Here is a 288,358-nt window from a genome sequence, read left to right on the forward strand (position 1 = left end):
ATAGGCTGAATTTTGGAGGGACTGGGATTTCCTCAGAACAAAAGCTTATCCCATTTATGACATGTCTTGAGAAAGCTTATCCTGTCAAGTAATTTATCACCCTACTAACTAGCTACTGAGCATGGATAATGCTTTTTTGCTAGATCAGTGAGGGAAAAGAGAATTTCAGAAGAAAAGGTTTTCATTTGGGGATTTTAGGAGATTGGGAGAAGAGCTGATAGGAGTTAGGCTATCTAAGTTCTTTGAACCATGAGAAAAACATACCAAGAAGGATTTTACTAAATGCTCATAGTGCAGCTAAAATACAGCCTTTCTGTTGAGGTCAACCTAATTACCTAGGTATTTAAATTATGTGAATTGGCACAGCCCTGTGGACTGCAGTATTAGATTTGGAGTATGCAGAGGATGCGGCTCTAATTACTAATATCGAGGTTAATTAAGTCCATCATATATTTGTGAATGTCTGGCTTAATGCTAACTATGAGACAATTCTGACATGAGATTTATTATAAGACGTCCCCATAAGCCCCACAATTAAGAAGCTTCATTTCCTATGAACTTTGAGGTTGGCTCACCTTAATATTCAAGAATGTTCAGGCTCCATTGGAAATGCTTGCTGCAGTCAGAGTCTTTATTAGGTCAATCATCTACTCCATGTACCTTTTTTTCTACTAAGAGGGTATCCTCAGCATGTTTTCTTGGCATTTATAAGAACTCAACATCTTTTGGTGCTCTTCCAATTTGTTATGTTCAGCTAGAATTGTCCAATAGGTTAAAAGACTATGAAGGAAGATGAGGACAGGTAGGACAATAACTTAACCTTTATCTCCTCAGCACATCAGAAAACTGTTTTTTTTATATATATATATGTGTGTGTGTATGTATGTACACAGACATACATACATACCCATACACACAGACATACCCATACAATTAAAGGAATGTCTCCTAGACCCAGAAAATTATATATATATATATAAAAGTAATCACTAAATATATCAAATATATGATCTTATGTGTGGTTCTCTGAATATGCCAATCAAATAACTCACTTGCCTTCCTCACAAGGATTCAATCAAAGGCTTAGGAAACAAACTCTATCAGTGCGTGCAAATGAAGGTCACGCATCAAACTGCTGTGCTCTCTTTTTAAGTGACATTATGATTACTATTTCAGTGAAGTACTAATCAGGGAGGTCACATTTTTGCTATTCACTGTTCAAGCAGGCAGTACAAGGAAAAACATCAAAGTTAGCAAAGATGTATTCAAACCAGTTGTTACTTTGATGAAATCTGAGATTGTTTCTTGCATACAAGCACTCCTTTTGTGCTAGAAGCCTACTTTTAAGGACTGTCTGAATTCACTAGTGAAGGAATTCCTCATGTAATCCACAAGTAAGAGAAATATGAGTAAGGGGATTACTTAAGTTCATCAGTGCTAAAATGCAGGATTTGATAAATTATCTTCATACATAGCAATGAACAACAATGGGATATTTTAAGGGGTATTTCAGGGTATCTATCTAATCAGAAGATGAGTTGTAGGTGAAATCCTCCAGCCTGCAAAAGTACTCCTATCTGCAAAGCAACTGCATGTAAGGCATCCAGCAGGAAGAAAAAAACACATACAGAAAAGGGGAGAAAAAAAGATGCTGGTGAAGGCACCTGTAGTGCAAAGACAAATATCCAGTTGTGTCTTCTTGCAAGAGCGCAGAATGGAAGCTGCGAGGATGCGCGACAACTGCCTCTGTAGGAGAGGGGAATGGAGGGACAGCGGAGCCACAGCCTACCTCATCTGAGTATGAGTGATACAGTTCAAGTTCACCTCCAAATTTGGGGAAGTAAAGAAGAGGCAAGACTTGAAGGACTACAACCCCCACATCCTTGGTCTGTATGTATCTCTGCCTTGAAAAAGAAACCATTATTTCACAGTATTTCATTAATGGGATTGAAAATAACTTTTAGCAAGTATCAGCCGTAAGATGAGTGACAGCGAGAGGTGTAGTATCTCCATTAACACTACACAGAGAAGCTACCTTTACCCTGTGTGTGTGTGGTAGTGCATCCCCTGACATAAGTAGTGCTAAAAAAAGCCACCAATGCATTATAATCAGTCAACAATACTGGACTGAAGCAGATGCACTCGGCTGTGTTCACTCAAAGGCAGTACAGAAAATAAAAAGTTTGCCAACCCAAACCACCACCAACCCCAAACACTCCAAATCTGTATTAAAGTTCACATGAAGATCAGCTATTTCTTGAGATCTGACTACTACATTTCAATATATTTTATTAATCATCTCAAGCCAGATAATGCTTCTGAAAGCAGAATAATCTTTCCAAAACTCTATCTAGCTACACAAACACTTGTGACTAGGTAAGCCCAAGAAAACTGCACTGAATAGAGATAAATTTTATGTTAACACTAATACTTCAGAACTCAGAGCAGACTGAAAATTAAGCATTTTCCCTGTTCAAGTGTAGTCTGTGCACATGCATGCATTTCCTTTTTTAAAACATGAATGTAACACATGGAGGCAGGTAGACAACAAGCAGTCCTGGGGAATGAAGTCACCGATTCCTTAGGACGTGTTCAGCAGAGTCAGCAATCCCAGGAACTTCCTTGTAACAGCGCAGATGAAATGCTTTCATCCTGACTCAAGCAGGCTGCCTTGAATAGTTTCAGTTCCCTGCTTATTTACTCTATAACTTCTGTGACAATAAACCACATTGTCATTTTTAGTGATGCATTCAAGAGGGACTCATCTGAGGCCTGATTGCCTGGTGCAGAGTTCCCAGTCGTTGTAACATAATGAGTTTTAAATCAGTCTAGTACAACTCAGTAAGTAAAACAAGGTACCTGCAGCTGTGCTTCTCAAATTTTCCCATACCAGGCCTTTCCACTCTGTTTCTTAAAGTCCATCTGCCCATCCAGTCTGGGCCTGATTACTGTCCCAACATTAGTAGGGCAGAGATGTTCAAACCTCCCAATACCACTCCTTGGATGCTCCCCTGACCCAGCCCACATGCTGACATGATGGGTTCTATCTAAATGCGATCAGTTCACAGAAGTGCTTTTTGTGCCCCCACAACCCCAAGATGCAATAATTCACAAATCATGTAATCAAGTCCCTTGCTCTTCACTTTAAGGATTGATTACAGTAGCAATGAGAAAATGAGTGATGCTGGCTTTGTGCTAGGGGAGGGCTTGTATACAACACACGAGTTCTCAGGTGGAAGGAACCAGCAAGATTTCCAGTCCACTTGTGGGTCAGGACCTATTTTAGCTTGATAAAAATGCATCAGGAGTCAGGAGTGTCCCTGGAGTGTTCTTGCTCAATTTCTATCATTTAGCCTCAACCTCTGTTAACACCAGGCCACAGCTGCTGGTAGCATTATAATTATTAGGTTGTTAGGATCACATAAAAACCTTAACAGCCAGGGTTACGGGTACCTGGCTATTACTAGGGCTCCCACTTCCAGCTCTGAATCTGCAGTTGCACGAGAAAAGGAAGAAAATTCCCTCAGAATTTCAGGAAGAACATTTTGAGGAGCTTTCCTTTGAGGGCTTATCTCTGACTGCTTAGTCAGACCTAATCCTGCTTAGTTTAGCTCTGAGAAAAATCACAAACTGATGGTGGGGTCGCCAACACCTCTGATTATTTCTCACTTGTTTAATGCAGCATGTGCAAGAAAGAATGGGGGTCTTTACCCCAAGGAGGTTGCAGTTATTTCTCTTGCTAGCCTTTCTCATGACTATCAGTGCATTTTTCTGAACTTTCATGATCCCACTGCAAAGTGAGTAAAGTGCATATTTCCTCTGTATAAGCTGTCTAGAGTGCATGAACAGCATATTCTTCTCATCTCAAGAGTTTTCCATCTGTTGCCTCGAGAGCGATACATGGAAGGGAGGGGGAATATCAACAGCAATTGTTATATCTCAGTGCATTTTGATAATACCAAGTGTGCTTGTGAAATCTCTCTTCCACTTGAGCAACTGCTAAGTTCTCTGAGGAGACATTTCCCAGGTTTTAGTTTTGAAGAGAACATTGCTGCACTAAGCTGTTACTGTGAAGCCGTGCCTGGTACAGAATGATGGGCAAAAAGGGGCTCGAATCAACTCTCAACAGCTTTGTCTTCACTCCTCCTGTATTTTAGTGCATGTTCTTGCATTACCACCTCTTGCACTGGTTAAAACTGACTTGGTCTCACTCCCCAGTAAGTGCAGTGTTTTTAGTTCTGTTCCCTCTCTTCTCCACACCCAGTGTACACAAGCTACACTTAAAACAATTTACCTGTCCAAGCCCATTCCATTCTCTTCTGTCATTTCTAATCTGATCACTTTCAGAAAGCTAATTGTGTCTGCTGGGAAACACCTCTGCTGCTCTACAGTGCCCAGAACTGTCAAGGCAACCGCATTGTATTTTGGAAGAAAAGGCACACCTAGAAATTGTCATACTGGGTAACTGCACATTCCTCTGCCAAATGGTTACAAGCAGCTGAATTACAAGTTTTAGAATATATCTGTGAATAATGTATAGTCATGGATAAATTGGGGACAAAATTTCTGAGGAAAAAAAGAAAGAATTATTTAAATTAGTATGGTAACTAGGTATGCTAAACATACACGTAGGATACTATGGCTTTAGAGTAGGAATACATTAGACTCAACTTAAGCAGCTTTTGTTACAAAGTTTAAGCTCTCTGGCTGGGTGAAGATCATTGCTAGCTACCAAGATTTTGGTGTGATTACATATTCTAGACTTAAAGCAACCTGAGCAACTGCACCAGGGAATACCACTAAGAAAAAAACCCCGAGCTTCTGCTGTTTTGAAACAGTGAATATATGAAGAAAGATCTAAGTGGCAGAAGGATTAAACCCAACAGTATGAATGTTTGTAAGACCTTATTCCACACTTAACCTCTCTACTGGGCAACAAATACAAGACAAGGCTAAATGCAGATGGCAATATTGCTGACCTGTTTTTGCCATGCTGGCTAAAGCTCTGGAAGTAATGAAAGGTATTTCTTCTCTGTAATAGCCTACAGCCTGAAAAAAATCCAGATGAAGAAAACCAGAGGGTAAGACTAAACACAGACAAAGGAAGACTGGCATGACTAAGTGCTATTGCAATTACCACCTAACTTGAAGGTTGGAGAAAATTATGCTGATGAAGTCTACATTAAAAAAAACCAACCAAAACCGAAGCATCTCTGTCACACTCAAATGCAACTCTGCACAGTAAGTGGAAATTAGAAAAATCCCTAAACTGGGTTTAAATACACCACTAAAAACACTTGTACAAAAATTGGGCTTTAATCCAAAACACAGGCACAGCAGGGCTGTCTCTGCTCAGCTATCACAATACAGAGCCGCTTGCTTTGAGCTCACTTTGCTAAAATGCTTTCAAGTGAGTATTTTGAGCCTTCAAAATCATGTATACATTTTGGTTTATCCTTGATGCAACAATATGGGGATCAGGTACCACAAAAAGAATAACATGTTAAAAAAAATGGCTTACAGTTACTGAGAAGCTGTGGTGGAAGTATTTTGTGTTTGAAGTTTGCATTTTAAATACTAGCTAATGCTTCATAAATGTTTCTGTATTACTATTTACATAGATCAGGAACCCAGCCAGTGCTTGCTAACAGATTTGGCTTGCTTTCCAGTTCCCTCCAGCCTTCAAAAAACAAAAAAGCGAACTAAAAATCCCCAAGGCTGTTACTTTCTGAGCCCACCACATGCCTGTGCTCAATAATCATCAAACTGAAAGATATTCACTAAGTCCTCAAAACAAATTATTCATAAAGAATCTGTCACACTGAGAGCTGAAGTATGTTTCTGTGACAAGAATGTGATGCGGTAGTTTGCAATTTTTAAAATGGGTTTTATAATGAACCTGGATTTGTAGAAAGAAAGGGCAAACTAGTTCAATTAATGTCATTATTATTTTTACCTAAACATGGAATATGCTCTATTTTTTACAAACACAGCATTTCAGAGCTTAACGACTGGTAGCATAGATGTGATACTGTTCCCCTAGAACAGTAGCAATGTTTTCAATTAACCCAAGCTGACTTACTGCCATCCCAGAGACTGTAGGATGGTCTGGGGGAGATCTAAGCACTAACTTCACAACCAAGCAGCTTTAAATGAATGGATGGACACAGCTGGTGCAAAGGCAGCTGAACATCTGTCCTCCTGGTGGCCTTGCTAAAAACCTGTGCAAAATTCCCAGCCCCTTGCAAGGCTTCCTTGTGCATGTAGATGTTCAATAAAAGATAGGTAGGGGATTACCTGTATAGATGAACATATGTGTGTGGATGTACACACAGCCACTTTTAGATATGAAGAACCCTTCTTAAGGTCCACTCCAAAATAGCACATACAGGGGCAGCTCCATAAAGATGAGGGGGAAGCTGGAATAGATATGAAGAAAAGCTGTAGGGTGAAAGCCAGTCATGGACTCCCATCCAGCTAAGAAAACAAAATGCACAGTGTAGCCACAACAAGCAGCGCTAACATCACAGAGTGCAATATGGATTATACTGAGCAGACCTTGCCAGTTACCCCCACCTAAACAATCAAGACCGCTCACAGGTCAGAGCTGTGCTTTATTATCCACTAATTCCTTCAGCATGAGTTACAAGAAGGACATACATTTAAAAGCAGTAATTCATGCTGTTTCTAGCAACTTACTGAAATAACATATGGTTCCCAGTGCTCCCTACAATTACTCCTCACATCATCTCTTTAAAACAGATACTGTAGGTAATAGGTAAATATAACAAATAGGTTAATTAGATTTATGCATGGGGAACTCCGACAGAGATGCCGTTCTGCTGGGCATCACCCTTCCGTTCTCCTCTTAGAATCCAGTCCTGCAACTGCTTTCAGTAAGAGCAGGACTAGACTGATAGATCGAGAGTATCTGAAAGTCCCTACCCAAAGCATATTGGCAGGAATCTGAAATCAAGTTAGAACAGACTGATAAGAGAAGGAGGTTTCATTTAATCTGAATGCCAAACACCTCTCCTTTGCACATGCTGGGATTGAAGGCTGATACTCGTCTCATCCATTATTCAAAATAGAAGTGTTACCTTTTAGTGCTCAGATTTCTATCAGCTCATAGCAAATCACAGGAGAAAATTCCGTGGGGCCAGGAAACAGGCAGAAGAGAAATAGTTTTACTCTTTCTAATAATATGAAGTGCTCTGTGTTCTGGGAAAACATCTTATTTCAGCATTAACCAGTCCCTGTGATACCTGTGTACTTCATTCATATGACTCCCCCCCTCACAATGAAGTCCAGGGTGGGAATGTTATGAAGAAGCATCAGCACAGGCCATTGGAAACTGGCTTCTTGTCTGCGATGGTTCCTGTATCTCAGGGCCAGCCTGGGTGTTATTTGCAGTTGGACGATCAAAGACACCCAGCCTGTAAGCACGGATTTGGTGAGAAAGCACCACCCCTTCAGAAGATAATGCCCATCTGAAAGAAGTGTATCCATTCTAATTCTCTTGTGATGGTTTTTCCTTTCCTGTTGACTCACTCACTAGAATTAAAAGCCCTTTGGATGGTATGTTTTAAATACCTACATATTATTTCTACTAGTTGATTTCATGCACCCTTAAAATAAATACAATTTTGAGCAAAAAAGTACAATGAGAAATGACCTTATGGTTGAAACTCTGGCTTAAAATTAGGAGTAAAATGCATCCAGCCACAGGTTTGCTGGGCAACCACCTATACCTGTCTCAGTATCCCGATTTGCAAATGAGGAATTACAACATTGCTCTCATTTTATGAAATGCTTTGAGGCTTTCAGGTAGACAGTGCATTATTCTGTTCACCAAAAATACCATACTTCTTTTGCAGTATGCTGCCCCACACCTAAGTAGTAGACCTTCCCTTCCCTGGTTAAACACTTGCATCACCTCCCACCCCTTTAGCTGGTGTGAAGGCTGACAAAACAGAGCACAATGTGCTCTCGTAATTTTCCAGGCTCTTGCAAATTCAAGAAGCAACAGAAACAAGCATTGCTGGGCACACATTAAGGGAACCCAAGCGACGCTGAAAGATCTCACAGAACATATTGTCCAAGAGCTGAGATAGTGGCTGTTGCCCTGGTCTGGGACGGTTTTAGACGACAGGCAAGACAGAGCCTTCAGCAGGGGCAATAGATGTTGGGTGTTTTATAGGAAGCTCTTTGTCTCACTTTCAGTGGATCTACAACACATGCACCTGGTGCTGAACTATAACCATCTCCAAACACAAGGAACAGTGTAAGACAGCTGCAGTCATACAGGAACCGAAGGAAATTCAGAATAAATGGGAAGCAAGGTAACTGTTCAGCAGGGGGAATTGGTCACTTACCCACCAGTGCCCTCCAGTGGCTCACACAGCAACTCAAGGAACTGAAGACAAGGAACCTGTTTCAGGTTCCATTGTGAAACCATAATTGTTTCACTAATGGACAGAAATGAAAATGCTGACTTCTGGATGTCAAATAGCTCTTTTTAAAATTTAAGCTCTTGCATGGCAACCTCATATCTCCTATCATTATGTACCATATCCCTAATAACCTACATTCCATCAAGTGAATAAAATATTAATCGCAAGCCATGTAAAATGAGACAACAGAAACCAAAATGATTCCCAAGACAAAAATGTTTATTTGTACTAACTCTTCAAACGGGTACACATTCACAATCTTTAAACAAAATCAGTACACATGTCTAGGGCAAGCTGAGTAGGTATCATTAGAAGATAATGCCTTCCTTAGTGATTAACGTTCATAAATCAAGAATTAGTTACAAATTTACGACACCTTATCCAGGAGTTAATGTCTTCAGTAAGACTACCCCAGTACTAGGCAAAACAGTGTTTGTAGAACAGGGTTCTAGTCATTCAGTTCTAGTATCATATCACAGTCTTTTAATGAGCAGTAAATATTAGTGGAGGAAAAATATCTAGTGCCAAGCTGAATGTTCTCAAGCACTGAAAAGCAAATACAAATGGTGAAGGATCTATAGAAATTTAAATAAATTATTTTAATTACTGAAACCTCATTTTTTGTCTGAAAAGAACAAGAATATCATTACAGACTGGAGGAAAAAATTCCATAAAAACCTTTTCTCTGGATTTGCCTTAGAACAGGCTTCTGTACAAAACAAGAACAATGAAGATGTTGGGGTTTCAGTGGTAGAAGTAGTATTGGAATAATAAAGAAATAATTTTAAAATATATATTAATTTACCACATTTAGCTCATATAGCCCTTTATGTATCTTACAAAATGCTACTGTTCTACATACTGCATGTAAAAAAAAGTTTTTATATATATATGTATATATACACATATAAAGGCAAAGCCAATCAGCTTGGTATTAAAAAACCAACACAAAGCATAAGCAGACACACTGGAAGTGATGCAGTAATGAGGAGTGTATGCTCCACGTGTGCGTTAGTGTAACAGTGCTTCCAATCTTAACACATCCTTTAAACTGTCTAAGCGGAGTGCTTACTCCAAGTCAGCTCTACCAGTGATTTCCTCAATCGCCACAAACATCTGCTGTTACTTAACTTCTAACCATCTGTTATATTTAGCACTAAATCAGAAATAAGGCAAAATAACTTTTCTCATCGACAAATATTTGATGACATTCATGAGATCTTCCAAAAATTAATGCAAAACATTATAGGAGCACAAGAAATGGTACCCCTGAGCTGAAGCACCTTCCTGTCTATACAGAGCTGCCCCAATGCTCGCCTATTTCAGAGTAATCCAGGCTACTTGAGTAAATACGACAATTATTCCCAGGCATCCCCTTTGTTTTAGCAAGTTTTGAATGGCAACTTAAAGCTTCAGGATGGGCTTGTGCTTGTAATTTCTGGTCTATAAACATCACTGAGAACAGTGAACTACAGTTCTGATACTGCTCAGAGGTTGGGAGTGGGTATTCAGAGTGGATGGGCACTCTTGCTGAGCTCTGTAAATCTTGGTGCTAACCCTCGATGCAAGAATGAGTCCACTCTTTATGTACCTATCATATATTTCACAAAAAAAATTAGTTTAGTATACAAGAAAAGCAAGACGCATTTCATTTATCTATCTTCTCTTGCATCAACCTTCTTAAAAAAATATCAAAAAAACACCAGCCAAGCCAACCCCAACCCCAAACTCCATAAAATCACAAATTTTCCAATAACAAATAAAATTAATCTCCGTCATAAAGGGAGATTTTTTTCTCCCTGAAAAAACCTAGTTCAGATACCTGGGGAATAAAAGAGACAGATACCTTTGAGAAGCTTTCTGGAAGATTGGTCATAGAAGACTTGATCCAGCACCCATTAAAGTTTTGTCCAGTGAAAAGAGGAACTTCAGAATTTGCCATTCTTCTGGGGAGACTGGTTCAGGACTACAGTCCAGTTGATGTGTCAGTCACTGACAGGCACTGAAACGAATGCTGTCAGTGTACTGGCATGTAACCCTTCTGACAACACAGGCATGATCTACTAGGGAATTCCCCAAACCATCCTTGGAGTGTTGTGTGGAGCGCAACACTTTACAGCCCATGGTTAAGCTAGAAACACAGCTTGCCAATTTTGAGCGGTGGATAGCCCAAGAGTATCCTTCCCCAGCCCCCAAATTACACCATTAAGAACGACCACAGGTACAACACTAAAATGAACCAGGGTTCAGAATCCCCAGGTCAACATCTCCCACTTGTTTTGGGGAATGGGATTCTAGAAGAGCTTAATACCTGGGAACAGCAAGGGAGAAATACAAAAATGCAAGGATTAAAAAACAGAAGGGGAGGTAATGATCCCCCTCTGGCATATTCCCTTTAAAACAGTGTAATTAAAAACCTCAAATTTGTTTAGAAATTGGTTTCAAAATAGTCTGACAGTTTTAAAGACTTTCAAAAATCAAAATATGCTTCACCAGAATTCATTAAAATATTCCTGTAGCCCCCAAATAACTGCTACCACTTGTTTTGCATTAATATTGCTTAATATAATCATAAGCATGCAAAATGTTAAAATTTCATTGTGTATACAGAATAAAACCAAGTTCTAATAGAAAGACTCCTCATATTTCAAGGTTACAGGCTTGATTCAGTTGCCATCAAAACCAGTAGGATTCTTCCCCCTGTGTCCAGTGGATTTTGGACTAGGCCTTAATAAGAGACAATAAAACATTGTGTTTTATGGTGTAGGAACACACACAAAGTACACTTGTGTATATATACACTAGATATGTAGTGCAACTTTTGCATTGCGCATCTTAAACCAGTTGTATTTTAGCCAGTAAAATGACAATCACCAAGCCAACACTGCATGCTATGTCAAACTAGGCTCTATAACAAAAACCAATACCCCTTCAGAGACGTTCACGCTGTTACTGTTGGCTAGTGAGCAGCTTTGAACGAAGCTTAATGATACATCCACTTGAACCCAGATATAAATTTCAAAGGCAGAAAGCTGCATTAGTATGATGGCCTGATTGATTTTATATGTGCTCTGGATGACTTTGAAGGCAGGATATCATCTCTCTGACAGGCTTTCCCTCATAGCAGATTTGATACACAGCAGTGAATAGTGGAAACCTGAGGAAACAGGGTGGAGAAAGTAAACTCAGTGTAAGTTTATTCTGTAACATTTTTTTAAACAAAAAAAAAAAAAATTAAATGGTGAGGAGAAGGAGGGAAAAGAGAGACTGAAAAAATCGATTTCTCTTAGTATGTGTCAAGTGCCAACACTGGGCTGAAAAGCACTGGATAAATACAGAGCTTACATGCATCTCCAAAACGAATCCCTCTCAGAAGCCTAGCTAGCTATAATGGAGCCCACAACATTCATTATGTATGGCACAACCATTAAGCGATCTAAAAATATAAAACATTAAAAACACTCACATCTTTCCTTGATATTCTTATAGCAGTATTCATCTATGGTTAAAAATGCCGACTGGCACATCAGTTATGCATTATCTGTGAGCAATAATTTGATAAAACAATTGCAGAATATGACACAAAGAGACCCAAGAAGAAACTGAAGGTCAAGTTTTTAATAAGAGTCTAAAATTAAACATAGATTTTGAAACGCCAAATTCTATCTCTTCTTTTTTTTTTTTTTTTTTAAATTGGCCGTGTTTCCAACAACCCCCAAATTATTCAGGCTTCTCTGATAATCTGAAGGCTTGTTACAGCCAAGATGCTTCACAGAAATTTATATTTGCTTTCTGTCCATCCTGGACAGTGACAGCCAGACAAGTCCCATTTTCATACAAAGGCTGGTGAATTTTACGGATTAATTATCTGTTCACCAAAATAAATATGCCATTTCAGTGCAGCCTTTTATATCGATGAATTTTGACCAAACACACTACGTTATTTTGACTAAAATAAGGAGCATCAGAGATGGTGAAATAGTTGATTTCCAAGTGATTCTGAATACATCTGGACTAGGACTTTCTCCTCAGGAAAGCAGTCCCACCAGTCACTCTGCAGCTTTATTATCTGTAATGCACAAATGCAGCACTGAGCAGAACCCCCAGCCAGTACTGAGCACCATATATGCTTGCCCATACGCTCTGCTATCGTGTGCTATACTGACGTAACTCTGGTAGCACCACATAGCTCTGAACTAGGCTCCTTCTGAAAGTGAACCACAGGTCACAGGAGAAGCCATGAGCCATTCAGGAGCACCGTTACAGCATGGTGACTACTGCATTCTCAGGGGCAGATGCAGGATTTGTACTTGGCTGAGTGCAATACTTCGGGTTACTGGGGAAAAAAAGTGGGAGAATGGACATGCTTGTGAAATCAGTCCATCATTTCTATGGCTTTTATTACAAGCGCTCAATTCAAACTGTAGAATTTCATTTTTATCTGAAACATTTTAATGTCTTACTATGAAATGCATATCCCTTTCTTTTGGTTTATTTTTGTGGAGAACAAGACAAAAATAGCAGCAATAGCAAAAACTATTTCAGGTCAATCCAATTGACTTGATTTTTCTTTTTATTTCATCGGTGGAACCAAAATTAGCATATAGCCACATAGCTGCTCTTTCAAATTCAATGCTACACTGTTTAGTTTGCAAAACCCTTACTAGGAAACACGCAGAAAAAATTTACACAAAGGCTTCTGCATTTATTAAAAAGCCTCACTTATCACTCACTTTGTATAATATATTGGGCTGGGGGCAGGTCTGAATTTGCTTTTGCCGTAAAAACTTAAATGTAGGCACTAAAATAAAATTTGTTATGCCTATGTGAAATTTTACTAGAGGCAGCCACAAAACATGTGAACCTTCTGAAGCAAAAAGCAAGTTTCACACAACTTTAGATACAGTACTGGCAGTAACTTCTCAGTGAAGAAGTTCCACCACTACAAATCACATCCTGATACATAAGTCTTGCTGTTTATCACAGAGAACATTACTCTGCTGTGCACAGGTCTGCCACACTTCACATGGGGAAAGCAGAATCCAGGCTGGCTGCAGGCTCATGGCCAGCAAACTCAAGTGCATCTTATCCCTGAGCATATTAAGAGGGCTAGTTCTACAACTGTTGAAAGGAAAAAACAAATTGCACTGTAAACATCAGTAGGCATCAACCCTGCTACCAAGGCTCTTCTACTGAACTTTGACTTTTGACTTTTGCACATTTCTATGTAGCCTTGGGACTTTTTTAGTAGGATGAGAGTATGAAATTTTACTCTTACTAGACTCTTACCTCTTCACTTTGAAACCACAGTTATTTTACTGTGTTTTGTGTTTTAAAGCAGTTGCAAGAAAGTTTTGAAAAAACACATTGAAAGTTGCTTTCAGAAGTCTTGTTGAATGAGACCTTTTATGAAGAACTGACACATATATGTTGGTATATCAAACAGATATTAGGAATTCCATGTTTTCATATCCTTTATTAAAAACACAACTCAAAGTCTTCTATAATGCATTCAATTTGTTCTAAGATAGAACAGGGACAAAACCAACCAATCAACCAAAACCCCAAACACAGCATCCTGTCTCATTTAGGGAATCATAAACAGCAAAGACTGAAGCCAACATTTTAATTAGATTTTTTTCTGCAGTTAGCTTAATTACTGTACACTGCAAAAATAGACTTAGGTGTCTTACATCCAAAAATAATGTTAAAAGGTTAATGTTAGGTACATCAGTGATAAAAGGAAGACTAGGGAAAATGCGGGCCCTCACCAGAAGGAAACGGGGGGCCTGGTTACCTGGGATATGGAGAAGGCTGAGGTACTCAGTCTTCACTGGCAAGTGCTCCAGGCACCCCACCCAAGATGCAGAAGGCAAAGGTGGGGACTGGGAGAAAGAAGAACCACCCACTGTAGGAGAAGATCAGGTTTGAGACCATCTAACGAACCTGAAGTGGCACAAGTCCATGGGACTTGATGAGATGCATCTGCAGGTCCTGAGGGCACTGGTGGATGAAGTGACTCAGCCACTATACATCCTATTTGAGAAGTAGTGGAAGACCAGTGAAGTTCCCGCTGACTGGAAAAGGCAAAATACAACCCCAGTTTTTAAAAAGGGAAACAAAGAAGACCCAGGGAACTACAGGCCAGTCAGTCTCACCTCTGTGCCTGGTAAGATCATGGAGCAGATCCTCCTAGGGCACATGGGAAATAAGGAGGTGATTGGTGGTGGCCAACATGCCTTCACTAAGGACAGGTCGTACCTGATAAATTTGGTGACCTTCTACAATGGGGTTACAGTGTTGGTGGATAAGGGAAGAGCAACTGATGTCATCTACCTGGACCTGTGCAAAAATTTTGAAACTGTCCTGTATGACATCCTTGTCCCTAAATTGCAGAGACATGGATTTGATGTATGCACCACTCGGTGGATAAGGAATTGGCTGGATGGTCGCACACAAAGAGTTGTGGTCAACGGCTCAATGTCCAAGTGGAGAGCAGTGACGAGTGTCGTTCCTCAGGGGTCAGTGTTGGGACCGGCGCTGTTTAACATCTTTGTCAGTGACAAGGACAGTGGGATTGAGGGCGCCCTTTGCGAGTCCGTTGATCACACCAAGCTGTGTGGTGCAGTCGACATGCTGGAGGGAAGGGATGTGCCATCCAGAGGGACCTGGACAGGATTGAGAGGTGGGACCGTGCAAAACTCATGGAGTTCAACAAGGCCAAGTGCAAGGTTCTGCACATGGGTCGGGGCAATCCCAAGCACAAATACAGGCTGGGCGATGAGTGGATTGAGAGCAGCCCTGCGGAGAAGGACTTGGGGGTAGCGGTGGATGAAAAACTGACTATGAGTCAGCAACATGCACTCGCAGCCCAGAAAGCCAACCGTATCCTGGGCTGCATCAAGGGCAGAGTGGCCAGCAGGTTGAGGGAGGTGATTCTCCCCATCTACTCCACTCTCGTGAGACCCCACCTGGAGTCCTGTGTCCAGCTCTGGGGGCCCCAACATAAGAAAGACAAGGACCCGCTCAAGCAGGTCCAGAGGAGGCCACAAAGATGATCGGCGGCTGGAGCACCTCCCTTATGAGAACAGGCCGAGAGAGTTGGGGTTGTTCAGACTGGAGAAGATTCCAGGGAGACCTTATAGCAGCCTTCCAGTACTTGAAGGGGGCCTACAGGAAAGATGGGGAGGGACTTTTTATCAGGGCATGTAGGGATAGGACAAAGGATAATGGTTTTAAACTTAAAAGAGGGTAGATTTAGATTAGATATAAGGAAGAAATTCTTCACTGTGAGGGTGTTCAGACACTGGAACCAGTTGCCCAGAGGGGTTGTGGATGCCCCCTCCCTGGAAGTGTTCAAGGCCAGGTTAGATGGGGCTTTGAGCAACCTGGTCTAGTGGAAGGTGGCCCTGCCCATGGCAGGGGCTGGAACTAGATGGTCTTTAAGACCCCTTCCAACCCAAACCATTCTATGATTCCATGAAAGAATAAGAAATTTAATGCAGCTGACCCATTACAACTGGACTTCAAAAACTGCTTTGGAAAGAAAAGTAACAAGGCTTGGCCTTCTGACTGGCAGTCATTTATTTTCTGATTTTGCCTCCTCTACAGATAGGAACAGATAGATGCATCCCTTAATCTCATAAGGAGACAACTCCGTGTGTGGCTTTAGGAATCATACGTGTTCTGACTTGAATACAAATGAACAAGCCAGGACAACCTGCTTAATTTCTTACTACAAAAAACCCCTGACCTACACAAGCAGATGACAGGTTTTATCCTAGACCAAACTGAAGTGACATTAGGAAAGAGAACTGTGGTATCTAAACTGGAACCCATGTGGATAGAAGCAGTCACTCTATTCAGGTGATCACCTATACAGATCCTTAATAACAAGGCTCCTCTCCTTGGAAATACATAATAAATTTACTACTATGAAATGAATTGTAGAGCCTCTTCACAAGTCTCTATAGAAAGCTCAGCTTCTATTTTCATGTATTTTATTCTTTTCACATGTTAAAACACACTCACTGTGCTTTTCTGTGATAGCAGAAGGCAATAATATAGTCTACAAACAGAAGGACATTCACAAATTTAGTGTCACACTATTAGCTCTATCTACAGCAATAGTATTTTGAGGTTATATTCACTTCTCTCTGCGATTTTAACTGGGGATTAAGCTACTCTTATTACAGTGATTTTCTTTTTGGTTATCACCTTCATAAAGGTATCAACATCAAATATGCAGAAAGAATTATGGAGATAAAAAAGGGGTATGTGGAACTTGCTTTATCTGTTCTTACTTACTTCTCCAGCATTCCTTTCTGCTTGAGGATGCGGTACACTTCTGCAGAAGTCTGTGGTCCTTGCAGTTTCTGACCATTCAACATTTCTTGCTCCAATTCTTCAATAGACTGAAAAACAGGGGCGGGGGGGGAAGGAAACAAAGGAGAGCTATATTAATGTTTTCATAAGCCTGACAACATCATCTGGATGGAAACAGCTCAATGTCCAAGTGGAGAGCAGTGATGAGTGTCGTTCCTCAGGGGTCAGTGTTGGGACCGGTGCTGTTTAACATCTTTGTCGGTGACAAGGACAGTGGGATTGAGGGCACCCTCTGCGAGTCTGTTGATCACACCAAGCTGTGTGGTGCGGTCGACATGCTGGAGGGAAGGGATGTGCCATCCAGAGGGACCTGGACAGGATTGAGAGGTGGGACCGTGCAAAACTCATGGAGTTCAACAAGGCCAAGTGCAAGGTCCTGCACATGGGTCGGGGCAATCCCAAGCACAAATACAGGCTGGGCGATGAGTGGATTGAGAGCAGCTCTGTGGAGGACTTGGGGGTAGTGGTGGATGAAAAACTGACTATGAGCCAGCAATGTGTGCTTGCAGCCCAGAAAGCCAACCATGTCCTGGGCTGCATCAAGAGAAGTGGCAGCGGAATTGGAACTAGATGATCTTTAAGGCCCCTTCCAACCCAAGCCATTTTATGATTCTATGGAAAAAAAAAGATGTTACTGAGGGTTTTTCCCTTCTCAAAAGTGATCATATATAATACTCTCTCATATTCTTTTTTGTAAATATTGTCCTTAAATCTGCATCTTTCAATATCTAACCTCTCCAGCTTTTTTTTTTTTTTAATCACCCTTCCTTCTTAACACCTTTACACTCATTCTAGCCTTATAACACACTCAAAAATGAGAGGAAAGAGAAGCGTACTCACTGATTACAGCTAATACATCTAAGATAACTGTACTATTACTCCAACAAACCAGGAGTGCTAGTACTTGCAACAATGGATTTCACCCAGTGAATAAGGTACCTTTCCAGTTTTAACAAATGCTTCTGCTACGCGTCGATTCCGGCCACCGTAACACGTTGTGATGAGATCAGCAACTCCACAGCTCTCCAGGAAAGTGGCAGTAGACACCTGTCCTTTGCAAAAAATTCTAGCAAAGGCAATCATTTCCATTAGGCCAAGGCGAATAACGGCAGCTTTGGTATTGTCACCGCAGCAAAGGCCATCACAGAACCCAGCTCCTACTGCTACTATATTCTAATGAGAAGAGAAAAAACAAATGGGAAACGAGTCAGTTATTGGTTACAGAATCCTGGGAGACACCAAAAGACAGAGTGCAGATGTCCCTAAGAACTGCAAACACTTTACTATTGTAAGATTAGGTGGTTGTTTAGGATTTTTTTGGTTTGGGATTTTGAGGTCTATGGGATAACCTTTAAAAAAAAAAAAGATGGCAAGTCTTACATTACTAAGTATTTCCAAGGATAAAAGCATAATTAAACCTCTGGAACAAGTTGCCCCAGAGGCTGTGGAGCTATTATTATTGACTATCTTTAAGACCAAACAGGTTACACTACACCCAAACAAGGTTTTATCTAGATTAAGCTGTTCCTGCCCTGAGGCAGGGGCAAAGTTAGACTGACATCCCACAGCCCTTTTATCCATATTTTCTTTATGATTAAAGTAATACTGCATCTAAGAAACATTTATTGACTTCCATGCTGCTACACCAAGGGACCAAATTCAGCCAAGCTAACAGTGTGCAGCCCTTTTAAGTATGCAGTTTCCATAACAGCAATAATAAACCAAGGATTCCCAGAAGGTTCATGACACAGGAATACCATTCCTAAGCAAAAAAAATTCTTCTTCTTTCCTTAGACCTGGTGACAACCTTCCACAAAGAATGTACTGTTTCTTCTTGAACAATCAGCTATACAGTCCCTTCTCTGGTTTACAAACATAGAGGTTAGTTGAGACATTTGAGTGAAGTAAAAACTATTTTCCAGCCTGGGAGTCAGACTAGCCATGGTCAGTTTGTCCCTACTAAAAAAAATCCCGAACCTTACCAAAAAACAAAACAGTTCAAAGATGATGGCATTCTGAGGTACTGATAAAGCAATCACAGAAGCAATAGATGTAGTAATACCTTTCTGAATGCAACAACAGTGGCAGTGACCACAACAGAAACCACAGGAGAATCAGCATGATAGCACCTAATGTAGCACCCAATGCAGGGAGAAAAACCCAAACAAACAAGTTTTAACTGTTGCTGAAGAAACAGCAATAGTCAGAAGTTGCTAATGAAAGCAACAAGCTGATTAATAGCCAGTTTCGGTTTGGTTTTTCGGATTGTAAAAACCAAAAACTGCAGGCAGCTGCAGTGCTGTGTGGCCAGTCATGGCTAGGTGACTCTGAATCAAATGAGGTCAGAGGATGAGTCATTACTTTTTGAGCAGCTAGTTGAGGTCTAAAGGTGACCTTAAAAATTGCAGACAGATATCTCAACATCAGACCTGAGGCAGCAAAAGACAATCAGACTTTTAAAGCTGGTACTTTAGATCATCTTGGCTGTGGTGATTCAGTCAAGGTATGTTTTCATCAGACACCTCTCCCAGAGCAACCTCCAATATCTGTTCGCTTGGTGGCAAAACAAGGGGAAGTCAAACAGGTATTTAATAAGTTTTCAGATGGGATAACCCATATGTGAAGTCTGCAAGTGCTTAGTGCTCAGCTAAAAACAAAATTATTTTTGAACAACCTCTAGGCTTTTTCCATGTACTTCTTGAACACTCCAATACTACAGCTTCCCCTTCCCTCCAACTTTGCCTGCTTTTACTTTCCTTTCCACTTTGAAGCAGCCTACCTGATCATAATTTACAATATGATTCAGCCTATGGTATTTCGCTGTCTACTACCTTTTGCAATGTTTGTCTTTGGAGAAACAGAAATATTGTTTGAAGCAAGTTATACCAAGACTACTTCCATCTGAGGAAATGGGGTAGGGAAGAAGGGAAGTTGTGAGTCTAATTCTGAAACTCTAAGCTCTTCATTTGTACAACATCCCCATTGTATGTTCTTACACATAGTTTGCAAACAATGAGGAAACAAGACAACCAATTATGCTCTAGAACACACACCCATGCCTAGGAGACTGTTATATCCTGGTCTACATAACCCACAGGCCACAACTATGAATTTACAAGGTCTATCATTCATCTGGTTTCATTTAAATCCTTGAAGATTCTATGATAACTCTCTCGTGTCTAATATACTGTAGAGAACCGAATTATACCTTACTGAAAGTTATACCTTACTGAAAGATGAGCCATTCTTTTTAAAAAAAAAAAAAAAATCTCACAAAACTTGAGACTGACTCTTCTTTCAGTCCAAACAAGACCAAACCAGAAAACTCTGGGTGCAGGCAGTAATCCAAGTTTGTTTCAAGTTTGTGCAAGAGAAGAGAGCCCACATTTCTGTGAGCTCAAAGACTGACTGCATTTGCACACACAACACGGGGGTCTGAGAGCCCAATAAGCAAGGCTGACTTTAGCCTACGGACAAACCTGTTGTTCCAAATGTTCAAAACTACTGTCACAACAACCCCAAAATGACTGCAACACAATGTTCCTCTTGGCCTGAGGGATTCAGAGCTCTCAAAAATCACTTCACGCTTGAGAAAACACATTTCCCCAATCTCAGCATTAACAGCTTTTTACATTAGAGCATGCATGCTGTAAGCAAGATGCACAGGGTGTTTTTATATTGCATATGGTCTTAAGCTACTGAAATACTTTGCACTAACAGACGAGTCTTAGTTGCTCTGGTACCTGGAAGCTGGCATTAGTCCTAGTTCTAGCTATTCTAGAACATGAGCAAGGACTGGATTCAGTTATTTTATCACTGGGATAGTGAAGGTATGCTCCAGAAAAGAAATGCTGATGCCAGGCAGTGCTCACAGTATCTGTCAGAACAAATGGGAAAAAAGTGTCTTTTACTTGCACATGACCCGCTGCAAATATGCCAGAGGTCACAAACACAAGGTCAATAGATGACCAAGAAACCAAGACTAACAAGTCTGCAGACATTGGTTACAGATTTTCTTACACAGTCAGTGCTCAGAAATACCCAGTTTCCAGTCCTACTCTGTTTACAGTAAGTTAGTGGAGTGCTCATGAAGGCCATTTCTGAGGCAGCCATTACCTCTCCATGATTATGACAGATCATTAGAGAACTAAGCAGAAATGTTAATGCACCTGGGATGTCCAGCCTTCCTTGAGGTAGTGTCAGAGCTCACTCAGCACAGCCTGTCTTCCCTCCTGCTTACACATGAGCTTGGAGAAGCTCATCACTTCACATCATGGCTGAGAGAGGTCAAATGAAGACTCGACAAATCAAAGACAGTATCAGCAGGACTGTCAGAGAGGTTAACCATAAACTGCTTGCTTGCTCCTGGCAAGCTTGAATGTAAATAATAGATTTCATTTCCACTTAAATCTCAGGAAAGAGTAATTAAAACAATCAACTTCTACAGTACCTAGATTGATTATCCAACAGTAACTGCCATAAACATACTTTGCAAGACCACTTTTGTAAATAATAATGCTTGGTTACATAACCTGGTAAACAATAAATCTTCATAATACTTCTTACTTCTTTGCTTAAGGCTTAGCTGGAGCTGTAAGATTTAGAGATGGGCCTGAAGCAACCTGAAAGGCAACTACAGCTGCTGCTCCTTCTCCTTCCTACAGTAACTGTCACAATCATCTTGGTCCTTGGCTGCTGCCACTTGAGGGTTTTTAACTCTCCAGATCCCTGAACATACACATCAGGCAGCTGTAACATGGCCATTTCGCCAGATTAGATTCTCACTTCTTCCCTCACACTCACCCCCCAGCACCACTGCACTGGGTAAGTGATTCCAGTACAGTTTACACCCAAGAACGCAGCTACCAATGTTTATATTGCCTCTCAAGTATGCTGCTAGGTTTGTGCACCAGCTCAGTCTTGCCTCACATCTGTGCTGTTTGATTGTAAAACCACACACTGGCACAGGCGCTAAGGACTCTAAGGACACCTCAGCGGTGATAACCTTGGGTCTGTGCTACTCCGTAGTATCACATCCATCAGCGTCCCAGCACACGTCCATATGTATGCGTAGCTGCACATCCTACTTCTACAGTGGTCTCATAACCTTGAGGCACTTCCTAGGAAGGCCCCTTCATCGCCTGGCAAATGGCAGCTGGAATGTGTAGGTGGCCTTGGGTCAGGCTGCCTGGAAAGCCAACTGGACACCTTGAAACTGAACTATCCAAATTTGATATTTGTTAATTTCCGACCTCAACCCTTAGAAAAGGTCAACAAGTAAGTGTGAAATGTGTTTTGGTCCTCAAAAGAAAAAAATCCTGGTAGAGAAGAACATGCCAAGCACTTTTTGTTCCTACAGCCAACAAGTTACTGTAGACAGCTGTTCTTCCTCGATATCATCAGATTTTGTAAAGTGACTGCCATTGCCTATTCAGCCAGTCTCCAAGCTGACACAAGACTGCAGTTTCACTGTGCTGATTTCTATATTTCAGTACATCTCCATCAGCCCATTGTCACACAAAAAAAAGTAAATGAAGTGGATATTCAATATGTATATGCATATATATGTATATAAATAGCAATCAAGCACATGTTCTTTCATGATCACGCAGCTGCAATACCTATTATTACAGTCTGAATTTAAATATGCTTCAAAAAACAAATTTCAAACCTAAAATTATCATTATTGTAAGGGAAAGCTGTGCTCAGAGCACTCTCTGTTACCATTCTGTACTTTTTCTGAACCTTTAGGCAACCATCCATACTGAAAATCTTCCCTGCTTAGAAAGGCTTGCAGAAATAAAGAGCAAGGGAAGTATAGAATTTTAACAAGATCTAGTCTATTATACCACAAATACCAGAAATGTCTCCTTTTCCCAAGCTGGTATTTATAGAAAGATGCAGAAGCTGGGAGAATATACTATTTCTCATAGTGTACTATTTCTCATTCTTTAAATACCAATACAGGAGTTGCTTTTACTGTTTCCACATCTAAAAGACAGTCTGGACTGGCATGTGTGCCTGCTTACTTCTGTCCTCTAAGCTGTAGTTTGCAGTGATGCTGCTGGTATTTTGAATTGGCACTGCTATAGAAAGAGAGTAGAAACTTTCTTTTATACCTTTCTCTTCACACAACACTGTCATCTTCTGAAATAGGGATTTCCTTCTTCCAGCAAGTTAAATAATGCTAATTTTTACTATTTCTTAATGAAGTAACTTTCCAAGTTTAATAAAGTAACTGTCAGCTGACAGAAGCTACACTTTAGATTTTTCCCTAAAAACAATCACATGAAAAGATGTTTTTTCACATTTTTTATTACAAATATTATCAGATTAATCATAAAAAAAGCAAAGTGCTTGTTGTTACCCTTGGCAAACAATCCTCCTAATAAGAAGAATGTACAATTTCTAAGAAAAAAAGCTCAAGTTTACATTTCACAATTCACATCTGAGCTTTGCATTTTGCTTTGCACAGGCAATAAAAACATACCCATCTGTTTAATTTTAGCTTCTTTATTTTCTTTCAGAGGCATACATGTTCCCAATGCATTAATAAAATTTTGCAATGTTCAAATTAAAAACAGCTCAGGAAGTTGTTTGCATGCTATCAGCACAAGATTTAGGATTAAGCTAGGAAGGGTTTTAAATGAAAAAATACTTTTAAAAATATGATTTTAATAAAATTTTCTTTGAGATTAAGGAAGAGTTGTATGTTTAAAAACATCACCTATACTAGCATGACTGAGCTATGCTGCTTTATAGCAGTTTGTACCTTTTAATCAGGCAAGAAATCTATAGTATTTTTAACCAAGTTAATCTATCCTTAATTCACTTTTTTTTAGAGCTCATACCATGCATTTCTTTGGAAGTCTGGACTCAGTTAACAAAATATAGTGCAATCAAACCCAAATGACCAGAGCAGACAGAATACATACAGCTTTTTAGAAATGCAACTAGAGTTCAGTCTGCAGGACACATGATGAATAATGAAGCAGGAGGGAGGAACAAAGTAAGGCTACAAAGAAAATACACAAATTTCACCTCAGTATCTTTCTAGGTCAAGAACAAAAGCCAACTCTCAGAACATGCTGCTCCCTAATTTCCCATGTGGTTCTTTCAGAAATGTTATGCAGCAGTTTTACATACTATATAAAGCACACTAAAAATTCTTTAAATGAAAATACCCTCTTTTTTTCTGCAAGGATCACCATTCCATTTGTGTACCAACTGCAGCCAACATGTTAATCTTACCTTCAGAGCACCACAAAGCTCAACCGTATCTGCATCATCTACTACAGTTATTCGGAAGTTTGGAGTCTGCAGGAGTTCTTTGAAGAGAAGGCCATTTTCCAAGATTTTGCTGCCTGTTGAGAGATAGGAAGGTTAAAAAATGAATAATTTATTTGGGTGTTATTTAGCCTTTTCTGTGCAAGCCAAAATACTTAAAAGCAGAGAAAGGTTGTTCTATATTCATCCTAAAGAGACTCCTGTTTTAAGTGACTAAGGACATGTCTACATTGCACTTAGGAGCTCTGCACTGAGTTACTCTGGACTTCTGCATAATTCATTGTCTGCTCAGCAAAAGATTCCAAATAACAATTCCATTAATTCTCTATACTCTCTCTTTTTTTGATCATTCTTTTTCAAAAGAACAGTTAATAATAAAACAAAAAATAAATAATAAAAAGTAATATAGCAGGTGGAATTCTATGGGTTATTTTAAGGTCTGCATTCCAGAAAAATACCTACTGATAAAGGCACATCAAGGATGTTTTATTGAGTGTGCTGCCACTGACAAATGTGTCTAAGAGGTAGATACTACTAAGAGGTAATTCAACCATTCAAAAGTAAGTTCAGTGCAAAAGCTGTTAATGATAGGTTACAAAGCTAAAAAGGCATAAAACCATAAAAATTAACACTGCAAAAGTAACATGAACTCTGTGCTATTATGTATAACCACCTGTATGCATATACCCACACACATATGCCTATCTAAACACTGTGAAATCTGAGACTGCACACATCTTCGTGCTGCAAAGGTGTGCAGACATCAACACAGAACTAAAACCATGTCTAGCTTTTGGGAGAACTAATTATTTTGAGAAATTAAAATAAGATATTGATACCTTTAAAACAAAACCAACCCAAACGTGCATAAAGGTATGATCTGTGACCATTACACCCGAGCTGGAGCACAGAATATATAATCATTTATCCATATAAAGCCACGCAGACCCAAGAAAAACCTTAAGCACAGCAACAAAATAAAGCTGTTTGTAACGTGGAGGGTGATAAAAAGCATGCTTAGTATTTCACCTACTAAGGTCACAACCTTAGTGAGACTAGGTAAAATTGCACTCCTCCCTGTCCCTCTATTCCTGGTATTGTCCTAGTACTTTCGAAAGAGTAAATATTCTAGGAAATTCAACATTAAAGAAGAACCCAACAATTTCTGATAACAGACAGCTAATGTTGAAAATGATAACATTTGAGCTACTTGGTGTGCAACTGTGAGGACAGGAGCATATTTTGAACATCCTTATTACTTGGAACAGTACCTATTGTGGTTTCACAGAATTTCTCTGCTGCCACCTCATTGGCAATGTTAGCTCCCATCAGCACACTGATGTCTATTCCCATCTTCTCTCGAATAATGTCAGAGATCAGTTTGAGTCCCTCCGGGCCTTCATCTATTCCCTGCAGCCAACATTAAATGGAATTACTAAAAAGTCATTCATTAGACACAGTAGCACGTCACAATTAGTCTTGTCCACGGGTGAGAAGTGCAACAAAGCCTACTCAGATAGAGACTAAAGATGACAGACTTGCTACTAGTGAAACTTCTGCTATTGTCTTCTTTTCATAGGACTTCTACAGTTATTTTCAATCTGTATTTATAATGCACTCTTAACAAAGCATGAAAGTAAGGGCAGAAATAGGACCTTAGAAAAGATCACCCTAGAGATTAATGCTGCAATGGAGAAGAGAGTCTGGTACCCTGAATTGTCTGAACCAAGAACTCCAAATGAGACCCTTTTCACAAAACCCTTTTCTCCTAGCCTGCTAAATGCAGATTCCTTTTGAGTTTTTAGAACAATGGCATAGCAGACAAGCTACTGAAACGGTCTTTCCTTCCCACAGTATACCACATTTTATACAGTACTATTTTTTAATGTTGGGGATTTGGTACTTTTGGGGGTTGGTAATTTTGAATTATGACTTAAAGTCAAAAAGGCAGTGTCAGCCTTTACTACTTCCACGTAGACGTACACACACACACTTGTATGTTGTCAGTAGTGACATTTCAGGCAGGCCATAATTTGCATTTCCACAGATCAGAAGTGCTATTCCTTAAACAACATTATGCAATCAAGTGACATGCAGAAATGCCTGTATAAAACCTGCCAATTAAACTAGTGCCTGCATTTCTACATTTTCTTCAATATGTATCAATGCACAGCTCTTCCTTCTCATCTTTGATGAGCCATACAGAAAGAATCTGAAAGCAAGCACACATATACATGTTGTATTTTTCCCTCAGTGTCAAAAATGTCCCCACAAAATAACTGTAAGGTCCGTCCCTCCCTCCTAAGCAGGCAAATAATAAAGAGAAAAGCATGCACGCATTGGGAACAACTCCAAAAATGTGAGTATGTACACAACCATTATTCATCCAAGTGAAAGGAGATCAGAGAGTCTTGGGTGCCAAATTCAGCTCTGCTATGAAACATGCAGCTTCTGACAAAAGTCAAGGAGAGCTGCACCTGTTTCTTGTAGAGTTAAATCTGATATTGAATGGTAGATGACAGGAGAAAAAACAAACACCCCTCCCTCCCCCAAAATCCAAGGCTCCAGCATGGAAATTTCCACTAGGCAGCAGTGATCCCCAGGCAATACAAGTCTAAGTCTGTGGTCTTATCGCTTGAGTCCTAACACGCCTGCCAGAACAATCCCTGGGGCCCGTATCTAGGTAGATGAAAATAAGACTCACGTTGAGGCTGCCTGAAGAGTATTTTGAACCACCTCCACCTACCCTGCTTCCTGTGCTCACTGCTGTACCTCATCGCAAGCTGTGTATGGTTCCTGCCCTCACATCCACACAATGATTTCTTAGGTTTTCATAGACACCAGTGATCAAAAAAGCAACACAACTGCAAATGTTTCAATGGTAATGCAGATTAACTGGCAGACAAATGTCTTTTATTTCCCAAAGACTCAGTTTTATTATCAGACGCTAGGCTCTGCTTGAAGATTAGACTGTCAAAATAAGAAAAAGAAAAAAAAAGACTAAAAGATGACACACTGCTATCTTGCCAAGCAATTTAGAAAGCATGGAAACAAGATGTCCCACTAATGATATTTTTCAGAGCAGAACTGCACTTTAACTGCCAAAGTTAACACAAGCCACTTTAATAGCATTAGTGTTGAACATAATGAGACCACTAAAAATATGACTTTGATGAAAACAGAATGCATAAAGCTGCAAAAGTAGAAGAAAGAATGCATTCCTGCCTCTACTACTTAGCTTCATTGTTGTGTTAAATCTCTGCCCTTTCTTCTTAAATGATACTTTTAATGATGCACAGTTATGCCTTTTCATAAAAGCTAACATGTACTTTGCATTTTGCAAAAAAATTAAGGGGCCTCACACCATTTCTTTCAAAAGACTGCCTACTGATGCAGTGTCGCTATGTGACAGTGGGAGGATGCCTAGTAATCAACTCTGCTTTGCATGGCAGGCGCCACTCTTTTACTTACACTACACTAAGTACAGGCTTTTTGTTCTGTTGGGGTTTTTTTTGTTTGTTTAGGGCTTGGATTTTTTTTTTTTTTGGTAAAGATAAGTATCCCCTCCGCTCCTTTTTTTTTTTTTTTTTTTTTAAATATAGCCATTAATCCACACTCCATTAAAACACTGGCAATCAATACCCAGAGCAGTAATCCCAAGTGAATATAGGCCCAGACTCTGACTTCAGATATGCTGACATAAATTCTCATTTACTCCACCGATTTCATTAGTTATTTCTATCTCTAAGGACATGAGAACGTAACTCACATTTAGCAAATTAAAGCAGAATAAAGTTTATCCTGAGCTTACATAAGAAAGAAGCATAAATGGACAACTTCAAAGCAACAAATTTAAGGGCATCTAGGACAGTTGTGTGGTTTCAGTGCTATGCATTCAGCTCTTTTAACACTGTCTTCTATAATATGAAAAGTTTTTCTACAAAATGCAGCAAGTGGACTTGGGAAGCATTACTTTTTCATACATCTCAGAAATATATCAGGTCAGCACTGACAAAACAACACAGATTTGATGGGTTTAGATAGCCAAACTAAAGCGACAAGCTTGCAGTAAGTAGTGATAGGGGGTTTTTGTTCTTTTTAAGCACAGATCCATAAACGTATCATTTTCCAGAAATGACAGTAAACAAGGGAATGTGTGCTGAGAAAATGGCCCACTCTCAACTAAGTACAAAGCAACAGCAAACCAGAATCTTCCAAACCTTGTGGGAATACCTTATTCTTTGAGCTAAACACACAGCAAAAAAAAAAATTAAAAAAGAAGCTCATCTGCATTTAAAAATTCTCCTGCCACCAAAACGAGAAACACTCCAGTGAAACACTTCCCACACCTCTGAGTGCCTCTGATAGTTTGAGCATAGGAAATATGCTCATACTATCTTTTTGGACCATGCTGAACAGACTCACTTATTGCAACATGATATTTGACATGAACAAGAACGCTATCAGTCACATGAAATTCTCTCAGTGGTTCTTAAAATGATCAACTCAGCGTGTGGGATGTGCGTTAACAATCAAAGCATTATGCTTGTGCTCTGTTCTTCATCTAATGATGCATTTAGAAACAATAAATAAAAGATTGGAAAGCTTGGTCGTGCAAATCATATTCACTTCCTCCTTCTTTTTGAAAGTCTTGTGAACAGCCTCATTCTCCTCTTCTTGCAAGTGCTAGCCTAAAAAAACACCACACAACAATCCACTAATGACCGAGACAAATTCCAATCTTTGGTCTAGAAAGGTTTAATGGAACAAACAACTGAATAATGCAAAGAGACTTCTCATATCAAAATATCAAGCCATCTTGTTTTAGAAGATTCCATGACACATTCTTAGTTATTAATGCATAGGATTTATTATACCTTTATGAGAGTTATACCAAGTGCTTTCTTGGGTACTCGTCCTGTGATTTCATCGCAGACTTTATGAATGAACTGATGAGGAATGACAAAAACCAGCAAGTCTGCATCCCGTACAGCTTCATTGAGGTTTGGGACAGCAACCTGTGTGGTTATGGGAGAGAAAGGCCATATAATTTCTTAAAATTAACACTACACACAAGTGTTATCTGATAAGTAAAAACACATTTTGGCCTTATACTGAATGCTACAAACTACTGTGCTTCATCATTGAAAACATACAGTAACATAAACTTCCCAGAAAAGCAAAAGAATTTATGCTTTCAAACAAGCTATTTCATGTTTTGAAAGGGGCATCTTCACAGCCACCAGCGTGGTTAATGTCACAAAAATTCACAATGTTCCGTAACATTCAAAGAAGTACTTTGAGAAAGAAAATATAAAATAAGAAGCTGCCTTCTCTTTGACGAAATAACCTCAGTTTTTGATAAATCACTGCATGTAGAAAAGTAGTTTCTTTACTTAGTTTCTTATACACTCAAATTTCTTCTCCATACCCCTTATATCATCTAGCTTATATTCTCTTTCTCTGTACTCACAGATTTTGTTTACCCTATAAGATGGTGACCTACTTTGAAGCCACTTGCCAAACTCCACTTTTCCTAACACTTGATGACCATCTTAAAATTACACTCAGGTTTAAAATGTAGCAATAAGCTTGACCTATTGATAAAGAGAACAAACTTGAATGAGCAGGTGGTGGACAGCAGAAACACCACGCTTGCTGAAGGCTAGGGAAATGGGATTTCAGCATTATTGTTAAAAAGAAAACTGCAATGCACAGCAATTCATGTTTTTCCTGCCCAAAATCTCTACTGAACTGTCAGCTGCTGCAGTCTCTTCCTATAATGTTTTTGGGGCAAGAGTCACCACCTGCCCCCCCACCATCATGTTACAGCAACACAGAATAGATGTGGAGCCCCACTGTTCTGCCCTGGCAATGCTACATCTAACATGCTGATCTGACTGCACATAGCTGAAATGCAGCTGAGAACCAGATAAACTGCAAATGGCTTGCAGTTTACTTGAGAAATCCTCTAGTTCTCATCCTGTAATACTTTATAAGTTTCGGAATACCTGAAGTCCCTTCAATTCTCACTGACCAGCCAGCTCCCTTCCAAAGTTGAGGCCAACTTTTTTTTTAGTGGGTATGGTCAGAGCTGTTAATCTTGCCCTTGTTTTCACATTTGCTTCCCTATACAGAAGCTGAAGTAACATAAAGACAACAGGGAGACCGCAAAAAAAAAAAAAAAAAAAAAAAAGAGAGTACAGTGCATTGGAATCGCATAATTTTACTTGTTCAAATCTCTGATCTCATCAGTAAAAGAGCATCTAGTCTGAAATATTATAAACCCTAAAGGTGTTAACAAAACAAATTTCTACTTCCATTCATAGCATGAGCAATATTCCCTCTGCTCTATAACTAGAATTTAGCTTCTGAGCCTTACCACGTTATCTGGCAGCTTGTATCCGGGGAGATATTTTACATTTTCATGTTCATTATTTATGATATCTGTCAGTTTTCTCCCATTAATATTCTCCTCGAAGACCCACATCTTCACTGTGGAAGCAAACTTTTGCAATTTTTTTACATTACTGCCTATTATTTTGGCAACTGCAGAACCCCTGCAGGAAAGAAAACAAAAATATTCTTTAAAAAATATAATTTTGCTCTAGGAGAAGGAGAGATTGTCTTTAAAATAAACAGAAATTCACAGGTTATTGGACATTACTATGTAGCATTTTTGATCTAGTAAAACAAGTGGAAAAATACACCAGTCATTCACACCTGCTGCCTTCTCTTAAACATATCCAGAGTTGGTTGGATTGAAGCATTTACTGAAACCATTCTTACTTTTTTTTGTCTGCTTTTTAGCTATTCAGTGAGAGTTTGGGTTACTGTATTTCCACAAATTAAATTAATTAGATCTTCAAAGCTGTGGTAAAAGTGACACACTTCATTTTTTAAAAATGGATAATTTTCACCTTTAAGAAACAGGAAGCTTTCTTTGCTAAGATGACTGACCCACCAATTGCTGTACAATACTGATATATGTTTAAAGCCAAGAAGCAGTTATATCTTGCATAAGTTACAAGCTTTATGGTTATGCTGCCAACTCACAGACTTTGATGTTGCAACAGCATCCTCTGAATTTGCAGGCAGATAATTCCATTGCTGTTAGCCTCATTTTCTCCCCAAGAACAGCATACAGTAAAACCTGTAGGATGGTGATCAATTTTACTACTAAAATCTCTATGCAACAATGAAATTAATCAGAATTACTGAAGCTACGTAAAAGAAGAGGAACAAATGCAACCTTCCCTTCCATTCCTAGCCTGAATGCTATACGGAAGAAAAAGATGCAATTTATAAAACCTGTTAACCTAACTTCCCTTTCCTGGGACAAGAAGGTGGCTTCATAATTACTGATAACCTACTAAGCAGACAAAAAAAAGTTTAGAAAGATGTGATAAAAATACACAGTCTCACTGATCTGAGGCTTATGTGTGTGCATGTGTGGAAACTGCACACTTTATTAGGAGGTAAGAACACTTAAACCTTTCAAATCTAGTTATGATCACACACGCCCCTAAATTTATTATGGACATTGCTTGTAAGAAACTCACAGCTGGCAACTGAACCAAATATTCATTCTGCTCCGAGAACTTTTAATATGGCACAACTCGCTATGCTGTATTAAAGATGTGTGCTATCACTGGCCTAAGGTCACTTTCTAAGTAGCAGGAGAAAAAAATTATAGTATCCTAAGTAGACCTTCTTCAGCTAAACCATAAAACTGTATGCCTTAAAAGACTGGAATTTATTTCTCCAATAGCACTTCACACACTACCAATTCCCCTGGGTTCAGGAGGTGATACAGAAGCCACAACTGTCAGGGATCTCTTATCAAACTCACATTCTAGATCTGCATGCACACAGAGTGCTTTCTGCTGCAATGGTAGACCAGCTCAACCCCCAAATTTCAGATCCACACAAACAGTATGAATAACGTTCAACACAACACAGGTATGTGTTCCACAGAACGTGCTTTGAGTTCCTTTAACAAAAGCACATTTACTACTGCAGATTTATATACAAAGGCTGGATCCTGGAAAAATCACTGTCTTCCGTTTTGAACTTCACTACACATTGTGTGTGCTTAGTGTTGATAAAGACAGAAACAACTGATTCAGCAACTGTCCGGCGGGGATTTTCAGCTTGCCAGCATAAACTTTGGCAGCGTGCGCCACTTGAGAGAGACATTAATTCCATTACTATTTAACACTTAAATGCCTTAGCTGTCTTTTGTTCAGCCTTTGAATGTAGTATTAAAAAAGGGAAGATTTGCCTAGTCTTAGTTCCTGAATTCAAGAAGATTCCTGACTGGCTTCTCTAGTTCCTCATTCCCTGTTATGTTGCAACAACTGTTGGAGGACTGAATTAAGCAAGGTCAAACAACTGACACCGAGTCTAAGATTGCTCTGTGCAAGGTGAAATACCAGTTCCTCACACCTGTTAATCCAGCAAGCAAGCCTATATACTCTCCCGTGCCCTAATAATCCTCAGTGTGTACTCTGAAATAATCTTCTAGAATGTCTGGCTCATTTTGTATACTCCTGACACATTGCAAGGCAAAGGAATGGGAATTCTTGCCAATTTATTCCTAGCAATAACAGTTTTAGTGGGAGCGAGGTTGCAAGACTTCATGCCTGCAGCAGCTCAGTTACACAACAAAAACCATAGCGAAAGATTCCTTCATAAACCTTAACCCTGACATGCTCTGAGGGGTGGTTAATGCTATTCAAGTAATACAAGGTAGTTGCATGCCAAACAGCAGTTCTCTTCCTTGCAATGAGTATCAGAGGTATGCCCAAATACAATCACAGACGCTGATTTAACACTTCTGAAGAACTGTATCTGATCTCACTGAGCAAGACCACCCACTTTGTCTCCTGCCCTTCACTGTTACAGTGTATTGCAGTTGGTCTGCTTTCCCCTCATCACTTTAAAAGTAAAGCACAAAACCCAGAAACTCCTAAACTTGCCCAGATATCAGCATCAGTGGAAGTCACAATATGAAAGTGCAAATAATATCATTAATCTCTTGTCTTGCTCTACCACTTGTCCCTGTAAAATAACCTCAGATAAACCACAAGTTTCACCTCCCATTCTTCTACAGCAAGTCCTAGCTGTAGGATCCCCTGTGTCCCTGTAACTTCCCATCTCTTCCCAAAGTCTACAGTTTCAGTTCAGGTTGGGCAATCAGATTAATTTACAACTGGTTCTAGCAAAACAGACATGGATAAATTCTGGCCGTGCCCACCTAGTTAACCTGCCCTGGAAGCGTTATCAGAGAGCGGGCTATAGTACATGTCCGAGGCAGCGTTTGCAGTGTTTTAAATTAATCTGGGCACTGTCCTTGAATTCTGAGGTTCCAAGGCATATTCCCAAGGTGTACTCTCTACACATTCAAGGAAGTTTATTTTATCCTCTATCTTAACGATCCTAATACAATTACTTATCCACCAGCAGAACAACCTACATGGGCAAGGTCAGCAAAAAAACATCTGGCCCATCCCGTGATCTTCCATCAGGTGTGGAGTGACCCCTGCCAAGTCAACTTCATTGCTGAAGTGACCTTCCCCCTACCAAACCGACCAAACAAGTCTGACTGGAAGTAGTTTATCATCCAAGGTGATTGGCTCAACTGGTCACTGCCCTGCCAAGCTCCTTTAGCAATTTTTTTCTGGCCAGATATAGGTTAAAGGGCTGTGAGAAGGCAAAGATGATCATACAGTTACTGGCATTTGTCAGACAGAATCATCTCAACCCCACTCTGTTCAACTAGTTACAAGCTTACAATTTAGGCAATACCAGTCAGATGGTCCAGTGATCCAGGCTTCAAAAACATGTAACGCCCAAAATATCAATGGTAAGATGCATAAAGTGCTTCGTTTTCTTCCTGTTTACCTGCTTTTGAGCATTAAATGATTCCACTTTAGGACCACAGGCCCCAGTTCAAAAAGGGACTTACATGCACACGGGTACACAGTCCAAATTAAGTACCATTTAGTTCAATGGTTGCATATATTATTGAATCACGGCGCTCTTTGCAGTCAGGATTTGGTGTCTGTCATCCCCTGGACTCTGAGGAAGAAATCACCTACCTCTCCAAGAATTATTGATTTCAGAAACATTTAGGGGGAGGAGGGCAGGAGAGCTGTTGCACATCAAAAATTTTAAATTGCAAATGATTTGATTACTTTGGTTTCTGCTTTCCTGCCACAAAAAAAATGCCACACTGCTATCAGACATGAAATAAGCTGTCAGTTATTTGAATACATTTATCCCCAAAAGAAAGAAAAAAGCTGATGCACAGTAATAGCATTATCTCTTTCTCTCAGCATCACAGATACGGGCATTTTGCCATTCAAATATCCACCCCATTAGGCAGGAGTTTTTCTTGCTATTAAACTGATCCAATGAGGTGAAAATAAAATATATATGCACATGGTTATTGCTAGTAGGTAATATCTACAAATCCTTTTGCTTCTGCAAGTGAGTTTCACAGTTACTCAAACATAAATGCAGTCAAACTTCTGTAAAACTTTTTGCTAGATTTCAAGTATGGACGAACAGCAACAATACTCCTAAAAGACCGATAAGTTTAACTACACAATTTCCTTCTGACATATGTTGCAATGCACAGTATCTCCCCATTCATCTTACAGGCCAGTGCAAGGAAAGCAAGAGATGCTACACTAAAGTGTCAGTCATTCCCTCAACAAGCCATCACAAAGAAAAATGCAACTTGGCAGTTGCTGATATTTTTAACTATGCAAAACAGCACCAAAAGCCAATTGCAGGAGGGGGCAGGGGGTGAGCAACAAGTCTAAGATCACCTTGACAAAAGGCTGTTAAGTTTTGTTTAATAAACTGCAGTACCTTGCTCTTGCTCTACACCAAACTCTGAATTTAGATTTAGTCTTAACCAGAATGTATCAGAAATAATGTATGCTCAGCATTAGTAATTAAAGTGACAAACTGTGAAGATACATTTATATAAAAATTGTACTTAACTTATTCATTGTAAATAGGGTTCCAGGGTAAAAAGAGTGATCAGGAATGGTAGAGAAATTGAAGCAAGCCAAAGGATTATTAACATGATGCTCCTCTTAGAGAAATAATTAGTAAATCTATTGCTTCCAGTGGACTCAACAGTAAGCCTATTTAAGTGTAATTATAAGCTAGTGATAGATGCATCAATAAAACCTTGTCTCAAGCCTTCCGCGTGCCTCAGCATAATCAATTTGAAAAGAAAAGGTATTTCAAATAACCTAGCGTCTCACAATTCTTCTCTGAGTTACTTTGAAAAACAGCTAACATAGGAAACCCCGAACAACACTTTCGAAGTGGACTTGTTACAGAAGCCCTACAGGCAGTGCCTAGTTAGCAATGACCTGCTGAAAAAAAAAATAAGTGTCCAGTATCTTTAACGTCTACGTCACCTGACATCGGCCAAACCACACAACAAACACCAGGTTAAAAATATCCTTAAATAACTCCTTCACAGAACAGACGGGCGCCCACAAGCACGCCAAAACAGGGTGCTGGGTTCTGCCGCTCCTTCCTCCGTTCCCTGCAGGGCAGTACCTCCGCCTGCCAGGGACACCGAGGGTGGGAGAAGCCCACCCGCACGGCACAAGCCATCCCAAGAGCCCGCCACAGACCAAGCCCCGCCGGCCACACCGTGCTTCACCACCAGCACCGGGGCCGTGGCCTCCGGGGCGCGGCTGCCCTCACCGCCGCCAGCCCTGAGGGGAGCGCGGCCACGGCGCGAAATCCTCCGGCTGCAGGCTGGGGGAACGACAGCGCTGCGCGGGAAGCGACAGCAAGGCCCGGGCAGGCACCGCCTCGGGGAAGGTCAGGCCGGGGCCGCCGCTGAGGTTTCAGCCCCCTCAGGGACTGCCGCCGCACTCACCAGTTCCCCGAGCCCACGATGCAGACCTTGAGAGGCGCCGCCGAGAGCGCCATAGCAGCGCCACCCGCGCCCCGCCAATGGCGGCGGCGACAGGCTCCGTGAGGCCACCGCCTCGCGCTCCCCCGCCTCCGCCGTCCGGGGCTCGCCCTCACCGCCCTCCGCCCCTGCGGCGTGCCGGGAAGTGTAGTTCCACCCCGCGTCGCTCACCGCCGCGCCCGTGCCGGCGCTGGGGAGGGGCCGAGGGCGCCCGCCAGGGTGGGCGAGGTCCGGCGGGACCTTGCCGTTAGCTTCGCCCTCCATGGCGGGAGCCCTCGACCGAAACTGGCAGTCCCGCAGGCAGTGTGCCATATCCTTACTGTCACAGTTTTCTACTCAAGCAATACCATACATTTCAGTCATATATGTCACGACAAACCTCTTCTGCTCTCTCCTAGTGCCGGAGCAGGGCTGAACAGCTTCAGAGGAGATCTGTGAAGAGCCCAGATGTGAAGAAACCAAGGTAAAAAGCAGTCCAGGCCCAGCGGGATCTTAATGAGAGAAATATGAGTGTGTTTAAATACTCCTTTCCCCTCATCCTTTCGCCAAAATCATGTTGTTCTCTGTTCCCCATGCTTCTCCGGGGGGGGGAAAAAAATGCTGATGAGCTGTTGGTTTGGTAAGGTGGTTTTGAGTCACCTGTGATAAAACTTTTTCATCAAAGGCATATTTCTACTGACACCTTTAGCTGTATTTAATAACCAGCTGGAAGCACTCAAATACAATGCTCTTGTCTCTGTACAAAGATGGTGCCCCTCTGTTTATTAGAATAAACTGTGTATCAACACAATACCCTTTTGAGCTTTTCATTACAGGGAGCTGTGGCAGACTTCTTCTTTTGTACCTTTTCCAAGTAGCTTGCTAGGGGCTGGGTGGCGTTAGCTGTTCCTGAAATGCTCCTTCAATTAGAAGCTACTTGAGAGGAAAATTTGGACCTGTCCAGGTGCCTGTTGGGTCATCATAACTGAAGCAGTGTCAACTGCTACCTGGTGTTCTTTCTGTTTAAAAGTGGGGTTTTCATTTACCCCACTGCCGGTTTGTTATCAGATTAAAATAAACCAGAAGGGGAAAAAAAAAAAAAAACCCAAAACCAAAACAATGCCTAAATCAAATCCGCCTGTACTGCTATCTTCATTTCCACTGGTAGCATTTCCTAATGTGGAGAAACCCCTCATCTCATTATTGTTTGAGTCCTGTGAGGGAGTGTTTTGCTTGTGCTTGCTTTAAGCATCCAGAGACCAGGGTTGATAATATCCAGCCTAGCTTTTGAGGGATTCGGAGAGGGTAGTCCTATAAAATTGAATAACAAGTGACTGGAGTCTAAATATTTAATGAAATAGGGGAATGAAAATGATCCAAATGTACATCCTTAATGTAAGCACTTCAGGATCATTTTGATGATCTGGACAGAAAAGATAAAAGTCTTTATTAAGCTAAATGCAAAATATAAAAAATACAGACAAACCATAATTTGTATAGATTTTCTCATAAAGCTGACAGTTTTTCAGCAGTCTAGAAGGCTATGGTCCACCAGTCGGCAGCATTATATGAGGTTGTGTGTGTACTGTGTTTTACACAGAATTGTCATTGTCTTACTGGAAGCCTGCAACCCGAACTTTAACATACATCTTCACCATGAGCTAAACTGAAGTCTAGTTAAACAGTTCAAGTTTATACAAACTCTGTTAACAGCCAAAATGTAACGTGAACATATATTAATCTTGAAGAATCCTCAGATGCGTTGCAGAAGTACATTGTGGAGGCCTACCCATACCATTCCAAACAGAGACTTTTACCTATTAGAACAGAATAGACTATTTCAGTTGGAAGGGACCTACAATGATCATCTAGTCCAACTGCCTGACCAATTCAGGGCTGATGAAGTTAAAGCTTGTTATTAAGGGCATTGTCCAGATGCCTCTTAAACACTGACAGACTTGGGGCATTGACCACCTCTCTAGGAAGACTGTTCCAGTGTTTGACAACCCTCTTGGTAAAGAAATGCTTCCTAACATCCACCCTAAACCTCTCCTAGTGCAGCTTTGAACCATTCCCACATGTCCTGTCACTGGATCCCAGGGAGAAGAGACTGGCACTTCCTTCTCCACATCTTCTCCTCAGGAAGCTGTAGAGAGCAGTGGGTTGCCCCTCAGCCTCCTTTTCTCCAAATTAGATAAGCCCAAAGTCCTTAGCTGATCCTCACAGGACATTCCTTCCAGCCCTTTCACCAGCTTGGTTACCCTCCTCTGGATGCATTCAAGGACCTTCACATCCTTCGTGAATTGTGGGGCCCAGAACAGCAAACAGTGTTCCAGGGGAGGCTGCACCAACACTGAATACAGCCGGATAATCACCTCTTTTGACCAGTTGGTTATACTGTGGCAAATGCACCCCAGGATGTGGTTTGCCTTCTTGGCTTCCAGGGCAATTAATAGAGTATTGATTAATTTAAGCGGCATCTGAGGAAAGAAGTGTCCAATCCTTTAAATAAAAACGTTGCAGACAACAGAGAAGAAAGAGCAAGAAAGAACCTTTCTCCTGTTGAACCAAGTGCTACCAGATCATTAATGTTAGCAAGAACACAAAGATACTGTTTTATGCCTCGTCTGCAGACTCAGATGTGTTGAGGCAATCTAGCCGTACTGACTGAAGATACTGTCCTCCCCTCCTAGTGGTCTATACTGATCTCAGATGGAGATTTTAATCTTTTTCTCAAGGTTGGCAGAAGAAATTACTTTTTGCATGTTAGTGGTTTGAGTTCAGAGTCTGGTATTTTACCTTAAATTGCTAATGAGATGGATTAGGAGCAAAGGCAATCTGAAAGGTAATCTCAGGAAAATCAGAATAGCAATGTCTTTTGAAAAAGAGCACATCCTCATAGTGTAGATATGACAGTCCAGGTATAACCAATGAATTGAAGTCACAGATATTCACGTGCATATTTCATTCTCCTGAACCTTGTACAGCAACTAGCCAAAGGGAAGTGACAGAAAGCTATGGGTTCTAATAGATCAAGACAAACACCTGCCTGAATTACAGGTGTTAAGGCCCTCCGATTCTGGGCTTTGTATGGAAGCAGCTGAGGCAGGAGCACATGTTTCCTTATGCCAGCTTTGCTATGGCAGCAGTATGAGGTCCTCTGACAGGTGAAGCAGGCATCTGGATTTGTTAAACCACCACTAAGATTTAACAGATTTGATCTGTCAGCACCCCAAAAGACTAAGTCAATATCAACTTTATCTAGTGCATGTCAGAAAGCAGATGGTTTGGTACCTATAATTCCATTACAGAAAAAAAAAAAGGGGAAGATTGATAAATAAAATAAAAATACATTTTAGATGTGGGAGAAAGTAATACTCAATGAGATCAGTGTTCTTGATTTCCAGTTTTCCTCTGGGTTTAAGTGGTTTGTTGGTCCAATGTCAATAGAGATAGATCCATTTTTTTCTTCAGTGCTTCATTTGACTTTACACATGCTGATGAAAAAGACAGCATGGATTAAACATCCATTAAGAAGAACAAAACCAACTCATGTAGGGGCAGTATAAAGCTCTGAGGTTCTCTAATTGAATGTTCTAGACTACTTATATGCAGAGTCACTTCACTTACAGCTTAATTATTGATCTATTTTAACTATTCTAGATATTGCTAGAATGCCTGTTCCTCTTTTTCTAGGAAGTTCTCTATTTGTCTGACGTCCAAACATTTATCAAAACCTGACAAGCTCCTTTCAAAACTCAGTACCCAGAGATAATAAGATATGTCAGTGCTAATCTGCAATGGCAGAGAGTCCTGTACAAAGCAGAAACATCTGGCAACTAGAAAATACAGGATAGCTACAGTAGTATAAAATATCAGCTTTAATTGCAAATTTCTGAAAACAATCCTGATTACCTACTTGGAAAATTTCCATTTAATGTGCTGATTATGATTATTAAAAATTATTAAAAATTGTTTTCTTAGCATACATTTAAAAGCATTAAATAGCAGTTTCATTTTATTCTTAGTGTTCTGTACAAAAGATAGGAATCTGATTTATATATAATCAGGTAATTATTGCACTGGAACATACTGAGGTCTTGAAACACATCTTGAGTCATTCTAAATTCTGCTGATTTTGTAGGAATTTCTTTCACATACATGCTATTGTGTGCATGTGGGACTGTCAGAACTGTGTGACTTCTTTAGTAGTATAAACTCTTTAGCATAACTATGGGTATGGATTAGGTAGCACAGCTCAGCGTCTCTGAGTAGATGACCTCAAAGGGAAGAAGACTAAGACATAATTAATATTTCTGTAAGACACCTCAGTTTCTAAAGCATCTTAAAGACAGGCATGAGGATGAGGTCCTGCCTAAATTAAACAAACATAGATGTAACTGAATAATAGAATTAAGAAAGTGCTCTTCATGTCCCATAGTCTGACTTTTTTGAAGGTGTACAGAATGGGAGAGATTTAGGTTTGGCTTTTAGTTTTTGTTTTTTTATTCCCAGTGACTGCTGGATAGCCTTGAAGTCCCCAAAAAAGAAATGCACATGAAGGCCAGGAAATACTAAGAGACACAAACATTTTATCTTCCCTTCCACTCAGACTTCCTCCCCGTCAACTCTACTCCCTATTCCTCCTCATCCTTTCTTCACTTAACCTATTTTCCCACCTTTTATCTGTGCTTATTTTGTCAGCTCTCCACAGCTTTATTCAAATGTTTCTCATTTATGCCCTTTCTCACCTCAGTCTTTCCAGTCCTGCTCTACTTTGGCTGACTATTCTGCATTTTTGAGGATAAAAAGTTAATGAGGTGTCATGGTTTAACACCAGCCTAAGCACCACACAGCTGCTCATTTACTCCCCCACCCCCCTGTGGGATGGGGAAGAGAATCAGAAAGGTAAAAGTGAGAAAACTTGTGGTTTGAGATAAAGACAATTTAATAGGTAAAGCAAAAGCTGTGCATGCAGACAAAGCAAAATAAGGAATTCATTCACCACTTCCCATCGGGAGGCAGGTGTTCAGCCATCTCCAGGAAAGCAGGACTCCATCACGTGTAATGGTGTTGTCCCACAAATGGGGTTGTTTACATGGTGTGCAGTACACCAATATCCACAAAGAGCAGAGGTATTTATTTCATGTCTGAACAGAGTGGGGTGCCCAAAAGAACTTCAATGTATTTATACGCTTCAGACCACACTAATACACATTTACTGTAATGACCGTTGGTTAGTTTCTTATCACTTTATCCCTCATTGGTTAACAACATGCCTCATCTCAATTTAAAGTTACAGTGTCTTTTAATTCTTCTGTGCAAACTCAAAGTGTGTGTGTGGGGGCGTGTCTTCTTGGTCTTAAATTGAGTTGGTGGTTGCAGTCTCCCCTCTGCTGCCTTTACCTTTTCCCCATTTACTGCTGATTTTCTTCTCAGACAATCATCCATCTTGTGGCGCCTCCTGGGGCAAGATGTTCCCCTCTTATCAAACTTTTTAGTGTTAACCAGACATGCATTATTTATACAAAGTTGGAGTAACTCACTCCCTTATCTCCTGGTTCCTTCTTTTGATTACAACACTCTTAAACCAGTGACTTACCCTGTCATTGTTCTATTTACAAGTTTAGAATGAGCAGAGTAGAAAATTCCATAGAGACATCAATGGTTACTTGGGAAGACAAATGCCATCACTCCAAACATCCCCCTCTTCCTTCTTCTTCCCCCAGCTTTTTATTACTGAGCATGACATCATATGGTATGCGATATCCCTTTGGTCAGTTGGGGTCTGTCCCAGCTGTGTCCCCTCCCAACTTCTTGTGCCCCCCCAACCTACTCACTGGTGGGGTGGGGTGAGAGGTGGAAAAGGCCTTGACTCTGTGTAAGCACTGCTCAGCAATAACTGAAACACCCCTGTGTTACCAACACTGTTTTCAGCACAAATCCAAAACATAGCACCATACTAGCTACTGTGAAGAAAATGAACTCTATCCCAGCCAAAAACAGCACACGAGGAAAGAAAGGTGTTTTGAGTGGTATAAGCCATTTTACTTTTCCTTACACTGAGGCAAATGTATTCACTTTATTTTTAGCGAACTACCCACCTCATGCAATGTTGACAGGCACCTTCGAAATAAGTCAGTCTTCCAAATGTATCACCTCCCTATTCTCAAAGAAGAAAGAATGTTTGCAGCCTTGGAGATCATACTGCATTTTGGAAGGTTTTACAGGATAAATACAATTTTAATCTAGCTGGGAACCTAGGTCAAGTACAAATTATAAAGTTTAATAGATAAGGAGAAATCTGGAAAATAAATGTCTCATTTTATCTTCATAAAGACTTTCTCTCTGTATCTTACAGATTCTGCTGGTACTGTTTTTTTCATTGCCTGCCCAATATAGTGTACTTCTTTCAGGTAACCTATTACTGATGGTAATTTGTTACAAATGATTCCATTAAGTTTTTGTGTTACATCACTATTACTTAAGGTCATAGCATGATAAACCCTTTGGGTCAGTAAAAAGGCCATCCTCCCCCAGCTGCTCATTCCTCTTTCTGCACTTTCTTCCCCCACACCGTGTTGACACACAAGTTGTTGTTTGTGCAGTTGTCCTGGTTTAGCTAGGATAGGGTTAAGTTTCCCCAGCAGTGGGGGGAAGCTCTAGCCGGGTTATTCAATACCATGCTGACGTCACCTCCTGGCGCCCAAGCGCAGGAGCGCGGGAGAATCGGTGAGCACGTGTGTTATGCCATCTCTCTGCTCTCACTGCTGTATTGGTAGATATCTTGCTCTGTTCATTGTTATTACTGTTATTGTTATTGTTGCTGTTTGTTGTGTTGCTGTAGCACTGTTGTATTAACTGTCCTTATCTCAGCCCCGGGGCTTTGTGTTTCACTCCCTTTGTGGGGGAGGGGCAGTGGCCGCGTGGTCTCAGACCCCGGCAGGGACTAAATCACCACAGCAGTCCATGCGGAAAATCAAATAGGAGAATTAGCTGTGTTTATCTGCTTTTTCTAGCTTAAAGTGTTTGTTGAACAACTGTCTCAGCCCATAGGGTAAGAAGTCAAGTGTCTGACTGGGCAATTTACTAGCAGATTTGTATTCTGGAATACAGAGTCGAAATATAAACCAGACAGAATTATGTGGGCTGAGGGCAATACACAGAACTGATTTTGGGAAATAGGGGTGTCTGTCAGGTAAGTGTTTCTTGCCTACAATCTTTAGGCAGTGGAGAACTATTTTTAGAAGGATTTCTTGTCATTGCTCTGTCCTATATATAAACAGTATTAAAAGATATTCCTTACAAAAGAAAAAATAAAGGCAAGCTTTACTCTACATATGTGGAATTTTTTTCCTTTTTTTGAAGTGCAGATGGCTTCAAATAATTCCTTTCTTTTCTATCTTCCATTCTTCTTGAAATTGAACTAGTCTTCATTTCACCTTACTCACTGAACCATTCTGATGGCATGCGGGGAATGCTTTCTTTCTAACCTTTCCTCTGCAAAGCAAACAATAACAAAGACCTTTGTCTTTGGAAGCTAGGAGAATGGTGATGCTGTAAGAATATAGGCCTAGTTCCCTGTCGTTTAACAGTCAGCTTTGACAAAGCTGATGTGACCCTTACAGCTGCTAGGGACTAACTAGTGCCTCTCCTCTGGTGCTTATTGCAGATATGCCCCGCTCTCATCACCAAGTTCTGTTTTCTGGATAACTCTTGCTCACACAGTTGCTCTGCCTTCCAGACAGTGCAGTGACTGGATCTCTTACCAAACTCTAAACCGAGCCTCCCACTACTGTGCAGCCTCAATCCACGGAACTGTATGCCTATAGCTACAGAGGGCTATTATCAAGCACATACAGAGTATAACTGACGTTTAGGAGGAGTGAATTGAAATTATTTACTGTTTATCTCTATTTCAATGGAATTCTACATAAAATTTTGGCAAAGTTATTAGTCAAAAGAGGTTTGGATCATGTGTTAACTTTTTCTTGCAGTTTGTTGACTGCAAGGGGATTATTGAGGGGGGAAAAAAAGCGCAATGAAATTAAAATCTGGATCTTTAGATAAACTGGCTAGTGTTCATGTGACATAACTGTTCTCAGCTAGGAACAAAAAATACCAGGTCTCCCTCTGCGTGTACCATTATCCCATGGAATGCTGCAATTAGGAAAACTCATTTTTAATTAGAGTGGAATGGTTTGTGCCTCTTTGTTTATCACTGTGATGCTACAGATGACTGCACATCTGCTGCACATTCGTTGGCATCATTGCCTCCACATTTTAACGTAACAGAATTTTGAGTGGTCTTGCAAGATCCTAACAAGCAATAGTCAGAATTTTCTTAGCACTGCTGTTTTCTACTACTGGTTTCTTGGATCGTTAGGTACAGTGCTGTGTGCTACCATTGTGCTGACACTGGAAGAAGTGTCTGGACTTGAAGTGAAAACTATTTCTAGCTGGTCAAGATGTAAAATGACTATCTAGTCAGTTGAATTATGGAATCACAAGTCCATGGATACAACCAACATTCACATGATGGGAAACACAGCTAAGTGACTGCACAGTTCTCTCATCCATAGTGGAATCTGATGCACTGTCCAATGATCTGGAATCAGGATAGATCACTTATAGTGTCTCTCTACTGTGCCCCAGTGACTTTTACTACATCTAGAATGAACTTTAACTGGCACACAGCTAGTCTTCCAGACTGAAAGTTTCCAGAAAGACGGTCCCAGTACTTTCCCTACAAGCTTTTAGTAATACAAGATGTGAAGTTTGGGATTTTCACAATAAGGATTGAGACAGTGAAGGCAGTTCCATTAACATAGTGAATGTTGACCTAGGTATGTATGACTTCATTTCTCTCTGTATGTCAGATATTCAGTCTTATGCACTCTGAAGAAAACATTCAGATAAAGTTATTGTAGAAAGATGTATTGACTGATTTTTAGAAATAATTGTACCCAGCAATTCCTGCTAGATCAATGATATGCTTAGCTGATGCTCTCAATAGTTGTGTCTGAAAGTCAGTTTGTTACTGTTTAATAGCTTTTATTGACATAGACTATGTGAAATTGTATGCAATTCCATAATTGATTTTTTTGCTGCATTCAAATTTGATTATATGTCATTGTCATTTTTTGGAACAAATTAGTGAACTGTCTTGTCTATCAAGAGAAACTGAACTGAGAGCCATGGAACATGTTTTTCACAATGTAAACACTGTGAAACAATAAACAATATAAATTCACTGTGAAACAGTCAATGTAAAATAATAAAATCAGAAACTAACTGTTGGTTCATTTTAAGCAAAATGAGAGCCTCAGTGTATATGGGCTTGTGAACATGTGATGTAGCAAGGAGAGCAAGAAATATGAGAAAGGTATTCCATTGTTAAACAGAAATGAATAGGTAAAAAGTATTCACAAAACATTTTAACTAAGCTGCTCTCAGGGCCCTCCGTGAGCCCGCAGGCACTAGTTGCCTTGACCAGCCTGTAACCATCTTTTTCTGTGAGCCTCCTCTGGAACCCCTTCCTCATCTCCCAGGCTTTGGCTGCCTCTATTCACAGGCAACTATGGTATGGCACAACTGTGTAACGTTGGATCAGACTGCTGCATAAACAGCTAGGTCATGAGAAAGCTGTGAGAAACCTCAGATGGGACCAGGATGCATATTTCCATCCATGCACACTCCACCCATGGGCTTAGGACCTGCATTTCAGCTCAGGCCTTGCTGTTGGTTCCTGCCTGAACTATGTTGCATGTATGACATCCCTGGCCTTCCACCTTGCCAACCCTGACCTTGCCTTCCTGACTTGTCTCCCTGGGTCGACCTTGGACCTGTCAGGTGTCTGCAGAGTTTTCTGGCCATCAGTGGACTTTTGACTGAACCTGGTTACAGTCACCGGACCTGCTTTGCTTTGCTTGCTCAGGTAGTGTGGGACTACAGCCTTGTTAGGACTGGCATTGCTCCCACCTGCTTGCCACCCTGGCCCATCCTCTTGGCTTACCTTCCTTTGCAGAGCAGCTCATTCTTGCTGTTTCCTGACAGTTAAAGCTAGAAATATGTTTCTACACTAGCTTTAAAAGCTGTAATGATGCAGGCTTATATAAGATTCACTTTTAGCACAGCAAATACATAACTCTTTTCTTAGTTATGTGAATGCACCTGTGCTGATCCTGCATTGCTGAGTAGGAGTAAGACTTAACAACAGGACAAAGATCAGCTGCCCAGAAAGGCAATTTACTTGTGTTCCTGCCTGACTTCACTCATTTGAGCAGCCGCAGAGCCAGTTTATTTGAATAAAGTTAGGCAAATTTAGGGACTAGGGCCATAAGAAGTAACAATTAATACATGACTCACTCATACAAGGAAGGTATGTACAAAGAGCAAATTATTCCAGATTACAAAAGTATTTAAGACTGGAAATGAAAACATCTTCTTATTCCTTTGGTGTAGAATTGTAGCAAATCACTCTATTATTATGTGAGATCATATAAAAAATAAATCAGGGAAGATAAACAAAATCTATATCTATAACATGTTATATCTTAAAAATACACTCTACATGCCAAGCAAAACTCATATGGTATTTAGTAAAAAGCAGCTTACTAACTCTTCATGCAAAATATGAAAACTCCAGCAACTATGCCAGCCAATGTTTCATTTGCCACAAAATACATAATAGACATAGAAACACTTATCCCATGGCTCCGCCTGGGCAGTCAGGCTGGTTACGTAGTTAAATCTCAGGTGACATTCTCACAATGGGTGGTTCTTTATAGCAGGAAGGAAGTTTGCGAGTCTTTGAGCAGAGTATCAAGCCAAGCTGGTTGTTAATGAAGACCAGATTGTGGGGTATCAGTTGTGTAAAGCCATGCAATCTGCTGGAGTTCTACTCTGTGAGACTCACAGGGCATCAGTGATCCCAGGAAAAAAAAATATGGGCTGCAGGAGTACGAAAGCCAAATTATACTTGGTAGTTGTGCTGGGATAGACGTGTCATTTCTTGGCCCCGCTGTCTTCACCCCTTCTATCTGCACTGTAGAGACCCTGATTCTCTGTGAGCTATTTCAGCTTGTGCACTGCACAGAGCTCTGCCACACTGCAACGTACCGAGACATACCTTGCTGCTATGGATCTGCATAGAGCATGTATATTGCTCTGTGCTTGTCTGCTTTGTAAGTGCCCACCACATATGCTACAGGAGGGGCAGCTTGTACCTCAGCTTCTGACCTTAAGACAGCAGAGCAGCTGGTTGTTTCCTGCGTTCATCCTTTTTCTAGATAGTAGGTCATAATAAGTGATCCTATAAAGGTTTAAAAACTGCCTATTTTTGGACATCAGATCTTATCCAAGTTTTAGAGCATTGTAACAGGAGTTTCTAGTGAGATCTTTACTATAAACCCCATTTCCTATTCTTTTCTACCCATAGTGCTTAGTGTGTCCTCAGGATGGAGGGCAGGTCTAGCACTGCAGGCTCGTCACCTCTCTGTGATGGAGGTAGGGCAGCTTTCCGGCTGCCTCTGGTCGCCTTTAATGAGATGCAATCTTATTTCTCACCAGCAGTGGGCTGGTTTTTTGCTCTTACCACTTACATTCGTGCTCTTCCATTGCTGTGCATCACAAAACAATGCAACCTGTGCAATCCTAATGTGTACAACGCCTCTCTGCATCGAGTGTGACTACTATCTCAGTAACCTTTGTGTACAGTATGTGCAGTCTAATAGTACCAGCAGCATCCAAGCCCTGTTATCAGCATACCAAGCCGGCATGGAATGTCCCTCGTGGAACTGATCTGTCGCAGCTAGTTTGTAACTCAAGGGTGTAGGGCTGTATTTATCTTATCTGCAGAGGACACAAATTCCCATGAGGGTGTTCCAACTTACTGTTTTGTTATTCTGTTGTAGAGTCTATGCATATTAACCTCCTGAGTATCGACACCTAGGACAAATATAGCATCCAGAGTAATTGTGACTGATTTCAATGTTTTTGGTTAGTTGGAAATCATACACTTGCCATAAACTGTGAAAGGCCAGGGGCTTCTGAAACAGCTTTTGAAGATGGCAGTTAGCCAGCTTCAGTGCCAGTCTGATAGGGTCTGAGTATGTAAACCAAAGCTTTTCAGTGTGCTTAACATAATATGTTTCAAAGAAAAAATCATCAATGCCCGACAGTGTCCTGATCTGCACACACAGAAATGTGTTTTTCTATTAACACTTGTGTTAGTAGATACAACAAAGCCCTGTAACAGAAGAAAAGACTCCTGAATGCAACTTTATAACAAGAACATGATATTAATCAGCAAAGATTTACTTTCACTGGAGATTAATTTAGTGTGCTGTGAAAGTGGAAGCTCCTTTGGCTCTAGAGAGAGTTACTGTTTCCCAAGAATAAATCCTGTCCCATGCAGCTAAAGTTCAAACATATGGGGACTTCGATGGTTTACAGAGTTTGTAGGTGAACTTGACTGAGCAAAAGACCAAGATGGAGACAAAGGAGGCATTAGACTGAACGTTTCTGAACAAGATGTGGCACAAAATGGAGTTTACAGCCAGTTAACATGTCAATTTTTATTGCGGTTCTTAAAATTCGTAAATTATTTGAGTTAACGTCCCTCTTTGGACCTAATTTGGGTCTCCACCCTTTATGTTTAAGAAAGACTGGGATGTTCTTCACAGCAAAACTAAAAATCTGTAGTTTATGGATAGCTTCATTTGTTTTAGCAGCTAGCTTAGGTCCCTGCTCAACAGAGGTGTTTCCAAAAGAGCTCTGAGTTCTGAATTCCTGAGTGATGCCCCAGTTGGTTACCTGGGTGTGGGAGAAGCAACACGAAAAAAAAAAAAATCCCTGCAAGTTTTTAGAAAAATAATGATGAACTATGATGATGTTAACAATTTCATCAGTAATTTTGATTTTCATTAATTTTGGATAGAAAATCTTCATTGTTTGTAATGCTGTATTAATGTGGTATTCAGACCTAAAATAATATTCTAGAGCCTGAAGTATTCATCCCCAAAGCTCATGCAACTTGGTTGCTGTGGATAGGGTTGTGCAGGCATAAATGATGGGAGTATAAGATGTAATCATGTTGATTAAGAAGCAGGCTAGAGAAGAGTTGGGTTTTGGTCACTGCTGATAGGAATAAAACCCAGTAAACATCAGTAGATAGATATCAGTAGATATGACCAGATATCAGTAAATGTCAGCGGATATCTCTCAGCAGAAGGGTCTTAATTTTGAATATTCACAAGGGATAAATGCACTTTTATTTACGTAAATCCACTCCGAGAGTCAACAGCATGCCACCAACTACTGTCTGGAAAAAAAAAACCTGTCTTTTTATATAGAGCAGAGGCTATAGCACTGTCTGATAGTCTACTTTGTATTCATTTGGTTAAAGAGGAAAATTCTTTACAATTGTTAGCATGAAGAGACTATCCTCCTTATAGTTATCCCCATCTCTGCAAACTTGTCTCCTCTGCTCTGATACTCCAGTTTATACCTAGTACGTAAGAAGGGAGACCAGGATGGTGTAAAAAACATTTGGATTGAAGAATAAATTAACACAGTAGATAATGAAATCTCTTCTCATTTGTATTTATTTTCTCAAATGCTATAAAACTTCCTGCATCTTTCAGAAGAAATATCATCAGTTCTTTTGGAGATTCAGATCTTCATATTTGCTGCTAGTAGAGATGATGCATTGTCTTTCTTTGTCTGTGCACCCATAAACTCTATTGCATGACTAATGAATCTGCTGTAATAACAGTGAACTTAGTAATGTAGTTTATGGCTTAGCTTTCGAGTTTGCATGAGTGTTTATTTGAAAGTTTTTAATCATTTAGTGTGTTGGCCTTGGAGGCACTAAAATGTTCACAACACTTGCATGCTTTGACCATTCAAAATTCATCATCAGTCATGCAATAGAAGTCTTCTGAAGTGTATGAGCTGTCCAAATTATAACGAAATGGAAATTTGACTTTGTAGTCATTAATTACCATATTAACTAGGCATTTTCTTGCACCTTTAAACCTTGGAGATTTTATTAGAATATTGGATTAAATAAAAATATGATTTAGTCTTTTCTCAAAGGGAAAAGTGAAATACATAAGCTTTTCAGTATAGGCTGCTGCAGATGTATCTGGAAGATTTTGAGAATGCATTCAGTGAAGAAAAATCCTTGGCATCAGCCATGTTCCCTTAGTGTTCCTTCCCTTTGAGGAAATGGAACACGTTCCCTTTTTAAATAGTTGCTGAATTCTTTGGAATCCATTCCTAAGTGGAATATTTTTTCTATGATGTTTAAATGTGTTGGCTCTTTTAGTTTTTCTGTTTGCTCTGTGACTCCCAAAATAATGCATTCAGTTTCTCTTCTCATGCCATGTTAGGCCAAGGGGAACTTTCCTGGAGGCATGAAATGTGAAGTACATGAACTTCTCCAACTCTTTTCTATACTCTGTGAGGACTTCTACATTCTCTAGGAAGATGTCTTCATTATAACCTGAATTACTTTGCTTTCCCTTTGCCTCTGAGTGCGGCCTCCTTTGTAAGACCAAGGATGTTAGTTACTTTTAATCCAAAAGTTGGGGCTTTTTTTTCCATTGACACTGTTATAATTCATAGAAATATAGCCTAATTAATATATAACATCTGTGGGGAAAGCTAACCACTGTGAGATCTAGGTCCTATTGCTTATCTTCTATTCTTAGTGACATTTTATAAGAAACTCTGAAGTTCTGGCAATACATTAGTTTTAAGCTGGACACTGGTGCACAAAGCAATACATTTCCCATTTGCTTTCTAGCTGACAGTCCATTCATCTCCTGGTACAACTCCTGTGAGGAATTAATCAGACTTAATGAGGCCCTCATCATCTCCTTTTTGATGTTGTGCACTGTGCTGGTGCACCCTTGCGAAATGACATAATGTATTAGATGTTTTGCTTCTCTTTCTACATATGTTTTGTGACATGTTTTCCTAGATGGTGCTGGCTATCACAGAATGTAAGGCTTCTTGTGTTATTTTGCCTGACTTTGATTTGGAGCTTTGTATGCATATTCCTTATTACCCTGTGGATGTGAGCTTTATACCTGAGTCGTCCTTTTTACTGGCATTTTGAATTTTCAGTCATGTCTGCTGAATTAGACTGCCATCCATCGGCTAGAAGCCTTGTTCTAGACTGAGTAGATCTTGAGCTAACTAAATATTGCGCCCAGATTTAATTCTAAATCTGTCAGTCTTTTAAGTGTTTTCTGAAGCTATTTAGTTGTGTCCTAGATTTCAATATTGTTTTCCTTCATGAGAAAACAAATTTGATTCTTCAGTTTTCATTTCATAGATACTTCTAATGTAATCTTTTATCCTAGATAAAACCACATTTTTGTGTTTCATTTTATGGCACAGCTATTGTACTTCTTACATTTCTATGCTGCAGTTTCACTGCCTCCTTTGACCTATATCAAGAGGAGATGCCTAAATGTACCATGTATTTCAGCACCATAAAAAGGTTACCTTCTCAATGTCATCTTTTCTTTTAATGGTACCTATTGCTTTTGTATACACAGTATAACAATGTTTGAACTTCCTTTCATTGTCTGCTGTATTTCTAGGTAGTTAGAGCTGTGATTGAGCCTTTAGGATATGTATTTTAATTTTATTTCTGATGTTATGCGACATTAAGTAGACTCTGGGACACAGGATGCATAGCAGAGATCAACTACATTAGGTGCTTTGATTCCAGTTGGGCTTGAAATTCTTCATCTTCTCTATTATATAGCACAAGTTTCTCAGAGGCGCAGCTCTTCACAAAGGGTGCCACTAACGGTACAGAGAATGTAGGGGAAGTTCAGAAGCCAGTGAAACAGGAAGGTACATGCTTCCTGGTCAGTCCTTCCACATGTGCATTGGTGGGTAGCTAAGAGCAGCATTAGTGAAAAGAAAATAACATTATTCTCCAGGGAAGAAACATCAGTTGCATTGTGCTACAGACTGTAAATGAGAAATGTACTGCCTTGGTTCTATGTTATAAATGGATATTAATCCCTTTTTTTGTAAACTGATATTGTATATTGCTTGCTCTTTATTTCTACCTCCCCAGTCCAGGTTGAAGCAAACTGGTCTTGGCCAAAGAAAAAGAAGTTGGTAGCCTTACCTCTCTTGACTTGAACGGAAGTGGAGAATTTTCCTGAGAAAGGGGTTCATACAAGAGTATTTTTCTACCTTTCTCTCACTTTTATGTTTTTCTTTTAGCAAGACTCAAGCCTGAGGACCTGTTACTGCATTCAAACAACTTCATGGAATTGCAACTTTTGAGAACTGTGCTAATTTTACACTAGGGAAATGCTAGGAAAAAACAAAGTGGAAAGAAATTGCTTTGTGTATTTCTTGCCATATTTATTAATTAATAAGGCCATTAGTACCTCTGGATACATAAACATAGTTCCTATCCTCTGTGAAGAAAATTACCTAAGTGCAAGGAATGTGTCAGAAGTGTTATTAAAATTTGTGTAGGTAGGAGTGGTATTTTCCCTCAAAACTACTAAACTAAAGAAAAATCTTAAAACCTATGGCATCAGGGCATCGGTTTACTTTCATGCAGAGAAAGCTTTTTTTTTGTCCTTAAACCCTTCTCTTTTCTTGTGTGATTGTTTGGGTTGGCTTGCTTAGATCTGCTTCCCTTTGTAATATTTTCCTAAGATTCAAATTACCCTGAAACGTTTGGTTATCTCTGTCTGTGGTTGATGACCTCTGTCTTAGTTCTGGTGCACTGCATCATCAAACAACATCAGTTTTCCTTCTGGAGCTCTGAGAGTGAGAAAATCCTGTGGTTATGTCAGAAGACTTGTCTTCTATTTCTCCCTGGGTTATAAACTTCCTGGCAGTTAACTGTCAGGATTTTGACACATGTGGTTTATGTGCAGCCTCCAAAGACTGCATCTAACCTAGCCTTTTTTGGCAAACTCCCCATTACACTCTTAGGCTGACACTGGAGCAGCTCCACCTCCACTGAGAATTCTAAAGTAGACCAGCCGCTTGTGTTGCTATCACAGTGTTGTCTAAACTTGGATAGAACAGATCTCACTGGCAAAATAAGGCAACAGCAACTGCCAAAGACCTTGCTGGTGCTCCAAATGTGGTGTGACAGTCCTCATTATTGCTAGCAAAGAAAAAATCTAAAACTGTTTCAAAGTGACTGATTCTTGTCTTTGTTTCTGCCTAGAAGCCCCGTTTTTCCCTGTCAGCAATAGAATTCTATGTCCTTCTCCACGAAAAGTGATATGAAATTGATTTCTGACATGAAGGAATCTGGGATCAGATTAAATTAGTGTATGGGCTTTGTTTTCCCATAATAACACCCTATTTCAGTTTATGAAGTACATGCTGTGTATAAGTTTATTTATAGCTTTTAGATGATGATTTTTTTCAAGTAGTCTTCTAAAAAAAAGGAGGTGCATGATCTTTTGAAGACCTTTCCTATTCCATTTGATATTTATACTAAAACCTCAGATCCTTTCTACTTGTTTTTCACGATGTGTTTTGAGAATTATGTGGAGAATTTATAGAGTTTTCAAAACTGACATCAGATTAAGTGAAGCCTGATTTGGATGGGGTAAGTTCTTATTGAGACCCTTCAAAGCTTTGTTATATTGTTTGTTTAAATTTTTATTTCTGATGACAGTTTAAAATACTTGTGAGATTTTTTTTTAGAAATCCAATGCCTGTCTTGTCAGTTAGGGGTTGACCTTTTCTGATCAGGATTTCAAGGTCCCCTGGAACTGATCCCTATTTTTCTCCAATAAGACAGTAAGATTAGACATTCCTCCTTCATTTCACACAAACAGGATGTCAGAAAAATTAAAACAAATTTCTCCAGTCTCCTGTGTATCTTATAAAGAAAGAGGAAAATTGTCTGTGTGTGCAAACCCATGAATTCTTCCATTTATTGTCATTTCAGGTTATTAGTGTCTGGAATCTGTTTTATCAACTTTCATAACTTTAATGCTATCTCATTTTCTGAAAGCATAGCCCTATTTTTAGGCTGTAACAGTATCACCATAGTAGGGGGAGGTTTATGATTGATTGAAGTTGGCAGAGCTCAGAGTTTAGAATCTCTGGATTTGTGAAACTGCAGCTAAGGAGTGCCTGTTCCAGGCATCCTCTATGGAACAGACCAAGGTCAGGAAAAATTAAACTGAAAAATGGCAGCTTCCTGAACTTGTAGTTTGCTTATTCTAAAAAAATTAACATTTGTTTGTATCTTTGAAATCACAGCAAATACTCTCATATCAAGCCATGCCATGTATGAATGCACATTCAGTTCTGCAGAATAGGCTCTCAAAAATCAAAGATCAAAGCTGACTGCTGAGTTCTAGAAAGCAGAGAGATGGAATCATAATTAAGCTCTTTGCATATTTGAGGTTATCTCCACTGGATACTCCTGTCAAGGCTGAGTGTGATACGAGAGAGCAAGCATTACAAACAAATTCACTGGAGAAGAGGGGAAAAAAATATGGCTGTCTTTTTCTCTCAAGCAACCAGATTAGATAAATGACCTTGTCAGGCTTTTATAAACCTCAGTTTCTACTGTTCTTCAGAATCAGTGAAGATAACAGGCAATTCTGTATGGTGGGGTCCCGGTGAACATAAGGTTGCCTATCTGCTATATCAGCATTAAACCTGCAGACTGCAAAGGAGTTAGCTCAGCATTTGCACAAATTAGGCAATATGCAGCTCACTCCTTTTTTTTTTTTTTTTTTTAAAACTAATCTTATTTATTGTAATACATAAGAAATTTTTGGTTCATGAGTTTTTCACAAGCTATTATAACTTGTCTGTATCAGCCAAATTAAAATCAGTCAGTGGTGAACCCTGGCAAAAAAAATGACATCCCTACCTGGGGATAATTGCACACATCACACATTCTAGAGTTAATCACAGTATAACCCCCAAGACTATAAACCCCCAAACTGTAAAAAACCCCCAAGTTTTACTGCCTTTTACATGCTTACTGACTGATTTTATTGGTGAGAGCTAAAATGTAGAACTGAATGGCAAATACATATTTCAGTAGTTTATTGAGTTTACAGGTGATTTATTTTGATAGTAAAAAGCTGTTAAAATATAGGTATCATGATTTGCTCTAAGGTTCTTGCATTTTGTAATGTAATTTTAACATTACTCATCAAAAAACTAGGAAATCTCTATAATCTGCCCCTTCTAAAACATCGTCATGAAAAAGGGAGTGAACATTATGCTTGTTTTAATACGAGGTTCTGCAGTTTCAGAAACTTTCAAACATACTCTATCTCTTGTCATGTCTATATATTTCAATCACACATATTGAAATACTTACCAGCACTTTTTATGCAGATTTGTACGTAAAAGGAGTCAGTCATGTTGCATTAGAAACTTGTATTTGTTTCAATTATGTTTTGTAGATGAAACTGCTTGCAGAGTGGAGTCTGAAATTAGTAATCTAAAGTACTTTCTGTGTAAGTAGTTGTTAGAAAGTTTTATTAGCTGAATTTTTCTCCCTTTCTCGGTGCCAAAAAATCTTAAATGTTTGTGTTTTGCTTTTAATTTCTAGCTCATAGTTATTTTCACCCCCCCCTTTTTTTTCCAACTGTCATCCCATTGTGTGGTGGATTCCAACGCTACCTAAATAGTATTTTTAAAGATGATGTGAGTAAAATACAGCTCTGCTGTGGGTGAATAAGGGAATTAGAGACTGGTCCAACTTGAATGAGACTGGTTCTTAAGCTATAAGATACTGTATGCTATTATCAAACAACTATACAAATTGCTGTTTGTAGAGTATGAGATCAGAGCCCAAGTGGCATAAGCTAGCATTATATTACCAATAAATATACGCTCTGCAGTAAAAGTGCTCTATAGCAATACTTTTAGGATGTGAAAATGGTTTTGCAAATTAGGCATAAGATAACAGGTGCATAGATATTTAATTTAGAAAGTGGATGGACACTAAGATGGGTGTTCTTACAGTGATATACAGCCTCATGCCTTATGAATAATAAATGTTGAAATCTGACAGATTCCACTGGAACCATTCAGCTCTCCAAAAAAGGGGGATAAAAGAGAGCGTGAGCACTGGCTTGAGATACAATATAAATGAGTGTCACTGAGTAAACTCAGCCTGGTCTTGAATCTGCATTTGATCCTTAGTGGGCTAGTGTACTTTTCAAGTATCTAAATGTTTAACTATAGAGCTAGAAAAACAGTGAGTAAAAATGCCTGCACACTGTTAAGATTTGGTGTAATGCCACATCAAACTGAAAAGGGTTTCTGTTATCCAGCAGGTTATGCTAGATAATCTCAGTGTTTTCTTCTGACCTTAGTGTATGAATGCATCTACTTTAAAGAACTGTATTTGTGACTACCTATAACAACTGGTCAAACATCAGCTAGCACAGAATAAGGCTGTTCCCACCAGCTAAAATACACAATATATAGTGCTGGTGATATTTATGCTTAGTTTCTTACTCTTACTTAGTTTCTTTATATACTGGCTTCCTATTTGTTTCCAGTTGCAGTTCAAAGGGTTGATTTCTATGCAGAAAATACCTTTTGTCATGGTTGTTGTACACATCACTTCCTCATGCACATTTAATGACATCCAATGCAAATATATATAATATGCATAATATAAACTAGTATTCTCTCCAGCTAACCATCCCAAAGTCTGTATTGCAGAGGCTCAGACATTTTGATCAAGTTTTGTTTCAACTGGTCTAACCTGCAAATTACAGAGCAGTGCACTGTGGCTGAGTAAACAAACTATGAGAGTCTAACAGTGGCAGCACAAACCTCAGTCCGAATGAACTTGCAATGCCTCATGGTAGAGTAAATTACCCTGCATGCAAGTCTCTGTTTCCTGGGCTCGATTGTTTCTGGCAGCAAAGGTAGTCTGGGTACTTTTGCCGTATGCCGTGTCTCTCTTGACTGTTTCTCTGTCGCCAGCTTTAAGTGAAGTGAGGTTTAGGAGGATGGTTATGCTGGTGGGTGAGAAACCTGGATGAGAAGCTGCTGACAACAGGACGAGGTGTGGCAAACAAGCATGTTTAACCTATGTTGCAGGCTTGCAGGCACCAGGGAGGGAGGATAAGATGCATACTGATTCAGCAAAGCTAATGCTAAAATTGGCAGACTGCAAAGTTAATGGTAGCTTCTCTATGTTCTTGAAATCCTCTGGTCAGAAGTTCTTCACTCATGGATGACATGCTGGTTGAATCTAAGTGAAACCATTATATAAGATAAAAATAGTATTACAATTCTTGTACTGTGTTATGGAAAAGGCCAGATTAGGGGCATCACTGCTTCTTTTAGACCTTCATGTCCAGGAATTTATGGAACTGGATCTGAGGAAGGAGCTGCTGCTGTGCACTGTTCCACCTGCTGCATTCACACTCTGTCAGTGGCTGGAGACAACTGGGAGAGTTAGTAAGTGCAGGCTTGGTGCAGGTGTGACCGTGGCATGAACTGAACTTTAGGGATTGTGCCTGCGTCATTCTGGTGCTATGGACAGTGGAGACAGAGAAGAACAGTGGTATGTTTTTGCCCTAAGTATTGCCTGCAATTTAGTGATAGATGGCTTTAGTCTCCAAAACTCATGCAAAATGAAGCAGTGTCTCAGGAGGACTCTGTAGGGCAAGAAGGAGGAGGCAGTTGGGGCATTTCCATGGAATAGGTTCAATGCTTGAATGTAGACCGGGCATAGTTTCTGTAGACCATACAGTTAGATTCTGTAACATTATGATAGTAGGAAGTTCTGTGGAAATCTGGTGGAGAGAGGAGGTGGAAAAAGAAATTGGGAGAATAATTCTAGAAAACTGTTTGCTAGGGGAGCATTAAAAAGGTATAGAAACCCAAACCAAGATGACCAGGAAACAGAAATTGGCAAAGGGATTATGAGCTGACCTTGTTCTAGAAGCTAAAAACTGTGTAGCTTATCAAAGGATGGAGAAATGTCTTTGTTTCCTGATAAGTTCAATCAGTATTGAATTTGTTATCAGATGTTTTGCTTTCTAAATGGTGGGATAAATAATGGGTGATTTTGATTCTTTGTGGTACTTAATGAAAGAGATTGGTCAGAGAGTGAAAGTAACATTCTAAAGGAGGACTGCAACGTGCAGCTGTGTTACCTTGGAAACAGTGAGAACGTTCATTAGGCAGGTTGCTGTTAATAAATAGCTAATTAAGAACACTTGCAGCAAAGCATACATCATGCGGTATCACATCAGACTAAGTCAGTGTGTACTACCCTGAAGTCTAGCTCTTCTGGGACAGACCATTAGCTAGTAAAAAAAAAATAAATAGAGGTTCAGACATTTTGCAGAATATTAATAAATTAAATTATAGGGCCTCACTGATATCAAGATTGCTATAAAAGGTTGCCTAGCTCCGTTAGATTGCAACAGTATACATGTACTGGGAAGGGAAAAGGGATGAGAAGAATTACATATTCTTTTGCTTGAATACAATCTAAAAGCTGCCAACGTTTGTCTTAACAGGACCTTTGCTTAACCAAGGGGAAGGAATCCTTAGCATATGAAAGCTGCACTACAGGCTAAACCAAAGGTCTATCTAGTCCAGTACTTTATTTCTTCCACTAGTAGGTGCTTAGAGAAAGACAGGGCAGGGATTATTTAATCAGTAAACAGTCTTTAAGGAGGCAGTAGTACCTTTCTGAACTTTGAATATATCCAAAACATTGGTCAACCTTGTTTAAAGGTTCTTAAAAAACTGGTTTTTTAATCTCTCTAGACATTTGGCATTCAAAACCATTTCATGAGTTTTACATGTACAAATCATGTGAAAAAGTATTTTCTTGTGCTTGTTTTAAAGCAGCTGCCCCAATAGTTCTTGTTTCATGAGAAACAGTGAAGAATCATTCCAATTAACGTGAACACCATTTTGTATGCCAGTTGTCTCTTTTCCAACTGAAAACCCTGTTCGGTTAGCTCTCTCCTCATAGAAAAGCTGGGGTTTATACCTTTTCTCTCTTTGCTCTGTCCTTTTTGGAGGAATATTATAAATGCAGAGTATACAGACACTGGCTGTGCTATAGGTTTATATAGCAGTGTGCTGTTATTTCTGTTTTCCTAATGAGCTCATCACAGCTGTTTGCTTGATTACCCTTGAACACTGAGATGGGGTTTTCAGAGGACTATTTAAAATGACTCCAAGATCTCTTTCCTGGGAGAAAATAGCTAATTTATAGATCATCAATATGCATGCATAGTAAAAGCTATTTTCTCCCCATGTGCTTAATTTTGATTTTTAGCAACATTAAATTTCAGTTGCCATTTTGTTAGTGATTTAGTCACTATTGTGAGATCCTTCTGCTGTTTTTTTGCACTTGATTCTAGTTTTAACTATAGGCAAATGAAGGGATTCTGATTTAAGAAGACACTGAGTAACACAGATCTCAACTCAGAGTACTAGTTTCCCTCTATTTGAAAAGTGGCCATTTATTCCTGTGTTTTGTTTCCCATCTGTTAACTAGTTTATAACCTACAAGAGGACTTCCTATGTTGTCACATCACAGCAATCCTTCTAGCAGCAGTGAAGAATATTTTGGGATTTTGCAAAATTCTCCTGGGGACATAATACACTTACAGCCTGTTACCCCTTTCATTTCAGATAAGCACACCATCGTTACTTATTTTATCAAAAGGTGTTGAGAGGCCTCTCTATACCTGTGTAAGGCGGCTTCTTTTCCTGACATAATTCTCTTCCAATAAATTCTGTGGAAGGCAGAAAAAATGACATTCATTACCTATAATGTAGAATATATATAGGTAATGTGTTGCAGTGGCTGATGTGATGACACTGTTATTTCATTAAAGCATTTTGTTCCACTGTTCTGGGCTGTCATTGTAACTGATTATGAGGAGAAATGAAGGGGTCTCATCCTTATCTCCAGCAAGCAGGGTCTGAGCTTCCTGAGGAGCATGCCTTGGACATTCCAATGTCTTCTGAAAACAGTGGTCATGAGAAGTAGAGGAGTTGAGCCTCAGAATGAGGATTTTCAGATTGTGGTCATGGTGTTTCTTTCCATAGTACACAACGATTGGGGAATTTTACATGAACATCTTAAGTAATGGCTCTGACTTGGAAAAGTAGTTACTCTAAAATATTGTGTTTTAAAAAATGAGTTCATCATCTTTGTACTGCAAGAGATGTGCATTAAGTGTTCCACCAATGAAATACTAAATTAAAATTCAAGTTTCCAGACTGCAGTGCCTCAGTATTTAGCTACAACATGGGAAGTTTAACCACACAAAATTCAGGATCAGGTTGCCCAACATTTCAGCTATCCGACCACAACACATATGGTAGGATTTTCCAGAGAGAAAACTGGGAGAATCTAAGTTAGGAGTCCTCCTCTCTGTGCCGATTTATATGGGGAATGTAGACTTCTAACTCTATGTGGATTCGGATGGTTTGAGTATCTTCTGAGGTGCAGAACACAGGGGGCACAGAATACTCCGTACACTCAAAAAATCTCTAGTACACAGGATTGTAAAACTTTCCACAGGGTTAAAATGTAGGAGCTAAGCTCAGTTCAGATTTTGTCACAGACTCTGGGCTCCTATGTATTTCAGGTCCCCAGTTACAAACGACGAGAAGAATAACTACATCTCTGGCACGCTGTGAAGATACGTACTGTAGCAGAACGGAGGCCCTTGGGCCACAGAAGTGATCTGAGGGTACGTAACCACACAGCCTTGACTATACAAGGACCTGCTTAGCTGTTTTACAGCCATCTTGAGGTTACACCCGCTGTTTTCAGATGTGACTTAACCCGCAACCATATTTTTTGCAAAGTCTGGATGAGCGACACGACCAACACGGTACGTTGCCATACGTTACGTGAGCAGCCCACGCCACGCGTTGGGCGCGACTGCCGTGTTCGCGGCTGGTGCACGCACCACCGACCTCATGACTTCTCGTTGTGTCCGTGGGCACCGCTCTGCGCTGTGCTGCCCACGGACACTCGGCCCCTTAGTGTCACGCTCTGCGCCAAGTTCCCCCCCCACCCCGCTCCGGCGTTAGGCCCCGTGCGCCGGTGGGCACAGCTTGCGTGGGGGTCAGTCACACCTGACATACGCGGCCCGGGCACGCTCCTCTCTGGCGGTGCTTCCGTGCGTCCACCCCGCTCACCGCCGCGGCCGCCCACGCGTGTGCGTGTCCCCGCCCGTCGGAGGCGCGAGGGCCGGGCCGGGCGCACGCGGGGCAGCCTCTGCCGGCGCCGCCGGCCTCTGTGCGCGCGCGTGGGCCTGCACGTCCTGGGCGCGCCTTCCTTGTGTGTGTGGGGGGGTGTGTGGGTGTGTGTGACCTCTCCGTGTCCCTCGGCACGCGCGGGCCTGCCGGTGCGCGCACGTCACGCCTTTGCCCCTTCGCCCCGGGCCCCCGCGCGCGCGCGCGTGGCACCGGCCCACGCGCAGGGACCCGCGCGGCTCCCGCCGCCAGGGCAGCGCTCGGCCGAGGGGGGCGGCCGGCGGGAGCCCGCCCAGCCGCGGGGCGCCAACCGCCGCCCCTCAGCGACTGGCGAGGAGGCGGCGCGGCGGTTCCCTCGCCTGGCGCGGCCCGGCCCCTTCTCCCTCGGGCGCCGCCCCTCCCTCCCTCCCGCCCTCCGTCTCTCTGTCCCCGCGCCGGCTGTGAGTCAGGGCTTTGCGGGGCACGGGCGGCAGCCGCGGCCGGAGCGGGCTGGCAGCCTCCGCCACGGGGCTCCATGGAGAAGGCGGCCGCGGTCAGCGAGGGCGGTGGCAGCAACAGCAGCAGCCGCAGCAGCAGCCGCCCCACCTCGGCGGGCTCGTCTCCCTCGTCCTCCTCCGCTAGCCGCGGGCTGCCGGGCCGGGCGGCGGCCGCGGGGAGGCTGGATGGAGGTGGGGGGGCCAGCGGTGGCGGCAGCAGCAGCAGCCCCGGCTCGGCGGCGGCTAGCCCGGGGGGCGCGCAGGCGCCCGGTGGCGGCGGCAGGCGGCGGGAGCCGGTGCTGGAAGGGACCCTCAGCAAATACACCAACCTCCTGCAGGGCTGGCAGAGCAGGTAAACCGCCGGGCCTCGTCCTCCCCCCGCCGGCGCCGCTCCTCACCCTCAGCCGCCCCCAAGATGGTGTCCGGGCAGTTGCCGCCCCGACCCCTCCCCGGCCGCCGCAGGCAGGTAGGCCGGGCTGTGCCGTCAGCCCTGCCCGAGGCCAGCCTCCCTTCCCCTCCGCGCCCGCCTGCCTTCATTTTGTTTCCCTTGTTTGTTTTCCCAGACGAAGGAGCAGTTGGGCATGAGGCCGGGGGGGGGGGGGGCGCGGCCGGAGCGGTGGCCCCAGCGCTGCGGGTGCGGGCGGTGGCCGGGACGGACCAACGCTGCACATGCTGTTCTCCCGGCAGTGTTCCGTTCTTAGGCTCCTTTTCTGTCACGTTAGCCTCCTCCTGTGGAGTTACCTTGGATAACTAAAGAATGAAAAACTGGGTGAGAGCCTCCCAGAATAAATGGGAAAAATGCCATGCTTGTAATTATTACTATTATTTTTTTGCTGCGGGCTGGGACAGCGGAAACAGTTACCTGTCTGTTCAATAAGATCTCTCCTGTGCTGTCCTTCCTGTTTGACAAGTCCTAATTTATGTTGATACGGTGAGAGGCCCTCGTTCTGCAGTTTGTTGGGTGTGGACAGGCTGATGTGCATCTGTGGAAGTCCCGAGGAAGGTCTGGTTTGGAATCTAGTGTCTCAGTGCAAAATTTTTTACAGAGTTGAAGCCAGACTGTGGAATTAATAATGCTGTATTAGGATCTCTTGAAATCAAGAGAGAAGATTCTTATTAGTGTTTTACTTTTTGTTACTAAACTTTGTTCTCTTAGTGGAGGGATGAAGATGAGTATGTAAAACTTGACTTTTTAATGTAAGGCAGCACAGTGGTGGTTTTGAAGAGAAGCAAATGCTATAGAGAGAACATTTACAGGACTAGTTACAAACCTCTGTGCAAACCTTTAAAAAACAAAAAAACCCCCCCAAACCTACCAAAACCTGCTGTTGCTTATATTAAGTGATCCCAAGCAGTAAGAATGTGGGAATCACTGGGACCTTGGTGTTCTGACAGTAATTTTAAAGCATTTGTAACTGAGAGAGTTAAATTGCACAAGGCCAGCGATGCTATGATGCTGACCCATGTGGGGCTAAATCAGTGGCAGGAGTACTACAGCGGTACTGCCTGAAAAGTTGCAGGAGTTGGTCTAATTCTACACACTGAAGGGCATGCATAGGTGCGCCATCTGTGAGTGATAATGAATATGTCTGATATGATTTGGATACACACTCATATCCATAAAACTAGGCTGCTTCAGCATAGACATAGAGAAGGCCCTTTACTGTCATTTCGTTACTGTAGTTCTGTGCTAGATTCACATTAGACTTGTATCTGTTGATTTATGCAGTCCTCCTGTAGGTTTGTTTAAAAACAAAATAAACACATTTTGATACCTAAAATGTGACTAAAATGCATGACTAAAAATTAGAAGTCCAACCTCCCCTTCCCCCTGCCCCTCCCATCTCTTTTTGTGCAAACGGTAACTCTACTGTGAATAATTTTAAGGGTCACTTCCATGTAATCTGATGAAATTACAAAATAGAGGTCATTGCTTATAAATCTTTGGGTCTAGAACAGTCTGTTTCTTGTATTTGGGAACAGATTAAATCTTTGATAAGGCTGACAGCTTGAAATAGCATGTATAATCTGTGTATGTCCAAGAAACTTTTATCTGAAAACATAATGGAAAAAACATAAATGTCACGTAATTCTACCATAGCACTTGGAAATTAATGTTTGTTTATTTTTAGCAGTCTTTTTAAATGCTGCCTTGTCGTGCTTTGTCAATTGCTAGTTTTATTTTCTGTAAATCTGTCTGAGCACGTGGTTTATGATGACACAGAGATTTTAGGCTAAGTAACTTTTTTAGTTTGTTCACTTATTCCCTTCTGCTGGTGTATGTATTTGTTGTTTGGAATGGGGAATCTGATACAAGTTCTAAACAGAACAGTTGAAACTTGAGGTTTACAAAAGTTGGTCTTATTATATAATGGCCAGTAAATGAGTAGCGATCCACAGATTCGAGCGTGGTTGTCTGGCCTTCTGAATATTTGTTACGGAGTGTGTTTTCTGTGAATTGGAGCTTGGTCTATGAGGGATGGTAAGTGACTTCATAACTGACACCTGCAAATCCGTCAAGAGTGTATGTGTTACTGAATGAAATACTAATACAAATGAGTTGTGTGTTTTTCAGATGAAGTAAGTTCAGAAGATTGTTTAACCACATGATCAATACAGCCAGATGGCATGAATATAAAAAAAAAAAAAGGAAAAATAAAGCAAAACCTGACAGAGTTCAGTGATGATGGATTTGGAATGTTCTTTAAAGCTCCTCACCATTAGCCTAAATAATTTAAATGTATTTAATGTTAGCTTATGCCACGTGGTATTGAGGTTGAAAGGCTTTTCTAGGTTATCCAACAATTACTGTGCAGAGCAGCCTCTACAAGTCTAAAGAAATTATTGTCGTTGGAATGATAATAAATTAGTGCCATTTTTTTATTAATTGTCCTTTAACAGGTATATGCAAGATAGTCTTATTTTGTATGAGGGAACTGAGTATGAATACTGAAGCGTAACACTGCATTTATAAGAATTAACTGAAGTAATGGAAAGCCTGAAATTCAGTCAGTCTGGAGACTTGTATTACTTCTTATTTTAATAATTTATGAGGGTCTGTTGTTTGTTACTAAAGAAATCTATTTGTTCTGCTCTAGCAGGTCAGGAACAACCTGATCTGGAAATGAGTGAGGTTCTTCTTCACCTTTGTAACAAGCAGGCAGAAATACTGGATTTATTTTGTTGTTTTGAGGCAGTTTGTGGTGTAATAAAGTTGTCAAGGGTCCTGAACATCTGGAGTGTCTCCGCTAAAGTCTGTAACTTTCTGTGGATTTACACAGGTATGAATGCAGAGAGTGGAACTTAATCTAAAACATGGATGCTTTGACATAAGAACACTTGTGTCTGGACTGAGACATCAGGGCCTCTGACTGTTTTTACTGTGAAATTACAAATAATTATGTTCTCAGAATTGAAGTACCGTTACAAAGCATTTCTATTGGGATTTACTTGTTCTGTGTCTATAGGAGGGTAGTAGCTTGTATTTCCAACAGGACTTGTTTGGGTTTGATGGACAAACATCTCTGTAGAATCATCTCTTGTCATGCAAAACCTATTTTGCATGAATTTGATATTAATGAAATACTTATTGCCTATGGCATTATTATCCTGTTTTTTAATAGATTGGTAAAATGTTGTAAAAAGTCTTAAAAATCCATTTCGCCAAGGGAGCGTGAAATTCATGTGTGGTCTGCCGCCGCCTCCTCACTTTTTCCTTCAAAATGTTTTTAGTACTTGTAGGGTTTTGTCCTGCAAGTGTGTATAAGCCCCTGGCTCATCTGCATTTGGGCTGGGGCTTAAATTTGGATTTGTAGCAATAACTGGAGCCCCAGCTGATGCATGTTGTTGTTTTTTTTTTTTTTCTGAGCTCAACTCCTCTGTCTAAATTGTTCTGTAGCCTGCGTGTTTTCTGAAGCATTACTTTAGCCTATTCGTGTTTCCTCTCTCAGTTGAGAGATATATCGTGTTACCAGTGTGCATGAATCGTGCCGATGTACTTCCTGTGCTTGGGCACCCCCAGACTTCTGTTGGGGATGAGCTGCATTCCTTGTATGGCAACAAAAAGTGTACTTTGGGGCAATTTGGGGATTTTTTGTGCTCAGTGTCCCTTTACGGGGCTTCACAGTTCTGTGTTGTCTCTTTGTTTGTGTAGTTGCAGAGAACAGTTGCAATCTGACTGCTGCCACCACAGGAAGACCCTTCTTGATTTCCAGTGTCCCAGACAGCAGCCAGGGTACCACCAGAAGAACCAGCAGACTTTGCTGCTGCTTTAGGGGCTGACTTCTTTGTCTCCCAGAGGTTATGCTGGTCTGTTATGGGAGGGTTGTTTTCTACGTATGTTGACAAAAACCACTGGTTTTGCTATAGCACCAAAAATCTGTGTGTAACCTTTTTTTCCTTTTTTTTTTTTCATTTCATATATATTCTGGAGAAAGAGATTGTGACTCCTTAGAAGGGGAATTGATGAAGATACTTCAAGCACAATAATAATCCCCCTCTCCTTCCTTCTGAATTAGCTAATCCATCTTTTGCAGAATTTGGGGATTGACGCATCTGCTTGTGGAACTTTGGGGTAGTTAACACCTCTAGTAGTTGCTGATTCTTCAGTGGTACCAGTCAAGTTGTTCTAGCAATGAATTGTGGCCTTTTTCTGGTGTAAAAAATGAGTAGATGGTTACTGAACAAACCATACGACTACAGTCGTGTAGGTATACCAGTATAGTTGCTGGGAGGGAAGTGTGTCCTAGAGAAATAAACTGTTTTGTTAATATAGAATAAACCCTACTGTGAGGATTCTAACAGTAGACAGTATCTGAGAAGGAGGAAATAACCATGTGCTTATTTAATGTTTGTGAAGTTTGCTGCAATGGGAATTTTTTGTGTTCTCACTAGAGTCAGATTAACACCAACCCCTCCACTGCATATCTTTTCATCTTAATGTGTTTCTGGCATATCTATATGAGGCTTTGTGTAGTGTTGTAATACCTTCCAGGATTTCTTTGCAGAGTTTGGGAAGGGAGAGACTATTTTAAGGAGCTGGAGATGCAACCTTCTCCCTTTCTTCTGTCGTTGGATATCTGCTCCTTAAATTTTGGATTATAATTTGTTAGGAGTTGCAGAAACTAAATTTTCAAGGCATTTTGATAATACTGGGCTAACATTTTATTAAAGATTTTACTTGCAAAGTATATTTTATAAGAAACTGTGTTGTCCCTTCACATGTAGGTTCTGTTTGTAGTAGGAGGCAATGTGGAAAGGAAAAAAACTACTTAAAAACATGTTTTAGTTCTGTTGAACAAATGAACAGGATATTTTCTGTGCTGAACACTCAGGAGTTGCATATCTTAACATTATTGAAATTAAGATGTATGTCATTAGTTTCAAATAAACTTGGAATGTAAAATGTCAAAAAATCAGTTATTAGTAAGTTCTGTTTTGGATTAAGACACTAATATTGTTTTCTTAATCCTGAAATCTAGGTAGCAAAAATAATCACATTCAAATGTAAGCTTTCTTTTTTTTTTCCTGTTCTCCTTCCTTCACTTTTTGCTGTTGAAACTTTTCCCCCGTAAGTATCACTAATGCTTAAAAAAAGAAAATAACTGAAAAAGTAAAGGAAAAAAGTAATCTCTTTAAATGGATATCCCTAATTTCTTTGTAAGAAAATTAGAACATTCAGTTAAGATGCACTTGGTTTTTGTTTAGTTAGTGGTTGATTAAACTTAACTGGTTTAATCACCAAGTGGTTGATTTAGTTTGAATAGCTTTTGCTGTTGGCTCTAAACCAGTTCTGTTGGGAGAATGGAGAAAGCTGTTCAAACAGTGAAGTCAGAGAAGGAATTTTAACAGTGTAAGAGGGCGGCTGAGAAGTCCATCATTCTCTGCCCTTCAGTGATGCTTACAAGAAACATTTGGAAGAAGACAACTTTGAACCTCAAGCTGAAATTGAAAAGGATGGCCTTGTGGTTAAGGAATTGGTTTGCACTGTGGAGAAGTGGGTTCTGGTTGGAGAACCGCCATGGACATTTCTCTTGTCCCCAGGCAGGTAACCCAAGTTCTCTGTTCCTCAGCTGCTTGTGTCACATGGTGTCAGGGCTGCTTATGCCTATGCAGAGGATAAATTCATATAATGCATAATAATCTAATGCATGAGATGCTTGATGATAATGTAGGAAAAATCGGTTTAAAACAAATGAGACTTGGGCATTTTCACTCAGGCAGTATATTTGGGATTTGCAAGTGCACTTCAGAGCTGAGCAGCAGTCTTGTACCAGAGGGAATAAAGTGACAGGCAAAATAGAGCGTGGTCTTCCTTTCACCCAGATGTCACACTTAGCTTTCAGACAGTGAAAAGAAGTGGCAGTTGGCTCTAACACTGAAGCATGCACTTACCCTTGTCTGGGTTTTGTTATTACTAGCTCATTTTGCTGCTGGCTTTTTGAATGGTGATTTCTGTGCTTAGCAACACAATGATAAATATGGTTAGAGGTAGCGCACGTGCACTTGCTGGCTCATTTAAAAAAACCCACCAGTTTATGAATATGGATGGAATTTGTTCATGTAGGAGAAGTGACAGTAAGTTGTTAAACTAAGTAATGTGCTTGGGTCTTTTAATGAGTATATAAGAAAAGTATTCAAAAGATTTCCCCAGTTGTTTTATATTTAAAAACAATTGTTTAATAAGAAGAATGTAATTTGGCTTTAGCTTCTGCTAATATTCTGACTTTGTTCTTTATGATGTATTTAAAAGGCTGAACCTTTTAAGTGAAAAGGATGCTAAAAATTGCCATTAACTATTGTTTTTTAATGTAAAATTATATTTGTTAAATACATATTATAATGAATGATGAAATGAAAAGGGTTGCATCTGGTTCAACTTAAAATGCTGACTTTGTTTTTTTGGTCCTAATACACTTCCACAAGTTTATTTTCAAGTATTTTGGCATTGTGCTTTACATCCTGTAGGCTTTTGTGGATATTCTTACTGAGATGTTTGATAACTTTTTGGAACCTAGTCCAGGGAGGCTAAGTTTGTTTAGTATTTAACTGTCGCATATAAAAATGTTTCAGTAAACGCAAGTTCGCATTTAATTAGTAGGTACTTTAAAGTTGAAGAATGTAAATCCTTAACTACCCAGTTCTGTAGCACAAGCCATAGAATTTGTCGTAGTTTCTGTTCTGTCTAGACTTGTGTTTCTCTTTGGATATCTATCTGAGAATTTTTCTTCCAGTGATAGAGAATTCTTCACCATAGCTACAGGAACGATTTGCCCAGCTTCAATCACTATTTAAAAAATTGCCTGTTGTTCTTAATACAGTCAGTCTTAGACTTTTCAATGGATCTCATTATACTGGTTGTGTATGAGACTGAAGATACCTCTTACCGAATTTAATTTCTATGTGCAGTCTTTTGGGGCAGGTGAGGTTATCTTTTTGTCTGTATTTGGAGTATGTAGACCAATGGAGTTTTCTTGCTGCAAGTCAGATCTCCCAGTAATTTTAATAATTTATGATAGTTCTGATTATTATTTGTATTGCAATGTTTTTCTTCACATGTGGACAGTGGAACTGTGTACAGTTTCAGTTGTGATTGCATTGGGGATCAAATACAGGGATAATGCATCCCATTTCCTTCAACTCGATACGCCCTGCTTAAAAAGTTCAGAGACCATTAGCTTTTTAGGTCTTCATCAGTACTTTTTGAAAACGAGGTGGTTAATTTTGCCTTGTAAGTTTAACTGTTAGTCTTAATTACCCACAACACTGAGACCTCACGTCCCCTGGTGCTGCCTGGGTTCTCCAGACAGGTATCTTGATACTCACGCTCTTGTTACTTCCTACTTGCTTTGGTTAAGCTGTCAGTGGCACACCACCGTGGTGCTTGTTATGCTGTTCTCTCCCGATATCCGGTATACTTCTTGATCCAGTAACATATGGCACAGTACTACCAAAATGAGTGCCAGAAGTGTCAAAATGAAGTAGCACTTAACTATCCTTTTTTGGATGGGAAGGTGATGAAAAGGAGTGCTGTGGGAGCTGTCTTCCGGCAGTATGCTCTCTCCACAGTCCACAGTTAGCATGTTTTTGCATATCTCCAGTGATACTTCTTGGGCTGTCTCATGGTGTGTGCATGCCCCATTTTTGAGGGGGTAAACCCAGTAGTTAGTTATTTGTTTACCGAAGACAATAATTTGAAAATACAAGTTGAGAAAAGTGATTATTAGTTGAAAGAGTTACTTGGACAAAATAATCAGTAGATTTTTCTTATCCTGAATTTTTATGAGTCAGTGCTTTTCCAGGTAAATCCTCTATCTTGTAATTATGACTTCTTTGTCACTAGATGCATGATTTTACTTTGACAGTATTGGAATGCATGTTGTTTGCTCGTAATAGCTTATTTTCATGTCACCGGCAATCTTTATGGAAATTTTTTTTCCCATCTAGGTCATTGCAAAACACTCCAAAGCCAAGAATTGACTGCCAGGGAACCCTATTAGAAATACATTCACTCCAAGATCCTCATTTAGTTATATTTTTAGGCTGGCTCCATCTTTTAACTGTTTTTCAATGCATTTAATGTGTCTTGTTCATTTTTTCATAGTACTTAAAACTCAGTGCTGCCTGCATTAGAACATTCCTTCAATGCTGTTAATATTATGAAGCAAACTTGTGATATCAGAAACCTAGCAGGTTTTCTGGAGGAAATTTGTTTTTAGTAAATGCATACTGATAAGTGTTAATTATCTTGTTTTAAATAGCTTTTGTTTGTTTAAAAATGTACTGTTTCAGCTGTTGCATTATTGAGCATTGGATAGGCTGAGAGGCCTATGCAATTAACTGGGCTGTTGAATTTATACGTTTTAAAATATTTGAATAGTGTAGTTTCCTTCAGTTTGGGAACTTTTCCATTGTTGGTGGAAGGGAGCTGGATGCACCAAGTGTAGATGAATGTTGCAGTTTTGAATCATTTACTATATGCTTGATGAAATCTAACAATTTTTTTGGTGGTATCTTTCTGATCTTTCTGATAAAATTACAGTTTAAAAATTAGAGTACTAGTCTTCAAAATAAAAGACAGGGCTACACTGATCGATATATACAGTATTGCTGTATGCTTAGTGGTTGTTTCAGGATGTTCCTATCAGGCTAAATGCAGTTCTATTGTGTATCTCTTAGTCCAGTGCACCCACTGGAGTGTTGTACAGAATTTGCTGGTGCTTTGAAGTATTTGAAAAGACTTTAGACTATCAGTTGGATGGTTGTAAGTTAAATCCCTAAATTAGTATTTTTCTGTGGTTTTGAATAAGTTACTACAAGTTCATATATCAAGTACGTATTTCTCAATGACCTAGGAAATGAAATGGCTTTTCTTCAAGTACACAGCCTTTTAGAGATTATCTGTTGCACTATTAAGAGTTGCACCTTATATAGTGTGCCTTTCATCAGGTTCCCAGGATTTTTTTATACAATAGATCAATGATGATTATTTGATTTGCTTGGGAATGGACTTGGAACACAGTTAAGAATTGTGATGGGACAACTTGTCTAGGTCATTCAACAGTATATTTAAAAGTTAGAGGAAGTGCATAAATATAAGTTGGGCCTCTGTGTTGATAAAGCTTCTGCGTTTACCTTGTGTACAGAATTGTGAACCACACTGCCACTTACAGCTATATTGGTTGCTACATCTTTCATTGAGATAGGATGATGCTTTTATATAAGGCACGCATACACACTGTGGAAAATCTGTGTGCTGGAGTCAGAGTAGTATGCTTAACCTCACCAGGAGAGGGGTGTGTGTGTTTTTCTAGCTTTAGAATATGAAGAAAACCTTCCTAGTAAAAGCAGAATAGTTTAAGCTAGTGCAGGCAAGACCAAGTATTCTGCTGCTATTCTTAAATTTATAAAATTTAAAAAAAAATGGGGAAAGAGGAGAACTGGCCAATTTCTTGTCTGCTGCCATTATTTGGAGCTGTCAGGGAATTGAGGAAGAGTTGTATCAAGTTTCTCTGTACTGCTTTTGTCATGGTGCTAGGAGGAAGATAATGAACTTCGTCATGAAAAAGATACTGAAGTGTAGGTAAGATGGAGAAGCAAAACGTGTTATTCATTACTGCAAGTGTTTGGGTATTTTGCCCTAGCAGAAAAACCTCTCCCGAAGGTGGTGTGTGGTTTGGGGTTTTTTTTGTTCCTTAGCACAGTAAGCTTTTTATAGAAGCTCCTGCTCTTGAAAATGGAATAAAGAGATTTCTCTCTTTTTTTTTTTTTTTTTTTAAAAAATTATTTTTGGCACAGAAGGTTTGCCTTCCACACCATGAGGTGTAGTGTGGGTTTCCTCATTTCCTCTTACCTTATTAGTAGGCTTTGATTTTTTGACTGTTGGGTTCATGTATGAAACTTTTATTTTTATTATGCAAGTGCAAAGAAAGGGTAGTTTGGCAATAGAACAAGGGAAGAAAGAAGAGATGTAGAATGGTGGGAGAGGTTTAGAAAAGGAGTTAAAGCCCTTGGAGAAGGACTGATGGAGGGAAAGGGAAGAAACAGGAGAGAAGGAAGTAGATACTGAACTGACGACAGCCCAAGATAGACCTTTACCACTTTTAAAAAAAAGAAAGTAAGTCTGGAAATCATATAACATGAATTCTGAATTCGTCTTGGAAACCCAAGTGAGATAATTTGCTCTTATTAATGAATTTTAATACTGTCATGAAGAATGGCACACAGGAAATAGAGGGGAAATCAGTATTTTCTCAATTGCAGAATGCATAGTGCAATGAGAATTTTTCTGGTTTTGGTTTCTTCCCTCCGCCACGTTCTGTAGCAGAGCTTATTTCAGGCTAGTAGATGACTGATGTGAGTAGCAGCCAGGGGAAGCTACTGACAGTGTCCACCTGGATATGTATTAACGTGCCAGAATTACCTTTGCCCTTTTAAACACAGTATTGTTTATGTGGGAATTCAAGCATATGTGATGATGGAACTGTTTTCCTGTTAAAGGTTATAAGTATTGTTTCTTCATTTTTGATTAAAACAATGAGGATCTGGATTTTTCTAGAACAATGTTTTTAGAAATATATATATAAAAAGCAGCAACCTAATGCAGAAGGGTCTTTAGAAGTAGTTGTTGCTTGCAAATCTAAATATGCTTTCTTTAGAAGGATCATGGCTAATACACTGCATATCTCACAACATATTGATGAAACCACCCTCTCATGGACTCTGTGGACTCTATACATATGTTTCTAAGAAACAGTGTTGACAAGATACTGTGTTGTGAAGATGGCTGCATATCAACTGTCAGGATAAAGACCAAACATAGAAACTTAAACTTCTCATTTCAGTCAATGAATTGATAGTCCTAAGAGTAAAGGCAAGGCAAACCCTATTGGACTGCAAAGTATTGGCACAACTATCTTAAGATGATGCAGCACGTAAGAAAGGTCTGGTTTCTGCAAAGTTTTGTTTGAACTAGCTGGGCTGGAGAAGAGGTGGAAATGAGCCAGCATGCTGATCTTGGAAGCAAGATCCTTACTTAGTATATTGTGTTTTCTTCCATATGATGCATAAAGAAAATACTGCATGGGCTTGATATGTTCATTCTTTCCAACCAGGAACTTTTAGTCTAAGGATTAAAAAAAAATAATTTCAAAAACTAGGAAGAATGAGCAGAAACGAAGACATAAAATTGAGAACTTAAGAAATTCCCAAAGCAAGATCTTAACTTGCCTTTTGCATTTTTTTCTTTTATGTAAATATAGATTAAAAATATATGCAGCTCACAAAAAATGGCATTAGTGTAACAGAGCTGAGTTCTCTGCCCCTTGTATATGAGAGTGGAACGAATATTACTTGTTTAACAGGTTCTGTCAGTGAAATAATACTTTAAATGAAACTTGCAGTTGGGAGAAATGCCAACATTCATGTGGTTCAATTTTGAGAATCTAGGTGATAAATTATCTGCATTTTGAAAGTGAAAAATAACAGCTGCTATAAACACTACAGTAAAGACACAGAACAAATGTAAACCCAGATGTTTTATTCCACCAATTTGCACAAAAATTACTGTCCAAACAGGTGTGTTCAGAAAGCATTTGTCTGCTAGAAAGTATCTGGTTCCACTTAAAATATATCATAATAATTTGTGTCTAGAACAGCTATAGAGATTATGCCCTCAGTGAATTCTATAAGGAGTACAGCGTGGAACGAGGGAGGAAAGAAGAATTGGTTTGAGGACTGCTGTCTCCTGGCATCATGTATATGTTTTCTCTACCTGGAAATTACCTTTAAAATTTTTGTGTTGCTTTTGCAGGTGATAATCAGATCTTGTTATTATGTTTTTCTTCCACATAAATTGTATGAGTAGTGTACATATGTCCACAAGCCAAAAATAGCTGGATCAACGTGAGGCAGTTATCAGAAAAAATCAGGAAGCCAGATTCTTGAATACAGAAGCTTTGTATTGGCATTATAACTCTGATGACCTAAATTGATAAACAAGCACACTTCAGATGAAAAGATGTTTCAAACTGTTTTACTTGGCTGTTTTGTTAGAAATGTTATTAATACTTCAAACACACAATGATATATTAAAGAATAAAAAGCCATCAGTGAGCTTGCTTCCTTGCCAGTATTGCAATACATTACTCAGTAAAAATAAAAGTTGTAGCACAACTGTTCTCTTTTTTAAACTTCTAACACCATATTTTATGGTGATTATGTTTCCTTTAAAAAAAGTTTTATTTTTCATCTGAGAATACCATAGGTATTTCACAAAATTTGAACAAGCCTCAGATGTGATGCTTATGCTGCTGAGGTTAAAGGGTCTCTTAACAAAGTACGTCTTTCCTCATTAAATCATTGCTTTTTTTCTTGGTGTAAAACAGTTTCACAAGTGGCTTTCATTGATTACAAAGTGGTTTTCAAATCTAAACATTAATCTTTCAGTTTATAGGAAGGTTATTATATCCTGAGGTCTCTTATTCCTTGATGTTTTTAGCTGCGGACTAGAAAATAGCGCTGAAGAATTGCTGGCTCCTGACAGTGATTCTTGCTGAGGACAGGGCATTGCAAAAGAAGGATGAGCTATGAAGGTTTGGCAAAGAAGTCGGTGAACTCTGATACAACCTCTATAAAACTTTGCTGACTCAAGGCAGCTAATTGAAAATGTATGCAATAATATCCATTGATGGGATGTGGTTGTTCTTTGGACCTCATTGGTTTGCGTTATTGTAATGCAGTACAGTCAGTATCTTTTGCTTGATAATGTTCTTGTTCTTAAAAAGTTGACTTCAACAGAATAGCTTCTGAATATTGAAAAGATGTCAGCTTGAAATCTAGTGATCTGAAAATAAACTAGGTATAGTTTTAGATATACTTGAAACTTTTTCTGCCATTTTTTAAACATATGATAATATGAACTACTTATACTTGCCAGTCCTTTACATAATGTGTAGCGAGAAAAAAATTTCTTACATAGTACAGTAATCTTTACTAATACAGTTGCTTACAGTTGTAGAAGGTGTCTCTGTAAAAATTCTATGGATTTATTTTAAATTCAGAGTGCAATTATGCTGTACTTGTATCTCCACCCCTCCGTTGCCAGTGCCTCTATTCTCTTTGGTTTGTTAAAGCTTTTTTGCACATCCTAAGGCATTTCTGTAATTCCATATTCTGTTTATAACAACTACAGCTATAATTCATGCAAGTCCTGTCCAAGTCTTTGTGTACATTTTATTTAATGTTTACCAGGTTTCATACAGTATGTCTGCAATTGTTCCACACCCAGTAAGGAATGCAGTTTAGTGTGCCAAGTAAATTCATCATCAGGGAGATAGTGAAGTGCAAATGCAGGAGGTTGCTGATAAAATGTGTGGTTCATGTTTTTATTTTCCTTTTCTTCTTTTCTCTCTCTCTTTCTCTCTGGGAGGGCACTTTAATCTATGCATGCTTTTGAGGCTTATTTCAGAACATCCTCTCTCCTCCCAAGTCCCAAACTGCACTGGTTGGTAATTTTTCCCAGAAGTGAAAGCTGGGGCACCTGACCTGGGAGTGGTTCTGTCTAGTTGGGTCTCTTTGCTCCTGGATGAGAAAAACACATCCAGAGACTAGAATACCAGGAACTTCTAATTTCTTGGTTTTCTTCTGTCATTGAATAGCTTGCTAACAGGACTGCTAAGTTTTCCCCCCAGTTGATATATTTTGATAGTAAAAGTGAAAGTGTAATTATGTTGGGAAAATAATGACTTCGTTGGTACTCTTATCCTTCTTTTTTAGTAAAGATACTAATTTAGAATTGATAGTCATAAGGAGCTTTGAGAACAGCCAGTATCTTGAAAGCAAAGCTCTCAGATGTGGGTACGAACATGACAGTCAGTTGCAGACAGCAAGCGATGGGTAACCTGGCAGTTATGACAGCCTTGTTTAGCTGCTCTGTCCTTCCCAGGGGGTCAGAGGTTCAGATTGTAAGTTTCATTCTGCAGCTTTACGGTAATCCAGTGCTTTTCCAGCCTTTATGTCCTCACATGCCCTGTGCTGCTTACAGGACGTAGGCGGGCGATGCCTGTGTTTTGGGACACTGGAGTGTTTTGTTGTGGTTTCTGATGGGTGGCGTTGACGGCTACCCCGCAGCCCTGCTTTGGTGTGCTCAGCACTACGTGGCCTGGAGTTCGTCTGTGCCCGTGAGCTCAGACTGGTGTTAGTTGTTGAGCTATGCTGAATTAATTCACAATTAATAAACCCCTGGGCCCAATGGCAAAGAGTAGGTTGCAGGTATGGTAGCTTACTTCATTCAGTGCCGTGATTTTAAACGTTGGCCAAAAGAAATCCTGTAATATATACTGTATTTTTGCTGTGCTGTGGACTAAAGACTGGCAGATCATTCAAACCTAGACAGAACTCTGGGCTCCCCGTAGCACACTGGGCTCCTCTCTGTGTGTGGGGAAAGTATGGGAAGTGTCTCCCTGTGCACGACCTTTTGTAGAGGGGTCAGAAGGCTGTGAAAGCTGGTAGGAGGCTTAGGTGACTGCTTCTTGGGCACAGAGATTCTGGTGGGAGTCCCTGAGTTGAGGGACGAACTCTGGGAAATAGCTGGACCTTCTAAGCAGACTGTAGCAGCTTACAACTGTTAACCTGATAACTGAAGTTCTTACCTTTTCCTCTATGCTAGTTTTTAAGTGGAAGAATTAAAGTCTCCAGGAAAGGGCTGAACAGATGCCAGATATAGCCTCGCTCCTCCTTGCATTGAACAAACAGGCTGGCAGCTGAATATGAAGCTTTTCTGTAGGATCAGATAAATGGTATGAATCCACCTGTCTTCCTTCCCATGTTCTAAGGATCTCTCTCCCATTTATTTGATCTTGCTTTTGATACTGTGACAGGAAGTGTAGGGGGAGTAGTGCTGTAGGAGATGGACTGAAGAGAAGAAAAGATTTGAAATTAAGGAGATCAGATATGAAAATGTTGCATGTGCTAAAAATAAGAGATGGTCGGGCTGTGACCTCGGGTTCCAGAGAGGGGGCTAATGACACGAAGCCTTTTCGGGTTTTGTTCCCCTTGAGTGTAAAAATTGATTTTTCAGAAGTGACGTTTGAACAGATTGAACACAAGAGGCGTGGAATAGGTGTCTCAACTGAGGGAGCTGGAAAGCTTAATGGAACTGTCAGTAGTAATAGAGAAAGCAGCTGGTATAGGAAAAAATATAGTGCAGTTTCTCACGGATCGCTTATTTGAGATGGTGTCAGGACATCAGGAACAGATGTCTGAGACTGAAAATACCTACTCATTCTGAGTTTTAACTTTCATTACATAATTCCCTCAACTGGATTTAATTATTGGAATGCTAAATTGCACACTTTTAAAAAGAAAAATATCAGAATTATAAAACTCTAAAACTGTAACTTAGTTCTGAAAATGTGAAAACTACAGGATCTCTGCTCTGGCAGTTTATTTATTTATTATCTCCACTTGTTCTGTGCTTATTTTAAAGAGTATTTTACACTTATGAGTTGGTTTATTCCGCCCCCCTCACACTCCTTTTTTGTTTGTATTTGCCAACACTGGATTCAGAGGTTCAGTTAAGTTGTGGCATGTTTATACTGCTGAAGGAAAAAATGACCACCTTATGCCTTTCCCTTCAGGGGAAAGAAGTTCTGTTTCTTGAAAACCCTGCTACTGAATTTCTTCCTGAAATTCTTCTGCATCATTTGCTGCTCTGTCATTGTTTCAGGGACTGCATGGTAGGCAAGCTGGCTATTGCAGTTCTAACAGCAAGCACGGGGTTTACTAGAGGAGTCTAAGGAAATGCTTAAAATTATTGCTGGTGTTTTAGCCTCCAAGTGTATTTAGGTTGTTTTTTTTTAACCGTCCTTTTACCTTACTGTCTGCTTGTCACTGCTCAGAATGAAGAGCAGGGAGGGTGCCTTGTCAAATGCTGCAGTGCAGGACCAGTGTGAGTATGGAGGAGTGTGGTGAAGGCAGGTAGAAGGGTACCAAAGAGCACTGCAGAGCAGAAGTGACCTTCAAATGTCAGATCTGTTAGAAAAACGGACTTACAGTTTGTGCTCCCTAAAGTGAAGGAGTAATACATCTTTACAATGTTTTCTTTTGAAAAATAGTAATTTTTTTTAGAAATGGCTGTTTAAAAAAAAATGCACCTCTCCGTAGTTGCAGTTTTCAGTTGGGACTAACATTGCTTTTGGGTTTTTTTTTTCCCCTGCTTTTTTTGCTTGAGCATTTCTGATTATAATACAAATACAGTGAATGAGAGGAGTTATTTTGTTGGGGACAAGAGGGATGGCGTACATTCTGAAGCCCTCAAATTTTATCTTGTCTGTTTGAGGTGCCAGGTAAGAGATCAAACAGCTAAGGAGTAGCATCTATTAAGACTGTTTGCAAACAGTTGATAACATTGGGGTGTAAACTAAAAGAAAACTACAAACAAGTGGTTAAATACAGAAGTACTTAATACAGCATTGATTTTTATCATAATTAGGGACAAGGAAAAAAAGCTAGAAGGAAGAACTTTTTGAACTGCACTTGAAGGAAAGACACAAAAATGAATTCTAAGTCTTTACTGAAGAGAACTTAGTACAGTAGAGTAATTTTGCCCGCTTCTGGTTCTTAAAACTGAAGACTTCTGGTAACTGAAGGGAAACATACTGCTTATAACTGCTAGTTGAGGAAATGGTTAAGCTATAACAACTTGATCTTTCCTTCTTCCAGATCTCCCTGTAACATTTCAATATTAGGACTATGGAGGTTCATGAGGATGTTTACAATGTAGCCTAAATATGCAGCCACTAAAAATAAAATTTGGGGTTCTAGCTAGTGCTAGAACCATAGAATTTCAAGTTTAATATAAGTCTCATAACTTATGCTATTTCCCATCACATGGAAAAAAGCCTGCCCTTTTGCTATAATATATTTAATGCCGGTTTTGCCAAAAAGGAGAGCACAAACCTGACCTGAGAGAATCTAAAAACTCTGAAGTTGAACTAGAAGCAGACTCTAAAAAATCTTTTATTTGTCTCATTAATTCATTGTTCCATGGTTTGATCTTCTACAGGCAGATGATTCTGCTTTATACCTTTGATAAGCAGTGATGTTGTCAGCATGTTTAGAAATCGGTTTTGCTATCATAGTTTCATTATTGACACTATTTCTTTAATACCCATGTACTAGTTTATTGCGAAAGTGAAGAATTTAAACTTCTCTTTTGAAGCTGTCTGTTCGTAGCTCAGAAGTTCATAATTTCAGTTATGCCAAAGGAGCTTTTTTTATTTGTGTGGGAGGGTGGATTAGATCAGCAATTTCTGAATTGCTTTTATAACTAGTGTGATTGTAACTATAGAAATGACAACAAATTATGTTAAGCTTTTTAAAAGTTACTAGTGAGGTTGTGGCTTTTTGTAGAGCAAACCAATTGCTTTTGTATTAAGAATGATGTCAAATTTTATTTAAAAGTACCTGCTTGCCATCTGATCAGCCAATGACTCTTCTCAGTAGTTCAGTAAGATATAACAAGGGATTTGACAGAAACGTATGTTATGTAATGTAGGAGTCTCCTGAAAAATAAAATTTTTTGTAATTTTAAAATGGAAATTGATGTAGTACTGAGTACAGTAGAAACTAATTTGTCAGGACTGCTGGTACTGAGCGGTGCAAATTGTTCTTACTGTTTGTTTTCTTCGACTGCCTGTCTAAAATTCGTATTAGTAAAGTAGTTGCTAGTGTGGGAGAGGCTGTATTTTCAGCCTGGGAGAAAGTTGTTGCATAAAAGCTTACTTTCCAAGGAGTTTGGACTAGTTGAAAGTTGATAATGGGGCAGCAAGTGAGCTTCTCTGTGTGCTGGACAAGCTGTCAAGTCAGGACTGCTAGGTTCAATGACTAATGCGTGTGACCTTGTTGTGGATGAGTGGAATGCACCTCACTCAAAAGAGAGAAGCAGCAGTATGTTTTATTGAGGTAAAAGAATAATTTGACAGAGTTCAACAATTTTAATAGAATTTAACAAAGTTTAACAGTGGTTTAACAAGGCTCAATAAGTTTGATGGTAAGGTTCACCTTATTAATTACTGCATGGAAGAAATGTACAAAGGAAAATTGGATTAGAATTGAGTTAGAATGATTCACATAGAGACTGGAGATGCAGGGAGTAAGCTAGGACCCTCCTGCTGAGTCATGAGGTTCAGAGTGGACCCCCTTGCTTTCTAAACTCCTTATAGGAGCCTAGGTGCAGATGGATCCAGTCTTAGTCTCAGACTTGGGCAATGGTTTATGTCTAATGGAAGAAATACAAAGACTAGGGAGGACCCTCCTGTTGAGTCACAAGGTTCAGAGTTGTGGTGGTTTAGCCCCTGCCGGGGTCTGAGACCACGCGGCCGCTACCCCTCCCCCACAAAGGGAGTGAAATACAAAGGCCCAAGACTGAAATAAGGAAAGGTTTAATACAACAATGCAATAGCAACACAACCAACAACAACAATAACAATAACAGTAATAGTGATAGCAATGAACAGAGCAAAATAGCTACCAAATACAGCAGTTTGAAGCACGATGTACAAAACCACGAGTGCACCGCGCTCCCGCGCCAGGAAATGTGACCTGCCAGGATTTGATGTCCGCATGGTATCTGAATAACCCGGCTAGAGCTCCCCCCCTCTGCTGGGGAAACTTAACCCTATCCTGGTTAAACCAGGACAAGAGTGGACCCCCTTGCTTTCTAAACTCTTTATGGAGCCTAGCTGTGGCTGTGTCCAGTCTTAGTCTCAGACTTAGACAACTATTTATGTCTAATGGAATTACTTACACAATGTTTATAATAATATTGAGAGCTACATGGGTTAGTAATGTTTCATTAATATTAATTCAGCATGCTATCTTTCACTTACTGAGGATCTGTCATAGGTAAGAGGTCTCTCTGCTTTGGGTAAAGAAGGATCTGTTAGTCTTGGGTAAGGGATCTCAAACCTTGAGAGGTATCCCTGCTCAAGGGATGAGTCACCTGGCGTGCAGTCCAGCCGCAGTTCAGGAAGAGCTCCAACTGGGCCCATCCTGATGGTAATATTTGTAGAGTGAAGTAGTTGGCTACTAGTCAATAGTATAGACAAGATAGATGTCTTCATTTTAGCTCTGGTATCTTGTTCTGTACTTTGGTTATCTTGTATTTTTGGGTTTTGAGACCACCTTTTGAAATATTTTTCTGAGGCAGCTTCACTCCCTTGTATGTAAACCAGGAGCTTTCCAGCTTGCAGGTTCACCACAGGGAGTGAGGCCTGCTGCTCCTTAGTCAGCCTGAACCGAAGTACAGCTAGGGGTCAGGTGTATTTGTCACAGACCCACAGCTGAAAATACTGCCCAGTGGTTTCCATGTAATGCTTGTAGCTGCAGAGGAAATGAATCTCTTTCCTGCTGGATGGATGGCTGTGCAAAGTTCCTCTTCTACCCAAAAACTGACACGGCTGCATTATTCTTTAACTGACTACAACTCTTATTATTTTATAGGCTATACTGGGATGTGGTGCTGAGCACTACTACTGGTCAGTGACGGGAACAAAGAAATGAAGGTGACAGAGCAGTAGTTCTAATGTGACACCAAATAGAAGAAGGCTAGTTTAGCTGAACTAGGTTTTTAAAGTGGGAATCATCAATTCTTCCTTGAGGAGGAAGAGTGAGAAATTACAAATGATTTTCACTTGTGCTTTCTAAGGACAGCTTTTTTTCACTTTGCCCAATCATGTTGATGGAACAATTTACTGAGATTTTGGCAGAACAGTTGCTGTTTACTTTGCACAACTGCTGTGGACTGTGGTGTAAATGAGCAAGATGTTGTATTTCTATCTAAAAGTAAGTGATTTAGAGGTTTAAAGGACTTGTGTCTGTTTAGCCTTTTTTTTTTCCTTCATTTTAATTTAGTGATCATAAAGGAATTGTACATATTGAGGAATACTAGAGCTACTTTGTGTATTTTTGTCAATATAGTAGCTTGGGAATGGAATTGTTCACATGGAATGCAAACAGTTATAAGAGGATGTCTGTGCTGATTTCCTAAGTCTTCATCCATGGAAATGCATCAAATGTAAATCAAGTTAAATATAATTTTTGGAAGGGTTTTAGCTTCTAGAGGAATGTCAAGTTCTTTGGAGTCTCATATCAGTAACTTACACAGAATTAAATATCTCTGACTTTCTTCCAAATAACAATGTTGGAAAAGCAGATTAGGAGAAGAAGATGTAAAACTTACTGCATAGTTAAGAGGGAAAAATGAACATGGCTTCCGTTTCTTTGTAGGCTTTTAAAATGATTTAGTAGTTACAAATTACTTTGCATATTCCAGTTGTTGCCTGCTGATATAATTAGGATGAATGCCTTTTTTGGTTTGGGTCAAGCTGGTAGATGGTGTCAGAAATGACCCTCCTTTGCTTTTGTGGTAGCTTGTACCAGCTGCTTTTACGACACCAGAAGATGAGCCACTGGTTCACCTTACTGCTGAATGGGGGAGACCCTCTCCCAACTGTCTCCTCCTTCTATAATTTTTTTCCCCTGGTTTAGCAAATCGAATTGGTTACCACTGAGTTTGAGCAGTAGAGAAGACCCAAGGGATGGGTTGTGACCATGTAGCAGGGGAGGAAGGAAGGAAGAGGAGTGGTGATGAGCCCTAAGTTTTAATGAGGTTTTAACCCCACCTCATGTCTGCAGCTTAGCCGGTTGTAACTCGTGTCTTGTAAAGAAAATATAAGATCTATAAATGTAACCCACACTTGGCAGTAAGGCTAGCACGCCAGTTTCTGAGGGAGAGGGAAGTAATCATATGTCTCAGTTAACCAAGGCCTGTTTCTGATCACTCCTTTACCACTTGTGTTTCTTCCTCACTCATTTAACCATTGTAGTAGAGGTTGTGAGTCAGTGCCATCAGCTGCTGTTGTTCATAACGTCATCTGCCACCAGCCCATCAGTTCTAGTATCACTGAGCACAGGACTTTGTTAGGGTTGTTTGGTTGCTGCTCCGCAGGGGTGATGATCTCTAGCAATGAAGTGGAGGGGAGCAGACAATGTGAAGGCATAACAGCTTCTCCTGCCACAGCATGCATTACTAACATGTGATTTGGAGCCTGCAGGTATTCAGTAATAAATGTGACGTAATATTTTAAAATGGTACCTGTTGGAAGTTTTTGAAGGTTTAGAATGCAAAAATATGTTCTGAGAAAGCACGCATAGAAGATGGAATGCCTTTACAGACTCATTTAGATTCCTGTGTACTTCAGAATATTTCCCTGCTTGCTCTACACAAATGATTTTTTTATTTTTTATTTTTTATTTATTATCTTGTGGTAGTGTTTCTGGCACATTACTCTTCCGGGAAGACTAGGGAAAGCAGGAACTAATTTCTTGAGGCTAATATGACTGGAGGAGAGCATCCTAGGTGTGTCTCATAAATCACAAAAGAACAAAGAGAGTGCTTTTTCTGCATGCTGGTCCCCTTTAAGCATAGCAGGAATGATATAACTAGATCTGTACACAGTGTGCCTGGGAGTGTTGAATGTAGATTTGCATTTCCACTTGTAGGTTTACTTTTTCCATATACGTAGGTTTTTATGTTAGCAGGTGGGAAGACAGGAGTCAAGAGTATGGTATAGGGCAGAAATGAGTGAGAAAAAATAGTACTATGGTTATTCCTCTGTGGTTGAAAAATAAAACCCCAAGCCTCAGAGCATACACCATCACTTAGGATACTTTGTAGGGTTGGAAGTAGGAAAGACCAAATGAGAGTAACAGAAGCATCAGAATTATTCTCTACAGTTCTATCCCTGCTGATAAATGCAATAAAGTGCTATGTCATTAAAATAGCCCTCAGAGGGATGGTTTAATGAGATTTCTTGAACTGAATTAAGAGTATGTTGTCAACAAAAGGGTGGCAACCTCCTTGAATACACCTCACTGCTTCTTACTCCCTCTTACTTTGCCATGACTCTGGTGTCCTGTTGATAGTGAGCTGAATTCCATTACCATGCTAAAACGGCAGAAAATTAACCTGGCCAAAAAAGATCTTAAACTAAGTATATATTGGGTGTTGATATCTTTCTTGTTAAGTACTCCAGCTTACATCTTTACTGCTTCCAGTATGTGCTTGCTTTGGTCTACTGAAACTATGCAGCTATCAAGAGAAAATACAATGCTCTATGTAGCTTAGGAGAATGATACAAACATACTCTCAAAGTGTGGTCTCATGCTGGCTTTTCTGTTGATCACCTGATAGGCCTTGGAAGAAGTAACCAACTAATTCTTTCCTTTAAGGATGTGTTCAAGAAGTTGATGAACTAATTTTGGTGAGAAGCAGGAAAACACCCAATCTTCACTAGTCTAATAATTACCCTATAGTACATATAGTCCAGTGCAGGAGAATGTTTTGCTCTGGATGGTGGTTGGAAGTTTGCCTAGTAGAGTGCTTTATTCTTCACTGTAGTGTCAAATGATTCTTCAAATTTTTCTGTTTACTTGGTTTTAGGTAAATTTACTGAAAAGCTTTTGGCACATTCCACTGTTAAAAGTGCTCTGCTTGTCTACTCCTTCATCCCTCCACTTTGTTTCCTCTATAAATTGTCCCTTACTTGTTGGCAGCAGAGTGGTCATAGTAAAACTGAGGTTCTGTCTCCATAAACCATGACATATGTGACTGCTCTAAGTAATTTTCAGCAACATCTTTCTATTGAAAACTTTTAGGTTGGTGACATCTTTTTATTAAGAGAGTTTATGAATCCTATCTAACCTTTTATAATTAATGTTTAATAATTAAAAATGAGGGAAGAGCGAAGTAACAGCAAAGACACTTCAGTGATTTAGCTATTTTGTTCAATAATTACTATATACAAAATAGTGCAGATTTTATAGCACAGAATTTACAATTCAGTTCCATGACTTAAGACACCTTTCCTGTGACTTTGGTTTTTTTTACAGTCTGTCTTAAAGCAACCTTGGTTTCCAGTAAGCAGTAAAAATGAATTGGAAAGAACTCCCAATGGCCAATTTGCTTGCATTGACATTTACTCCTTTTTATTTATATGCAGGTCAACTCCCGGAAGTTCCCTGATTTACCACTACAAACTGGTACTGTTGTGCATAGAACCATATTCACCTGTGAGGAACAGACTCATTAGGTTTCACCTACATAGATAATTGGTCTGGCTTTTAACTTGGAGACATGCAGCCCGGATACTTCCAGCTGAGAGATAACAGACTCCTTTTGTCTGTGTAATTGGCTCAAGATATGACTTGAATGATATTCCTAATTTCTGTTCTCTCCTTGTTGAATTGAGCAAAAAGCAGCACTTAAAGTAGCTGAACTACTCTGTAGCTACTCTAATTGAAGCTAGAGTAGTCTTGTAATTTGAGCTACTTCTATTTGCAGTCTATTGTGTGGTCTGATTACTTGAATAGTTTGCTTTATAATCCCACCTGGAGGTGTTTGGGCCATCCCTTGGTTTGTCATTCAGCAGTTGTCTCTTCCTCAGCTTCAGCGTTCATGCTGTTGTTCAGGGTCACTCTCTGTGCCTTTATTTGTTTCATTAATATTTTAGTCTCTGAAAGTATTTTATCTCCAGGTGAAATCCTAATATCAGGTCTGGCATAAAAACTCAGGGTCATATTGGTTGTCTTGTAGCTGAGTGCTTTTCTGTATACAGTCTGCAGTTCTTGGCAGCAAAAGGGAGCTCTAAAAGTCTGCAGATGTTTGATGTATGAAGGTGCTGCCTCTAGATGGGACATAATATCCAATAACAGTAGTGCTGGGTTGAGTTGGGCTTAATTCTGAACAGTGAGGAGTACAGTTTGTTGGAGAAGAGAGAGGAAGAGTGGGGAGGCACAAGTCAGAGAAACATAAACCAACTTTGCCTCTGCAAATAAGGGTTTGGTTCATCATTGGTACACCATAAGAGGGAAGTGATACAAAAGTTTAGGATGGGGCCAGTGGAAGACACTGTGTGTGCAGTAGACACAGGGAGGTGTGTGTATGAGAGAGTTTACTGCTTCCTTCCTGCATTTTCTGTCCTTCTAGTATTAGTATCTGTCTCTCTTCATGTAGTTCAGAGAGCAGGCTCTAGTTGCCGAAGGAGGAGGAGAGGGGTGTGGGGATATATCAATTGAACAGATGTTTTTTCTTCAGCAGTGTCTTTCAGGGGGTGTGTATGTTTGGGATTGCCAAAATTTAGTAGCTGCAAGTTGTAGAGAATTTGGATTATGGGTGATAGTATTTCGAGATGAAATTATGATTTAGACCTGGCTGACTTACACAAATTCAATGGCATGTGGTTTTCTTTAAACTTTGTTGTGTGGTAGTGCTGATACAAAACCAGCAGTTCCAGGCTCCCTGTGAGTGTGTGTTGTTGGGGCATTATATTAGGTGACTGAACTTGTTACTCTCTCATTATACTGCATGAGAACCAGGCTGTCAAATGGATGTATTTGATTCATTTATGGATGTTGTAATGGCAAGTACTGGAAGGACCAAGCTAAGGTCACATCTTCCCTTTTCAGACCGGAAATCTCCTGCAGAATGTGGCAAGTAGGAGACGGAAATCTCTGTAAAATACTGCCCTTGGTCAAATCTCACTTCATTATTGATCTGTCTTCATATATGACCTTACTTGGAAATGTGTTCTCTGTGTGTGTTTACATGACCCTACTGAAAGTAGAGACTGTTGAAAGAATAATATGTAATAGTGTCAGTCACTGCTGGACTCATTAGTGCTCTGAGCAGCTGTGTTCACAGTGGCTGCATTCAGGGCTGCCTTCTTTTTGATTACTTTTCCTTCAAATATGTCTGTGGGGTGCTTACATTTTCTTAGTATGTTTAATGTATGTGGTAGAGCCTTTGGTTCAGCATTTCAGGCTTCCTGCATCTGTTATTCGGCTTGTTGGAGAGTTGTATTTGTGGTATGTTAGGCCATCTTCTAAACTGTTTATTTCATGATATATTTTGTAAGTACTCTGTGGAAGGTGAGCTGCTGCTGGGCCCTAGGCAATTTTTGATGTGAAGTGTGCTTGCCAAACCTGTCAAATCTTATGGAACCCATTGCAGAAAGCGACAAGCAAAAAAGTGACATGTTTTTATGCAAGGTCAAATATTTCTGTATTGCATATGATTTTGGTGTGGTTTTTTGTTACAGAAAAGAATAGGCAATGAGGTTCCTGGCACGGCTGTCTCAGTTTTGGGAGATGTTTAGAACTTTGTGGTGATGCAGCTGTTTGTTCAGCAGTTTTGACAGCTGCTAATGTCAGTAGAGAGAATTACAAATAGCAATATGGGAAAGCTGCTTTCACAAGCTAGGTGCAATCGAATGTCTCATTATATATATATTTTCTTTATATTTTCTTTATTTTGGGGAAGAAAGACTTTTTCCAGTTTTTAGTGATCTCCCCCCCCCCCGCAATATTTAGTTATTTTTTTATAGGTGACTTTTTTATGGTAATGAAAGCAAATTAGTCAGTTTTTCTCATTTACTTACTACTTCTCACCTAGTTTGTGTGTAGGTCCTCCTAAGAGTTGTTTCTCTGGATAGACTTAAGGTACTTTCCAACTAGAATATTCCTTGACTAAACAAAGTGCGTGCATTCTACTCCTTTGCATCCTCTTGGGATGACTAGGTGAAATCTAAACATCTTAATGTAAAACCCACTTTAGCTAGATTTGGGGAGAACAGAAGAAAATGAAGAGCTTGATTTCTGATAGTTGTCTTGTTTATTGGTAGGTGTTTTATTGCTAGCTGGGACAGACCAATAGTGTGTAAAGATTTGGAGCAGAGAAGCAGTTGTCCATACAGGCTCCAGAGTAGGTCTCTGTAATTTTACTTTCTCAGAGGAGCAAAGTCTTGCTCCTGGATAAGGTGGAAAGATGGCACTGTGAGAGGATAAGCCGGACAGCTGCTTCATTTTGATGCCCAAATGGCTGCAGATGACTATCCTGTGGACCTGGCTTCAGTGACAACCAATTTAGCAGCAGTCTTATGTCATATGGAGCAGTGCCTTCCCCTCAGATGGAAATGGAGTTGGTGTGTGTAACTAGTTGTCTCTCTGTATGCTTCCCGTATCTTGTTTTAGAATTGCATAGAAGCCTTTCTAAAGCGTAATGCCCTTTCACTGCATGCGGATTATTGGAAGTGACATGGAAGTACTCTGTTCTTATTTTGGTTTAGACCTTGGTGGTTTTTCTTATGAAGGAAAATGCATTTTCTTATCTAGAAGCTCTTGTTTTTAATCTGTGACCTGAATCGAGATGAAAATAACATTGCCAGAATTAAGATTGCACTGGCCCATTTATTCCCCCAATTATGTCACTGCTACCTTTTTCTCTCTGATCCGCAGTGCAAAAATCGGAGTCTACTTAATAATTAAGTAGTAGTGAATTTAGAGCAAATAAAAAGGAAGGTGGCAAGCTCTACTAAATGACACAAAGTAGCATTGGGCAGCCAGCCAGTTTGGGCTGTGAGCAGTAAGTGCTGTTTATGGTATCAACCTCCACTGTGTACCTTTTGTTTATGTGTTTGCCCCTAAATTGCAGTTGTTACCTCACAATGTGGCCATGTTGTGCTAAAGGATAGATTGGTGTGATGAATGTACTTTTCCACAAATCTGTATGACTTCTGAGCCTGATGGGTAAAAATGGATGCATTATTTTTAAGGCTATTTTTCCTCCCTCAGTCCTAAAAAGCAACCTCTAAGCAAATCTATTTGAAATTAGAAAATGAATATTAATATTTATCCTTACTGTAGTCTCTTCTTTACTTAAATAAAATTTGGGCAGCATGTCTGTTGCTGACTATATAGAATTTCAGGCCATAGAAAGTAGTTATCATGGCAAGCAGAAGTTGATAAACTGATGAGCTGGTCAGTAGCAATTGTTTCTGCAGATGCCCAGAAAGAAATGATGTTTTGGTTCGTAAAGTGGGCTTGCTTGTAAACTTGAAAGATTGACTGGGACATGACAAAACAGGAAGGGAGATTTCTCTTAAGATTTTATTTGTGTGAGAGTTCTGTGGATGTTAAAATCATGAAGGGCATGATGATCAAAACCAAGCAGTCCATCTATTAGCTGTGGATAATACTTCCTCTATTTCTTATCTCCATTATAGATATGAACATTTCTAAAAGTATCCAGCAAATTGTAGTTCAGCTTGACTGATATGCAATTACAATAATGCAGAGAAATTATTATTTTAAAAATCCAGTTTTCATTCAGAGACGCTCAAAGTCAGTAAAGCTTTTAATGAATACTGTGGTTCTTTACATTTTCTTATGTTAGAAAATATGATAAACTGAGGAACCTCAATGCATAAAGGACGTTAAACAGTTAATGAAATGTAAGCATGTTTTCCCAACCACCTGTCTTTAAATGACAACTTTAGAGATGATTTTTAATAATAAAGTCCTTGACTGTCAAGTGTGTATGCCATGCTTTATCTTTATTGGCATGAATAATTCCATTAATCTTATGGCTTATGGTAAAAGGAAGAAAAAAGAATTAAGCAGTTGCATAAATGTCATCTCTGAGATGGTCTAATAAGATAGAGTTTCCTAAAAGTGAAATATTTCTGTGTGACATCTCGTTCAGTTACTGGAACCATAAACTTTGCTTTTCTTTGACACAGTCATTTACCTTCAATCCTATAATTCTTACCTAGTTTTTTTAAACTACCTTAAAAAAAAAAAAAAAGAAGAGAATTATAGAGTAGTATGGTTCCCTACTCTTGAAAGTGTCCTCTTTTTGAGGATTATGGAATCAAGAACATGCCCTGACAGTGACTGGAGGAAAATTGGGAAGGAGTGGAAAACGTGTTTGGAAACTCAGAAATGTTGAGAAGAAAGTGGTAGAAAGAGAAGGTAGTGAAATTCTTCTGTTGGTGAGCTGCTTCTGTTCTTGAGCTAATTTGATGCTGAAGTGTGTAGTGGAGCATAGTATTTGTCACATTGGAATAATAAATTCAGCAGTCTGAGAAGGGGAAATACATGAATTGTTACTTTTCTAATATGATAGGGAAGGTGACATTGCCTATCAGGGTTTTAAATCAGGGTGAAGACTTCGTGCTGTTTCAAATCAATGTATTTTATCTGAACAATTCACATTTTTATGGTTAAAGCAAAATAAAAAATAGATCATAAAGTGCGTATTGTGAGACTGGTTTAGGAGAAAAGGTGTCTGTGGAAGAGCTAAAGTGGTGTTTAGAGCAAAAAGCTCCTCTATCCATCAGTGAGAAAGTAACTGGGGAAAAGATCTCCAAAAAGCTAAAACCAAGGCTAGCCTGCTGTAAAAACCCAGCATGCCTCTCCATCCAGAAGTAGTTGCTGTGTTAGGTCATCATATAATGAAAACCATTTTATTGTTTGGAGATTATGGAAGGTTTTGTCTTTAGTCAAAGGATTTGTTTATGCTACTGTGCAGTATTCGGGCATCCATACCAATCTTAAACAGATGAGCTCTGGGATTACATACAGTCCAACTATGAAGCATGGATTCCAATGTAGGCTAATTTATGAACCCAAGGAAGTAATTAATACAATGCTGCTTTCCAAAAGAGGTGAGCTTTTTAGCAGATTGAGTCCATAATTGAAGATTTGACTGGGATTGCAGTTGTCCAGTTGCAACAGTCTTTGTATAAAAAACCTCTATCACATTGTGAGTTCAAATTGTAAATTGTACAAAATCTAGTCCAGAAAACTGACTTAATTGGGGAAGAAGGGTGTGGGGAAAATTCAAATCACTAGGAATACACAATGGAAAGACTTGGCAGTCCTACCTTGAAAACTTAGTGGGATTACAGAGTAGTGAAAACTTATTTCAGATGGTTAGTTTCTCAGACGTGTTCAGAATAAGGGGAGAAAAGAAGGAAGTTATTTTAAGAGGTATTTTTTCTGCTGGGAACATACCTTTGGGTGCACTGCAGACTTGCATCCGAGTGACAGTTTCAGTGAGCAGTGCACCATGTTATGGATGTGCAATTGAATGCTGAAATGCCTAGAAACGTTTTGATTTGATGTTTTTTTTAAAGTGTGCATTTCCACTGGATAATCTGGAAATGCTTAATTTGACTGGAAATGGGAAAATGAAAATTCTTAAATCCAGTGAGGTGAGTAAATTACATGGGAAACGTTCATATCATGTGCTTCTCCTATTTTTGGGTGTCTTTTTTTAACTTTTTTTTTTAATTGCCTCAAGCTGGGATAGTGTTGGAAATGTCAAATTTTCTCATGGAAGACTTGTATAGCTGCTGTTCTCTGCTGACAAGCTCTGATGGTAGACCATTTTAATCTAGTATATTACCAGCATTTTACCACTTTTTAAACCATAGTCATTGCTTTTTCTGAAATTCTTCTTGAATGGGGAACGAATAATAAATTATTATAATATACAATTATTAATATAATTATTACTATAATAAATGCTCATATGGGTGAATGGAAAATCCAGTTGAAATAGTTTATTGGTACAGTGGTGGATTCTCTCTCTTCCCCTCTAAGAATTCGGAAGGCAACATAGTTACACTGCCTAATATATCGTAGTAGTTCTGCCTGACATTTTTGTTTTTTTAAAAGACTGTAAGGTGAATGGATAAAGGGGATATGAATGAAACCTGATGAGTGTGTAAATAATACATATAGTTAACAGAATTTGTAAAACTGAGGATTTATTCTGACAGTGTGCTGATTTTGAAATATGGGAAGTAAAATAGAAATCAAGTGTAATCAGGCTATATTGACAAACTCTTGAGTAACTTAAAGTCTTGGTAGTGTCAGACTGTGGGATTTTTGTGGTTTTGTGTTTTTTTTTTTTTTTACTTGATAGAACAGCAGTAAAATTCTAGTTCTCTGGGTGTGGCTGAATGTTTTATATCGTAATTGATATGCATTTGGTTGAACGGCAGAGGGGAGTATCCTGGTGAATCCCAGGAGCTTGAGGGAGGCTGGGCCAGAGGAGCAGGAAACCTGTAGTCTCTGAACAGATTTGAGTTTAAAGTGAGAAATCCAATTGGCCAAGGCTTTTCCTTTGTAAAATGGCCTGCTTTTTCTTCCTGTAATTTTATGTCTACTTTGAACAGTGCTTAAGCAGTTAAAACTTCTTAAAGCAATAATTTTCTAGCTTACCATTAATTTAGAAAAAAACCCAGAATTATGATTTTGTCCAATTTTAGAATAGCAGAAAAATTTAGCTGTCTTAGAAGTATCTGTCAGTAACAGTTATTTCATCATTTTTGTATAGAACTAATTGTTTGTGTGTCTAGTACAACATAACTGGACTCTGCTAGCTCTTATCTGACTGTTCTCTAAAGCAATTAATTACATGAATATGACATCATGGGTAAATGTGTGCTCTGTGAGCAAGGCCAGTAGAGAAACACAGAATAAGGTGGCAAGATAAATCCCTTCTAGAGGTTAGTGCTGTTATATCCCTGGTGTTCAGAACAAATGGCTTTTGGAACTCAAGTTAAAAGATATCCCTGTCGTTTTGATACAGTTACATGGGGCTTCTAAAATGGGACACGTACCATTCTTTTATGTTCTGCTTTATATATATAATGCTTTTTCATCCTTTGTTAATGAAGGAATCTGGTCTCCATTTCTTCTGCGTTTTTGTGATGGTCTGACCTGGGTCATCACTTGGTCTGTGATGCAAGAAAATGTTTCTGAAAGCTGCTTCTGTTTCTTCTGTCACTTTTTGTCCTCCCTCCCCTTCTCCTTTGTATGAAGTCTTGTGCTGCTTGGTTTGACATTTAATTCTTTATTCCCTCTTCTGGCTTTTGCTATCTTTTAGCAGTTTTCAAAGTGCATTACCCCCCCTCCTTCTCTTGTGAGGCTGTAGTTGTCTGTGCAGTTTACTCCTGTCTGTATTTTTGTGTGATAACACTGTGTGAAAGGTGAAGAGGGGAGTTGTGCATCAAACCATAACTCTAGAAAAGCAAATGCTTGGTTCTGTGTGATATGAATAGTGTCAGGATGCCTGTGAAAAGTTCCTGAGCTCTCCAGAGTCACAGGAAAGCTGTTTTGTTGACCAGTTTTTGCTGGGCAGTTGGGACTTAACGGTTCTGTAGATACTTCTCTTTTCTTGTATGACTTTCAAAGTTAGCAGACATGGAAACTGGTTCATCTGAGATAAGAAAGAAGGCAGGATACTTGAAGAGGGCGGATGCTAAGACTTGTGAGAATTGCCTTTTTTTTTTCTTAAGATTATTGCTTGAGTTGCACTGGAAACATGTCGCATGCTTTTACAGGCAACTAAGACATCACAGGTACTGAAAACTGGAAGTACAAGGCCAATGATGATGTTCTGTGTTTCTGAGACTCTACATAAAATAGATTAGGGTTGGCGAGAAGGTCAAGTTAACACTACTGCTGTAGCTGTGATAACGAGGATGTTGGAAGGATGCTGTCTCTGCATGGATGGATTTGCAGAAGTTGCTGCTCTCTGATGTCATTATCCTGGTAAAGGTGTATTCTGTACTCGAATGGCTGGTTTCTTTCCCTGGGGTAGCTTTATGGCAATGCAGAGCCCATCTTTATGGAGCTTACACTCATTCTGGGAGTGCTTTGCTGGTCTAGCATACAAAGGTTTCCAAGTTGAAGTGCTTGTAGTGTTTATGTAGCTTAATAGATTCTGTTCTAATAGACTTAAAGGAACTTTAATCCCTGAATCCTTTGGTCTTAATAGGAGAAGAAAAGATGATTTTTCTTGCCTCATCTTTCTTTTTTTTTTTTTTTAAAACTGTTGTTCTTCCTTTTGTTATTTGTAGAGTGGTACTGCAGTAACCACAATGATGACTTCTAAGGTAGTAATCGATAAAAGATGGCCTGATAACAAAGGCTGAAATAAATGATTTGTACCTGAGTAATAAAAGGACAATGAAATTATAATGAGGATGGCACAGGCTCAGAACGGACATTGCTGCATATAAAGCCTAGACTTGATGGCTAAACCCTGAGAGTTCTGAAAAATTGTCAGTTGGATGGAGAGAAGCACTAGCTCTAGGGCTGTATAATTTTCTCAGGGATGCAGCATCATTTCTGTTCTGTGCTCTGCTTTTTCTCGTGAATATGTAACAGATATTCCTAAAATGGACAAGGAAAACTGAGAATGAGTGAAATTAAAATTTACAATGAAATGTGCAAGTCTGACTTTTTTAATTGTATGTTTTCCGATTCTGCTGTTTTCATGTGCAGTTAAGTGTATCATCTTTCCCTACTAAGCAACCTGAATAGGAAAAAATGCTTTGTAAGTGGGAGAGCAGTATTGTAAAATCATTTAAAAGTCAAACAAAACAGGAAGGTTATGGATTGGTGTAATACAAGTCGATAAGGTAATCTGAAATTTTGGCAGTTTCCATTTAAGGCCTCCTTATTTTTAACACTACTATGGAAAACATTGTGGTGGTTGGCATTCAGATTGCCATTTCTTTAGTCTTTTTTTTTTTTGTGGTGAAGATAAACTGAAGAGAGGTGCTTCAAGACTACAAAAGGGAGGCTTTCCATTTGTTTCAAGAGGGCAGGGATGCAGAGGCACTTATGGGAGATGTGGGAGAGAGAATCAAGGCAGAAGTGAGGGCTGTAGTGATGCACTGGTTTAAAATTACTTGGGACAGGGGTTGTTAATCTGTAATAATTTAAAGAGAATTTGATCTTTGTTTCGTTGTGCAGGCAGTGGCAGCAGAGAGTTATGCATAAATCTGGCAAAGGTAGGTTGCCCAAGCAGAATGTCTGAAGCTCTGTAAATCGTAGGTAATGATTGCTTCCATCATGTCTGGGTTTATTTAGCTTGAATAAAGAGATGAGCACAAGAATACCAGTAACTTCAACAGGTTGTGAAGACAACCCTGGAAATATTCTGTGATGGGAAAGCACAGAGGTGTTCTGCATATAGGGCTATTGAAAATGGGCTAAGACAAAATGCCACTTTCAAAACAAAGTAACGACCTGAGCAAATTTGGGGTGTACAAAGCTATAGAAGACTGAATAATCACAGTTTCTGAAATACTGTACACAAATTCATGAGACTTATGCTAATCCTATCTAGAGGAACAGTAGCAAATAGTATGCATTCCAAATGCCCATGTTAGTTGTATTAGCCAGATTGTTAGGGCTGTTTTTTTAGTAGAAGCTAAAGGGGTAACCTGCATTTGTGTGATCTTCACTGTAGTCTGTTGCGAGCCATAGCAAACTGTTCTCCTGCTGGGAGGTCGCTGTCCATCCCCTCTTGGCAAAGAGTTAAAGTTTTAAATAGTTGCTCTGTGTAATAGCATAGATGATTTCCACAGGCAAGTGAAATTTTAAGATCTGTGGTGCTGTGAAAGATAGGTTTATTTGGGGGGAAAAAAATGTTTTCAACTCTTGAGATTGACACACTAAGTTCAAAACGTCTTCGCTTTCATTTGGTGCACTTGCACAGTGCAATTAGTTTATTTTTGTTTGTATTGTCTTGCAGTCCTAGCAGCTGGTTCATTGTCAAATGACTTGTGTTTGTCAAAACTTTTTTTAAAAAAAAATCTGTGTGGTTTCTGGATTTTCACTGGCTGAGTATTTCCTCATCCTAAATATATGACCAGCAGTAAAAGTGTTTTTTTCCTTGTTGGAATTTGTTAGCAGAATGACCAAATGGAATTTACACTTCTCTCGCCTCCTAATTGTTTTCTTATACATGGGTGTCCATACTTCCTACCTAGTACTTACTGGGAACTGAATGAATGTTTAAATCCCTTGGCCAGTTTTCAAAATTACACTCAACATCTGTATGTGGAATATTATCACAAAGATGAAAATACCATAGTATCTTTAATTGTGCTCATCCCTCTGCAAAAAAATGTCACTTTTCCAAAAGACTAGTTGTGGGGAATTTGAATGTCTTTCAAGGTTATAAATGGAAAAAAAGGGGAGTGGCCAAACCCCCCTCCAAAAGAAGCAGTCTCATACTTCTTTAGTGGAACCTCTTCAGTTAGAAACTCCTTTCCTTGCTTTCATGCCTTGTATGTGAACCTCACCATTAATCTGAAAGAATCATGAGTAAAAGAATAGCTCACACATGCCCTTGAAAAACCAAACCTAGTCATCAAAATAACAGTACCTTATAAAATTATTACAAACCCTTCATTTGTTTATAATCTTGATTTAAGAACAGTCTGTGCGCTTTGAGTAAATGTATGAAAAATTCTTCAACAGAAATACTATATGACTGCAATTTCTTTGAACAGGTACTTTGTGCTGGACTTTGAGACGGGGATTCTACAGTATTTCGTGAATGAACAAAGTAAAAATCAGAAGCCACGAGGAACCTTGTCTTTAGCTGGAGCTATAATATCGCCCAGTGATGAAGTACCACACATGTTGGTGGTCTACTCTGCTAATGGAGAGATGTATAAGTTGAGAGGTACAGTGCTGCTTAAAGTGCCAGATGAGTCATTCTTCTCTCCCATTCCCGCTTCTGCATCTCTTCTCTCGTATCTCATTTCTCTTTTACTTCCGTATACTGTGAGAAAGTAGTGGTTATGCAGCTATATTGTTGCATACTGTAATAGAAAACACAGTGGAAGAGTAATCTGGAGTTAAATATGTTTGAATTTACAATATATAGACTTTCAGGGCTGGAAGATGCCTCAAGATGCCTTCTATAAGCTGCTGTTGTAGCATTTTGATTGTACAGCATATCTTGTTTGCTTCCAAAGAACGAAAAAAGCTGTTTTCATTGCTGTCCACTGCATAGGATATAATTTCTAATATTGTTCTCCCCTGCCACCATCTTGCAGATAATGTGCAGTAATGAATCTGCTGATGGATTGGAGAAGGGAAAAATGCCAGTGGAAGGCTGTTAAGATACTCTGTTCTTGTCAATCTTGGAAGAATTGAATGCACCTTTAACATAAAATTTTGCCTTTCCTTGCTCCTAAATGTAAGACAGACAATATATGGTATGTAAGAGTTACTTTGGAATAATTTAAAAGAAAAAAAAAAAAAAGAAGGTGGTATTCTGATTCAAAGGTATTTTCAGTATGGCTGATTGATCAGGATACTTTCATATCAAACTAGGTTATAAAAAAACCCAAACTGATATTAAAAAAAAAAAATGACATGTAATGCAGTGTAACAGAAGCTTAAAATTATGTTACTTTTATTCTGACCACAATTTATCAGTTGTCTAGCAGGACAGAGTATGCACGACTTCCTGTGGTACAACGTGTTGCTGTGTATGCATAGAACTGAAACACAGGAACAACCAGGGAGAGTTTCTGTTAAAATGTTTTGGAATTTGCACAGCTAGATATCATGAACACTTGTGGTTTCATTATCATGCTTTTTAAATCACTTCAGATTATCAAATACATACAATATACTGCTTTTAATGAGATCTACGAATTTGATTTAAATCGGTAAATAATTTTTATGTGGAGTCAATAACCATTGAGATACTCTTACTTCCTCTGCTATTAAGTAAAGTATTTACTGAAATTATCAACTCTGTATCGGTATTCTTAATTAGGATTACTGCAGTAGTGGTTTGTTTAGAACAAAACCAAACCTCTCTCCTAAATAGACTGACTGCCTTACATAGAAGCCAGGTGATACAGACTACAGACAATCTTTTCAAAAATATTTAAAGCTGTTTTTTAAGGGGGGGGAAATTGTGGTTTTCATTCTTGTGTCTTTAAGTTGCATGCTAATGATACACAGCTTTAAAGAGACATTTGGTTGAACTACATTAAAACAAATACTTCAGTGTCTGGGGAACTGGTAGTTTGTCTGGTAGCTGACTGACAGAGTAAGTGTAGAGGTTTTACTGATTTAAATGCTATGTTGTGGCCCTTGTCCCTCACAAAGAGAGACAAGTAAAACAAAAGTGAATTAAAAATTTAAAAACCAGTCATCTTTAGGTAATTCTGCTTTTAATAACACTTGGAGGAGATAATTACGAAGAAGACTCATAAGCTTATCTCTTCCAACTGGCAACAGCATCTTAAATTGAGGTTTAGATGTGTTGTACTGAAGAACTTATGCTACTTAAGTATGTGTAAATTAGAATTTACAGTGCATCCTAACTAATAAGTAATCTCCCCTCCTGCCCCACCCCCTTCTCTTATGCAGAAAAAAAGTATCGATTTGTGTGTGATTCCCTGCATTTTCTTGTTTCTGTTCTAGCTGCTGATGCAAAGGAGAAACAATACTGGATAACTCAGCTTCGATCCTGTGCCAAACATCACAAGGAAGGTAATTCTAAGGTAAATAATTAAGAGGGAGAAGTAACTATTACATTTTAAGTGGTGTAGGTGAAGAACAGCATGATCTGGATTATAGACTGGCTGCTGTAGTTAGTGAGTGGGTGTAGGCTTATGAATAAAAGCAAGTTGTCCTTTGTCACTAACTGGAGCAGGCTTAAGTCAGTTGAGCAATCTTAATAAATAATGTCGTATTTGTGAGAAATTAATGAAGTGCATTTTGGATGCTGTTGGTACATGGTTAATTGAGTGGCCGCGTCAACAGTTCATTAATAAATACCTGTGTGATGTCCTGATTAGTATTTAACAGTGTTAACTGATATTAGTTTTATTTCATTTTATAAGATTTAATGGCTCTTTTTGTAGAAGCTTCAGGTAGGTGTTAGCAGTGGTCAGTTTTCAACTTCTTTACCAAATCTGAAAGAGGTCATCATATGAAGATTTATAGTATTTATTTCTCTTTGGAAGTGATGTCAGAATTTTTGTCCTCAAAAAGATAAATATTTTGGACAGGTAAAAAAACATTTGGACTTTAACAGAATGATGGGTTGAGGGTGTCCGCTGCCTCCCAGTAGAAATGACGTGAATCTATTTAAATTAGAATGCACTTTGAAAGTGGGAGATATTACAAGCAAACCTACTGGAAATAAATCGTTGTTGTGTTCAATATATGTATGCTTTTGGTGTTAATACTAAGTCACTGAAAAAAAAGTCCTGCTTTTATCTTCAGTCTTTTAAGCACTTCTATCATTACAAGAACGAAAACATTTGCTTTCCTCATGACTAGTTGTTTGCTACATTAGAAAAAATGCATACAACTTCAAGCAAAAAGGATTCCTTTCTGCCCCAAGATGTTAAGAATATCAGTCATACGTTAACTAGAGTCAAGGTCGTGATCCTGAGTATCTTTGAAAGTTGGACTTTGAAAAGATGGATGATATTTTGAGGAGACTGACGTTCACTGAAGTGTGTGAAGTAAAATAAAACTAACTTTTTGTTCTTTTTGAATGATGTGAGCTTGTCAGGAAGGAACTATGGCATAATTAAAACCCTTTTTGAAGGAGAATCATTTCAGTATTTCGGTACTTTTCCAATTCCTATGGATAGCAATTAAATATGGTTTTTATATAGCTGCGGCCCAGTACTGTTCAGAAAGGTGCAACTCTACTTGATCAGGATACTCTTACAGTTGATGTTGATTTACAGCTCAAGAACTTCCTGTGCTAGATAGAGACTAGTAACTTTTTATACTCAATTGACATAAATGAATTATTCCTCAATAAGTTTTCTGTTTGCTTCTTGAACACTTAAATAGTGTTTAGCATCTACAGTGTACTGTGACGAGGTAGTAGAACTGTTGTTCAGTATATATGATATCAGAGACTTGTGCAGTGGCATCCTCTTACTTCTACTCTCTATTAATTTGCTCAGATTTCTTAATACTGGATTTGTTTTTCTTCTTTTGCCTGCTGCTGATAAATAATTCTGTATTGGTGTCTATTTTAATAACAAAATCTCATTCCAGAGTGGCAGTAATTGAGTTGAATCTGATCTTTGTCTAAATGAAGTTTGGATCATTTTTCCTCCTTAGGTAAAAACTGTTGCACTTAGTAATAATTTATATTCAGAATTTTTGGTACTGCCTCTCCATGTTGAGCTCCTGCTCTAGTAGTAGCTACATATTTTTGATAGGCTCTGAATTAATTAGTATGTCAAGACAAAAGTCTTGGTGTTATAACAGCGAAAATGTCCAGCAATTAGTAGTGGTCCAAAAATAGCAAATAGAATTTTAGGAATTATCAGGAAAGGAGCAGGGAACAAAACGGAAAATACTTGGACTGCTCTAACTCTGTCAAATTCTTGTCTTGAATACTTTTATCAGTCCCCTTTCATTTCTGAAATGGAAACACTGGAGTGGGGGAGAGTACTTTTCATCACTTCAGTTATTCTGTACAGAATGAACCCTGTGTGACAAAACTTGACTACACTTGAGTCTTTTTTTTTTTTTTTCTGATGATGGGAAGGGAAGGGGCAAATCAGGGAAGTATGGTGTTTGTAAGTGCTCTGGAGTGGCTGAATAGGAAGTATTTGCTAGCTGTTAATAATAATACTGGTATGGGGAAGCCTTGGAGAAAATGAGCTGAAAACAGGTTCAGAATGAAAGGAGATGAATGAAAACTGGAGATTATTATGGGATGCTTTGGATGCCAAAAGTGTATATAGATTTGAAAAGTATTCAAAAGGCAAAGTGTTATTAGAAGGTCTTGACTAAGTGAGTGGGAGGCTATTAAATACAAAGACAGCATCTGTCACTATCACGCAACTTTTAGAAACAGGAGGGGCTTAGAATGGAGGAGCATCTCTCCAAACTTGTTCTTGTACTCTTGCATAGTGACCTACTACTGCTGTGGCTTTCTTCTAGTTCCTCAGCTCACTGTGCAAGAAAATAAAAGGATTTCCTTGACTGAGGGGTGGTGGGCATATGGAACTGAGGAATGAAATGAAAGATTATTTCAGACAGCAGAAGGAGGGTTCTTGCATTCTTCTTAGAAGACTGATGAGTTACAGAAACTTGGCATGGGATGCTGGAATATGGATGCATTTTAGTTGGTACAGCCAGTCACACATTTTAATTAGCTTGGGTCCATTTAGTATAAAATAGAAATGCTGAAGAAAACTAAAATTTTTTTTCTTAGTTCTGTGTTACAAGTTACATCTAAAATCAAACTAGATCACTTTTCACTTGAGATGTTTGTTAGTGAAGCATTCTTAATTCTCCACTTTTGTAAGGCACAGAGCAAACAGAGAATTTATGTCTTCTGTATTTTTAAGGTAAACAGTCTGGAAAATAAAGTGTTGGGAATTTATGTGCTTCAGATGAGACCACTGATGATTCTGCTTCTTACTCCAGAAGTGTACTGTACTTGAATCAATGTTGTGCTTACCTGTTCGTAGGAACCTTTCTTTTGACAAGATTTGTCTCTTGTTTTTCAAGATACTTTTTTCCTTTTTCCCCTCCTATCTTCTCAGGGTTAGAGTATTATCTGAAAGACAGATTTCTCCTGACTTTAGCATTGCATATAGTGCTAACTTGGATTTCATCTACAAGTAAGTTTTAAAGTTTCTCTCTGCTTTTCTTTATAAAAGGAAGTGATCAAAAGCTTTAATGCTACAATGATTAGATTTTGGAGATCAGATACTGGTTACAAGGGAGTGATGCTTCACAGAGATTCCAGAAACTAGAAAAAAATGCGTTTCTGTAACTTCTTTTTTTCTTTTCCTCAAAGTTTCTTACTTCAAAACCACTTCCTGGTAGGAGGTAAGGGAGGTAAGAACTGCTGCATTTCTTTGCTATTTTTTTTTTTTCTTGTAGATGAAGGTACTCTAGTATAATTATTAGCATGGGAGTGGAAACATGCTGTTTAAAATATTTTAAATTTACATAAAATAGCATGCTGCTGTTTTAGCCACCTTACTGTTTCTTTTGTGTTGGGGTTAGGGACTGGAATTACATATAGAAGGTCTGTAATGACACAGGAGGGTACATGTTTGACTTCCTTTTGCATAATTGAGGACTTGTCAAAAATGTGTATTTTGGGATTTTCTTAAAATAGCCCTACCATTGATAGGACTATCGTGATTTGATTTGTTATTCTACTGGAGCAGGGCTGGATCTCTCTCTTTCCCCCCTCTCCTCATACTTTGAGGACTGTAGTAAGTGATAACCACAAATTGTCTGTGTTTCAGTGCTGTCACGAACAGGCAGGTAGATACTCACGTGTATTAAGTTTTTGGAGTTTGAATAGAATCTAAGCTCTGTCTCTGCTGGGAACAGGCATGTTTCTGCATCTGGAAGGTTGGAGCCTGAGTGTTTGCTCCCAGCTTCTCACCTTTTTCACAGGAAGAACAAGAGGCAGAAATTTCTAGCTATTTTTTTAGGAGTCATACACTTGAGGAGGATGTGGAACAGGAGTTGTAAAGTATGGAGTGAGGGATATGTTTTGTCTTATGCAAGTGGGATATAGGTTAACTGGGGAAAAATAATGGAATAACCAGGGAAGCAGTGGGAAGGTTCCCAAGAATACCACTGAAGCTACTCTTAGCTACAGATCCTTCATACTGGAGAGAGAACATGTTTCTGAAATCTTGAATAGATATTACTGGAAGGAGATTCATAGGAAAACATAAGAATTTTGAAAATGTTTTTTAAAGCTGAAGCTGTGTTACTATTTCTGTAAAATACTCACAGGAGGGTATTCCTTCTTGCACTGGATCCAGATCAGCACTGGTTTCCTTTCTTTTTCAGAGCTACTGCCTGCTTTAAAATACTACTTAAAGCTTCAGCTGGGGACTGCAGTGGTGGAGGAAATGAAGCAGAGCAGTGATTTAAAAAAAAAGTGGGAAAAAAAAATTTAAAAAATTGTATACTAATGACTAAATTTAGTTGCATCCTAATGAATTGTCCAAAGGTGAGCTATACAGCTAACAAGTGGATATAACACAAGCTAAGTCTGTCACTTTGTTTTAATTAAATTTTACATCTTAATGATAAAAAAGCAGTAAAAGGATAATGTTCTCTGGCAAATAATTCCCATGCTGTAAGATAGTCTTAATGTTCTTGGTATTCCCATACAAGTCTCATTTCGCTTAATTACAGATTGTTCAACCTCCACAGAGTGCCAAGTCACACTGTATTGGAAGAAGTCTTCTATGTCTGGATAGGATGGCTGTTTTTTTAGACTATTCTAAGTGAATATGATTGTACAAGTTTTAATTGAATCATTAATCAAATTGGAATTCAGTGACATAGAATACTTATAAACATAACTAGGCTTATGCATAATTTTTGTGGTAACTTCCAAGAGTAATTTTATATCCATAAATTGTCGCAAGCTAGTTAGTTCTTCTGTTTCATACCCCTTTTTTCTTGACTGCTAATGATGGTGGCTGTAAAAGCACTACTAAAAACAAACACAGGTTTTTATACCAGCTCTTAATTCCAATGTGTGGATCAGTTGCTGGATTGGTATATAACCCTTGTATTTTTCAGTGTGTATCAGGAATGTGGCAGGGAACAGAAACCTTTATCTTGTGCAACAGCTTCTGTCTTAAATTGTGCTCAGAGGGTAACTTTCAGCATAGGTTTGTGCTAGAATAAGGAGGTAGACCCCCGCCTTGTTCCAGTTTCTGGTTTGGAGCTGCACAGTGAGCTGCTAAAAATCAGATGGTGTGGGTTCATGTTTCAGCTGAACTCATCTGCTGATTCCCTGCAGCTGTAAATGGCAGTCCAATTACCTTTCGTCTCCTGCCACCCTTTGTGCAGGCTCTGTTGTGTTTCTGGTCCTGTGTTAGCTTGGGCATCAGAAATGGAAAAAATGGCATCCTACTAAAAAGGGGTTAGCTCTCTAACCAGCTCACTGAGGAATCGGATGAGCATTGATGTAAGGGAACTGGACTCTGCTTCCAGCAGCCCCTGATGGTAAAGCCTTGCTCTCTTCTTCCTCCTGGATGGAGGATGACTGAAATGGATCTGGCAAAACCTAACCTTTCTCGCGTTTAATCTGAGGCTTCGTATTTAAAACTGAGCCAATCTGATGACTGCATGCCTTTGTGAGGGACTGTCCTGCTCTCTTTCCCCTCAAGCAGTGTTCCCGGTGCCTGTTACAACCATCATCCAGCCCTTTGGAAAGGCAGTTTGGGTAGCTAAATCAGCAGAAAATTCTCTATGTGTTTGTCTATGTCTCTGTTTCTTTTCTGGTTTAACTCCCTGGAGTGGCTCTCCATGAGGTCAAATGGGCCTCAGAGCCAGCATAGACAGATGGTGGAGAAAAATTCCAAACCTGCCTCTTTCAGTGGGAACTGCAGTAGTAGATTAGCTGTAATGTGAAGCAGCATCTGTAGTAATAACTTCTGAAAGTTTGAGGTCAACACTTCTGTCAAATCATTGAGGCAGATGTGTAATTTTTCTCCACAGCTGGAAGAATGGCTATCATAGATCTTTGTTTTTATCAGGTTTCTTCTTACCTTATTAATGAATGGCCATGGAGGTAACTTTAAATTTCTAAATGGATTATTTGCTGGGTATTTTTAACATCTGCATGATAATTGTTTCCATAAAGCCTGATTAGTGAAAGTTTCACGTGTTTGCACGTTGTTTTGGTTCTTCTATGCACACCAAACCTCCTTTCCTTCTGAGCAAGTTCACTCTTCCCTCCTCTGGTATGCTTGTCTGCTTCCTCCTCTTGTCCCTTACCTATAGAAGTCAACTAAAGAATGGTTCTTCTAATTAAACATGCTTTGGAAATCCTTACGGTGGTGAGGCCGAGAAGGAAGCAGTCCTTGGCTGTAGATACATGTGTGTTTGACACCTTTTTTCCTCCCTTTGGAAGCTGCGTGAAGATAAGAGTTGCTCACAGCTCTCTGCTTTCAAGATCCTTCTCCAGAAATGGAAAAAAATTCTATTTAAGACTGAACATGAGCCTGCTCAAATGATTCTTGATAAAGAAAAGATTTTATGATGGAATGATTATCATAGTCTCTTGCTTAAAAGCAGACACATATATTGCCTTACTGAAGATGATGAAGCACTAATACTCTGTCAGAAAAGTCAGTACCAGAGATAGTGCTTTACACAAATGTGCAAAGCATCATAAGCTGGTCCCTTTGCAATGCTGAAGTTTGGATGTTATGTAGATTCAATCATTTGCATTTTAATATTTGTGAATGATTATAATGTAAATTTTTAACAGGTCTCTGTCCATTTTTTTTTTACCAGTGTTTGTTTACTTAGGATGCATTGGGAAAGAAGTAGATGGAAGTTGAAATACTGAATGGTGGTGTCTCAAAATTGTAATTACTTTTTGATAGCGTGTGATGTCTTATTGCTCTAAAGCTGCATACAGGGATTGGCTCTGTGCTATATAGAGGAGTAAAGGAATGTCATCTCAGTATTTATTATTCTGTAGAGAATGTCTGTGGCACAGTGCCTGTGAAAACAATGATTATCAGCCATAAACAGATAGGACAATTCACTTCAGAAATTAGCTTATTGATCTCTGGAACATTGCATTTATTTTCCGAAATAAACAAAACTGTTTGCTTCTGGTAAATGGTGAAAAACACTTCAACTTCTTTGTGATAAGGAAGGGCAATCTCCAGGGACAATGAGTCATGAAAAAATTAGTATATTTGGAACTTAACTGTTCTACAATTACATTATTTTAATTGTTAGGATTTTTGATATCCAGATGGAAGCATTCATTATACCGCTTTTTTATGTTGGAGATGGACAGTCTACTAAAATAAAAATCTTAACCCAAATCTATGTTAGCTAAGCATGCTTTAACTAGCTTTAGGTCGTAAAACCAAGACGAATGCAAGTTACAAATTAATCTTTTATTAGCTTCTTTATTATCCTTTTATTAGTTTCATTTTATTAGCAGGCAAAGTGTTGGAGCAATGGTAAAGTGTAGCCTCAGGAAAGAATATTTGTAATCCTTTTGGGATGCTTCAGCCTGTGGATTTCTTGACTCGTTATTGGCACCATGCATTACTAATTGTTGAAGAGCTTATGTCTTCCTTTCATCAGGCTTTTCACTATCTTTTTATTTATTTATTTGCAAACCAGAAAGAAGTAGGACCAAAGAAAATGAGATATGATAATAGTTAGAGGGGCGGATCAGTCATATCAGAGCTCTAGGGGAAGAGCAGGGGATTAGGAATAAAGATCCATCAGTTACTGTCATTGCTTTGATTTCCTGGGAGAGTGACTTTAATGAGCGCTGTAGTATGATATGTAATTAGAATGGCTTTAGCCATGGAAAACATCACATAGATTTAAAAATGTGATTTCAAAAAATCAAAAATTTTTATTTGTGCAGAGCTGTGTATCAGTGCAAAAGAGTTGCTTGTCATCCCCAGTGTTTAATCTGAAGAAGTTCTGCAAAAGAGGAGCCAGTTATTTGGCTGGGACATAGGTGTTGACAATGTGTTACAAAATTCAGAAGTGCCTAAGGGGCTGAGTGTGTAGTTTTCCTGGAGGGGCCTCTTCTGGCAGTGGCAGGAAGCAGCTGTCAGAAGGAGTTAGCTGTGCTCCTGTCTCCTTGGGTGGAGCAGGCACAGTGCTCTGCTGCGGTTCGCTGGGGCGTTGAGGAGTGGAGCCCCGCTTCAAAAGACATTCACCTGCACTTCATGTGTGACTGCTTTTGCAAGTTTTAAGTTGGAATTTTTTGCATTTATCATGGGGCCTTGCCTAGAGATAGTTTCATGGGTAGCCAGAGATCCTGGTGCTGAGCTCGTTTAAGGTTTGTATGTTACAGATGTCCTCTAAAGAATAATCCCAAGTTAGATGCTAGAGGATTTGTGTTGTGGGCTGGTGGAGTTTTCTGGCACACTGGTCGGAAACGTTGGGTCACTAGATGGATGAAGGGTATAAAGGGACAGAAAACAAAGAGGTGAAGAAAACTTGTTTATAGACCTGTAGGAGCTGTTCAAAGCAATGTATTTGGCTCTGATATTTGGCACAGACTATGGCTGTGTGTGCTAATTCAAGATTGCCAATGTTGCTGACTTGGTGAGTTGCATGGGATTGATAACTAATCTTGTGTTGAGAGAAGAAGGAGAGGGAGCTAGGAGAGGCTCACCAGCAGTTGATCTCTCCTTAGAGATCACATAGCACTATTGTAGGGCAAGACACGCAGCTGAGTGTCAGGCACACCAGGCAGTGTGATACGCTTAGCTCTTGTCAGGCTGTGAACTTGTGTGCCTAGAGATTTGTGTGTACCTAGTGTCCCTGTAGCAGGACAGCCTTCTTGAGCACCACCTGCTGCTGAAACTATACATAGGCTGTTCTTCCTGGTTTTTTTTTTTTCTTTTCTCCTGCTCCACTGATTCCCAAACTCTGTGCCCTAAATGACTGTGCACCAACAGTTGCTGTGAGCTGCCACATGCCTTTGCAAAACTTAATGAAAAGCCATTTTAAATGCACTGTGGTCCCACGGACTGTTTATTCTGCCTCAAGTCCTGATTTAGGAGTGTAGTTGATGTACCCCACTGAGTTGTGATATGAACTAAAGCAAATCTTGCAGGGGAAAAAAATCTAACCTGGATTAAGAGACTCCTAAAATGATGGCCATATCTGATTCTTGGAAATGTGTTCATTGCTTATTTGTGATACAAAGCCAGTTAAAAAAATTGCAGCTAGCTGTCAGCTTTTATACTAACAGTTCACTATCAGATTTGTGACTCCCAAGCATAAGTGGGGTTTGGTGAAAAGTGTGTTGTGTTAAGTGACATGATGAGAGAAAATGTGAGGTGTGGGCTGCAGTCAGGGTGTTTGTTGTGATCCATGGGTCAGCTGCAGGTAGTTCACTGCAGTTTGAAGCACTGTCTTGAGGAAAAATAGCATTGAATTGCCAAATAATATCAATGATACAGATATTCACGTAGAATATACGTGCATTTCAATTTATGAACATAGCTCTAAAAGTGTTCAGGTTAAATCAGATTATTCGGGCGACTGTTTTTTCTGAAAGCTCTCTCCTAGAATTCCTTCCTGATTCTGTATTTAAACTGAAATAGTGCATGGATTTTTTCCATATTCGTTTTGTGTTATTTTGTTGTTTGAAGATCTATAATTTCCCCCTCCCCCAATCAAAACATAGTAAAACTTTGCTTCTCACAGAATGTTGTTTTCTTTCAAGCAAAACTAATGGCTAAACTCACTGTTTTATGTTACTGCTGTTTATTTGAGTTTTAGGATCAGTTTAGCTATATCAAGGTAGTAGTCTTGTATATTTAATATTGTGATCACAGGATACTAGAATGTCAGTGATTCTCAGAAGATTTCATTCTAAAAATAAAATGACTTTTATTAAACTAGAAGATAAGTTGCTCTTATGCTGAAAAAAAAAAAAGAAATTGTCTTGTTCTCTGCACCCTGAATTTAGTTTAGAAGTATTCTGATGCTAGTCAGTTTAAAAAAGAAACATCAGTAAGTATATTCTGTTATTATATACTAGGGATAGCCTTTTTCTGTGAAACTTCTATTTAAAAAAGGAAATTCAATCGTACCCAGTTCCCTCATCCCCTTCCTTCTCCCAAATACCTTTTTCTCTGGCTCTTATTTCAATTGTAGTTATGTCTAAGCAATGCTCTTTCAAATGGAAGATGAATTAAAAACCTGGCAACCTTCTGTGCCCTTCTGGCAAATTCCACCCCCTGTGCTTTTTATTTGCCTTAGAGTCAAATCCAGGTTTATTGCAGTTGTGAATTACCATCTAGGATGGATAGTTTTTGAATGTCTGATTCTACAGATGCTTATTATTATAATCTTATTAGTCATGGTAGTAAAGAATATATTCGTTGCAAAAACAGAGTCAGACCATCATTCTTGGCAGTGTTTGTAAGTGTAAGTCCAGACCAATTGAATAAAGCTTATTTCTATGAGTTTAGCAGCTCTTTGCAGGGTGGAAATGAGATAACCCATTTTTTAAACCTTCAAATGTCTCAAAAAATCAAGTTAGTTTTGTGTGGGGGTTGCAGAGAGGGATCACGTAACCTACTTCACTCTGCCTTCTTGGCAGTGCCAGGTAGTCTGCCTTGTCATTTATAGTCAGTCTAGTGGTAACGTGATGCCTGATTTTAATTCCAGTGCTAGCTGAAAACTGTACACCTTGGATTTAAAGTCCTTTAGTGAAGTACCTCAGAACTGCAAAGTTTGACCTGTAAGGCATAAGAAAAGAGACTGTACCCAAGTAATATTTTTGTGCACTTGCCAGCAGACTCAAGAGTAGTACCCCCCATTGATGGTTTTAGCAATCTTGACGGCTGCCATCATTACTTGTGCAGGGTTTGTAGGAGAGGTGAAATGGTATTTCACCCATAGGGCTGTATATTTGCCTCACTTTCTTAAAGTGCTACTAAATGTTACTCTGAAGTGGTTTGTGTTTCATGAGGTAAGAGTTATTCTGTTTCAGTTTTAACCTTACAGATGCAATCAACAGTTCATGTAGAAGGGAAAAGCTCTTCTTATATTGTACTTTTATATATGATGTCCCATGGTGCTCCAGTGCACGTCTGAGCTTGGTTGAGAATTTCTGTCCTAAAGACATCCAGGAAAACTTGGGTTTGAGGGCTGCAGAAAACAAACCAAGATGGCAACACTGACAAATGGTTAGATAAGGACAGAGTTCATGAATGTTCAGACTGATTTTGTAGGTTGTATGTTAAGAGTATTCACACTGCAGATACTGTTGGAGATTTATTTCTGGCCTTTTTTGTATTTAGGGTTTATCCCAAGCTTACTCCAAAACATGTTGACTCTTTAAGCCATGTCTTGTTTTAAATGTTAACGTTTAATTGGTGTGTGGATTGGCCTTGCCAAAATTGCAGCTTCTCTATGTTGAAAACAGCACTACACTGTTTCGGAAGTTCATCAGGTGAAAGCATTAAGATTTTTTTTTTCCTTCCTTGCTGTTCACAGCAGTTTGGTGAATTATAGGTCAATGGCTTCATAAAAAATACTTGTGTTGGCATTGTTATTACTCTGTCTGCAAAATCCTTCCTAATCTTTCCTAACAAGTATGGTGGTAAGAATTTAGCAGCATGTTAATATGTAAGATTTTGTGAAGTTTTTTGTGAAGGCCAATTTCAGACAATCCAGGAAACAAAGGTGATAGCAACAATGTTTCCAAGAAGATCCCCGTTGAGCACTGCAGATGGTCCAGAAGGAATAATTCAATCCTGAGCACAGTTACACCTCCAGATTTAGGTTTGTGAGGAAAGTAGAACAGCACAAATCTATAGCCTGAATTGTAAATTACTTACTTTTGTAAAGGTTCCTAATATCAACATCCTATTGCTTGTTCTAGAGCATTTCATCCTCACGAAGTAGAAGCTCATCTCTGCTGCCGCCTGGGACAGTTAATTCTGCATCTCCTAGTGGCCAGAAACATATGAATCAAAGTGGGCCAACTGTTGTAACCATCACCCATCACAAATCGCCTGCAGCTGCTCGAAGAGCGAAGAGCCAGTGTTCTGGTCAACTCCATGAAGTCAGAGAGGTAAGAGATAAAAATCTGCTGTTTTGCTATAACTTCTAAGTATTTATTTTGCTTTACAATAAGCAATCAACTCTGACAAGTTAACAGTTCTCTTTGTTTCCTACTTTATGTTTGACTGCCGTGTTTTGATCCCCTTGCTGAGCAAAAGTCAGTCTTTAGTTCTAGTTCAGCTTAAAGTCTGGTGTAGATAGACTTTTTAATGCTGATTTTAAAATTAGTGGGTGTGCATGCTTAAAAGAGAAAGTAGGTTGGCCACAGCTCCCAGACTTCGCAGTGGTGCTGCAGTGCTGGAGGAACATCTCTTTTAAGATGCATGCAGCAGCACCTTTAAGATTGGAAGGAGGGCCCTGAAACACTTAAATATAACTAGAAAAAAACAAAACTTGAGTAACTCTGATGAATGAATGTGAAAGATGACACAGCTCCCCACAGTCAGCAGTTTGTTTCTATATGGCTGTAGTCTTCACTTTGTTGTCAAGATTCTGTTGCTGGCGTTGTGATGGAAGAAAGCTTTGTCCATATTAGACATGTGAAAAGCTAACAAGAAAGAATTTTTCTTTCAAAGCGTGTTTACCAGGGTTTAAGAAGTATAACCCATATACCAATCTAAGTCTGTCTTTCAGACAACAAAAACAGCACAGAGTTTTAAGCTTAAATAGTATGGCAGACTTTCACAGAACTCGCTCTCTTTCATCCCTTGTTATTTTTGCTTTGTCTAAATTCCTTGCTATTCTCTAATAGTGCCTCGTAGGTCCCCCTCCTACCAAACAAACTGTTGGCAGTCTAGTTGCTTTAAAGCACTATTTCATCACATGGGTTTAAAATATCTACCCCAGTCCCTCAAGCTGCAATCTTAAGAGTCTGCTTTTAAGTTTATTCTCCCTAAATTTTTTAGAAATGGAGACCTTTCATATTAAGATTTTGAATAAATTCTTACTGTGTGCTCACAATGAAGATTCGTTACACATCCTGATGAAGAAAGCTTGTTTTTATTCTAGTAACGTTAAAAGTGAAAACTTCCCTTGTATCCTCTCTTGTATTAACAGTAGTCATTCCTTGTTCTGAAGAGTGCACTATTTGAATGTCACACACATTTTCTTTACATTGTAGAAAACACACGTTTGTTTTTCATGAGGATATCTTGTCTTTGCCTACCAATCATATCCCCCAAGTTGTTTCTACCTTACTAAATATTTGCTCTTATACGTTGAATTCAGAATGCACCTTAAACCTATTAATAAAATGAACAGTGGGAGCTGTTGCAGCTTTGTCAAATGAGACTGAGTAGAGCTGAAAGGAATTTAAAAGAGAGAATTAGTGTATGTGCTGGTCATAATAAGATGGGAAGGGAAAAAGTCAACAGATGCAAAGAACTACACTTGGAAAGGAAGAAATAAATACCAGCCTATAGTAAAACAGAGAATAAGTGGCTATGTATCATCCCTGCAGAAGAGGCCTGGGGGTTGCTGACTATTTGTTTGCAGTGTATTGCAATGTGATGTCATTTCAAAAAGGTAAATATTATAGGTCTTTAATCTGTAATCACAGAAGATAATTATTTTTCTATGTTTGATGTGAGTGATATCTCAGCTGCAGCACCAAATCCTGTGAGAACAACTTAGAAGGCTGCAATAAAAAAAAAATCTTAAACGTTGACCATAAGGTAATGATTGAAGGATAAAAGAAATGAGTGTTTTTCAGGGTGAGAAAATGGTACTAAGATAAACGATGCATAAGAAAGTTCCGCAAGGAGGCGTGTGAATGTTACCTTTTTACAAGTTGGATTTTCTTTCTTTTTTGGTGTGCTGCTGCTTAAAGAAGAGCGTATCAGTGGAAAAAATCAAGCCTTTTTCCCTCCTTCCCAGTCTCATATAAAAAGTGGCTGCTTGACTGATCTTGTTTCTGTCTTGTGAAAGGACATGTCTGTTTTTCCAGATTAAGGAAGTAGACAGATTTCATTTCAGTGGCATGTTCTGTGCATTTCCTTCTCTGTCCTTTTCCAGAGCGAATACTATATACTTGGGTATATGCTGCCTGTTTTTTAGGGAATATTCTTGTTCCCTGTATGAGATCTACCCTGCTTGTTAAATTTATGAATAAAGAGAAGAGTCCAAAGGCCTTCACAAAAGTGCACTTAAATCTGTTCTAGTCCTTTTTTCTAATCTGAAATGAGGAGAAATAAGAACTAAAAGTACAATAAGAGAGTTAATCCCCTCCTCAACATCCAAATATTTGCTTTTTATTTGGAAGTTGTTTGGTATGATTGGGATGATTTTGGAGATCTGTGTTAGTGTTCCTCTTATAGAATGAAGTTATTGAAGCTTTGACATGCAAATAAGCTTTTTTTATTGTACTATAAATAGGACTACATTAACTAATTTTACATCTTGTAAAATACAGAAGTTGAATCAACAGAAGGAGTTGATATGCTTCTGGAAAATGAGACGAAGCATGTATTTTAACTTCTAAAACAATGTTATGGTAATACTACAATATTATATATGAGATCTGGGAAAAACAGGAGTGCTGCAAAAGGGACGTCCTTTACTCAGGACATATGGTCTTCACTAGCTTGGACAATGTCCTTGGGAAGTGCTGAACTTGAAATGGCTACTCAATTCTGGACCAGTCTTTCTTGATTTGGCCATGTTATTTGGAAACAGTGAAGTGTCTCCATGTTGCAAGTAAGACAAAATATACTCCTATATTTAACATAATGTGATGATATTTGGTAATACTTGATTGTTCTTTTCCCCCTGTTTTCCTTTCACAGTAAGAATAAACAACACATTGTTTCCTTCTGTTGTTTGTTATGGCTGATTTATTTATTTTTTTTAGACAGCATAGAGAATTTTAGTTTAAAACAGATTATAGCAAAGATGTCTATTGAGCACCACAGTGACATGCAAAATTCTATAAAGGTAGTAAAAGCAACTGTGTAGGGCTCCAAAATGACACATGTATCAGATGTTTATTGTGAAATTAGACCTCTACCCTTTTTTTAAAGTCTTGGTAAATTAAAATTGAGCATGGATATGGAGCTTTTGACTGCCGAAAAACCTTGACTTCTAATACTCAAGCTGATTTTGTATAGCATTGAACTGAAAAGGAGCTCAGGAGCATTACTTTCCATCATACTGTAATTTTTTTTGTTCAATATTGTTCTCTTAAATCAGAGTTTTGTTTATATTAACGTGATGTTAATAGTCCAGTTCATACTGATTTATGGAATGCTATATCAAAACTAAAATTCACCATGCATTAATTTGGGAGGGCTGATTTGTTATGTGTTGCTTTTTATGCAGAATTATTTGAGATCCTACTTCTTTATTTGGGCCATAACTTATCATTAAAGGGGTGCTTTCAGCTGATTTTTTTTAGTAAGTGATTTTTATGGTAACCTAAGTGTGTGTGGTCTTGAAATTGAATTCTGTTTTTTAAACTATGCATATTATTATCCTCTTAGCAATTTGTGATAAGAGCTATGCTTGCAGAATTCTTTACTGCAAGGCGGTTAAAATTAATGGGAACATAAAGCCCAGTGACCACGTCACACTGCATACTAAATTTTAGCTGTCACTGAACTAAATAATAGTGGCACACTTCATCTTGGAATGGTGTTTATTTTGGCTGAGAGTGCCTGACTATTGTATGACCTCTGCCAGTGTTACCCACTGTTGTTAAAGAACCAAGAATTGCAGTATGTAGTAACTTATATTAATTATTTGCAGAAGTTTAGGGAAATTAAATGAAGTTAATAGAAAGAAGTCTAGAGAAATATTTTTTTCCATAATTTAAAAAAGTGAATAGAGGAATTTCTGATCCCTTTGAAATCTGGTGTTTGTTGCGACTTCTGATACTCTACAGTGACTAGTCATCAGCATGTGTTTCTGAACATCTGGTACAGTGAGATCCAAATTTCATGGGGCCTTCACCAGTGTGACATCTATTTGATGTGCCAGTGGGCAATTCCAGAATTTGAAAAGGACTGCTTTTTGGTAAGATGACAGTCCTACTGCTTCTTGCATGTTCTTTGCCATATATAAACGTGGTTACCATTTGATTCCTGCAGGAATTATGCAACTAGCTGATAGTTCTTTGCCTCCTCCCTTACAATATATGGAAAATCGAGGACTTGCACCTAGGGCTTCATGGATTAAGGTTTATTTGCAATTTGGTGGGGCTGCAGCCATCCAGTTAAGGTTTATTTGCAGTTTGGTGGGGCTGCAGTCATCCATCTATGTGGCTACCAGGAGAAAGAGATGATTCTAAAACACTTTGGGGATTTTCAAGCGAGAAGTGAACATCTTCAGGTCACTGTAATATTTGGATAGTAAAATTAGGAACTGTGACTAGCTACTGTTAGGGAAAAAGAATGCTGTTGTCTGTGGAGAACTGTTCTGTTACAGAATAATAGCACTGCACAGGCAGTGTTGTAGGTGAAAAAGCAGATGCAGTATTGAACCACTTGGGGAAGCATTCAGACTTCTAGGACTTTCACATGTGAACACACAAAGACATACATTAAGCTGTGAGTGTGTTGATGGTAAAACTTTGTAATCAGTGTTTAAGCTGGTAGTAGGGGAAAAACTGATGATTTTTGTTCCATGCCAAATTTTACTTTTCAGCTTTGAAAAAGTCAAGTTTTGCATTTTATTTCAATTTTTTGATCCTCCTTTTGTTTCACTGGATGTTCATAAAAAGGTCGATGGATAAGATCAATCTAATGCCAGTTCTAACAAAAAGAATGCTGTAGCTCTTGATGTTTTGCATAGCATTGAGGTTACGTGCAACAGTTGTGTGATATGGTTGCATGTAAAAAAATTGTTTCAGATCCTTGAACAGGTCATGCATAAACAGTGTGAAGTATGCACAAAGAACATTTAAAAAAATCCTGCTAATGGAAGCGTTTAGTGAAGTATGTGTATAATTTTGATTAGTTTGATAAACGTATATGTAAATAGGGAAAAGTGCTTTATATTAGATCTATTCCTCTCTATTGCTTTCACTGACGGTTCTCATTGATTTTGGAGTGTGGGAAGATGAGAGCAAGCTTTGTGACAAAGATGACCTTCAGAATTGCATGGCTAATAAATCAAATACTTGCTTTTAGAGGTTGAAAACGGTCTCATCATGTTCACCTAACTAAAAGGTGTGGATGTAGGATGGACTGCTAAACTATGCTAACTTCAGTCTTTCTGGCCTAGTAATGTCGGTGCTTTATCAGTGAGAGGCCTGATAACCGTGGACTGGAGCTGTGATAGCACTGCTGAAGTCTGTGCTGCTGTGTCTTTGCTAGTCAGATTTAAAACTAGTTACCTAAAATCATGTCTGTTTTTCCTTCTAGACATGTTTTAGTATAAAAAGTAGCTTTGTGGTGTTTTCTTTGTGGCAGTTTGTGGTTGATTCTTCTAACTAGAGTCTTCCTGCACTTCAAAACTGCTATAGTAAATATACTCTATAAATTTCTGCATTATTGGACTGATCAAGGAGTTTCATCTTGGTAGTTTATAGGTACTGCAGAAAGTGTTTAGAGTGTTTCACTTTTGAAATCTAAGTATCCTGTGTTCATTTGGACAAATAATATGGTGGTACAGTGAGTGGCAAATTTGGAAAGAGAAGCGAAAAAACACAGAGGAGGAACCTCTGTTAGTTACAGATCTCCAGCTTTTCGTGGGCTTGTGTTTAAAATATCTTCCACCCCCCACTATACATAGTAAATTAAAGGTTAAAGGGTCATCCTTTTGATCATCTTTAATCAAGTGTATTGTATCATATATATGGAATAGGTAGTCTGTAACTATAGATGGATGCTGGTCAGATAATGAGATATGTTACTTAATAAGTTACATCTTAATACCACTCCATCCATACTTTATATGTATTGTATGTATTACACTTTCATTTGTCTGGAAACCCATTGTCACAAATTTCATTTTAATTAGCAGGGTGTGGAAAACAGGGACTAATGTCTCCAGTCTAAAACAATGTCCAAATGAAAAACTGCAAAAAATGCAAACCAAAACCATAGCTGTTTCTCAGAAAGCAACGATTTCTTCTTGGCTAGTGGTATGAAGAAAACATAGCAGAAAACCTTTGGGTCAGTTTCTGCGTCCACTGAAGTCAGTAGAAAGTAGGATAAGGCCTTAAATCTTAATTCAGTTGTTGATACTTATTTGGCATAGAACATGCTCGTGCAAGTTATACTACAGCTACTACTATTTAACCGTGCTTAGAAACACTTTTTGAATTGAGAAGTGTTGTAATACAAATTGCTGTTTCGGGTATGTTTAACAGCTTAGTTGCAGCTGAGCTGGTTGATCTTGAAAGGGTTGCTCCCAGCTGTGTTTTAACAGGAGCCATTATAGTTTGTTTAGGGGCATTAAACCTGTAATAGTATAAACCAGTTTCAAACCTAATGTGAGGGCTAAAGAGTGCAGCTGCAGATGTTATTATTGCACTTCCTTCTGAATTGATATTGGCCCCAGTTCTAGAAATGTGTGTGCCTCATACAGTATGAAAATACCAGTGCAAGCATGCAGAAATGTTCTTCTGGCTGTTCAGCAATGTTACTGTGATTGGCTGTTATCCATATCCTTACAGACAAAAAGCGAATTTAGAGCATATAGAACAGATGAAATTATTTGGTATCTTCTGTGGCAGTTTCTTTGGGGGCTATTTGACTTGTCTGTAGAAGTCTCATCTCTTATGTCTGTTTATTCTACCTGAAGTTAGTACTGCAAAGATCAATAAAAGCATGTCTCCTCAGGGGATACATAGGATGCTTAAATCTCTGGGAGTGTCAGTCTAGTACCTTCCTAAGTAGTAAATGTGCATGTGCTTATAAAAATTATTCAGTAAATAGCATTAACTGTCTTACTTTTGGGATGAGGAAATGTAAATTATTCTAGTACTACACACCCATAATTATTAAATCACATAAACTTGAATTGAATGCTCTTGTGTTCTCTGAATCTTTACCTTGCCTTTGTGGTATCTTTGAGGTTGCTAAGAGTGCATATGTTACACCTTCCTAAACTACACCTTGTTCTGTGCATTTGATTTTGTATGCGTGCGAAGGTTGAGTCATCCTGGATTCCAGATGCCTAGGCAGGGAGAATTAAGGTTGCTATGGGAATCATAGAGCAAATGTTCTTCTAAAATTACACTGTTTGTCCATGCAGGTTATGTCAAGAGTGAACCTCATTCATTATTTCTGATTATTTTTTTTCCCCCTCCCAAATCTGAAAAATATAAATGATGCAAACATTAAATTTTTCTTTCAGCCTGTAGTTTAGTAGTAATTGAGCATGTGTAAAGACAACAGTTTTCAATCATTTAATAAATGGCAATTTATAAATTAGGGATAATGCGGTGTATATTATAGCTACATTCAGAGACTGCTGCAGCACTCATTTTCTTAAGCAATTGCAGAGAAGCTAAGATTACTTTTTACAGTTACTAAAATATTTCATTAAATTTTAGGTAGATGGTAGGTTCCCAAAGGAGCTTGAGAGAAGTCAGATTTGAAGGGAATTCAGTCTCCAGTATTTGTATGCCTTCAAAACTGTCACTTAATTTTGTACATAAACCAGAATTCAACTGTTCTGTTTTATATACATATATAAGCCAGCATAGTGTATCATAGTTACCTACATTTTTTGAAAGCTACAAGGCTTTTACTTTCACAAACCACAAATACTGCAGTAGATTCAATTTAGAGTTGACAGTTTGAAAATGAAGCTTTAAAGAAAACATACTTCAGTAAATCTTTTCTCGGATTGGGGATCCTATTGCATGGCTGCTTGTGTAGTGGTCTTGCTTTCAGCGTGGGTTTCTGGGTGACTGCATGGCAAACCCTGAATGCGACAAGGTGCACTTACCTTCTGCAACTCTGTTTATAATGCAAATTACTGCTTCCAAGATACATAGGATATTTTGTTAACCCACACTTAAATGCTATTTTTATTAGATTAAGTAGAAGATATTTTTGAATGTTCTCAGTGGTAATAGATGACAGTGTAATATTAGGTGGCCAGCCAAGTTTCAAATATTAAGTACAGAAAGTACTTACGTAAACGCCCTCCAGGAGAAAGTAACCATAGAAATGGCTCATATTTTAAGTGTACCATTCAGTTTACATTATTATACGTGTTTATCGAGGGACTTGCTATAATCTTCAACTCCTTGTGTAACACCCAAAGTGATGCATACTACACTAAGAAATACAGGAAACATTTTGATTTTACAACAAATGGGAATAGTAAACACTATAGCTCTCATCAGTTATTTAAGAAAGACCTGATCTCTAGCAGCTTTTGCTACGTTCTTACTGTTATTTCCATCTCTAATGCTTGGCTTGCAGGTTTTGAATGCTTTAGAAACTTTGTGTGTGTTAGCTGCTTTTGAGCAGCTGCTTACCTGCTTTATGGTTGCAATTCTGATTTCTGACAATATGCTTTTAAAACATGGCAAATAACATCATGGCTAGCAATATTTCATCCAACAAGCTATATATCTGCCTATACTTTTAAGTAGCATATACTTTTAAGTAGCTTTGTATTACAGGTACTAGATGTATACATACACTAGATGTATATAATTGATTAATTACATTTAATTTTTATTATGATTCATGTATTTGTCTCTGGTCCAGGAAGAATGGTCCTGTGTTCTTGCACATATTGCTTAGCATGTTCTTCTGGTGATATCTACTGTGTTCTGGGATGACTGCTTACATTTTTTTCTGACAAAGATCCCAGTTATCCAATTGCAGTTTTACTGGTAGGTTTAGGCTGGCAGACATAAAACACATGAATTTGTGGAAAAGTTGCTGTATAAATGCAATTCTACCGTATGTCATAAATTGGCTACTCAGAATCATGGTAGTGGATGTTGAATCACTTCAGTGCTCTGAATTTAATGATGTCAAACCAGTTGACAGTCAGTTTTGGGACATGCGGAGAAGTCGAGGGTGGATTTGGAATGCTTTGTCACAAGTCATAGAGGTACACTTTATTCAAGGCTCAGGAATGGCAAGATTAGATAGCCTTGATAGTGACAGTTCACTTGCTTTTCAGAAAACAGGAGATGAATTGACTGTAGGATAGGGAAGTAGTATCTACTTTGATTAAAACTGAAGGTCGTTCCAGTGTGTACTGCACACTGTTGTTTAAAAGACAGAAATAAAACTTTATTTTATGCTTGGACAATACAAGCTAGGTGGCTCAGAGGTGGGTGAAAGGAAGTATAAGCAGTGCTCGGAAAGGGAGGAAGCAATTGAAATTTGGATAAGTACTGCATGGGATATTGGACTACTCTGGCTGTATGTGTGTTTATATATTCCCAGGTGGAACAGAATAATTTAAAAATAGAAAAGAAATTAAAAAGGATTCAGAGATATGTTTTCGAGCACCATGTTGCACTGGAACATTTATCTTCTGAAGACTGATTTCACTCAAGTACAAAAACCAGGTTTTATCAGTAGTATGCTGTATCATGGTAAACTAATAGAATTTTCCTGTGATTGCTGATGTTGACTTAATGACTAGCCGCAACCTTTTAGGTGCTCTTTTGAATGCTTAAAATTCACAAACGTGCCTTAATTGGTGATAATCAAAATATGCTTTCCAGCTCAGTGCTATAGCTATTAACTTCACCAAAGTGATCCTTCTGAAATCTGTAAGAAAAACTGCTAATCGGAAGAGCCCATAGAATAACATCTGTGTATAAGCAATGTTTAATCACTAAACCTAATGACTTTCCTTGCAGATTTTGAGGTCATTTTTATAGTAAAATTGCATAAAAATACTTTCCCACATGGTGTTTTTTAAAGCTGTGTTCTCAATACTGCATTCTGTGGTTTAAAATACAGCAGTGTGCTTCCTGCTTGGCTAGATGGCAGCCAATTGCTGTCCAAGATTTACTTGAACTTGCAAGCTCCTTCCTTTTGCTGCTCTAAGTTTTGGTTCTGGATGACTGGAAGCAACTCGGGGTGGGGGGGGTGGGGGGGGTGTGAAGACAACCTTGGCAGCCACTGTCTGCTTTTTTTCTTCCTATGGTTCTACCTCAAGGTCGCAATACCCTGCTCCCATTGACTTACCATTTACTATCATCTTTGATAATAAATGGTAAGTCTTAGTAGGTGACTATTAGTAGGATATGGTTAATATAGCAGGTAGATTAGCAAATGCTCAAGAAAAGAGCTCACAGTGGGGGAACCTAGCACTTACTAGTTGTGTTTTTGTAAAAACCTTATACTGGTAGCAAATGTCATGCACTACCACCTACACGTGTCGGAGTATCCACAGGGAGCTCTAATGCAACAGGCAAAAAAGAGAATCTGTCATGTCTCCTGCAATAGACTCTGGTCCCCAGACATCTCCCTCCAGTGGCAAAATGACCAGTGCTAGATTGATACTGATCATTTTGCAGGAAATGTATAGCCCAGTCACTCTGATTTGTGGGGAAAAGTAGTGCTCATTGATACAGTTTGTCTGAATCATGCTCTTTAACTTGAGTATTTATTATGGCAGACAGCTTTTACCTAAAAGCTTTAACTTCTCACCTAAAGACTTGTGGAGTAGCTCCATGAAACACTCTTAAGACACTGTCAGAGGAATTTTCTTTTCCTCCAGTGTTTAAGTACTTTGTTTGTAAATCTTCCTCATCCACAGGAAAAAGAACCTGAAGTTTATCTTGGTTTGGAATGGAGAAGTGTTCTCTTCTTCAGAGCTTAAGCAGCAAGAAGGGATTCTCAGAATAACTAGCAAAAGCTTGCTTTTTTTTTTTCTTCCCCCAGCCATTAAATATGAAACCATTCAAGGGGAGCTGAATATCTCAGGGTATTGATTAAGATTAAAAGCATTCTCTAGTTTAGAAAATCCAAGATCAGCTGTCTGCTGAAACATTCTCTGGCAAGGTTTGAATTTTTCATCCTAGTCCATCTCCATGGACACAAGGTCTTTTCTGTAATTTCTCCTTCCTCCCCCTGCAGTTTCCTTTGTCATTCACTAACTCATTCCTCAGGTGAGAAGGACAGATTGAATATAGAAAGCATGCATTTAACCTTAAGTCTGGAACTGTGGCCATAAAGAAGTGTGGTAAGGAGTCTGCCTGAGGTAGCAAAGAGAAGTATCTGATTTGTTTTGGCCTGAAGTAGGTGAGGTGTTTTGCTGAGATTTCTGGAAACATTCCCAGGGATCCTGCCAGAGCTGCTAGATCCTCTCTACTAACTAGCATGTGTGTTGCAAGGGCTGTGAACCTCTCTGGTGTCTCTTTACTTGTGGAGTTTTGTAGAAACTCACCGTGGACCGTCAGGCTGTCCTTGGGAGTGTTTTGCATCCAAATAAAGTGTCTACATAAAATCCCAGAGAACGCTGACAGAGATGTCATACACTCTTGGGTATTTGAAGATAGATCTCTTAAGTATATCTTGTCTTTTTCTCTTCTGAGCAGAGAAATGCTTTTGTAAAACAGGTGGTTAGGTCACTTCCTTTTGCTGAGCTTCTGCCTGTTTTAAAGCATTGAAGAAAAGGAGGAGCTTCTTCCCATATACCTGAGTTGCAACAGGCTGAGAATTTCTTGGGAAGGTAGAGTGCTTTTCCTTCTCTGGTGCTGGAAGGAATTTTTAAGGCTTCCAGACCCATCAACAAAAAAAGACCCTTAGCCCCTTTTTCCTCCCTCCCCCAAACCAACAGTCTTATGGGTTAGAGCATAGTATGCAGACCTACAAAATACGAAGTCTAATTATTGTAAGTGTGCAACTAACAGCAAGGGATCTTGGAGGTGTGACTAATAAGCTACTGGATAATAGACTAGGGAGTAAGAAGTCTGTAGTCCATCAAATGATTAATGTATGTTGTCTACACAAAATAGAATGATACTATGTTATAAGGATATGCAGCGAGTGTCCAAGTTACAGAATTTAAAGGTATAAAATACGAATTGAATGTGTAAAGAATGGAGAATAGGATCATGTCTAGTATATGAATAAATTAACTAGGCAATTCTGAAAGTGCATGACAGGAGTCAGTAAATAACAGCTGCTCCTTGGAGTGTAAATCCTGTGCTGAGGTCCCCGGAGAGCTCATAGCCCCTGGAGCTGGTGATGGCGACCAGTGGAACAGCAGTGGCGTCAATGGAAGCAGCAGACTGGAAAAAGTAGCCAAGAACAGGAAACAATTGAGCCAGACTGCCGCCTCTGCAGCTTGTTTTCTCCTAGTTGTCTTCGACTTAGCTTTTAGAATCAGCCCTGATGACATTCGCTCTCTGTTCTGTAAGGTTTTCCTCACAAGGAACCACCCTGTGGAGCTCTTGATGAGAAGGCTGAGCAAAAAACAAAACCCCAAAGGAAATAATCCTTTGTTAGATGAGACAATGAAGATAGTTAGCAGCTGGCTTTTCAGTTGTTCCCTTAACAGAGATTATGTGGACTCCTGGTTAGGGAAAAGAGAACAAAATAGCGGATGGGGGTGGGTGGAGCTTGTTTTCATTCTCCTCCAAGGGGAGAAATAGAATTGTGACAGCAAAGGCAAGGACTGAAAAGAAAAAGAAATGTGCCCTGGTGATTAGCTGCCATCCTGATTGTCAGAGGTATTGTTCTGTTTGTTCCGTCACTTTTTGTGTCTCTGCAAATTACATGCCAAGTGAAAATTAACTTGCTTCTTTGAAGCTTCATTGATAGGATGTACGTGTCTAAGCCTTAATAACTATTATATAACAAGTCATTCCAATTTTGCTGTTCATTGTTTGCTTCTTTAAAATAATTGAGGTCAAGCTGGCTGCTACCCTGAGGTGACAATAATGGAGAATTATGTGTTTATTCTCTGTGATGGGAGGGAAGCGGTAATCAAGAAAGGACAATTGATATGGATGTCATTATCTGGTTCCATCTTTCGAAGATGCTTTCAGAATATCTCACTTGGTGTTCTGGGATCCTTTCTTAAAATGTATTTTCTCATTAACATAGTAATGTTCAGAGGCTACTGTGGGTCTTCATCCAGATAGAAGCTATGTGGATAGAATTCCCTTCTGTTCACAGCTCAAGGAGGTTCTTTCAGGTCAAAAGCTCGTGTTTTTTTGTAAGCAAAGTGTACAGATATGTTACTTGTGGAACTTAAGCATGTTTGTGGTCATCTGATCTTGTACATGTTTCTACACTAGACGCTTGTAAAGCTGAAATGCAAAATTGCCTTTATAAGAGATTTGTGTTATATATTGCAGTACTTCTAGCAACAACCTCTGTGTATAGCTCTTTCACTTTAGTTCTTTATTAAGCTGTAATTTTGCCTTTGTAGTTTGCATGCTGTTGATGGAATACCATTAAAAGATCTATGGGTGTGACTTTGCTGAAGAAGAGAGAAGTCTATAAATCCTTACAAGAAAATTTCTTTTGTCAAGTAGTAAGATGCACATAGCAAGTGACCTTAGGTAGTTTGAGAATGCTTTTCAGAAGTTAAACCAAGGCAAAAGTTCTTTTGCTCTGCAATGGTTAAGCATAAATGCTTAACTCAAAACAAAAATGCATTAAATTGGAAAAAAAAAAATCACTTTTACTGCAGTTGTAGAAATCACCTTAATCTGTCAGACTTCTCAATTGGAGAGGTATACCTTTTGAGCTGGTGATTAATGGTTTTTACAGTAGTCTTTTTGCATGTGCATTTATGCTCTTTCCTCTTTCAGAATAAATAGTTGAAAGTGGAAAAGCTTCATGGAAATGCTAAGTGGGAATTGTGAACTTGAGCTGAATTGGTAGCTAGTGTGTCAAATTAATGATTGGTACTGCTTTAGTGACACTGGGGTTCCAGGCATCTGTATCTTACATTTTGATATATACTTGGTACGTGTATATATATTATACTTTTACATAGATTGGTTGTCTGTTTTAACTTTTAATTTTTACAGTATGACAGTTTGTGGTGTTGTTGATGAAATACAGGTCAAGACTACAAGAGGAGTCCTTGCTCAAGGTCAGAATTGATGACTATTAGGTTTACATGGCAACCCAATGTATTGGGTTTACAATGATTTAGAAGGTTTTTATTTTTTATGTGTGGACTTTCTTCTGTCACTTATCTTCTTTTGCTTTTAAGAAAAGAAGTGTTTTATATTAAAGAAAAGAAAAAAACAACCCCCTGTGCTATATGCTTGTTTAATGATGAGAACCAAGTAATGACTTACAATTTATTCTAGGGTGGTTTGAAAAGCTGGTCTCTTCTCATGTCCGTTCCTAATGTCTTCTGAAATCTTTTTCTTTTGGTACTATTGTCTAAAAGCAAGAAACTAGTATTTCCAGAAAGTGTGTGTGTATGTGAGAGAGATAGAGAGATACTGTGTTTTCATACAACACTTTTTAAAAAAAAAAAAACCAAACAACTAAAAAAAACCCCAAAAATGAAGAAGCAAACTGGCTATTTCCCAGCCTTTGAATGCAGTAAGCTTGTCACAAGGGCAACCTGACATAGAGTTGGTAAGAAAGGAGTCCATGTTGCATTTCTGTTACTATTTAAATGTCTAAAGCTTTTGCCACAAAACTGTTTATTTTTACAGATGCTTGTTTTCATATAAGCACTGTGTTGTTTATTTTCCCATGTTTTTAATAATTGTTTTCAGCTTGCATGCAGTCAGCAAAGGAAAGGATTTAAAAATAAAAATCACTGCATTAAAGCTTTCAGAGGAATTGCCTAGAGATAAGTAGGCAGACAATGTGCTGCTAGTGCTGGTGCACAGAGAATACTACAGTAGAGAAAAGGAATTATTAACTGATGGAGCCAAACGTCTCCTTGATGAATGATTTCTAGCATGTCACAGAGGAGCTTGATGATACAGAATATCTGTGGGTTCTCAGTGCTAAAAGAATATTTTCCTTTTTCTCTGGAGCGTTTTGGATTTTTTTTTTTCATACACGTGGGTAGGTGTATCTTAATACCTTCTATAAAAGGATTCAATATGTGTGAAGATCAATACCAAGAAAGGAAAAAGCCCTACGTTTAAATTGCTCATGTGTGTATCAGATTGTGGCTGGGGAGGTCTGAAGAATCTTCTTCAGGTTTTATATTCCAAAAGAAGGATAGGAAGATCTGAATTATTTAAATTGTTATATAGAAAGGTGGGATTGGTGACACTACTTATTTTCTTGACATGGCCTGTGTGACAAAGGGAGCGTGTCTGCTTGCCCTTTGACATAATATGGCTGGTGTCATTCATTCATCCTTTGCTTCAGGGTGCTTGAAATCACTGTGCCTTGGGAGATGCCCCCGAGACAGCTGTGAATCGACTAGTTTTGTAGATGGCTTAAAACTGGTGTTTGCTTCAGGTTGTTGTAATGCGCTGTGCTAGTTGGGTGTAATCCTGTAGGATCAGTAATTGTAGAAAGAAAGATGTTCTGATTATCGTAATATCCCTCTGGGCTGGAGAAACAGACTTAGGCCTGTTAGACCTGGAGTCTGCATAACAAGAGTATTTCCACTAAATAAAATCATGTCAAAAGCAGTCATATGCTTTTCCCTTCAGGTGTAGCTATTCAGTTTTCTTCCTTTGAAGTTTCTATTTATCTTTGTTTTAGGATGGGAGGAAAAATCTTTAACAGAGAGTTTATTATACTACTTAACAACTGGGAACCTCTCTCTAGTTTCAAAAATAAATTGAAGCCTTAAATAAAAAAAATATATTCAGGCTTTGTAAGGTGATTTCTCTGCATGGAAAATACTAATATATCATCTAGCATTTTAACAAAATAATGAATTACTGTGATTTTTTTTTCTTCTAGCACAGAAAATAGCACCTCAATTTTTCATTATTATTTCATAAATGAATTGTCAACAGATAATTTTAGTGTACTTACTGTATGAAAGGATGTTCTTTCTTCTTCTTATGCCTGGAATGCATTTCTTTGCATTCCTAGGGTATCTCATAGCTTTTTCTGCCTATCTTTCACATCCTGTGGGTGTGACCCTGAGAATATAGTAATTTCTATTTACCCATTTGTTTGGCATCTTGTCACATAACTGTTTGGTCCCATACATCATGGTTGGCAGTGCACTCCACAGGAAGATCCAGGAGGTGCAATTTCTGCTGTGAAGGAGTAGTTAGCAGTTGCTGTGGCTGGGATAAGTAGGGAAAGGAATCACACAGGATTTTAAGATCAGCCAGAGAGAGGAGGAAGCAGGCAGCAACAGAAGCTGTGAATTGGCTGTTTTGGAGCAAGTGGTAGAGAGCAGGTGACCTACTGAGGAAAACATCAGAGATGATTCCAGTTGCATTCAGTCTTCTGTGAGGGTGTCACTGGCTGGCAGGTTTCTTTGAGGGTAGTTTTATTTCAGAAGAATTGTATTGGGTTTATGTGGCAAGGTTTTGGTATTGGGGGGGGCTACAGGGCTAGAAGCTTCTCCCGTGTCCGATAAAGCCAATGCCAGCCAGCTCCAAGATGGACCTGCTGCTGGCCAAGGCAGAGCCCATCAGTGATGGTGGTAGCACCTCTGGGATAATGTATTTAAGAAGAGGAAAAAAAACTGCTGTGTAACAGCAGCTGGGAGAGAGGAGTGGGAATATGAGAGAACAACTCTGCAGACACCAGGGTCAGTGAAGAGGAGGGGCAGGAGGTGCTCCAGGCACCAGAGCAGGGATTCCCCTGCAGCCCGTGGTGCAGACCCTGGTGAGGCAGCTGTGCCCTGCACCCATGGAGGGTAACGGTGGAGCAGATCTCCACTTGCAGCCTGGGGAGGACCCCACGCTGGAGCAGGGGGATGCACCTGAAGGAGGCTGAGAGCCTGTAGGAAGCAGGCTCCTGGCAGGACCTGTGGCCCCCTGAAGAGAGGAGCCCACGCTGGGGTGGGTTTGCTGACAGGACTTGTGACCCCATGGGGGACCCACACTGGAGCAGTCTGTGCCTGAAGGGCTCACGCTGGAGCAGTTTGTGTAGAACTGCAGCCCGTGGGAAGGACTCACGTTGGAAGAGTTCGTGGAGGGCTGTCTCCTGTGGGAGTCACCCCACACTGGAGCGTGGAAGGAGAATGAGGAAGAAGAAGCAACAGAGACAGCATGTGACAAACTGACTGCAACTCCCATTCCCCGTCCTCCTGCGCCACTTGGGGGGGAGGAGGTAGAGAAATCAGGAATGAAGTTGAGCCTGGGAAGAAGGGAAAGGTGGGGGGAAGGTGTTTTAAGATTTGGTTTTATTTCTCATTATCCTACTCTGATGGGGAAATTAGTTGAATTTATTACCAAAGTCGAGTCTGTTTTGCCCATGATGGTGATTGAGTGATCTCCCTGTCCTTATCTCGACCCACAAGCCTTTTTTTGTTTTTTTCTCCGCCTGTCCAGTTGCAGAAGGGGAGTTATAGAGTGGCTTGATGGGCACCTGGTGTCCAGCCAAGGCCAATCCACCCAAAGAATATGGACAATACCTGAGAATTTCTGGCAGGCTAAAAGGTCTGAATCTCCTTCAAGATTCAGGAACAGCTCTTAATAGGGAACACATAATGTGGTCTGCTTGTTCTCCTGCTGCAGGCTGAAGATGGAGAAAGGAGCAAGCCATACATATGAGCTGATCTCTTCCTAGCCCGAGGCTTCCTCTTACTGAACGTTTTGCAGTTAGGTAAATGCAGGCCTACTAATGTTAGATATATATGCATGCATATCTCTGTTAATACGTGTACTCCTGATAGTTCTTTCAGTTTTTCTATTTTATATCTAGCATAGAGTTGTATTTTGAGTGCATTTGTTAGGAATATGCATTTCTTTTCCATGTGATGAAAAGCTATTTATAGGTGAAGAGGGGGTGCCAAAGCTGAAGCAAGAATGGAAAGAGAAGTGGGTTGAGACTTGGTGAGGAGATGGAGGCAAATGGTCTTTGCTGTTGTAAGAAGTAGAGAGCTACTACTTTGAGCTGTCTGTATTTGCAAATGGGGGGGATGAAGAGCTGTAAAGTACGAAAAAAACCCTGTGTAAGAGCAAGGTCATTCAAAATTAAGCAAGTTATTTCACTTTGGAAAAATGAAAGTTAATATTTAACTTTCTCAAAGCTTTTCATTCTTGTTTTGGAACCAGCTTAGGGTGCTGATAAATCAAGCACTGTACCTTCCTTCCCCCTAAAATACAAAAAAGCACACCCACAAGAGGATAATGCTATAGCTGCATGGCCTAGTGTCTGTTTTGTTAAGGGTTAATGTGTTTAATCAGTTTTGTCTAGCATGGTTTGTTGTTTTTGTATTAACTCCTCTTTGATTTGCTCTTATTGGAACCACCACACCTCAACTCTTCTCAAATCTTTTTTCAATGACTTTTTTAAAATCAATAATATGGGTTATTTCCTTCCCCTTTCGCCACAGAGTTGTTCTGTCACACTCTAGAATAGCGGAGGTTCTTGCTTTTTGTTCTGTTCATTCAGCACCTTAAGCAGAGTGGTTTTGATCAAGTTCCAGTACTTTGAATCCTACACGGAAGTTGCTGTTTCTGGTGTCGTCTTCTTTATCAGGTCTGTAGAACAGCAGCTGGTATCATAACTATAATGTGAAGCTAGGTAGCACAGAAAGGATGAATCAAAAAGGCTTCTTTAAAACTATCTTAAGTCAGCTAGAGAATAGTAAGACTCAGAGCAATACCTTGTTTTGGATAAAGGGAGAATAAATCATTGCTTTTATTTAAACTTCTCCTAACCTAGGAAGAATATGGTTGATAGAAGCCTGTAAAGCTTTGGACTAGGTGATAACTGCAAACATTAAGTTAATTTTCCAAATGTTTCCCAAGCTCTCTGGTCAGTTTGTCTTATGCTCCTGTCTTAGCTGCAGAAGAATATAGTTGCCCTTTATTAAGGGGGAGGGGAAAATTAAAATGTTTGAAGTTTTCAAAGTTTTATTTTGGATTTTACTTCCTATGGAAGAAAATCTTTGGAAATGTAAGCCGTTTCTCACCAAAAAAAAAAAAAAAAGGTAGGACAACTAGTCACTTAGAAATGAAAATAGAACACTAATCTTGCTGTGAAGCATGAGAACATCAGGTTTTCAACTTCACATTCTTATTCAGGATGGGAAAAGGAGGGAAGCAATTTTCAATACAATTATATTGTGCAGTCTTCCAGGGAGATGATGATCTTTTTTTTCCTAGCGTTCCTTCAATTTGCCTCCTTGAGCTTTTTTCCTGAGGGGGAACTATTTGCACGAGCGTGTGTCTGTGATGCTCTTGTTTTTGTTTTAGCTTTGAAGCAACCCTCTGTGCTGTGGAGCTCAGTTACACAGTGTGTGACTTCTCAAAGCAGAGCACTGCCTGGGGTTCCAGCGGTTCCCTAAAGCTGCATATTGTGGTGGTCTGTGTCACCTTCCGACTGATCTTGTTTTCTGTCAAAGGGAATTAAAATCGACTGTGGCTTCTACTGAAGCATTGGCCTCTGTTTTAAATGTTGACTATTACAGTGTCATTATTGTAACCTTCAGTAAGACATTTAGCTAGATTTCCTTACGAACGTTGCAACAAGAGCTTTTTGCTTAATTCTGCTCGTTTGCAAGGATGGTTGTTTGCATCTTTGAGGTCAGTTTCCTTTCTTGCTTTTCAGTGTGTTCAACATACAGTTTTTAAATCAGTCTACTGTAGAGAGGGTACAGGAAGAACACCATACTGTGAAAATATAATAATGATAATAAAAAGTGACAAAGTTAATAATATATTTTTACAGTATAGTAGCTTGGACAAATGGAGCTTGAATCTTTGTTGCTTACGAAGTCCTCAGGTACTTTTTCTGAAAGCTTTGGATACCTCAAGTATGAACCTATTAGTTTTTTCAGTAAGTTTTTTGCAAGGTAAGTGTAAGAAAAGAGACTTGTCATGTGCATGTATAATTTCCTACAGGCTGTAAAAATGGAGAGAGAAGTTTTAAACATCTCCTTTTTCTTTCAGGTTTAAGGAAGGATTTTGGAAAATGGTTTTTTTGTTTAAAGAACAGCCTGCTCAATAACATTGTTTTTATCTGCTATACAAGCATGCATTTCGTCTTCATCTGGATAGTTCAAATCTAGAAACAGATTAACTTTCTCCTTGACAGCTGCTTTCATATTTGACAGTAAACAAGTACTCTTAAGTTGCATCCTATTCGAATGTCCATAAACTTACAAGTTACCTTATTTTCTAAAAACAATTCCTTACTGATGCTTGAGAAACAGAAAATGTTTGTTCTTAAACTGTGATTAGATATTTTATGTAGGAACTAAGGAGGAGGGACAGTGTGGCTTCCTTGGGTGTTTCAAATCCCATGTAAAGGAAAGAAAATCTAAGCCTAAATTAATAATGGAGAAGGAAGTAGAATTTTCATACTTTTCTTTACGAAGACTTTCAGAAAGTATGAGTCACGCTATTAAACCTACTGTGAACCTACTATTTTAAGAGACTATTTTCTCTAACATAGTCTTGACATTTTTACAGGCCTTTGGTAGTCTCAAGCCCTTCGTTTTTGTAGGTAAGTATATGGATCAGAACATTAACATCCATTTGTGGTAGTTCTTCACATTTAGTCACTATATCAACCCATAAGAATTTAACAGCTACATAGTGATATTTTATATGACAGCAGATATTTTTGAACCTTTACAGATCATGAGCCAGGTTGAGGGACAACAGAAGAATCTTGTACAAGCCATTGAAGCTCTCCCAAGTTCTGGGCCCCTTTCTGCCTTGGATCAGGACTTGCTGCTTTTAAAAGCTACCTCTGCTGCCACCCTGAGCTGCCTTGGAGAATGCCTGACTCTATTACAGCAAAGCATGCATCAAGTGGGCCAGCATCATAACAGGACACTGTCATCAGGTGAGCACAAGCTCTCTTGGGTATTATTTTATGTGCCTTGGGGTTTTTTATTGTAATACTGAAGCAGGCAAAATTAACCATTCCTCAGAGCGGCAAGTTGGAGGGAGCAGCTTGTAAGCTTCTGCAGCCTCAAGTATATTTTTTGCTTTGCCGAAGAAAAGATTCAAAATCTATTGAAATCAGAAGAGAGGATGAAAAGATGTTGTCCTAAGTCTTCTCAGGGAAATCAGGTTCTCAAGAGAGCAAGACAAAGAGAAAGGGGGAGCATGGAGAACAGGTAGATAAGCCTATGTTTTTAATGACAGGGCAGAACCTGCTTGGTTTTGCTTTTTTTTCTTTTTTGAGATTGAAATCACAATACAGATTTGTTTGATAAAAATACATGTAATATTATGCAATGCTACAGTGAAAATCATATTTCTAGTTTTCTACGTGGAAGGGTGCTGCTGAGGCTGATTTATTCCAGTCCATGGTTGTCTTTAAATCTGGAGAGAGTTTGCCATGCTGCTATTTAAAAAAACAATCTCTGGCAATTCTTATGAGCCTAAAATGTCAAACACTGTGTTCCTACATTGAGCTCTGCAGGTATGAACCTCTCGGTCCCATGTAGCTCAATTTTTTCAGTTCACCCAGTTCTACGTCTCTGTCTGTAATGTCAGAAGTTGGACCTTTAGCTTTCTGAAAGGGTGGTCACTGTTTTTGCATACACAGACTGCACTGCCTAGTCTAAGAGCAGGAGCAGGATTTGATGTAAGAGGAGCATCAGCAGCAGAACTCTGGATATGGGGTGGCTTTTTATGTTTTCTTCAAGTGCTTCAACAACATCCCTCCCAGCCTGTCCTTACAGTAGATTTGCTACAGGGCAGGATGTGCCCTCCGGGCTGCTGAGGCAGCTAGATAGGAAGCTCTCTGAAAAATTCCCATTGTGGGGAGAATAGAAATGTGAGAGGGTCAGCTCAGAGTAGGCAAATGGTGTAAAAAGGCTTATTGGAAAAAAACAGGATAAAAACTTTGACACCTATACTATGGTATATCATGACTTCACCACATCCAGTTTCTGATATATTTCATAAAGGAACATAAATGAGCAAAAAGGTTTTTTTACTTTCTGTATTCTGGTTTTCTTGTAGAAAATGCAAAAAACCTTGCACATATCTAAATAGTAATGATAAGTGCATTTAATTGAATTCTTTGATATAATTTCATTTCAGGAGAATGGTTTGGAGCAAAGATGAAAAGCATCCTTCAAAGAAAAGTCACTTCCTAGTTTCAAAGTCCCTGAAGGTTGTTTTTCATGTCCATGTGATCTAAGTGAACTGTCAGAGATAGATGACTTGAGTTGTACATGTCCTTGAATCTGTGTCCAAATGATCTTCTGTTAAATCAGTGTCTGTATTTTGACTTGATAATGATTTTTGAGGATCTGTGCTCAAGAATAGAGGAAAGCAAGCATAACATTAGTAATTGCTGAAAGGGAATTGCATATTTTTTGAAAAAAAGTAGAAAGCCACGGCTATAAAGTACTTAATAAAATTTAATAACTGTTTCTGTTTGTTCCTCCTAAGACTTTGAACTTGTATGAGAATCCTTTCAGGGATCAAAATTCTGTAGCACTGGTTCACACCAGCATCTTTGGTGTAACAGTGAGAACTTGAATGCAAACAGTTAATTCTTTAGTGTGTACGTGTGCTTATTCTTTGGTATGTAATTAAAAGAAAAAGAAAAGGAACTAAAAGCTGCTGAAATATTTAGTCCCTTCTCCCTGACTGAAAGAGTCTGTGAAATAAATTTTATTTTATTTTCCCCGCACCATGTTATGCAGCACAGTTGCCTGAAGGAACCTGGCCTACAAGTCTTGATTACTGATTTTCCTACACACTTAGTCTTGTCCAGGCATACTTTGATAGACTTAACCTTTCTGCTGAGTCAGTAGTTTCAGAGCCATCAAAGCTGCATAAACTCATACTTAATCAGACTAACACCCTTAAGTATTCTTCTAGCAAACTATAATTCTGAGAGATAATATATGTCATTTGGATTCTGTGTGCTCCAGGTGCATTTTTAAATTTCATACCTAGAAGGTGCAACCAAGAGATGACCTTTACTCTGTCACCTGTTGATACTGTCAGGTGACAGTTACTAGTCTGAAAGTCATATGCTCCTCTGATGTGAAGTCTCAGATACCTTTCCCGTGAGATGTGATGGCCCTGTGCAGTTTATTGCCAAGTGTTTCCATCCCAGTGCTGTCTCATTACCTGTTGCATAGTGTCCAAGATGCTAGTGGGCATTGTGGGGCAGGATTCACAGAATTTTGTAGAGAGGGACTAAGACAGGAATTTGATAACTTCTTTTCTGGCTTCTAACTTCCAGTTTGTGAAAGCAGTTCAGTGCAACAAAGCAGCACAGTCCTGCTCATGTGGAATGTGAGAAGTAATCAGTGGTTTAGCTTTGGTGATTTGAACTTACCCTTGAATTTACCTTCCTTCAGCATCAAAAGCTCTCACTATTATGCCATAAAGAGAGAGAACTGCCTGAAAGTAGATATATATCTACTTTCTCCGCTTTCTCTGTACCTTTGCTCTGCCTGTGTCCTTGAAGTTTTTATGGCTGATTATGCAAGGATTGCTGACTTCTCTGTGCACTGTAGGCCTTGCAATCTTACTGCTTCTAAAGCAAGGACTTAAAGTAGCTGACTTTCTGTCCTACTACTAATAGAATGTACTCATGAAGATTATAATTAAATAGTAGCTATTTTAAACAGATTTACAAACCTTTATTGTTTTAAACAGGAAAAAAAAGTCTCTTTACACGTAAATATTTTTGTTGCTTTGTTTTCCAGTGATGTGAGTAGAAGGAAGGCAGCTTGGCATTCAGTTCAGTGAACTCTTATCCTGAATCTAGGATTCTGTAGGTCTTGACTTTAAATTTTTTCAGGGCATAGTTTAAGGATGACATGATTTTTCCTCTTCATTGTCATGTTTCTCATGAGTTGTCAGTCTTAGACCTCAAGCTTACAAGCAGACATGAAGATTAAAATGAAGTCTTCAATCTTGTCTTGAAGGGTAGTCAGTATGTATTTTATTTTCATTCTAAAGCTTCAAGGAAGGGGTTTTGTGATTGTCTTTTTTGTTAGTGTTGATTTTGGAAATGCATCAAGAATAGTCAGTGAAGCAAAATCCTGTCTGTGTTTCTACTTTTGAGTTAAAGTAATGTCAAATTAATTTCTAGCTGTTATTAGAGGTATGGGTGTTGATCACTGGCTAAATCTGTAATTTTTTTTTTCTTTCATTGAAAAATGTGCTGGAGAAGGATATTATTAGCTGAAAGAGTTACATGTCACGTGAGTTGAGGATGAGGGATTGCATCTATACAAGCTTCTTTGGGTTTGGGAATTTTGCTCTTTTTGTAGGAGGGAGAAAAATGTCAAGGATTTTCTTACTGGCCAAGAATGTGACCACTTAGGTACAGGTAAAGTATTTGCTAATCAGCATTAAGTGCCTTTTTAAAAGTTTGAGTTCATTTAGCATGCCGACGGGAAACAAATACCTTTTAAAATAAAAATGTGGAGAAGAAACTTTTGTCTTCACTTCAAACTTCTAATATTTTTTTTTTGTCTGTTTATCCTTTGGCAAAAGAGTATCTCCAGAGCTGACTGACTGCTGTGGTTAACATCCTTCCCTCCCAAACTGCAGAATAAACTTGAATGTTTGTTTTAAAGTAGCTTTACCAGTTTATGTTGTGGTTTAAGTCTGTTTTTTTAGTGTTTTGGCAGGCAGAATCCTGTCTTGTAGTAGAAGCCTGTACAGATAAATCCATTCTTTTAGTCTGCATTTCACATTAGCCATTCATTTACTGAATAAACCATCTCCTTGATAGGAATTCCCTCCTGTATTTTTCTGTTTCTCACTTGCCCACTTTTCCAAAGTGTAACATAGAATGTTTCTTTTTTCTGAGGATTTTTTAAAAACAAAGGCCAAACCCATCCTCACTGTGGATTTTCTGAAGTTCATTTGAAGGTGCAAATGCTGCTTATTTTGGTTCCCATGGCAGCAAATGGATTGAAGGTTAATCTGGAGTTGGGGGTGGTGGTGGTGGGGGGGGTGTGTGTGCATGTGTACTTGAACTTTGTTTTAGCAGTTCTCTGTTGCTGCCTTTTTGGAGAAAATAAATGGACAAGAAAGACAAAATCTAGATGCTTTCAATTTGGTGATAAATGACAACTTTGCATCTCGTGCAGCTGATGGCAGGAGGAGAGAAAATTGAGCAGGGTCCTCTTTCTTGCTTTACGCTCCCCTATGCACCAATGCTTGTGGGCACGGAAAGGTGAGGAAAGAAGGCGGGGAAGAACATAATCTTTGTTACTGGTGTAATTCACTAAATTTGGAGCGGCCAGTCAGGTCTATGTTAAATGCATCATCACTGGACTTGCTTTTGTGGAGAATAACACAATAATTTGCTGTTCTATCTAAATGCTAATATATTATTCCTTGTATGTTTTTCTTTCTTTGGAAGGTAATGTTATTTTCTAGTCCCTGCACAGCATTACCAAATACAACGTTGTTTTTCTAATCTGAAAAGCAGATGTGCAGCTGCGACTTGCTATTGCTAGTTCAGCCTGCTGTAGGATTCAGCAGAGAGACAAAATTGTCGCATCCATCCCTGGCAGGGGAAGGAATCCAGATCTAATCTTGGTCTCTCCTCGAGGCCTACTGTTGGGGGTATTTGTTAAGAGTATAGTTACAGTATGTTGTAGAAGTTTTATCAATAGATGTTAGCTTACAGTTGTGCCAGGAAAAAACGTAAGTTTTTTTTTTAGTTTATAAACCAAGACCAGATGACTTGAAAATAGAAAGGTTTTTGGTATAGACTTGAGGTAGGTGTTAAGCATATTTCATGCATCAGTTATCATGCAGAAACGCAGTTTGAAAGTGTATCAGGTACCTAGAAAATCAGAACCAACAAAAGAAAATTATCATCCTTGCTTAACTGAAAAATCTCCGATAAGCCTTCTCTTTGGGAGGAATTTCCCTCCCTTCTGCTGTGTGCACCTGTGAAAGGGAAGCACATTTCTCCTGAGGACATTTGTGAGGGATACAGCCTATTGTGCTATCTGAAATAGATGGGGTTTTGTGAACTATAATACTGCTATAGGGCAAGGAGAGTAGGTTGTGTCTGGGTGCTGTACTCTCCTTATGTAGAAGCATTCTCCAGTGCCTTTGTGGATTTGTCTGCTGCGGGTTCAACTGGTGTTGAGGGGAAGAGGGAAAGCAGCTCATTTTTGGGTGTGTTCTAGAAGAACTCTCATTTTGTGTGTACACGTGCACTGAATTTCCAGAGGAATCGGGCTTGGGTTTTCACTTCTGGAACCACAGAAACACCACCATGCAGGTAGAAGAGACCTGGCTGATTTTGCTAGTTGTGTATTTGGTATGTCCTTTCTAATTTTTGCGTAGTTTACTGCAGAAACAGATGTTTTGTTTTAATTAGTGTAGTGCTTTATATAGTTTTGAAGCAAATAGTAAATTAGCTGTGTAGCTGTGAATGCCTTTATATCATTTGTGATTGCCTTTCTGGAGAATTTCTTTAGAATTATGAAATATACCAAAATAAAGATTGAATTTACCTTTCTGTCAGCTGTCTTTGGCTGCGATTGAGAACAGAGCAAAACTCTGGCTTAAAAACAAGACAGTGACAGCACTTTCTTCCTATTGTTATCCAACTCTGAAGATAAACTTTCTTCTCCTAATATGTTCAGTTTTTATATTTTTTTTTTCTCCTTGAAGTCTTTAAAAGAACAGGAATTGAACTAGTGATAGAAAATCTTGAGTGCCATAAAGTGGCAAAGATGGCAACTCCATTAGAGTGGATCAGGTAATTTACAGATGGCAGCTTAGTCTGCAGAGAGTAAATTCCAACAAAATAATTTCCTATGTGACAGAGAACAGCTAACTGTATTATATTGTGGTAAGAGTAATTTCTGCTAGTGCAGATGAGAATGTTTTGGATGTACAACTGATAATGTGAGTAAGTAGGAGCCATGTTGTTGTGTCCTTTCACTTTCTAGATAGAGATTCTATTCTGATATTAGTTGATTTTAAGATTATTTCTGATGAGTTCTCTCTTCGTACTTTGCTTTTGCATGAAAAGTAGGCTGCATTACTAGGCATATGGCAACTCCCTTGGAATGATACGAGAATGCTGATATCTCAGAGTAAGATTTGTAGATTAAAGATCATCAAAGGTTCCCTGATGGCACTTTGAAACTAGGCATTGAATTTTTTCAACTTCTTCAGTGAGCTGACTTTTTATTTATTTAGGTTTCTGTGACATATGACTAATATCTTTTATTTCATATGTCTCTTCCGCAAAGTAGTTAAGTTCCAGGCAGACAGAATTTAACAGAACAATTTTTCTCATATGCAGAGGTGTTGAGGAAACAGATGTGCTTTATCCTTTGGACCTTAAGTCTTGGCATCCTGTTGGTATTGGCTAGGTCATAGTGTGTTGTTCAGATCTGTTTAAAAACTGATTAAGCTGAAAAGATTTGTTGTTTTGTGAGGGTAGCATTGCCCTTGGGACAGGTAGAAAAACATGCTCGCATAGTTCTAACAGTTTCTATTTCTGTAAGAGAGTCTCTAAAATGTGTGGAGAAAGATGAAGTAAATAGTCTTTTTACAGTGTGCTTGTACTGAAGAGGAGAATTAGTATAGTGTTTCTAAAAATATCAAAGTGATGGTGAAGTAAGTGTTCACACTTAAAAACTTCCCCTGAAGCAAGGTGTTTATTCGAGTGGGAGCTTTTTCTTGTGCATATTTATAGAAATTAGATTTTTTTAAAAAAAGAAAATAATTGTTTACAGTGAAGGCCAGATAGATTGTGTGTGCAGAGAGAAAATGGATAGCCCAAGGAGATGGTCAGACGACTTATTTTCAAAGATTGGCACAAAGAGAAGTCAGTTCAATTTTCTTTGTTTTTAGTCTCTTTGTAATAGGAAAATAGCAGCAATAATCCAATATTCAGTTGTTTGACAGAAGGAAACAGAAAAATATGTTGAGATTTGTTACTGCAGAGTAACGAAGAGCAAGAAGCATAGGCACGCTCCCTAAAAATCTTTGTGGCTATTCAAAAGTGAAACAAGTTTATTTTAACTTCTTGCTCTTTTTTTTTCCCTCTTTGAAATCTATACTAATTAACATCACGAAGAGTAAAAATTTGTTTACAGACATGTGAACTCCCTCCAAGGAAATTTTCCAATTTGGTTTTATTGTTCATGCTGATTGTATGTTTCTTTCCTTCCATGCAGTGTGAGTCCATTTTGCATCTACCAAAACCATCTTCAGATTATCCTCTGAGTCAGAGCTTGTTTTGAGGATCTGGGTTTATCCTTTGTTCCTAGCAGCAAATTGTTCAAGACCTGAGGAGCAAGCAAAGAGATACTATGACTACAGTCACTGTGTTCTTCGTTCCTTGCTATGTATACCAACATTGTTGTGTTGATTTAACTCCATCTTTGGAAGGGGGGCAGATGTTGGCTTCCTGATGTGTAGGACCAGTGTGTAGAGCCAATCCAAGGAAATGACCCTTTGATACTTGCATCTTCTCTCACATGGTTCACATAACTCGATTGGGACTTATAACATCTGCTGGCATAGTCCTCAAAATTGTTGAAACCCAAAAAGCTTTGTAGTATGTGGTCTGATGGCAGAGCCACAAAGATGTTCTTCCTTTTGGCAATGGGAAATTTGAGTCATTGTGTGAAATATGTTATTTAAAAAAAAACCCACTTGAATTTTTTTCTGTGTTGGTTACTTAGATCTTTGAAAATCATTTTATGCTTAACTATTTGCTTATACTTTCTTTAGCAAAAGATGGTGCCACAAAATTAGGCTAAGCAAGTAGACTTGAAGTTTTGTCATGTCGTCATAACTTAGTGCCATTTTAGATGAGAGGAATGTTCTGTAATTATTTTATCTTTAGAATTTGGTAAGAGATCAGCTATAGGATTCATGGCCCACATTTTTTAATAATATAAGTGCTAATATAATAGTACACAGCAATATCTCACCAGATCAAACCATTTACTTTTATTAGGAGGCAACCTCTGGTAACCCCTGGTGACATGGAGAGGATAAAGTGCCTGTTCTTTAATGTACTTTGTGTTGATATGGGTCATCTTAGAAAGTCGTCAGTGATGAGAGGAGGAGATCCTCCCTGTGGCACTAACTGTATTTTCATATACAGATTATGGTAATGACTGAAGAGCTATGATTTTCTTATCCGCATCTCTGCATTTTATAGCAGTGTGTAATTAATAGCTGAACTTTAAGCCCTATGCTGAGGGATACTGATTTGAATGTTGATACTATGTTTTAGAGCAGTAAGGGAGGAACAACTGTGCAGCTGCCTTAGCTGATTGTTCTTTCTGTCTTGGCATCCTTAAATACTGGCTCATCCTGGAAATCAGGTGCCCCCAGAAATAAGGGTTGTTCTGGTGGCTAGTTCTACTTGATTCATATTTAATGTGTATCTTTCTAATGAGACGTCTTCTAAACTGTGGTCTTGGGACGAGTAAAGCATTTTAGCACTTAATCGAGAAAGAACTTTTAAAAGTACAGACAGAAATAAAATACAGCTGCTAAGCTTAAAACTCTGATTTCAGACAGAAGAAATGGAGGGTTTACTTGGATAACTTAATAACTATGAAAATAGTGGACAGAGAATACTTGTTTAATTACCAAGGTGTTGCCAGATTGTATAATTTTTATGTATAATTCTCTCTGGTGGTAGGAGTAACACTTTAAAATCTTCCTTCACTGAATTTTAAGGAAAATATTTATCACAGATAAATTGGCATAGAGTATTTTTGTTACTAAAGTAAAACTGTGGAATCAGAGAAGTAGCAGTTCGTTTATATTAGTAGAATGATGAGATAAATGGAAGAAATCTGTAATCTGTCTCTTGAAAGTTGACACCCATTTTCTGCTTCAGAAGGTATCCTGGGTTGGCCTGGGCCCAAGTCGCACTCCACAGAGCAACTGAAAAACGGTGCCCTCAGCTCCTTGTCGTCTGCTAGTGCCAACATTACGTGGGCAATAGTACCATCGGCAGCCCAGGACGGACAGGCACTACAACCAAATACAGAGGTAAGCCCGCTAAGTCTCTGTAGGCCATTTCTGTTGTATCTGAGACTTGACGTTGGTTCGATGCAAACCCATGTATTATTAATTGCTTTATTGTACTTTTTTCTTTATAGTATCCTCTTTGTTTTGAAATTAGTTGTGAAAATGCTAAGTTTCATGCAAAAGCGCACTCTAAAAACTAGAAAAATACGTTGACAATATTGCTGTGTGCTTTTGCTTCTCGGGTACTTTGGACAGTGGACTATGATAAATGTAGTCTCTTTTCTAGTCATCAAAGCAATTAACAGACTGTCAGTATAGATTTCTGTCTTCTGGGGACAGAAAAAGCTGTATGTTTCTTATGTTGGTTTGAGGTAGACAGAAGACACTAGGACCACAACATTTGTTTGATACTTGTTCTTCCATGTTGCTGTTTGCTCTTGAGTGTCTCTTGAGTATAGCTGACTGTTATTTGAGTTGGAACACTATATTGTTTTCTGACCCCTTTTCCTGTTAAGTGTTAATGGGCAGAACTTGTCCACATCATCCTGCACCAGCCTGTTGATTTGTGCTTTTGTGGCATTTACTTGGTAAAGGGCAGTTCTGAAGCATCGACTCTTTGAGGAGGCTCACAGCTGCGTATCAGGCATCTCATGCACTGAAAGTCTCTCACCATGCTACACTTCTCCAGCTTCTACTGTCTGCTTCGGTTACCAGTGCTGCCCACCAGGAAACACTTCACTCTGAGACCCCACAGATTGTAGGGCACCTTGGAGCACGTGAGACCTGGAGAACTGGGAAGAAGTTTTTGAGAGAGATGAAGAAACCTTTTTCTACTAGTGAATGATCTTTGGCAATTGGAATGGCTTAAATTCAATTATATCACCTTTAACAAAATGTGTAATGGCTGGGGACTTCAATAAAGCTGTTCGTTTTTCCAGTTCTTTTGTAGTATCTTGAATTGAATATAGTTCAAAAAATCCAAGGATAAAGATTATTTTTTTTTTTAATGCTACGTGTTACTTTGGTCCTCTTCCAGCTCTGTCCTTAGAAAGTAATTTCAAATTCTGTTACTCCTAGTGTCCATTAATCACAATGTTTAAGTTACCTGTAATTGCTTTTTATTAGGAAGTTGTGTAATTTCTTTCAGATAAGCCAACTGCAGTTCTTATTGTGTGTTTTTAAGACAAGAGGCTGTTTAAGAATATTGTTTTGGGAGTTACTACTTTACTCTGATACACTGCAATTTGTTTCATTAGGTTTTTTTAGATGTTTTTATTCTTGACCACCTGGTAAAGTCAAATGGGATGTGGAAGCGTGGGCTGTGCAGCAAGAACATAAGGAGCAGCAGCTGATAAAGTCATCTCAGGGTATAATTTTGCAGTTGAGTTTAAGCCACTTATAACTTCTTTTAAATGACAATTTTTTTTGAAGTCCAGTCTCCTCCCCTTCTCTCGCTGGTGAGAAATACTGAGTTGTGTGTGTGGCTTGAGGCACTGCTTTGCTTGTGGAACTCATGATTTATTAGAAGGGAGAGTACCTGTGAAGAGATGGGTGTAAGCAAGGAAGCATGGCACTGTTTGTAGTACAGAATCCTTGGTGCTTTGTGGGCAGTCTTCCTGAAAGCAGCAGCCTGCATTTGGAGACTCTGGGGCACTAGCTCTTAAAAAGAAGAATAAAGGGGACCAAAAAAAAAAAGAATAAGATTTTTAAGTTATAAAAAGCTCAGCTGAAAATGATGGTTTTGGCAGAAGCAGTAAGTGGAAGTTTGTAGATTGGTTATGCTCTTTTGAGCAACATAGCACCCTTAACAGGGTAAGTTATCTGAGCCAGGTAGTCAACCAGGAGATGATGTCTGACACCCCCCAAAGTTGTCAAAGGTGTTTGACTTAACACACTTCAGCAGTTCTGTGTACAGGATTTAAGCATATTTTTAAATATATTCTGGCCTGTTGTGCGTCCAGGGCAGGAGCCTAGGTTTGGCACTGAGTAGCCAGTTCATTTTCAACTGTATAAAAGCACTGACTGTGCTAAGGACTTAGTGTGTGCAATTATATATGAAAGCAACTGCAAATCGTCACACTCCACTTGTTTTGTAGTCCAGATACATTGTTAATAACTGTGTTGACAGCAGCAGAGAATGAGAAAATGCATCTAGATGTCATTGTTTGACAAATTCTTGACATTGAAGACCCTGATTTGATTTTTTGTTTATCTGGTAGCTTCTTTTAGATGTAGAAGAAAAGAGGAGTCCACAAGTGTAATTCAAATGAAGCTTATTTATCTTAATGATTTTCTTTTAAGAAACCCCAAACTAGGCACTGGATGAGCCTCATTTCTGAAGAAGTTGGGAGGCTATTAATGGGGCTCAGCTTTCAAAATATACCTGCCAAAAGAAGTGAGCCTTGCTTTTACAGAAGTTAAGAGAAGAGAGTGCTGGTTTCTCAATCAGTACTGTCAAAGTTAATTCCAATTTCTTCTTTGACTGGGCCTAGATTTTTATTTTAAAAAATCTGTACTTTTCATGATGTAACCTCTAGCTCTTAGTCAGAAGCTATACCACAAAGGAATGGGAGAGAGCTTTTTGGCTACCATAATATAGTAGATGTACTGACCAAACAAATTGTGAATTGACCTGTAGTCTGAAATAGAAAAAGCCATTAAATTACTACCCTTGAGGAACAACCGACTCAGCTGCTTATATCATAAAATTTTATAAGGAAAAGATAATTTTAGGTACGTGGATCGGCAGTGATTTTAAAAAGAAAAAAAAGATGTTTTTCATGTTGGGGGGGGATGACTGCTGAGGAATCTTTCCCAACCAGCAGGCTGCCGGTGGCAGCAGTCTCCTGGCAACATGACCAAGTGGCTGAATGTGTTTAGTGATAGCTGTGTTAATTCTCAGCACAGCATGTAGACACTTTGCGGCAGTGCATTAAGCAACATCATTAACAAATCAATGACTTGTCTTACGCTGTGTTTTTATACGTTTTTAAGAAGCATGGATCTTTATAATTCTCTGGAATAAAAAGGCTCATCTGATGCAGTTTTCTGAATACTTAAGCATTCTTGAGGGATATAGTAAGCTCTGGAGTTGAGTTTTGATGCCGTAGATAACTACAGTAACCCCTTTCTTTTTGGTCTGTTGCACTGTCAGGGTTTCAGGAATGTAGAGTTTCTTCCCTAGTGAAATAATGTAGCAGCTAAATGTTATTCTCTTTGGATAATGTGTTGGTGTTCACTTGCTTTTGTTATTTAGGCTGTTTCTTGCTTCCAAATGCAAGGATATGATTTGAGGTATTGTTTAAACTAGTTCAGAAAATAGAAGATTTTGTGGCAGATATTATTTTGTGTATTTCTTGCCAATTTAACATGTCCTTTCTTGATGTTGCTGTTTCATCTTCCCAGGTGAGTTTTCTTTTAGAGTTGGTACAGCACAGCATGAAGTTAAAGCCTGTTATCTTCACTGAAAGAAGTAACCACTGACAGTGAAATGCTGGATCAAGCTCTTTTGTCTTTTATTTTTCATACTTTTTTTTTTTTTTTTTTGGTATAAGCTTTCAAGTTTTAGATAGTTTCCTTTTTTGGTTAGTTTTGGTCTGTCCACCTGGAATGTCAGTCAGGTGGCAGCAGGGGTAAGGGCTGAGCTGAACAGAACTATTCTCCATCTGATGTGAGTTAATGTAAAACACTTTTGTTCATCCCCTAGTGAACCACTTCAGACTTTTTGGTGTAAGCTATGTTGCAATTTCAAGGTATTATTTAGGGTTTTTCCCTTAAAGCAGAACAGGACAAATCTGGTATGGAATATTCCAGAGTACGCTCTTCAGAGCTGTGATGTGAACTTGGTCTGTGTCCAGTCTGCAGTAAACGGGATGCTGTTTCCTTCATTTAAGGGTTTATAATTTTGAAATTCCTTTCAAGAAGTGCTGAAATTAATTACTTTTAATATATTGAGTCTCACAGTAAATTCAGTTGTAACAAGCTTGGTGCCTAAGTAGGATAAGGGTGGGAATCACTTCTATGCGTGAGCTACTGTTCCAGTTCAACTACTTGTTATTTTGGGTGTCAGAATTCCCCTTCTGAACTGACAAAATATAACTGCAGGCCAAATGCTTCCCCTGGAAGCCAAATACAAATGGGAAACAGGCTGTTCTTATACAGGACCTGAGAGGGGAGGAATCATTTTGTTTTGATCTAACAGTGTAGTTAAGAATTATTACAAAAATCATGCAGTAGCTACTTCTGTGATTTAGCTCTCTTCATGTGATTTTTAGGCCTTAAAATGCCATGCCAGCTGATTCTTTCCATCCTGTGGATCTGGTATCTATGCTGTCTTTGCTTTCTTGTCCCTGACTGTCCTTCGTTTGTGTGCATGAGAAACTGTACACATGCTCCATGTTGAAGTCTCTTTTTAATAGGATTGAAGTTTTAGCTCTGTAGGATTGAGACTTTAGCTTTGATTATCTAACTGCTAAACCAGGTTTTAATTGTGACAGTGATTGCAAGGGCAGTCAAATCCAGGTTATTAAAGATATTTCGGTCCCCTAGATGATCTGAGCCTTGATGTTTTCAACTGGGCTATTTACAGGAGGTACTGAATTGTTTAGTTCTTAATTTTAAAATATTATGTATTTCTGTCCAATCCCTTCAGGTGATAGTCATTTTCAAGCTGAAGTTATCTTCTATCTGTAGGTTAGTATACATTGTAGTATGATACTTCATCCTTCACAGAGGATGTAATAGCCTTTAGAGCTATTATAGAATGTGTTAGAGATGCTAAGGAATAATTTTAAAAGTGCTCCTGCAATTTTAGAAACTAAGATAGATAGAAGAAATTATTTCTAATTCAGTATTACCTTTCCTTTATATATCTGTGTCTCAGCAGACTGTGGATTGTTTCATAGTGTTCCTAGTGTTTCCTAGTTGCTTTTTGTACTTGACATAAATCTGTGTAATTGATGTAGGGAGATGAGCAGAGCCATGAGCATACAGCGCTAGCCCCAAGTGTGGTAATGGAAAGAGAACAGATCAGGGTGGGAAAGTAACATTTGCAGTATTACAGAGAGTCCCTTTTCACTGTTTAGTACAGACTTTACAGGATTTCTGCATGTGCTCTGCATTTTGCCTTCTGCATGATTAAGTACTTTTTGGGCCGAAGAGCACAGTAAATGGCCTGTAATGACTTAGATACATAAATTAATCTCTAGGCAGAGATGGTACTAGTTAATCCATTCACTAGCAGACCATCTAGAAAATGAAATCAGAGGTTATCAATGGAATGTATATTTGAGGATAATCAAGGGAAGGTATATTTAAGGATTAAATATACAATTACACTAAAAGTAGAATTAAATGACCCTAAGCCTGCTACAGCACCACTGGCAATGACTAAGATAGTCTAGTTAATATTGATTTTATTGTTTTGCTAGCTTTCTGGAATAGTTAATGTATCAGTAAACAATCTCTAGTAAAACGGTTTGTGCAAATAATTAATAAAAATTTAGCTCCAGCCAAAGCCATTGCATTTTCTTGAGTCATTTCCACCTCTAAAATGCATACATTCCAGCTGCTATCTATATATAATATATTTGAGAGTAATAGTCTACTTAAAATAAAAAATATGAAGTGTTAATAAAAATTTACATCTAATTTGAATAAACATGAAGCTCTGATTCATGTGGCATTCCATAAATCCTAGTGAAATTCAGTGGAAATGGATCACTGGAATATAAAGAACTTGGGTTCCCTTGCAGTAAGGCTTAAAAATTGAGTTAAAATAGACCAGTTGCTTACTGTGTTCATTATAAAACCTGTGCTCTCTGCAAAATGAACTCTGAAGCCAATGTTAATTTTATTTCAGAGTTGTGCACTAATTGATTTGTTGTGTGCCAATTGATTTGCTTTGTGCTGTCAGTTTTATTTCTCAGTATGTTTATATATGTGGGTTTGGCAATACTGCCCATTAGTAAGCTTACCCATCTCATTAAGAATGTCAATAACTTACCTAGACATTAGTAAGTTGGGCTGAACTCTTCTAAAAGGAGTATTTGTCTCAGGTTGGAATTGCTTATCTTGCTTAGTGAAGCATCATCCAAACTGGCTTCAGCTGTTCCATCTGGTCTTGCTAGAAAAAAATAGGGTTTTCTGCTTGTGATGATGAATTCTAGTGATTCTTTATTTGAAAAGCCCTGAATGTGGAAACAGCTGGGGTGAAATTAGTTAATTATAAAACTTTGTCTCAGAAGAGGAGTTGGAAGGAAAAGATGAAAGAGGCAGGACTCTTGTACATTATAGTGTAGAGCGACCGCAAAGTTGGACCAAATGATTCATCAGGCTGAGAACAAATCTTAGAAGCTTTTCAAGTAGAGAGTTCCACTGGCCTGAAGAAGTTAGCTGTATAAAAGATGATAGTCTTCTAGGCTCAATTTGTTTTCATTTCAATTGAACGTTTTCCTGGTATGATTTATAGTGATTTTTTTTTTTTTTAAAGACTTGAGCCTTTTTTTATTTTGTGTTTGTGTGTGGGTCAGCAATGAGAATGTGTATAGTGGATGGGACAAGAAAGGAAGAGTCAGGACATCTTAAGTGTGTTGCCTTGAGCAAAGATTGTTAATACTGCTTGCATTAACATGTCTTTACCATTTCTCTCCTCTTACAAATATGCTGGCATCTGATATCGCATACAAGAAATAGCACTGCAAGAACTGGATTTACATATAGATTAATATTGCAAGACCAGGTGATCGTAAAGGTTGACTTCATAGTTGTCCATCTTTTTGTGCCCTCTTTGCATATGTGAATGGTACATTATTGACTAATGTGGTATCATTTTTCTGCCATAAATTTGCTTAGCTAGCATACAGAGCGACATAGAAGAGAATTACAGCTGGCTGAATGACTTCAGTTTTTTTACTTCCTAACTTTTCAGTTACTGGGCTTTGCAAACAGAATCCTTATAGAATCACAGAGTACTCCAGGTCGGAAGGGACTTCTGGAGGTCCTGCAGCTCAACACTCTGCTCAAAGCAGCTAATCAGGTCAGCTTGCTCAGAGTCATGTCCAGTCAAGTCTTGAACACCTTCAACAGTGGAGGTACCACAGGCTCTCTGCACAAACTGTTGCAGTTTCTCTAGAGGTTTTATCAATGGGAGCAAAGGTTTGTTTGAGTAGAATGCCTTTCCTTATCAGTGTGCTGTACTGTTTGGTGGGCAAATAAAATTGCCTGCTGAGTCCCTTACCAAAAAGTGTTTGTCTTTTTCCTTCTTTGTGGGCGTAGAGGTAAATGCTCCTAGCTTCAGGTTTCTCCCCAAGGATCTCACTCTAGAGAGGATCCCTTTTAATACAGAGGGTGTCTAGAGAGTATAGCCTTTTGCCATACTTCCCTCCACATTAGTCTCCCTCACCAGCCTGCAGCTTAGGGCATTCTTTTGTCTTTAGCTCTCCAAAAGTTATAAGCAAGGGGGCTTTAAGACCCCTCACAATCTCTGAAGTCCTGCCTGGCCAATGATGGGAATCTGTCCTGCTGCGCTGTGTGGTTTGTAAGCTTGTAAATTCTGAGTACCTTGTTTTGGATAGTGTCAGGTGCTGTATTTATAGCCATTTGGCTTCTAAAAAATTTGATTCTCAAAACAAAACTGAGTATCTTTCATGAAATCGATCTTCATTAGTATTGCATTAGGAATAGGTTTTGTTAAAATTGTTTATGATGTGATACTGTATTTCTTGTGGTTCTAGGTTAGCATAAAATTTACTGTTGTGATTTATGCTAGCCTTCAAGATTTTTTGCTTCAATTTAGGACAAGTCCGTGGGGCTTTTCTCTGTACGTTTTTTTGGTTGTCTCATGTTGCTGTTCCTTTCTGATCATACCAGTGATTAAAAATACTTATTTCCAGTTCTTACTGAATTTATGCAATACTGTAAAGCCCTCTCGTGGTTTAGGGTTCAGATTAAACAGTGCTGTACTTCAGTAGCTTTCATTTTATGAAAGATGCTCACAAGATGTGTGGACCAGTGCTGGTAATTAATCTTTTCCTGTGGAATCTGTGCTTGGGAATTAGCTGCTTTTCACTTGATGTTCAGAGTGGGCTAGGTTTATGAAACCTTAGGTTTATGAAAATCGAAATTTGCAAGAGGAATTGTCTTACAAAGAAGATATGAACACGTAGAGAAAAAGTTGTCCAACAAACATTATTTACTGTGTACCAGGATTACAGTGCTGTAGGTAACCCAAATTAAGATCTCTGTTTAAAAGGATGTTAAGTCAGTGATTGATTCTTTATTCTTAAACATAATCACTTCATGGTTAGTTTCTAATATTTTTCTGAAGTTTTACACAGGGTATACTGCAACATAAACATAGATGGCCTTTGTTTCCTGTTACATGCAGTGTTTGCTATTCTTTAAGCAACAAACCAACCCTTTTTCTTCTTAAATCTCTTATGTTATCTGGTCCTCATCACTGCTATATTGTTATGTTTACCCCTAAATATGGTCACATGTCTGCAGTGTAGGAAAAGGAAACTTTCCGAGCTTGTTCTTTAAGGATGAAAAGATTTCCATTCCCAGAGATACTACTGCAAAACATGAACAAAAAAGGATTAATAAAGCTCTCAAAATAGTGAATATCTGGATAATGTGCTTGTCTCTAGATGCCTGGCAGATCGGTTTTGTTGGGAAGGAAAAAGATTGCAGACCTATTTGTCACCTAAGATACAGGTTTTGTGATTATCTTCTTTGCTTGCATCATCGTTATGTCAGCCTGTCTATATTCACGAAGTAGTAGTATCAAGATGCATTTCTACTTTGCTTGTTTGCTTCACAGTGAAGGAAGAATCTTCTAAAGAGAGCTTGCTATTACTAGGTTCAGTAGATGACTGTTACTACACATTGTATCCAATTAATCTTTGTGATAGACAGATTGCTCACATTGCCGCACTTTGATCCTTGCACTTGTCCCTAGCTGGAGAGATTTTCTGAATGTCCAGTGCATTTAGCATATTTGGTTAAAAAACTCCAAATAACAAACCACAATATGTATATAAAAGATCCATACACAAAAAAATAGATGCTTTAATCATTGATAGTCCTAGTTTGAAGAATTTTATTTTCTTTGGAGACCTGAATTACCAAACACAAATAACAAGTTTGTTAAGAAATTAATTTCTGGGCACTCTGTAGACATTCTTTCCTGGTGCAAGCTTTTTCTACCAAATACTCTATGGTTTGACATATTGATGATGATTGATGTAGCCAGGATTACATAAAAGCTTTTTACCCCACTCGCTCACACTTCAAATCCAGGTGCAGCAGTTACTTACCTATCCAGATATGACTGGATTATTTTTCTTGGTATACACAGTTGAAGGTAAGTAGAAAATCTGCCTATTATGCCATTTTTCCTTCATTCAGTTGCATGAAGGAGAAACTAACTGTCTTGCCGATTAGATATGTGTGTAGATTACAGTGGCAAAACAAAAAGAAAGGGATATTTTTGCTTTCCATAACGCTGTTGTGTATAAGTTAGTGTGCTCACTTTTTAATTGTAAAATCCTTCTCATTTGATTGTCATCTTCTGTTACTTGCTTAGATATTTTAAAAGTTGTTAGCTTTAATTTTAGTTCATCATCGTTGTATCTCAGGTATAATGATTGCTAGGAAAGGTGTGCCTATCTGGGTGTGTGTTTTGGGGTTTTAGGGGGTGGGTGGGTTCCCCCTTGAGGTGGTAGACTTTCTGCATATTAATGCTATGACAAAAACTTTCACAGCAATTAAAACAAAAGCTACTGACAAGGGCAGTAGAAGAGACAGCTTCTATGAAATACTCAGGGTAAATGAAGAAAATCAGCTGAGCTGAGCCACCTATTTTGCTACCTTTAAGAGACCTTTTTCAGGATGAAATTGGGATGTAAGGGCTGTAATAAGTTTTGCTTTCTAAATTCTCATTTAAGCTCTGCTTTTTTCTGAGCTCGTTAAGTCGCTTTTTAAAAAAATCAAACATTGAACAGCAGGGAGCCCTAAGTCTCTTTGAAAGTCACTGGAACTTTGGTATCCAGGTGCTCACATTACAATGGGTGTATGGGATGTCAGTGTGTTTGAGGTTTTCTCTTTTATCTATTCTTTCTTTGCAATGATCAGTCACAGGGCTACCAAGAGCAAAGCATAAATAAGTCTACAGTAAGGTGGAGGCCAGGGCTCAAGCAGTGACTCTACCACTGCTTTTCCAACCCTTTTTTTTCCCTTCCTCTGCTTATATTGTGTAATGGTATGGTGGTAAATGCTGAGAACAGTATTTTCTATTTTCTTTTATTTGAACTGTTCTTGAAGAGTAGAAAAGCTTATATAAAGAGATACAGGAGCTTGTTGGATATAAAAAAAGTGTTGCCACCTTATAGTTAAGCTTAAAGTTGCTGATTTGTAAATGACAGTGCATTTGGAAATTAGAGGAGAAGTGCATAGGTGATGATGATGATACAGTGGGTTTGAAGTAAATGTGTTTGAGTTTGTTTCAAGATTTAGGTTGAAGTAAGCTGAAATTTTCTATTTAATTTCTATTATATTAATTTCCATTTTTTATATGGGAATTACTCCTCCTTTCACAGCTCTGTTGGGTTTGCGTGGCAAGGTTTTGGTATTGGGGGGGGCTACAGAAGTGGCTTCTGTGAGAAGCTGCTAGAAGCTTCTCCCATGTCCGGTAGAGCCAATGCCTGCTGCCTGCAGGATGGACCCGCTGCTGGCCAAGGCTGAGCCCATCAGTGATGGTGGTAGCGCCTCTGGGATAATGTATTTAAGAAAGGGGAAAAAAAAACCCTCTGCAACTGCAGCTGGAGAGTGGAGTGAGAATATGTGAGAGAACCAACTCTGCAGACACCAGGGTCAGTGAAGAAGGAGGGGGAGGAGGTGCTCCAGGCACCAGAGCAGGGATTCCCCTGCAGCCCGTGGTGCAGACCCTGGTGAGGCAGCTGTGCCCTGCACCCATGGAGGGTAACGGTGGAGCAGATCTCCACCTGCAGCCTGGGGAGGACCCCACGCTGGAGCAGGGGGATGCACCTGAAGGAGGCTGAGAGCCTGTAGGAAGCAGGCTCCTGGCAGGACCTGTGGCCCCGTGGAGGACCCTCGCTGGAGCAGTCTGTTCCTGAAGGACTGCAGCGTGTGGAAGGGACCGACACTGCAACAGTTTGTGAAGAGCTGCAGCCTGTGGGAAGGACCCACCTTGGAGAAGTTTGTGGAGGACTGTCTCCCGTGGGAGGGACCCCACACTGGAGCATGGAAGGAGCATGAGGAGTCCTCCCCCTGAGGAGGAAGGAGCGGCAGAAACAATGTGTGATGACCTGACCGCAACCCCCATCCCCTGGTGCTGCTCAGGGCAAGGAGGTAGAGAAATCGGGTGTGAAGTTGACCCTGGGAAGAAGGGAGGGGTGGGGGGAAGGTGTTTTAAGACTTGGTTTTATTTCTCGTTATCCTACTCTGATTTGATTGGTAATAAATTCAACTAATTTCCCCAAGTCGAGTCTGTTTTGCCCATGATGGTGATTGGTGAATGATCTCTCCCTGTCCTTATCTTGACCCATAAGCCTTTTGTTATATTTTCTCTCACCTGTCCAGCTGAGGAGAGGGAGTCACAGAGTGGCATCCAGCCAGGGTCAACCCACGACAACAGCATACTGATTTGCTAGTCTGTATATAAAATAGTTTAATAAGTACAACTTAATGGACAAGCTATATTTGAGATTCAAATCACTGCTAATGAGGGATGGGTGCAGTAAGATTGCATGTTTTTCTATCAGGTGCATGCTACAGCTGATAGTAAATACAATTAAATATTTTGAAGGTGTATGTGCTGGAAGAAGAGAAGACAAGTGATGCATGCAAGTTAGTGCAGTTTTGTTGATTCTGATACAGTGACAAGCCCTGCAAGAAGCTAACAGCTCATTATATATTATTAGTTTTGGGGTATTCTTACGGTATCTGCTTTACAAAGAGAAGTCTAACTTTGGTATTGAGACTAGTGAAAATCTTATGGAGCCAATTTGTCACATTAGGGTAAATGTGCTAAAGCTCTCTGACCTTACAGAGTTATATTTAATCTTACACCCACAGAAAACCTGTTTGCAAGCTCTCAAGTTACACAAGCGCAACTGTAAATGATGCTTGCAGACCTGTATCATTAACAAAGGGAATCTGAAAATCAAAATGAGGCCTTTGACTTTTATGTGCACTAGTAGAACTAATTGTGATTAGATGACTCTATGGAAAATATGGCAATCCTTGCCTAGTCTGAAAGTGCTGATTCTGTTTAACATTGCTTCTGAATAAGGCTTGCAAGTAATTTATTTCATCTTTCAATGCAGAAATGTTTTATACAGTGTTGGGTTTTTTTAGTATCTTTTGCAGTTTTCTTGAACATAGACTTAAGGACTACTTCCCCTTGGAATACCATTAAATGATGTCTTTTTATCTGAATGTTTTAAGTTCCTAAGATTCATCCTTTTGCTCCTGACTACAGTCCTTTTTGTACTACATAAAAACTTCTTCATGCCTTAATGAAAATTTTTAGAATATTTTGGTGTAATTATATGAAGAATTGCCTTACAAGTCCTCAGTGTGTCCCTGTCAGGATACATATGGTCTCTGCTTATTACTATCGTGGAGAAAAGGTTGAGTTATGCAATGCCTTCTTTGCCTCAGTCTTTACTGGTGACATCAGCCTTCAGGAATCCCAGGTGTCTTGAGATCAGAGGGAAAGTCTGTAGAAAGACTTACCCTTGGAGGAGGAGGAACAGGTTAGGCAGTACTTAAGCTGCACATTATGTAACTCCATGGGGCCTGATGGATGCACCATGAGCATGGAGGGAGTTGGCCAATGTCATTGCAAGGCTACCATCTATTGTCTTGAAAGGGTCATTGTGTTTGGGAGAGGTTCATGACGACTGGAAGAAAGCAAATGTCACTCCTATCTTCAAGAAGGAACATCTAGGGAGCTGCAGGTTGGTCAGCCTCCCCTCGATCCCTGGGAAGTGAAGTGACTAGTTTGGTGCTTGTGGGGAGACCAGTGGATGTTGTTTGCTTTGACCTTGGTAAGGTTTTTGACCCTTCCATAACATCCTCATGGACAAGGTGACAGAGTATGGATTAGGTAAGTGGGCTGTGAGGTGGATTAAAAACCTTCTGAATGGCCAGGCCCAGAGGGCTGTGATCAGTGGTACAAGGTCCACTTGGAGGCCAGTCACTAGTGGTGTACCCTAGGGGTGAACACTGGGGCCAGTACTGTTCGACACCTTCATTAATGACCTGGACGACGGGGCAGAGTGCACACCCTTGGCAAGTTTGTAGATGCCAAAAAACCTGGGAGGAGTGGGTGATGAGCCGGAGGGTTGTGCTGCCGTTGAGAGGGACCTTGGCAGGCTGGACAGAGAGGAATCTCATTAAGTTCAACACAGGAAAATGCAAAGTCCTGCGTCTGTGGATAGGCTGGGGCCAACTGGCTGGAGAGCAGTTTTGCAGAGAAGACCTCGGGATGTTGGTGGACAGCAAGTGACCGTGAGCTGGCAATGCACTCCTGTGGCCAAGGCGGCCAACAGCATCCTGGGCTGCTTTAGGAAGAGTGTTGCCAGCAGGTTGAGATCCTTCCCCTTTACTTGGCACAGGCGAGGCCACATCTGCAGTGGTGTGTGCAGTTCTGGGCTCCCCAGTACAAGAGAGACATGGACTTACTGGATTGAGTCCAGCACAGGTCCCCAAAGATGATGAAGGCTCTGGAGCATCCTTCCCGTGAGGAGAGGCTGCGAGGGCTGGGACTGTTCAGCCTGGAGAAGAGGAGGCTCGGGGGAGTCCACCAATGTGTATAAATACCTGATGGGAGGGAGTGAAGAACAGGGAGCCAGAGTCTTCTCAGTAGTGCCCAGTGACAGGACAAGAGGCAGTGAGCACGTGAAAGTCAGTCTGAACATCAGAAAACACTTTTTTGCTGTGAAGATAGTTGAACACTGGCACAGGTCACCCAAAGAGGTTGTAGAGTCTGCATCCTTCAAGATACTCAAAACCTAGCTGGACTTGGTCCTCAGCAACTGGTTATAGGCGTCCCTGCTTGACAAGGTGATCTCAAGAGGCCCATTCCAACCTAAATGATACTGTAATTCTGTATATTTCTTCCTCTCCCTCCCAACAAATAAACAAGATGAGATCCATGTCATGCTTGACCGTACTGTTGCATGATATGGTTTGTGAAGTATGTTGGAAAACCAAGCTCTGAACTGAACTAATTATCTAAAAATTAATTTCCAGCACAACAGTTAATTTGAAAAATTAACTTGTGGAAGAGGCTTTGGAAGAACAGAGGCAGGTTTGCCCTTTGACTGAAACGTACCTTTTAACTCTGTGATTCTATCCCAGGCTTGTTGAAGTGTCTTTTTTCCTGAAGACATTTTTTTAAAAATGCAGAATGTTTTCTTCAGAAACAATTTCCTTCCCTCACAGGTTTCATCTGTTAAAAAAGAATCAGCATGTTTTCTGATGAAGACTGCTGAGTAGAACATCCGTTTTGTATCCTAGCAGATGACCTCTCTAAATTAATCAGTTCCAGTTCTAATGAAGTGACCTGTTTAAAATAGATCTCTGCCAGCGTGTGTTTTCATGTCTTCGGCCTTTAAACTTTGAAGTGAATCCCTTTATGGAATTTGTAGAAATAATCTGTTGTTTTCAATTCAGATTTTTTTGAAAAATCCTAGTGCTTCAGCCCGGTGTTGGAAACTCATTTTGATTAAGATGATTTTAAATATAAGCCCCTTTTTGGTGCTTGTTGGTAACTGATTCAGTATTTGATCCTCAGGGTTAGCACCCAAACCTAGCTGTGCTGTTCATTCCCAGGCTGAGCTGTGCACAGCTCAGGAGATTTTATATTATGCTCTGACCACACAGGAATGGAGCAAATCACTGCCTTCCTCGTTCAGCTTTGCAATTATGTTTTGTGGGGGTGGGGGGGAAGTGTATGTCTCTGATAATTCAGAAAAGCTGCCATTAAAGGATAATCACTCAACATAATCTTTTGCATTTTACTGAATGCTTACACATCGGTTGCTGCTAAACTGCATGCTATTTCTGTGGAAAGAAAAAGAATTAGAAACCTCATTGGACTTTTGTGACACTTTAAAGATACAGTAGCTTTGTATTTTGTGCCTGTATGTCCACATGCTCTGTGTTGTGCTTACGTGTTGTTTTTTTTTAAAGAAAATGTGCTAGTTAAAAAAGAAATGTCTATTTTCTGTGCTCTTAAAAAGCAATTCAGTAATTACCTAGAACAGCTAATGAGAAGAGAGGGAAGTACAGAAAGGATATTGCTTACAGAAGATAACTGCTGTTCAGTTCCTGTGACATAAATTGTAAACTGCTACTTAAGTTCTTATTTTCTTGGAAAGTGAGAAAATATGCAGACAACTGATACTGATGCATTCTACATGCGCTGAATGTCACTAGTATGTTGGTAACTCTACTATTGAGTTGTGGGATTTTTGGTGCCCTTGCACATCTTCTTAAAATAGGATATTTTTGAGATAATTAAAATTACAGTACTTACTGCAGAATGGTCATAAACCACACTTGATCCTAATGTTATGTTGTACTTATCCTCCCTGATGAGCAGAAAGTCTTTCATTTAAAACAATGCAAACGTTACTTAGCACCTAAACTGTTGATAGGTTGCTTGCTCTCACCGTGCACACTTTGTAGAGTAGCAATGAGGGGCAGTTGCTGCTTTGTTAGTAACGCTTTGAAAGGCATGAAAAACCTAATAGCTATTTTAGCAGGAAAGAAAGAGGGATTTCTGTCCCTGGCTGAATGTGCAATCTTCAGGAGAAAAAGAAAATTCTTAATGTGTGATTTAGCCTGCGACCTTGTTGATGTGTAATTTGTTTATTTTCTGATGCTGTTAACAACTGAAGTCTACGCAGCTGTTACATGTTCACTTGAAAGCATGTTACCTGCTAGCGTATTCTCTCTATCTCTCACACTTGTGCACACTTGTGCCCCCCACCTGGAGAACAGCCCACCGGGCTATCCTTTGGGAAAGAGCAGCACCATTTCTCCGTTGGAGCTGTGTTCAGTTAAGCTTGCTGATCTCAATGCCATGTGACTAGAAACGCAAGGAGCAGATTGACATCCGGTGCACACTCTCCAACTCGTTGGATAGCCAAAAAAAAAAAAAAGGGGGTGGGAGTGAGGAGGGGAGGTTCCCTTGCTTTTTTCCTAACGCTGTTAATTCCTGCTGGAGCTTGTTTGCCGCGAGCTCGGTTCATGGCAGTAACAGAAGCAGCAGTTCTTATTCGGTAGCTCTCAATGAGGTCAAGCTGGATCAAAGGGAAACCTCCTGTGGAAGCATCTACTGTAAGTTCTGATACTGCTTTTTCCACACTCCCTCCAAATGAACTGTAGCCTGTACAACTGAGCCAGTCTTCGGTGCTTTATGTCTCCCTGACTGATAATTTTGTACGAGGTCGTCAGGTTTTATGTTAATTGAACTTGTCAGTAAGGCATCAGTTGGATAATAATGCTCTGCATTTTGGGAGGAAAGGGCTTATCGTTCTATCCTTTTAATTTCTGAGGGGAGTGGGAAGAAGAAAGTGTGGTTTTGTCCTTTTGAAAAGCTCCAAGCTGTTGAGGTTACAGCTCACCAGATTGTTTTATGTAATCTACATATTCTACTTTCTAAATAAAGTAATTGTAAAGTGTCTTTCAAATGTCCTTGGATTTCACCAAGTAGCTATTCTTTTGGGAATAGCTACCTAAACATTTATTCAATAAAAAAAAAGAGAGAAAAAGAAAACACTTTATTCAAATCTTGGAGAAATCTGTAGTAACTAAATTTGAGAGACTTTACTTACACAAGCTGCTGTTCACCTGAGGGGTCTCTAATGTGATAATTAAGAAATACTTCTTTGAAACCTAATTCTGAATATCTGCTGGTTTTAATGAAACTTTTCAGTTGCAAAGGCTTGCATCAAGATGAAAAATTTCTCATTTTATGTAATGAACTAGCTGTTTCTGCAGAAATGCTATTTAGCCTGAAGGAATGCTAACTTTTGCAGGTAGTGTTGTTTCATTTACAGCATGGAATCCTTGGGCAATAATGAAATGCTGAGCTGTAAATTTTTCGGATACATAACCCAACTTTTTTTAAAATACAAAGAGCTTACCTGAATACATATCTGGAAGGCTTGCAGGATGGTTTAAATGGATTGAATAAAATAGCAGTTTGGATTATTGTTAGTAAAATATTGTAAACTCTGAGGAAGAATATCACAAATCATTATCCCCTTCTGCTGTAAAGTTCCTCTTGTAGGGGCATGGCATGATGCCTCTCTTTTGATCTTCAGCTTGTATGTCTGAAAACTGGGCAGTATTGGCATTGGTGTGCTGTGAAGCAGCATAGTGTTGCAGATGTCATAAAGATTCATGGCATTGCCTTACCCCCCAAAAATCTACTTTTTTTTTTTTTAAGCTGTGTACTTTAATTATAGCCTTCTTTTTATCTCCTTCAGTTAATAGTCTTGGCTTTCTTAGATATCTAAGTTGGAAGTTGGGTAGAGGAAAGGAAAAAAAAAATAGTGTGAAATCAGGTCATGCAACATCTAGGCATGAAGTATGAATATTTGCTGGAGACATTTATGAAACAAACTCTTGAAGACTAATTTTCAACTGTGTACTTCTATTTAATAAATAGAAGACCCGTTACTTTAATATGCTATGATTTTTGTCTGCCATCACTGCAATATAAGTATCAGAAGATAACGTGTAAATAGCATCTGATACTTACCACTCTTGTCCTGAGAATAAGATCAAAATGCTCTAGCTCTATGAACCCATCACTGGTTTTTTTTATTTTGAATTTGTATCTTTTCTTGGTTTTAACAGAGGCTGTCTTTGGTTCCATTGAGACAGCTCCATTTTTAAACATATATAGTGAAAAAAAAATACTGTATCGTTTTGTCCAGATGGTGATGTTTCTTTTCATTTCAGCATTCAGCTTCTGAGTTGATCCTAGTTGAAGATGAAATGACAGATACTGAAGATAATGAAGAGGAGGATTTAGGAGTCATGGATGATCAACGTAGTGTAATTCTCCATCTCATCTCTCAGCTCAAACTTGGCATGGACCTTACCAGGGTACGGACATTGTATCTCTTTTATAATGGTTCATTAACTTTTCTTCTTCTCATCTTTCTGTATGTGTGTGCATGCGCACATGTGTGATTCCTGTGAGCATGTTTTGCTCCTGTGGATAAGGAATTTTGCCTCTTTAAAGGTGTGGTTCCAGAGAGCTATGGAGTGCTGTCTCCTGCTAGGCTGGCTTTCACGTAAAGGGACCACCCCCCCAGGGATTGGGGGGAGGGGAAGAGAAAGAAAGAGTCAAAAACCCCCTGAAACTCTTCCTTATTTTTTTGTCAGTCTTTCAAAGCAACCATATGCTGTGTATGTATCCCATATGTATGGGTCAGGGTGCACTGACTGTTTGAGGAACAATAATGGCAGTTGCATGGATGAAGGAGATATGTGCTCCAGTTACTGCTTTGTGCATTGGATTCCATCTAATTGCTTGACAGCTTCAAAAAACACATCATAGTAAAGAAATTCAATGTATCACTGTTCTGGTCTGTGCTAAGCAGCTCACCAGTTTAACCTTCTGTGCATCCTTCTGGTCCTGGAACCAGTATTGTTATGAGCTTATCCATACTGATATGATCAGAGAAGTTACAATGTCTGAGAAATTTCCCAGTCCTTAGAGTTTTGGAAATGAGGTAGATGTTCTGGAAGCAGGCAATGCCTCTTTGAATAGTCCTACATATCAGTGAAACCACCTCATGGTCAAGTGGATTTTTGTAAAGATACAGAATACCCTTTTCTTCCGCAAAGTTTTTATGCTTAAAAACACCCACATAAAACCCTTGTAACCCACTTCCCACGAATAAGAAGAGCTCATTCTGACACACCCTCCACAAATAAAGAAAAGTTTGGAATGACCAGAGAATTTCCCTTGTGCATGAAGTAGCTTTGCAGGAGATTCTTCTCATGGACATTTTGAGTTCATCTGCTTTCCTTTTGTCTTACATATTAATCAAAATCTATTTTTATTCTCACTTTCTTACAAAATAGGGCTTTCTCAATATATTTTTTTTCTGCTTCCTCTGGAACAATTGACAGTATTTAAAAATACTTAGATTTTTGAGACTGAGCAATCCCATGATCTGTTGCTAAGTATAGCTATTGAATAGCTGTACAGAAATTAAAGTTTTTTCTAAAAATAGAACAAAAGTTTCATCATTTCATTTGTGAATAATTTATATCTGTCACTTCTTAGTATGTGTGGGGTTATGTGCATTGCTTTTCTTACGTTCCTCAATTTTTCATAGCTCTTCCTCTTTCCTGTGTTGGTTTGCTAAGGCTGTCTGAGTCCTTAAACTAGACTAAGATTCCATATCTTTTGCTCTTGTGTCTTCAGAACATTTTGTCTTTGGTAATGACCAAGGTTTTTCCTCCCTGATTTCCAGTTTCATCTTTTTGTCACGGCAGAGGAGGCAAAATCCCAAAGATACACAGTTAATGTAAATAAGAGAAGTTGTAGACAAAAGTAGGAAGATAAATATGTATGATAACCTATTTCTTATATAGTGTTCTTTAGAGCACAGTAATTGAGGATAGTGATGAATATTATCAGATCTATAGTATGGCAAAATATTAGCATGCATGAATGTATGTATAGAATACCTAGAGTTTGAAAAGAGGAACAGGCATATGGCAGAGTTAGCTCTATTGCTACTCTGCATGATGCATGAATACACATATGATGAGTATTAATGAGACGTGCCACATGTGCACATCACTCTTCTGACCATTTTGAGGATTAAAAAATATAAATTACAAGACAGCTGGCTGCTTTTTTTTTATTAATTTGTTTACTGACATGAGGCCTTTAGGACCACAGACATGTGATGATAAAGCTTGGTTTGTTGGCTGCACTACTTCTCATTTTTCATTATTCCTCTGAAAGTCAGATTTCAGATAGCCTTGATGCTAGTCAGCTTCTGGTGGAAGTGGTTGTGGCACAGTAGTTGCTCGTATCAGCGGGTGTTTTCTGTGTTTCCATCCTTATTCCCTAGGGTTGTTTCTTTGGTTCATTTTGTGAGCTATGGATTGCAACATGATACATACATGAACAAACAGATTTTCTGAGCCCTTGGTGGCTTTGGGTTCTGGATGCATAATCGTTACCTTCATGTATCCTATCAGAGGAAACAGCATCTTTTCCTTTTCCTAGGGGGTGATTGCTTATGTTGCTCTTGGCCTTGCCTGCACTCATATCAGTTTCCCCACAGTAATGATAGCCACATTAATGTGACAGAGGTGCTTCACTTTTGAAATGTGTCATGCTGCCATGCCTTTTAATGAGGAGTTAAACAGTAAAAATCTACTGTGACGGAAAACACCTGCAATGAAGTATTAAATCTCCATGGGGATTTGCTACAACAGGCTATATTCTCTGGCAGCCAAATAGACTTCAGTAGCTGCTAGAGAGTTGGGGGGGGCGGGTGTGCTGTTCGCAGCAGCAGAACATAGTATCAAACTGATGCCTTGGACTGGGCTAAGACTTTAAACCTCATTTAAAATTGGAATTGCTGGGGAAAAAATAAGTTTTGAAATTTTTTGTTCTTTGGACTTTCAAAAAATGAAAAATAGTGACAAAAAATACAGCCTGATAAATTTGTTGGCAAATGGCATCTAATGAATAGCAATTAATGCTAACAGTTTGTACAGATGGGTGATCACTCCCCTGCATTCCCTCACCTTCCCTATGCAGTTATTACGTGCTAGAAGTAAAGGGCTGCCATTCTGTGTAAAAGGGCTACCAGTAATTCTGCAGAATATCAGCCTGTTGTAAATTAACATTGTAGTATGTTCATGATGTCATAAGTTTTTATTTTGCTTGTCAATATACTTTTACCTTGTAATTTTAAAATATAAGTGGGGTGAAAATACCTTGTTTTATTTCAGCAGCGACACAGATGACAGTGGAAAGCTTTTGTACCTTTAAGAGAAGGGCATCTCAGCATGGTGTACCTTGGCCAGATTTCTGAAAAAAGTGGGGAATACTGGTGCTGACACCCATGTTTTGCCTCACAGTAAATAGTAATGGTCATAAATATCTCTGTTCTTAAGAAGTCAATTAAGTATAGGTGAATTTAAACGTAGGAGATTATGATCAATCTTTGCACCAATATCCTCTTTTTAACCTCAAGGAAACAGAAGAATGTCTGTTAAACTGCTTCCTTTTCACTTAGACTGACAAAGAATAAGAACAGAGATTGTCCTCGCACATTAGAATGCAATCAGGAGATTTCTTTGCTTCAGACTCAAGGAACTTGGTATTTACTCTAGAGAGTTTCTTTTGTCCATTTGGTTGTCAAGACGGTTTTTTCTCAGAGGAAAAAATTAGGCAGTTTTGACTTTTTATGCAATTAAAAAAAATAAAAATTGTAGTTCTGTCCTAAACCAATATAAAGAACATAAGTTCTAAGTGTATTTTTCTGGACAGTGCACTCTGGCTGTAGAAGAGCTGAAAATCTCATTCCTTTGGAAGCTGGAGTACTAGCACAAAGTGCCTGACAGTCCGATGCTGGCAAGAAGAATACTGTACGCTTCCAAATTTGTTTCTATTTTGCTTATTTCTACAGAAATCAAGATAGGGCCAATTAAAAAAAAAAATGACTGGTGTGATTGTGGGTTTTTTGGACTATGTTAGCGTGTGGTGGTGTTACATATTGCAACTTGGAGGCTATGAGATTAGTAAAAGGCAATGTTTTCTAGGCATATTTTGTAATACTGTGTAAGCTTTAAAACTCAAATATTTTTCATATGTAGTTCTGCCTCCTTTTGTGGAAACAATTCAATTGTTCTGCATTTTGCAGTGGATACTTTCCCGCTACAATTAAGGATGTAGTTTCCATTTTAGTTGGGCTTTTTAAAGCAAGATCATTTGAGCTGGAGTTCAAGCTTTATTCAGATTTTAAATTGATTCTTGAAACGGAATAATAAGAGTCCAGTGATACGTAACATCTCATTTAGTGGCTGTTTTGGTGTAGCTGTGTTAAGTATGTAGCTGCAAAGCACACAGCTAGTACTTGAGAGAGTAGATATGAGGACTACATGATCAAGTCAAGTCAAGGATGAAACCACAGCAGTCTTAATGTTGTATCATAAAATTTGCATCATCTTAAGTATGGTCTGTAGTTTTCTTCTCCTCCATTTGTGCTAATAAAGGTCACTTTTTAGAGAGAGACTTGGACATAACGAGATGCAGAGCGCTGTTTATTCAAATGAGTTTCTTTGCCCTTTCAAGTCTGCAGTGAATTCATGATAGTCACTACTAGTATCTCTAGACAGAAGTGATGGGGTTGTTTTCCTTTGTTTTGCTGTCAGTTTCCCCTTTGATAACCTGATCTTTGAGTGTACAATTTATATTAAAATGAGATTCTCTAGTGAGGGTCAGTAATGCTGAATTGCATTTTTTAAAGATTATATCGGATAATGAATATTTGGTCAGAATCAAAATGCTGCAAGTAAGATGGAATTGTTTAAAGAGCTAAAAATACCCTAAGAAAATCTACTGCGTTTTCACTTTGCCTTCCAAAGTTTTTGATTTCAATTTTAAAAGCCAGTCTCCTCAGCCCCTTGCTACCACACCATCATGGGGACTGTAGGCTGTCTTTAGCACTCAGTAGCTTGCCACGCGTAGTGTAAAATTGAAGTCCTGCGTCTTTTGGGGCCTTATTAGGTTGGTAACAGAGACTGTGTAGAGTCCTCAAGGCTTACAGAGTCGTGTCAGAGGAATATTACAAATAGAACTTTGCTTGAGCTGAACTTGTAAAAATTATTAGCCTATAAAAGACTATATGTGTGTAAATAATATACAGGAGAGAGTGAACGAGCATATATGTTACCAAATGAAGCAGTCATCTTTTTTTGCAGTTGTGGTATGTTGACTTGCTGTGTAGCTGTTAAGACTGTTTGAGCCATCGTGACTGGAATTTTTTTTCATGTTTACAAGTTTTCTTTGAAAAGAACTAAATGATTAGTAAAAGTTTGGCAGCTTCCATTTCATTATCCATGGGATCCAAAAGGACTGAACTGTGCTTTGGTCCCACTTAAAATAGCAAGTTGGGGTGGCAGGGGGGAAAGCAAATGTGTTTATGATTGAAGGGTGGCTCCCTGCCTGCTGTAAATAACCCTTCTTTTTGGAAAGGGAAAAAGTAAATGCAATAAAGAATTAAAGAGGAAAGCAGAAGAATTGCTTTAATAGAGGACAGCTGTTGGTCTGCATCTGGCATCATTGAGCTACTTTGATTCTAGACAAATTTTGTGTGTGTATAGAAGTTCCTTGTTGGTCACACAGGAGTGACCTCTGAGCTCCCCTGGGATGGTTCTGTACAAAGTGTGGAGCGTGGAGGAGAAGGAAGGGAGAAAGAAATAAATTCTTTTAGGTCCTGTAGCCCTTGTCTGTCTTGCAGTGAACTCCCAGATGTCTCATTGAAAACTTTTAACAAAGTGATATTCCTAAGGGGGTGACTTTGGCAACATCTGTGTTGCTAGATGAGCCACTTGAGATTGCATCCAAATCACCTGGGGCTGGCTCCCTCCAGTGCAGACTGCTTGGTGCTCAGTCCCAGATTTCTTTCTGGGCTGCCTGGAGCCTCTCTAGTCCCAGGACATTAATGTAAGAGTTTGTGCAGTTTTTGTTTGTTTCAACTTGTCTGAAATAAGGTGAAGGCATGCAGGGACCCACCACAGTCATATGGTACCACCTCAAACTGAGGGGCTACCCTGTGCCTGGGGGTGACAGGAGAGCGTAGAGGTGGCAAGAGATTTGACTTGGGAGGTAGGAGGGGACATGACACATATGATGACAATGTAGGACAGAGTCAAATGGGGAGCAGTTTTCTTGCCTATAGACTCTTGGGAAGGGTCCTTGGTATGGTTTTATGTTTGGAAACACGCCTGAGATTTGGTTTTGATTGGATCTAGTTGGTTTGGTTTGTTAGAGGCTGGAAGAGAACTAATATGTATGCAGCGTGTGGTCAAGGGCCCAGGAATGAAATTGGGAGCCCAGATGTTTGACAGAATGGGTAGATGTACCCCTTACACTCTCCACCACTTGCAGGTTGGTGATACGTATGTTTATATAAAATACTAATCTAGTGGTTTGGGAGGGTGCGTCCCTTTCTTTTTGGAGGGTCATCATTAGTTGATTTGGAGGATTTGTTGATGTCCAATGTAAATGAATTTACATCAAAGTATGTTTTTATGCCTTGTAAACAAGGAGAACAATGGTTGGTTTGTTAACTGAGAGGAGAGGAAAAGGCAGATTTCCATGTGAGCGGAACAGCCTATCCCTGTTGTGTGAGCTGCTGTTGAGAATCATAATGAAATAGGAAACAGCCTGCATGGCTATCAAGGCCGCTGCTTTTTCCTTCGCTCATTATTTACACTGCAAAGAAAATGAAATTGCTGTGGCAGGGGAGGAAAATATGCTGTCCCGAAACTTGACAGGGCCAGAATTGCAGCTGTGTTAACTGTTCTCCCCCCCCTTCCCCTGTGGTAGTATGATCATGGGGAAATCATATCTGCCTTTGTCTGCTTTGCATACAGGTAGTGCTTCCAACATTTATTTTGGAGAAAAGATCCCTGCTGGAGATGTATGCAAATTTCATGGCCCATCCAGACCTGTTTTTGTCAATTGCAGCTGGAGCCACTCCCGAGGAAAGAATTATCTGCTTTGTGGAGTATTATCTAACAGCTTTTCACGAAGGCCGAAAGGGAGCGGTCGCCAAGAAGCCCTATAACCCTATAATTGGTGAAACGTTTCATTGCTCATGGGATGTGCCTAAAGATAAAGTGAAAGCATTCAGAACTAACGGTGCCTCCACGGTTTCTAAGGACCCAACCAAGGAGTTTGGCCAGGACCAGTCCACGTGCTACAAGCTGAGGTTTGTGGCTGAACAAGTATCCCACCATCCACCGGTATCTTGCTTTTACTGTGAGTGCAAAGAGAAGAAAATGTGTGTGAACGCTCACGTATGGACCAAAAGCAAGTTTATGGGCATGTCAATAGGTGTTTCTATGGTAGGTGAAGGTAAGAAGTGTGCTTTTATTTTGTTTTTTGAGATAATGTGGGTGTCAACACAGAAGTCCAGATATTTTTCCGCTTGCTCTCCCTCTGACCTTTCATTTGAACCTTGTGGCTGTTTGCTTTTGTGAAGTTTGGCATTAAAACTGTAAGGTTCATGAAACTTTCTTCTGTCCAGACAGAACGCGAGACACACATTGCATATAGAAATGTGTGCTTATATTTATGTGAGTCTGTTAACATATGACTGTACTTCAGATATAATTAAGTTGCAGTAGCAAATGGCTACTGACAGCATATTCTGTAAGAACATTTCTATTTGTCTTTCTCACTTTTAAAGTAATACGCAATTTGGTATGGGACAGTTTCACAACTGGAGCAAGGCAGTAGGAAAAAACGCATTTTTACTTAAGCCTAACATACTTTTTTCAGTTTCTGCAAAGAAAGAATCATGGTTTCTGTAGAGTTTACAAAGTTAGTCTATTATCTCAAGCTTTATAGAAAGTCATGTAGTCAAGGAATAAATTGTGATTTGCTAGATCATATATATACAGAGCTTTGTGATAAGTCATTGCTCAACATGGATTCAGAAATAGAAGGAGTCGTAACAAATTCTTAATGGATGATCTGAACTGATAAACACACCTGTGCCAGTGTTGTTACTGACTGCTAATGTATTGATTTAATGTTTCTAAGCCGTTTAGTCAGTCCCTTTTGCCATTTGAGGGTAATTTCCTGTGCATGGCTTTTAGAGTTTTGTCTTAACTAGTTTTTAGACTGTAGTCTCAGAAGTACCAGGACAACTTACAGTAAATGGTTCTTTTTGTCATCATTATGTTAAATACTATGATCTTAAAGGTAGTAAAAAGTAGAGTGGGAAATGTAGTGATTTGGTTTAGCTTTTTAATAACAACAATTACAGTGAAAACGTACAGGTATGTTCTGCTGTTTCTACCAGCTAGAACTGAAGAACAAACTCAAACAACGGAAAGGGCTACAGTAGCTTCTTTCCTCATGGCAATATATTCACTTTTTGTAGAAGAGCCATGAAACTTCCTCGCTACTGGATTTGATATTATTGTGACAGTTAAAGTCTATAGTAGCACGGCTGTTTCCTTCTTCCTATGATTTAGGTATTTTGCTTTCAATACAGAGTTAAGGAAGTTGGGAAGGGAGTGTCAGAAGGGAAGTTTGTCTGTCTGTCTCCTGACTGTGTTACTGCCAGCCTAAGTCATTGGTTTAACTTGCTGCATTTTTCTGTCAAATAATTGTTTCTAGTACTCTTCTTCTCAGTGAAGGGAGCTATTTAATGGAAATAAAATTAAACACAAAGTCACTTATGATTATGTAGGAGTAGGGAAATTTCTTTTTCTTGCTGCTAGCGCACACAGTTCCCTGGGATTGGGGGTGTCTACTGTGGGGATTATTTAAGACTTCAAAGTGTTGATGTGTCCCAATTTTGAGAGAGAAAGGGTCTAGGAATTAAGCACTTCCCTACCCCAAGGATAGTTTAATATGTGTTTGTGAGAGTAAGTTCTCCCCTATCCCCTTTTTTGCATGAACCTGGACATATTCCAGGAGCGGAGGCAGGCTTTGGGAAACATTTGCAATGGTGAACTCTTATTGCAAGGTTTGCTGCTGTCTTTATGGTGGGCATTTTGGGAGGAAGTTTGGGTTTACCAATTTATAGTTATCGTTTGTCTTTTTTTGGTCATATAAGCAGTGCAGAGGCATGCAGCTTTCATGGTGACAGCATTTCTGGGAAGTGACGGAGAAGTTCCAGTGCAGCCGAAGTGTTTCTGTGGCATATTGAGGACTGACAATAGGCAGCAAGAAGCTGTACCACTGAAGCTTTTCTATCATCTGAAAACAGCCAGCCTAAACCCGACAGCCTTGGCTTAAAACATTTGCTTTGCAGTGCAGTTTCTTCACTCAGAACTACACTTTCTTAATTTTTTTTTTTTTTAAATTTATTTTAGTCCCAGGAAAGGCTTCCTAATTAAGTTGGTGTGTAGATTTGTCCAGCTGTGCAAAAATTAGAATCTACTGCAGACATTTCTTTCTCATGTGCTGCATAAGTACAAATTCTGTACTAGATTGAGGTCAGCTGGGGAATAGATTACTGAACCAAAGAAAGTAGCTGCTGGACTTAGTGTGGAGAAACTATGTATTTATATGTCTGGTAATGTAGAGCCTAATAATTTTTAATATGAAATATAAGTTGGAGAATTTTCTTTGTATTTAAGGACATTTTATGCATTGCAGCATTTCAGATGGGATGAGTTAGTCTAGCAAAGAGTAGACTGGAAAGATGCTGTTAGATGGTATATGAAAGTAGTTAAGCTAGGTAGAAACTAAAGTTAGCTACAAGGAGAAGCTTTCTGACAACCAGGTTGGCTGCTAAGGTGGTAGAATCTTATTTTAAGTTGTTAAAATCAGATTATGTGAGTTTCTCAGGAATGATTGAAGTATAACTGATCCTGCTTTTGATACGAGACAAAGTGACATCTCATAAATCGTAGAAATCCCTGGGTTTTGTTTGTTTGTGGGTTTGGTTTTTTTTTGTTACTGTGCATTGGATGACCAAACTCATCGTGTTATTGATGGGTTTTTTTGTCTTGTCCCTTCCTTCCTCCTTTTTTTTTTTTCCTCATTATGAGTATTCAGCCCTCTTTTTGGCTGTTACTGGAGTTTACTTATACATGTGGGTGCCTTTGATTTTTTTGTTAGATCAGTAAGGATTTTAGATTCTGCATGATGCTACTTGAAAGGCAGTTTCCTTGATACCTCTAATATGCCTGTGTCCATTCTGAGACTTCATTTAAGTAATTCTAGTGTTGGTACAGTAGTTTCATTATACTGTGCATTCATTCAGTACTATCTGATGTATGCAGGCAAAAAAATTTCTTTCCAAACAGAGCATTAGAGAGCTGCAATTAATGTTTTGGATAATTCAGTGGTAGGGAGTGACCATCTTGTTCTAGATCAGATATTTATCAGAACAGTTTTGTTTGACCTGTAACTTTGTTGTGACCTGAGTGTTGAATACAAATGACTGTGATGTGTTTTGAAACTTTGCTCTTAACTGAATAGTTTTGTGTGTGTCCTTCATACAGTTCAGTGAAGCTTTTCTACTGCAGTTGGCTATTTTCAGAAGTAAAGTAGTACTGAATATTTGGACCTATATTGTGTAAGGAATATGCTGGCAATGTTTCTGTGGTGCTTTGAAGCATATTTTTTTAACTTGTCACAATGTCTTTAGATGTGTAGAGCGTGTTGCTTTTTACGCTTTGTTGTTAGAAGCAGCAGTGAATATGCTGAAATAGGATGTCATGGAGGTATAAAGGCTTCTATAAGAGTTTAAAGAATTAAGGGATTTGAGGACAGTGTGGTCCTGTCGTACAAAGGGTACAGCTCAGTATCTTAATTGTACAGTTTTTAGTGTATGTTGCACCTCAAAGTGGCCCAAGACTTTTTTTTTCTCTAGCTGTGTTCTTGTTTGTTGATTCAAAGTAAGTACCAGTTGCAGAGATATAGAACAAGAAGGAAAGCACTGCTGGAAATCTGTGTGAGAAGCTGTTTTATATGCTATTGCTTCATCTGTGGTTATGAGGGGTCTAAATCTGGCTTGCTAATGAAATGTCTCAACTTTTTCTTCACTGTATAACAAAAACCCTGTTCTTCAGAGTAGTCAGCATTGAGTTTCCTCATGAGAAAGCTACCCTGAATAGAAGAGAGGATATTTTGCATAAAAGAATTCATGTTGCGTGCACAGTCCGTAATTCTGGTTAATGTTAATTATGTACTAATGAGAGAGTGAGGGAGGAGAAGAGGGTGTAATGAATAGGATCACATTAAGATTTAAATTAGCAAGGGATGGGAGAGTCAGTGTAAATATTTAATGTTTTTTATGTGGTCCAAAGAATCTTCAAACAGATACTGGTTGTAGGATAAGGATGCTTTTAGTGGAAAAGTCTGCGGGATAGCACACCTCAGTGTGGGCTGTGCATGTTCCTTTTCTGCTCTTGGGTTTTGTTTCAAAGCAGCAAAATCCAGCAAAAAGTGTCACCTTTGATTCACAGGTTAATTTTGCAGAGAGCATAAAGTACGTTTAAGTGGATTGCTCTGTATTATCAAGTGGCTAGTTATGTCTTGTGTTTTCACTCCTGCTATTTCAAATGTTTTAAAAACTAGTGAGGTATAGGCTTCCAAAAATTATTTTTTAAACTGAAATCAACCTTGAAAAGATTTGATAGGTAGGGAAAAGGTCCGGTGCTTTTTCCAGGGTAAATTTAAATGAAAGTGATGAATGTTTTTTCTTTTCTTTTTTTTTTTTCCTGTTCAAATATATGTATGTGTGTTTATAGATGTACAGGTCTATAATTTCTATTCTTGAGGCATTAGCGACTTTTTAATTTACCAGTCCCAAAGATTGACTGCTCCATGCAACTAGAGCTACCTAAATATTTCCCTAGTACTAATTTTTATATTAATATTTTTTAGCCCAGTGGTTTCAGAACAGTTTCCATATGGCATGGCGCTCATTACTTAGTTTAGCAAATGGCTCCAATCTTTGGAAAATGAGCAGTGCAGCGCAGCTCACTGGAACGTTTATGATAAGAGCCCGGTTCTGGCATCTCATGTTTTCCTGTGTGAATCTGTGCAACATGGTGATGCACTACACCCATGTGGGGTTCATCCTGTATGTAATTTACTCCTGTTTGTGCCATGTTACGAATAATGCAGAGTGAAGAGCTTGTGAAATCAGGAAACTGCTCTAGGCCGTTTGTGTCCCACGTACCGTTTATTGTTTGGATTGATCTCCATACAATCAGTGGGAAGCATTAAATTTCACATGCCTCTTCTGCAGCTTATTGATCCAGAGCCTCCTCTGGGTATTTCGTCAATATGTGTTACTGGAAAATCAATTCACAAAGCTGCAGCATCAGTGAGGGACATGTAATAGTCAAACAGGGAAAATCATATGCCGCGAACAGCACTTCCTTTAATGCAGGCTGAGGAGTCATGGAGAGGAGTATGACTGTGAATACGTTGCCGTAGTCAAAAGCCAGGAGTAAATGGTGTTGAGGACATTTCAAGGGGGAATTTCGAAACGGTGCACTTGTTTATAAAAAATTCACCCTTCTCTGTGGACTTTCTTCTAATAAACTACATTACTAAATCCACTCTTCCTCCCAGAGTGCTGATCAGGTGCATTCTTCCATGCATAATAGTTGCCTATAAATACTTAAGGTTTTTTTTTTTTTAACGGAATTTGCAGTTTCTGAAATAATTCTTTGATGTGAGAGGAGGAAATGTTACTGAAAATGGGAGAATCTTCTGCAACTTTTCCTGTATATTTTACTTACAGCCATTTTTAAACAAAAGATGAATAATCCCTTACAGTGGCGAGCAGGGGAAGAAAAATAGCTGGCTTATTTTCCAGCAGATGATATTACAGATCAGTCACAAGGTAATGATTCTTATAAGCAGATGTTTAAAGTACACAAGACTTTTAAAAACAACTGTTAGATCTTAGTTTTTCTGCCTTTAATTTCTCAAGATTTAAACTCAGCAGGGTAGGGCATGAATTCAGATGGTGGTAGCAGTTACAAATGTTGACTCTCAGTGTCATTTTGGCTTCCTCTTCCCTGAGAGAGCAAGGGTCTCAGTTCAGACATGGTGGTGCAGCTACAGTCGTCATGGCACTTCTCTTAAACAAGGTTTTGCATGTGGACTCTGTGAATGACGGAATGCAAAGCTAACAGTCATGTTAATACTAAAAGTCGTATCAAGTTGTGGGTATTTCAAATCCTCCCTTTATTCTTTTTTTAGATTATAATTATTGAGCTGGAGTCATATTTCAAGTGAGATAGCACTTAATTAAGAATGTATTTATTCAGGTGTTTAAGGAATTCAAAAAATATGCTACCAGGTGCTAAAAATACTGCCAAGAGAGCTGGGTTCAGCTTTTAATATCTAACCTGCTGTGCTGGTTAAATATTTACATTGAAGGTCACTGCCGTTATTTGCTGTTCACTTTTCAGTGTGCTTGGCAGCGTTCGTTAGAGCTCTGCATCCCTCCCACTCGAGTATGGAGGGAAAAAAAGCTATCGATCCCATCAGAGAGACAAAAGCAAACCTGTACTAACCCAGAAGGAAATTGTGTTTATCGTGGCAGTTTCCTCTCATGTGGGGACATGCAGTGATGGTCGGAGGAGGGTAGCTGGGCCTGGGGAAGTAGAAGGCTCTGGAGAAGCTCATGTGAAGTTGTGATTTGTAAATACAGTGAGGATCTCACCCAGTAGTGAGCACCACACCTGCCCTCCACACTGCTATTAGACCTTTTGCCTTTGAAAAAAAACTCACCCAAAACCAAACACAAAAACCTCACTACAACAAAACCCCCAAACTGTCACGTAGGAAGCTGATGCTTTCAGGCAGACTGTGCTTCTTGAGTGAGTGAGGATTGTGTCTGTGCTTAGACCATTAAGACTGGGGAAACGTGACCTCATGGGTAGCACCACAGGTTGTTTCCTGCAGCTGGTTGCTGCTACATGTCTGTGGCCTGTGACTGTTACAAAGAAGGTAGAGAATAAATGGGAAGTGGAGGAGAGGGAAAGCTGACAGACTTGAGTCTGAAACCTGTTGTAGTTCTCTATGTGGAAGATGCCCAACTGCAGACTGTCAGGTTTCCTTTCTGCATTTGATCAGTACCAGTTAGCTTTCTTTGAAACTTTTTGAATATCATCATCTAGTTAAAAGGCTTCTTGATTGTCTTTATTAATTTAATGTTATTATAGCATCCATTTAATGAGTTTGCTAAGCAGAGTCATTTTTCTAGGTAAAAGTTCTTCCTGGCTGTGTGTCGTGGGTGAGTTGGGTGGTTCAGCCTTCCCGCAGTGTGTTCAGCTTGGGTTTACCTTCTGCAGGTATGGAGCTGAGGAAGTCCCAGGCAAAATATGTGTGTGTGTGTTCCAGCTGTGTCCTGGCTGTTCCCTGCTGGTGAGGGTTCGGCACATGACACGAGGAACTTGTGACTTGCTGAGGCAAATTGGTTAAAGGGCCTTTTAAAATGTTGCTTTTCTGTGTTTGTGCTTTTGCACTCTCCGGCTCATTTGTGTCAGACTTGCTGGAGTAGAAGTGCTGGCTGTGTTGTTGCTGGTAGGCTGAGGTTGCAGAAGTCCTGAGAACAACTACGTAAAGCTATTCTGTTTTGCAAAAGGTGTTTTCCTGTGGAACAGTTTCAGAAGTCAAAGTGACAAGTTGCAGGGCTTCCTGTGACCGCGTTTAGCTCTATTAATTGGAGCCAATATTTTAAGATGATGGTTCTGTTGGAACTCTGTGCTTTTAAATTTTGAATGTTTTTTAGGATTGTGTTTTTATACAGTGTTAAGGGCATTTTTTATGTTGGCAATAGTAGTGCCTTGTTCCTATTTAGTGTTTTTTCATCATTATATGTCAGATCACTTTACAAAGTTAGTGTCTTTATTCCCTTAAACAGATAGACAAACTAATCAATACTACTGTGTTTTTCCCCTGTCTGCCCCAGGCTGGAGGCCAATTGGCTCAAGCTCATCTTGATCCTAAACAGATACTATTACTATGTCAAGATCACTTCCCTTTTTTTTTTTTTTTCCACCAAATATTTCTTGGTTTTAACTGCTTCCTGTGATGGTTATTTTCAATCCCTGTTGTGAAAAATTATTTTTCAAAGCTGTAATTTTTTGCCTTTAGGCGTTTATTAAATGGGACACAAGAGAGTGTAAAATTCTAATCAAAAATGTACTGCAGATATCTGGCATGGTCTAATTCTGTGTGCAAGGTTTAAGGTGGTCTTTACCTGGTCCTATGTCCTGTTCTTTGTCATCCTGAAGACTGCACTTACAGCTAGGGTGGGGACAGAGCTGTACGCTTAACCCTAGGGGAGGCTCAGATCTGATCAGACATGCAACTTTCTTTGTAGTTCCAAATAATCTGGAAAAATTACTGCTGCTGCATGTTGTTTTTAGGCACAACCCCATAATGGTGAGGGTGAAGGAACCTTTACAGAATGAAATAGAATTGCCAGTAATTTTCTCTGCATTGGTCTTGGTGATAGAGCAGTGGCCCTGGTGGCCCCTTGTTGATTATGCAAGACTTTTGCAAAGGGAAACCAGGCATTTGGAAATGAGGGAGCAGACTTATAGGAAGTTTCCAGATGGCTTCCTTAAGCATGTTTCCTAGTTGCACCCAGACAGACCTAGAGAGAGCCTTTCACTCCCACCAACAAACGCATCAATAAGAAATTAGCGGAGAGGACCGGGTTGTGTCTGATTAAATGGAGGACTGAGGAGCCTTTTGGCCATGCCTGTGTTTTTTTCTGGAGAGAGATTGTGCTATGTCACTGAGTGAGCATCTGTATATTCAGTGTGGCTTTTTGCAATCAAATCTTATTTTTTTCCAGCTTTAACAGTTTATTGCTGGTAAATAACACAAAATAAGTAATCCAGTCAGATTTTCTGATAAATCATTTGGTACCACGAAGGACCCAGGGTACACATTTAAATTGTGTGCTTTTGAAAATACTTGAAGACATTTGTTCCAGAGGGCAGACTTTTTTTCTTCACAGACAGTACTCGCCTTCAAGGCAAATTGCACATTGTGCTCTCTGTGGAAGTACATTTTGGTGACAGTAACTGGTCAGTCACTGTCAGGTCTCATCAGTGAACTTTTATCATTTCACTTTCAACCTTCTTCCTACATAGGTGTTCTTTACTTGATGGAACATGAAGAAGAGTATGTTTTCACCCTGCCTAGTGCCTATGCTCGCTCGATACTTACCATCCCATGGGTGGAGCTTGGAGGGAAGGTCAACATCAGTTGTGCCAGAACGGGCTATTCTGCTACGGTCACATTCCACACCAAGCCATTCTATGGAGGGAAGGTCCACAGGTACGCAGATTACTGTCTTATTCGTGTTTACCTGCTACTGGATTTCAGTGGCAAGATTCTTGGGCATCTGTTCGGTGATTCTGTTGGAGTATTTTATAGACAGATCTCTGAATTTCTTTTCCTATTAGTGTCTGAGATGACTTACAGCTTTAGAGCACAGTTTATTGTAGCTATATATTTTATATCGTTTAACTGAACTGGATATATTTCTCTCATTAAACTAAAGTTAATGTATTCTTCCAGGCTCTGTTGCTTGTAAAAATTCCTGTAAGTGCAGGATCAGAAGAATGTGCGTAGAAAAGGCAATATTTCTGCTGCACTAGCTGCTGCTTCTGTGTGAGTCTTGTAGGTGAACTGGTGTGCCAGGTGGAGCTCCTGTAAGGAGGAGAGAAGAAAAAGTGTTGCTGCCCATAGCAGTAGTTCCCTACTGAGGACTCCCACTTCGGCAGTGAAATTCCAGTGATGATGAAAATACTATTTATGTGTCTTTGGTTCCCCTTTATTAAGGGTGTGAAGAAGCACTGTGCGAGATAGCTTCCTGTCTTACTTCCATGCTCAAGTTGACGACCCAACCATTAATGTACACAGATTCCTTCCGTGTTCTGCTGCGGACTGTACCGGTGTCCATGAGAAGGCTGTGCTTTTGCATGGTTACCTCTGTTTTATTTCAGTTGGTCTAATTGTTCTTCCATATGTGCGTCAACCGTTTCAATATTGTGTTCAGGCAAATACCAACATGGGCTGTTTTGACAGGGGGTTTTCTAAAAGGTGTAGACTAATAATTGGTGTCATCAGGGTGAGCGAAAATTGGGGAAGGTTGTCCTGTATTAGTTTAATAATTTGAAAATTTGAGTTTATAGATTACTTGGCGTGGGTTACTGAAGCACATGTGTGCATGTTCATCAAGACTCACACACACACGAAACTTCTCCCTGCATTTTGGTTTTCCAATCCTACCTATCTATTTTACTCACTCTCAGACCAGTTGTTGGACCAATGAGGTAGCTTTAGTCATTGCCTCAGCAGCTGAGAAGTAAACTTGCAGAGCTAAAGAAGATGATAAAGGTACCTGATGTCTTTGACATAGGTGTCTGTCAGCATTATGTTCAGGTGTGAAAATAACATGTACAGAAAATGTCACACGAATGTCAGGAGTTGTTTTTCAGGCTGATGACATTCTGGGTTAGAGCTGGGTATCAGAATTTTAAGTTGGGTTACTGCTGTACTTGAGGAGAGTGTCATCCAAAAGCCATTAGAGCTTTCTTGGGTTGAGTCTTTTGGAGACAGTGTCACTACTTTTGCTTGAAAAATTACTTTGTAGATGTAGAAAGCTGCTTGTAGCCTTAGCTGTGGTAGTGCTTTCATATGCTGATACTAAATGGTACTAGTTATTTCTGTGGTCTTTTTTTCTTCCCTCTTGAATTAGGGTTACAGCTGAAGTGAAACACAATCCCACTAACACCATTGTATGCAAGGCACAGGGAGAATGGAACGGTACGCTGGAATTTACTTACAGCAATGGAGAAACCAAAGTGATTGACACTAACAAACTGCCTGTTATCAGGAAAAAGATTAGACCGATAGCAAAGCAAGGCCCGCTGGAATCAAGGTAAGGGCAGAGGCGTTAGTGTTCTGCTTCTGAGCCCTGGATGGGAACAGAACGGGGAAGCAAACTGCAGTTATAAATGGTGTGGTTCAAAAATGTCTCGCTTCCTACAGCGTGTTAATCTAGGCACAAATAGCTGAAGCTGTGTATTGGTTCTCTGGAACATAAATTTCATTGTAGTGACATGTACATCAGTTTTGTAGAGGGGAAAGATGCTTGTATACATTTTAATGAGCATTTGAAAATGGTAATGCAGCGTGTTCACCTGCTTTTTTGAGTGATTGTAATATGGTAGTCAAAATAGTTTGTTGCAAGTAATGTTGCATCTTATAATTTACACTAGAATTTTGTGGTTTACGTATTTTAGAATATATATATGTATGTATAAAAATACGTAAAATGTGAGATATAAATACACATATACATGTGGTTTTAAGACCCAGCACCCACATTGCATGTTTAACTCTGACTAGGTATGTTAGGAAAAAACTTCTTTTCACTGTCAATAATGGTAAGGCTTATCTTCAGAAAAATCAATATTTTTATTGAATTTGGGAACATTTTATTGGATGGTTTAAAAACATGAGTTAAACTTCATTTTATTATCTGTAAATATGTTGTCTTTATTGTACAAAGGTGTGTCTTGAGTCATTGTGCAGGGTCAGATATCATTTTCCTACTTTCTAGACATGCTTGCTTATCACAAACTCATTTTTCCCCTGTAGTTTTGGAACAGAAAGGCTGGAGTAAATAAGGAAACCGGTAGCCCTGCAGTGTATTTATTGTATTTTTTGGATACTAGTAAGTAAATTACAATTATCCAGTGTTTTCTCTAGGATATGCAGTTCATCAGATTGTAAACAGAAACTCATTTAAACACCCCTGGAAATATGTGAAAGCTGCTGTCAGTTTCTTCTCAGTATTTTTCTGGGCAAAGTTTCTGCAAGGCTGATGTAGTGTGAAAAGGCATTGCATCCCAGTGCAGTCAGTCGTGTGAAAAACAGATTTGGTTATATGCTGATAATCACTGCTAGCTGGGAATATAGAGCACAGACCTAGAAGGGCTAGCTAGAATCAGTGCATCAAGTCCTCTGTTAGTAACCTGTTGGGAACAGCCAGTGTCCCCATTTAATGTACTCTTGGCTTTTGGCTAACATTCCCTTATAATTTAAAAATTTAACTGCAAATGAACACAGAATAAACACATGTCATTTGGGGGTGGATCATCAGTAAAGAATGTGAACAGGAAATGATAAAAATAAATCTGTCTGCTTCGAGAGAAAAAAGCTCAGGTTGTGAAGAATGAGGTGCCTGAACAAAAGCTATTGAGAAAGTTAACTTGCATGGCAAAATACTGGGAGTTGAGCAAATCTGACAGTCTGGTCCACAAATGCGATGAGTGTCCTAGGAGAGCGATGGTTCACAAGCTGTGTGACCTGCAGAAATGGCATGGGCAGAAGGTAGCACGGCATCGGCTGCCTCTCGCCGTCCTGTTGTCTAGCCAGGCACTCGGCTGCGGCAGAATTGTCTCACTCTGTCGCCTGTGCTCCTTCGTCACACAGGCGCCTTTGGCAACACGTCACCAATTCTCTGAAAGAAGGGAATATTGATGCAGCAACAGAACACAAGCACCGCCTTGAAGAGAGACAGCGAGCAGAGGAGAGGCAACGTGTGGCTCTTACAACGGCCTGGAAACCAAAATATTTTGCCAAAGAGGTACTTTCAGTGTCTTGTGTTAAAGACCCTATAGCATGTTTCTACATACAGGAGGATGCTGGGGCAGATGAATTTGTCTGCGGTTCTTACCATGGGCTAGTGTTGTTATATACCTCTGATTGTTTTAAATTCTGTTTTTGCCAGAGTCTGGCTCTTAAAGAAGAGCAATGGATTTTTCCATGTCTGTTTTGTAAACGTGTTCATTTTCCTTCAGTTTGATTTAGTTCAACCTGAATTTTTGGTACCTTATGTTAGGCACTTAAAGCTGTGTTTTTTACCTTAAAATCCACACCGTCGTTTGAAAATGCTGTGTACTCACATCCCCCACTAATCTTGATCTCAACATATTAAAGTGAACACCATTTAGGGATATTTGGCCAGTGTAAGTAAGCGTGGACATCTTAAACACAGTCTTGGGTTCCATCTGCTTGAAATGAAACAGATTTTACTAAGTTTGTCTTTGCCCTTTCTTAGAGGGAAGAGGGAAGTAAGACTGACTGAGGGAATTACTGTGTGACTATGTTGTTACGTTAGCCAGTATGTGCAGGTATTTAAACCAGCAGTTCATCTGTTGTCTCTTCCCATTGCTTCTCTTCCCCCTTGTAATTTTTTCCCTCCAGCCCAGATTAACTGTATGTTCATTAAGCACAGACTTTTCAGATGACAGAGATGGTTTCTTATGTTGATTTGTATTATTTTAGCTTTTATATGGACATACACAGATCCAGTGTGTATAAATGTTGTTTGTAAACTCTCCCTAATTTTCTTGCAGGGCGATGGTTGGCTATACTTGAATCCTCTCTGGAAGACCCATTGACGGGATAGAGCAGTTGCCTCATAACTTTACCTTAAAGGCATTCAAATGATACAGTATATAACTTCAAGATGTCACTGAATAGGTCCTGTTATCAGAAGATACAAATGAGAAGCTATATACTGTGAATGATGCATCTCAAAATAACCACAAGCTCAAGTTTATTCAGGAGCCATTTTGTGTGTATGGATACGCAAACACACACGCACACGTCCATCTATACACACATATATACATGCAGTGTGTATGTGTTTGTGTGTGTATTATTTACACTACACATAAACAAGTATAAACACTAACAATGATTTAAAGACCTTTTCCTCTAAGTTTTAGGGCATAGAACTCCAGCTGGACTCAGCTGGGGTTTCCCGAGTTGTGTGCTTGCAGGATCAGGCCCTACGCTAGTATTTAAGAAAATACTTTTTTATTAGTACTGGTTAAGGTTTTTCTATTTTTCACTTTTGCCAAAAATGTTTTGCACTTAAAATGTGACGTGTCTCTTAATGGCAGTCATTCTGTCTAAACAGTCATTGAGTAACTCACTTTGACACAAGAATGATACACTGACAGCGCGCTCGCTCTTCGGGATGCTGATTTAAGAGCATGTTTCCTGTCACTTAACGAGTGTGAATTTTCTGCCACCCTGTAAGAAGTAGCAATACCTTCTCAAGAATGTTGTTCGCACTAACCCCTTGCGTCCTCACTTTTTTGTTTGTTGGTGCTTCCAGCTGTTGGATAGATCTCTGGTCAGCAGTGAGCCAGCTGCTCGGGTAGTTTCGAGCTTGCTGTGTAACGTTCTCCGGCCGGTCACGCCAGTGCTTTTGGGTTACGTGTTCCGCTAAATCCCTTCTGGCAGACGGAGCCGTGGTGTTGCAGCTCGCCCTTGCCGCAGCCTTGCACCCCACGTGAGAGGCATCGCCGGCGGTTGGGCCGTGCCCGAGGCACCCTTTTGCAGTTAAACCCCTGCTGCCGCGTTCGGGCTAGGAGGCCGGGCTGCGCGGTGAGGCCGGGCCGGAGCCCTGACCCCGCGGCCGCTGGGCCGGGCGGGCGCCTTCCCCGCCGGCCGAGAGGCGCGTTCTGTGCACCGCTCCGGGAAACCGGCCACGGCTCCTCCGGGCAGAGCCCTCAATTCCGTATTGAGGCTCCAAGCAGACCTGTCTCTTCACTACTTTTGCTTTTGACCCAGTTGATTGCTTCTGGATGAAATATTTGGATGAACAGAGATGATATAACTAGCCTTCTCAGATGAATGATTTTCTGACGTAAGAGTAACAATTTAGTAAATTATTACAGTGAGAGAATAACTTTGTTAATGAAACAGATGAAATGGGACATAATTTGTTTTGTGAAGTAAAAAAAAAAGTAAACAGTCCTGTAGCTCAATCTTTGTAAGGTAACCACTGTGACAGTAAAAGTGGATTCTAAAAGCGTGTTAAGGCTTTGTTGCTTTTTGGTTCGTTTTTGTTGAAAGTGAAGATGTTTTTGAGAGAAGTTGTGACTAAAAGCAAATGTAAAATGTGCTGACTTCAACTCAGTGCCCCATAAAGAAACCACTCTATTTCTAACCTACGTAGCATGGATGCCTACCTTTCTGTAGTACTGATTAATTTTGTGCCTTTTGTCTGCTTTCTTAATACAATAACTTATGCTTTATAGGTATTACACAGATATATTTAGGTCAGAGCACAGCTTATCTCTGTTCTTGTGCTTCGTGCATTTTATTTTTTTGGTAGAAGTTAAAATCTCTTGAGCAACTCAAAAGGCTAAAGGGAGATGTGTGCAGAGGGAAACATGCCAGTAGTTGTTCACTTGGATGCGGTGTTTCATAGATCTTTACATCCAAACTTCAGCTCCCTATTTAATGAAGGTGTGACTCCTTTTTCCTCCTAAATGCTATTTTGTCTGCTTGTATGTCCTTTTTTTGCACATTAGAAAGATTCATGTTATAATTTAAATCCTATTTTTTAAAAAAAAAAGTGGACTGTACAAGCTTGGTTTTGTAACTGACACCTTTTTTTTAAAGGAAAAAATAATCTTATTTTTTAGGAATAGTTGGTGTTTTCTGTAACAAAACCAAAATGATGCTGTCATGGTCATCACTACTACCAAGTATCATCAGGAAATGTGTGCTTTATCACCTGCAAGAATTAACTTTATAATGGATCCACTCTTGTTCTAGAGGTTAGTCTGACAAGTAACTAGAAGTATTCATACAGTTTGTAATATAATCACAAAGAACAATCAAAAACGCAGAATTAAACGTGTGGAACATCCTCCCAGAACTTCGACTTTCACACACCAAAGAACAAGCCACACACTCACTAAAAATAGCCATTGAAAACCTCTGTGTCAGGCATGCAGGCCTGCGCTCCTGGAAGAGTAGACCTCTTTCAGCTTTGATGGTATGACTGTCGGGGCTACAGCGATGCCGTAGCTGTTCTTTTAAGGAGATTTTTGAATAATTTTATGCTTGTAACTTATTGAAGATTTTTTCTGTCTGCATGGTTGGTTGTTTCTGCATGCCAAGACCATTCCACTTGTGCTCCCATTAACGTTTTGTTTTGTTCTGATGCTGTGAAGAATCCCGATGCCATTACCACTGTTTCTTTTCCAAAGTAACTTGGGAGAGGCAAACAAAAATAGTCCTTTCTGAAAAGATCCCATCAGCGAGAGATTCCAGAACAAGATTCACAAGTGTCATTTTATTTTTCTGATAGTTATGTGTTCAGTATATTTTACAGGACTGAAAAGTAAATATTCATAAGCCTTATTCTGTAGGTTGTTCTGATAGCCGTCTTGGACTTGCAAGTAAATACTTTCCTTTTCGAGTAGCCAATGTACACTCTGAATTGTAATGTAAAACCCTCCATGTATGTAACTTTTTTTTGTGCATACCTGTAGAAAGCCTATGCAACCTTTTTCTTTCTTAAATTAGAAATGTTCAGAAAGAAAATTTATACCTTTATCATTTAAAAGATGCTCTGGCAGTCTCTTCTGATTTGCCTTCCTTTCATAATTTGTGAATTTAAAAGAACAATGCTCATGAATAAAAGACTTGTTTCATTTAGAAGTGGGATGCCCTTTCTCTTTCCACTGAAGCATTAGTTAAGTGGTGTCAGTTACTCCACTGTCCAGGAGCGGTGTGTGACACTCGGGGCACCCGCGAGCCGTTGGCATGGTTCTGACAGAGGTGACTTGTCAGCTGAGTCCTGGCTGCTGGTGGGGTTTTTCTGCCCTGTTGATGCTGCCAGAGCCCCTACAGGTAAGTTTCTGTTTACATTGGACAGCACCACAGCCTTAGGAAAGGCTGGGGAACATAGGCCTTATTTTGACAAACCAAAAGGAGAGAGGTTAAGGTGTTCCCTTGTTTCTGAAAATCATACTTCATTTAAGCTTTGCCACTAACAGATTCTTGATTAGATACCTCTTAAAATACAACTCTAAATTACTGCAGCATTGGACACCTGCATGGGGAGGAAAAAGGTGCTTAGAGGCTTTGTGGGTCCCTGTCAACATTTATCAAGTGTTAAATAACACAGCTCTGGTCTATTTTAAACACTCATCCACAGTGCTGGAAAATACCATGCCAGAACACCTTTTTATGCAAAACAGAAAACAACACTGGCTGTAAATAGGACAGGAAACATGACCCAGGCCTGTTCCTTGCCTTTTGGTGCATTGCTTCAAGGTCACGTCTTGGAGCAGTTTATACATTTGGTTTAAAGACATTATGGAATTTTAGTCATAGCTAAATACGATTTATTTTCAGTTTTTACTCATAGTGGGATTGACATGTACAGAGGGCCGAGTCAGAACATTTAACACTTTTTTCAAGAGTAGATCTATTGAGGTATTTAACTAATGACTTTTCTCCCCCCCGTTACGGAATTACTTCTGCAAGTCAAAGTATTTCTTCTGGGATTACCGATAGTATTGTCTGCCCTCGCCGCCTTCCACAGTGCTGATTATCTGATACAGAACTTGGGCAATAGTGGCTTCTAGGCACTTGCAGTTTTAGTTCCTTAGCAACTGAAGACCAGAGCTGGGCTTAAGTATTTTTTTTACTTCAGATTTTACTTTTTTGGGGCAGTTATGCTTCAAAATTTTCCCTTGTAGAGCAACAGAAGGAGGGCTGTAGCTAAGGAAATAAACTAGTATGGAAGGTATATTTGATAACAATGCAAGATGTTAATATTCTTTGCTGGTAGAAGCATGGTTTAGCTCTCAGAAGAGATACAAGTTAGTTTAGCTGAGTAATTCTAGGATGCAGGTGGAGAACCGGGTAACCCACCTGGCAAGCAAATTCCTGCAGAACCAAGAAAGGTGATACCATGCCTGCCAGTTCTTAGAAACAACAAACTTACAGTGTGGCTGCCTTAATGACTCCAACTTTTCATTTTAAATGCAGAACATTGGCAGAAGAGTTGAAGTCAAGTTAGATTTAAGAATGCTCAGGTAAGTGGTAGGCAACTTTAGGCCCAGGCTGGCTAAGATTCCTGGAGTTAGCTTATTTTTCTTTCACATAGCTTTAAAAATGCTGTAAAGCTTGACAGGATTCACTTATTTCTGCTCTGTTAAAGAGAACACTGTCAGCTAAGATGGAAAACAAAAAAAAAAAAATCTGACAGAACTGTGAAGATACCTAAAGATGGGAATGCAGCCTTTGATTTCCTTTTTTAAAACAAGGCTGAGTTACTGCCAGACCACAGACTGACCAGCAGCTGTCCTTCCAATTGTTAGATGGCTTCTTTCTTACCGCTGGTGAGGGGCCAGGATGCAGCTTTGCTCGGAGAAAGCAAGGTATCAGAAATCACACATCGCAGAGGCGCCCCTTCGGCTTGTGGGCAAGCAACTGTAACAGCCTGAGCTTCTCCAGATGCCAGAAGGATTCACTGCAAGAAGTGTGTGTGTTTGGGAAAGATGGCTGCTGTTCTCTGAAAATATTACAGCCACCTTTTCCATCACAGCAGAGGCCCTACCTTTGGTGGATGTGAAGTAGCTGCTGTGGCTTCCTTACAGCAACTTCGTGAGGTCAGCAGATCAGCGTGCTGGAGTTCAAATGACTTAACATGGTAATTTATCACTAGGGCTATAAGCAACAAGTTAATCACAATAAAACTGACACAACACCCTTAACACAAAACTTGAATTAACTTTATTTTCCCCTACAGTCAACAACTGGTCTGCATTGAGCTTTAAAGCAACAAAATAAAATGAAATCTCCAAACGACAGGGGCCAGAAATCCAGATTTAATTATCTTTGTGAAAATGTTGCAGCTGTAGTATTGGTCTGTATAAACCATCGAGTCAAAAATGAGTTCATAACTCAAAAAAATATTCTACACCTTGGGAAAGAAGTCAGCAGTAACATTCTCACAGAACACTGTAAATTTACATTTTCTTCATGAAAGGTACATACTATTCTGCATTTACATCAAGTTATTGATGCAAGTTTTGTTTCTATAAAAAGGTACAACCTGTGGCAGGAAAACAAACTGCAAAACCCTTTCATTTTAATTAAAGAAAATTTTCAAGTCTGTATAAAGTTTTCCTATAGCTGGAAAGTGAACATGTTCAGTCTCCATTTATACTTTAGTGCATTTAATCTGACAGTTTTCACCACGTGTTTGTTTTTTTTTTAAAAAAAAAAACAGTATAAAAGACAGACAAAGCAAATAGCACTATAGCAGGAATTCCTTCAGTTGATTTAAGCACTCTAAATAAAAACGCAGACAAACACATTTCCAGAAAAACTTTTACCCTCACAAGAAAGGCAGTGAGGCAGGAAGAGGTCTGCAAATCCTCTACTCCGATAGCCACAGAAAAGGGGTTTTGTATACCTGTCAACCTTTTTTTTGCCCCCATTAAACAGGCTATACTTGTTTTACCAATGTAAACATTTACCTAAAGTAATTTAATTTCTGTGCTGAAGCACCAGCCACTACCAGGTGATCAGTTGTATGTTAACTGTAGCATTCATTACTGTCGTTTCAGATTTTGCAGGAGGATACAAATTTAGCCCTTGTATCTACGGTGTGCGAGATTTGCCTTGTCTACTTTGTGAAATGATGGTGTAAGGCAGCAACACTGCAATCCGTGTTAAACAAAAGCAGCTTGTCTGACCTAAATTAGCATCCAATTAATCTGTCCTGTCCTCTCTTGTGAAAACTGCAGCTTTGCTTCTTACACTCCAGATCAAAACCAGCCTGCAGCAAGAGTAAAAGGACACTGAAAGAAACCATTGAAAAATAATCATGGGACTAACTTATTTTGAAAGTTTAGTTTCAGAGAGCTCTGCTTCCTCTTAACTGTTGAAAACAAGTCATTTTTAGATTTCACCATTCCAGTTTACATGCTGCTGCTATTCAGCTGAACAGTGTTTTCCAAAAAAGATTGACAAGTATGCATGTGCCAAGGACCAAATTACAGGGTTCTTTGGTGCAGTCAGTCCAAATTCGCAACAGATTTGAAGGATAATATGTACCAATAAAAAATTGCTGCTAGACTTGGATAGCAGCTCTGTCTTGCTTCACATTACAAATCTAAAACAGCTGTTCTCAATAAGCCAATATTTTTAATCAGACATTGCCTGAAAATTTTGTACAATAATCTGGACCAATGATGGTTCTGTACCCTCATGTTGCTGTGAAACATGACTTGAGCTAAAGGCAAAGACTGGTTATCTCAAGGACAACTGCTTCGTATTAGCAATCAGAACAGTGTATTTAAACTGTCTTCCTGTTGGGTCTCTTGCCTTTCTTTAAAATTAGTTTATTCTTAATGTAGCCACGCTTCCTTTTGGAGGTCTAAAAAGAAAAACAGAATAAAATGTATTAGTTAATGATTTAGTTGTGACCGCGGTTTAATGATGTGCATTTCAATGCCTGATCTTTAGATTGATTTTAAAGAGCTTAAATGGTAGACCCTCAACTAGCTATTATCCAGTTATTAATTTTAAAGTTGGGATTGTTAACTCATGCCCAATATTTGCTTTTGCACAAGATGTACTTTTGCAAGCCCCATCTACCAGATCAGTAGAATTGTTTTCAAAGCTTGTGCTGAGGCAGAATTAATTAATCTACACGATAAAGCTCTAATATGCCCGAGGAGTGCAAGTGGTGTAGAGCATTAGTTTTGTTCGGAAATACCTTCTTGTGTCTTTTGCACTATTTGACTCTCTTAGAAGTCAGCAAGATAACAGAAGACGTATTTGCTCAATGCAGCATTTTTCAAAATTAAGAGAAAAACTGAATAATCACATTTTAGTCTTTAGTGCTCTGCTGTTGGTCTGTAGGCTAGTTAGCGCTTTCTGCTCATGTGTCTTTATCAGCATATTTTAGATATTTTTTTTAAGGTAGTAACGGGGAGAAGCATTAATATTAGTCTTGGGTAATATTAACTTCAAAGTTGTATAAATGTGGCAGGTAGAATTGTACATTCAACAACAAATTGCCTGCCACAACAAATTAGACAGTAGACAGCTCCCACACTTGCTGCACTTTTGCTGTGCTTACCAGCAGCCTCTATTATGTCAATTAAATATAACTTTTTTCTTTTTAGTAACAACAACAATACTTCTATAAAGTGATTTCGATACAAACAATAACATCCCTAGTATGGCAGAGTGATAGGAGATGGACTGCATTTCCAGTGAGGAATCAACTGCAAACTGTGGCTACTAAGGAGCCATCAGAATGCATTTAAGAACTCGCCCCACGCTCTTTGGTGGTTTTGTGATTTCTTATTGGGAAGTAGAGCCCGTTTTGTACTGCAAGAGCTGGTGATGGATCAGAATTTGCATCAACTTTTACCCTGCCTTTAGATAGAGAAACTGACACATCCACAGCTTAAGTGGGGTCAGTGCAGCTATCAATAAATACAGCCTTGCTTGTCACTTAAGATCAAAAGTTATGCTGCAAGTATATGATAGGCACAGGAAATTCCAGTCATTTCCCTCCAAGGTAAGTCTAGCTTCAGTGGCAACTCCCAGATACCTTACTTTGAGGACTTCCATTAAATCACACAAGTAAGCACCTTTACCCTCTAACGTTCTTTACTTGTATTTCCATGACAGCGTCAGTTTGCTGCCTATAGTAATTCAGTTTGTTACACATTTGTTTCTGACGGGATTCTGGATTTCCTTTTGCAAGATATATTTGAATATATAGCAAACAGATGTTGTGAAAGAGAGGGCTGCTAAGAGGCTCCCCAAGTCCCCTGGTAACACATCTCTGAATAGGCTGAAGTAGCACACCACAGCTAACGCTCTTAAAACCATGAAGATGACTTCAAACAGTAAGCAGCCAGACACTAAAGTTCCGTCAACAAAAGTTTCATATTTAATTTATTTCATACAAAATTGCCATTTTTAAACTTCTAGGCATCACTACTTTCAAACAAAGTCAGAAAGCAACTTCCACATTATTTACTTAGTGAGCCATAGTTACTGAAACATGAATTGATGTACTTCAGAGATTATACTTCCAGTTACATGAAGACTTAAGAGTTGTAACAGCCAGTGACACACTCTATTTCCAGTTAGCATTCTGCCTAAAAAAAATCTAGCCTTGTGTCTTCACATGCTTTTAAGTTAAGCAGACAGTAAATTAACAATTATTACCAGCAGGCAGGTCTGATATTGGACACTAACATGAACAGTATCCATAACATTCTGGCTAGTGGAAATACATAATTCACCAGCTATGTGATTCACTTAAAAATAAACTGCCAGCTCCTGACCCCTTTCAGTTACTTCACTGAGAACCCACCTTCTTTGACAAATACTTCTGTTTCGGTACAATGTTGGTTACTCTAGGTTTATGATCCAACGTCTCTCTGTTGTCTAGTTGTTTCACCTTGTATATTCTAACAAGCCAGTGCTCTGAGGTAAAGGCTTCCTCCAGATGTTTAAATTTAATGTCCTTGTTGCCTATCTCAGCATTGCGTGTACGATCAAATCCTGGGGGTGTCCGAAAATCCAGCTATAAAAATTAAAGTTGCACATTAGTTGGAGACAAAACCCAAACCACCCGTCAGTGCAAAGTGTGGTACTTCAGACCACAAGGCAACGCTTTCAGCTGGTCTAGCAAAGGACACTTCTCTTGCATTGGTTACCATGACACACAAAACCCTCTGAGTTCCTTTTTACAATTGAGAAGAGACTAATTCATTCTGACTCCTACAGATGTCGTAGGAGATGGCACTTAACGTCTCAGCAGAGATACCACGTCTGCATTCAGAGATAAAACTACCCAAGGGAAAGTCTGAGGTGCGGCAGCCTGTGGTGGCTTGTCAGCATAGCTGCTCCCTCGTGTTCTCTCTGCTATAGTGCCGTGATTTGCACTTTCATCGTTTTCCATACAAGTCAGAAATAGTTCATGTTTATTGGTTAAATTTGACCCCTTTGTGTTACAAATAAGATCCACTGGCCTCGATTTTAGCTGAATAAAGGATTCTCGTGCTAACACAGCAGAATGAAGGGCCCTTGGCAGGGGAGGAGGGAAGAACAGGAAAGAAAAAAGCAAACAAGGCAGACTTAGCTACATACGTCTGCTTGATGATCCCAAAAGGGAGTGACAACTCTGAGAATTATGCCCTTATTATATAAGTGTAGTAGTGTTTAATACACTGATGTGACCTGGATAGTAATCAGGTAGTTCCTGACAGATATTAGTCAATTAACAGTTCCCCTTCCAGGTTGCTATTACAAAAAGCAAATCTAAAGCTCTCCACAATGTAACAGTTAATGCTTTAGCAAGCGCACTGCATGGTGGAATTAAGATGCTCGTCTGGGGCAATGTAAAGGACAGCAAAAAGCTAAGTACAAGTGTCAGCAGCAGAACTGCCTTTTTCTGAAGGTGCTACACAGTAGATCATGCCTAGGTGTGTTTTGATTTGTAGCGCTGACTCTTACCTCTGATTCTGCTATTACAAGCAACACTCAATCTAGAAGATGGAAAATACATCAAAATAACATTTGTTTTCTCACATTTCAATTAAGATTCAGTAGAAGCTGTAGCACTAACCTGCATCTCTCCAAATCTGTAATAGGACATTTTATACATTAGGCAGTTCAGCAAAGTTGGAGAACCTGCCTTGTCTACCCGAAATTCTCCCTGAGGGGTAAAGTAATCACTTTCCTTTAAAAAGAAAACAAGATACAAAGAGTCAATACAAACTAAACCCCTATTTTAAGGTCATTTCTCATTCCCTTCTCCACAAACTTCATAAAGAATCTAAACTGACCTTCACAGTTTAAAAGCTGATTTAAAGTTTTGAAACAGAAAATGATGGTGCTCATTAAAGGTAAAATAGTTACAGACTACCTGCTTGTAACCCAGACCCCAGTGGACCAAGCTTCCTAAATCCGTATGATTGTGCTGGTACAAGTTTTGTCACTTCACAGTAAGCAGTTACTGGAAAACTGATCTCAAAAGTTAGCTGGGCATCTATCAAAATTATTCTTCAGAAAGGTGAAAAGCACCATGTTGTTAATGGATGAGGTCTGCAGTGTTACCATAAACTTCATATGTGCACAGTGTTTAAACAAAACATTTCTGCCATTTTCATTTCCAGTACAAGATGAAACTATGCACGCAGGCTACTCCCTTAAGCCTGTGCCCAATATCTAGAAGGTTTTGTTAGGCTTAAGAAAATATTACTACAGACTTCTGCAATCTCTGAGATGTTTGAGTAACTTAAACTCTACATAAGTCAATATTAACACTTGTCTCCCACTATTCCAGAGTTTGAAGAAATCTGTAATGCCAACTATTTAAACAGTCTGAACACTCCTACTTTTTTAAAGTATGATGGTGCACAGTGAGACACACACACACAAGAATTACAAAAGACATCCCATACTTTAGTATCATGCAAAAAAGTGAGAACCTCTTGAGGTTACTGACCTTTCAAAACCATAAATATTGAAAGAAAATGGGCTACAGGCCTCTGCACTCCTACTGTTCTAAGAAAACAACCCATAACATATTTTTCAAATAAAACTGCATTAAGTAGTAGAGATTTCCCTCCACTGTCATGAGCACTACCAGAAAAGCAACGACATAGTTGAGTTTTTTTTTAAAAAAAGTAGAGATGAACATAAAGAAATACAGTATTCAGCTGCCTCAGTTTTCCTGTGTATGTTTCCACTTACCCGAATATCTTTGGGATGTTCCCCCTCTGCTATTCTCACCATCCACAAGAACTTATTAATATCATCACCAGAGTAGCCAATCACACCACCAAAAATAATCAAAACATAATCCACATCCAGGCTTCTCATGATCTCGTATGCTGCTGACTCATTTGATGACATTGCCTTTCCCACCTGTATCACAGCAAAAATATCTTAAATACCAGCATAGCTGCCCAAACAGGTCTGCAGACCTGACAGACCAAAGCCCAAGAATACACACTTGCCAACCAAAGCCCACGTTTTCATTCTAGATAAAGAAAACCCATTGTGAATATTTAGAAACTTCAAAAGCCCAACCTAAACTGAAATATTTTCTTCTCTGTAAGAGGAGTGCTGCTGTTGAAATGAGTGTTTTGAGTATAAAAATATAGCAGTAAGGGTTTTCCTTTTGTGGCACCTACAGATTTTTCAAGTTGTGGCTGTATTGCCAAAAACTTAGAATTGCAGAAAATACCTAATTATGAATTATTTTTAGAGCTTTAGACACAGCCCAAAGTGAATAAATTATTTGAAATGTTAGTAATTTCTCGGGTTTTTTTCTTGAGCTCTGTCCTTCACTAATAAGTGAATTGCACTCAGCAGCACGCAGGCACCCTCAGCATTAAATTCAAGGTAAATTTATGCAGAGAAAATGTCAGAACAGAGGCATCCTTGAGTTAAAAGCATAATGTAGTTTTGGCCTTGAAAAACTTTTACAGCTGTATCCAGAACCTCTGCCACAGTCACTTCCCGCACTTAAAGAATTCACTTAGGTCAGTGGTTTTGTTTACTATTGGAGCTCTTCTACTTCAGGCATAATAATGTATTGCTGTAGTAAAAGGGAGTAACTACAATATAAACAATATTGCATACAAATTGGTAACGTTCAGTTCAAAACGTAATTAGAAAACGCTACGCTTAGACGGCAATCTCTTAGACTGAGAACCTCAGCTTCTTGGCCATTGTCCTCATCAAGGTGAAGTATCTGGCAGATTTCCACTGCTGTGCAGGAGGAAGTTATCTGGACACATCTTTGGGGCATGCCTTGTTTAGAGCACAAGTTCAGGTATTCGCCACAACACACATTTATTGCTCGGGTCCCCCTTTAAGGAGTATTCATTCTGAAATGGAACCTGGCAGCGCCAGCCGTCATACTGGAGAGACTTCTCTATTAAAAGCCATCATTGCTAACTCCTGTAATGCATCTGGTTACTGTGCTCATGCAATACAGATGACTTCCACAGCCTCTCTGTTCATATAATGCACCTTGTCCTGAAGGGATCTGTTGGTTTAGATCCAGCACCTGCACTCCTACCCCTTGTAGAAGAGGGAGGCCCATCAAGTTATCACAGTTGAATGTCCATCAAAACACACCAACGCTGTCAGGTCAACAAGCAACCTAAGAGAAAGTGCCTCAGAGTACCTGGGAGGGCTTGCTGACTGATGTTAGCACCAACAGTACAATTTCCCAAGCTTGCTTTGGGCTGACCTGAGTTCCCTGCCCCTGTCAGAAGCACGTACATGTGATTCCCCCTTCCCCAACACACATTTTTTCAGGACTTTGTACGCTCAAAGCACAGCTCAATTAGTTCATTGATTTTGAACACTGCTTGTCTGCAGGTCTGGTCCAACTGCTGTACTGACTACTGACACAGGACAAGAAACTATCCTAGTACGTTCCTCAAGCCCTTCCCCCACTGCCCATGTAGCGTGACATAGGTCTTCTGGGAAGAAACAGCCACTGAGCGATGACTGATGTCATCCCTGAGGGATGAGTGATGATGAGTCATTACACAGCACCTAGGAAGACTGCAACCCAGCTACAGTACAGCGCATTCTTTTGTTTCTGAAAAAGTTGAAGCTGCCCATGGTGGCGCCCCTGTAACCACAGGCAATGCTACCACCCTGCTTTTTCAAGCACATGCACAAAGCTTAAACTTACTCTTCAGAAGTGGACGAAATTAAATGTACAGATGTTTTGTCTAACTGCAAATTTGAGAAGACAGAACCGCATCAAATCTGCAACACTTCCGTTGCTATTGACAACTCTTTAATTTCCAAGATGCCTGAAAATTTGTTGTTTCATGTGGTCAGTTTTCACATGCCATTCAAAATTCTGGTCAGCAAAGACACTGCTGAACTGAAATGATCCCTATTTGGACAGTGCCAGAAAAGTTGTGGTACCAGGTAAGCTGCTGTAGCACCAATCATGAGGGGAATGGTTACATTAGGTTTTGTCTATCCTCCCACAAAGAAAAGAAGAGAAACTGAAGTGGAAGTGAAGTTTTGGAAACTCCAAGTAAGCAAAATGGAAACTCCAAAACCAAAATTGATTCCTTCCAGTCCCAAAACTCCTTATACTTGAGTTCTAATAAATGCAAAAAATATATTCTTTCCACCTCTGTGTTTCCTTAGTATCATACTCTCTATCAACAGACGTTTACAATTTCCTACTTGACTGCAATGTAAACATTCTGGTGTTTCCACCCTTACCAGGGCTATGTGGCTGTTGTTCCAAGTATTGTTATCGACCAAGGTTGTCCGGTTTGCCATTCCTGCTATCTGATAGCCATAGTCCCACCATGACATCACTCTGGCGTGCTCATCTGTGTTTTGCCTCAGCCAGTAGTAGGCCTCTCTGAAGTCATCTAGGATATTCCGAGTGCTGAAGAACAGAGTTCACTTTAGTCACATCGGTACAAATACTAGCAACAAATTAACCGAACCATGATAGATCAGGGCTCACAAATCTGGGTTTTCTTATCCGTTCAGCTCCTGTCAGTCACCTGCAGTCGTAAGTTTGAGCCCACTGACAACCGACGGGCCAGAAGCTGAACTGTTTTTGAAGATGTGACTAAATGAATTTCCAGTTGAATATATCTTCATAAACAAGTTTTACCAATTGACTCAAAAACTTTTTTTTTTAACCATCATCTTTATTGGCTTTGGATAGGATTATTTTTATGTATTTACATTAAATATTTCAGAAAATGTTGTATCTTTTTGAAAATTAGAGTATTAAGAATTTTTTATTCAGGTGACAATTCTGCCTTAATATAATAAGAAGTGATTAAAAGAATGTAAAGCAAATCACTAATGCAAAGGAAGTAGAAAGGCTTTTGCTCTTTAATTATTTTCAGAGCTGTAGACATTACTTACCCATCATGGTTATAGGAAGCGAGAACAACGCTGGGGCTGGAGTATGCATTGCTAGTTACCCAGGTACAGTGAACAGCAAACATCATCAACAACATCAGCATCAGCATAGTAACAATGTTTTTGATATTGGGACCCAGTCCTTCTTCTGTTTTTTCCTGTTCAGATACGTGTTTTCTCACTTTGCCTGCCTAAACAAACACAAATATATCTGTTATGGCAACTTTTATCACCCTTGACAATGGAACCCACGACCTTTTCTTCACCACATGCACCCCGTAAGTGCTATGTGATACAGTAAAGCTAGACCAAGTTGTAGCGTAAATTGACTAAGTATGCACAATAATATTTTGACAATCCAGCAACTTGTAAAAATGGATGATTCCTTGAAAGCTTCTTTCAGAAGAAAAAACCTATTACGTGGGGGTCAACACATGGCTTCCTTGGTTTGGCTCAGTATGATGATGCCCTTTTATAAGGCAAAGTGGAAGAGAGAAAAGCACAGATATTTACTGTGGGGAAAAGGGGGAAACCCAAGGCTCGTGCATTGTCAGGGCCAGTCTAACAAAGCCCAAGAGATAGAAAAAATCTGTACCCAACAGCATCTTCTTCATGATTAAGAGAGTATGCAAGTTTACGTATAGAAATACTTTTCCATAAAACATATTATTCTTTAATTTCACCATGTCTAAGAGGAAATACAAGAAGGAAACATGGAGACAGTGACACAGAACTGCTATAACTAGTTACAGGGAGTGAGCAGCTGTCTGCCATCGCTTCTATAGAAAGCTGGGTCAACACTGCACGCTTCCTTTAGGTTAAAGGCTCATCACCAATCAAGCTAGAAGGAACCAATTCTACACTGACACTGATTTTTTTTCAGGATATCTTACTGGAGAACGTCAATACTTGTTCTAAATCTAATTGCTACTGATTCAGACCTCCAGTGACTTTTAAAATATTGTGACCAAAAGGAAAAAAAAGAAGAAGAAGAAACAGGCTGTTTTCTGACTTTTAACTTTTGCTCCCTCACCTTATCATACAGGTTGCCAGGGTTCCTTTTGTCATCCTCATCACTGCTGTCCTCTATTGGTGGATTTTCCCTCTTCATATCATCACCCAAATAACGCTCAAAGACATTGGAGAAAGCAATTGCAGACAGCATACAGACCACAGGAGTCAAAGTGAGCATCAGCCGAACCATCACACCAGCAAAGTAAACGGCGCTGATTGCATACAGAGCAACTGCAAAGAAACATCTACTGATGAAATTTAGAAAATAAAACTCACTCTGACTGCACACATACATGCTCTCCATAAAACTACTTCTGGAAGTGGGTTGAGCATCTGTGTATATAAAGACATGAGTATGTCTCTTGCATTTCATTGCTTTTTAATTTACAGAGATACAGTTCAATTAACGTTTATCCCTTTTAAGCCTCAAACCCTTCCTGAAGTTCATCCTGACAACTGTTACCAATAACACCACCTCATTTTCATATTCATTAATAATGTGTCAGAAGATACATTATTAGTGAAATTTAATATCACACACCAAAAATACTACTGCAATAGCAGATAGCTTAATTTGATTAAGGTCAAACAGCTTTAGACAAGTTACTGAAACTGAAAAAGCAAAAGGAAGTGTTAGAATTTCATGTAAATATCAAATTTTAATTTAAGTTAGAGATCTCTGTGGACAAATTGGGGGCTTGTCTACATTATAATTCCATAAAGACAAATAATATGACACTGCAAGCCTTATTCTGAAGTAAGTTTTCCTGAAGAGTATTATCTCCACTCCCCCTGCCCCCCTAAAAAACCCAAACCAAGATTTTCAGAATAGTAAGCAATATTCAGAACACTTTTCTTAGAAGGAAAAAACAAACCCAAACCAACCTGTGTACCCTGGTTAGGAACATCTATTGTTCAATTAATAGTGGTTACTCTTTGTCCGCTACAGTTTAACACTAGAGCTTTGTGAAAGATTTGCCACAGAAATCATGAAGGGACCCTGATTTATCAGATTACATTACATAAATATTTTCTACTTTACAGAGAAGTAGTATGGCTCTCCATTCTCACTCATAGGTCTCTTTATGCTGACTTAACTGGCTGATGCAGCAGTAGGAGGCTGAAAGCGAGTTGCCCAGCACCGGTCTTGACAAGGACTCATTGTAAGACACAGAGCACCTCTGAGTCACTGGATTTAACACAGTGAATGTTCCCACTGCCCACCTACCTCTCAGGCAATCTTAAGAGCAGCTATATTAGCCTGGAGCCTCCTGTCCCTGTAAAAGCCCAAGATCCAAGTGATCATCACTGCTCCATTTGGGCTACTACTTCAAATTACATCCTTACAAGTCCCATTCATAATTTTAAAAGTCTGCTTTCACAGTACAGCTTTATACAAATAAACAATTTGTTGTCACTGACAGAGGGAGACCCCACACCTCCGCTTAGGCTTGTGCCTTATCTAGCACAGCAAATGATTCAGTTCACTAAAACGGCAGAAAATCTGGAAAGAAAAGGCATTTTGAATCATCATCTGTGATGGGCTGAGTGCCAGACACCCAGGGATGGGTCAGCTGCCTTACAGCCTGCGTAGGGTAGGGACCTTCCCTTTGCTGCTCATCTGGCTGAACTGTACTGTGGAACTGCTCCCCAGCGCATGGTTTGCAAGACCAGCGTGTGGAAGAGCAGCAGCTCCTGCTGCAGAACACAGCGACACTGACAAATATTTCAATCCCACCTCTTGGGACAACACTCCCATCACCAATTCACCAATCTCTCCATTTTTATAAAAGGTTTTAAATACTGCTGGATGCAGGCAACTTTTACTAATTATCTTTAAACAAATCACTTTTAAACCTTTTTTAGAACAAGCCATATACCAGCTTTGAGCAAACAAAACCAAATAGAATCAAGTTGAAGGCAAGGTTTTTCAAAACAATTTTAAAATAGTTTCTCTTACCAAAGACTCTTTCATCATTGATGTTTTTGATACAGAACCACAGCCCTGCTGGGAAAGTACACACGAGAATATGCAGATCAAAAAAGAAGGAAACCCATGTTGTAGGCTGATGCTCAGACACAGAGGCAATGATCGGGATGTGAATTTTCGCATACCTTTTTTAAAAAAAATTCAGTTCAAATTATTTTGAAAAGATAAAATTATTAAAAATTGTAAACATTAGGAATTCTGAAATCCATTTCAAAGGAAGCATTTCAATTTAAAATGGCAGCTGCTCTATTCAGCAGAAATCTAATGCAACTTTTCGTATAAAACTCCCCAGGTCTTACTGTATTTAGTAAGTATTTGGTGTATAGAGTTACTGAAAACACCAATATAAAGGATTATTTCCATACTAATTAAAAGAGTGAAAATTATGGATGTTTTGTTTTGTTACAGCTAAATACAAAGACAAATTCACCAAAATGAAAACACGCAGCTATGGAAGCCCCATCATTACATTTCAAAGAGATAATCATCCATTCCAGTAAGTCCCCTAGATTTTCAACACTATTTTGAAAACTCTCCTCTACACAGAACATCTTCATTTTCTTAGTATAGAAAGTTCCCATATTAAATACCAGACCAGTTACTGATGCCCCCACATTCTTTTAGATGCTGAAAAAAAAAAAATAAAAAAATCAGGCCTTGTCTACACTTGGAAATACATATCAACTAAACAACATGTCAAACACTCAGTGCAGACAAGGACAAAACTGTGTTCTATATTAAAGACAGCTACACATACAGACCTAATCTGGGGTGCTACATGACTGAACAGTGAGGTATCAAACACATCATAGAATCATATGTCCTTTTCTTCACTGAGATCTAGTTCTCATTCAAAACTCCATTGTGTGTTTTAACACAATACGATTTTCTAATGTAGACAAGCCCTCAAAAGTTTAATGCTTTGTGTATATATATAGACCACTTCATTTATAGGCAAAGAACATCTCTATGTTCTTCAAATAAAGCTGAGGCTTCTTTACTGACATCTATTCTACCACATTTATTACAGAGTTGCTACAGAATCCTGTATGAGCTGGACTTTGGAGCCTGAAAAAAGCTGAACAGCAAAAGTCTGAAGTTCTCCTATCTCTGCTTTTAATCTTAAAAAATCCACCAATTGAATTTCACCTTAAATACATTTATCTGAGAAAAATATCTTTGGCTTTATTCCTCTTCTCCTAGCTGGCTAAAGAATCCAACATAGGAATTTTAAAGGTTAACTAAAACAAAAGATTAACTAGCACAGGTTTTTACCCATGAAAACACACATGAATAAACCAGAATTGTTCAGAGTAGACATCTGTATACACAAACCAGATGTATGGACATAATGAACAGGCAACACGCAAGATCACATGTGCAACATCTTCGTCATTTCGTACAATGTTGCACAATGAAAATAGCCTAAGTTTAAGGCTCTTGGTAATTTTTAAATGTGTCCTCAATTGTTGGTACGGGTTTTGGTTATTTTATGATGAGAAGCAATGCAATTTCATCTAGAAAAAAAACATACATTACATATTCAACAACTTCCAAAGAAGCAAGAAATTTAATAGACTAATTAGCGAAATGGCTGCAAAAATCATGAAACAGTGAGTACAAATGCTCTCTTTAGATAACTGATTAAAGCCCACTATATTCTCCTTGACTGAAATACTAAATGGATTTGAGGATGAGGAGCGCAAAAGCTTGTTAGTTTTCAGTAGAATGCTATTGATATCTAAATCCTTATATCCTTTATGCTTACTTACCCAGTGTCCCACAATGAATAAAATCTGCCACTCCAAGGAGCAATATAACCTGAAAAAGAGAAGGGGAAAAAAAACCCTTTTGCTGCCTAGGTATTTAAATGCAATAATTTTTCTACTCCCTCAAATTATAGCACAAAACCAAAGAAATTGCACTGAACTTGTAATATATGTGAACCAGACCTACTGCATTAGGCAGGCTATAAAGTCTACCAACCATGAAGCTACTTTCAGAAGAACACAGTCTTACAGGATCACATTGTACTCATCGAGTATCAAGATGTGCACACCTCCAAAGTCAAAGCAATGCAATAACAAATAAAATAAAACAATATGACAGATAGGAACCTATACTCCGTAAAAAAGTATAAGAAAAAGAAAACATATTTGGTAAGAAAGTATTTAATTTTCCTGAAATGGCTGAGCAGGACACTGGAAATCATCTATAGCCAAAACACTAATGCTCAGCGAAACACTAGCTTCCTACTGTTTCTCTACTGTTGGATCAGCATGGGACACGGAATATAAAAGCTGCTACTAGACATGCTGATAAGCTTTCCACATTATCTTTTTTAAACAAAGCCTTTAGATACTTGAATATCGTTAAGATGAAAAGGAACAGTATCATTATCAGATGAAAGATGATTCTTAGATTTTATTTCCACGTTCCTTGCCACTGTTTCAGCTCCCTCTGGAGACAGATACAGACAAGATGAAGTAAGAGAAAGTTAAATCCTTTTATTTATTACCCAAGTCTTTTGTGCATGACCCAGTAAGTCTTCCCTCTATCTGATATTTAAAATTAGTATAATCTGACTGAAGATTTTAGTTTAGTATCTAGTTTAGACATTTAAATATTGTGGTTAATGTTTGACAAGACATAATTTTCCCTTCAGTCTTCAGATGCAAAGCTTCCTCCCAAACCACTGCCTGCACAAGCAGAGGAGCTGCCAGCAGATGGGGAACTGCCCGTTATGGTGTTATCTGGACGATCCAAACCAGATTAGCTGGCATTCACCTGAGGGTGCTGAAAGAGTTGGCCCCTGTGGTAACTACCCACCATCTTCATCACGGTGATAAGGGAGGCCTCTGGTGCCTGCAAAATGGCTAATGCTACTCCTCAAGGAAAGGCAAGAAGGAATATGCAGGAAACTACAGACCTAAGTCCCTGAAAAGATCACGGAGCACAGCCTCCTGAAATACATTACTAAATGCTTTTTGAACCATTTTCCTCATTTCTCATTTCTAAGATGAGGAAGAATGGGCTGGACAAACAGACCATTTGATGGATTGAAAATTGGCTGTCCTGACAAGCTCAAAGTAGTACTCAGTGGATCGGGGTCCAGCTGGTGGCTAGTAAAACGTAAAAATATCCCTGAGGCCAAAACAGTGAACCATGCTAAATTGAAAAGAGTGGCTGACATGCCTTATGGCAGGCAGGACTTCAATCCAGAACCTCAAACCCCTTCTTCCAGGTGCTGCACCTGGGATACAGGGTCCAGATGTGGGCAGCCTTCTACAAGAGGTTTATTAAAAAAACCATAGAGGGATCAGAGTGCTGCGAGACAGTCAGGAGCTCAGATCATGCAGCATAGCAGAAGCTGAGGGAACGAGGTTTGTTCCATCTGGTGAAGCAGTGATACCAATCAGTGAATTTCAGAAGTTGAAATCAACACCTCCTAAGAAGTGCAACAGAAGACATATTTTGCTGCACACTGAGATTAGAAGCTGAATTTTGTTTTCATATGCCAGTCTGAAAATTTTTGCTAAGTATTAGTAGGACCTGCTTATACATACTGAAAAGCAAATCATAAACCATCAAGTTTTAGAAGACTTTCAAATAAATAGAGATGCTAAGTATTTTTTTTAAATAATGGTATAGTCATTAACAAAAATAAAACTGCTATTAGTCCAAAATGTTAAACCACTGATACAAAAAAAAAATTACACCAGAAACATTGCTAAAAAGAAGTACAAGAAAGAAGTCAGTTAAAATAAAAACGGGTTACATTTCAGGAAAGTTTTTTTTTCCCCAAAATAAAACTCTGACAAAACAGAACTGTATTTGAGGTATAATATTAAGATCATGCAATTTAAACCAAGCAGAAGCCAATTTTTGCATGGGTAACACATATTTAGCTAGGAAAATAAGATTGCTTTTTCTTCATCAGGGTAAAGAAGTATGGTATTAGATCACCAAGTATATGATGGAATCAGAAGATGGCAGTGAGGCTGGGGACGACAACGAAGCAAAGACAAGCTTGTTCTTGTGACATTGCATAGAACTGCCTTGAAGATTGGAGGCCGAACCACAGCAGTAAAGTAGAACTTACAGATGAATTCCAGTGATACAGAAATCAGATTCAAGGATTTCAGGAAGCAAGCAATCTGACCTTGACCTATCAACACTATTCAGAATAGATTAGCTATATGTATCTTCATAATAGGCTTTGGCTATAGGTATGTTCCTCAGCCAGTCTGACTTCATACATTATTAGGTGGATTGTGGATAATCCCAAAATACTGGAATGATGCTGCGAAGTGTTTTTTTTTTTTTTTTTCTTGCAGCCCAGAAATCACACTGAATTCCAACACACAGAAATATAGAGTAACTTTGTTGCAGCATTGCCAACAACTACTTTAGACTAAAACAAATGTTGATCATCTGGTTTACCTGCTCCAAAAGTAAACTAGTTTCACATTTATTTACCTGTGTATGTCAAATAGATGACGCTCAGGAATACAATACCAGCAGCTAGCGAGACACCCAAGAAGAACAATGTCTGAAATTCTTGCTTTGTTAACCTGTCTCTCAGATACTGCAAAAATGCATACGCCTGCAGCAGTGCAAAAACACCTAAAGAAAGAGGAAAGTTTTTGTTTATATGCTCAAAAGCAGTAACAGCTGTTAAAACAACTGGCATACTTTGGCTAGATTTTAATTAGAAAAATAAATGTAAGGTACACCCTTACATCTAAAAAGTAATATAAAATCACTTTCTGACAAATAGCCTTTAATACTTCACAGGGATGATACTTTCTTGCAATGACAGAAACTTGCAATGAGAGAAAATACTCTCGGAAACATTCTTTGCTTATTATACCAAGAGCTCCAACAGCCACCACCTCTTTGCTCCCAAATTAAATTGGGGGTAAGGGAGAGGATCACCTGAAAACTAGCTTGCATTGATTATGACAAAACCACATCTTAACATACCTCAACCTGGTGAAAAATTAAGACAGACCCCAGCCAACGCACAAACAAGGCTAATATAGAAATATATGGAAATTAAGCTACTGAACAAACCAGGAAGATTTATGAAAGAAAACAAACACGCATTAAATGATACAGACAACTGAATTATATAAAGCTACTGTTAAAACACCAGAATTCACTGGGTAAGTACCCCACATCCTCAAAAAGGCTGTTCAGAATTTAACATTAACCAGAACTTGGATGTGATATTTCTGTTGTTACTCATTTCAATGTACAGAATCAGATCAATCCAACAATTAGTCCATTCAAAAGTGAAAATTCACTGGTAGCTGGCAGAAGAAGAAAACAGAACTCAAGTATATGGTCTTTCTTCAATTTAACAATAAATTGGAGGAGTACAATGTTGGAATTCACTAGTTCTGAACACTTACAGAAAGACACAAACTCTGTTCACTAAATAAATATTAAATTCTTCAAAGGCAAAATGTGTCTCGATAATCTTTACTCTTTCCATTGTATTCAGATTGTTGAAAAAAAAAATCTCTATTTTTCTGGTAAACTTTATTCAGATTGCTGTCCCAAATACACCTTGGTAAGTGACTACACATAATAAAAAACCTGAGGAATCTAACAAACTAAACTGTGTCACACAAACAGTGTATGCAGTTAAACATAAACCTATCAGTCTTAGTAGAGGTTATTGCTGTCAAGAAATCAAAACGTCTGACTTAACAACTACTGAAAAATCAACTTACTTTAAAGAAATAAGGAGAATCAAACAAGATTGAAATCAGTTATTTAAAAATCAGACTCCTGATCAGGAAATTAAGTCATCTGTATTTAACCCACTTTGAAAAATTACAGAAGACGATCAACTCTAAAACCCAATGGCTCAGTAAAAACTGCGTTTACCAATAAGGAATGTTTCAATTGTACGATGCTTGAAGGCAACATTATATTGCAAAACAGTAGAGATTATCAACGTGTAAAATAAGGGCTTGTCAGAATGCATAACTGATCTAGTGTTATGGAGGCATTTTACCTCCATTAGCTCACACAAAGAAGGATAATGTGTCAACTGGAAACAAAACTTCCCTACAGACACTAAATTGTACCTCTTTTTCTTTAACAATTTAGTTTGTTAGTATGTGTTCTTTCTAATACAAGGAAACAAAGCCACAAGTGTTTGAGGTTTTCTTGCGCTAAGCAGACTGTTTGGAAGCAGACATTTAATTTTCTTACCTGCAGCTGCCATGTGTTCACTTGTTCTAATTGGCTGAAATCCCACAAAAGGTATCTGCATCGATAATATTAACCCCACGATGTAGAAAGTGCTATATGCTAGGAAAAAAAAGAGTGAGGATAGGGAAGGAAAAGAAAGGTGGGAAGAAAATGAACACATGCATTTCAAAAAGCATCGGTTCCATAATAGTCCATCTTCCCCCCAACTTCAGTGACATATATCATAATATTTCAGTCATCCTCATTACTTTTTCCTCCTTCGACTAGAATAAACCTGCCTTCTGTACCCAATTTTAGAGGAAATAGCAAAGTATTGTTGTTCTAATCACACTGTTTTTTCTCCTCCTAGGGAAGTAATCCATCTACCCCAGATGTTCTAGCTTGGGAATAGTTTTTCCATCTTGTTTTCACGCACCATGGGTGGCAGAAGAGCTCTCAGATAAGAAACGACAAAAGAAGTTTTCTGTATGAGGAGAAGTTGAAGGGACCAGACCTCAAAAGCCAAACGTTTAAGAGTCCACTACCTATTTAGAAAATGCAAGGAGGTATGCTTGTTCTTTTTTTAACACAAGAGCAGAGGCATGCCAAGAAACTGAAAAGCAATAGAATTAAAAATTAATATTAAGCATATGTATTAATGGATCTGTATCAACCATGGGGACTCATAACCCCCCAGAAAGTAGAAGCCAAGATCATTAATATTAATATTTGTATTAATAACATGCATAATTATTATGTATGCACTAAGATTCATACACTTTATTTTGACAGGGTTTTGGTCCTCAGTATTTCAAGGCGGACAGGGGAGGGGAAGAGAGAAATACCAACTATGAACAGCCATGAGTCTGATTACATTTGAAGTAACCAGCCAACTTAAAGTCCAAATGAAGTTTTGTTCCTTCAGTGGCAAACAGCAATAATCCACCTTCCAGATTTTTAAACACTCCTACAAATCATAAACCACTCTCTTTGTTATGGCCTTGATCTTATGAAGAGATCCCTGTTCTCACACAATCCTTTGCTAACCTCTGTAAGAACAGGTTTGGGGAGCACATCATTTACCAGTGGTATTGTTTCCATAGCAGCTGTGTGGTCTCACTGGGAGATTATGCTCCCAGGGTACTGTATGCTTTCCAAAAGTCACAGAAGTGGCTGTGATGACACTTCCAACTACTTGCTGTCTTCTCTGGTATATTCTTTCAAGCATCTGTATTGCACTACTTGGCCTAGCTACTGACCTATGCCCTCCTATGTCACTGAAATACATTTTTTGCTGTAGGAAGCTCAATTTTTGAAGAATTCGCTACAACATAAATCATTTACTGTACCATGAAAGTGTTACAACACTGCCATCCTGTGGAATTTCAATGATTGGCATAAATCACTACATTTCACATTTGTTAGACCATCGTAAATCATTGTTTTGAAGCCCAGCCCTGAAACTGCTATACTGTCTATGCCCACTTCCCCCCTCCCCCCCATCTATTAGTCCCACTTCCTTCAAACAGCTATCACATATGCTGTCTGGTATTGGAAAAAACCTGGCAATTTACACAATAACACAATTTTTCTAGGAACTTAGATACATCAAGGTGACACACCATCACAAACTTTCCATGCTCCTTTACATTCTACTGTTTGCACAGGCTTTTCAAAAACAAGAAGTTAATTTTGATTCCGGCAAGCTATTCTCATGGTTATAACTTTGACTAGGTCAAGAACAAAAACATTCTGACCTGCTGTGGATAAACTCATTTTACAAACCATTTTAGTTGCTGTACACTGCACAAATACAAAAAGAACCTACTGAAAAACTTCTCCAGAGCGTATGATCAAATACTTGACCACATATCTTCAATTAATAGATTATAATCACCAGAAATAAACACCCATCAGCTGAGGTTTCAGAATACTGAAGTAGTTGATATAAATATATGCCTGCTCACTATTAAAATGATAAAATCATTTTATCATTTAAAAAATCATACAAAAAAAGACATAAAACAAGGAATTATTGAAGTTTTAAATTCTACAAGATCCTTAAGTGTATTTTTATTAAATATTCTGAAAAGTATCCAGAATTTAGAAAAATTGCACAGGAAAAAAAAAATCGAAGTGAAAATTACCAAGCCTCTTAAGTGTGCAAGCATGACATATACAATAATAGAAAATAATACCAATGGCTCCTGTATCTGAATAAAGAGGTTATTTACCTATACAAGTGCTGCTAATACACTGGAATTCAAAGCACTTGTTCTTAATTATTTAGCTAGTAATATCTGAATGAAAGATACTGACCACTGTCAAGACAAAAAAAAAAAAAGCACAGCATAAGCTTTCAAATGTAGGTAGCATGATCACCATCGATGCCAAGTGGGTCGGAAGCTATCTGGCTGATAAATTCGTCTGCCTGCAAGTCATAAAATATTTTAAAATTGGCAAAAAGTTAATGCTCTGGGAAATTTTTACTCATTAAATGATTCTGAATTACACTGCCAGGCACATCAGGTGATGTCCTATTAACCTTTTCTTTGGTGTATGAACACCCATATGAAAAATACATACCAGGAAATCACCACTATTTTTAAAAACTTTGGTGCTGCCAAATAGTGTTCTCTACCTTTGTTATGATGTTAATCATTCATCTATTACAAAAGTTAGGCTCATGCTAGTTTAAAATATAATTAATCAACTGATCTAGAGATTAAACCCCCCAAAATTCTTGGTAATAGTAAAATGGATGCAAATTTTACTAGCTACTGTCAGCTCACAATAGTTTACAAAAGTTTTAGCTGCACATCGGTAGTTTTTTGAGAATTATGAGACTGTTGCAGGCACACTAGCAATTGCTTATCACAGAAACTCCAAGAATATCTTTATTCTCCTTATTTCAATGACCTTTTGCAAACTCTTCTCCCTATCTGAATAGTTTGGGAGTGAAGCACACTTGAATTTCCTCTCAGAAGTGCTTGAACATTCTTACCTGTTTTACAAAAACATCCTGTTAAACAATCCTAGAAATCACATACTAATAATGTGAGATGTACAGACTTCTCTGTGTAAGGCTTCCCATGAAAACTTAAATTAAGCCAGCGGTTTCAATGAAACAGGAGAGCAGCAATCACATTTTCATTCTGACAGCTCTGCTGAAGTACATCTCCCTCACAGCTGAAGGGCAATAACATCTCAAAACACTGTAGCTATTTGCAAAACAAACGTCTGCCAAAGTCTTTAATTCATATGAACCTGAAGTAGTATTTTCCCCAGACGATTTCAAAGACTAGTTCATTGAAACCTGAAAAAGCAAGAGTGTTTATTCTTTGTTGTTTCTGGTTACCACATTGCTTCCGGATTTTATAATTAGTAAATTTAATTTTCTCTTGCCTAACTCATAGAAATTGGAAAATAAAAATATTCAATAAAACAATTTTTTAAGTGAAAGAAGATAAATTACTTTCCCCTTAAGTGATGAAGTAGTAGTTAATGAAGAAGTAGTACTAACATTAAAAATTAAAGATGGGCTAGAGCTTTTTTTTTTTTTCTTTTTTTAAAAAAAGAATTTCCATTTCTAAATTACATAAACAGATTAACAAAGAAGCATGAAACCAATATTTATAGCTTTGGTAATAAAAATACAAATCTGAAGATGAGTAAATTGAGAAATTCTTATAGTATATAATGGTTCAAATATATACATAAATACAGTAATTTCTCTAGCAGGCACTAAAAAAAGCATCAGAATAATTAAAAATACAAAGATAAAACAGTATCAAAATGGGTAATGAAAATATATTTACAAATATGAAACGTCCTGCAATATTACACTTCAACTCATATTATGTTCTCAAACTATTTATTGTAAAGATTTCACACTAGGGAGTCAAAATGTTCTAGCTAACTTATAAAGCTTTGAATTGCTTATTATTTATTTCATCCACACACCTACACCATGGGCAACTGATTTAAATCATAAAGTCTCTGTAAAAGCAGTTTACAGAGTATTTAAATGTCAGGCAAATCAAATAAAAAGTTAGTCTCCTAGGATCACTATTCACACATTCCTGGAACTGGAAGGAAGGCTGACCCATTAACCCAATAAAATCTTAAGGAGGAGTGGACAGACTCTTACATGACTTTTTAGCCTAGGTTATATAAAACATGCATGGCTGCTTAAAATTCCTCTCGTCTTTTCTCACGTATGTCACAATATACCGTATGTTTGCATAATTTCTACTGCTCAACTTTTAAAAATAGCAACTGTTTAACATACTGGGAAAAGGCAAAAAAATTAAACGTTATTACAGACACATACATTATATATATATATATATAAAAAAATATATTAAAAGGATTCTACAAATACCCAATTATTTTTTTTTCAGTCACTAGGAAAGAGAAAATTAATTAGAAGCTACATATATGAAATTCTGGAAGTGTGAATATGTTTTAACTCGTTATTTCCATGTTGTAGAGAATGACTGACTATAATTGGTAATCAAATTTTAAAAATGCAACCTGATATACAATTACTTAATTCTCACTTGATACAAAACACTCAGTATAATTAATTTCATATCTCATGAGTAAGCATTTGAGAATGACTATTCAATGAACAAAACTTACCGATGTAAACCCTCCTGCTGTATCTCTGCATCAGCAACAGAACAAACACATGCAGTGGAATAAGGTTGATGATGAAAACATAACCACCCCATGCAGAGACCTATGAGAAATGGAATAGGAAATAGATCTGAAAATATCTGCAAATTCTTAGGATAGCCAATGCTAAATGTATACATCCTGATGGTCTAACAAGTAAACACAAACCCCATCCAGACAAGGAGTCAGAACTACAGTAATGTCACCAGAATCCTTCTCAACATTTATTATCAGAAAAGAAAAAACCCAACAAAACCCCCCACATATCAAAAAATTTTGAAATGGGCTGGTGGATTTTCCAGGCTATCCTTCCTGTATCTCCTCCTCCTCCCAAACTAGTCTGGTCACACTGGCAAACAAGAATGGGATGCTGGGGACTTTTCCCCATGGTGAAGGCTGCAGCACAAGGCAGCAGTATGACTCCCATGTAGGGCCCCAAATTTTCCTTTGACATGCAAATTTACCACCATGCTCTGCACTTTTTGCTGGGGACTGAGAACAGTATCTGTGGCCAGAGAGGAGAAAGGAAGCAAGGTACACCTCTGGGAGCAGAACTCCTGGAGCAAAGCAGCCAATGCATGTTGCAGTGTAAGGAAAATACCAAAAAGAATGGGGTGGGCACAGAGGGAAGCAGGGCTGAGCACCGTGGAATGGTGTACAACAATATCATAGATATCGCAGACCTGTAGTAACAGCAACACTCGAGAAGCACCTGTATGGTGTACTTAGAACTGAAACACTACAATGTTATCAACGTATCACTGGTGGCTGGTTTAGAGAAAGATTTAATTCATTACAATGTGTTATCTAAATTTCTAACATATTTAGAAGGGCTAATGTTGACTAGACAATCTGTATTTTAACACATGTCCTCTTATCAAATTACAGTTTAGACTTCTCCCATATGCACCATGCCTACCCTAGATCTTCCTTTTTAGAATGCAGTAGCTAATGCGGTTTTCACTTTAATTGTACTTTAGGGCTTAGATTCATATTTTTAAAGCCCTAGAATCCAAAAAGAAACCCAAATGACTATGTTCTGTAGAACAGATTCTAAAATAAGGACAAGGCCAAGTACTACTGTTTTTTGATACTTATACTACAAATCCAGCATTTCAAAACCTGGGGTAACCAATTCAGAAACCATGAAACAAGTAGATCAGAAATCTTCTAAGTTTTCTAGAAATGCATTTCAGATTATCATGATCCTATTGCCAAATTACTAGCATGAAGTATCATGGCTTACACAGGCAAGTTTATTTAATGGGAGAAAATATTATATGAAGACAGGTAAGACAAAATACAGTAAGAACAAATGTGCAATTAGGACACTGTCATATTTAGGGAAAGGTTTGAATGATGCAGGTAGCAGACAGTTTGTATGGACGAGAGACCTGCACCTCTAATATCAAAATATTAAACCAAATCTAAGCACTGAAGACTGTATTGAACTGAAGATGCACTTTGGAACTTTTTAAACAAAACTGAGGTGTCCTCACAGACTGGCAAGAAGAGTGGAAACATGCTATTACTCCTACAATGATTGCTTCAATGTAAAGCTTTGTTTTATTTTACCTCCTTGTCATAAAAAGCTATCCAAAGCAGAAGTTGCTGAAGTCAAATAAATGCTAAAAATATAAATGCAAAGAAAAAAGCCTCCTTATGGAACGCAATGCAATGCGATGAGTCAAATTACCACAGTGAGTTAGGTATGTATTTTAAGCAGAATTAGTTATCAAGAAAGATTTCTGTCAGTCCATGCAGTATATGTTCCTCTTTCAAGGAGCTGTTGCCTAAACTACCCACACAAGGACTGACTCTTACTACCTCAAAATTGTGATTTAATTTTCAACTTACACTGAAAACATAACTAAACCCATCAGAAAAAGACAAATGAATACTATATAAGAAATAGTAGAATTATGCTTTGTCCTAAAAATTTACCTAAGCAAAATGTCTAGAAGGGCATCTTAACAAAACTCTTTCCCAAAGGGAAATATGGTATGTGGAAAGCTACCACCAGAGATGAAGTAGGTACACTCTGTAAGCAATAAAATTCTATCATCTAATCACTGAGGCTAAGCTACAGACAAATCTTAACCTTTCACTAGCTGACAGCACTTAAAAGGAAAATAAAAGAAAAACATTAATTTACATTCAAGGACTGAATGTCACGATGATGACATTGACTCCATATGTTGTGTCACCATGGACACTCTAGATCACATCCCCTTCCTCTCGTACAATCCCACAGATAAAGACACTAGTCGGACTAAGATGAGAAGAACTTGTTATTTTTCAGCAGTAAGATTGCAAGAGTATTATCTTTTTATCTGCATATTTATGAAGAGCACTTTTAGAGGATCTTGCCAATAAATTGGCACAATATAAAAAAGATTATGGTATATAGATATAACAATTCAAAAACTTACTTGCCTGACTTTACCGCATATAAGTCTGCACCAAACCTACAGGATCTCTTCACTGTGATGCTATATAAACAGCAATGCGGTGTATACAGAAGTAGCTGTTTATTTAATGACTTGGCAAAAAGGAGGACAAACAGGGGAGGAAATAAATGTCCTCTTAACAGGAGATAGCTATCCTCTTTTGGCGACATATACAGGGCTATTATTTGCTATATTAAGAGCAAAAATCTCCCAGAAAACCCAACGAACATTAAAGCTAGAGGAAATCTAGGCAGCATCCAGATAACCTTTGAATTAACCCTGTACTTTAAATTAAGGCATGCAAAACAGTTCATAAGTTCATTTTCCTTGCAAGCCTACTTACCTGACTGTAGAAAAGCAATATTTGAGACCTCAGTCTTAACTGACACCAAGCAATTAGCCTGACTGTCCCACCACTGGCTATTTTGAGGTTAATTTATGTTTCATATAGCCACGAAAAAAGATTATCAGTTAGGGGAAAAAAAGGACCTTTGACTGATTCATACAGGAAAATTCTTCAAGTCTAAGGTTTCAGAAGATGGAGGAGGGAGGAAACCAATTCCCTCCATTTTGCTATTAGTTTTATCTCCTCAATTTTACTACTGTTTTTTCCTTCTGTTAGCCCTGAGGAACAGCTCTGCAATAGCCTCCATTTTCACAGATCAAGAATAAAAAGGGACTTTATGATCATTTAATCTGACATTGAATTAATTCAGCAGTTCTGGTGGTAAGCTTTACTTTAAGACATAAATATACCCAAATAAATAGCTTCCAAAGTTATATAAGTGTAACTTTCTCCATAAATTTTAAATATTATTATAGCATTTTAATAATAATGGCACACAGACAGTATCAAAATTCCACCTTAATTCACCTGCACCAAAACTAAAATCCCACTGAATCAGAGCACCTATTCAAAGCATAGGATAAATTTGTAAGTAAAGTTGTGCTTAAGTTTTTCCAAAAACTGTTTTCAATGTGTTTATTTAAAGACTAATTTTCAAAATATTTATTATGTCTTTTTACTCATCTATTTAAGGTTTTAACAGTAATATGAAGCAACAACTTTATATTATGGCTCAAAGATCAAAATCTCCTTCTTCTGTTCTTTGTCAACATATGGATTATGTAAGCCCTACTCAAATACTTTAGCTATTATATATAAAAAGGCTTACCATGTAAAAGTAGGATAGACAGCAGCAGATTGTCCAAAAGACCGACCCAGTTTTCACAGACTTCACCTTTAAAAATAACCAAGTATTTATGAATGACAAACAAATACTGGACAATATTCCAAAATTTCATTCCAAAACAACTGCCAAGAGCACTTCTTTAGCACATATCAAGTTGTATTTGTATGCTTCTGAACTGATGTCCATAAAACCAATCCACAAGTGCAATTCAGTCACACACAAAATAGCTTATACCTATCTCTCTAGTTAAAGCAGAGACAGGATGCAATGCAACCCTCCACTTCATGATCTGAGATAGAAAAGTTGTTGCAACACCTCTGTGCTACTTTCTCCAGGACATCAGACCACTTTATAATTCTAAGTGTAGACTACCCATGGCTTACTTTGGCTGGCATCAGAACCAACTCTGCAATTATAGATGAAAGAGCTATTCTGTAATTTTGAAAAACTTGCTTAAGGTTAATGAGAGCATCCAGATACTACTAAAGGCTTAGGAGGATCCATAAACTGGCCCAGGAGAATGATTTTGTCCAAAACTAATGGTGGTGATTGTGGTGTGGGAAAATAGGAATGAAAATCTGACATTAAATAAAGCTAGGAAGTTATCTATAAAACGTATTTGATTCACACATAATTCTACAAGAGTTCATGCAAGCATTATTGCGCTATGCAGTTTAGTTAAATAGGAGTTCCATAAGAACAGGAAACTGCTATCATGTCTCAGCTGTTATAAAGGAACAACATAGGTTGATTCTATTATTATCAAACACAATACACCTTTACAGCTGCAGTTTATTCTAAGTCCAGATATAAAAAACCTGCAGTACTCATGCTGAATAACAATATAGTCACGCTATTTGTGATATTTCCAAAATAGATGCAACAGTCCAGAAAAACTCCAGCTTGCCTAAACTCCTTCATACAAAACTGCAATACAGATGAAATTCTACATACAGATTAAGGAGTGACAGACAAGCCACCCTAGCAAGTAGGTTAATTAGAAGACATCAGACTATTTCTTTTAAGCAGTGTTAGTATCTTGCTCTGGACAGCTTTTGGTATTTAATTTGGATGCCTAAGTCAAAGCCCAGACCCTCCATACAGTCAAAAGCTTCTCCAGAAGACAATTCAAAGCACTTTATATTCAGAGTCTACTGCTTTTCACCAGCTAAATAAGGAGGCTGAAGTTTGATGCTTGCATAATTCTAATACCTCCAAATCAAAAAACAGGGACAACCTTTCCATTTGCTTTAAATTCAGACTTCCCATCATTATTATTATTACTACTACTATAGGACACACATATTTCAGTTGAACAGTACTTTTACTCAGCAAACTAAAGAGCGTGATTATGGAGTGGTTCCGATCATGTGACTTCTCAGTACTTGCCTGATCAAGAGCCAAGGGGAAGAGGGATGAGAGGGAGGAAAATAAGAATTCAATGGATTCTAAGAAAAATCAGTCATTTGGTTGGAGGAGGAACCAAAAAACCTTTCCAAAGCAAAAGACTCAGCAATTACTTACCCATAAATAGTATGTGAACTGCAGTGCAAAAATAGCTATGCCTTCATTGTCAAATGATCCTGCTACTGATCGGGATATGTAACCTGGAACTATGGCAATAAAACAGGCAGCTAAAAGCCCTGCTCCCTGGTTCCACAGTTCTCTGGTGAGCAGGAAAGTAGAAATAGCTGTAAGGCCGCTAAAAACTGGTGCTAGGAACACACATACATCTCTTATATGGACTGTCACGTTAAGCATATTTAAAATCCAATGTATAAGGCCTGCTGTCACCATCAGTCCTGGGTATACCTAAAAGGAGGGGAAAAGAAAAAACACCAACCCACTAGGTTATTGCAGAAAACGATCACGGTAGGTTTATTTGCATATAATTTGCAATGAAACAGTCATTTCTTAAGCTGATATAAGCAGTGAGCAGGTAAAGCTAATGGAATTATTTTAATACCACTTTAATCATGTTTTGACAACACTACTGAATATCAGAGCTTTTTAAAATTTTATCCAAATGCTAACAATTACATATAATCCATTCTGTAACTGAATAAACAGCATACAGATAATATCCTATCTTGCCTGACATTTATCATATAATGAGAAGAATGTCGTTAAGGTCTGGAAGCAGAAGCTAAAGTCTGCAAGTGAATTTCAAGCCAGCTAACAGCTTTAAGAAAAAAACAAATCCAAAAACTGTAAGACAAGAAGAAACCCAACATCTCCCAGCCCTACGCCTTTTCCTCCAAAATATACCATGCCACTCTCTCACTTCTTGTTATCCATCAAGAAAGAAAATGTGCATCAACAAGATTTTTTTTTTTAAGCTGAAAAGTTGATAGACAGTCAATTGAATATTATATATTTGCAAGACATCTGTAGACATGTTTGGATATGAAGGATTAAAATAAAGTTTGATAAAATTGCATTAAGATGTCCTCCAGGAAAGGTAGCATAGACTTACACAAATCTATTGAACCCATCATAGGATATTGGAGAACTTTAAAATATTCTTAATAGGAATTCTACCCTCCCACATTTATCAACATTAGAAAAATCAATATGTACTAGAAAAGTTAATAGGTACTTCACCTGCCTTAGTTTCTTTGGAAAGCTAAGAAGGGTCTTGTACTAAATTAAGTTAACAAATGACAGAATGTTCCCCTGCATATATCCTTGAAAGCTGGTTTTCAAGATAAACTATTATAACATAATATACCATGTGACTTGCAAAGTAATATATGCAACCACCATTTTGATTCTATTTCCTAAGGGTCTTTACTTCATATAAGACAGTTATGGAAAAAACACATATATATGTTACATAAGAGTCTGAAGGATCTCTAAGATACTAAAACAAATGGTGATCTAGTTGTTACAAAAAACTTCATAAATGCATTTAAATGGTATGTATTATAATTAAAAAGTATTAATGCATTTCAACACATTAAGTAACATGTGGCTGTGTTAGTGTTACTAAAGCTAGTCTATCAATGAATGATATTTGTATTCTGATTTGATAATATTGCTTCATACACCCTTCCTGATACCAATACTACCTACTCTTGATGTTTCATACAGGTGCCCCACTGATTTAATGTCAAAAGGTCTTTTCCCAGTGAAATTCTAATATTTTCTATACACACTCAACATAGGCCATTGGATTAAAAATTGTGCCGTAAGAGATTTAGATAACTGGGTTTTTTTAAAAGAACTTTTTTCTTTTTTCATTTCATGTACCAGAATTACAGGAGTCACAATACTCTTATTTATTACTATTAGAAGTTCATATGTACGGAAGCAGAACTCAGTTCTGTATTTCTTGTTCACAGCATGCTGTTGGATAAAGACTAAAGCATGCTGACTTACTGACTTAGATCCTGCAGCTAAAAATTAAAAACATCTTGCTATTCCTTCTGCAGCAATTTGACAATTAAAAGCATATTTTATTAAGATTCTCCTTTTATAAATGTAGAATTTATACTGAAAGTTAAAAAAACCTCATAACTTACTGCAAAGTTATCTTTAAGTTATTACTACAATACTTACAGTTCCACCTACTATTCTTCCCAGTGGATACCATGCTCTTTCATCAAACCAATTTAAAAATTCATAAAACCCATGGGATGCAAGATGATGTGTTGATCTATAGTTAAACCTAGAAAGAAATAGAGGAAAAGGGTGGGGGGAAGATTAAAAAAAAATAATAAAGAACCTAAGTTTTACACATACCTTAAGTCATCTGTTTTCCAAGACCTAGAAAGTAATTAAACTTTAGCATCTCATTTAGTATATAAGTACAATGGTCTTCTCTAAATCTCAAGAGTTTTAAAGTAAATTACTAAGTTCTCAGTTATGAAACACTGTATTTTCTTCATTTCTACAGTCAGTGCATATACACAGATGAAATGTTACACTTTGGTTTTTTTTCTTGTAATCATTAAGAAGTTTTCTGTCACTCTGACAAACACTCCTGTCATTTTCTGCATTCCTTTTTAAAACTAGTTTTCAAATATATAATCCATCAACCAATTCTTTACCACATCCAGAATACCACTTAAGCAGAATTAAATCATGGAAGATTCAACACAGGACTCCCATTCTGAGACAGGATAGCTACCCACTACATCTACTGCTGCTCTACTTAATGTTACAGGAGGAGAGATGTAATGTAGTAATATGCAGTAATAAGCCCTCCCATGCATACTTTCAGTTCAGTCTTCCACACTGCCCATATACCATTAAAAAACGTCGATGGATTGCCATCAAGGCATTAATCTTCCACTTTTCTGGCACATAATTTCTCCAACTTCTCAAACTTCAGACAGCAAAACCTTACAACAATTCCAAAGTCCATTAATTCTTAGAATTAGGTATCAGACTGCTGTGAGAAAAACTGCAGTGCATGTTACCCCAAACTGCAACTCTTTCATGATTGTTCAAAAGCCAAACTAACAAGGCTACAGGTACTGATGCTGTGAAGTTTTGTAAAGAAAGTTTAAACTTAGAAAAGCCTAGGTGAACACCACTTCTAGAACAAGCAACACCCACAAACCCAACCCTCCTAATAGATATTGTAATTGGGATTTAAATAATGTAAAAATCATTAAAGAAGTATTAAAGATTATATTCATTAGTTAAATAGCAGTACAGACAACTAAATGGCATAGGGTAACAGACAACAGGTTAGATGATCAAGCTACCATGAAAGACTTCCAAAGACAGTATTCAAGACTAAAAAAGCTCATGTGCATTTTTCACTTTGTTTATTTTATGAAAGTATCCACTTATATTAGTAACATGCATCACTTCTAACACAAATTTTAAAACTACATCAAAACCTTTCATATATCTAGATTCCCAAAATATCACAGGTTTACTTTGAACAAGTCATTTCAACAGAACAAAGCTAATGTCATTCAAGACTGTAAGACCCATCAAGTTCCTACTTGTTTAATCAGTACAAGTTCAATATCTGAAGTACAACCACACAGAGGTCATGAGCAGATTTCTTCATCTACGCAGTGAAAGAACAAAAAGAATTGAAATTCAAGTCCAGATGTCAGCAAACTTGCATGTTTCTACTGACTGAACTATCACAGCATCAGTCAAGTGACATTAAAAATAAGTAAATAGAAGAGTGCAGTATTTTCAGGAACACTCCCTTACATGTTAAATAAGCAGTTACACAGGATACACTAACTGATAAAACTGTGGACTTTCAAAACTAATTAGTCATGTTTATATAAGAAAATTCACACAAACATCAGTCATTCTGACCTAGAAATCTTTGTATCAAACAGCAATGTGACATTTGTTTCTAATATGCCTGCAACTATTCCCATTTGACTAGATTTCTAAATATTAATTAATTCTCCAGTTCTGAACTGTCAACTATAATGTGATTTATGAAATGCTGTACCTGTAAAATTAGCCTCTTATCTTAGCGTAGCAAGGTCTGTTGCTAATTTGTTTAGTGCCGAGTGTCTGCAGTATGGTACGAGACAAAGCAGGAGTTCCATATTGCACAGGACACATACAACCCAGCCAGCTACAGACCGGACTTAAAACGCACTGAAAACCCAGTCAATGTTGTTACCCTACAACTTTAAAAATGAAACAAGACAGATATTTACTAACATGGATTACTTTCAAATTTTTAAATCATGACTCAAACTCACAGAGGCTACAAAAGTATGACTAATGTTTACTTTTAGAGCATTAAAAGATTAGTTAAATGAAATAGGCAAGAAGAATACATATTGACATTCTCCTCTTCTCCTCTCCTCCTCACTGACTTCAGAAGGATGTGAACAACTGTCTTGTGCTTCAGCATCATCCCATTAAGTCTAATAAGAATGAATTACCACCCAAAATTGAAATGCAACTTAATAGCATTCTACTTCTACCACTTAAGAGGTAAGAATTTAATCTTCCCTCCCAATGTACTTTTGGAGAGATATAAATCTATTAATCCCTTCTTTCAAAAAGTGATTGATTCTTTTCCCACAAATGAAAGCATGCAGAGACAGCTGGGCATGTCTTTACAGCGGAAAATATTAGCAATACTATAGGTGCATTAATTTTTCACTGTGAGAAGACCTATAGGTGAAAACAAGAAATAACCTTCTGACACAGAAACAAACACACAAAAAAGCATTTAGAAGCTTAACTACAGCACCTCACTTTGACTTAAAAAAGTGCTCACTTCACCTCCCACTAGGTAACCTGCAAAGAAAAGTAAGTTAAAATGTAAATATAAACATATGCATACATAAGGAGAAGCTTGATGAGGAATGCTGCATATCAAAGCCAGCTTCGGGCATTGACAAAGTGGGGGCAATGGGCTGGGCACCAGGCAATAGTATGGTCTAGCAATCATCAGATGCCAGTAGTGTGCTCTGATACCTCTTACCCACTTCATGACGCTCTACTCCTTTAGGGACAAGCCTAAACCTTGTAACACTGTTTCCCTTTTGGCCAAAATGGAGAGCGCCCCTGAGGAACAGTGAGCACCGCAAACCATAGTCACACAACCTCCTTACTATCTTGGTATTTTCAAATTGTGTTTGAAATGCAGCACGGTGGTACTGTATTTCTACTGCAGTACTGTCACAGTATCTACAACTATCTTTAAGTTTTATAGGGGTGTTAAACAGCCCTGTGAAATATCAGAAAAAGTGCTGCTTTGCCTGTGCCCGCATCCTGGAGATTCAGGGGCTGCAACTGAGGGTGGAATTAGAATGGAGACAAGAACAGTCAGTACTGGGTAGGGGTTACATTTCAGGCTTGGGTGTCACTGCCTTCCCCAGTTCTTCCATCTCCAGTAGCAGCAAGAATAGGTGATATTTAGGGGTTCTATCCAACCTTCTTTCTGACTGGATAGACATTAGCTGAGACACAGGAACCAGAGTATGCTGCCGGTTACAGTGTCTAAATAGGATGCGGTAGTATGTGTCAGGACCAGACCGAAGAATCCCTTTTCTCCCACCCCCAACTCTCACACCCATCTGATCCTGAGGTATGGGAACTGTGCACCCATCTCCCAAGATTCCCTCTCATCTTCCCCTCATGCCTTTGAAGCAAGTCAATTCGAGACAGACCTGAGAAGAATAAAGAACAAAATTAAGTGAAGTACATGCCTAATTAAGAACTTAACTTGAAAGACTGAAATGAATATTCAACTTCTCAGTCCATGTTGTGAAGAAGATACACACTTGCTAACATTCAGCAGAGAAGATCTCTTACGGACTGACTAACACCAGTAAGCATTGACTTTTCTTAATTTAGCTGACATTCTAGGAGGAAAAGTGATGCTCTGCTGTTCTCCTTGCCTCTTTCTGTCAGGTCTGTAGTGTGAACTGTCTCATCCTTCGAGGAACTTTAAAGGAATCATCAAACAGTTCTAACTCTTTGTACATTTCAGAATTCAAATTCCTAACCACCAAATTAGGCTGGTATTGTAGTTTGAACCTTTTGGGGGATGCTCTAACGATCACAAAAGCGCTCTATGCATGGTACTGTTAATTTTGTGGCACTACTGGAGATACCTAATATTACAGTTGCTTCAGTAGACAACTGAAGATGAGTTAATAAAGATGCGGTTCTCATTTTCAAAGCATATTTCAATTTCAACATAGAACAGAGCACAAGTAGCAACAGCAAAACAACTGGGTAGTGGCATTTTTTTTTTGTAGCAACATTAATTTGGAAAGCTTAACTAGGCAACTTGCCAAATAAAGCCTGTAAAGTTTTCAGGTATATGTTATGTACTGTTAATAGATAATCTTAACTATCTGCTCACCAGCAGATTCACCCAAGCTATTGAGCTTGATTTTTATTCCACCCTATGAACTGCTTTTTTGATGACACAAGGTAATGCTGTAAGATGATTAGCTAACGCCAGTCACAGTGATCACTCGCTCTACCCAGGAGCTACAGAATTCTCCAGCACTTCACAGCAACAATCATTGCTATATTTGTACGGAGACATATTCGGCTTTGACATTCCTAAGTTTAGTATTTCCTTAACAAAAGTACTATTTAAGATGAACATTCAAATAAAATTCAGTCTCCTGAGAAAGTACGCACATATAGGAAAAGAGCACACGTACAGCAATGCAAGTATTTCATCCAGATCTTAACAACATTTAAGGCAAATTACACCGATGGCAATGGAGTTCATTTGACCCTCCCACTACAACAGAGTGCAAGATCAGAGTGTTGCTTCCTGTGGGAATGTTGACTGTCTAAACCCCTATCCATTTCATGCTACTATTGCCCCATCATCTAGAATTTTTATCTGGCATTTTATAGTCATCCAAGAATATGTAATCTCCTTACTAGCAGAATCTGTGGAAAATTTTCTAAGCCCGCAATTATAAAGGCTTCTGTTCTCCAAAGTCTTCAGCTGCAGATGCACAAAATTTTCACATCTGCAAACTCAGAAAAATGACATGATACAAACTAACTGTGAACATTACAAGCTATCCGAGCAATTCTAGGAGTCAGTTTTTAATGCAAATGTAGATTACAGAATCAATTCTGCCATACAGCATCTAATTAGAGATGGCAAGTCTAGATTCTTGAAAAAGACAGTTACAGATTGACTCCATATCCGACATATTCTTTGCATCCAAAGGAAGAATTTATTCAGAGCAATGCTTTTATGGAAGATCTAATGAGAAAGTTCAGTAACTTCCACTGAAATGAAGAAACATATATACAGTATTCCATATTAAGTTTTAAAACACCTGCTTGCCTACATATTATACTACAAGCACAACATCCTGAAAGTCTTATTCTGAAGTCTGTATCTACGAATAAGCAATTACCACAATGAGTTTTGCATATGGTTTTTAAAATGGAAGTGCAGTACCCCATCAATCACATAATGAATCCAACGCATTACAGCAGTATTTCTCATCATGAAAATGCTTACTTGTGTTGAGTTTATAATCTTGGAAAGCCTGCATGGATGTTTAAACCAGTTTCAACCAATCAGAATTTTGCACCAGCAATACCTGTAGGCAAAAGTACTTATGACAGGTAAAGAGTCTTTCCTACTGCCCACAGCCCAAACCCAAGGTGTTACAGACCTCACAGTAAGAATGGAGAAAATCTACGCCGAGCTCTACATGCATAAGAACCAGCGAGACAGAGGGTGGTACTCTGTTTACCTGAGTCAAAACTGACATAACTCTGCAAAATGGAAGAGCAACCAAGCAATTTTATTTCAGAAAAATATCATGCTCCTTTCTTTTTAACTTAAGCTGATGTCAGCAGAATGGTTTTATTGGGTCTTAAATCTAATACAAACAGAAAGATATACTGCATGAATTGTCCCCAATTAGTTTATATATAATCAATGTGTCCAAATTCTGTCCACAAATTATGTGTCCAAATTATATGTCCAAATTATGTGTCCACAAATCTTTTTTCTGGAATTTCTCTAGGTGCACACCTACCACAATTTTATGTGGAAGATATTATCACTTTGCACACTAAACAGGAGCTTCTGCACCTCACTGGACAACAAACACCCAGGAGTCACAAACACATCAATTCTACCCAGTCTTGCACAAGGGACATGGAACACGTATACACAGTTCTTACTAAAGTCGACTGAAAGATGACTACCATGTCAAGACTGCCAGAAAGAAAAAAATAAAAGCTTTGGCTAACGTAGGGTTTAACATTGTCCTAATTCTGATGCTTTCAGGGAGTTGAATATGGAATTTTTGATGGTTTTGTCTTTATGATTTTATCTCAAAATAGATGGATATGTAATGACTCTTTACATTCTGAGATAAGCTTCAACTAGTATCAAGTACTTAGTGAAAGCTCCCAAGAGTGCCCTATATCTATAGAGGTGCAACTGATCTTTAGGGGTTTTGTTGCAAGTAGAGCCATTTGAAAAGAGAAATACACATCCTGCAAGTTGACTGTCAACCAGAAGTCTCATGTTTCATAAGAGAAATGGCAGCAGTACTATCATTCTGAGTTTCCTCAGGTTCAAAATTGGTCATGGTCCTGCTTTTGATTTCAGATTTCCTAATTCTGAACAAACACACTCACTCAGAAGAATGTGGTGAAGACTCCTTTGTTATACAAAGGACAGTTAATATGCTGACATAATAAAATGGCAGAAAGTTCTGCAGTGATGTGGTCCCCTAACTTCAGAAAAGACGAAAATTCCGAGTCAAAGGAGTTAGAAGTTTCTGTTCCTGGAATCCAGCCGAGCAACTAAACTCCCCATTTGTAATACCATTAGAATAATCCCTGCTGGGGAAGAACAGTAGAAAGCCCAGGCAGAAAAAAAAAAAGCTGGATGGCACAACCAGAAGGACACATATTTTTTCAGGTCCAACATTCAACCGTGCTCAATGGAAATGCTGAAGGACATCAGAATGGTTAAAGAATAGCCATTAAGAATATCAGAATGTCCCCAATGTGTTTAAGAAAGATTACAGCATTCCTACTGCCACTACTTGGCATGGTATTTTCACTGCCTGCAATAAGATGTCATGCTTAGCAAGTGCTAAAATCAGGAACTGCATGCTGCCAGTAGCTTAATGATATGAAATTCTACAGGGAGTATATACAGTCATTCTAACTTCTTCAGAGAGTCCAGGGCATCTTCAGTATTTTTGCTAAAGAGTTGCAAGCTTTTTAAAGCATTCCATGACCACAGCTTATACTTATCACACAGTATACCACATCTGAAGCCACGAAGTGCTTCCCATGATCACTGTAGTGGGTGTATATCTGCTGACAGTCTCTGACACCTCTTCTGATGGCTACTGGGCTTCTTCATTACTTTTTTCTGTCTTGCTTTTGAACTATTCCATGTCTCAAGGCAAATTATTAAGAAAAATGTTAGTTTTATCAATACTAAAAGACATACTTCACCAGTGAAGTCTGCCATTCATAACATTGAACATTTTAGGCCCGAGAAGAAAGCAATGATGACATTTTTCCCTGGGACAGTCAAAATTGCCAAGAAGTTTCAACAATAAGATACAGACAGAATCATTTGAAATTCCTACAGGGGAAAACTGAATGCTCGTTTTCTTCTCTACTGGACATACACTTCATTGCAGACACTACATGATGACTGGCATCAATACTGATGGCAATATTGGTTCCATATCTTTTGACAACATCAGCTTATTGAGAGGCATCACTTCTCTGCTCAATACAATATTAACTACCACAAACTTAAAAGGCCCTATAGCGTTATGTCTGTTTCTTTCTGAGTGCTACTGCGCTACTCTCTGGTGCATTAATCTTGCATCTTGCAACTCTAAAGGCTTTGCACTGAATTCAAGAATATGTTCAAGAAGGATGTTTCTTCTGGATTAAACAAATTCATCTTGTACTTGTTTTTAACGTGATGGAGGCTGCTTAACTTCAGGACCTTCTAAGTTAAAGGCTGGTACACAAGGATCTGGTTGTCAGAAAGGAATGCAAAAGGCAATTAGCTGAATAATATACTTTAAGCAGCAAAATATTCTTTCTGTGAGAAATGTGATACTAGAAACCAATGGGCTGAACATGACTGCTTCACAAGAAGTGACTGGGAACAGAGGACAGCTAACTCCCCAGCTACTTTTTCCAGGGTCTTCTACTACAGAACAAAGCAACCTGTAACACCTAAACAACTATAGTGGACTCTTATTAAACTTATCTCAAACATACTACCTGCTATCCTGTAGCAAGATCTAATATGTACCCAGAAAAGAATACTAGTTTTTGTAATAGTCTGAAATAGAGAGTAAAATACAGGATTTTTCTTATTCATTTCTGGTAGTTCAATTATATTTTAACTATTTGGGAGTATGTGGCACAGTCATCATCTCCATTACATAATAAAGTCATCTATATGCTACAATGCAGTGGCAACTATGGAAGTACTAGCTATCACAAAATGCAGTTGAACAAACTTCACAATCACTTCCCATTAAGTGAAATTTAAGGAATCAGTCTGGACACAAGGCCTGGCAGACCATTTCTACCCTGTAAAATACAAGACATGGTAAAAAATAAACAGGACCCTTAGAAAGTCTCTAGATCCCCAACATCCCATATAGTGTTTAAGCAAATTACAATCTTATTTCTGGCAGAACATTTAAACAGTTATAGCACTGTATGTAGAAGAGCTTTAGCAGAAACTACAGTGTTCAGCCCTCAATAACCAACAGCCTGTCACTTGAACATCGGTGTAACATGAGAAAGAGTAGGTCCAGCCAGAATCCGACATTAGATATCAAATCACTCAGTACAGATTATGTCAATGTAGTCTTTTGTTAGCTCACAGAAATTAAAGGAATCTACAGTGTTGTAGTTGCATGTGAGCAGTTTAAGCCAGTTTAGCAAGTTAAAATAAGGTAGTATTTCATCCAATATTCCTTAAATATTTGCTCTTTAATATATCTCTTAATGCACCTGCTATTCTTCCTCCTGCAACTAGCTTGCAGTTACCTGAGTTCTCTGACTATGCTTTCTTTCAATTGTCCCTTCCGTACATGGATTATGTTTAGTCCAAGAAGCTGGACCTCTCATAGTGCACCTGTTCAGCTCCATCTGTTGCAATACTGACTTACTGACTTTTTACTACAATGAATGCTGAAAAAATAAAAATTGATATTTCAGAGTAGATAATACAAAGCGTCATCAGAGCAGAAACAGACAGTCTATCTAACTTGAACAATTTCTGTCCAGTGATTGAGGGCATGTTAAAGACCTAATTTTATCTAACTTAAATGTGTCTGTTCAAATTCTGTTTAACCCTTCAGTAACCTGGCATAGACAGACACAAATACTGCATTCATCAGGCATATAGCAGGGATCAGGCAATTTTCCGCTGTGGGTATGTACATATATAGATATACACATATACTACCTGCAGAAAAAAAGCCAAACAATATGTCCAGGGTTTGCAGACAGACATCTGTTTAGAGACAGATCTAATTATGCCCTAATCAGATTAAGCTGAAAAGAAAGACAGGAATACAGCCCAAAGTGCAAAAGGAGGGGGAGGATTCACAACTCCAGGATACCTTGTACTGAATTACACACCCCAATTTAACTGTGGCAGTCATCCTTCAACTGACCTTTGCTAGTTAAAAGGAGTGCAGAACCACTCCTAATCCACTTCTGTGCACAAATCAGACAAATTAGCTTGAATCACAGCTAAAAAGCACACCACTCTAAAGATGATCTAAACTATTTCACCCGATTTTTCTCTGAAGCAGATTAGGAGTACTCACATGATCTATTAATACAGTCCAACAGAAGGGATGGTGGCCTCCAGCTGAGGGCAGAAAGACCTCCAGCTGTTTGCAAAGTGACTGCATAGTCTCACACCAGAGGAAATTGGTGTGGGAATAGGATGTCACAAAATAAACAAAGACCAGGAAAGTAGATGACAACAGAACGTGGTCTTCAGCCTTTCCTACAATACACAGACTGGAGTTTCTCTTTCTAACTATACTTTGCATTCTTGAACCACTTTCAATGTCTGATTTATTCTGAAATAAGTATGGCAAGCAGAATTTAAAATCAGTTATCCACTATATTTATTTTATAACTTTCATACTGTTTCAAATAAGTCTTAAATAAATAAAAAACCAACAAATTTTCACTGATTTTAATCCAACCTGTTAAGAATTGCACTTGATGTTTACCAATGTTTCTTTAAGGACTGTGCACAAGAAACACAAAAATGTAATAACAAAACATTACTTGCTTTTTATTAGGTATCCTCACAGCAACACTACAGATTAAGTGTACTGCAGTGACTACAGTGCTCAACATTTAAGACAGTATTGATAATTAGTATTAAATTTGTCCCATGTACAATGTGAAATTAAAGTTACATGTTTGTTTTCTCATTACGTGATGGAATTTCTAGTATTGCTTAATCTTACTATATTGTAGCTATCAAACTATTTCATTGTGCTCCTCTGTCACTTTAGTAAAATCCAATTCATGCTTGGAAGCGACCGTAAAGGGGTTTTTAAAAAAGAAGAAAATACAATAAAAATGGGGAGGTGGGGGAACATTCTTAAGATGAGCTAGGCTTAATTAAACACACACATGCTTTGAAGCTGTGATGCCTTTCTGCTACAACAGACTACACCAACCATTGCCTCATCTATCCTATGTCCAGAAGCACATCCTTTCCAAAACCCATCACCTCCTTGACCAGCTGGCTACATTAGTACACAGTTTGATAGCTACAGTCCTTCTGTCTTATATTAATGAACAGTAAAAGTGGTGAGTTTAATTTCTAATGTCACTTTATTAAATAACAAGTACTGACTTGAGGTACCATGCCTTCCCCTTCTGTCCCATTGCCACACGAAACAGTGTAAGGTAAAATGAACATCTGGTTGCCCATGAAAGGGAATGGGGAAAGGCGGATACTAAAGCAAGCTGATCAGTTGCAGTTCAGGCAGGGTTGAAAAGAGGTGTATTGCAGAGGATACGTGAGAGTTGTTGGGAAGGACCTAGCAGAAGTTCTCAAGGGATAGTTCTTAGGTCACATAATCCTAAATCTTTTCTCTCCTCGCTCTCCAGACATGAATTAAATTGGCCTGTTCCAGGACCTTTCACGCTTCAATCCCCACCAGACCATGTGCCCTCTCAACTCTCTCTCCACAAATGCGCATTTAAATTAGAAAACTAGAGTTAGCCTTTCTGATTCAGAAAAGGGACTCGGCTCTAGATCCCCAACATCCCATATAACCACTTAAGCAATGACAATCTTATTTCTGGCAGAACTTTTAAACAGTTAGAGCACAGTAGAAGAGCTTTAGCAGAAACTAAATGATGTTCACCCCTCAATAACCCATGACCTGTTGCTCAGAGAACTCATGGATACCGGAGATCGGATCAGGGTACAAGATGTTCCAATACAGTAGCTCACTGGCAAAGGGGAGTTTCCCTCTCCTTGCACCCAGCTGTAGGTACCAACACCTGTGCTTACCAGATCTCTGTGAGCTGCCTTAACCTGTTAACACAGCAGAAAACTATCCCAGGAAATGTCCAACAGATGATGGGACATTTAGGAGAACTGCTCCCCTTGACTGGATGCAAATAAGGCCAATTTATACTGGTGAAGACAAGCTTAGCAGCACCTTGTCATATTGTAGATATTCAGCCAGGCTTTACTCCAATCACCACGAACTGCCATCTTATAAGCCACAGCAGCTTCCTGGAGGTTCCTGAAGGAACCTTTGGAATCATCTTCCATGTGCTTTCCAACACACAAATGATATCCATGGCTACTCCAGCACAGCATATTAGATACTGAGATAGAAAACAACACTGCTTAACTTCCCAGGTAAAAGTACCATTCAACTAACATGTAAAACTGTTCTGTGGCTTTTTCTTCTTGAAGATAGCTCTGAAACATTAGGTTAATGGTTGGACTAGGTCATCTTCAAGGTCTTTTCCAACCTAGATGATTCTGTGAAAGAAGACAGCAGGTGGCACTGTATGGAACACACTATCCCAAAGCAAAACCACAATGCACATAGGTAAGAATGTTGTGTTGAAACTAGAGTATGGTGGAAGCATAAGGAAAAAGGGACCCTGAAGCTGACTTTCTAAAGCAAAGGCAAGAAAATAAAATGCAGTGATGAAATAATTGCAAGCATGACATATCTGATACAAAACATACCATCCAGTCTTGTCCCAAGCAAAAATTGGACTTTACCGTGGGAGGGCAGGGCGAGCATTAGTGAAGCAGTGGTGGATTACAAAATTAAAGCACTAAAAATACCTTGGTTCCTGAACATGTTTAGCCATAGGAGAAAAATTACATTTGTCATCGCTAGCTGACCCAAGATATCACAAATTAAGATACTGCTGCAAATGTTTAAGGTAGTCCGTCCAGTGTCAAAATCCATTTTCTATTTGGCAAATGAAAGACTAAAACTGTTACAGAGTAAAATGAATTGTGAAACATATGCAACAGTTTTTCAAATATTACTTCAGACATTTGACATTAGAGAAATCATTCTAGTCAGCTGTGTAAGATAAAATAGTTAAAATACAGTAGCATTACACAACTTCTTGGAAAACTCAAACACTGCATTGGCCTTCATGACTCTTCTTCTACAATAAACTGAGCCAAAGAGATGCCGGTTTACTTCAGTTGTTAATATAATAATGTCAAAGCTCCAAGTTTGTTTCACTGACTCTCTAAATTAGAAGAATTGTAACTTTAAGGCATTTTATCTATTGCCAGAGAAAGAATTAAAGGCATTTTAAAGGCCTTTAATATCCAAATTATAAACTTTAAGTATTTCAACACTGAAGATGAAACTGCCTTTTTCAAGATATACATTCCAAACAGTATTTATGAAATTTTAAGTTATTCACCTGAACTTCCAAATGCTGCTTGGGATAAGCTTAGAATAGGAAGGAAGCACATTCAACATATGCAACAGACTACAGAAAAAAAAAGCTTGATAAACAAAAAAAAGTATTCAGGACAAGTAGGCTTGTTCTATTATGTTTTGCTTCTGCATCAAGAAAATTTTCAAATCCTCTGGCTATAGCCCACAAGTATTCTGTTCAACAGGTACTTTCCATACCTAGCTTTCCTTAAAATATCCTTCTATTCGGAAGATAGGAATAAAATCACACTCTTTGGATTTAAAGAAGCTGGCTACTACTTACAGCATAACAATCTCAAAAAATGAATGCAGAGACTGAAAAAAATAAAGCAAAAGAACTCACAAAATGTAGGCTGCCCAGCCACGTGTGCTAGAACAGTTTAAAATTACATAATTACATGCTATTTTTCCCTTCTGCAAAATCCATTTACTGTTCAACAGGATAGATGATGCCCATGCATATAGTGAGCCACTCTTTTTAAAATAAATGTAAATAATACCATGTAAAACAGTCTAGAAAATAACAGCAATTCCATTAAGAACACCACCAAAAATCAATAATCAAACCAAACTCACATGCTCAGTTGCAATGTAGTTTCCTAGAGGGTTTTTTTGTTTTAAGTGTGGAAAGTTTTGAAATGGTGTTCTGCAATTCTGTCTTCATGGATTATCAGCTGAACAGAATTCCAATGTACTCTTTACCTAATAAACTAACATAACCCATATAAATCAACTGCCATAGAAAATGGTATGATAAGCACTGTAACACCCGGAAGTAATCATCATTACAGTCCACATACCCCAGTCATTTATATTGGACAGGCGCTGTAAAAAGTAACATATGATACTGGACTTGGGTCTCCCATAGCAGACAGTTTAAATACTGTTTCCTGCTCTCAGAAGCACTCATGTACACTCAGTCATTCCTTGTTTAAAATAGGCCGTTTCTTTTTCTAAGGCACAGGGATATTGCCTCACTTAATAGCAAGAACTTTTGAAGTATGGGAAGCATTTAATTCTCCATATGCCAAAGGAGCTTTTACCCTGGGAAAGCAGCAGTAAGTTGAGAAATACAGAAGCTGATCTATTTTGTTTGTATCTGTATCCTTAAATTCATTCCTTGGGCTGCTTCAACTTATGTAAGGTGTGGTACAGCATTAGGGTCAATTTCATGGTACCTCGCTAGCCCAGACCTACCAGCTACCCACATTAAAAATACCTCAGCTTGATTCCCAGCAACAGCTCTGATAAAGATCACAAGCTCTGCTCAGCTACGGGGCTGGAAATGAAGTCTATCCGTTGGACATACTACGAAATTTACTGCAGATGTAAAGCACAGAAAGACTCTAGCAATACTTGTCCTAAATTCACTTTGTTCTCCAAGCAAGTGGTAAGACTGATGGTGAGGAAAAGTTTTGCTAAAGGAGTTAATAAAAACACCTGCACATGCCCTACTACAGGGTGCAGGCTCCACAGGCTCTGAAAGCAGCAGCTTTAATGGTTCTGCTAAGTAGAAAGAAGCCCTCAGGATTAGCCCTAAATGTCAGTACAAATGTACCTCAAAGGACTTGCAAGAACAAATTTTCAAAAATTAAGGAGGAAACTGCAGCACACACACAGATAGACATTAGATGGGAAATAACCTGACTGTATCAGAACAGATCCTTGTAGAGCAGCAAAGACATCTCCCTAAACCCAGACTATCCCCAACCCATCTGAAAACTATTAGTACCTACAAGATTTTGAATTTTCCTGCTAGGTTCAAAACTTTTATTCTCCCCTTCCCCCACCAGTACAACATGAGACAGATTTAAAAACATGAGGATTCGGATTACAGACTGCCAAAACCAGAGACTATTAGCAAGAGAATTATGATAGGAAGCAAAAGGTAACCTTTATAAACGACCCCTAACCCTATGTAGTCAAATCATATTTCTGTTTAAAAAACAGAACATCCTAAGCTGCTCAAATAATAGGGTATCTGCCAAGGAAAGTCCATTCAAGGATTTTCATCACAGCATTTGCTCTAGTTAGTCAAGTGTTTGTGCATATTTGCTGAAGACTGTTTAAAAAAAGAATCATGGCATGAAAAGCTAAACTTGCTGGTTCAGTTTGACCCAGCCTACATAAAACATTCCGATACATTTTCCTTTTCAAGTTTCATTCTGCTACCAACAAATCAATAAAAGGGTCAACACTTTGCAAGCATTCTGTCTCACCTCCTATGTTTTCCAAAAGACGACTGTAGGGATAGTCTCTGTACTCAACCATACTCCGCACATGTTTTATGAACACTGCCCCTCCTACCCTCTCATGCATAACCCCATTACTGCACCTGCATGAAGTCCGATGAGGTTTTTACTCCCATTAAAAGTTGTGCAAGTGAGGAAAAAAAAAACCCAAACCTGCTAAGTAAAGATGGTAGAAAATGATAGTAGAGATGGACCAGACGTTTGACTCTTACAGGAACGTTATTTTATGAGGCCACATAGTGAACTGCTTTTCAGCTGCATCAGTCTAACTGATCAAATCTAGTCTGAAGTCTCCCCACTCACAAAGCGTAGTCCCTGCTATGCCTTCAACTCTGGCCAATGTTCTTTTCTCAGACTATCCTCCTTTCATTAAATTTCTAATATTTACCTATTTCTGCAATTTCCTCAGCAGTAAAGAAGTTCAGTACAGTCAACTGTACATCTTGACTGTTAACACTGTATGAACCGTCTAGAAAAGTTTATTTAGCCTCAAAACAGCACCCTCCAAGTAGCTAAACAAGGAAAAGCTGATCACGTCCCTGGACATACAGGATTTACAATCTAAAAAGCCCCAAAAGCCAGAGACTGCCCTGTGCTAACAGAGTTCCCCAGCCCATATCATAGTGCAGTAGAAATGATCAAAAAATGCCTGATCTGGACCTTCCTCATTAAAACAGGGGGGGAAGGGGAAGATACCTGGCAGGCTATTCTCCAAGAACATAAAAATCTCTAAACTTGCCCTTCAGGAACACACAGACACTGCTAAATCAGATTTGGAGACTATGCTAGAATATTTTTCCTACGATAATGAAATGGCAGAAATGAGTTTGAGCTATCTGGCTACCTGAAAGCCTGCTAAAATTATTAGTATTACTAGAGTATAAACAACTTTTATAATTCAAATGTAATGTCTGTATCTTACATTTAGAAAAAAGTCACAAAATACTTAATCCAGCTGTCCACTAACAGCAAGTACACAATCTTTTAAAATATATTTCAACAAAATAGAAATAGAGTACTTCTCATTTCATAGAATCAAAAAGCTTGTGAATGAAGATACTGTAGTAAGTTTTAACATGAATCTCATGACATCTGCAACATCTCAAAACCAATCCAAAGTGATTATATTCAAACTGGATTGGAATCAAATGCTTTTGCGAAGTCTGGAAGTTGTCGAAGATTATAAACGAAAGGAAGTGTCTGGGAAAAGAACCCTAAGGTGGGTGGGAAATGTTTCCTAACCAGATCCACATTTGTGGACTCACCTTCAACAAGCTTATGTGATGGGTTGAAAGCCCCCAGAAAGATAGCAGTTTGGAGATTACAGTGGCTGCCACCCTCAAGAACACATTTATTATGCAATCTGCTGTCTGTTTGCCCAGCAAGAAGAGTCACTAGCAGGCAAGCAATGGCCAGATGAAGTATCTGGGTGGGTCACACTTGACCATAGCCTACTGACTGAGCATTGTTAGTTGAGATTAATCAACACTATTTACATTTACATGAATTTTTTTCCCACTTATGAACACCAGTTTAAAGGTACTCCCATTCACTGCTGCATACCCCTTCTTCTGTCACTCCTGTTGCTCCAGTGTCTTAACATGCTCTGTTTTTAAACGCATACATGTCTCCACCCTATCACTTAATCCCAGTTTACCCTCTAAAATCAGTTGCTATTTACATTCCCTACCAACATTCATATTTCTTCCTCAAAAATGAGAAATTAAGACTGCAATATGAAAACCCATGACAGGCAAGTTCAGGGAACTAAAATGTTACAATTTACCTCATTGAATCAACTCACCATGACTGGTTTAGAGCAAGGACAAACTAAAAAGCACGACCACAACAGCGGGTGACAGAGGAGAACTCCTACTCCAAAAGGCAACCGTTGGATCAGCTAACTACAACACAAACCCACAACCTTATTCAAATCAGTACATTTACACAACCTCCAGTGTTCAATCATTCTCATACAGCACTTCTAATGTTCACTTGAGTCACACTTTGTATTTAATGAAGCTTTCGTATCATATTTATAGGTGTCAAGTTTTCATTAATAAAAAAAAAGTTCATAAGAGCTCAAGAACCCATCTAGCAAACATGATTTGAGCCTAGCAAAACCTGTCTTTTTGGCTGTGCCCAAGATAAAACTACTAACTTCCTTTAACCTGTCTGCCTCTGAAATGCAAGCAATGACACTGACCTTCTGTTTATTTTCACCAGGTCATCCCCATTCACCAAAGTCCACTAATGGTAGATGACTGTATCAGTGACAAGAAAGTGGACTGCTACCATAGATATATAAAACCCATACTTCTGCCTAGCACAATTACGTTAGTGAGGTATGATAAACAATGGTCACCCTGATGACAGTTAAAAAGCTGGTGGTTTGAGTAATCAATGATGTTGGTTTGGAAGAAGCAAAAATGTATATGAGACTGTGGTAGTGCTGTTCAGTACCAGGAATTGTTGGCAGGACAGTAGGAGACAACATTCCTGGCAGCAGTAGGTAGGCAAATGTAAGTGACAAAGATTGCACTGGTGCTCCATCCTGCACATGCAAACTGGTACAGAGAAGGTCTCATGCTCAGACACAGGAGCTTCTGCATTCCAGTTTAAGCCAGCTTTCACTCCTAAAGTAACTGGTGTTAATCTGGTGTTTAGTAAGCTGTTAACTTTCTCAGGGAAAGACAAAAGTTTGATCTAATGTCATGGGATATGATTAATGATTCAGATACAGTTGTCACACGTGTGACTTAATGGTGAGAACTGTGCAAACAGAACGAATGTCCCTGTTTTGATAGCACTCCCTGAAGACTACTGATGTACCAAAGGTTGTTACTGTTTAGTTAGTAGCAGTATCAGGATGCAACAGTCTTAAATGTATACATATACACATACATATAGATTATTAGGTATATATATGATACTAGCAGCCAAATGAAATAGCACATGGGCATGCTGGAGCTGTACGTTAGACAAACCAGGGCACAGAAAAGTAGTCCGTGTTCGAGTACTCCATAATTTTGGTTGCCTTGGTTCAGCAGCCATGCTGGCATTTAAGGCAACACCTGACAGAAAGAATGACCCCACTTGACATCCCAGTTAAACATGTACTTTCACAAAAAGCTTTCACTGTGCACTTGTATGTACGTAACACAGAAATTATGCTTTTGGTCCATCCAACTGATGAACCAAATTTCAGCCATGAAACCCGTCCATCCCAATGTACCATCCCTGTCCATATTTCAAGTCCTTGGCCTGGTAACAAAATCCTGAAGTTAAATGCCGGAGTCCTGTCAGTAGCACGCTTAAAGTCAATGCTGACTGACTTCATGGATTGGCTCACCTGACCAAGAAGCTGTCAAAAAGTACACACATTTTTCAAAGTCTTTGGACTAGCTCAAGTATGGAAAATAAACAAGACAGGAGAAATAAACCAAAATAAAGTGGCAATACTATACAAAAGAGGCATTCAGTGTGGAAAAAAACAGTAATCCTAGTAACGACGAATAGGTTACAAGTTTGTAAGTGCCAATATGGAATTGTATTATAATGGAGACCAAAAGCTGTCCTTTCTCTACTGCCTGGGCCTACTGTTCTACCTAAGGGTAATTTCTGGAAGAAATGCCAACTGGAGTAAGTCTCAGAAGCTAATTTTACAAAACCAGCAAACCTTCCCTCCCCTCACCCCCCCCCCCCAAATCAAAACCTAACTTTACTGTCAGAAATGCAGCTTGAAAGGCATGTTAGGAAAAAAGTGGTATTTGATTCAATTAATATGTAGAAAACCCATGGCAAATCTCCCTTTCTTCCCACCTCAGATCTCCTACAGTTATGTCCATACCAGAAAACTGGATTCTAAGTAAATGAGAAAGCCTTCTACACCTTAGAGGCAACAATATTCTTCCATTCAAAAGAATAACTGATTTATCTAATACTCCTCATTTTATCAAATAAACCTCAGCTTCCTCTCTTGATCACAAAACGAATACTAGAGAAAAGGTGACTTATCCACATATTGCAAGATATCCTATGCAAGCTTGACAGAAAAAGCCAAAAGAAAACTATGGAACTGTTCCACCAACAAAGACTATGGTCCCTCTGTCCTGAAAAAAAAAAAAAAAATATCCAGTTTACCTGGACAAGCTGCTAAAGAAGTGGTTAAAAAAAATAAAAATAGAGCACTGCTTCTAATCTCTTCTCATAAGCTCCTTTCCCACATTAGATTCAGACTTGTAAGAACCTTACACCTGTGAAAAACCTTTCCTACCTAGCTACTCAACAGTATTTAGGAGCAACATAATTTTTTACTCTTTCCACCAATATTGCTGCTGCAATAAAGGCCTTTGTTTTTCTCAGTTTCTACCATTTTAGGTTCTCTTTCCTACTAATTAACTTAAGTGCATTTGCCTCTACCATTTCTGGCATGCAGCAACATGACACTGGCATGATTCTTGACATTTCAACTGCTTCTCACAGACCTGCATTAAAATCAATGAGTTTTGTCAACTTCATCTATTCTCTAATTAGCAAAGGTACATACGGCAGCAATGCCTTCTGTTTGTATACTAAGGAAGATGACTTTGCATCAACTTACACATTGCTTAAACCAGAAGTTCATCTTTACAGCCATATCACTACTATGAATTTAACTCCCATAACACCTTTATAAATGTCCTTTTAAGGCTTAATAACAAAAGTTATGCAACTTGACACGGTAAAATTTCCATTTATCCAACAAGGATGAGCCTTGATTATAAAAATCAGATAAAGTTGTACAAAAATGTAGGTTGTATGCTTAAAAAAAAGTTTCCTCCGTGATAGAAAGGCAAGTCTTTTTGCTTAAATTTAGACTAGAAGAGCCTGAGAACTACTCCACAGGATTCAACCCCAGGTTCATAGTCTCACTGCAGATGTGTTTAACTATGCTCCCCTCGCTGTTAACTTTATTAATTGAAAGTTTGCATTCCTTCCATTCATTTGTGTTTGCAGAAAAACACTTAAATTATGGGCAATTACTTGATGTTTTGAAGATATTTTGAGATATTTGGCTTTCACATCACAAAGCCTGTATTACTTCAGACAGCATTTAAAAACAAAGCAATTCCTTGTTCTCTATCCACTATTCTGAGCCATGATTTGTGAATGGATTACACTGGGGGGGGGGGGGGGGGGGGGGAAGCGAGGGGGGGAAAAACAACCAGAAAAGAGGAAGTTGTGCTTTTGAAACTATCGAAGTAGAGTGCATGCTTTGCAGATTAAGTACAATTTCAGTAACAATTTTAGATTAAGTTTAACCCGGAGTATCTAACCGTGCATTTCAAAATGAAGCATCTCCTTCCTTCACGTGATTAACAATAAGACCAGAGACATAAAATTTCAAATTAAAAACAGAGAATTCGTTATTCTAAAGTCATCTGCCCTACTGAAAGTTCTAAAAAGGCCACGGATTCCTAGGATGAAATCGCCACTAATATAAGAATTCATTGTCACGTTTTTGCATTAAAAAACTGCCCCACAAGTCCCGTCATCTTTCCCTTCGCCTTGCCGCAAGGAACGAGTGCAGCATTTCTTGATCTTATACATAAAATGGTTTCAGTACCCTCCAACAGGGAAAAGAACAGACAGCTTCTACAGGAGGGAAGGCAATCTTTAGAAAAATCAAGATGCGTGGGAAACGGCAAAAGTCCTTGGGCTGAGAAACGCAGCTTTGAAACACCTGGCAGTAAATCAATGTCACCCATTTCACTATAATCCCTCAAGTCACTTTTATGAAGATTACTTCCTGCAGTGCATTCCTCGCCCTCCTCCCTCCCCGGCCGACAAGGGCTCTAGGAAGGAGCCCTCCGAGACGCCGCACCGCACATCTGGAGACCAACCCCGCGGCAGAAGGGCCCGGGGGTCGCTCACGTTTGGCACGGCTGTTTCACTACGACGGCGGCCGCCGGAGCCCCCGACTCCTGCCCGGCACTCCGCCTCCCTGCCAGCGCCACAACTTTCCCCCTGTCCCCGGCAGCGCGTCCTGCCGCAACTCCGCCGCCTCCAGCCCGCGCAACTCCAACGGGTCCGGGGGAGCAGCCGCCCCCCAGCCCCCGAGGTCCCCGCCGCCGCCCCGCGGGGACACCGAAGTGCCCGGCGCCGCTGCTCCCCTCCCTCCCCCCGCCCGCCCGCCCCTCTCGCCTGTCCCCACACACCGCGACCCCTCGGGCTCCCTCCGACCTGCCACAGCGTGTCCCGTCCGCGCCGCCTCCCTCCCCCTCTGCCTCCCTCCCTCCCTCCCTCCCTCCCTCCCTTCCCGCCGGGGCGGCCGCGGCTCTCGGCTCCCTCCGCCCGGCAGCCGGAGGAACAGGCAGGGCGCAAGTTCGCGAAGTGGTGGAGCCGGGGGTAGGCGGCGGGGGCCTCCCGTCGTCCCCGCGGCCGCGGCGGGGGAAGCCTACGGGGCGCCCCCCCCTCCCCTCTCTACCGCCGGGGCTCCCGGCGCGGCGCAGCCGGCTGAGGCGCGCCCCGTGAGGGGGCGGCTTTCCCGCCTGCCCGTCCCGTCCCGTCCGGCGGCGGCGGGGACTCACCAGGGGTCGAACTCGTGGATGATGCTCTCGAAGCGGATGACGGCGAAGAGCCGGGAGCTGAAGCCGGCCAGCCAGGCCAGGAAGAGGATGGTGAAGGAGAGGAGCGACTGCCAGCCCGCCGGCTGCGACAGGCCCCCCGACAGGCCGCCTCCGCCCGCCGGGGGGCCGCCGGCAGCCGCCGCCGCCGCGCCGCCGCCGCCCGCCCCAGCGCGGCTGTTGAGCAGCGCCACGGAGTTGGCGGCGGGTTTGTGCTTGTTGTCGGGGGCCGAGTGCTCCGCCATGTTGTACCCGGGGCTCCCTCGCAGCCTCTCCGCCTGGCGCGTGCGGGGAGGAGGCGGAGGAGGGGTGGGGGAGGGAGCGGGAGGAAGGGCGGGGGGCGGGAGGCGCGGGAGGCGCGGCAGGGGAGGGGAGGGGAGGGGAGGGGACGGGAGAGGAGGGGACGGGACGGGACGGGAGGGGCGGAGCCGCCCGCTCCCTCCGCGGTGCTCACTGACTCTCCTCGCGCCGCCGGGCTCTGCCTCCCGCCACCGCCGTCACCATCCCAGTGCAGCGCGGGGCGGAGGCGGCCGGGGCGGCGCGAGCCCGGGGGCGGGGCCGGTGACGGCAGGGGGCGGGGCCGAGAAGCCGGGGGCGGGGCTGAAGGCTGGGGGCGGGGCCGGCGGCCGCGCGCGCAGGCTGAGGGCAGAGCGGGGCGGGCGCGCGGCCGGCGCCAGGGGGATTGCGGCCGCCCCGCGCGCGCGCGAGGACCCAGGCGGGAGGGGGCGGGCGGGCGCGCGCGAGGGCGGGCGGGTCGTGTCCGCCGGAGCGCGCGGTTTGACATTTGCCGCCCTCCAGCGCGGGAGGAGCTACGGGGGAGGGGCGGGGCCCCGAGGAGAAGGCGAGGACGGCGGGGGGGAGGGACCAATCCCCGCGGTAGCCCCTCAACAGGAACTCCGTGATGGCCTGTCATAGAGCGACAGGTATTTAAAAGGGGCGGGGCGAGCCGAGGCAGCCAATCGGAGCGGCGCGGGTGAAGGCGCGGCAGCGCGCGTAGGGTAGGATGCGCTCATTGCCATCCATTGGGGGTATAGTAAGAGCGGTGACTGGCGGCGGGTTGCTCCAATCGGAGCGAGGCGTGCGGGTCACGTGGGGCCCTCAGGGGCGGTGATCACCCCTAGCGGCCCCCAGCGCCGCGCCGGGGCGCTGCAGTGTGTGTGGGCTGGCGGGGCGGCCCCGCTCCCGGCGTGCCCTGCGCGGGGGCGCGGCACGGAGCCTGCCGGGAGTCGTAGTGTGCGGGGGGGCGGCGCGCTCGAGCCCCTGAGCGCGCGAGGGGACGCTCCAACGGCTGTAACAGCGCCAACGCTGCTTGCCCCTGGGTGTGCGCGCGCGTGCGCGTCAGCAGCGGCGCCGGCCCTCCCCTGGGGGCTCACCTCCCGGCCCTGAGGAGGGCCTGGGCTGGCGTTAAGACTTCCACTCAGGGCTGGAGCCTGCTTTGGTTTGTCTTTCCTGGTATGAGCTCGCTCCTCGACGCTGTGCCTCCTTGGGGCTCACCTACCTTTGATCCGCTTGTTTCAAACGTTTAATTACCCCGGTAGAAATCGTGTCGGCCGCAGCTGAGCGTTGTGTCAGAACTTGATCCTCGGGAGGAGTGGCTGGAGGCAAGGCCTGGCCGAGGTCTGGGAGAGATTACAGCCCTCACCCTGGTGCAGCCACCTGCAGGGTGTCTGGGCCCACCTGCCTCTACCAGGAGCACTTCCACTCTGGTGCAGAAACCAGCAAGTTGAAACCTTGGCTTTTTTTTTTTCTTAAGTAACTTCCCTTTTAGGGGTTTTCGTAATGAATTGCCGTTTGGGAGTCTTGTAACTTTCTCAAATGTTCTGTGAAACCTGCAGTTACAAGGAGAATGTGAAGAAAACTGAAAGTTACTGAGGTTTTGCAGTCATGCTTTTTGAATGGTTGTGCTGATTTTTTCACTTAGATGGCAGGAGACTGCCTGCTTTTAGAAGAAGTATGATACTAAGCACAGGTGAAATAAAAAATGCATGGTTGTTTGCACTACTTGCACCAACGACTCAATTTGTGACTTTTATGTAGGGCTTTATATTTGAAATTAAATAGCTTGGGTTTTGTCTGAGCTCCAGGCACTCCCTTTGATACATAAACGTTGCTTTTCAGAGGTCCTGAAGATTTGCAGTTCAATTTCATGAATATCGATGGGGACTACACTGGCCTTTAGCTGACTAATATAATTGTAATTACTTCTTGCTATTGTCACTGTTTTTATTCTATTTGCCAGAGGAAGAAAACAGTATGTTTCTTTGTAAGCAAAGTGGAAGTCTTTCTATTAAAATTGTTCTTCTAGTGGAAAGCTCTGTTTAATAATTTGTAGAGAATGTAACTGGTTTTCCTCAGTCTTTGCATTAGTCAACAGCTGTGACTTGGTCACTGATTTGAAAGCAGAATTACTGTATTGTAAGGTGTGCATATGTTTTAAGATGAGTACTTTGATACAGTGTTACTTCTAGAGGACTCTTACATTTATATACCCTTTTATAATATGGCTTAGGAAAACTTCCAGAAAAGAGGTTCAGTTTTGCTGAATCTGGTTTTTAAAAGGCTATGTTTTTTGTTTGGCGGGGTTTTTCTGTTTGTTTTTTTTTAAAAAATACCATGTTCTTTCTTATTATTGTTTAAATAGGCCAATAATATGTTCAAGATAAACTAAGATATTTGCCCCTTTTCTAGTGTTGTCAGTGAGGCTTTTTTAATGAGCTGACCAACTGGCATTTCAAGTGAAGAATTTTTTTTTTTTATTTAATTGGCTCATGAACAAAGAGCAAATGTGACTAGAAATTTGCAACTATCAAATGTTTTCTAAAAGGCATTGACTGATTTTACAACAGGCTCAGTCCTGTTCTACTTTTCTGAAATGACAATGCAGCATTTCCATTCTCAGGTTGGGATCCTGTCTTTTGGTAACAGCAGTTCAAGCTTAACGATGCAGTAGAGGAACTGCTTTAAATGGTAGTGATGTATGTAGAATACCTTTGTCTTTTCTCTCCCCGCCACGCCCCTGACCATTTTTCTAGACGTTAAGGAGCCAAAAAGGACTGATGATGCATATCAGCTGGACAAAAAATGTGAATATCAGAACTTCTTTTTATGTCAAATTTAGTATCAATGTTAACTTTCATTGATTGGGAATCTAGTTTATTTAAAAGTTATTGCAGATCATGGTGTGGATAAGGTTATCTGCTGTTCAGTTTAAATTTCAGTGCTGTAATTTTACATCCAACAGGGAGGTTATATCATTCTGACTACACTGACAGAGTTAAATTAGACAATTTTTTGCACATAGACAAGCCCAGACAATGTGATTTATTTGAATGCTGACTAATGGTAAAGTGTTTCTTTGTCGTTGGTAACAAATGATATTGTTGCCTATTCATTTTCAAACTGTTCAAAAGTTTGTACTGTTGAATACCTCAGAGCTGGGGCAAAGAAGTTTAGTGGTAACAAAAGCACAGTTCTAGTAAAAGATTTTATTAATGTTTCTGTAAATATATTGTTTGAATTTTTGTATGGAATAAGGTTTAGTAGTCTTACAAAAAAGTTGATCAAATACACCCAGATGGAAATTCATAGACTCCTATAGTTAGATGGAAGGATTCAGCGATTTTGGTACTATACTGCTCTGGCAGCAATGGAAAGTACATTTTGGTAGAGGAGATGCAAAACATGTCTGCTGAAAACTGCATTCAACCCATACTAATAGCTTGATGGGGAAAGAGGGTTTTTTATCTTTTTTTTTTTAAAGAAAATTTTTTTTCCCCTCTCCTATCCTCTTGTGTTCTTCCATTTGGTTTGATTTGTTCCACTGCATGTGGTCGTGTTTTCTTTGAACACAAAACCCCACAAAAACGTCCACATTAGTGACGGAGTTGACTTTGCGTAGTGATTATCGAACCATTTTGCATATAGAAAATCAGTTTCCTGTTCTGAGTGTGCAAAATAATAGCCAAGTGCCTTAAGGAAAAAAAAAAAAAATCTTATTTCATTTCCAAGTTTCCTTAATAGTGGAATTATTCAGGGGATAATGCCAAGTGCAGAATTCACGTTATGGTTGTACAAACCTGAGCATCTTGAAAGTTGTGGAGCAGCATACAGGAGAACGTCAGATGAGAGCTCATCGTTCCTCAGCACAGCTACCATGTGTTGCTGATGTTCAGTCTGCTAGTGAAAGAATGATAAAATTTGTGCAGAAAAAACTGCATGTAGACACATCCAGGTAATAAATTGTTGATGAGAAGTACAAACTCATGGTTGGTGGGAGCAATTCATACTTTTTGCCAAAATTTATTGGCAACAATTCAGCAGTGTTTATTAACAGGAGTAGGTATCTTAGTTTAGAAAGCTGTTTGAGCTGAATAAACAAGTCTCTTAAACAGTCCTTCCAACCCTTACATTCCCACACAAGAACAAATGAATAAGTTTGATTATAAGATTTTTTGAGGATGGCTTTAGAAATGAATGATACAGTACTATCCTGACCTGAAGAATATTACAATGTAAGTAGCACAGTTCAGCATAACTTGATGTGGCAGGGGATGCTTGATTTCAGCCATGTGCTGAGATGATCATTGTTTTAAAATGTACAGTAGTGTTTAAATGAGAGAAGACAATACTATTGCAGGTAATAATCCTTGAGAATCTGAAGTTTAATGCATTTAAAAAATATCAGTCTCCATATAGACAAAATGACATGAGTTTAAAATAATTTTTAAATCAGTTTAATTAAGCAGATGCAACCCTTTGTGGAAATGTGTAAATCACTTAAGCCCATTGTAAACTGATACAAGATTGTCTGAAAAGAGCTTTGCACCTATGTAACTATAATGAGGTTTGTAATTGATTTGAATTAAAATGGCACAACTGTTGTGTTTAGACAAGGCCATCATCTAGCATTTCATTCAACAGCAGTAGAAACTTGAATTATTCCTGACAGTGTTCCAGTGGTGATTTCTCTTCTTCCTTTACAATAATTTAAACATGTTGATGCCCCTTCTCTTCTTCACCTGTCTTAATTATCCTACTTAATTTCCCTTTCCCATGACCTGCACAGTGGTAAAAATCATCCTGGTTTGCACGCACAGACCTGCCAGGAATCACAATACTTTTTGCTCTCCCTAGCCAACCCCGGCGTAGTCTTCTGCTGCCAGCACCTTTTGTATCAACCTTGTCTTCACTTCTTGTGAAGAAATGGAGTTTTCCATCTGGTAGGCTGGTACCAGCTCTGCAAAGTCCCTATCCCTTGTTAGAAAAACTGAGGGAGAAGCATACACTGGGCCTTTCTTTAAATAAATAAAAAAATACCATACTCAACATTATACATGTGTATATTCTTACCCACATGCATAAGTGCTGTGCAACATTTAAAACCTGTGGACCTCTGTAGTACCATTCTTGAAGTGTTTTATCATCTCTGTGTTCGCAAGCACCTTAACCAGAACTTGGTTGCTCTTGGCAAATGCTGCAGCCAAGTGTTTTTGCAAAACTTTCATTTTATTCCTTCTGATAAGAAGGAAAATGCTGCCTTGGGGATGATCAGAAAAAAACCCCCAACTTTAAAAAAGGCCGTTTTCTTCAGGGACATGACTAAATGGCCCATCAAATAGCTGAAGAGTGATGTTTAGCATGTAAATGCTAAGTCCCTAGAAGTTGTAGATACTGGGTATTATTAAAATATTGTGTTAGAACAGCAAAACTGCTAAGGGAACCAGCTGGAGGTGAAGCTAACTCCTGGGGAGTGGAGTGAGAGATATATCCATTTTAAATATATGGGTTCTGTTACTGCTTAGTTGCAATTAAGGTGAATTTTGTCACTAGATTGAAGGGAGAGTAGAGAGCAGAATACAGGAAAGAGGCATTCTGCTGTTAGCTGTAACACCAGCTGCATGTTACAGTGTCAGAGTAAGACGTGTGGAAACAGCAAAGAACAGAGGGGAAAAAAAAATATGTTGTTGTTTAAAGCCTATTGAAAATGGTGGGAGTTTTTTGTTGGTAGGATTTTGATCAACCTTGAGTTGTATTTTTCTTTATTGCCTCCCTCACCAGAACATTCCTGGTAGCAATTGAATGTAGGAGAAGAGGGTATTGTTTGCACATTGTCTATAAACTATTACCATAGTTCATCAAAGCTCAACTCTTCTGATTTTAGTTTGACTGATAAATTTGAACAAGTTGTTTAAGTTGGAAAGTTCTTCTACAGTAGCAAAGGTGCTTCAGTGCATTATCTAATTTAGTAGGAAAAAATTTGAAGATCATGAAGTATAATATCAGCAAAGAATTCCCCATGCCTGAAAATTTCTCTGTGAGTATTGTGCAGTATTTTTCCATAATGGGGTTTGTAGTCTAAATGTGCATAGCCTTGAGGAAAGAGAAGTTCACAAAGGATTGTTCCTAGTGCTTTTCTGTTGCTAGCAATTCAGACTAATTATCTCCTTACTGTTTTCTAGACTACTTGTAGGTATTCTTCTAGTCAACTGTTGCATTAATAACTGCATCAGAATTGCAAAAGAATTTAAGTCATTTTGTTGTGGAGTGATCTGTGCTAAAATGCACAATGCAATACAAAACAGGAGCTCATGGGTGCTTTGGGACAGTGTAATTTCAACCCATCCTCACATAGAGATCTAAAGTGAGGACTCCATCGTTGTCAAGAAGAGAATTCAGAAATGGCTATTTTATGACTTTATATGACTTGAATGTTTTTGGCTGCTGCAGTGGCATGGAATGATTAGAGGCTTCAGAAGTGTAAAAACTGCTGTATTGCAAAAAAATTACTAAGACGCTTTTAATGTCTTCTGTCCACATGTGAACTGAGACACCATGGTCTATGATACCTAAGCTGTAGGTCTTCAGTCCTTACCACAGGAATCTCTTTTCGTAAATGACTGTAGCACTTCAGTCCCAGATTTATTGTTGAATTTCTGGCATGTGTTTTTGATTCTTTTTTTTTTTTTTCTTTGTTGTAGATGTGTCTGGAACTATGAATCTTAGAGCTTAAAATCCTATCCTGAGGAAACTGATCCCACAGTAATTAATCCTTACTGCTAAACTCTTTTTATGCATTCCTCCTTTAAATATTTGTTCTACTTTTATAGGTCTTAGGACACTGAAATCCCTATTGACACTTTATGCCAGTTACTGGTATGTGCTCCCAGACTTAAAAACCCAGTTAGTATTTCAAATTAATTTCCTAAAAGAGAATTTCTAATTGCCACATAAATCTGATGCAAAAATAAAGATCCTTTTCTTATTTGACTATATAAGAAGTGCTGCTGCTAAAACAGGACCAGAGGATAGACTCTTGCCAAAGCACCCGAGCCACCGTTCGAGGCAGACACTCACAGGATGTATTGGGCAGGTTACGCGACTATTACATGACCTGTTTTCCTTCCTTGATGTGGCAATCAGCCACAGTAACATACCCTAATGTAACGAGCCTTCTCATAACTTTAAAAAGCCTATTTGCTGTTTTCTGGTGTGAATTCTGTCCTCTAGAACTTGTTCTTTTTTTTTTTTTTTTTTTTCCTCTTATGCTCTCTCTACTTCTGTATTTAAAAACACTTTGGGGGGTTGCATGAAATTGTCTTTAACATGAAGATACAGAAGTGCCTTACAAATGCTGCTTTAATAACTCTACTCCCCTGGCACATGCATACAGCCTGCCTGCCTTCTCCCTTCCCCCATCTTGTTGATATTGTGCCTCATTGTTGCATGGAGCCAGTGTTGCTTGAGACCGTCCAAAGTTGTTGATACCTGTGTGATGACTCTAATCTCAATATTGCTCTTTCCTGAGCTAGAACAGATGCACATAGGTTTTGCATAAAGGACTATGTTCAGTCTTGCTTTAGCTTTTTTGTGCCTTGGAGATCAGACAGCAGGGATGGCCAAACGACCTTCAAAATCGTAGGGGTGAGAGATGGACAAATCTTCCAACTGTTCCCTGTGCTGATGCCTGAAGTGTGGACCATTATGTACAGTATTCAATATTCATCCCGAGAGCCTTTTCAGTCCCATAACCTACCATGTCAGACATGCCTTGTTAATGGGGGGCGCGGACACACCAGCATAGCATCGCTATCCAAACTGTATGGCAGCTTCCACGCCTGCTCTCGTCATCTGTCCTCTAACAGACACACAATGCCTTAAAGAGCTTATCAACATTAATTTGAGAGAAATGTATTTTGTGAGTGTAGTTGCAGTCTTTCAAGTGCATGGTACAGTTATTGTCTCATGGGCTGGAGGGAGTATCTGTCCTGGAGCACTTCCTGCCCTTCCTCCTCCTCCTCCTCTGACCTTGGTGTCCCCTCTGTTGTTCCTAACTCTTTTGTTCCCCCCTCCTCCTCTCTCTAGCTGGTGTTCTCTTTCTTAGATATGCTTTCATAAAAGTGCCACTATCTTGGCTGATGGGCTCAGCTTTGACCTGCAGTGGGCTCATTGCAAAGCCGTGTAGAATCATTTGAGTCTGGCATAGGGCAGCCCCTGGCCTCTTCCCACAGAGACTGCCCCTGCAGTCTCCTCACTACCAAAGTCTTGCCACATACACCCAGTACAGGTTTCCAAGTCCACATAGGCAAGCTGCATAGGGAATGTGACAAAGCTATCTGCATCACAATACCTTTTTGCTGGTTACTGGGAAGTTTTTGCTTTACTCAAATGTCTTTTTATTACATACTGTTCTTGTTTATACAACATCACACATTCAATATTATGTTCGGAGGTTGTATATATTTATGGAGTCACACAACTTTTTCTTTTGAGAGGATCTTATTTATTAATATAAAGAATAAATTCAGAAATTTCTAAGATAATGGGCCTCCCTTTTTAGAGAAAATACCCCCATTATCTTGACATACAATGTTCTTTAAATTTGCTGAATTGGTTCTACTTACATCTCCTTCATGTGACTTCCACTTGAAGCAGAGATACACTCCGTGTTTTTTATTGCAGGCAGATGGTAAGATTTGTGTGGAAATCCTAGGCAATCTTTATTAGGCTGTTAATTACTGGCATTTGAATTATTAGGCATGGTAATATTTTCTTATTTCTGCAACAATTATCCTTGTGGAGAGAAAAGTAACTTGTACTAGTCTGTGACTTTCTTGTTTTTTTCATTAACTGACTGTGTTAGGTAACCACAAGGAGAAGACAGTGTTCAAATGCTCTTTTAACAGCTTTAGAGTAATTTTGTCAGGCTTGGGAAAAATGCTGTGTCATTTCATTGTAGTCCTCCACCCTTCTGTGGCCTGTAGCTTAGTGTGGACTGTCCTAACCTGAACTGTCAAGTAAAAGTTTTATGTGGTTTCTTCTAATGTGGTAGGAGAACCACTGGTTCTCACAGCTAGAAACTAGGAAAGCTGTGAATATTAAGTACAAAGACTGACCATCTTTTACTTACTTCTTGATTTTAGTTGAGATAGAGACATGCTTCTGAAGATCAGCCAGATCCTCCAGAGTATTATAAGTGCTGTCTGTCAGTGTAATACAATCATGTTTTGGAGTGCTATAGAGACTCCTAAAATTCAGAAACGCAAGGTCACACCCTGAGCGCTTTTATATGCAATCCTCAATCATATTAATTTATGGTGGCAAAGAGTTTTCTCTGTCGCGTATTAGAACAATCTGAAGAATGACAGATCCCCAGTCGTATTAAAAAATGAAATATCAGTATTGTAGTTCCTCTGTCTTCATATGGTATAATTATCCTTTTACTCATACGGGCACCATCATGGCACCTAGATTCTTGATAAGGAAGCAGAAGCATTCAGCTTCCTAAACACTAGTGCAAGGTAGGTCTGTAAGAAATGTATACGGTAAGACTTCCTTTCCTCCAGGATGAGAGATACAATTGTAATTTGTTCCACCCATCCTTGCTTGAGAAATGAATACCTCTCAATGCAGGTTTTTAATTTGGTAATTAGACATTCTTGTGCCTTATCTTAAGTTCATTTTGGAAGCAGTACTCTCATCATTCCTAACCATTGCTTTTTATTAACTGTTGGGAAGCCACCCTTTTGTGTATTGGGAGATTAACTGTAATTAGATTCCATCTCACTAAAGCACTGCTATGTAAACCACTTCACCTCTTGCTTAATTGAGAAACTGAATGTGGAGAGGCTTTATGTTAACAAGGAAAGAATGAATATTTAAATTGGCCAGAACGGTATTATGGCTCTTCTGAGCCTCTTATTACATAGTTATTGCCATCACCTCCTTTCCTATGCTTATGTAGTCCTTATTTTCAGGAAACTGCAAGGCTTGAGAAATGCTCTGGAGTTATAAATAGTTATAAATAATAGCAGAGTTGAGATGTCAAGTGTTCAGAACAAGCTCATCAGTGTATATACGTCATGAGCAAACAAACACGGTGTGTTTCTACCCATGTATCTAGTCAACTCTGAATTTGTGGAAAAAAATGGTTTCTTTAGCCTAACTTACATGTGGCAGAGCTTTTTCCCACTGGAGTAATAGAGTCACAGGGGCCAGGTCTTTTGGTAACAAGGCTGCTTACAGATTTCAAAGTGTGGTCAATGGATCCCCATCATGGCTGCCTATAAGGAGTTTGTAAAAGGAAGCCCAATACCAATGACCTTAGTTTGACTATGGAGAAATACATCTTTGCTTGAAAACTCCTCAGGGTATAAAAATTGAAAAGGACTGAAAACAGCTATTCTGTTGCAGTGTTTACGCTCTTGGTTTAGTGCAGGGTCTCCTATTGTGAGCAAGTAACTGCCCCAGTCCTGCCTGCTGACAAATAGAGTTTACACGTAGAGTAAAAGAAATGTAAGGATACGATTGGGTATTTTACTTTTTAGACTCTGTTTTGAGTGTCTGTCCCTAAAACTAATAAAATCTAGGTTTCTTAGGACTCTGAAGAAGATTAATGCAGATTGACAGATGTCTTGGTTTGATTGGAGATGAACTTCTATTCTTAAACCATTAATACTAAATAGTTCTAAATTTTCTGCGCATCAGCTGTGTTGCAAGGGTATTGACTGCAATACCTGAAGCAGAAGGGAAGAAAACTCTGCTGATAGTTGTGGGAGACTTCACTTCAGTTGTAGAGAAATGTAAGAAGTATTTTAAATCTGAAACTTTTATCCTATGACTGTGGTGGAGGGAAAAGAAAAATGCTTGTGCCTTAAGGAGCACATATGAAATCCTAATCAGCAGGAGCATTCTTGGTGCTTAGCTACCTGGTTAATCTAAGCAACTTGCCTACAGTAATAAAGTTAAGCGTTTCTTGCTGTGAGTTTTCAAATTATTTTGAAGATAGAGTTGCTTGGATTCTGACTGGGCTGAATCCATGGCAGAAGAATAGGGACTATGAGAGGAGAAAAATCTGTAGATTTTCCTGTGAAGGTTTCCACTGAGGTGAGGTGAAGTGCTGCCAGAGCACACTTACGGTGATGTATGTGTTAGACTTGTGTCTTTTATGTCATGTCCTTCCTAGGAGCCAGGAAGATGCTGCTGCTGACTGTTAATCAGGATCAGAGTGATAACTTCTTGCAGAAGCACTTTGGTTTAGGTATTGGCTCAAGAAAGCATCTTTCTTGACAGTTTTCTAGGTATATTGTTTCAAATCTCATTTTTTCTAGGAAAATTAATAGAAGAGTTGTGATTTAAAAATAAAATAAAACTAGCAAAATTGCTGCGCTCCCTCTAGAGATCAGGTTGCCTTGGACATTTGTAGTTTGGTTATATGTCTGTATAGAACAGAGACAGATTTGGGGATTCTCTCTAGCAGTGGATGAGGTGAGGACATCCCTGCAGATTCTGGATGATTGGAGAAAAGCTGCTTGCAAGTTGGGAATATTTTTACAAGATCCATTGTTATAAAATCTATTTTGGCATGTTTTATTTGAAGACTGTAATTTTAAAATTGTTGAAATGTCTAAGCCTTAAGTTAAGCACTTAAGCTAGTATTTCTCTGTAAGCACGTGAAATAGCCCCATTAAAGTGCATAGAGCTAATCTTATGCTGAAGTGTTTTGCTGAATCGAGTCCCTAGAGAATCTGATACGTGCAAAGAAAACTATATCTAAATATATGAGCATTGTTGCCAGGTTTGGTGGAAATATTTTTGCTTTCTATATGTACTTCTTAGTATATGTTTCCCTTGAATGTAGTTTGAATATAATTCTGCTGTTCAGCAACCCAGATACAAGAAGCATGCCATAAATATCTTTCCCTTCCCGTCCCTTCCCTTCCCGTCCCTTCCCTTTCGTCCCTTCCCTTTCGTCCCTTCCCTTTCGTCCCTTCCCCCTTCCCCCTTCTTCCCTTCCCCTCCCCCATTGTGGCGTTTGCTAAACGTATCATGCTAGATGATGTTATTATTTTATTAAGAATTTATAAAATGCTGGACAATAATAAGATACTTTTCTTTTCAACAGCCTAAGGGCTGGATTGTACACTGTTCCTTACTGTTACATAAGCATGGAGAAGGTGCAAGACATCACCTGCCCTCCTATTCCAATCCAGTATAATACTAGTCATTGTGCTCAGGAAACTCTATTATCACTCTGCAAATGGGATTAAGCCACTGTTGTCAGTAAGAGTTATTAATAATTTTTTTGGGAAGAATCAGCCAACAGAAATGGATCTCAGATTTTTGTTTTTGGTGATGGGGGTGTATATGCTCTCAAGAAAATGCATGGGATGTATCCTGAGGGAGGTGAGTGTGTGAGGAACTCGAAGTTACTCAGGGGTCTCCCAACTGTAATAGAGTAGTTGATAGGCATAGCTAGTGCACAGCACAGTTACTACTCTTTCTGTCCTATAGGAAAAACTGTATGGTTCCAGTGCATGACCCTTCTGTTCCCTGTGGAGATGAGAAAGCAATAGCTGAGGCTGTGTATCACTGTGGGGTCAGCCGCAGCTCTCTGCTGTAATAGGTGAGTAGCTGGGGTCATGCAGAGCATTACCTGCTAACATTTCCAAAGAAGGATTTGCAAGTGGGCTCCCAGGAGTGTCTCAGCACTCGCTGTTGGGGCAGCGATCAATAACCGAGGCTCCCGGTTTGGTCTCTTTTTTGCCTTTTGGATTGTAGGTGGCCTGAATTGTATGGCAGAGCAGCTTTCTCATAAGTGGCTGTAGGTGTAGATCAAGGTGACAATGTTAATTTTAGGCATTTTGGTAAATATCCCAAGTGAGGCTGGGAAGAGTCCAGACCACTGGGTCATTTCAGGAATTCTTACTGATGTGATCAACCATTTATTGCTCTAACTTGGCTAGTAGATTTACAGCTCAAATTTGGCTTAAATACTTGTGTACCCTTTGTTTATCTGTATGACTGTGCTGTTTCAGTTTGTTCTGGGCAAGTTGTGTTGGACCACGATCAAATGAAAAGATGTCAGAAAGTGTAATGTTCTAGAAGTGTAACTATGATAGAGTACTTGTGGAATGGTACGTAAATCTAAGTAATTGATTTTATTTTGTTGCAATTTTAGAACCATTAGTGGACTTGTCAGACTTTTCAACCTTATTATCTCCCAGAATATTGGACAGAGTTTTCATAAGATGCTATTTTTCTTTTTTTTTTTTTGGTTAAAAAAAAAAATCATTGGTCATCTTCATATACTACATGAATCATGGAATCTAGAGATAGGAAAGACCTATTAGTTATGTAGTCCATTGCCTTGCTCCTGCAAAATGGTTCTCTACCATAAACTTTTCCAATGCTTTATGCACTTTAGTTTTAAATATCTCTGCAAATAACAGGATTTTGACTGCTGCCCTAGGGAAGCTATAGAACACCTTTTTCAAAACTATTTCATAGTATTTAGCATACATATATAGGTAGGTAGATGGATATAGATATATTTTAAAGGACGGCAATTTGTTATCTGATCTTCTCTGGGCTAGGTAGAGTGAAAAAAATTTAAAGTATTTTCCAGTCCAATATATACCCAAGTGCCTTAGCAAATGTTGAGATTTGGGTTTGCAATTATGTTTTCATATATATTTTGTTGCAGTAAGGGCCCCCCCGTGAAGAGTGAGAGAGGATATATTATTGAAACAAACTCTTTCAAATATAGCCTGCCTAAAAAAACCCCCCAAAAAACCCAACAAAACAAACCCCCTTCTATTACCATGACTTCTTATCACAGCCATTTAACGTACTGCTAATTGCAAGGACAGGTAAACAAGAGTAAGCAAAATGAGATTTGTAAGTTATATCTCTTTATTTTAAATTCATGACTACATGCCTTTGCTACTGTCCTTAATAATTCTTGCTGCCAAGCACTGCAGATCTTTATAGGCATTCCTTCTGCACTAACAATGTTATTGTTGAAACAAATTGCACAGGTCTTGTTCTTTTAATCTCGCTAAAAGATTAAAGATCAAGTAAAGAAGAACATTATAGAGGCACAAAAAGCTAACATTCACTTTCATTTTGTTTCACCCTTTAATGAAACAGTTACTGTTCCTGCTAGAAGATGCAAGAGAAATAATTTCTACTGTTTTAAAATACTGTAACACATCTATTTGCCCATAAATACAATGATTTGTCACCTCTTTGGGACAACTTACATGATAAGAATGACTTGCTGTGTAAGAGTGTACAGTGAGAGAATGATTAATAGAAATCCCAGAACTGAAAACAGGTCAGTTTAAGCAAATAAACTGGAGGGAAGGGATGTCATCCAGAGGGACCTTGACAGGCTTGAGAGGTGGGCCTGTGCAAATCTCATGAAGTTCAAAAAGGCCAAGTGCAAGGTCCTGCACATGGGTTGGGGCAATCCCAAGCACAAATACAGGCTGGGTGATGAGTGGATTGAGAGCAGCCCTGCGGAGAAGGACTTGGGGGTAGTAGTGGTTGAAAAACTGAACATGATGAGGGGTAATGGTTTTAAACTGAAAAAGGGTAGATTTAGTTTAGATACAAGGAGGAAGCTCTTCACTGTGAGGATGGTGAGACCCTGGAACAGGTTTCCCAGAGAAGCTGTGGCTGCCCCCTACCTGGCAGTGTTCAAGGCCAGGTTGGACGGGGCTTTGAGCAACCTGGTCTAGTGGAAGGTGTCCCTGCCCATGGCAGGGGGTTGGAACTGGATGGTCTTTAAGGTCCCTTCCAACCAAAATCATTCTATGATATGATATGATTCTATGATAAATAAACCTAAAAATACAGCTTGCTAAGCAGTTTATATGAACCTAAAGGTAGTATTCTTTCTAATTTAGAAATTATATATATATCTTTAATATTTAAAGGTTTTTAATAAAACTTTTATTGATTTTCTGAATAGCTAGAATCCCAATAGATAAAGGTCTTCCAATATTTCTAGTCTTGGTAATAGAATCACTCATGGTTACAGTTTGGCAGGCTTAAGTTCCTTAATGAATTGCATCTTAATGAAATAACATGATTGCCTATGTAGATCAGTTGTAGATCAGCTGTAGATCAGTTCATGACCAAAAAAGGAATTTGAAACTCCTAATGGCTTTTATCCCTTAATTACACACAGCAAGTTCCTGTTGTTTTCCCTCTATGATGATAAAGGCCTTAAGAAACAGACTTGCTCCCCTCCCTTCCCTAAAATATTGATCGGACTTATGCCCATGCTAAAACGCTTTAAGTACTTAATGACTTTTAAAATAGTTGGATTGGACATTTGTCTACATTCTTTTCTAAGGACTTTAGTTTTATATGGAGGATTCCTGTGGGAATATTTTGCTTAAAGAAAGTGAAAACATGAAGTGAAGTAAAAATGAATCTGAGGAGGCTTTTACTACTTTTGCTTGTTGAAGTTGCTGAGCAAAATAAGCAAATGAGTCAGCTTGTTGTCCAGGAAGCTAAAAAGAGAAATCTTAAAAATTTGTGTGGCTTTCCTGAGAAGAACCTCTTGGACTGGGATCAATTTCTTGTGAGAAATCTTCCCACCAAAGCTTCAGATGACTGAGGGAACATCATGTATTTCACTGGTTAGGAATTTACTGGATAACCAGCACTGGTGGGTGCCAAAACCACTCTGAGAAAATGTGATTAGATGCTAAAAACATTACTAAATTTTCATTAATCAGGCTTTATGTCCAAATGGCAATTTCTAGAAAGTAAAATCCTATTTCCTTTAAAAATCTGTTTTTGTCTCTTTCCTGCTCTTATCCTGAGTGTTTTTTATTTTTTAAAGCTGATGAATATCTAGAGTCATCTCTCATCATACATCTACAGTGCAATCTAGCAGTGCAGCTATAGGTCTTCATGACACACCTGAGCTGGCTTTAGAACACCTACCTTGGGTACCAAGCATAGCGTAGCCAGACAGGGGCCTGGAGTTCCATTTAGGCTGTTTGGTGTGTTTAGAGTCATCCCACTTTGGACTTTTGTCAGTCACCAAAGATGTTAGTTTAAGTCAGCTTGGATATGTACACCCAAACTACGTTGCCTAGTGGCAAACCTGCATATTCTTTATTCCACTCAGTTGCATAGAAAGGTCAATATGTTCAGACTCCTGTGGGGGGAATAAAGAGATTCACAGCATCTAAGTGGTCTGTGGTGGCTTCAGACAGAAAAAATTACAATACAGGCGTTACATCACTGCCTTGAGAGTTTATAATATTTGATTTCTCTCCCTAACAGATGCATAAATGACCAATCCAGAGCAATGGATTTGGACAAATCAACCTTAACAGAGGATCTTATGACAGCCTAGAGTGTTTAGCCCAGTCCCCAAGTCAGCTGTTAGAATAAAAGCAATCAGGCAAACCAATGCCAATTTCTTGTATCACTCATGCCTTCCTTAGATTACTTATCTGAGATTTATTTTTACAAGTTTCCATTTTTAGAGCATATTTTTATTACAGTTGACAGAAAAAGATATTTTTTCAAGCAGAATGTAACAATATTAGTGTGCTGCTCTTTGTTCAATACTATATTTTATTGTTTTTTCTTAGTAGTAGGAACAGTAATAATATTTAACACTTTTATAGTACCCCATGTATTGAAAAGAGCTTTGTTGCCAACAACTCGATATCTTCTGTAGGCTAGCTAGATACTGTATCTCCATGTTAGAGATAAGCTGAGACAGAAGATCTTTAACAGCTAACCTTTGGAAAGTATCCATAATTGTTGGTCTTTGAATTCTTTGTTGTCCAACTCTAATTTCCAGAGGTTCCTGGCACACCTGCCTCTTATGTTACCTTCAACAGGGGAATGAATCAATTATTACTCTGAAAATAGGAACTGAGGAGGATAATTAACAGGGTGTCTGCGTTTGAGTAAGATGGCATTTCCTCATATGTGCGTTCTCTCCTTCACTCTCCAGCTGTTTCATACCATACCCAGCATATGCTCCACCCATTTTGCAGCCACAGTCCCACTGTTGCAGAGCTCAGCAGGCAAACCTCAGTCTCTAGAGACTCTAGAGTCTCTAGCCACTCTATTTTTTCTTCCCACTTTTTGTCTATCAGTCATCTTTATATTCCTTCTTGTTATCTGCTGATTTATCCATGCATTCTCTCTAACTGTAGTCCCTTCCTACCATTCTTCTATTCTTAGATTCCTGTGCTTGCTTGCAAATGGCTGAAGAATCTTAATGGTATAAGTGCAATGAATTTACCCGTCCAAAAGAATGTTAAAATTAAGAGCAGTGTTCCATCATATATATGTTACACCCCCTACTTTCTACCACCATCTTTTGTATGCAGGAGTTCACATTTGGTTCTGCTTTTCTTCCCTCCTACACTTACATTTCCTCCACACATCTGTTTCCCTTTCTCCAATCAATGGTAAGATTTAGCTGCTTAAATAAAACCACAGTAAAAATCTACTGGTGTGTTTGTGGGTGTGTAGATGTAACATTCAGAATGAAAATGCCATCAATTTTATCCATTTATGATAAAATTTTTAAAAGAACCTGTCATAAGAGCATTTCTAGTCCAGAAAAAGAGCAGAAGGCAGCATGAAAGACTGTCATGTGGAATGTTGTGGTACCTGCACTTGTATTATTTCACAGTGGAAGGCTGATCAGTTTGGTGTGTGATATTTAATATGCATTGAAAGACACTTGTATTTTTAGGATTTCTCCACATGCTGCTTATATATCAATTTATTACATAGGATAGCATATGAGGGTTGTTATCACTGAGATTTAATCAAAACTGGGTAGAAAATAAAATTGGATAATCCTCTTTTTCATTTGGGGGGATTTTTTTTAAAAATAGTTCATCTCTTCCAATGTTGGTTTAAGCAAAAAAATTCTGACTTGAAATGGGCTTTCGAACAAAGGTCTAATTTAAATATAGATAGAAAAGGGCAACATTTTTTCTTTACTGCATTTTAGTGCATTCCAGCAAAGTCTGCCAGTGCGTGTTAATAATTATTTACAGAAAAATCCAGACAAATTTCTGTACCTCTCCCCTCAAATATTTTGCAGTGCATCTTGAGAGTATAGTGTTCCAACTGCAGTTTCACGGTTAAAGTTGTAAAGCATTTCTTTATTAAAAGCTTTTAATGTTGACTTTCATAGAGGAGAACTTTTCTCTTTTAAATTTTGGAGTGTGATGTGTAGTCAAAAGAAGGTACTTGGAAACGACTCAAGTTTAACTGCACAAGCTGTTTTTTAAGAGGATGGAAACTGAAAAGAAATTGTTTTCATTTTTACAGCAAAAGATTTTGCTTTTTGAAAAGCCTTAAAAATGTCTTGTCTGGAGACTTAATACTCTTGACTAGCATAAGAAAGCATCAGGGTTATTAAGTAGGTACGACTTTCCCTATATGACTGTGTTCAATGCACTGGAGCTACTACAAATACTTGAACATCAGTTTAAAAAAACCCCACGTTTTTGCTAAATCTTGCAAGATTTAACAGCTGTTTTTACACATTTAGCCAGAACTGTGCCCCTGGGAAGCAAGGGAAGAGGAAAAGGCAGAGAGGCTTGCCTATTTTCAGACATCATACTTGGGTCTGTAAACCTGCAGAGATGAGATCTCTGAGCCCATTTAACAGTTCACTACTGCTGAAAGGAGGATTTCAGGTTCTGTTCTTCCCTGCTTCCTCTTCTGCCTTCCTTTACTTCTGCCCCATGGTCCAATCTCCTTTTTACAGGCACTGTTACTTGTTCAACCACTCACGAGCTGATTCAGCTCATTAAGTCAGCAGAAAGCAGGGTGGGTTTTTTTTGCTGAACCAGGCAGGCTTTTGCAATTTTATTTGTTATATTTGTTATGGAAGAGTCTGTACAAACACATAACAAAAAGACAATCACAGTCCTGAAAAACATATGGTATTTTAGAAATCAGAAGGATTGAGATATGTGCTTAAGCCATTACTAGTTCAGAGCCCATAAAAAACCAATTAATTTATCTTTTCCAGTGGAAAATAAAATCAGGATATTCTGATGGGCAACAGCATACCAGAATCTCAGAACCATGCTCTCTGAAGTTCTGCAATCTCTGTCACCCCAGAATAATTGAGAAGCAGGGTTGCTTTTTCATTTAAAGATCTGCTTGGATGTTATTTCATAAACACTGGAGAAGTCAAAGTTAAATGGGCTTCCTCTTCAGTTTTAAAGCTGACACACTTTCCTCTCCTTAACCTCTCCTTTTCTAGGCCCTTCTATTTTCCAGAAAGTTCAGAGACAGATTGCATTCTCTACCTGGTTCATAAAGACAACACCCCCTCCCCACCCCCCACCCCCCTTTCTTGGGTGCTCTGAAATAGGCAAGTTATTTTTCCTTTCTATTGAAAATGATGATGTAATGGGTAAAACATCAGGAATTACTAATCAAAATTCTGAAGTCTTCATTCCCTAATGGAAAAAGATAAAGGTGCTAAGCTAAGCTCTACTACAACTTTTAAGTTTTTCTGCTCCTTTAACAACTCTGGCAGCAGAAATGTTGTTTTAGACCACAATTAGTAACAATAATGAAGTGGCTTTGGTTTTTGGTACAAAGTTTCTTTTAAGTGAGAAGAAAGCACCCTATCAATCTTGATTTTTCTGAAACATGGTTGTTACTGAGTCAACACGTTGTACTTTATTTCTGCAGCTATACTAAGACATCAGTAGAATATGATCTGAAAATAGTAAGCCTACCAAAAGGCCTAAATTAGACACAACATCCTTGTAGGTGCATGTGTTCAATAGTAGGGTATTTTAAGACCTGCATTTTAATCTAAACATGTGTTTGCTCTTAGCAACAGAGGTCAGGCCTTCACAGGTTATCCTGTGCACAAGGAAAATCTTTGAGTTTGCCTCTTCTGAGGCATAATATGGATGCTTTTACCCTTAGCTACTGACAGTGATGAAGACAAAAGCATTTGAACCAATGGTTCAGCCTTTTTTTTTCACCTCTAATTATAGAGATACTCTCTGAACAACAATAACTACAACCCATCTACAGTGATGTTGCTCATTACTGCACATGTCATGAGAGGGACTCAAGGAACTATCTGTAAGGAAAACCTATTTATAGTGCCTGGTATTAAAATTTAAATGCATATTCTTATGTTACACCTCTTAAGGAAAAGGAACCCTTGTATGAGGGAATGAACTCTTATGCACCCCCCAAATCTGTAATAACATTTGTTCTATAGACAGTAAAAATACAGAAGGAACTCTAGATGCGCAACAGAAGGATGACAATGGTGAATTAGCTGAATTTACAGCAAGCTAACCAGTGCATCATTTGACTCAAATATCAATAATATTATAGAGCCATGTAGTTCCTTCTGCTCTGGAAATAGGATATTGAACATCCATAAAGCAGAAAGGTCAGTAATACCATTTGTCCCATTGGCTTTCTAATATCATACAAGAAATAGATTGGGTAGAAGTTGTCAACCATGGATTACATAGATTACAGAAATGTTAAAAAAAAAAGAGAGTTTTGAGTTTTGTTTTGTTCTTTTTGCCTCCAGTTGAACTTGGAATGAAAAAAGAGAAAAGAAAGCTGATTTCTGAACATGTCAGTAGTTTACAGATCTTTAATTATAAATCTTAACCTTGGCCTAAATGCCTTCCAAAATGGTTGGAGTTTCCTAAAATCTAAAATCATGGTATAAGACTAGCTAAACAACAATTACAGAACGAGCAGTTTTCAATGTTAGAAGTATGGAGGGAGCCTCACTTGGGTGTTGTCACAAGAAGACTTATTTGAAAGCCTGTTACTAAATCTTGTCCTTCAGTATGCAGATCCAGAGTCATTGTGGTTACTTACTGTTGCCTTTGCAGATGAACAAGCTGTGTTGCAATAGTTTTTAGAAATGTTTTGTTGCCATTAATTTAGCAGTCACTTTTCTTTTTTTTTTTGGATTTCCTCATTTCAGAACTTGAGACTTATCTACATGGAGCAATTCATGAAAATTAATGTGAGTCAACTAAAGATGTGACTTAGAAATAGATCAGTTAAACGTCATTAAAACCCCCAAGGCCCTTCTTATCCAGAATTCAAGTGGTCCTAATTTAATTTAATTTACTTCTACAGCAAAGTTAGATCATTCAAATGTAATTCTAAAGGAGAACATCCACATTAGCGTTTAATGCAGTTTTACAGCTTCTCTTTAAAGTAACATTTTTAGTTAATTCACTTTCCTGATTGTCCCCATATAAATAAATCCCTAATCCCACAAGTGTTTTTAGTTCTGGCTAATCCTTGACACTTCTTAATAAGGGACTGCATAATCCAGATAGCGTCTATACCAATTGCAGAGCTGGAAAACATCCAATTTCCAGTCTCTGCTGCATCTGGTAAGACTTGGTCTCTGACTATTCAGCTTTACCAGCAAACTATAAGGGAGTTGTAAGACAGGCTAAACCTAAGGCAATAGGTTTTGGTTCCCCAAATCAATTAGCTGATACTAATACAATCAGACTCTCATCTATTAGCTTTTAAGCTGATCTGCAGGGGATATCTTTAGCATCTTCATCCAAACTTTCCCTGAGGGGTGAATCATTTTCATTTAAACGTCATGCATGAGAGGATGCTTGAAACTTGCTGTAATGCTGAGGTGTAATTATTGGACTGAGAGCTTGAGAAGTCTGTGTGGGGGGAGATTTAAATTCCATACTGGATTTCTTAATGTTGTCAGTATATGTTTCAGCAGGCAGCTCAGTACTTCAGGCATTTAGGTAATTTTAGGTGCTTTACGTAAATTATGTCATTATATATTTCTCCAAGAGGACTTAATGCTGCTAGGAAATTATACCATTTGAGCTATGGTGTTAAACCAAATCTAAACAGTTATGTTTCTGTTTTGTTTGCTTTGAAGTGGAGCTTTGAAGTAAAGACACAGAGATGAAGTACAGATACAGATAGTGATGATAGTGTGGGCGTGGCCCTTATGGTATGTAGAGATGTGCATTTCAGCCTTGTGACAAAACTGTATGATTGATCCTGCTATCCATGGGTCCTTGGTCATTTAGGTTCATGAGTCAAAAGTAATGAAGTGGGTTGACAGACACAGCGTTAATTTGTGTAAAATTGGCCACAGAAGCAGTGCTGTTAACCATGCTGGCCCTATGAGCTGCCTAACTCAGAACAGACTTTTGAGCTGAATTGCTTTCGGATTCTATCAACTATATTGATCAGATCTCAACTAACTACAGTGGGAGTGAGGAGATCTAGCTCACATGTAGAACCCCATGTTTAGATGACTTAATCTAGAGGTAAATCCCACCTTCATAGCTTTTTACTGAGCATTAAATGGGGTTTTTTTGATCTTTGGATCTGTGTACAAGCTATAATATGATGATACAGTAAATCCAACATTAGAGCTCTTAGTCTTGGAACTTACCTTGGCCACAGGACAAAACAACCCTACTCACATGGCTAGGTTAGACTTCTCTGAAAATTTTTGGCAGGCTAGCTTTGCTCTTGCTCACTTTATGCCAGATGGGTATGGATGATCTGTATTACTCCAATTTTAGGCGGTAGCAGGTGTTTCTGTATTGACATGCAGTTATTACAAAAGCATGAAGCCAGTATAAGCTCCAAGATGTGTCATCTAGCAAATTCAATAGAACTATGGTTATGTGCCCACAGTTAAGCCAAAAGAAAGGTTTGCTGCTATGTGACCTGGCAGTATGCAGACCTACAGCCTCATATCCTACTGAAATAGGAGTATAGGCATTTCCTCTTGTGGGGAAAAAAAAATAATCTTTTGAAAGGCTTCTGCTAATTACACTTCTATTTTAGATCTTAGTCAAAAGAAGACAATTTCAATGGCTAGGTACCTACTACCCTTGTTCTGAGTTTATAATAGTGCAATAGTATCATTATCACTTCTTTCTTCAACACCAAGTTTTCCAAAAAGGTTTCCTATCCAGGTATTTAAAAAGACTTAAACCTTAGTTTCTGAGCTCTGATAAATCATAGCCTGAGGTGGTCTGGTTGGAAAATGAGAAGCTACTGAATAAAGAAAATGCTGAAATTTCCCTCTCCATAGGGATTACCAGTTTCATTAGCCTCAGTGAAAACCACATTTCACTAAATTTAGAGCTGCAGCAGAGCTCAATACAGATAATGCATTTAATGTATGCTCTGGGCAGTGAAGTTGAAACTATTTTCAAGTAATTTTCTTCAGTGTTGGATGCAGCCATCCTGTAAGTTTCCTCATGACTTAGATTTTTTTCTTTCTCAGAACAGCAAGTGATACTCTTCCAAAGCAGCCAAAATTCTCCATGACAAAGGTGTATCATCATTTCATGTAGTGTCATGTTTTATCACCACTTGGTAATATAATGTCACAGTATGATAGCACATGCACTTCAAAGATATGTTTTTTCCCAGTTCTGTACTTGTATCAAACACTGTTGAATAATGTAGAGGCTTTTCTTTTTTTTTTTTTCCACATACATCTTAACTCTACCAAAGACAGTTTGAACTTGATGGGAAAACATCTGGGGGTTTTTGCATTCTCTTTGGGAAAATGAAGATGTAGATATTGTGTCTTTATATAAGACAACAGAAATGTGCAAACAAGACAGGAAGTGAAGATATGGGGTACAAAGCAAAATTCTATGGCAAATGTGGTTTGTCTTGTTCATAGTATGGTTAACTGCAGAACTATGGCACTGAATTATGCTGTATTACGGGCAGACACCAGACATTTATCTCACTTCTGATGACATGAAGTGTTCAGTTTTCTGCCCTGAAATCTTTGACAATTACCTCTGACAATGTACAAGGAAGCTCAATTACATAGTAAATATTAATTTTTCAATAGTTAAGATGATGTGACTTCATGTTCCATGACTATGGCTCTTGGTGACACAGTGATCAAACAATAGTAAAAGTAAACAAAAGTTTACTTGAATGTTTATGTGTGCTCTGGAAAGATTATCTTTAACAATATGTTTTAGACTTCTTCCAGATTAAATCTGCAGTTTGCCAAGACAAAAATACTTGTCTCTAAGTAGGTTTTTGGTTATACATTTTAATCAATTTGTCTATGTGGTAGTATGCCAATATTTAAGAATTTGGATATTTAAAAAAATTCTTTAATGCAGAGCACCTTGTGCTATTATAAAGAGAATGTTATATGTCCCATCAGTACTGGATAGCCACCTTCCTTACTCTTTATTTTAAATTAGAATAAGTGTTAATGATTGCACAGGGATAAGACACAGGAGAGTCTGTCGGACAGAGTTACATAGCTGGTGATAGAATTAATATGAAGTGATAGAATTAGTCTGGTGAAAAGACAACTGTTTTCAAGTTATGTGCTACATTCTATGTGGCTAGGTAGTAACTAAACACTTCAAGTCTCTTGCACACTGTTTCTCTGAAGGTCATATTTGTTACAGGGACTTTTACCAGAGACTTGTGTTTCTTAGCAGGGACTTATGTTCCTTGGGATTGATACAACAGGAAATTGCAGTCCTTCTCACATTACTAAACAGGTGGGAGCATTGCACAGAATAGAGATCTACTATAGGAAAGATGAACTGATCTACTGTATTTTGCTTTCTCTGTGGGGTGCAGTTGATTTTGCAAGGCTCAAGGGTGGCTTTCAGAATTAAAGATCTTAGAAATAAATGTTTTGGGCATTGTTGTTCATTTAAACAGTGGGATTATCTGGAAATTGCACTGCTGAAGTCCCTGAGTTTGTTCAGCTTTTTCCTTTTTTTTTTTTTTTTTGGTGTGAAGGAAATGGTAGTCAAGAAATTCAATTATACTAGAAGGGTTCCCATAAAACATATCACAAGAGCAGTATGGAAGTCTGTGGTCAAACTAGGAATCAGATGATACAGTTAACAGTTGTGTCTCAAACCCTGTCATTTATGCTTCACAGGAATTCTGGTCCAAATAACTGAGGCACTGATCCATATTTAAAATCTTGCCTAAATTCAGAGGGATGAATGTGAAGTGTGGAATCTGACTCTACAGATGGTGAAGAGCTGTCTAAGAGAGAGTAGGTCTTTTGGGGTGACAGATGCAATCACTGTTTCCCTGAGGTCTAAACACTGAGGAGTGCAGTGGCTCACTGCTGGGGATGATTTGGTTTTGTAAATTGATTAAAACTGTAGATTTAGTGGCTGAAACGGTGTTTTTCAGATAATTGCTGGAACTGTGCCAATGCAGTGTCTACTGCAAACTCCATATGGTAGATCATAGATTCTACCAGCGATGGATACAAAGCAGAGGTGTTGCTTAAAGGATTTTAGAAGAGGAACTCTGTATTCTGCTCCCGTGAATTGCACAGCAGAGTTTTTCTTCCATTCCTTGACCTCTGTAGAAGAATAATGACATAAGGGAAAGAAAAACACTTCTTAATATAGACAGGTGGACCTCAACTGTCTTCCACTAGCCGGGAGCTAAGTAGAGCCTTTTCTCATTTAGCAGTTGTGGGAAAAGCAAACCACAGACTGTAGTGTAGAGAATTATCTGTTGTCTACTAAATTTCCTAGTAGCTTCAGTTAGATGCTTCTTTATTTTGTCCCCTAGACAATGGTAAAATGATCGCACTCGTGCAACAGGTGCCACATTCCCCACTAGAACTAACTTTGTGGTGCAGTGCAGCATTGTCATATCTGTGGTCTACTTCACAAGGTGGTTGACAGTCTATACAAATGTTAATGAACCATCTTTACCTCTGGGTCTTGGCCTTCCCAACCACGTGAGCTTTCTGCATTCTGTTCTGTCATACTGTACTTCCTCCAAGGATTTCCTGACCCTTATTTTCCCCTCATCACTTCCAGTCAGCCTACTTACCTTTACCCCTTCCCTCTGTAACTGTGTTATGTAGCGTCCTCCAGGTGTGAACTTGCAAGGATGAGGACACAGGAGATGAATGTTCTTGGCAGCAACAGAAACGGCCTGGGCATGTTTTTTCCTCCTTTGGTGTTTCCTCAGAGGCAACCCCACTTTGATAATGCTTTGCTTTTGAATTACCTGGCTGAAAAGAACTATAAACCAGAACTTTTGCAAAGTGCTGTGAGATGGAAAACTTTGTATGAAGAGCCGAGTGTTATTAGTATAAGTAGAAATAGTTAACTACCTTTTTTCAAAAATAGCACTCATCATTCTTCTGTGTAATGCACTTGGTTGTGTCTCTCAGGAAAAAGAGGCAGTAAACTAATATCCTACCATCTTTCTTAGGAAGCCAGTTTAAGGAGTTCTTTTCAGTATCTCTCCACTGTGGAGTTGACTACAAATTAGTACATTTACTCCCTGAAATAGATGTATTTTCTATTATTATTATTCTGTCATATCAGAGCCTGTCTGTTACTTGCTGCGATACTGCTAATACTGTGGCACCTTCATTGCACTCCTCTCTGGAAGCACATACCTCTTGTTTACAGTGTTAAGATTAATATGGGAGAAAGCCTTTAACTTGGTGTTTTAGGATAACAGTGACCAGAATACTTTTGCTTCAAAGGCTTTTTCTTTTGCTAGCTTTGCAAGCATTCTTTATTCAATCCCACTTTTATTTATGAATAAAAAGCTTTAGTTTACAAAAATAAAGACACCTGAAGATGATAACTGTTGCAAGGGTATAGTGGCAACATAGAAGTATTGTTTCCAGAATGCAAACAAGAAATGGAAATGAAATTGATGAGGGTTTGCAAGTAAGATTACTCTCTCTTGAAATGTTATATTCTTTTCTTTGCCAATAATGCTGACTTTAGTTGATTCTGGAGTGAAGATGTGATTAAAGTGGGCAGGAGCCTCTTTCTGTGTACCTTCCCAACTCCAAAGAAGAGAACAGAAAGAAGGAGAAGAATGGGAGTCAGAGGAATACTTTCTACAAACCAGCTAATTCCAAGTAATCTCACTAGGTTAATGTGTGGAAGAAATCTTTTGGAGAGAGTGTAACCTTCTACAGTTTTTGTGTTGCTTTGTGTTTGGTTTTTTGTAGTGGTTGTGTGGGGGTTTTTTTTATTTTTTTGTTGTGTTTTTGGGTTTTTTAATTACAGCAAACTCAAATACCCTGAAACCTTGGGAATTATACAGACCTATATCACAAGACAGTCTCTGTTCCAAACAGATTTGAATGTAAGTCTTGAGTCTAATACCATCCTCATGATAAGGCCCTGGAACTCTGCAAAACAAATAAAATGAATAAAAGCAACAAGCTAAGGAAGGACAAATGTGTGGGGAACAGTCATCAAACTTGTAGAGTGATATCTGGCCATGTGACCTACTTGTTATATAAATAATTTAGCAGGTAGATACAAAGATATCACAACTGTTTAATAACCTCTGGCCATACCTACACATTGTGTGTGAGCTGTCTGGCCCCAGAATGCTTTCAAACCTTGAAATTTTATGTCTGTTATAAGCAGTTTTCCTTGAGCTGGTTCTTGAGCTCACACTTCCCATTTGGCCCCAGTGGGGCCCTTCTGGAAAAACCTTCAGCCATCTCATTTTGCTGACCTCCATGATATGGTAAGTCCCAGTATACTACAGTGCATCCATGTAGCAAGTAAGCATAACCTTGTGTACTTTCAAAAGTACATGGGGTTTCTCTACTAGGTGCACTAGTTGAGTTGCTGTAGAGCTTACCCTTGAATAGGCTTTTGCAGAAGAGTCCTGTGGAGAAGTGACAAATTCAGCCTGAGCCTGGGCTTTAGGCTATTTCTACACAGTTGCCTGTATACAGCTAGTAAACTCAGCTAACCACTTGTTTAGATGATACCAGTTAGTTGACAGCATATTATCAGCATGAAGCTGTAAGTGAAACAATAATTTTAAAGTTCATAGTTTCTTAAACCTTCTGACTCCTCACACCATATGGTTTTTTGGCATCCCATTTTATCTGTTCTGTTCAATAATGTCCTCTTCAATAATGTTATTGTTCTGTACTTTGCTTGTCCTGTTTGCTCTAGCTGTGCTCAATAATGCCCTTGCAATGACAGTTCATATTAATGTTAGAAACTGACTTCCAAAAACCTTATCTTTAAAAAACCATTATTTATTATAAATGACCCTGCCTCATTTATAATTTAGAAATCAATTTCCAATAGTATTTGAACATTCCAGAAGACAAAAAGAAGATCTATCCATAGAGCTGATGGAAGCCAATATCAATGTGAAAAAAATGACCTGTCCAATTGAATATGTATGGATGTTGACAATAATTACATGATATAGCCTGCTTAAATCTGGTCATACTACATCACTCTCATGACAAAAGAAAAACACTATGATCAGCATCAGAGATGATGGAGTTCTATTGCAAAACATTCATTTTTTAAATATAAATTTATGTGAACAGCACACATTTTAGGATTATACTAAACAAACAACCCTAAGTTCTCCATGAATTTTAATTTTTCCTTCAGTTATTCACAGGTTGAATGTTTGTTCATCCACCCAGTCAAAGTGACTAGGAAGGTATTTTTGCCTTGTCTTCCATTCACTGCCCAGTGAAGGGCTAAATGTAGTCAGTGTCTGGAACTGACTGTGCCTATTCAGTGTGGACCATCCCGTCACATAGTGTACCTGTGAAAAATGTGTATGTTCTGTACAGGGCTGCACCCAGTTCAGACAAGGTGTACTGCAAGCTATGGAGCTGCTGAAGATGATGCATCATAGATCATTCTTTAAGAAGATACAATTTGAACTATGTTCCATAGCTTTATGCTTCTTATTATGGTTCTAATTGGCTCTTGCTGTCTCAAAACCTAAATCTCTTAAATTTCCCTTTTACTATTTAGACAATTTGTCTGCCTGCTATTAGGTATCTATAATTGAAATAGTTGACATTTATATGCTTGCTGGGGATGCACAAGTGAAAGGAATCCAACATTTTAAAACCATTCAGCAGTGATAAAATCAGATAGATCCACAATAACTTATGATGTGTATAGATTTCACATTCCAGACTTCATGCTGGTGTTCTTTTATTGTCAAGTTTTTTGTACCTATATAGCTATCATTTTAGCAAACACCTCTTCAATTGTATAAGCTATTGGGCAGGAAAGCTAATATGGCAGAAAACATGGAAACATTTGCATCAATAAACATCTTTATTAAAATGTTTATCATTGGAGCTGAGAAGCTTTTCCATTTGTCTGTGGTTGAGAGTTGTAAAAAGTTTCTCACTCCTGAGAGAGAGAAATGTCACCAGGTCATTACTGCTCTTCATAGAAACACTGTGGGGAAATACTTGCTCTTAATATTTCTTGACTCAAGCTCTAGAAGTAGTTTTATAGAAATAGGTATTCTGGTCATGTATCTCCAGTAAATTAAAATCCCAGAAAAATGCTAGAAAATAGAAAATGCAAGTGTGCAGTGTGCAGTGCACACTTCAGTGTGTCCTTAGTTATAATTTTTTATGACCTGAGGTAATCTGAGTGAATTTCAGTCAGGGTATATGAAATGAGATGAATAAAGGTCTGTGCTTGGAAGCTGTTATTCATCAATCAATTAAGTCAGGAAATTTAAAAAAATTCTAATCTTCCTGCTTCAGCTATATTGAATTAAACTGTGACACCCAGGCAGTTAAATTTTCTTCTTGAAATATATACTTTGATACAGTATTTGAACATCCATCTGCTTTCTGAGGTGAGCAGATGTGGCCACTTCTACTGCAGTGTAGAGATACTGTGTCTCTTTTCCGGGAAAAATGCAATATGCCTCTACATATATATTAGTTTTTAAGTAAGACTGGACATATAAATGAACATTAGCTGGATTTTCTTAAAGGCAATATAGTCTTCATTTTGTAATTGGTGCCTTATCTTGTATTTATAGCTATTTAATTTTTAAATGTGAAATGAATCTTTCATTGCTGGTTTACACTAAAGAACACAATGTTTTAAGCACAAGGTCTGAACTGCCATTTCTTTCTCAAATTTGCCTGAATTATTACAGGATGTTTCTAGATTAACACAGGAGTTATTGACTAAAAAGCCTTCCACAGTAGATACCACATTTTAATGGTCATCCTTTAATGTCCTATCAAAATACTGTGATATGTTTTGCCATGTTTAGACTGCTTCAGTCAAAAACTATAGGGAGAGTTTAGAGTTTATTTTTAGTAGCTCATATGTTTTAGAACATCTCTGTATGCATTTAAATTTAGAAATAGTAATGTTTAAATATTTAAGCTAAAGTAATTTATCCTTGTCTTGGCAATATCGTCAATGTCTATGATCAAAGAGTAAATTTGAGTACGTTAAAGGTTTTTCTATCAGCATAATACACTGCTTTATTAGGCATAGACTTTGTGGACATTCTATATGGGTGACACAGTCCAAGTGAGATAAGGTGTACAAGACCAGTGATGGATTTAAGAAAAGCTCATCAATACTCAAAATTGGTAATTTTATCCGCATATGCCTGTATTATAACTGCAACATGAACACAAAGTTTTGAAAATTTGCTTTCCTAGTAAATACCTAAAGTTGCCAGAGCTAATACTTAAAATTCCCTTTTTTTTGAGAGGAATTCTGTTTAACATAGATTCAGTCTTGCTTAAGTGAGTACCTAAATATAAAGCCAAGCTGGAAAAGACAGATTTATTGGAATAACAGCTGCCACCACTACTGATAAGTGCTCAACATCTGACTTCTCTAGCTGCTGTTAAATCACGTACAATTCCTTAGGCTGGGAAAGCAAATAAAGATAATGGAGTACAGCAATCTTTGTGAAACCAGGGAGAAGAACATAGGTTGCAGAGAGATCTGAAAGACCACACATAAGCTAATCTGCATGCACTGGCTTTGGTGTTAATTGCAGTCTCAGCATCTGTGTAAATAGTTTGCTTATTAAAAAGCCAGTTTAGTGTTATAAACATGGAGTTGTCTTGTATTATTGTCCAGTACATGATGCAAGAACATGTCAGCAGCAGTAATTCTAGAGAAACGTACCTCCCCCTTCAACTATGATTGACTAGAAAATAAAGCTAGGAGTAAAGTAAACAGATGGCCTGGAGGGCTTTTAAAAATGTGATGGTGGTTTCCAGACAAAATAACCTACAAACAAGGAAGTGGTTAAAAAAGTAATTGAGTGTATGCACAAAGGAATAAAGATGAGAAAATGACAGTGAAGGGGTTTTTTACTATCGTTTTGGGAAAAGATGGGGGAGAAGCTAATAAGATGCTGTTGTGCCTGAAACACTGGGAAGACTGATAAAAGTACTTAATGAGTAATGTGACCCCACAGAAGGAGATCATGGACAAGAGGCTGTTCTGCTGTTTTTGTTATTTTCTACTTAAAGCCAAGCAGAAGAGGAAATAATTCTACCAAGAGCTGAGAACTCTTGTAGCCCCATGAAGCTCTGGAAACATTAAAGATTCCTTGTTAATGACAGATTTGTATGTGGCAGACAAGTTTCTCACAGGAAAGACTGTAAAGAGACATACATCCAGTGCAATAGCCTAGCTTCCAATAACCAAGTCTGTTGCACTATCCAGGGAAGCTGTCAAAGCAATAGTGGATACTAGGGGGAAAAACCCAAAACAATCTACTGGTTCAAATTACAGAAAACCAGGAAGTACGAGACATTGAGAGTGATACCGTCATCTAGAACAGACATCAGAAACCAGTATGAAAAGCAGAAAAAAAAAAAACCAAGCCCAGTCTGTGGGCAGGGATGAGGACTAGAAATACTTCTTATCCCAAAACAGAAACTACCATAGGAACAGTGAGACATAGTATGGGTAATAAAGAAAGCCTATAGAAGAGTTGTCTGCCATGTGTGAGTGATCCCAAACCTAGTATATATATATTAATGTCAAATAATGTTTGAAGCTATGTTATTAGACTGGCAACCAATTAAATTCCAGCTGCATTATAATACTGACTGCTAAGTGGTTAGATTTAACATGTGATTTAAGAAGTTAGATTTACCAAGTGATGAAAGGCAGTAAAACCTTTCTGCAGTCAGCGGAGTGAGTACGTACTGTCCATAAGACCCCCTCCTCCCCAAATGATATCTTATTTGTTAGAATTTCCAGTAGTCCAAGTGCAGGTGTACCTCCCACTGTTGAACAGCAATGAAGTCCTTGATGGAAAAGAGAAATGAAAACTGTCTAGCAGCATCCAAATAGGAGACTGATAATATATTTCAAGGAAAAGGACACCTACAGTGCAGGGTTATTTTACAGGTATATTCCCACGTTTATTATGTGAGACAATGAAATGTTTTAAACTCCCCATAGAAAGGAACTGACAAACATACCAATGAACTACCATACTGTGTACAGTAATTATTTACAGTGGACTACAGGGGTAATTAGCTCCACAAGAAATGAGGGATTCTTCAAGTAATATCAGAACCTGTACTGAAGTCACAGTGAAAATAAGTCATTAGCCTTATCCAGACACTGAGTATGTAAGATCTGCTTTAGGATAAAAATACCATTTTAGGTGAAATCAAGTACAAGTTTTGGTATAATAAGGCAATGCAACTACCTTTACTGTTATCATTGGGCTAGCACTGCTGGCCATGAGTAGCTTTAAGTATCACCCTGATATCTGTTGGAGGGACAACACAGCAATGCATAAGCAATCCAGCAGGTTCCTGGGATGTGTTGATGATAACTTCCTTCTCCAAGTGATAGAGGAGCCAACGAGGAGAGGTGCCATGCTGGACCTTGTTCTCACTGACAAGGAGGGGGTGGTGGAGAACGTGGAGCTCAAGGGCAGCCTTGGCTGAAGTGACCATGGAATGGTGGAGTTCAAGATCCTTAGGGCAGTGAGGAGGGCGCACAGCAAGCTCACTGCCCTGGAATTCAGGAGAGCAGACTTTGGCCTCTTCAGGGGTCTGCTTGGTAGAATAACATGGGATAAAGCCCTGGAGGGAAGAGGGGCCCAAGAAAGCTGGTTGATATTCAAGGATCACCACCTCTAATCTCAGGTGAGGTCAGGTAAGGAAACCAGGAGTGTGTGAACAAGGAGCTCCTGGACAAGCTCAAACACAAAAAGGAAGCCTACAGAGGGTGGAAGCAAGGACAGGTAGCCTGTGAGGAATATGGAGAAATTGTCCAAGCAGCCAGGGATGAGGTTAGGAAGGCCGAAGTCCTGACAGAAATAAATCTGGTTAGGAACATGAAGGGCAACAAAAAAAAGCTTCTATAGGTACATCAGTGGTAAAAGGAAGTCTATGGAAAATGTGGGCCCTCTCCAGAAGGAAAGGGGAGACTTGGTCACCCTGCTATGGAGAAGGCTGAGGTACTCAATGACTTTTTTGCCTCAGTCTTCAGCGGCAAGTGCTCCAGCCACACCACCCAAGACACAGAAGCAGAAGGCAGGGACTGGGAGAAAGAAAAACCACCTACTGTAGGAGAAGATCAGGTTTGAGATCATCCAAGGTGTATTGGTCGATGGAAAACTGACTATGAGCCAGCAATATGTGCTCGCAGCCCAGAAAGCCAACCGTATCCTGGGCTGCATCAAGAGAAGTGTGGCCAGCAGGTCGAGGGAGGGGATTCTCCCCCTCTACTCCACTCTCATGAGACCCCACCTGGAGTCCTGTGTCCAGCTCTGGGGCCTCCAATGTAAGAAGGACATGGACCTGCTTGAGCAGGCCCAGAGGAGGCCATGAAGATGATCAGGGGGCTGGAGCACCTCCCTTATGAGGACAGCCTGACAGAGTTGGGGTTTTTCAGCCTGGAGAAGAGAAGGCTTTGGGGAGACCTTGTAGTGGCCTTCCTGCACCTAAAGGGGGCCTACAGGAAAGATGGGGAGGGACTCTTTATCAGGGAGTGTAGGGATAGGACGAGGGGTGATGGTTTTAAACTGAAAGAGGGTAGATTTAGATTAGATATAAGGTGGTGAGACCCTGGAAGAGGTTTCCCAGAGAAGCTGTGGCTGCCCCCTGCCTGGCAGTGTTCAAGGCCAGGTTGGACAGGGCTTTGAGCAACCTGGTCTAGTGGAAGGTGTCCCTGCCCATGGTAGGGGGTTGGAACTGGATGATCTTTAAGGTCCCTTCCAACCCAAACCATTCTGTGATCAAGGAACAAGCAATGCAGGTCCATAATGTGAAGGTGCAACAATTTATAAGCAAGTACTGTGAAGAGTATATTAGTGAAAACATGGACAAGAAGCAGGTGAGGGGAACAGAACTCTGTAGACTTCTGTAGAATTAATGGTCAGGCCTTCAGGCACTATAAAGAATATGTAAGGCTGATGTATATGGGGGGAGCCAGTGATCTATAAGGATGAATAACTGTCTTCCTAAATACTGCATGCTCTTACAAGTAGCCTTTGAGACAGGTTTTAACACGTAGTGATGCAGCATGAAAAGAGTCATGGGTCTAAGAAGAGACATTTGAAGAATAAAAATACTATGACTGAAGTACTTGCCTAAAGTATTTGTCCTGCTGGAAACCAAGGATGCTGTGGTTGCTAAGGCAGCGGCTTGCAGAAGTTGTTAGAAAGCATCAAGAGACACAAAAAAATGGCCTTTTGAAAAAGAGTCACAGACCGAGCTTTTCACAAATAAACATTTTCACCAGCTCACCTCTAGGTACCAGCACTGTGAGCAGTCTCATCAGAAAAGCTGCTTTCTGAGTACACTCAGGTGACTGAGTATTGTGAAGACTTCAGAACTACAACACGGAGAAAGAGTCACTACTAGTAGGAGATACTCTACTGGCTTTCCTGAGCACTGTGCATGCATCTCTGTGAGATGGATTCCAGCAATGGACTACATGATTATATTTGCTTCTTTTCTTGAGATGTGTACGTGCTCTCTCTCTCAACACAACACCATACTGAAAGTGGGGATTAATGAGAGTAAAAATGTTTATACTCTGTCATTGACCAGATTGTGAGGAGTAAGTACCACATGAAGATATCTTCTATATAAGATGATGGATGAGCTGTATGATTGAGACAGTTTGTTTATAGAGGATTGAGTTATCATCTTAGGAGTTGATATGAAATGGACAACATCTCATATATGAAATTACAGACATCACTAAGACTGGTTAGAGAGCCTGTCTGCTTGGCAGATGTGTCTAATTGAGGGCATACATGTAACTGGATGATGAATTCAAAGACAGTGTGCAATACAAGCTTTACACATCCCAGTTCTGGCAGAAGGCGAGAACAGATTTTACTTCTGGTAACAATCACCTATAAGACATTACACACATTTCTGGGAAATGCCTGTCTGAAGGACACACAGGCAAGAGCTCTGACTAGGGAGCCCAATGCGTGTTTTGCAAAGTATGTGTTTGGCCTGAGATTACTGTACTTAGACAATGGTCCATATTGCACCGCAGCTGGATTTAACCAAACCAGCATCAACGGGACATTGAGCACAAGGGCACCTTCTCATGGGTAACAGAAAATGATGGTATGGCATAGTTGGCAACCAAGATGGTCAAGAGACTGATGATTTAAAGCAAAAGAGAAAGGAAGGCAGACAGGAAAAGGTCCTGACAGATAAGCAAGAGAGTTGATGGGAGCAGATAAGGGAATGCCAAGCTAAACAGATAGACAAGTGCAATAGATGAATGAAGGTCTTCTCATGGTGCCCAGATGAACAGGTTTGGATTCATGCAAGACAATGGCATAAGGCAGCAGTACAAGATATGGTGGAATAATAATTATTTAGATAACAGAAATAAAATTGAAGAAAAACCCAGTATTTTTGAGCAAAGCTCAGGAAACAGCTGTGCTGACACAGGAGACACAGAAGAAATTAAATAAGAGCAAAACAGAGGGAACCTCAGGGTGCAGAATGCAGGGAGCTACAGTTTGGAAGCCTGTACTCTAACAGCAGCTGATAAAGTAAGAAAACGTTTAACAATAGACATTGGAAAAAATTTATTAGAACTGCTTGCACACCCTGAGTCCTAAATGAACAGCAGCTGTATTCAGAGGAAAGACTATGCTGTTACCATGGACTTCCTATTGAAAACATGTACACACGCAAGGGAAAAAAAAAAGAGGATCCTGAAATTTAGAAATAAAGTGAATGTATTATAAACATCTTACATAAAGCAGTAGTAACCTTCCATTCTGAATATGCATTCAGTTTGATCACTTTATTTCACTTAGGCTGTAAATGAAACAGGAAACAGAATAGTAATGAGAATGATTAGAAGCATTGAAAGAGTTCCATACATACAGAGATTAAAAAGATTAGGGTATTTACGTAAGAGCAGAGATGAATAAGAGGTGAAATGAAAGAGGTGTATAAATTATTAATGGTTTAGAGAAGGTCAGGAAGGTGCACCGATTTAACTGTCTCAAAACAGAAGAACAAAGGGTTCACGATGAAATCATAACCTTTCAGTTTAAAACTGATAGGAGGAAATCCTTTTTACATGGATGTGGCCTCACTGCCTGAAGATTTGAGGCAATGAACTTCATGGGATTAATAAAAGGGTCTGACATTTCTTGCTACCTTGGGTAATCATTCAATAACATAGGATATGAATGTTTAAGAATCCTTAATGTATTGATCCTTACAACAGGCTTCTAAGGCAGGAAAGTATTATCACGCCCCTAATCTAGTGAACAGAATTGACACTGAGGGAACACTAGATGATTTGCCTGGGACCACAGATGAAATGTCTTGTAGAGCAAAACTGAATTTTAGTGACCTGAATGCTAGTTGGTACCTTAATATGTGGACTATCTCTTTTGCCATTATTTATTTATGTTGGTGATACCCAGTCTTTCTGATATGGCTGGCCACACAGCTTCTTATAAAAGCACTTGAGTCATGGGCCATGGCTCTTCTGTGGTCATGTGGCCAGCACATATTGGACTGACCAGAGGATTTGCACCTGCACAGTAAGTTAGATTAATCCTTATGGCACTGGGTTTACTGAACATACCCAAATCAGTGAGAATGAGTATACTTGCTAGATCTGATGCTTCCCTGAAGCAATGGAAGTATTGCTGATGCACAATGCAACAAATCTATATCCATATCTATCAAGGAAGGCTTTGGCTTTTTTCCACTGCCATCTCCAGAATCATTGATCTATCCCAGTCCCTGTTGCTTTTTTTCTCAAGAGCCCCTCACTGCCATTTTGCCATTTTACCTTTTTTGTGTGACTGCCACATGCTGGGCTGCTGGAAAAGAAGACTGGGCATAGAACTATTCAGGTGGCTGGCAGCTCTTACCTCACTTGTGCCTCAGGAATAATAAGAGAAGAGAGCAGCCAGAGTTGATCAATTGTTTTGCTAAGTCATATGTGGCCCACATTTCTAGATGGGCCTTCTGACTTCACAGGGATGTTTAGTACACAAACAACAGTAATGCTAGATTGTATTAGAAATATTCAAAGGAATGGCTATCATCCAGGATGTAAGTTTGCAGGATGTAATCTAATTGCAACCTGCTAGAGGTGAGGAAGGACCTTCATGCATCAGTATGATATCAAACAGTTCCTTATCAAGGAAGAAAGTTTAAACTGTTGCATAAATTATCTGCCTGTGCCTACTGTGGAAGACAGGATAACAGATTGAAAACACTTGTACTTTGATTTAATGCAAAAATTAATAAGTAATATATAAACTAGTAAAAATGCAACAGTGAGATATTTGGAAGATATTTGGAGGAATGAATGAAAACCCAGGCTTTGCTGTTTGGTCCTTCTGCTTGCTAATTGTGGTTGAAAAGCTATGTTACACAAATGCACATTTTTTGCCTTAATGGTCAGTATACTTTTTAAATAAAATCTTCTTCTTTTGTGTTTTGTTTGGGTTTTTTTGTTTAACCCTGGAGATTTTAGAATAGGGGGCTATAAAAAGTCTTTGAAGGCATTATGCTTTTGTGTGTTGGCTCAGGGTGAGAGAATCTTTCTTTATGGGACTGTATTATGACGTGGTGATGATAATTGCCCTTCTTGCAGAACACAATAAATATATCACTCTATGGTTTAGTTACTGATTCTTTCTTTGAGTGCACAATGGTACAATGCACTCTTCCACAAAGGCATGAAAGATAAACCATGCAAACAGAGTTGTTATTTTTTAATATCTCTTCTACTTCTGTACTCTTGGATCTGCATAAAGCTGTAAATATAAATTTAAAGCTTTGCTAAAAAAGCCTGTTAAGATACCTGTTCTGTTGTGAGACTTTTTTTTAAAAAAAACCCAACTTTTTCCTTCTAGTTCAGGACTGTCACTTTACTTCCAATAGAGACAGGCTAACAAAGACTGCCTATTTCAACCCAAGAAAAAGGAATTGACCAAGACCTCCTGCAAATTCAGCTTCAGAGCTCTGCTATTACATCAACCATAGCACTTGTGCTTTTCCTAGTAGCCTCTCTCCACCTGTTCCTGTTTGTGTTTCCCTTTTTTTAATGGGTAGCTGGAATTGTCACTGGTTACCAATGTCTTCTGTAATGGCACAATACCTCAAATAATACATTCTGGTTTTGTCTTCAATCTTGTCACAGTTGCATTGCTCATACTTGTTCTTTGATCAGCCCTTAAGCATACTGTGATCTGACTGAGGGTCCAGGCAGATGAACAACTGAAATTGCATACATGCAGTGGGAGTGTGTGCTGTATTTGCTCTCAGATAAATACTGGTGCAAGAGAGGAAGGACTTTCTAGTTTCCTGGTAAATTTGTGCCTCATAGCCAAGATAGATCCTTTTCTTCAGTAATTTTCCGCTAGTGATTTCCTACACTTACTGCAGAAAGATTTGCAATTAGGTCCTCAAGTAAACTGTTGCAGCCCACACTCTTTTTTCCATCACTCCCGTCCTCAGATCATTTCAGTTTTTCTCTGCAGTGACTTGATTTTGTTTTGTGTTGACAATGCTGCTTTGCTTTGTGTCATCATACCACTCATTTTTATGCCATGATCATGAAAGAAAATTTAAAAAGGATTGGCCCCAGAACTGATCCTCGAGTAACCAACATTAAGCTCCCTCCGACGGACCTGTCAATGGTCCAACTCTCTATTTCCATTTTTCCTTTAATAATACCTGTCTAACTGTTCCTCTTTTACCTCTTTCTTATCTAGCATTATTTATTAATTTTCCACATAGCCCTGTATCAGCTATTTTACTGAAGTCCAGAGGACATCTAACGAATTTCTTTTAAAGCCAGCTCTCTTTAAAAAAGAATGCTGTGAAGTTTAGTCTGGACTTACCTGCCTTTGAACCCATTTTGTATTTATTTCTGTCCACCAGTGTCATCTGTTTAAAAGTACTGTGTTCCACTGAGGTACAAATAGTGCAGTAACTCTCTGCATCACTTTTTCTGTCCCCACTGCTTCATAAACACAAGCTCAATAATTGCTGCTACCTGTTCATATGACAACTTGAGACATTAAGAGTATTTTCATGTGAATGCATGTGCTAAGTCTTTCAGCATACCAGACTGGAAATTGGCAGATGATACCCTGTAGTTCATGAAGCCCCCTGACTTTTACTTCTACCTCCTCTGTGATCAGTACCATGTCACACTTGCATTCCCAATATCCAGATTTTCTTTGCCCCCAGGTCAAAATCCTTGCCCTTTCTGTAGCCTGATGAAGTATTAATTTTGTTTTGGACCTATTCATCTTGTTTTCCACCCTTTGACGCAAATCAGGGAAACTGCTAACCTTTGAAACTTTCAAGGCTGTTCCAAAGGATCCACCCCACTGTTGCATTCTCTCATAATCTGGTAGCTCTGAGAGCATTTCTGCCGGTTCCTTTGTAACCGAAGACCTGGGAGAAAATCCTTGCCCCAGGAATAATTTTCAATTATTCTAGCCAACACAACTTCAGCTTTTTGTCAAAGCCTCTTAGGTGCTCAGTGCATATATATGTATATACATATAAATAAAATTAATTCCTTGATTCCTGTAAGTCTCAGCCTGAGGCCCCCTGATCTTTTTTTTAATCACTTGTTATCCCTGGAATTTAAAGGGTAGGTAAACCGTTCAAAGACATGCCTAGCCTAGCTTTTCTTTCAGTGACTGATGTCTTGAGCTAGGTTTTTGCTCATCCTGCTCTTGGCCCCTTCCTCTGAGCTCTGACTCAAACTTTCCTTCATGTTGTTTTCTGTCATATTCTAATGCTGGGGTGTTTTCTGTGGTTTCTTGTGCTTTTTTAATGTTTAATTTTTGTCTTGAAAGTTCTCTGTGGTCTGAAATGGATGTGTTGATAGAGCAGCTTCCTGCATTGCTAAAAGGACTGAATCTGGGAGAACTGGCTTATCATGGCAGGTTTTTAGCTTATCGGGATCAAACTTTGCATTTACAAACCCTGATTTAGTTTTATGAGTTCAATATCCTCATTAAAATAAGCAACTCAAAGTAAGGTAAATCATCAGAATCACCACTGACTTGGTCTCCTTTGCCTTAGCTCTCCAGCACTGTTAATACCTTGAATGTTGCACCCTCTGTCACCAGTTTTGATGCACAAACTTCTTCCTAGCTTCTGTGATATACATTCACTTCCTTTGTTCATCTTAGCAGAAGAAACTGGATTGTTTTATTTGCTTTCGTAGCCTGGAGTTTATGTCCCTCAAAGAAACATCATTCTTCACTGAGGTTTAGCACTTCTGTGTGTAGGTATGCTAAGTAAGACAAGATCTCTGCTGATGCACTGGCACATCATTTGACGTAGTGTCTAAAATAACAATGTTGTGGGAAAAAATACAGTGCTATAGAGTGTGGAGTGTGAAGTGCAAGGGGTACCTTGTGGATCTGGGAAATCCCACAGTAGAGGCACTGCATAAAAATGCAGATAACATCTCCACCAAAATGGCTGAATTTCTTCTGTACTGTGATGGTCTGATAGTTGTGAAAAAGACAGGCCTTAGCTGGTCAAACAGACATTCATAACATGTAAAAGCCTCATATTTGTCAATGAAAAATCATTACATATAGGCATTATCCAGAAACAAGCATTTCTTTTGGATCTGACCAATTACTATGGGATTCGAAGTGAGTTTGGGGTTGTATTGAGTATGAAGTGACTATAAACTCAGCATGTCATGTAAGATTTGCAAGAAGATCCTTTGGATTTTGCTTTAGATGAGCACTGACCACTGATCATGAACAAAGATAAATACGTGAACTACATTTAAAAGATTTTTTCCAGAAGAAATCATAACTCTCTAATGACTGCTCACTTGATAAATTTCCTGTTTCATTCTGAAAACAGATCCAGTATTAACTGAGAGCATCTACATGTTTTCATTTTGGTTCAGATGAAGCTGTTCTTTTTTGTTTACAGGTAGAGAGGGGAAAAGAAAGAAATGCGGCTTTCAGCTAAAGTTTACTCTGTAAATGTTATTTTCAATTTGGGGCCAATCCTTCATCTTTATTGATGTAACTCATAACAGGACTCCTTTCAAAAGTCATGATTACTCACTTAAATAAATGAAGTAAAATGAAGCCAATATCTTTTAAGGCTAAATGATAAAACCTATGAATTAGACACAGAACCATTAACAACTTTTAATTACAGTACAGCTACCATCCACAGCAGTAGTATATGGTAATACATACCCATTTTTTTTGCCTGCTGTTTCAGTGTGACATATCATTATGGAAGGAATATTTAAGTTCTACTTTTAGACTTAAAATTTTGCAGAGAGAGAACAACCAAAGCTAGAGGAGCTGTGTGAGCAGTTCTCATGTTATTTCAGGCAGTTTGAACTGAAAAGAAAACACAGTAAAAAATAATTATGTCTTGTGGTCAGAGGGGCAATTAATGGGGCCCGGGGGGACTCAGGGTCAAATGCTATGTGGTGTTCATCTGCCACATGGCCTTACAACCAGGGAACAGTCTCTGAACTCTTTTATTAATGTTATAGTCTTAGCCATTCTGATTAGGTGCCAAAAAAAGGATTTGGAGGCATATTGTGGACCTCTAACTGAGAAAGTTATGACATATTCAGTGTATTCTGTCCAAGACTGCCAGACCTGTTTCTCTGTGCAGCCTACTCGGAAAGCTGAGAAGTCTGTTTTGGGACCACACATGACAGAATTAAATACTGCTCCTAACCATTTATAGCCAAGCCTTACAGGCTGTGGATAATACATACGGTGAATAACTGATTTCTCCTGAATATAGATTCCTTAGTAGGCTCTTAAGTCCTCTTTGTGCACTGTAATAGGCAGGTTTAATATTCCTTAAGTGTCTGTCTTTCTGTCTGTCTTGGATGACTGTTTTATTAAGAACATATAATCTCTGTGTGGAAGGAAACTAATGAAAAATGGTATCAGCAAAATACATTAATTGCCATCAGGGTGCTCAAGAATTCAGATCATGAATTTTCTGATGAGACATTCTTTTGCAAAAAAAAAGGTCACTTAGTAAAACTAAAACTTTCTGCAGGAATATACTCATTTTCATGAAATGTCTGTTGGGTGAAAGCTTTCCAGGTGAAGAAACAAAGACTTAGCCCTTCTATCGTGATGGCACTTATCTGAGATATGAAAGACTGACAGATCATGGGCATAAGTTAGTTTAGTTATCATCAGCTCTATAGAGTTGTAAGCGATAGTAAAAGATGTATTACCTTCATTGGCAGCATGTTGACTGGGAAGTGCTTGCTCTTGCATGCTTCTCTTACAGAATTCCAGCTTTTGAATATTGAATAGATTAATGATCTTGCAAGTTGCTCAGAAAATATATCCACTTCTATGAGACCTTAAGTAAAACACCTGATTTGTTCATGTTTCTAAAGATCACCAATTTTAACTCCTTTTCTGACACAGTTGTTTCCTATTTTCCATTTTCTCATATGATTTTTCTCTAGTAAATTGTGGGTTTTGAGTCCCAGATGATGCAAATTATTTTTCATTTTTAATGAAATGAGAATATTCTTGCTTCAGCATTATGGACTGCTAATAGAAAGGAATACAGTGAGATACCCTTTTCAGGTTTTACTCAAAAGATGAGAGGCTTTGCTGTTAAAATATGGAAAGCTGTTGGATTTTTTAAAAACAAATTGCAATTATGTGTGCAAAACTTGAAAAAAAACTGCCACTGCCTTCTATAAGTCAAGGTTATAAAATTTATTAATATCTTCTGAATATACATGGTCATTTTTTCTGTGGAGATGCCTTGATGTGATTCCTTGAGGAATAAAAAAGAGAACTGAAAAAATACAGGATGAGAATCTGTACAGCATTTAGAACACATTAAAGAAAACCTTTCATGTATTGGACTTTTAAAAATGCACCTTGAATCAGTGTTCATTTTTTTTAAGATAAAAATTTTCCTCTTCTAAAATGGGCAAATTTTAAAAAAATAAAAATAATCACACAGCTCCAGATAAAGCCTTAACAAAACCTCTCCATTTGCAAATGTCTACATCGATAGCCTTTATAGCTCTGTTTCCTAATTCCTTATTACCTGGCCATCAAAATGTGCTTCTGGATCTGTTAAGATCCATACAATTCCAACTACAGTGCAATTCAAGATCTGTCTTTTTGGTTAGGTGAATGGTTAAAATGATAGCAAAGGAATGTAGGTGGGTGTGTTAATCTTCTAGATGTGTTGCTTAAATGAAGAACTGATGTAAAGATTAATAGACTGACACATGCAAATAAAAATTTGATATAGGTTTTAAAAATATAGACCCTTTTGGCATGGGTGTATCAGTTCTGTCAAAACTTTACATTACCATTAAACCAAATCAAAACATTTTCCATTGAATCATTCTGATATTATCTAGCCCTATTGCAATACAAAGTAGCAACCAGGGTGCTTGATATATAAGGCTAGAAAGAACTGTGTGTTCATCGTTGATGGTAGGTAAAACACACTCATATTATAGGATCTGAGTTGTCCTGGGATATTCAATGTTCAAGTCGTCCCAAGCATCTCTTATCTTTCCGACTGTGTTTTGGTCTTGCAGTTGGTGAAAGTTGCACAATCACGTGGAGCTGGTGTTCTTCGTGTTGCTTGGAGTACATGACATTTTGTAAATAACATAATTGTAAATTTAAAACTTCTTCCACACAAACGTTACCTGAACAAGCAGTGCTTCTTCAGCAACAGATTGGACTATACAGGTGCCATGTTAGGCTTAGGAGTCACATTCAAATGAGATTAAAATCCTCTGACTGTTAAACAGACTGCTGAATTCAGTATAATGGTAACAAACAGGATATTAGCCAACATTAAGTATGCCTCATCCCTTATCACCTATTTTAAAGATAAAGACAGTCACTAATACCATATTAAGGAAGATTTTCACCTTTCATTTTTTGATTTCTCTTGTGTCTCAATTGAAATAACTCAGTATAATACCAGTGAATTACACTCTTTATGCTTCCTCTTTAGAGAAGCCAATCTAGGATGTTGCTAACTGTGTTGCAGTATTGCCCTGTATATACATTACCACATTTTTAGAGGAAATAGATATGGGATAGAATCTGATTATTTCTCACCTTGGTAGGTAATACTGTAGAATAGATTCAGTCCTGCACTGACAAAAAATGAGTGCATGTAAGCATGCACCTTCTTCCTCCCACTTCATTATCAGTCACATTTTTATACTAGAATTCCATTTTATCCCAGTGACTCTGTTTTGCATTTATTCTAATCATTTAGTCTTTCCATACAACCCTGTTCTCATTTGTCTGCTGTAATAAAAGCAGGTAAGAAAATGACAAAACATCTTCAGAACTTTGCCTTTTCATTTGTTCCGTAGTGTATGTTATACGTGTTTCATTACTGAGGTATTGTATTGGCAGATTTGTAACTTCTTTTGTTTGCCAATGTAAGGCACAAGGTGATCTATTTTCTGGGTAGATAGCACTCCTGTGTGGAATGCAATCTAGGAAGCAGGCATGTGACTTTGGAGCAGTTTTCAGTTATATTTTTAAAACAGTGGTCAAGCACAGCTGTTCTGCATCCCCCTTTCTCATTCCATGATACAGCTGAGCTAATTAGTTAACCTTTGTGTGCCTTTGTTTATCTCTGAAATGAAACTGAAACTATTTCCTAATTTCCAGATAAATTAAAATACTTACATCTACATCAATATTTGTACAGCTTTCCAAGATCTTTAGAAAGAAGTTGCTGGTGCTATTACTATTTTATTACTCTACCTTTTTAATTATGTAACTGTACTAGTTTTACCCTTTGAAAGATGGATTTTCCTTTGAGATTTCATAATTGTCTTCTATGACACCTCTGCTCTGAGTATTAACATCTTAAAAAAAGAAAGAATTTTACTCTTACTTTTAAGTAAGAATATTTAAAAGATTTTCGATGTTGCATGTAAAAGGGTGAATCTTTTGGAAACACATCTAAATTTGAATATGGTGTTTGACTGAAAGAAAGAAACTGCACTGGTGTAAAATGTGTAAAGAATCTATAGTTTTAAGCTTCTCATTGGGTATATGATTTCCATTAGTTTTTAATTAGTTCTGTGCCAGCAAGTCTTTCCCATTTTTTTCCAAAGGACCTCTTGGTTCATTCAGTACACAAGATGAGCCTGGTCTGGGGTTTAATCAAAGTTGAGGAACAATGGAGGCTGTTGTCTCTGAATAGTCTTTTATTGTGTCACCACTCCTTCTTTTGTTCTGTTAGTGATTCCAGCTTTTCGTGTGCCCCTCTTCTGTTTCTTTTTTTTCAGGACTGCTGGGTATAGGACATTCTTCCATCCCAATTACCAGCCCATCATTCTCTGTTCTTTCAAACATCTCATAGAGACATCCTCAAGGATGCCCCAAAGAAGTGAATTTATAAAGAAAAAAGGATAAAAAAATAAAAAAGAAAACATGAGCTTGGTTGCTCCTCTGTTTTTCTTGCTTTCTTCCTAGTATTAAAGACTGTTTCCTGGTCTAATGGGGAAGCAGTAATATATCACTGATTACAGGGGAAATGAACCATTTGATAAATGCTGAATGTCTGACCTACTCTCTTTTAAAACTGTTAACCATAGCACACAAGAAATATCGATGTGTTAATGAACAATAAAAGAATATGAGAGGAACTCATGGTTCTGCTAAACTTAAGAGCGGTAGATATTGTATACATTGACTTCAGTGAGGCATTCGACACTGACTCCCAAAAGATGCTCACAGAAAAGCTGAAGTATGAGATAGATGAGCAGGCAGTGAGGAGGATTGAAAACTGAGTGAACAGCTGAGCCCAGAGGGTTGTGATCAGTGGCACAAAGTCTAGCTGGAGGCCAGTAACAAGTGTTGTACCCCAGGGATCAATACTGGAATCAATATCCTCCCTTCAGGTATTCATATACCGCTCTTGACCTGCTGGCAACACTCTTCCTAATTCAGCCCAAGATACTGTTAGCTTTTTTTGTTGCAAGGGCACATTTCTGGCTTATGTTGGACCTGGGAATGAACAACCCCATGCACAATAAATGCTAAGCTGGAAAGCAGCTTAGCAGAAAAAGACATGGCAGTTCTGGTGGACCCCAAGTTGAACATGAGCCAGCAATGTGTCCTTGCAGCAAAAAAAAGGCTAGTGTATTTTGGGGCTGCATTAGGCAAAGCAATGCCAGCAGGTCGAGGGAGGTGATCCTTCCCCTCTACTCAGCACTGGTGAGGCCACACCTGAATTAGTGTCCAGTCCTGGGCTCCCCAGTACAAGAGAGACATGGATGTACTGGAGAGAGTTCAATGAAAGGTCATGAAAACTATTAAGGGACTGGAGCATCTCTCCTATGACAAAAGGCTGAGAGAACTGGGACTGTTCAGCCTAGAGAAGAGAAAGCTTGGGGGGGATCTTATCAATGTATATAAATACCTGAAGGGAGGATGCAAAGGGGATGGAGCCAGGCTCTTTCCAGTGGTGCCCAGTGACAGGACAAGAGCCAGTGGGCAGAAACTGAAACACAAGAGGTTCTCTCTGAACATCAGGAAACACTTTTTCACTGTGAGGGTGACTGAGCACTGGCACAGGTTGCCCAGGGAGGTTGTGGAGTCTCCATCCTTAGACATATTTAAAAGCTGTCTGGACAGGGTCCTGGGCAATTAACTCCAGGTGTCCCTGCTTGTGCTGGGAGATTGAACAAGATGACCTCCAGAGGTCCCTTCCAAACTCAACTCTATCAACTCTGATGAAGTGTTTTAGATGCAAAATATCAAGCAAATTCAAACTACCTTGAAAAACATCATATCTATGATTTAGGGGATTTAGGGCAAATTTTGAATGCAGTATCAGAGATTTTTAAGATTTTTGTTAGTGTGCATGAGAAAATGCTGTTATATCTTGAACTATCACAGAGTAAGTTTACCTCTAAATATGCTGTGACAAATATAATAAAAAAGGTTTCCAGACAACATACCAGATGGTTGTCGGAATTAGATGTATTCTTGTGCGTAAAATGAGACTGCCCCCATATAAACATTTTTTTGGAGAAAGTGATAATAGAAACGTGAAAATAATTGAAAACTGAGATACAAATGCAATATACGTTACTGGTATTATTGGAACTTCATGCCCTTTAACTCAAAAAGAAGCTTTATAAAATATTATGCTGAACTGTGACAAGACTGAAGTTATTAAAAAGGACCACAGTGGAAGTACTTCTGCATTAAGAATTGAATATTTTTGTGGGAAACATGGAATGAGAATCTCTAATGATAAGAATAGAGTGGACATGTAAAAGTACATTTGGACACCCCTGATATCTGAGCAGTTATGCAGAATGGTTAATTCAAGCAGCACTGTTCTTATATTATTACTAAAGTAGAGCACTAAAAAAAATTCTAACATTGCAGATAACAGAATTTATTCCTAAAGTACTCTTTGATGTATAATTAGGTAGATACCATTATTTTTTTTCTTTGAAGGTTCTTAAGATATGTTATCTTGCACTTCAGCTGACTTTATAATGATTCATTGTAGCAAATGAAATTATATAGTGTAGAAAGATTTTTACTGTGCTAAAAGGTGGACTAAAACTAGTCTCCTGTGCTATCCACAATTTTCAGTGGAATCCTTCCTATTAAAAAGAAGTGAGAGTAAATTGTTACCATACTCAGGAGAAGTCAACTGAACAGGACTGGAAACAAATCTTGCATCTGTTTTCAAGACGAACAGTAGAAGCACAATTTTCTTCCATAAAGGATATCCACAGTCACTTGGAATATCATTTTAGAGGATTCCCTCTGTTCTTGTTGACTTTGTTTTCCCTGAGCCTGCCTGTGCCATAGCAGTTTGTCTGCTAGAAAAGTGTATCCAGTAAACCAGCTTCCTTTCCCCAAGTTACACTTGCATCAAGTGCATCATAATTGTCCCGACCTGGCTCAATGAGGTGTTGGAAGTTAGAAATGAAGATCTAATCCAGACCACTCTCTTACTTTCTGTTTTTACAGTAGGATTGAGCGATTCTTCTGTGTGATCAATGCACTTCTACGCACTCCTAGCAATTTTGCTTATCTCTGTTGAGTTTATACACTAGATGATGGTGTGCTAAGGAACCCACTAGTTCTTTCCCACCTAAGTCACCGCTTGGTATGGCCTTTATACTTCCTGGTCACATTGCAGGGTTCTGGCTGCCGGACTCTGCTGCACACTCTGTAGTTTCTTAAGAGGAAGAGCATGTGCAATGGAATTTAAGGTTAAAATGTATACTATTCCTACTGTTGTGCGTTAATGCTAGAAGAAGAGAAGGTGAGAGAAAGTCAACCTGTATTTGTTTGGTGAGGTTTGGACTGCTCCCATAGTGCAAGCATGGGCCATGGGATTAGGTTGATCATAATGTTCATTTTGGAGCTTTTGTTGATCTTTTAGACACCCTGCCATCTGGTAGAACTAGAACTTCATTTGTTGCCTGTTGAGAAGCCACTTTCAAGTGAGAAGAATAGATTTGATGTTCTCACAGCAGCATGTGTTTCTGAGGGCACATGCTGCTCTGCTCTGTGCCAGCTGGAATTTCCAAAGTGTTAGAGGTTTTGTGTTGAAGCACATGGCAATTGTACACAAGTCAAGAAAGGGCAAAGACATAAATAAATGTGGCTGAGGTCCTCTTTTGCTGGAACAGGCTGCTGTTTCTTAGCCAAGCAGATATAGTAAAAATCATTACTCACCAATTTGCCCTAAAACTGGGGAGAGATCTGGGGAGTAGTTCCAGTTCTGAATAAACAGTTCTGCCTGCATATCTTTGACAAAAAGAGACTGTACTCTGATTTCAAACTCTTCAAAGCACTTCCCTATGCCTACCAGCACAATTTCCTTCTTCAAATAGCACAACTTCATCACATTCAAGAGTGGATCATCCTCTCAGTAGTGGTAAAGTCGTGTGGTGAGAGATAAATGGTATTACTGATTCCAGCAGAAGGTGCCAGTCTCTGAGTGCTTTAAAAGTCTAATAATTACATCTATTTTGATATATTAATGTAGACTTAAGAAAGTAACTTTATGGGCCAGTGTTAAAAAAAAATCTTTGGACCTTTTTTTCCTAATGTTGTTATGTTTGAAGAAAGTTAGTTTACAATAAGCCCTTGAGAAATCAAGTGCAGATAATAAAAAGAGAGACACAAGCAACCTAGCTTTGGTTTGCTCTTTTGTTCAGCTTGTTCATTTTGATTGTATTTTGGTATAAATCCTTGTCATTAAATGCCCATGTACCTTACAGGCAGAATTTGATGTTTTCTTGTGAATGGATTGGATCAGTTCCAGTAGCAGATACTGTAATATTTATAATTGACTTTGACAGTGGATTATGTGGAAGTGAATGTCCTAAGGCATGAAAGTAAATCACATCAGCCTCAGGTTCTCAGCCATTGTGGCTTTTGCTGCTTTGATATCGGTGCTATAGATTCCTTTGCTTGTTTGTTTTGACATTTACCTGCTTGTTTGCTTTCTCTTCCCCCTTCTTTCCTTTACACTCATAACCACTTGCTGACTAAATTCTTCCTTGAGTTTTAGAATTCAATGGCACCTCAGGGAAAGGCAGAGATGACTGACTACAGGAAAAATAAAAGAGGAAAAGAGGTCCCCTTGTTGTGTTTGCAGGCAGTGCAGTCACAGTGTGGCAGATGAGAACTAGAAAGTAAAACTGTAAGGAAACAAGTGGGTCTTCTTTATTGTTTTTTTTTTCTGTCTCACTGCTAGAAGACTTGGTAGCAGTTCTCCTTTGCCTCTGTGGCATAGCACAACTTGACTGCACTTGGTTGAAGGAATCACGTGGGACTTTTTATCCAGACATCTGGGCTTTTCCCCTCTCTTTAATTCAGCATCAGGGCTTCTCCATTCCTTGGGCCCTGTGGGGGATTCACTTCTTTCACACTTGACAAGTATGCCCCTGCTGTGTCTCCTCATGTTCTCATTCAAGAATATAAAGATGGAGTGGCTACACCCCTTCATTAAATTCCTTCCAACTTCTTCAGAAATCCTTTGAATGACTTTGTTTTTGACAGCCGTGATCATACTGATCCATTTTCACCTACTGTTGGTGAACATACTCCTCTGTGTGGGCCTACCTGTGTTGTCATGCTGGTCATGATTACATCAGTTGCTAGACAGATTGAGAAAGGGTAGCAGCTGTCTTCAAAGGCTTTTAAGTATGTTAATATACACCCTAATCCAGGCTGCAGTTGTGTCAGTGATGCAGGAAAGTTCAAAATGAAAGAAGTGCACTATCAAAGTTATGAGTCAAATGACAGAGGAAGAGGAGACAGTGAAATATTGCCTACGTTTACCTGAAGCCAACTGCTAGTCTCAGTTGTGCTGAAGCTATGGTACAGATAAATGTCTTCACCTAATTTCAAAGATCTGCACAGGCGCGTAGTGAAGGAACCCTCTGATTTCTGTAAAAAACTGTTCTGTAGTTATTCCTGCCTGATCAGATGCTAGGATTGTATCAGTCCTCCAGTCATTTTTGGACTGATAGTCCTGGAACACCTCCCACCTCTCTTTCAAGAAAGAGTCTGATGGCTGCTCACTCAGAACGGTATCTGCACCAGCATGTACTAGAGGAACAATAACTGTCTTTTCAGATTTTGTCATTACACTATGACATACCTACCACTCCTACTGTCAGAGTCCTTAAGTGCCATGAACTGTGAAGGACCTGAGTGTCCTTATGTCAGCCTTGACATGTAAACACAAGGAGTTGCAGTGTGTGTGAAGTGACCTGGCAGAGAGTGCCACACAAAACCGTGCAGTTTTGTTTGCCCAGGATTCATTTGCAGCTGCAACAGGGCCCACAGAGACCACAGTTTAACCAGTAATAACTGAAGCAAAAACCCCAGGTGTCTACTTTGGTAGACAGGCATTCGACAAACCCAAGTTAGAGGAGGCTCAGTGTGGTGGTGACTAGATGAAACATCATAGATTTAGAAGTACCTGAAGCAGATGGGATGATCTGATGGTGTCCTTTGATTTAAAACTTTACAAAGCCATGAAATATCTCGATGTTATTCCCTGCTGTGATAAGTGTCTGCCTTTTGCATTTCACTTAATGCTGTGAAAATAGGAAAAGCATACAAGCTCTATGGTGAATCAGATTTTTTTTTTTAATAAATTAAGTTTTATTAAGATAATGGATTGAAACTGTAGATATACAGGGCATTTTTAAGTACAGTAGAACATTTCTCAATTTCTCTGCAAATTTTCCAAGGTTAGTATGAATTGCTGAAAATAACTAACAGTGTACATAGGCAATAGTTTCAACAGCAGCTAAAACAGAAGTGTTGGAGAATCAGCCTTTATCACAGCACTGACAATGTTGTTTTATTTTAGAACCTGTGCAAGCACTTGAATCACAACACCTCAAAATGACCTTTCTCCATAACCACCAGTTTGCACCACCTATATCCACAAAGACGAGATGAGAAGCTTTTAAATGAAAATAAAAGTTATCTGGAAGTTTGCCTCTAGGAGAGAAGAGGGATTTATGGGCTGACTTTTGGGAAATATCTCCCCTGAAAATTTCTTAGCCCTATGGAAACATTTTGGCCATCTATAAAGTCATCACTGAATATTAGTAGTACATGTGAAATGATTTATTTCAAATGTTTTTTTAAATTGATCATATCCCTTTTTACTATTAAAAAACATTAAGAATAAAATAAACCTTGGCCTTCCTAGTATCTTACAATAAGATATAGAAGGAACAACAAAAATAGAAAATTGAAAAAATGCCGAAGGGGCTTTTTGTTGCAGTGAGAAGAATTTCTGTTAAAGTTTTCTGTTAGATTTTTCACTTCAGCCTTGCAAACTGCTCTGAATAAGACGTGTCCC

The 288,358-nt window shown here is 39.1% G+C and overlaps 3 protein-coding genes and 1 long non-coding RNA gene across 6 annotated transcripts in view; 1 reads left to right on the forward strand and 3 right to left on the reverse strand.

Annotated features, from left to right (window-relative positions):
* LOC141953280 (uncharacterized) overlaps window positions 1-650 on the reverse strand; it is a 2,037-nt gene extending 1,387 nt beyond the window's left edge. Inside the window, exon 1 of the long non-coding RNA XR_012631896.1 lies at window positions 1-650. This exon is cut by the window's left edge and continues 344 nt beyond it. This is a non-coding gene — a long non-coding RNA (uncharacterized LOC141953280).
* Window positions 651-8,654: 8,004 nt separating this feature from the next.
* GPD1L (glycerol-3-phosphate dehydrogenase 1 like) lies at window positions 8,655-36,192 on the reverse strand. The gene is made up of 8 exons (XM_074860750.1): window positions 36,043-36,192; window positions 30,508-30,685; window positions 29,003-29,143; window positions 25,397-25,535; window positions 24,090-24,202; window positions 17,778-18,011; window positions 16,761-16,867; window positions 8,655-11,610 (listed from the first exon to the last, which is right to left on the reverse strand). Exons 1-8 carry the CDS (start codon window positions 36,093-36,095, stop codon window positions 11,514-11,516), a joined length of 1,062 nt encoding a protein of 353 aa, XP_074716851.1. The 5' UTR covers window positions 36,096-36,192; the 3' UTR covers window positions 8,655-11,513.
* Window positions 36,193-61,744: 25,552 nt separating this feature from the next.
* OSBPL10 (oxysterol binding protein like 10) lies at window positions 61,745-181,795 on the forward strand. Of its 2 annotated transcripts, none has more exons than XM_074860759.1 (12): window positions 61,745-62,133; window positions 96,500-96,675; window positions 98,439-98,518; window positions 110,386-110,577; window positions 131,158-131,368; window positions 140,357-140,511; window positions 158,497-158,643; window positions 165,178-165,661; window positions 174,403-174,589; window positions 176,016-176,198; window positions 177,758-177,911; window positions 178,684-181,795. In XM_074860759.1, exons 1-12 carry the CDS (start codon window positions 61,820-61,822, stop codon window positions 178,726-178,728), a joined length of 2,328 nt encoding a protein of 775 aa, XP_074716860.1. In that variant the 5' UTR covers window positions 61,745-61,819; the 3' UTR covers window positions 178,729-181,795. The 2 variants fall into 2 exon arrangements, with proteins under 2 accessions (XP_074716860.1, XP_074716865.1); XM_074860764.1 differs by lacking the exon at window positions 61,745-62,133 and adding an exon at window positions 93,684-93,743.
* Window positions 181,796-183,857: 2,062 nt separating this feature from the next.
* STT3B (STT3 oligosaccharyltransferase complex catalytic subunit B) lies at window positions 183,858-236,358 on the reverse strand. 2 transcript variants are annotated; one of them, XM_074860774.1, is made up of 16 exons: window positions 235,837-236,354; window positions 214,153-214,261; window positions 212,116-212,403; window positions 210,574-210,639; window positions 206,913-207,012; window positions 202,290-202,388; window positions 200,541-200,687; window positions 197,834-197,882; window positions 196,032-196,186; window positions 194,091-194,302; window positions 193,061-193,248; window positions 192,395-192,566; window positions 189,881-190,054; window positions 188,751-188,864; window positions 187,494-187,706; window positions 183,858-185,531 (listed from the first exon to the last, which is right to left on the reverse strand). In XM_074860774.1, the coding sequence occupies exons 1-16, from the start codon at window positions 236,115-236,117 to the stop codon at window positions 185,451-185,453; spliced, it is 2,448 nt and encodes an 815-aa protein (XP_074716875.1). In that variant the 5' UTR covers window positions 236,118-236,354; the 3' UTR covers window positions 183,858-185,450. The 2 variants fall into 2 exon arrangements, with proteins under 2 accessions (XP_074716875.1, XP_074716881.1); XM_074860780.1 differs by lacking the exons at window positions 188,751-188,864; window positions 189,881-190,054 and having other exon boundaries at window positions 235,837-236,358.
* Between the last annotated feature and the right edge of the window lie 52,000 nt (window positions 236,359-288,358).

The sequence above is a fragment of the Strix uralensis genome, chromosome 1 (assembly GCF_047716275.1).
Source record: "Strix uralensis isolate ZFMK-TIS-50842 chromosome 1, bStrUra1, whole genome shotgun sequence".
Taxonomy (NCBI): Eukaryota; Metazoa; Chordata; class Aves; order Strigiformes; family Strigidae; genus Strix; species Strix uralensis.

Excerpts from the sequence above, each read along its gene's own strand:
- OSBPL10 (XM_074860759.1), top strand. The coding sequence starts at position 61,820 with ATGGAGAAGGCGGCCGCGGTCAGCGAGGGCGGTGGCAGCAACAGCAGC. Across the intron at positions 174,590-176,015 it reads TATGGAGGGAAGGTCCACAG|GGTTACAGCTGAAGTGAAAC; the intron begins GTACGCAGATTA and ends CTCTTGAATTAG. Across the intron at positions 176,199-177,757 it reads CAAGGCCCGCTGGAATCAAG|GCGCCTTTGGCAACACGTCA; the intron begins GTAAGGGCAGAG and ends TTCGTCACACAG.
- STT3B (XM_074860774.1), bottom strand. The coding sequence starts at position 236,117 with ATGGCGGAGCACTCGGCCCCCGACAACAAGCACAAACCCGCCGCCAAC. Across the intron at positions 210,640-212,115 it reads AGTTCACATACTATTTATGG|GTGAAGTCTGTGAAAACTGG; the intron begins GTAAGTAATTGC and ends TTATTTTTAAAG. Across the intron at positions 185,532-187,493 it reads AGAAGTATTTGTCAAAGAAG|ACCTCCAAAAGGAAGCGTGG; the intron begins GTGGGTTCTCAG and ends TTTTCTTTTTAG.
- GPD1L (XM_074860750.1), bottom strand. The coding sequence starts at position 36,095 with ATGGCGCTCTCGGCGGCGCCTCTCAAGGTCTGCATCGTGGGCTCGGGG. Across the intron at positions 30,686-36,042 it reads ATCGTGGGCTCGGGGAACTG|GGGTTCTGCAGTTGCCAAAA; the intron begins GTGAGTGCGGCG and ends TCTTTCCTGCAG. Across the intron at positions 11,611-16,760 it reads CAGAAAGGAATGCTGGAGAA|GTTTCCACTATTCACTGCTG; the intron begins GTAAGTAAGAAC and ends CTGTTTCCTCAG.